The 288358-nt window shown below is 42.2% G+C and overlaps 2 protein-coding genes across 9 annotated transcripts; both read right to left on the reverse strand.

The window, feature by feature from the left end:
- Nucleotides 1-74958: 74958 nt before the first annotated feature.
- Nucleotides 74959-102487, reverse strand: ALDH8A1 (aldehyde dehydrogenase 8 family member A1). The gene is made up of 8 exons (XM_073337372.1): nucleotides 102460-102487; nucleotides 91744-91805; nucleotides 84071-84218; nucleotides 83058-83213; nucleotides 81182-81331; nucleotides 78462-78718; nucleotides 77250-77411; nucleotides 74959-75696 (listed from the first exon to the last, which is right to left on the reverse strand). Exons 3-8 carry the CDS (start codon nucleotides 84138-84140, stop codon nucleotides 75244-75246), a joined length of 1248 nt encoding a protein of 415 aa, XP_073193473.1. The 5' UTR covers nucleotides 84141-84218; nucleotides 91744-91805; nucleotides 102460-102487; the 3' UTR covers nucleotides 74959-75243.
- HBS1L (HBS1 like translational GTPase) lies at nucleotides 84203-228788 on the reverse strand. 8 transcript variants are annotated; one of them, XM_073337367.1, is made up of 19 exons: nucleotides 228597-228733; nucleotides 222225-222290; nucleotides 220155-220292; nucleotides 196390-196584; nucleotides 136784-136892; nucleotides 127494-127753; nucleotides 126813-126978; nucleotides 124674-124791; nucleotides 121483-121629; nucleotides 121083-121157; nucleotides 115743-115860; nucleotides 115472-115540; nucleotides 113151-113255; nucleotides 109589-109679; nucleotides 107722-107830; nucleotides 106566-106666; nucleotides 102460-102604; nucleotides 91744-91805; nucleotides 84203-84218 (listed from the first exon to the last, which is right to left on the reverse strand). In XM_073337367.1, exons 1-19 carry the CDS (start codon nucleotides 228637-228639, stop codon nucleotides 84215-84217), a joined length of 2121 nt encoding a protein of 706 aa, XP_073193468.1. In that variant the 5' UTR covers nucleotides 228640-228733; the 3' UTR covers nucleotides 84203-84214. The 8 variants fall into 8 exon arrangements, with proteins under 8 accessions (XP_073193468.1, XP_073193469.1, XP_073193471.1 ...); XM_073337368.1 differs by lacking the exons at nucleotides 84203-84218; nucleotides 91744-91805 and adding an exon at nucleotides 94152-96462; XM_073337363.1 differs by lacking the exons at nucleotides 84203-84218; nucleotides 91744-91805 and adding an exon at nucleotides 100283-100955.
- Nucleotides 228789-288358: the final 59570 nt, after the last annotated feature.

Below are 288358 nucleotides of genomic sequence, written 5' to 3' on the forward strand. Positions count from 1 at the left end.
CTGGTAGTGCGGTATAAGCTCTGGTCCTGCACACCCAGTGATGGCCTATTAAGGCCTGGAAGGGTCAGTTGCACCCTTTTGTCATATAGGTGTTTGCAAAGGAGGAGGAGTAGCCCCCAAAGGGTACAGGGTAATTCTCCTTACGAGGAGTGGTGTTATTTGCATGACTGTAGGGAGAACATGAGATTGATTTCTCTGTTTGATCCCAGGTTGAGAAAAAGATTCATATCTCCATACCCGGCCCACCACTTTTTAGTTTTGTTTGAATAATCCCATACACCATTGGCCACAATATGCTGAAGGCAACGGCTTTTCCCCAGATCCAGCCCTGTCCCATTACACACCCAACACCAATGACCTTTTCCCTCCACCACACTTATCCATTTAGATGCATTTATTCCCACCACTTCCCAAGTGTCATTGCTGTTCCATATTTTGTTAAACGGACGAGGCCCTCCAGTGAGGTCTGGGGACTTGAGTGAGTTAGCCAGGACAGGAACACCAGTTTGAGAGTGTGCTGGGATGTGGCTGCAGATCCAGCAATTAGAAATATTAAGGGTCTGAGCTATCCACACCTGCTGCTGGATAAAAGAATTGTCATCGTGGTCTCCCCAGACCGTAAGATACCAGCAGCCGAGGAACAGCGTCTGCTTCTGGCAACCCTTATGAGAGCATAGATTGTAAGGTATTGCAGACTGTTCCTCTACATCTTCTTCTGGAGTCAAAATTGGCTCTGCGTTGTCCTGAGGTGATGATTGGTTCTCTGGGGATGGTGCCTTCTTACACTGTGAAGCATGTATCCACGCTGTGATGCCAGATAGTTTAACAGCCGTCTGTGTAGTGAGCAGTACCTGATGAGGACCCTTCCACCAGGGCTCCAAGGTGTGCTTTCGATGATGGTGCCGTACGTAGACCCAATCACCTGGCTCGAGGTTGTGGCAAGCGTCGGAGGTGGGTTCCGTGGGCCAGGCGGCTCGAACCTGTGAATGGAAGTGACTTACAGCTTGCATTAGTCCCTTGCAATACTGAAGGAGTGCACTGTGAGTCAAGTTCAAATCTGGAACGGGAGTAATGGTAGTCATAGCTCGCATAGGGCGTCCCATAACAATTTCAAAGGGACTTAATTTATGCCTTTGGGATAGAGTGGATCTCATGTCCATAAGGGCTAATGGTAAGGCTACTGGCCAGCTTAATCCTGTAGAGTCACAAATTTTAGCAAGCTTATTCTTAAATACACCATTTCGTCTTTCAACTGCACCTGCACTCTGTGGGTGGTAGGGACAATGCAACAGGTGTTTGATATGTAATACACAGTCCAGGTGTTGAACAAGTTGTCCAGTAAAATGTGTACCCCGATCACTGGACAGAGTAGCAGGAATTCCCTCGGCAGGCATAATATGATTTAACAAACATTTGGCAACAGACAGTGAGTCAGCCTTGCGACAAGGAAAGGCTTCAATCCAATCAGAGAATAAACATACCATAACCAATATAAATTCATATTGTTGACACTTAGGCATTTGTACAAAATCAAGTTGCCAATGAAAGAACAGTGCTTGAGGCAGACCCCAGAACCCCTAGACCGCTTTTACAGGTTTACCAATACTATGGCTTTGGCAAATGGTACAGGCTGCACAGTGGCGGGCTGCAAAAGAGCTAAAATGGGGGGGGGGGCACCATCCTGTCTTAGTTACAGCAAAGACCATCCCCTCCTTTCTGACATGCGAAACACCGTGTAGCAGGGCGGCCAGAGGTGGGTAGAGTGAAAAGGGGGCTACAAAAGCACCAGTAGGCAAGCGCCAAAGAGAATCGGGATGTAGAGAGCAACCTTGGGCAACCCAGGATTCTTTCTCGGTTTCTGGGGCAGAGTCTTGGAGCAGGGTGAGGTCAGTGAGGGACCAGGAGGGTAAGAGGAGAGCGGAGAACAAGGGAATCAGACATTTCGACAAGGCGCGCTGCAGCAGCCACAGCACGCAGGCAGGTGGGTAAGCCTTGAGCAACAGGGTCTAAAGTGGCAGAGAAATAAGCCACTGGGCGGTTCTTTTCTCCGTGCATCTGAGTGAGAACTCAGAGTGCACACCCAGATTGTTCGTGGCAGAAAAGGGTAAAAGGCTTAGAATATTCAGGCAGCCCTAAGGCAGGGGCAGAAGCCAATCCCTGTTTGAAGGAAACAAAGGCAGAATTGGCCTCAGGGGGCCACGGCATGGGGTCAGGCACAGAGAATCGAGTGAGTTCCTGGAGAGGTTTTGCAAGGGAGGCATATTGGGGAATCTACTGTCTGCAAAATCCAGCCATGCCTAAAAACTTCTGGACCTGGCGTGGGGAGCGGGGTCGGGGAAAGCTAAGGATAGCTTGGACATGGGTGGGAGAAAGTGCACAGGAACCCTGGGAGAGGAGAAAGCCAAGGTATGTGACAGAAACTTGACAGAGTTGTAGTTTAGAGCGAGAAGCTTTGTGACCCTTATTTGCTAGGGCAGTAAGGAGCACTAAAGAGTCAGTTTCAGAGGCAGACAATGAAGGAGAACAGAGGAGTAGATCATCTACGTATTGGACTAGTGTGGACCTGGACAGGAAAACAAGGTCAGCAAGGTCTCGGGCTAATGCTTGGGAAAAATATGATGGGCTTTCAGTATACCCCTGGGGCAGTGTGGTCCATGTGTACTGTTGCCCCTTGTAAGAAAAGGCAAACAGGAACTGGGAGTCAGGGTGAACCGGGACAGAAAAGAAAGCAGAGCACAAATCATCAATAGTAAAATGAGTTGCATCTGGTGGGATAGAAGCCAGAATCTTTGAGAGAGGCAAGTTTTGATTCTGTCCACCTATGATTTGCCTCTTCCCACCACTGCATGAAACAATCAACGTCTCCTTTTGCCAATTTAGTTTTAGGTTGGCCGAGTTTGTCTTTTAAGATGTCTACTCAGTCTTTGTCCCAAGAGCCTAACCATGGCCACTGAATTTTGGGATTCTCCTGAGTTAGCCTAGACCATTTTTCCAGAAATTTACAGGAGTCCGGACCCTTCCTAAAATACATAAAATGAGCCGGCATTCCTTTAGGGAACTGTCCCGACTTAGACGTCTGGTTACCCATACAGGAGGACTTTACACACCAATCGCACAAGAAGGAAAGTTGGGTTCATCAGAGCAATGCCTGGTGCAACACACAAAAGGAGCCCACAGGCTACTGCCTCTCTCGCCCTTGCTTTCACACCAAGGGTTTTACCCAAGGCACGGTGCGGCTGCGATTGTGCAGATTTCACTCAGACCATGGGGACAGGAACCCTTTGGTCAGCCGATCCCCGGACGGAGACGGTGCCCAGACTCAAACACACCACAGGGAGGACGGATAGACACAGAGACAAGACAGTCCTCAGTCCGGACAAAACACAGAAATAATTACCTGACCAGATTCCTGATGTCAGATCCTGGGATCCCTACCAGAACAGAGTGGGAACCAACAGGTTCGATGGCGTAGACTTCACTGTGGTCATGCACCCTTCCATTCTGGTGGAGGACCGCTCGGGTCAAATGCCCAGGTGCCGGCTTGCCACGGCCGTCCTAAGAACAGTCAGGAGTCACACGGCCCCAGTGAAGACAGTTGCCATCTCGGTGGGACCTCCAAATTGTCAAAGTCAGATTCAGGACTCACATAATTTGTCAGACCACTCTGTTTATTAGCAAAGCGTTTTGCCAATGCACCCAGATATGTGAGCCCCTCTCTGAGGCTCAAATTAACTTATTTATATAAATAAGCGAAAGCCAATTTAACATAAGAGACAAAAGGAAGCAGAAACTGACAAATATACATACATATCTTATTTGCATACTAACGTTTGAGGACCCATTGTCTCACAGTCCTCTTCTCTTCCTGACAACTATATTTCAACAAACTGTTCAAGTAGCATTTCTTTAATGAATTATAATTTCAATATAATTCATTCTACTTTCACACAGCCTGACTGGAGCCGTCAGGGTCCCTTTTCAACCAAGTGTTCTGGTCAAAAACCGAATGCCTGGCCACCCTAACAGAATCATAACTCTTCATTTACATAGCTATATAGGAGGAGATATTCCAGCAGCACTCAGTGATGGCCTACCTCTGCTCCCGTGCAACAGGAGTTTTCCCACAGACATCAATGGAAGCAGAGTTAGGTCAATGCTAAGTGCTTTTGAAAACTTTATCCTACAGACTGTATGCCGCAGCAACATGTAACTAGAATCAGATATCTCAGGGAAAGAGATGAGCAGGCAGATTTTCAAGCAAGCTCGGCAAGCAGCAGCTCCCATCGTGACACTTACAACCAGGTTTTTCAAAAGCTATCAGTACCCAATCTACTCAGCTCTTTTGAAAATCAGGCCCTTGGAGGCTTCCTTCCAAATTCCTGCTGTGCCATAGGGTCCATGCCAGAATGTCCCCTTGGCCCCCTGACTGCTTTTGTAATTGAAACCTTCTCCTAAAACACGTTCCTCTCATGCCCCGTTGGACTGCGTTTTGCCTTGATCCACAAATTATGCAGGACATCCTCTTACTCCTGCATTGCCTTGAGGTTTGCAACAGCTGACTAGTTTGGACAACAGTATTAAACATCTCTGACCACTGATAGTTACGATTAGCTTGAGAGATTCCGTCCATTGAGTATATCAGCAAGTGTGGTCAGTATAATAACGCTTATATCAGAAGAATAAGAAGAAACCAGGAGACATTATGCAGGGTGACATCCTTTGAGCAACCATGATCAACTTCCAGAAGTTATGATATAGTTTGATGATGATGATGCATATTTATAAAGTGCATGTCAGGAAGCCTGCACTGGTAATGTTCCTCTTCCAGCGGACGTCTAGCATCAGGACAAACTTTACATGGTTTAGATAGAGAACAAATAATATTTTCCCAGCAATAGTTATCACCTATTAAAATCTCTTTGATATTACATCCGTTCAGCACTGTTGAAATGGGGTAATGCAGTAAGTCTCTGAAAAGAACTGTAACTCCTTAACCACCACAGTAAGTAGTTTAAAGGAAGCCTTTCAATTAACCCATAGGATGCTGGCAATTTCCAGCCAGTCAGCCAAATAAATCAGGTCTGCTAGTGTGTGTATGTCCTCTAAATGAGCACAAGGAGACTAAACCATTGCCCACCCCCTGTAATCTAAGCTCCCAGGTTTTAATACACAAACCAAATGCATACTGAAAGCTGTGGGGTTCTCATACAGGCTCAGATTCTGGCATTGTGCCAAGATACCAGAATGATGGACCCCTTATAAAGCCATAAAATACTGAGAGGAGAAAATGATTTTTCAAATATTTCGGTTTTAAAATATACTCAGTTCCTGGCCTAGCATAAAGTTATGAGCATGCTCTGTCCTTACTTCCAGTCCTACCTCTTTTAGTGCACTTTCTGCCCCTACATAATGGATATGATCATGGTCTTTGTTTTGGAGGGAGGGTGGGGAGATACTGTTGAAGGAAAAAACAAACAAACAAAAATAGTGTCCCAAAGATTGCTCAGGTGCATCGCTAGGTTCTTAAACACAAAAGTAATTATTTGTGCCATCATTCTCATCATCTTTTTTCAGGTACTAGAGGACTAGTAAGTCACAGTAAAAATAATGCTTGGTTTTGTCACAAAAATATTTTCAGTTGCAAATATATAGCTAATTCCACAATAGTTGCCTCCTTCTTTGCAGTGGATGGGTGTACCCATACTACTTAAAAGTAAGCAGAACACTTTAACATTAGGAAATTCTGACAACACCCTATTTCGGAAGCACCGTCTTCATAGTACAGGGGGAAGGTGAAGCAAAAGCAACTAAGGATCCAAAGCCCAGTGGAAGTCTTTCCATTGACTTAAGCAAGCTTTGGGTAAGACCTGTGGAGACGTTCAGCAGGCCAAAAACAAAGTTTGTGTCAGAGACAGGAGTAGAACTCTTAATTCCCAGTTTCCAATCCTACCTGGAGCATCTCATCCCCATACAAGAATGTATACCCAAGTACCCATTTCACTAGAAAAGCCCAGTACTAAAGAGGCCAACAGTGGAGGTTGAATTACAAGCCCTGGAGCTAGGCTTTCTGGTCTAAGGGCGCTGTGAGGAAGACTGCACTGGTAATGTTCCTCTTCCAGCAGACAGTCCATACAGCTGACAGCCTAACACCTTTTACGAGCACTAAATTCCAATACAAATTTTGTTGCAGCAAATTAATTATGTTAATGTCTATTTATCTAATACTAAGGTGGCAAATAAAATAGGTATTGCACAAATAAAATAAGATGTTCGTCTGCCAGGATTGTGGGCTTTTGAAAAAAAAACAAAAAACACACTACCTTCCTACAACATGTGACTTGGGGGATTTCTCTAACTTTTGGGAATCTTTTTTTGAAGGTTTCATTTTAGTTCTCTTTGTGAAACCTATTTCACATGCCATTCCTTTTCAGGGCCCAGCTAGTAATGTGGTGATAGTCCACATAAATTACGTCCAACGGGTGACATGGATGCAGTGTTACAGGACGCATATTAAACCTCCAAAGGCAATGAAGGGGTTAATTTAAAGAAAAAAATCAGATAGTAAACAAAAGTCTGTGTTAATTGTCTCTGTCATTTTTTCACATGCCTGCTCCTCTCTTCCCTGCACGGTTTGCAGAATCTGGCATGACAACAGTTCATTTCTAGTGCAACAGCTGCTGGGTCTGTCACACATGGATAACAGTCCTCTCTAATTCCCCCTTCATCCTCCTTGCACCCTGGATGACGTTTTTCATAGACTATTTTTTGGATTGAGAAGGATCTGCAAGCTTTCATTCATCTGCATCTGGGGGCTTATGTAAATCCTTTATTGGGTCTGTACTCCGACTCAGCCTGGCTCAGAAGAGGGCCATTCTCTTGTAATGATGTATTTCTCTGCTGCTTAATATATACAGGTGCTGAGCCCACAAAATTGTGATCCAGATTGGAATTCCCTAAAGTTCCTGGGTTCAGAGAACCAGGGTTTTGGTGTCACCCATTCTAGTGAGAAAAGCCAGGTGCCAAAAGTGGGCTCTAGCAAGAAATTAGAACTTTCCACACAATCCAAGAAAATAAATAAATTCTGACCTCAGCTCTTATTTGCAATACACCTGATTTGTTACTGACCCATAATCCTTGGACAGTGGTATCTTGTCTGATGTAGATTATCATCTGCTAGAAGCACTGCCACTGTTACCACCACTTATCACCAACATCCCCCAAAAGCTCAAAGGGCATAACTCAAAGACTATTCTAGGACTGTGAACATCTATTGTGGTGAGCTGTGCTGCTGCGTTTTGAGTGTCCCTAACACCAGTTTTCTAATTTTACAACTGGTTTTAGTCATTACCTTCACAGAGCCTGATTCACTGTTGTCCTGCACACTCTTTTACAACAGTGAGTGCGAAGTAGGTGCAAAACACTGCCATTCTGATCTGGTCACAAGCAAAGGGAGCAAATTTCAGTTTACTTTTTTAATATGGTGTAAAGTTACTTTACCTGGGCTACTAACACCACCTTAGGTTATTAAAACATACGGCTTGTCTACACAGGGATTTATTCCAGGATAGCTAATCCTAATTAACCCCATTTGTGGATATTCATTCTGGAATAGAAGTGCCTTATTCTAAACTAGTTTAATCCACATTTAGAGTTGATCAGTAATAGTTAATATGCTTTAAATTTGTACTCTATTTTATTCTGGATTAAATGCTGTGTGTTGACAAGCCCATAAAAATCTTAGCTATTTTCACATTTTATAACATGTTGAGTTCAGCAAGGAGCATGGGAACTGAACTGGTAGTTCCTCTTTTGTTTACAGTCAATATTGCCCTAGGACAGTGGCTCTCAACCTTTCCAGATGACTGAACCTCTTTCAGGAGTTTGATTTGTCTTGCATACCCCCCAAGTTTCACCTCACTTAAAAACTACTTGCTTACAAAATCAGATATAAAATACAAAAAAGTGTCACAGCACACAATTATTGAAGTATTGCTTAATTTGTCATTACCATATAATTTACCAATAAATCAATTGAAATATAAATACTATACACTGAAATGTAAGTATAATATGTAGAGCAGCATAACAAATCATTGTCTGTATGATATTTTGGTTTGTACCGACTTTGCTAGCGTTTTTTCTGTAACTTGTTGTAACACTAAGCAAACATCTAGATGAGTTGATGTACCCCCTACAACACCTCTATGAACCCCAGGGGTACGTGTACCTCTGGTTGAGAATCACTGCGGGCCTAGCACAACAGTGCTGAGTCTGGGTTACAACACTGAAGAGAAAGTTTAAATCCCAGATAAACTTGTCACTGAAACGGTATACAGAAAATGAAGAGTTTTCTATACATCTCAGGTTTTATAATGCACTTTTAAAGAGAAAAAGCTACATTTTGCTCCTAAACTCAGTTGTCAGAGTCAATTTACAGACCAAGTGACGTTAAGGAAGGCTGGCCAGACCAGATAGGAGATGCAAGAGCTCAATTTCCCAGCAAAGAAATTACTTCTTTTCTATTATTATTCATTTCAGCGCTGAGTGTTTGGTTTTTAATGGATCCTGTAAATTATGCTACGTAATTATGATGTTCTCTCTCCTGTCCATCTGGGACACCCACCCACGTTGATGAATTTTCCTCTTGATCCAGCCTCATTTGTTACTCTAACATTCAGCAATTGTTGCCACTGTTGTCATCCTCTGCAGCCAGTGCTGCGGCTGCTGAATGGATCTAATTATTCTGTCAAACTCTTTAAGAGAGAGAAATGCTCAGAGTCCTTATTGTACGAGGGGACGGGGATTCTAGTGGTAAACTCATCATACTGTATAAAAATCTTAATTTCTAACAGATTATTTTAATCAGTTATCTAAGTGTAATTAGGAAACATCTTCATCACCGGAATCTGCTCTGATCCTCCTGGTCATTACAGCAGAATTTCATTTCTTACCATTGGCAGCCTGCCACCTTAAAAAGGGACTACACATCAGTGTAAGAACCTTATATAATTTATAGCAAGCTGGAAATGAAAGACTACTTGGGCTCCAGTAAAGCAGCTTTCATTAGATGGTGCTAACTGAAAAGGAAAGTCAGAACAGCTTCTGCTTTTCCTCCTCTCTGCAGTGAAGGAGGGACAGTGCTCACTGAAGAAAAGCAGACAGGAGCACCCAGAAGCAAAAAAAAAACAAACAAACAATCATTTCCATAGTTTGCAGTCATCTTTAAGGACACTTGAAACAAGCAGCTACCATTATGGGGCACCCATACGGGTACTGTTGTCTAGCTTGGGACACTTGAAATTAAGGCCATCTCTGCCTTAATTTGGAATTCACAGAAAATCTCTCTTGCTATTTTATTCTGTTTCCTTTTCAGATATATCCTTTTTAATCCCTTTCTCTTCTAGCACCAGTGATTTATGTATTAGTTATTATAAGTGCCCACCTCTTTCTAATGACTACAGTTATGCCTGGACAGGCAGTTGTTCATATACTTTGGAAGTCAACATATGAGACTGGGTGTTCAAGTAAAGACATGCTAAACTCACACACTGTTTTGATAATATGTAGCATCTCTAAAATGTCTATTATCTGTCAGCCTTTCAGAGCGCTTTAAAAGTATTAAATTAGCCTCACAATATACCTATCAGGCCCCTAGAACAGCCCAGAATCAGAACACAAAGGTGGTTTAAAAGCTACTATAGCACCCCCTTCCATTAGGCTGCACATTCTGTGCTGCAGTCAGAAAGGCACATTACAGAATCTCACCCTTTATCCCCCCCTCCCCACACCCACCCACCCACGCAACTCATGAACAGGGTAGGGAAGTAGTGCATCTGACTGTGAATGAGAAGGGTTTGTCTACACAGTCACGAATGGGGGAAGACTTATTCACAAGACAATCACTATTAAAGTGTGGCTCACATTATGAAAAGTTTGAGAACTCCTTAATCCACAGGAACAGAACTGAGATCTGATTATCCTTTACTTTGCATGCAAATTGGAGTGTTGCTCATAAAACAGTCCAGCCCTTTTTAAAAGGTGCGCTCACGGCAGATTATTCCACAGCAGTGTAAATTTCATACTGTACATCCTTCTGGTTAGTCTTGGGTGCAGCTGGTTTTACCTGAGGTACAAATGGGGCACCTAAATCCTATCATAAAAGAACAGACTCACAAATGAACATAGGTATGTGTAGAGAGAAGGTAGATGATGCAATATCTGTTATTGGACCAACTTCTGTTTTTGTGAGAGACAAGCCTTCGAGCCACACAGAGCCCTTCATCAGTTCTGGGAAAGGACGTCCAGCATCACAGCAAAAATGTCCGGTGAAACAGATTGTTAACTACTTCTGCTAAACAATCTGTACCACCTGGCATTTTGCTGTGATGCTTTGAGCACCTTCCCCAGACCTGAAGAGCTCTGTGTGGCTCAAAAGCTTGTCTCCCTCGCAAGTTGGTCCAACAACAGATATTCCCTCACCCACCTTCTCTCTCTAATATCCTGGGACTGACACGGCTACAAACTACACTGCATACAGCATGGGTATGTTTAGACAAGCTGGGTCAGCAGTTAGCTAACTGACTTACTCACCATCAGTGTGATAAGATTTTGTGACTCAGAGAGGTTTATGACCTCAATCATGCAGGGTGCTCACTGGGCCCTCAACTTCCACTGAAGTCAATGAGAGTTAGGAACACACCACTCCTCACAGGATGGAGCCTCCGTGTGATTGGTTCCATATTAGACTGGTAAAACCTGGGGAGAGGCACATGGAAAGAAACATGGCTATTCTCTTAATTTGAGGTCACAATATTTGTGTAATCAGTAACTTTATCACAGAGCAGACAACAGGATGCTCCTGAAAGCCTGCCGTGGAGCCAGCTCTCTCAGAGAGCTTTTCCTGTATAAATAAAGCGATCCAATAAAATTTAATACTAAAGCACGTCTCTTCTTAGGCAATTAAAAGTCACTTCCTGAGCCCATCCTGTGAGGAGAAAACCAGTTTCTGGTTTGTCTCAAATTCTCATTTTGATGTTATTATTGTAATTGCAATCATTAGCGATGAGGTCAGAGATGTTGTTGTCTCTCTCTGTTGGGGGTGGAGGGGAGAAGAGAAGAGGTGACAAATTATTGTTTGAGGATTTTGTTTTTTTAAAAAAACTACTATTTTGCAACACAACTGTGCAAGCTAAAGGAAATGTGCTAGCTAAAATGCTTTTCTCTTTCTAGGAAGGGTGAAAAAAACAGAACTGCAGGCTCCTATCCTTAAAAAGGTAAAGTGTACTGCCCTGTGGTGCTCCCCATGCCCCACTCTGACTACTCACCATCCATGAGAAGGGGAGGGAAGGAGAGAAATCATGGTTAAGTTCTTTTGTAAAGGGGACTGCTCCCTGCTCAGGAGAACATACTCTACTTACAGGACTGCAGGCTAGGCACATGCTGCTTTATTTAACTAACAAACAGAGTGGGGGAAAAACACCCGCTAACTAACCAGAAAGGAAGGGAATACTACCACAATACTCTGAGTAACCGACTTAACCCTTTGAGGCCCATTTTACTGCAGACATCAGCATGTCTCAGAGTTTAGACAGAAGTGAAATAAAGCCACGCCACATGGCAGAGGAGCTCCCAAAAGCCAGTTGTTAGGGTTTTAACACCAAACTGAAGATACTAGAGTTACCCCTTCTCCACATATTCCTAAGTCATCTTTGCTAGAGGTGACCCATCCATGGGACTCAGAACTATTTCTGAAGAGCAAGTTATTTGCATTTGGAATCAGATTGCCCAGGGGAGGATACTCCCAGACTCCTCTAAAAAGGTTTTTATCCCCAATTCTAGTTATGCAAGTTGTTATTCTACCAGTGTACTCAGTGTAGCTTTCTGAAGTAAAATTATACATAACCCCAACAGAGTGCAGCTTAATATGTTCGTATGCCATGGAATTCTGCCTCCTTCTTTGAGCAACTAACAAGAAAGTTTCCCCAAGTGGCTTGGGTTCAACAAAACCAAATTAAAATTGTAAAAAAAATCTATTTTTTTTAGTTCGTTACAAGAATACTTGTTTAACCAAAAGAGCACAGACCTGCAAATTTAGCCACATCCCCTTAATACTCTGCAAAGTCCAATTTTGTAAACAACATAAACAGAAGTTCATGACTCAAGACACATCTGGGCTGCCTTCTGTAACTTGCAACTGTTCTTTTCAAAAACTGAATTCTATTAATTTTTCTGTAATAACAAAGGGCAGAAGAACATTCACCACATACCTGCTATTGAAACTCAAGGAACCCAGTTTCACCAGCATAAACACAGAATACCTTCACTGACTGGCTTTCTCTCATGAGACTAGCCTGCATTCTTTAGGGCTGTGAGGCTAATTAGCCTCAGCTTTGCACAATTCCTGATCAGAATGAGGCACTCCCAGATGGGTCCCTGAAAACTGTTTCGGGGTGTCCAGAAATCCCAGTTCCACTGTCTGTCTTGGTAGAGGCACCAATAGGACAAGGGGCAGCAGGATATGGCCTAGGAATTATTTTGTGGAAGTTCTGTGGCCTGTGCTATACAGACTAGATGATCACAATGGTCCCTTCTGGCCTTAAAATCTATAACCCCTACAGAAAAAAGAGTCCCTTATTAACAAGTCCCTTATCACAGTATTGGCAGTGCTTGGGATATCCTCCCATAGCCAGCATTCTAACCCACGTGCAGGTGCAGAATGAGGAAGAGATGCATCCTGATTTCATGGAAATTGAGGGCCTTCAGCACCTCAAAGAAGGTGCGCAACAGCTTGCAAGATCAGGCCCTTCATAGCTGTATTAAGAGTTTAAATGGGAGTGGTGCATAGGTCCTGACATCTCTGGCCCTCAGCACAGGGGTGAATTTTACTGAAAGTTGTCTTTGGAAGGCAAGGAAAAGGCACAAGGATATTTAGCTTAGTCATTGAAATCTATTGTATTAGAGCAGGTTACTGAAGAAATGATTTCTTTAATCATATTACAGCCAGGAAAGAAACCCACATAAATAGATGGATTCATTTTTTGTTGAATAATATTTGACCATTGAACAGGACAGAAAAAAAAGATTTCATCAACAGTCACCCAAGATCTCGAGGAGCAAAACTCAATATCATAATTATTATTTTTGAGGGCACATTTTTTTGAAAGAAACTTGCCTTTTGGAACTGTCTGAGAGGAGAAGAAATACTGTGTAAAACAAAAAATCATAATGATCAGTTGGTTCCCAAACCCAGCTAAATAAGGAAAAGAAGCTTGAAAAGTTTTTCAAGATAGATATACAACAATAAAATATACCTCTGCAACGTAGCTGACAGTTCTGTTTTTTTTAAAAGCCCCAGCATTATTTTAATCACTTTAAATTTTCATGCAAATAAGTATGCTCACAGAGGGCTGTTTTCAACTACTTCCAAATTAACTATTGGTGAAGCTGTTTATGATACTGACGTGCAGCATGCCGTAGGTAGGTTATTGAAAATAATAATACTGGCTTTTAACTCAGCACTTTTCTTGAGAAGGGCTCAAAGCCCATTACAAACTTTAAGGAATGAAGCCCTGCAAGACTCCTCTACTATTATCCCCATATTACACTGATGGGGAAATTTACAACAGGTCCAGCACAGTGGTGCAGCAGTGTTAGGCACTTTGCTAAGGCTGCATAGGAAGTGCATACTAAAGTTAAGAACAGAACTGAGATCACTGGACTTCATGGCCCATGCGTTAGCCATAAGGATTCAATTTTAATCTTTCTCCTCCTAATAGCTGGGGCCCTACCAAATTCATGGCTACCAAAAATGTGTCATGAACCGTGAAATCTGGTCTCTGCCTGTGAAATCTGTACAGTATAGGGTAAAAGCACACAAAAGACCAGATTTCACAGGGGAGACCAGCGTTTCTCAAATTGGGGGTCCTGACCCAAAAGGGATTTGCAGGGGGGGCCACAAGGTTATTTTAAGGGGGTCGTGGTTTTGCCTCTGCGCTGCCTTCAGAGCTGGGTGACCGGAGAGTGGTGGCTGTTAGCCGGGTGCCCAGCTCTGAAGGCAGTGCCCCGCCAGCAGCAGCGCAGAAGTAAGGTGACAATACCATACCATGCCACCCTTACTTCTGCACCGCTGCCTTCAGAGCTGGGTGGCCAGAGAGTGGCAGCTGCTGAAGGCCCAGCTCTGCAGGCAGCAGCGCAGAAGGGTGACAACACCATACCATGCCACCCTTACTTCAGTGCTGCTGCTGGCAGTGGCTCTGCCTTCAGAGATGGGCACCCAGCCAGCAGCCACCGCGCTCCAGCTGCCCAGCTCTGAAGTCAGCGTCGCCACCAGCAACAGCACAGAAGTAAGGGTAGCAGTACCACATTCCCTCCCCCCACACAATAACCTTGCGAAAAAACCCACACACACTCCTTTTTTGGGGTCAGGACCCCTACAATTACAACACAATGAAATTTCAGATTTAAATAGCTGAAATCATGAAATGTATTATTTTTAAAATCCTATGACAGAGAAATTGATCAAGATGGACTGTGAATTTGATAGGGCCCTACTAATAGTATAAGACAGGCATGAATCTCAAGTTACTAAAATATTTATTTCGAAAAAGCCCCCTAGTGTGTTCTCTCCAAATGTACTATTCACTCTACCACCAATATTTAGCCTCCGTGTGTAATACTGTTAGTAGATTGCCTTTCCTCTTCCCTCTCACCTGGAAATAAGCTAGATACAACTCCATCAATGGCAGGGATGGATTTGGTCCCTTATGTTGATTGTCCAGATACCTGAAGGCTCTTGGAAAATATGTACAAAATCCTTAGGGTGATTTAAACAGTCTAACCTGCTATTAGGTTTCAGTGCCTAAATCCCATTTTTAGGCACCACTGTGATCCACAAAACTCTGCTCAGACACTGCCAAACCCTGCAGATGGCTAAGCTCACTAGGTGCCTAACTTTTTGGAGTAAAAGTTCCTTTGAGAAACGCCAGTAATAACCTCCTTCCAGTATGACAATTCACCTTTCAGTATGACGTGTTGTCGTCTTCCCTTTAACCAGTTCCTTGCCGCCCACCTTTCAATTTTTATATTAATTCCCATCTTCTCCAATTTAACTAATAATTTCCCATGTAGAACTGTATTGAATGCTTTACTGAAATCCAGGTAGATTAGATCTACTGTATTTCCTTTGTCTGAAAAATCAGTTATCTTCTCAAAGAAAGGGATCGGATTAGTCTGACTTGATCTAACTTTTGTAAAACCACGGTGTCTTTTATGCCAATTGCCTTTCACCTTTGTGTCTTTTAATTACTCTCTCTTTCAAAATTTGTTCTAAGACCTTGCATACAATTGAGGTCAAACTAACATGCCCATAGTTTCCCAGATCACGTTTTTCCCCTTTCTTAAATATAGGTGCTATATTAGCAATTCTCCAGTCATAGTGTACAACCCTTGAGTTTACGGATTGATTAAAAATCCTTGCTATTGGGCTTGCAATTTTATGTAGTAATTCCTTTAGTCTTTTTGACTGGAGATTTCCTAGACCCCCCAGTTTGGTCCCATTAAGATGTATGAGTCTGGCTTCCACCTTGCATTTGGTAATTTCTACTTCCACATCCTTCTTCCCGTTAGCTACCTGGACACTGGCCCCAAACGCCTCATTACCCTTATTAAACATTGAGATAAAGTATTGTTTAGGGGTTGGCCACGCCTAGATTATCTTTAATCTCCACTGCCTAAAATGCTGGATTTTGTGGATCACATTCTAAATCTCCTCATTCATTGTATATGGACCTAACTCAGGCTTTGTGGATTGCAAAATCATCCCTGTGATTTTCTGAAGCCTGGACCCCACTGTCTTTGAGATTAGACTCAAATTTGAACTGCATAAATTATAAGAAGTATTAGTAGTGAACTTCAGCAGCCTGCCCCTTCAAGCCATAGGATGCCATGGTTATGCCTCAGTCTCTTCCAACAGGCAAATATGGGACACTTTATGACTAAAAGTGAGAGACACCAGAAATGTATTAGGGGAAGAAATTTAAATTGATGTGGGGTTCATTTTGTAGAATTTCTCTAACCTCCTTTTCATAATCCCCCATTTCTGGAAGAATTTACAAAAATAAAAGACAACATCAAGCTTGTCTGAAAGAGAAGGGCCATCCTTCATGCTGAGGGACAGGGGAGAGGTCTGACTGTACACAGCTGTATTAGAGCAGAGATTATGGCAAAGCAAACACCAGGGAGAACTAAAATATGCACATGATGATCAGTATGAAATCTTTTCATTTAGTTCCCACTGTGTAATTTATGCATACAGCAGCCATCTCACAGGATAAGAGTACATAGAGGGGAAAATGTGTTTTATCAGAGTTCAATCAATGTCGTGAAGAAAAAAGTCATCTTGAGCCTTAAGGCAGTCATGCTAAATTGTAAACACTGGTATAGATCCAACAGTTTTATGAGGTTGCTCACTTCCATTGCTCAGGAATAATTAGTATTAATGATGCTTTAAAAGATTCACTTAAAAAAAGCCAGAGGAGCTGAAATGTCCAGAACAATCCTGGCTTCCTGTATGTGGCATTTGAGAAAGGCAAATCAATACCTATCATTAGGAAGGAGAAGTCAATCTAGGGCTTCTTATTCATTCTATGGCCTGTGGGCCAATTGCCTATTACCATCCACTTTCCTGCATCTCCGAGCCTTATCCATGGTGCACTAACAAATATCAAGTTAAACCACCGCTACCAATGCTGCCTTACATTGCACTCTTATTGGCCAGTCTGGTGTTGACTGATCAAGCACCATAATTGGGGCTCTTGCTCACTCTCATAAAAACAGAGGACCCAATTCTTCCATTCTAGCTGAGATACACTCAGCGCAGTAACAGGGGAGCGTGGGCTACAAAGGTGACTTTAAGACCTCTTTCACTCTCCCTCTATTCTGAGCTTGGTCAGCCCCCAACGTAAGTTAGAGCAGTCTCCAGGATACACTAACTTAAGTTCAGGATGCCCATATCCTCATGTAGCCAGACTTCAGTGGCAGTTTGGTCCAGCCCACTCCCACAGCACATCCCTGCCAGGCCCTCTATTTTGGAAGCTGCAAGGGGGAGAAGTGTAGGCTGGCTGTGAAGCCCCCTATGCCAGGGTATTCCATAGCTTTTATACCTCTTTTATGGCATCAGAATGAGGAAAGGAAGAGTTAGGACAACAGAGAATTGGGCCCCGAGAATTTGATTCACCCCTGCCTTGTGTTACCACTACAGCTGTGCAAAGTTAGGTTTGAAACACTACTAAATCAGGACGGGGGTCATGTTTTCCACTCACTTTGTGCACGTTTATGTAATAATACAAGATAGAAGGTACTGGAGAATCAATCCCTTCTATAAAAGCTGGTAACAGGCTAGACTCCTCCCCATACGTCCATGGACGAGAGGCAAGCAAAGAGCCCTCCTCATAGCCCCTTCATGTTCCTTCTGGGGAGAGGGAAAGAAATAAAAATCCATGGTGAAGCAGCATAGGGTTGAGGGGAAGAGAGAATAAATGAGTTTGAGTGGGGAAGGAAAAGAAAACTGCTGAATTTGGGGGGGGGGGACCTATGAGGAGAGAGTAATGAACTGACAGATTTGGGAGATATGGTAAGAGTACTTTTGTTTGGAGCTAATGCACTAATCATTATGCCTCTGTGCCTAACGGTTTCCACCTGAAAGAAGTGACAGAGGAATCCTCCTGAAGGGAGGTGGGAGACAAATCTTCTGGACTCTCCCCTTCAAGATCACTATGGCAGAGGGACAAGTGCACATAACCATAGCCTGTTATAGTGAGAATGTTATGGTGGCCCCTGCTGGCCTGTGTGAGTACTGCGGGAGTGGGGGGCGGACCACTCAACCGTTCCTCCAGTCAAGGGACTGGACTTGTTTTAGCCCCAGTGTTCCACACAAATTTGGCATCCCCTCATTTTTATTGACAACAGTTATTTACATCAGAAATACAGAATAATTCAACTGAGATTATAGACAGCTATTTAAGAAATTCAATATTAATATTATAGTATAAGAAATGGACACCACAGCATTTTAAGTTTCCTGCATGAATATTTTACTTTTGTGTCCCTCGTTTGCGATCTGTGTTACACACTGCCTCCCACACGTGGGCCTTGGCAGGTTTAGAACAGTGGTTCCCAGACTTGTTACGCCGCTTGTGCAGGGAAAGCCCCTGCCGGGCCAGGCCAGTTTGTTTACCTGCCGCGTCCGCAGGTTCGGCCAATCACGGCTCCCACTGGCCGCAGTTCACTGCTCCAGGCCAATTGGAGCTGCTGGAATTGGCAGCCAGTACGTCCCTCAGCCCACACCACTTCCAGCAGCTCCCATTGGCCTGGAACGGTGAACCGTGGCCACTGGGAGCCGCAATCGGCCGAACCTGCGGATGCGGCAGATAAACAAACCGGCCCGGCCTGCCAGTGGCTTTCCCTGCACAAGCCGCGGAAGAAGTTTGGGAACCACTGGTTAAGAAGCATGGGGAGGGATTTTCAAAAGGGCTCAGCAATGGCACAATTCTGCTCCTATTGAAGTCAATGATCAACTCCCTTTAGGGTCAGGGTCAATTCTGAGCGCTTTTAAAAAACCCATCACTGGTGTATTTGGCACTGAAGAGTGACCGGAAGGAGTTGTAAGATCAGTGGATTTCAGGAAGCATGAGGAAGTGTATAGACAGAAGGAATTGAGTGAGGTCAGGGTGGGGAGAGAGGATCAGTTAGCAAATCTCCTCACCTGAGTTAGAAGAATCAAAATTTTTGTAATTATTAGTAGTAGAAGTAGTATTCTTATAAATTTAAGTCCAAACACTTTGGAAACCAATTTCACACACATTTCAAACCAAGCTGTACTGAAAAGAAAATTCACACATTTCCCTTAAACAATGTAAAAGAAACATTTTTATTTTTATTTGAAAAGTCTTGGACATCCATTACATTTAAATAAACTTGGTCATTTATAGGCATTTCTATGGAATTCCTCAGTTTAGTAGCTTAGTATCCCACACACATTAATGAAGTAATTTTTCCTAAGACCACTAAGAGGCAGAAAGAGAAACTGAGGCAGACACACATGCTTAGACTGTTATTTTCAAAAGCTCCCGTTAATTTTGAGTGCCTTCCTTGACACACCTTGGGCCTGATTCTGAGAGCCACTGAGCAGCCCCAGCTTCTGATGGCTTCAGCATCTCTGAAAATTGGGCCCTTTTTGGACATCCAAAATTTGTAGGTACATTAGAAACACATTGTCAAAGTGACACAGGAAGTTTGTGGTAGGGCTGGGTATAGAACAGATTCCTAACCCTATGCCTTAACCACAACTTCCTGTCTTTTCATTACATCACAGCAAACTACTTCTGCTACCTCAATAATCTATCAAAACAACCTTGTAATTTACCTCAGTCTTTCTTTGGCGTTTTATACATCCTGTATGTCAATGAAATGTCATCTTCCCAGCTCATACCCTTAGGAAATTCATCTCTAACAAAGTCTAAGTCTGAAAAAAGTCAACGATAATGGAAACTCAGAAAGGGGAAAGTGGTCCACAACTACTCCTGGGGCTGCATTCTTATCAACAAAGTATGTTCTTCTCCTTCCTCAATCAAAGTTGGATTACATAAATACAACTATGGTTCATATGATGTCCTTATGCTACCTGTATCCTGAAAATACTTGGCAGACTTAAATAATGCAGTTATGAATGTGTACTGTCACTGCTGCTGTTGATGCCTGAGGTCATGCCACTGACATACTTGCCATCAAATGGACACCTGCTGAAAAAAAGCATAGTGCTAACCGAGTCATATCCATTATATTCATTATATGGCTGCATGCTCCCAAGTAACACCTCTACAGCCACAAAGCAAAAGGACTAAGATATCTTGATGGGAAGAGCCAAAGAATTCCTTCCTGTTGCAACTGGAGTTACTGATCTCAGACCTGCTGTCAGTTACATGGGTGCAACTCCCCTCGAAGTCAATCAGAACACTGCGAGCTGCAGTCTTAAGTTACAATATGTATAGGAATGTTCTGGTGGAGGAAGAACATAACATACGTTGATGAACTTTCCAGATGCTACTAAACTGGGGGAAGTTGCAAATACTAAGGAACATAGAGACTGTGATCCTCAGGTCTGGCCAATCTGCATTCAGGGGTTGGGGAGGGCCTAAAGCAGCTGTGCTTCACCTTTGTGGTTTCCTGATCTCTGTGGATGCTGGGAACCAAATCAGCCTCCAGCTGCTGGGAGGTATGGACCCTATAGGTACATCTACAGTGAAAAAAAACCCCATGGCAGCGAGTCTCAGAGAGTGGGTCAACTGACTCAGGCTCGTGGGGCTCATGCTACAAGGTGTAGTAAGTTCAGTTATAAGACTTTCCTGTATCACTGCATTGATCTAGCTTAATATGAGGCTATGGGAAGAAAAAATAGGAAAGCACCACAATAGCTGTAATGAGCAGCATCCCAGCAAACACTGGGGTGAGGGGGGAAAGGCAATTACAGGACAATGGCTTTCTTCCAGGCTCCGGCCTAAAATCACACAGCTGTTTTGCCAGGCTGGGAACTTTGAGATCAACCACAGGTAAGGGTGATTTCCATAGTAGAAGGGGGTGTCAGCTGGCAGGGGCAGTCTGGAGGGACAGGCTGACACAGAAAGAGGCTCTGTGGAGGGAGTCTGAAGAAGTTGGGATTCAGGGAATGGTAAATGGTGTGGTTCTGAATAAAGAATATTTGCTTTGGGAACGTTGTTTGGTCACCTGCTACCACTGACACTGCTCTCAGAGGGAACAGAACTCCAGGTTCTAAGCTTCAGTCGAACTGGCTGAGCTAACCACAGTTAGTACCAGGGGACTGTAGCCCAAAGCACAGTCAGAAGTGGTCACATCATGTAATCGCACCTGGAAAGAGAGGTGATGACTCAAGGCCTGAGGGAAATGCACATGAAGAGACAAGCAAGTTAGACATGGGTTGGAAATGTCAGAGGTGCAGTTAGCCCAGTAACTGTGACAGTTGTGAGATTCCAACAAGTGCCAACAGCAAGGAAAGTAAGTATTGTAGACGGAAGAGCAAGAGCAAAACAGTCCAGTGTTCTTTTCTAGGGAGAAGGTAAAGAAAAGACAGGCAGGAAAGATGAGTTATGAGCAATTCAAGAGAAGGCAGCTGGTGCAGTTATGCAGACACAGCTAACCTCTCAAGAGCTGACAAAGGCACAGCAGGTCAACCTGCTGTATTCTGAGGACAAGAAAAGAAATGATATTCCAGGATTGGGAGGGCACTCAAGAGAAGCATCCAGATCACCAATGGGGTACCAGAGTCAAAGTTGCTGGAGGCCAGAATGGAACAGCAGAATTGGGGGATCCTGGGGATAGTGCCTCAAGGGAAACAGGGAAGAAGCTGATAGAACTCGTCCAGTCCGAGTTCACTTTTTCCTCAGCAGCTGAAGAGACCGGCTTGTGGAGGAAACCTGCAGTTTGAGAAAAGCTGCAACATGAACTTGAAGAGGAGAAAATGCACCAGCAGCACCTTGGCCTTGTAGGTGAAGACAGACCTCAGCAGGCATAGATTCTAAATTGCTACCTTGCTATAGGGAGGGAGGTGACAGATGTGCTTTCTATATGCTTTTGAGGTGAGTTGTGAATTAAGTCAGGTGGCCACCGAGGGCTCTGGGAGCTGGCAATGAGCCATGGAGGGTGAACTTTCTGGCAGCCTGGCCAAAGGGGGTTGGGAGGCTGCCCTACTCGTGCAGCAGGCTAAGCAGGTGGCTGCCGACAGACACAATGCGCCCAATGTGCATGCAAGTGAATTTTCACCTCGGATGTCGTGAGGCTAATACCAGCGACACTCATGATACTACGGCAGTGGAGACCACTCTGTATCTAGATAAAATGACACCCCCTTTTTCTCCCAGCCAGCTATGTAACGACTGGGAATTTGTCCCACAGTAATATTGGTTTGTGAAATATGTAACTTCCACTTTCTGTGTATGCACATACCAGCTGTGGGCCAAAAATATAACCTTCAGTTCCCATTTACAGTGCTCACTGGCTGTTGTAATCAATAGACTCCTGTTAAACATTAGCAAAGAGAGGCCAAGGGGTGTGAATAACAGCCAGAAAAAATAATCCTTATTTTCCATGAGCTGTTAAAGAATCTCCTCTTTGACACCAGCATCTACAGGAGTCCTACAAAGCCCAGGGATCCATTTGTCATTTATGATTTTCTGCATATCAATGACATGTTGACTTTCTAAATGTCTCTAGTCGAGCTGGGGGAAATATTAGTCACAAAATAGATTTCTGAACATAATGGCAAGCTCAGAAGGAAACCGTCTCCTTTTGCCAGAACAAAATGGTGGTGGTGAAGTGTTGAAAATTGACCAATATTCCTAACCAGTATCATCGTGTTATTTCTTAGTGCTCCCCCACGTGTTGACCTTTGTCTTATATTTAGTTTGTAAGCTCTCTGGGGCAGGGATCATTTTTTTGTTCTGTGCTTGTACAGCACCGAGCACAGCGGGGTCCTGGTCCATGACAAGGACTGCTTGGCACTATGATAATACTAATACTAAATAATAAATATAATAATAGCAATTATTCATTCAGAGATCTGTAAGGAATTAAGCTGATGTTAGAATATGTCTCTCTCCTCTCCAGGGGCAGATGTAGACTCCCAGGTCAGTGGATGCAAATCACCACCTCCTCCACACACCATCGAGGGGGCACCAACCACGCACAGCAGCAACCTAGCCCTGGCACCGCAACCCTAATCCTGGCCTGGTGTGGAGGGGGATGTCCCAGGTGGAGGGGCTGGAAAGTGAGCCTGCCCCGCACTCACCACACTGTGGCAGGTCCTATCCCATGGGACTGGGCCCAGCTTCCTGCTCCAGGCATTGCAACTTGGTGCACAGGGTGACAGCATCACTCAGGTTTGGCCCCGCTGCTCCTCCACCATGACGGAGGGACAGCCAGGACAAACCTGAGTGGTGCTGCAACCCGTGCGCCAGGTCACAATGCCACTCACTCAAATTTGTCCCAGGCACCCCCTGTCATAACAAAGGGGAGGTGAGGACAACCTTGAGATGAGGGGGGAGGGGCTGTGCAAGTGTACACAGCGCACATTGGTTAATCCAGGCCTGATTTCTGTGGGTGCAATTGCATCCACTGGAAGCTGCCTAACACTGCTGCTGTTTCTCTCTCAGCCTCTCTATTTTGAACGTGCACTGCCTGCTTCAGAAAGGAGAGACCAATTATTCACAAGAGGAAATATTCTCCATTCACTGAGCACATCGAATTCCCTATTAATATGAAAGGAGAGAGTAGACTCTGGAGGAAAGCAGAGCAATATATCAATTCTTATTAACTGTCAACACCAACATGGAAAAATACTTAAGCAAATTGGCAGTTTATATCTCTTGACATATCAGAGTTATGAAATGCACACTCAGAAAGAAGAACTGCCAGTCGATGAGGTTGTTGGTGAGTCAGATAAATAAAAAACCATTAAAGCAACTGGCAATTTTTCTAAAATCCTAATTAAAAGCCCTCTGAACCATAAATAAATGGGGGGTAGGGAAGCAATAGAAACGCAGGGGCAGATCCTCAGCTCGTGTAAATTGACTTAGCTCCATAATGGAGCTATGACCATTTACACCAGCTAAAGATTGGTTCCACAGGCTTTTTCCTGTTTATTTCCCCTTGTGCTGGTTCTCTGACAACATTATGTTGTCAGTATACAGATTTAAATGAAGTATAGGCTACATGCTTTTACTGACAGGTAGTAAAGTGTTATTTGTTGTGTGTATGGCAATAGACTCTGATCCAAAGAAAAAAAATCACAGGAGATTAGGGGGTCTGGGTGTCCTCTCCCTTACACCAGTGCAAATCAGGAGTAACACCACTGAAGTGAATGGAGTTATACTAATGTAAAGCTGCTATAAATGAGCGGGGAATCAGCATTTATGGGTATGTCACCTTTGTCCGCCTTGCCCTTATCCATCCTTCCACAAATGCAAGTCAATGCTACACCATCCTATTTTGTTGTGAGCACGTTCTTTCCATTTCTGGCCAAAGAGCTTTGTCACGGGGTCGGGCCAGCGCGTTTTTGGTCTGCCCAGCGGTCACTTGTAGTCTCTAGCTATCCAGTCCCTGATTCGGGTTGTCCTCCGATTGTCTTGTCTGCGGACTACAGGACCCGCCCATCTTCGCTTTGTGTCATACATCGCCTGCACTGCATTGGTCACCTCTGTACGCCTTCCGATCTCTTCATTCGGTATGTGATCATGGAGCAATATGTCGGAGGGTATTTCTACACTGCAATTAAAATCCCATGACTGGCCATGCTAGCTGACTCGTGCTCATGGGGCTCAGACTGCAGGGCTGTTTAATTGCAGTGTAGACGTCCAGGCTTGGGCTGGAGCCCAGGATCTAGGGCCTTGCAAGGTGTGAGGGTCCCAGGGCTTGGGCTGCAGCCCTCTCCCCAAAGTCTACACTGCAATTGAACAGCCCTGCAGCCCAAGCCCCATGAGCCCAAGTCAGCTGGCACAAGCCAGCTGCGGGTGTCTAATTGCAGTGTAGATATACCCTAAGAGTCAACTGAGTTTAATACGCAGAGCTGAATAGACATGGAAAAGTCAATTTGGCTTATTTAATACAATCAATTCTAAATTTGGCAAATTCACATGTCCTGAGGAGGCAGTCCTTTACTCAGTACAAGGAAGTACATTGTGATACCATCATCAACGTGGGTGGGGGAACAAAATTCCAAGATTACTAAAGGAATGTGACAGCAAATTGATCACTCTCTGACAGGGAAGGCATAAGATCTATTTGTCAACTTTGCTCAGAAAAGCCATAAAACAGATAGACCAGCTGTCTTACAACATGTGTATTATTTCTTCTGAACAGTCAATGCATCCCCTGAGCTAAATGGTTAGAGTTGTTCAGTTCATCTCAGAATTTCAACATTTAGGAATGTCGAGAAGGGCTTTTTAAGCTACCATGTAACAGGTGTGAAAAAATAATGTGTGGAACTGTTTAGACATTTACTTTGAAATACGTCAGTGAATGTCCCATATTACTATAGAGCACATTTCACTTGTCTGCAGCAAAGATATATTTATGCACCCAAAGATCTCAGAGCATCCCATTCAAATATTTGCATTAAACAATTGGAACAACTGACACAGAGAGAGCGAAAGGCCAAGATTTTCAGGAGCAGCCTCTAATTTTGGATGCCTCAGTCCTGGGAGCCCAACATGAGACACATAAATTCACATTTTCAGAAATTCTGCTCACCAGGAACTCCACTCGAAGTCAATGGGAAATCGGAGGCTGGGTGCCCAATTCTCCTGAACCCCAGTGTAAATCAGGAGCAACTGCACAGGAGTCAAGGGATCTGCACTGTTCTGAGTGAGAGTAGGAACAAGCGGAGGGCCCAAAAATGGAAACAACCCAAAATCAGAGACAATTTTTGAAGATACGGGCCTACGTCACTCACCTGCTTGCACAAAATTACACAGCAACCCTGTTTCACGGTCAGGAATAGAACCCAAATCTAGCGACACCAGTCCTGGTGCTTTAGCCACTAGATTATACGTCTATGCTTAGAATGCCATCAACAAATAGGAGGAGGGTCAAAAGACAAATAGCAAACAGTAGAACAGTACGTTGCTAGTTGTATAAAGTGGTGACCTTACCGTACAGAAATATAGAAGAGCTATACCATAGAAAAGCAAGGGGACAACTGGCAAATGGAGAAGTAATAAAGAATTAAGTCAGCTGAGATTCAGTGCTTCCCAGGTGTAGGTGAAGTTATGTTGAGTTGGTAGCAACAAAAACTGCTTTATACACAGAGGGGTGTCCCGGTTGCTCGGGAAGGTAAGAAGTATTATTCCCAAATTTAAATGCATAGAAGAGAATAAAATTCTGAGCTGTCACAGAAGTTTTTGTTGATGGCTTTCACTGGAGATCTGTGAGTTGTAAAATGTGCATTCTAGTTGTTTTTATTTCATATACAATAAACATAAATGCTTTCTTGCAGAAATCAATGACTCTTTAAAAGGTTTGTTTGCGGTCTAAAAGATTTGCAAAGTCAGTGAAGAATGCTGTTGGGGGAGTTTTGGCAAGAGTTCACAGCATGGAGACAATAGTATGTAATAGAAGTTGGAAAACATTTAGAAAACTTGGAAAAAAAACAGCTTGTGTAACACTGTTGCACTCTCCGATGATCTGGGGCGGGCTTTTACTGCTCACCTTTATGGAATGGGAGTACTGGCTGGAGGGGAGGGGAGGAAAGTATGCCATTGTATGTTTGTTTGTATGCAAAATAAATAGTTGTTTTGTCTAATGTGGATATTTATTAAATCATGGACGAATAGCCTGAGAGCTTTTTTGCCACGTCAGCAAAGCAGACGTAGGAACAGCAAGAACTAGAACTGGTCGGGACATTTTTGACTAAATGAAATTTTGGCGAAATATGCTGTTTCACAGAGACATATGGGTTTCGACGAGAAAGAGGGAGAAAGAGCATGCACTCATGCAAATTTACTTCTCAAAGAGCTCAGGTTTTGATCCAAAACCAGACATTTTGAGACAATTCCATTTCTGTGACAATGTTCTAAAGGGTTTGATTTTGTTCCAATATGGAAGGAAAACAAATTTCTAAACCTCACAAGTTTCCACAAAACAGCACAGTTGTCAGCTTTTGCTAGAACTCGGCCAAAGGAAGCCTAGGAGGCTCAGATCATGGTGATGGTGGTGGGTGTGTTAGACACCGGAGCTATCCTACATAAATCTATGCCATAGCGCTGCTCACAAAATATTTCTGGGAACCTTCCGACTCCCACAGTTCTCTAAGCAGCCATCTTGTTGCAGAGAAGTCTTTCTAATGACATTTTCACACTTGCTTGCTGAAACCATAGTTATGAGACATTGCAGTATTCCACCCTTCTTACTGAAGGGCATAGGCAGTGGTTGGAGCCTAAAAGGGTGAGAATAGAAAGCAGAAAGGTGGTTGATGAATATAATGCCCATATAATCAACAAGTACACAACAATGCCCTGAGGGGCCCTCCCACCTGAAAAACTAAGGTCTTGTCTATACTGGGGATTTGCCCTGATTACAGGCATTGGTGGCCACAAATGGGCACCCCATGTGTAGACACACTAAGCCACAATTTGCAAAGGTGCAGCTTATCACTGCTTAAAACTGGGGTAAGCCCACCTGGGGCAAAGAGAAATTTTGGCTGGCTATTCTTGGGATTGGCCCCAGTGCTATTAAACTGGTCAATGGAACTCAGTGGATGTGATCAGGGAATATGCCCAGGGTAGACAAGACCAAAAGGGAAGAATGAAATAAAAGTACTCTTGCAAATCCATTCCCAATTAATGGTCCTCACAAAACAGGAAGGCAAAAAATATCTGAATGACACATACCTTTCGTTCCAAACCAGTAGCATCATTTGAAGCATCAGTGAGATAATATTTATATATTAGGATAAGAATCCTGTAATATAAAAAGATTTCTGCCTTCATTGTTACACAGGCTGTGCAAACCTCAGAAGATTCAGAGCTTTGGTTCAGATAATCAAATGTCTGGCTGCACATATTGGAAACAGATCATTCTAGAGATCTAGCTGGAAAACTTACGAAAACTGGCTTGCATTTCCAGTCCCAGCCAAAATTAGAAAGGACAAATATCAATATAGGAATTACACTTGTTCTGAAGATTCCATTTGAGGTTTTGGATCATTTCTTATTTTATCCAAGCCAGCTAGTCTAGAATGACCCCGAATACTCTATTAGGGACTGACGCACTGTTACAAACAGCTGCTTTCAAAATGCATGTTTGCTTTTTGTAATAGTTAAAACCAAAGTTACCTACCTGATTCTAGTTCATTACGCAACAGATAACGGCATGAGAAAGCTGAAGGTCAGCCAACTAGCTGTAGGGATTAGCAGCAAGAGCGCCACAGTGACAAGGCATGAGTTCTGGAATAGCTTCAGGTCTCTTACTCGCAGCCCATAGCAAAGGAGGCTTGTCAGCCACTGGGAGGAGATGGTGGGAGTAGAGGCACTCAGTTCTTCCCAAGCAACTCTTGTCACCCAGTCTGCCTTGGAGAAGGCCGTCCATTCATCCTTCATGCCAGATGTTGAGTGCTGCATTCACTGCAATTTAAAAAGAGAGGAATTAGAGGAATAAGGGAAGGGACTTCTTGAAAGGTTGGTGGATCCTTAGAATTCCTCTTGGAGTTGCTACATACCATTGCTCAAGGGCCAGACAGTAACATTGGCAAAACACAAATAAAATCAAATACAAAGAGAATTAGGTGATCTATTTTTTAAAATAACATAGGCTATGCTGTATTGCTTCAGATTACACTAGTGTTCCTTCCCAATAGGTTAAATAGACAAGGGAATGCGTAACAGGTATATGCATCAGTGTTCCTCATTATCACGGACACCAGCAGGGCCCAGAGCCAAGGTTTTGTAAAAGCTATTTTGGACAGCCCATCTCAATCAGACCTAGTGATTTGTCAGAGTAACAAGGGGTGTGTGAGGCACAAGCCAATCTGAATCAGCTGACATGTCAGTGCCCATTTTCTGATCAAACAGATGTCCCATGAGCTGGCTGATAGAAGATCATGGTTCTAGCGCAAAAGTCAGCACACTTGTAAAACAAGGTCAGGTCAATAAACTTCAGTGCAGTACTAGTCTACACCATGGCCAGCTTGGATCAGACACTATTGCTACATTCCCCGTGTTTTTTAATGCTCATATTGAAGTCTAACTTCAACGTTAACCCATTTCTCACAACACTTAAATGGTGACTGCAGCATTCCTTCATTCAACCAGATTTTGTAGTCTTCATCCCAAATCTACCAGAGTGGTAGAACTGCTGGAGTTAGAGTGGAGAGTGTATTCACACACCTGTAGCAAAATAATTAGATCCAAAGGTGTAGCCAGCCATTTGATATTTATCTACACAACGGCCAGTTCAGTGCCCCCCAGTACACGATAAACCTACAAACTCCCAATGTATATTTGCCATTACACACAGTAAGAACTGTGTGAATACTAAATAAAAAGTTCCATGAATATTCTCACATCCCTTGTGCTCCCTTCCTGCAAACATTCACACCACTATTTAATTAGCACTAATGGCAGCAGAAAGCAAATTTTACACACACACACTCAAACACTCCTGGATTTTAAGTTCTCTTTCCGTAAGCATTTGCACAAGGTTATAACTACATTCATATATTTGGTGGGGAAACAATACCAGGTGACTTATTCCATTAATCACCTCTAAACTATAAAACCTGAAGTTTGGAGTTCAGACTTTGAGCAGCTGCTTTAAAACAAACAAAATTCAGGAGACATTTCTTAGAATAATGAATATAAAATCTTTGCACACAACTGGCCAAATTCCATCTCATATATGATCATGGAATATCAATGGGAAGCCTCAGTGGGGGCCGCTAACCCTAGACGTCTAGCAGTGGGTTAATAAAAGATCTGTTCCAGATGATACACCAAACTGGGCTCCAGGAAGTTAAAACTGAGCTAGTTCAATGGGAACACAAACATGGCAATAGCATGTGCACCGGCACACCTACAGTGAAAGGGGTGTTATGTCACATATCACAGGAAAATATTTCTCCAGGCCAGGGGGCCTCTGCATGTGACCTCCCCAAAGAACTTGCTGGTAATCAGGAATCCCAACCACCCATTTGTGAGATGAGAGTACACTATTGGGCTCTCACACCTCATTGACATGTAGGAGATACAGAGACTTATCAGCCATTAACTCCTTCCATGCTGATTGCTGCACTGACCTGGATTCAGCTTCCACAGGCATTCTCCGAGGCATCTGCCTTTCAAAAGGAACCAAAAGGAACCAATGAGATACTTGAGTCAATACTTTCTGTGTGGCTTAAGCACACCAGGGTTCACAGACAGGGTCTCTGACTGCCCTCATTGTGCCTCCTGGAGATACCCGACAGGCCTTTTCCACTTCTAATATAAGTCACAAGGCCTGCGTTGATCCTTTACCTCTCTTTGAATATTGGACCAATAAAAAATGTTCTTTATTGGGCCCAATCAATTATTTGTAGGGTTTCCCAGACCTTCTATTTTTCCTCACCGGGGCCTCCCAGTACAGCCTACCCTCCTCTATAAGAACCTGCCCCTGGCTTTCTCTTTCTGGGTTCTTACTGTGGACGGCTTCGCTAATACTCTCTAGAATACTGTCAGCATTTTGCTCTGCAGCAAACTCTGTTTGCTGTCATTGGCAGGGTCAAAGATTCCTCCTCCCCCTTCCTTTGGACATTCCCTGCTGATAAGGGGACAGGGGCTTCTCCTTCCCTCTCAGCTGCCTTTCCCTCCTCTGAGGTTATCTCTGTGAACTCAGGGAGGTATTCCCTTTTACTACAGGCCTCAATATTAACTGCTTTGGGCAGCACTAGTATGTCCCTTCCCAGCCAACACATTAGGTGGTAAATTCTTAAGTACTCCTTAAACCTTCCCACTTCAGTTCAATGCTAATCAAAAGTACTGTGGTTTTATACTGTCCTAAAGCTAGAAGTTTCACCTCCTTCCAGGGAGCATTGCATTATCCCGAATCACATCCCTCCTGAGCAGGGAAATCTGAGCACCAGTGTCTCGCCACCCCTGGCACACTGTACCATTATCTTGGCTTGTTTCATAAACTATTTACCTACTGCCAGGTGGACAGACCTGACAAAAGGAGTAATTGTGGCACCTTAGAGTGAGGTGCAGCTCACTTCATCGGATGATCATGAAAGCTTATGCTCTAATAAATTTGTTAGTCTCTAAGGTGCCACAAGTACTCCGGTTCTTTTTACGGATACAGACTAACATGGCTGCTACTCTGAAACCTGTCAGACCCGACAAAGTTAACCAGAACCTCCTCTGCCACCATTGAAGCCTCTGACTCAAGGGTAGCTTCATTCATCTGAACTGATAGAAGACTGAACTTGGACCCCCACACTTAGGGCATTGCCTTTTCATTTGATCAAGTGACCCACATAAGTAACACTTTCTTGGGCCTTCCTCTTGGTCTGGGGTCCAGTCATTAGGGTTATGAGAAGGTGATTGAAACTGGAGTGGTGTGGATTTAGTTCCCTCTCCTCCCTCCTTTTTCCCTGGAATGAACTCTCTTTTATGCCAGGATTGTGCCCTGCCCTTTGGGACTTGTGCTCCCTAAATAGTCTCACTTGTCAGGTACAAGTCAGCTGCTGCCGCAGCTGCTTCCACTGATGGAACTTCCACTGCTCCCACACAGCCGCTCGCACTTCCTGAGAGCAAACCTCAAAGAACTACGCCTGAGAAAACAGACCGACCAGCTTGTCTGTACCCCCTTTACTCTTTATACATTTGCTCAAATAATCCAACATTTTGTGCACATACCCCCCAGGACTTCACTTAACAACCTTTTTGAGGTTTCTGAATTAGAGACGATATGCCTCTGGAGTAATCTTTTTAACACAGACTCCTGGAATTAAATGTATTTCATAACGTCACTGACATCCACATCATTAAATACTTGCAAAACTTCTCCAGTCTGTTTGGGAATTAGGACAGTCATTCTCTAGCCATCAGGGATTTTATGTACCCTGCATATTCTTTCGAAGGCAGTTAGATATTCTTCAGTGCAATCAGGCTCTCCGAAGCTTGGGCCCAGCTTGGCCCATCCCTTCCTGGCAGGGATTACTCACAGGCTGAGAGATCAGTTTTTGTAAGGCCAGCATGCTCAGGGTCACAGTTGCCAACTTTCATGCGGTAAATAAGCACCCCGACTTTCACAATAAGCCAAAAATGAAGCTAATCCCATTTCAGAACAAGGCCAAAACAAGCCGATCCCTAAGAACCCCAACAGTCTATGTGCCTAGATCCCCCCGGCGTGCAGTCTGGGACTGTGGTGGGCCCGCTGTGCACCCCAACTCTCTCCCCGCCTTGCCCCTGCTTGCCCCTTGCCCCAGCTTGCAGGAGCCAACCAAAAAAAAAGAAGCAAGCAACAACAAACAACAAGCTACAAGCCAAACAAGCAAAAAACTACAAGCCAAAAACTAGCCAACACGCAACTCACAAGCCAATTAAGCCAAAAACAAGCCCAATTTTTGCTTTTTTCCCGCAGGTTTGGCACATCTGCTCAGGGCTTGCAATCTCTCTTATGCTTTTTCTAGGGCTTCTGCTTCTTGGGTTTCATGCTTTTTTGTCTTCTAGCTCCAGTGCTCTTGGTGGACCACTTCCAGGGCTGCTTCCTCTGCCTCCCACTTTTGCTTCTCTGCCTCCTGCTCCTGTTCTGTATTTCTGCTGTTGCCATCTTCTGGACCTCTATCTCAGCCAGTATGAGTTTCATGGCTGTCTTACCAAGAATTGGGTCAGGCTGGTTTTCCAAGTCTGTAGGCACACTCAGGAAATCTGGCTGCCCTTCATGTTGCTTGTCCTATGCCACAGCCAGGGCTTTCAACCCCTCCACACTTGTTCTGGTGGCAAACAAGCAGCACTCTGTACACAACTCTTCCAACTACTTTCTGGTATATTTAGCATACGGTTCTTTGCTCATCCTGCCTTTTCTGCTGCTCTATTCCCTACTCAAAATAAACAGAAAACAATAAACGATGACCTTTCCTGTACCTGTTCCCAACCTTCTCATTTGTGAATCTCTTAGTGTCTAAAGTATTTGCTAATTAAGTGCCTGGAGCGCGATGCTTAGCTAACCAGCAAACTGGGCGTATGTCCTGCTGACTACACCACTGTGACGCTTCCCAGGGTACCCCAGGTTGTGAGGCACCTCACCACCACCTGCCTTCTGGGGTTCCCTTCTGCCCCTTGAGGAAGTCCTGTCTGTGCCTGCTGTGGATCAGCTGCCTGAAACCACCAGCCACTGGCAGCACAAGTGCAGCTTTTCAGGAGTCCACAGGCCTCGCACGCTCCGTGCAGATTAGCAATAGGCCCGCACCAACTCCCGAGTCTGCCAAGCCACCCTCAGGAGTGTTCAGCCCCTGTTCCACTGACCTCTCACAAAGCTCCCAGATTCACTGCTCCCAAAGGAACAGTGCAAGCCGGCTTGCAGCATTCCACTCAGGATCTCCACTCTGCACTACACACATCACTTAGACATATCTGCACACAGAAAGAGTGAAAACAAGAATAAGTTCATCATCAAAGAACAGGGATTCAAGTGATAGACAGCAAGAATGGTAGAAACAAATGGTTACATACAAAATAAAATCATAACACGCTTTTTCTAGAGCATTAACTTAACTCACAAGACATTCCCCCCGTCTCCTACAAGATAGCTTACCCCAACTCCTTTCCCCTGCATTCTCAATCAGAACCCTTGGCTGAGAACCCTTCTGTCAAGGTTCCTTCCCCACTCTGAACTCTAGGGTACAGATGTGGGGACCTGCATGAAAACCTCCTAAACTTACTTTTACCAGCTTAGGTTAAAACTTCCCCAAGGTACAAACTATTTTACCCTTTGCCCTTGGACTTCCACTGCCACCACCAAATGTTTATTTGGGTTTATTTTATTAGGAAAGCGTTGTTTGGAAACGTCTTTCCCCTCAAAATCCTCCCAACCCTTGCACCCCACTTTCTGGGGGAGGTTTGATAAAAATCCTCACCAATTTGCATAGATGACCACAGACCCAAACCCTTGGATTTTAAGAACAATGAAAAAAGCATTCAGGTCTTACAAGAAGAATTTTAATAGAAGAAACAGTAAAAAAGAAGTAATAATAAAAAGAATCACCTCTGTAAAATCAGGATGGTAAATACCTTACAGGGTAATTAGATTCAAAACATAGAGAATCCCTCTTGGTAAAACCTTAAGTTACAAAAAGAGACACAGACAGGAATATCCATTCTATTCAGCACAGCTTAATTTCTCAGCCATTTAAAGAAATCATAATCTAACGCAAAGCTAGCTAGATTACTTACTAAATTCTAAGACTCCATTCCTGTTCTGTCCCCGGCAAAAGCATCACACAGACAGACCCTCTGTTTTTCCCTCCCCCCAGCTTTTGAAAGTATCTTGTCTCCTCATTGGTCATTTTGGTCAGGTGCCAGCGAGGTTATCCTAGCTTCTTAACCCTTTATAGGTGAGAGGATTTTTCCTCTGGCCAGGAGGGATTTTAAAGGGGTTTACCCTTCCCTTTATATTTATGACACCTTCTCATAAGATCAGGTGGCTTGTCCTCACAGACTGAAGGTATACCTGGGAGTTCTTCTGCACCCTAGGTATAGTTTCAAAAGTTCATTTTCTTACTCCTAAAACAAGATAACCATGGCTAGAGGAAAAAACAAAACCAGCAGGGGTTATCTATTGGTTAGCATTTTGCTCAGACTATAAATAGGCAGCCATTGTGAACCATGCAATACTTAATTTGCATTTGCCCAGCCAGAGTGAGATAAGTGCCTCTTTGGCCCTGCCTGACTGGTGATGTGGATCACCCTTCAGTGACTTGCCTTAACACAGACCTAGAGAACATTAATTTTTAGTGTGTGTGTGTGTGTGTGTGTATATATATATACATATATACACACACATAACTCTTCATATAGTTCCCATACATACATTTCACAATGAGTATGATGACCCGTGTAACACAGGCTTTTGTTTGAGACATTACACAACATTCTTTGACAGACTAGCAGATAGATGCCAGACCCAGGGGATCCCTGTTACTCTTGTGTATCCCTGTGCCCTCTGCCAGTTGGCATCATGAGGTCCTTGGGTCAGACCTCCTCATAACACCTTGTCCTCTAGTGACTTTCCCTTTTACATATAACCTTTAAAACATTCAATATCTTCCAAAGTACAAATCCTCAAATTCTGTATAACAGATGCACAATCTCGTTGTTGTCCCCCTTTACAACATTTAGACTCCTATCCTTTTACTTTCTCTGATTCATGGAATTCTGGTGGGGTTTTTAGTGTAATTTAAGACCTGAGAGACACCAACTCTTTATTTAAATAAATGCACTGCTTTTAATGAAATTGTGGGTATTATAATGTCTTATATTGGCTTGCGTGAGCTCAACAGTGCCTTCTTCTGCATAGAGTATCCTGTGGTGTACTATCCTCTGGCTTAACCTATGGGGCAGCTCAAGAAGCCTGTGTCTTTGACACCAAAGATTGTGAGTTCCACTCCGCCAATTGCTGGACAGATGATGATTGCTGTTGGTATGCAGCTGTAGTCTTGTCTGCCCAGATTCCAAGTAGAAACAATCAGATAAATACAGTACACACTGTACTGCCTGTCAGTCAGAGGTGCTGCTTCAGTTTGAAACATTACTGCTAGCAGTCTCCCCTGCAGAAACATGGCCCATCTGGAATGAAGTGGCATCAGTAGCTCTGCCAGTATATGCCAAAGGGTATAATACATGCAGCCATGATCATTTGAATTTACAAAAAAGTAGGACTGTGGTAATGTTCATAAAGTACCCACCATATGAAAAACCTATTAATCAAAGTGCAGCCACATTTCCGTGCAGTTTCTTTCATGCCACGTCACATTGTGCACATTTCCGTTTCAAAATCCAACCATGCAAAATAGCAATTCAGCCTTCCTCATGGCCAAAACACTCACACATGCTGAGGAAAACATGCCCATCGGTGAACAGATAAGAGCTGTCGCACGATGCTGAAAAAAGAAAAGTTCGCACAGTCTTGAGTTAACAGATCATTTTTGGCTAATTATTTTGCACAAACATTTGCACTGTGCAGACGAAAAAGCTTGTTTTGTTTTTTCAGTGGCTTATGATAATGTAAAAATCCTCTACCGCCTCCTTTTTTCTGCCCTGGGTGTTTGCAAATTGTCTGTAGCAAGCATTACACATGCATGGAACAAAAATGCTGATCATTGCCAAAAATAAGATAAAGTGCATTGCAAAGAAAACCTTCAACTGAAGGGAGAGAGAGTTGTCTTCCCACGGCATGTGGTTTGCATGGGGATTGTTGCTGATCCTTCAAGACAACCTAAACACTCTCTCTAGTTCTTGGGACATAAGGGGATGCAGCATGTGTGTTTATGTTTAGCTATTTTATTTTGTTCTAACAGGCAGAGGATTCTTCTGGAAACTATTCTCAGATGATTCCAGAGCCAGACCATAGATTAGAGTGGAACCAGGGCTTGTGACAGAAAGGCATCCTTATAAATAGTTAACAAGGGCCTGCTTAATGCCAGTGAAAGTCAAAGGTCCTCTCAGAGTCTTTCAAGAGCTGTCCAGTCTCATCATATATCTCCTGTTCCCATTTCTTGACAGTTTCCACTTGAATTTTCCCTAGCAGATGCCTTTCAGCTTTTGATTTTGACTTTTGAAGCTGACAAAGACACAGAATGGTTTACGCTTTCCAAGTCTAACTAAGTACTTTTAGACACACAATCATAAGTGAACAGGGAAGTGTTGCCTGATTTATTAGAATTCAAGCCTCCCACCCACCCAACAGGAAGCACAGCTTCAGTGCTGCAGGTCTAATAGGTAGGGGTCGAGATGAAGAGCAGGTTGACCGTTGAGCATGTGGCTGCATAGAGTGAAGGCAAGGAGTGTTCCAGGATTGACTCCAGGGGGAAGCAAGGGAGCTCACACCTGTGGCTTTGGCTGAGCATTCAGTTATGCGATGGGTCTACGTGGAGGCAGAAAGAGAAGCAAGCCAGGGTGATGTAGCATCTATGATAGGGCTGCTTGCCTCATCCTTCTCCCTCAATTCCCTTTCTTTGCCCTCATAGCATTTTTGTTGCTATTAGGCTGAGCAAGAAACGGAAGGAAGGCAAAGGAGAGCTTACTGCTCTAATGCTCCAGGCATCCATATGACCTGCTGCTACTGCCAACAAACAAATAGGAAGAAAAATGGTGTTAGGTAATTTTATGAGCATTTTGCTTACACAGGAAATGTAATCAACGAAGACACAGTGTACTTTGGAACTTCCTATATAGCAGCATTATCTATAAAAGGAATGAATGCTATTAATTTTCCATCTGAAGGTACAGTGCATTCCACTGCCTTTGCCCCCTCAGGAATTCCTGTTAAGGCTGCAGAGATTTATGGACAGTAAACCTCAGGGCTACTGGATAGCCAACATTTTATTTGGGTAGCTGTTAACCTCTGAAGCCTTCTGAATGCAATATATTCAAAGATGCAGGACCTGAGTTTTAAATACTGCTCAACAGGTGTAGGTCCTTGTAACAGTGGCTGACCTGACTGTCATGGTAAGACAGCTGCTGCCTCAGTTTCCTTCTCTTGGTAAGGTGGTTCAGCCCTCTGCATGTACTAACATCCCACCTCTTCTAGGGTGACGAAAGTTCAGTGTAACTAAATAAAGTTTCCCCTCAGTCTGTTGAGGGGCACAGATTTCTCATTTGGGTCCGTGTCCCACATTGGCATGGTGGGGTGTTGAAGGGGACGCTCTGGCTCTTGGACCCCTGGAAGGAGCAGGCACCCAGTCTGGGCCTCAAGCACATGCTGCTTTTTCCCCCAAGGCCTCTTCCTCCACCTTGTTCTCAATCTTCTCCCCATGTCCTAACAAACTACAGGACAACAAAGTCCCAAGAGAAAATCAACTAGCCCCTCTCCTGGGTTTCCTCTTCTTGATCACCCAGCTCTTTCTAAGGCTTCTTCCATAGCGCCTTTTCTGGAGACACCTCCAAGCAGCTCCACTTCTTTGGTCTGAGGGAAGGAGGCTGTTTGTATAGTTTGACTTCTTTCCTAGCATGCCTTGTGGTAGACCAGAAGTCTCAGATGGCCTTGCTGCCAAAACAAGGGTAATATTGGACAGGCAGCCTGTGTTAAAGGGCCAGTATGCCTCCATTGATTTAAACAGAGCTAAGCTACTGAAGATCTGGGCCAGAATCTAACCGAAAGCATCTACACAATTACACAGCTTTGCTTTACTTTACTTTCCCCAGACCTCCTTTTAGACTAGCCAAAGCCTGGCCTTCCTTTCTTTCACCTGAAACTTTGTGGGTACAGAAAAGTGTAGGTGAGGTTTAAAAGCCACCTGCTACATGTGCCCATCAAATATCCTCTTAACCTTCAGTCCCTAGTGACAGTCTCATTTGCTGTAGCTTTTGCAGCTGAACCTCCACTGCATCATATCAGTTTTATGCAAGCGAAAAGGAGTAACAGAAGTATAAAATGGTCAGAAGGCAGTAGATAATCAGGTCTCTTCATCACACCCACTAAGGATCACCTTTATGTTTTAGAGCCCTGCTGTCCTCTTGAGGAACATGTTACTGGACATTCTTTTTAGAACAAATTCTGCTTATCTGTCATACGCTGCCTGCATTTCTCTTTCCCCCTTGACTTTATCACGAAGGATGTGTGAAGACAAGACACTTCATTGGCCCCTGCTGCTCATTAACCACATGACACTATAATTAGTGATGTGATAGTCACCAACTTGGCTGACACCAGAGACCTCCAGAGTTAAACACCTGTTTACACTAACAGGTGGTGTTTCTGAAACTATATATACTCCCACAGACAGCAACTGCTGAGTGAAATTGACATGCTTCTTGTCAGTTTCATGGCTGCCCACCACTGAATAGAAGTTGTAATTAGGAGTTCAATTAGGGGCTAAGCAGAGAAGCAGATGAACTCGGAAGCCAAAACCATCTGTCTCCGTGCAAATATCCCATATAATTAAAATCTTGGGAAGAACAACAGAGAAATCTATGACAGACAGTTTGAATTGACTCATTAAATAGAATTGTTTTCAAAGGTGTCAGCTTAAATAACTTTTCAAAGATGTCTCTTAAATAACACAGGCATTCTTCAGACTGCCAGCCAAATGAATGGCAAATATGGCCTAATACTTATGTTCCCAGTTTGAAAAGGATCAACAGTTAGCTACTTAAAAGGTGAATGTTATTGTTGGTCAGTAATTTACACGCAGCATTATCAACTATTCTTTATGAGTCCTTACACCACATTTATTATTACAGTATCCGAGCACCTTCCAGGAGTGCCTTACGCAACGTGGCTAACATTTGTTATGTGTTCGTTCTCTCCTCCTCTCCCCAGCAGTACAATTGTGTGAGTGGAGTGTTTTGAAATTTGAGGTTTGTGATGGTCCTTTGTTCCAGTGGGAATTCATTTCACAATCTCACTAGCCCACAAGGAAGTTCTGTCTCACACACACATGGCTTTACCCATACTGTAAAGAGTTCCATTGTGCCAGAGGAACCAAGTTGTTGACCACAGTCTTCATCCCGGAGCTTTAGGGGATCTTTTATACATGTGGTTCCCAGGACATTGGGTCCCTTGAAGATAATGGCCAAGACCTTGAACTTGATTCAAAATTCTCTGGAAAGTGGGTATAGAGAATGGAGAAGAGGTTTGATGTGTTTTGCTGAGGAGACGTGCTGCAGTGTTCTGTACTAGTTGAAGTTTCCTAAGCACTGAAGGCTTCATGCTCAGGTATATCACATTGGTTTAATCCAGATGAGAGGTGATAAAAGTGTAAATAACTGAGGTCAGGTCACCATCCACCAATATAGCATGGGTCTCTCCTAACCAACTGGAGACAGAGAAAAGCATTACTTGCAAATGCTGCTATGTGAGAACTTAGCAACAGTGATGAAGGAGCACTCCTATGCTACAGACTGAACTGACCGATTGTGGGTGTGTACCTTTCAGCCAAAGGAGACTGATGCTTTCCTCTGCCCACTCGCATAAGCTCTGTCTTGTTCGAGTTCAGCTTCAGCCAGCAGTTCTTCATCCATGAGCTGATCTCGTCCAGGCTGTGGGCCATGTGGTGGTAATGGTGTGGTGGTATGTGGTGAAGGTAGGTTGAACTGTGTTACCTATTTGAGAGCCACATCTTTCTCCTCTCATGACATTCCTTTGGTCACCTGAGCAGGTAAAAGGAGATGCCAGGACTCTCCATGCCATAATGGAGTCCATAATGAGTCCCACTTTCCTTGAATGTCACCATGGGCCAGGTGTCACTCAGTGGCTCCCAGCCCAAGCTCTAAAGAGGAGGAGAAAGTGCTGCAGAGAAGCCAGATGCAATGTAGCCTTTACCCCTGCATGGACTAATGTGAGCAAGTGAAAATGGGGAGCTGCTCTCCTCTGTCAGTTGCCTCCGATCTCCTCCTACAAGCCACCAGGGGCAAGAAAGCAAAGAGTAGCTAGAGCAACCACATACATACAGCTGTCTGAAAGTTACAAGACTAAGCATATTTTTAAAGGGAAACCACCTTAATACAGGTAGCTGGAGGGGCTGGGCTGTTGCCAGGGCATTCTTACGTTTGGGTGATCCTCAGCTGTCAGAGCAGTCTCTGAGGGGGCCTTGGGTAGCCAAGTGCAAGACACAGCAACCTTGCGGCTATTCTAATTTATGCCAGGGTCTAGACTAGCCTCTGGATAGCCTCAGGATTGGAGGAACACAAGGCTGGGGTCAGGGTTGCATAAAAGATGTCTCTGTCCTCCACCAGCTCTCTCCCACTCCCTCACAAAGCCCAGTCCAGACAGACCAGGGACTGTTGGCCATAATATTTTAGATTCAACTGGATGATTTCATTTTCTTTTCTTTTCTTTTCTTTTTCTTTTTTAAAGAACAAAGTGTAGTGCTGCAGATGAAGAAGATGTCACAAAACATATGAAGCCAGCAGACTTTCTAACTGTCATTTCCCAAGACATCACAGAATTATAGAAACTGAACATACTTATCACTTTTTCCTCTTGCCCGGATAATCACTCTAACAAAGATTTACAGAAACAAACTGTGCTTCTCTAGAAGAAAATTAAAATGTGATGGGCAATTTGCTGGACAAAACAAAACCACACAGCTGTGTCAAGGATTGTTAAAGAAAACAAGTGCTATTTGTTAGAGACTATATTAGAAGAATTAGAATTAGTCAAATGTGTTTGAAGGCATAACCCTCTGGACTCCATAGGAGCAGGCTAAATTGGATCTGATTTGACTTGTTTCTGTACCGTGAAAAATATGCATTACCATGTACCCTATCAGCAAGCGGAGAGAGCCAACAAACGAAAGCAACAGCATACCAGGAGCGTGATAGATGAAATGGAGTGCATGCAGTGCATTTAACTGATCATAAATCTAAAGGGGAGTAGCCATATCCACCATTCATCTCCTTCAGCACACACCACCTTTCAAAATGAGCTTTAAAAACAAACACTTTCATAAGTCTGTCGTCGCTGGAAAAGAAAACACTGTGTATTTAGCAGAGAAATCCCCACAGATTCCTGGCCCACATATGCTAATGAGCTACAAAGAACAAACACAAGCCTTCTGAGTCCCTAAAAATTAGAGAAAGTAAAAATTACAAGGGAAGAGCACTAGGAACAACAGAGAGGACTTTAGCATACCTAACTCTTTTTAGGTTACACTTAGGAAAAGAGACAATTTCAAATTTTGATTTCAATTAAAAAAGTAGCAACTTGTCCCAAATTTTTTTATTATGCAGTTTTTAAAATTCATGTTCGTGGGTGTTGAAATAAAATTGAAAGAGGAAAAGGGAAATAAAGGAAACCACTCTAGAACAAAGAAAGAATTTTAATTGCAATATTCAATACACACATTTCTATGGATATGGTGGTGACACACAGTAAAATCACATAATTCATGACACAATACTACATTGTAAAATGGAGTGACCACAAAGTCCCATGATAATTCCTCTGATAATTGTGCAGTCATTGTGAGCCACTGGCATATGACACACTGACTAGAGGTCTAACTTCTGTTGTTGAGTTGCTACGTGCCAGCATCATAGCTCCATCAATAAATAAGTCATGAGCCTGGAAGTCAGGAGACCTAAGGTTTCTTCCTGGCTCCTTTATGATTTGCTGTGTGATGCTCAGCAAGGCTTGGTCTGCACTACAGACTTATGTCGGTATAACTATGTCACTCAGGGGTGTGGAAAATCTAATGTGGATAACGAATGGGCTGGAGAAAAGAAACACAGATGTGAGATAATATATTTATTCTCCAACCACTCATGGTGCAAGTTGTTCTCTGTATCTTTTCCAGTTCAAAAAGCAAAGTTGGCCAAATTCATCACTGGTATAACTTCACTAAAGTCAATCAAGTTGTGCCAAGGTTGAACCTGGCTAATTCTCTAAGGGGTTCCTCTTTGTCCTGAGGCAAACACCTTTATCTGAAAGTTGCAACTGAACCTGGAGATCCCACCATTATTTCCTTTCCTTTTTTCCTCTTTGATATTGCACACTCTGCTCTTGTTTTCTCTTGTATTTATATTGCCTGTGGCCAACAGTTAGCACTACAGGAAAGTCTGAAATAATGTAAAACCAGCTCATATGCTGTCTTTAAACACCGAGAAGGAGAAAAGAAAGAAAGAAGATTGACAGGTAGAAAGGTGAGATCTCTAAATGCTCCAGATATAATGCTTATTTGTCTGACAGTTGAACCTGGAGGCCCCATGGTACTCAGTCCTGTACAAACACATAGTGAGAGACAGTCCCCACACCCTAAAGAGATAGCAGCCTAAAGAGCCAAGACAGACAGCAGGTGGAAGGGAAAACAGAGGCCCAGAGTATGAAGTGACGTGCTTAACATCACACAGCAGGACAGGAGCAGTCTGGACAACAGATTTCAAGTCTCCTGGCTCCCCATTTGGTGCCCTCTTCACTATGCCTGTTAATGTTCGTTTATCCCAGGGGTATCGTAGGCTATGACCTACTTTCCTTTCATAGCACTACCTAGCTATAATCACTAATACACATTCCAAATGTAGACAAGTCCTTATTAAGAGAGCTCTCTATGAACACGCACTTGATGTATCTTAGAATATCATAGAATATCAGGGTTGGAAGGGACCTCAGGAGGTCATCTAGTCCAACCCCCTGCTCAAAAGCAGGACCAATCCCCAATTAAATCATCCCAGCCAGGGCTTTGTCAAGCCTGACCTTAAAAACTTCTAAGGAAGGAGATTCCACCACCTCCCTAGGCAACGCATTCCAGTGTTTCACCACTCTCCTAGTGAAAAAGTTTTTCCTAATATCCAACTTAAACTTCCCCCACTGCAACTTGAGACCATTACTCCTTGTCCTGTCCTCTTCTACCACTGAGAATAGTCTAGAACCATCCTCTCTGGAACCACCTCTCAGGTAGTTGAAAGCAGCTATCAAATCCCCCCTCATTCTTCTCTTCTGCAGACTAAACAATCCCAGTTCCCTCAGCCTCTCCTCATAAGTCACGTGTTCCAGACCCCTAATCATTTTTGTTGCCCTTCGCTGGACTCTTTCCAATTTATCCACATCCTTCTTGTAGTGTGGGGCCCAAAACTGGACACAGTACTCCAGATGAGGCCTCACCAATGTCGAATAGAGGGGAACGATCACGTCCCTCGATCTGCTCGCTATGCCCCTACTTATACATCCCAAAATGCCATTGGCCTTCTTGGCAACAAGGGCACACTGCTGACTCATATCCAGCTTCTCGTCCACTGTCACCCCTAGGTCCTTTTCCGCAGAACTGCTGCCTAGCCATTCGGCCCCTAGTCTGTAGTTGTGCATTGGGTTCTTCCATCCTAAATGCAGGACCCTGCACTTATCCTTATTGAACCTCATCAGATTTCTTTTGGCACAATCCTCCAATTTGTCTAGGTCCCTCTGTATCCTATTCCTGCCTTCCAGCATATCTACCACTCCTCCCAGTTTAGTATCATCCGCAAATTTGCTGAGAGTGCAATCCACACCATCCTCCAGATCATTTATGAAGATATTGAACAAAACCGGCCCCAGGACCGACCCCTGGGGCATTCCACTTGACACCGGCTGCCAACTAGACATGGAGCCATTGATCACTACCCGTTGAGCCCGACAATCTAGCCAACTTTCTACCCACCTTATAGTGCATTCATCCAGCCCATACTTCTTTAACTTGCTGACAAGAATACTGTGGGAGACCGTGTCAAAAGCTTTGCTAAAGTCAAGAAACAATACATCCACTGCTTTCCCTTCATCCACAGAACCAGTAATCTCATCATAGAAGGCGATTAGATTAGTCAGGCATGACCTTCCCTTGGTGAATCCATGCTGACTGTTCCTGATCACTTTCCTCTCATGTAAGTGCTTCAGGATTGATTCTTTGAGGACCTGCTCCACGATTTTTCCGGGGACTGAAGTGAGGCTGACTGGCCTGTAGTTCCCAGGATCCTCCTTCTTCCCTTTTTAAAAGATTGGCACTACATTAGCCTTTTTCCAGTCATCCGGGTCTTCCCCCGTTCGCCACGAGTTTTCAAAGATAATGGCCAATGGCTCTGCAATCACAGCCGCCAATTCCTTTAGCACTCTCAGATGCAACTCGTCCAGCCCCATGGACTTGTGCACGTCCAGCTTTTCTAAATAGTCCCTAACCACCTCTTTCTCCACAGAGGGCTGGCCATCTATTCCCCATGTTGTGATGCCCAGCGCAGCAGTCTGGGAGCTGACCTTGTTAGTGAAGACAGAGGCAAAAAAAGCATTGAGTACATTAGCTTTTTCCACATCCTCTGTCACTAGGTTGCCTCCCTCATTCAGTAAGGGGCCCACACTTTCCTTGGCTTTCTTCTTGTTGCCAACATACCTGAAGAAACCCTTCTTGTTACTCTTAACATCTCTCGCTAGCTGCAGCTCCAGGTGCGATTTGGCCCTCCTGATTTCATTCCTACATGCCCGAGCAATATTTTTATACTCTTCCCTGGTCATATGTCCAACCTTCCACTTCTTGTAAGCTTCTTTTTTATGTTTAAGATCTGCTAGGATTTCACCATTAAGCCAAGCTGGTCGCCTGCCATATTTACTATTCTTTCGACTCATCGGGATGGTTTGTCCCTGTAACCTCAACAGGGATTCCTTGAAATACAGCCAGCTCTCCTGGACTCCTTTCCCCTTCATGTTAGTCCCCCAGGGGATCCTACTCATCCATTCCCTGAGGGAGTCGAAGTCTGCTTTCCTGAAGTCCAGGGTCCGTATCCTGCTGCTTACCTTTCTTCCCTGTGTCAGGATCCTGAACTCAACCAACTCATGGTCACTGCCTCCCAGATTCCCATCCACTTTTGCTTCCCCTACTAATTCTTCCTGGTTTGTGAGCAGCAGGTCAAGAAAAGCTCCCCCCCTAGTTGGCTCCTCTAGCACTTGCACCAGGAAATTGTCCCCTACGCTTTCCAAAAACTTCCTGGATTGTCTATGCACCGCTGTATTGCTCTCCCAGCAGATATCAGGAAAATTAAAGTCACCCATGAGAACCAGGGCGTGCGATCTAGTAGCTTCTGCGAGCTGCCAGAAGAAAGCCTCATCCACTTCATCCCCCTGGTCCGGTGGTCCATAGCAGACTCCCACCACTACATCACTCTTGTTGCTCACACTTCTAAACTTAATCCAGAGACACTCAGGTTTTTCTGCAGTTTCGTACCAGAGCTCTGAGCAGTCATACTGGTATAACTTCTTGTAGAAATGCTACAAACTGCAGGATCTCAGCATTCCCCAGTTAGCTGGCCATGCATCACTAGAGCACACCAGTGCCTTTCCAGTCCATCTCATGCTGTAGCCCCTGGGATTAGTTGGAAATGATTAGGTGAAATGAAATTAGATGGAAATGATCAGCAGCTGCATTTCCCCTGTACTGATTTATTGTATGGTGAGTAGAGTGTCTAAAACAGTTGGCTTGAATAACAAGTTTAACTAATGGAATGACCACAGATTCCGAGAATGGTCCATATGTGCATACCAGGATTAGGGCAGTTCAGATGAGCTGATGTTAATAGAGAGGGAGGAGAACACAAAGGGGATGGAAGCTCAGTGGGCAAGTTAGAGTTGCTAAAATATTTACAGGCTGCCTCTTTTAATCGCAGCAGAGGATAGATGACAGGAAGGCTGCAGCAGAGAGAAAAAGTTCAATCTGTGTATCTTTCAGCTGTAAGGATCAGCATTACTGTTGTTCTTCGAGCCATAGAATTTCACCTCCCCCTTCTCAATGCTTCCTCCTAATGTTCAGCCGCTAACCAGTTAGCGTCCTGCTCAGCTGCACAGGCTTTCTCCTCACATTGCTGCCCTGGAGTTTTAACCCTTTGCTACAACGGTTATAATGCATGGACCTTGCTCATTTGGGACCAGACCTTCCCCTCTGCTTCAATGAAAGGAAGGGAAACAAAGCTGTTAAATAGTAGCTGCGGGAGTGGGATCGTGCAAGAAACATGTGATTTCCCCTTTCCACTGATTGCAAGGCAACCCTTGCATGGCTGCACCACTGTGGGTGGGTAGCGGGAAGGCTGATGACAGCAGGAGCTCAGAGATCTCTGGTGGTTACACCAGGCAACTGGGAATCAGGGATAGATTTCCTGTGTGATCTTAAATCATGTAATCAGTAGATGGCGAGGGCCTGGGAAACATCCACTTTCTGCTGCATTGTTCCCCCTTCCAGCTTGTGAAGATTCTTGCCATAATGTAATGCTGACTCCATCAGTAATTTATGCTGATTTCCTGGTTCCCTCACTGCCCAGCACCCATCGCCCTCCACCCTGCCTGCCATTACCGGGGGGTGGGGGAGAAAGAGAGAGATTGACAGCAGGGACACTCAGTGACACCTTGGTAGAAGTGCAGGGGCTCATAGCTTACATAAAACTTTGGATATCCATGTGTTCCCCTCTTGGTTCGGTTCCACTAGGGGTGGAGGAGACAAATTCTGAAGAAACTATCAAGCAAGGAATGCCTACAACAGTCAATAAAGCAGGATCATTGGGTGGGCCTCTCTATAGTCAGGGGACCATGCCTATAACAGTACTGTTATAATCTACCTTCCTTCCCACATTTTGCCTCTTTGGCTCCATCAGTCTGAGTCATGTTAGAAAGCCACCAGTCTGGAACTGTCAGGGCAACACATCAGCTGGCCAATAGAGTTCAAAACCAGCTGTGCAGTTGCAATCTCTGAACTGATTTAACCCAGCTTTAGGTCACATTTGACATGAGGGGTACATTTCTAAATCGTTTATAAAGGGTCAGTAAATGATTAATAGATTTTATAAGCATGTTCCTGATAGTTGTATGTTCCAAGTACAGCAGCAGAATGTATTACAGGCGGGATTTAGCCAGGGTTACAAGGAATTTATTGACCCATTGAAATCTATAACAATCTAACAATTCATTAGCCGCTTATTTAAAAATCTGCTAATGATTTGTAGAATCATAAAAATGTAGGGCTGGAAGGCACCTTGATAGATCATCTAGTCCAGCCCCCTGCACTGGGGCAAGATTAAGTAAACCTAGACAATCCCTGACAGGAGTTTGTCTAACTTGTCTTCAGTGGTGGAGATTCCACAACCTCCCTTGGAAGCCTGTTTCAGGGCTTAACTACCCTTGTAGTTAGAAAGTTTTACCTAATATTTCACTTAAGTCTCCTTTGCTGCACATTTGCCGATTACTTCTTGTCCTAGCTTCATTGATGAACCTTTTCTAAATGTACCCTGAATCTAAAGTGTAACCCAGGTTTTCAAACATGGATTGTTCTGTAGTCAGAACTGGGCCTTGTTATTCAGCTCTTGTTATCCATCCATGCTGAGATTTTCAAAGGGACCTACGAAAGTTAGGTGCTCATCTCCTATTGAATTTCAAGGGAAACTGGGAATCTAATTTCCTTAGGGCCTTTTGAAAATACACCCATCCCCCTCAAAAATATCAGAAAGGAAGAGGAAGTGATTCTATCAGAACAAGTAGGAATGAAACAATTATAAGGGCTGACGCTGGCAGAAATTGATCGCTTGACTTCTGAGCTCACATATCTGTGAATTACAAGGCTTTAGCAATAAATCACCCTTGGATGACAGTTTATTTTGTGCTTCTGATTAGCTAATTATAAGTGAAAGTTCATGGTTCATTTATAAAATTCATGGAACTTTTTTATAACATAAAAAGCTATAGGTTTCAGAGTAACAGCCATGTTAGTCTGTATTCGCAAAAAGAAAAGGAGTACTTGTGGCACCTTAGAGACTAACCAATTTATTTGAGCATGAGCTTTCATGAGCTACAGCTCACTTCATCGGATGCATACTGTGGAAAGTGTAGAAGATCTTTTTATACACACAAAGCATGAAAAAATACTCCCCCCACCCCACTCTCCTGCTGGTAATAGCTTATCTAAAGTGATCACTCTCCTTACAATGTGTATGATAATCAACAGGAGAGTGAGTTTGTGTGTGGGGGGGGGGGGGAAGAAAACCTGGATTGGTGCTGGAAATGGTCCAACTTGATTATCATACACATTGTAAGGAGAGTGATCACTTTAAATAAGCTATTACCAGCAGGAGAGTGGGGTGGGGGGAGGTATTTTTTCATGCTTTGTTTGTATAAAAAGATCTTCTACACTTTCCACAGTATGCATCCGATGAAGTGAGCTGTAGCTCATGAAAGCTTATGCTCAAATAAATTGGTTAGTCTCTAAGGTGCCACAAGTACTCCTTTTCTTTTTGATAAAAAGCTATAGGCTTTCAGAGCCACCTATGGGATCTGGATGCCCTATACACAGTTATTTTAATGCAAACTGACATCCAAATCCTCTGGTTGGCATTGAAAATCTCACCCAGAGAATTTGGTGGGCAATAGTTTATTTTTAACACAAGGAATTTAGGCCATGAGCCTTGGAATGTCATGCTTACTTGCATTGGGTTGGTTTGCGCTCCTTGGTATGCTTTCCAAGTGGCTGTAATATGCAGATATTAAAAGCTAGGATACAATTGCCTTGTAACTGTCTTTTGTTCTGGGTTATAGTTTTCCATATTCCTTGGGGGGGGGGGTTTGGCTTGTTTGTTTGTTTTTTGTTGTTTTTTTTGCTTGCTTGCTTGGGAGTGAAAAGGTTGAAGGGTGAAAATGACATTTTTTTCCTGAGGTTCTCAGCCCAAAATAATGTAATATTTCCATGTAATACCTAAAGAATGGTTGTTCTATGCAATAAGGAAACTGAAAAAAACTGGACATAATCACATTAAATGGATATAGAAAGCAGAAAAGAGGTCAAGAGGTCACTAGAAAAACACACACATACATATATATACACGCTGAGGACTGATAATGTGCTACTGATCTGCAAACATCTAAGGAGACTTGGACCATGATCCTGCAAAAACTGAAACCAAAAACTTATACACATGCTTAATATTAAGTATGCAAGTAGTCTCATTGACCTCAATGGAAGTATGCACATGCCTAGAGTTAAGCATTTCTGCAAGTATTTGCCGGATCAGGCCCTTGGCCTCTGCTATAACTCCATGCAGTCTAAGTCACAAAACTGCCAGATTTCAGAGTAGCAGCTGTGTTAGTCTGTAGCCGCAAAATGAAAAGGAGTACTTGTGGCACCTTAGAGACTAACCAATTTACTTGAGCATAAGCTTTCGTGAGCTACAGCTCACTTCAGAATTTTACTTCTGAGTATATATAGCAACTTTGCCAATCTAACCACCTGTTAAATTCCTACATCTCAACATATTAGTGCACCAAAGCTGGTTAATACTAGATGTTTATAAAACCAAGTTGTTCTACTTACCTGCTTTCCCTTTTCTAGTTTCTTGGCAGAGATTTAGTACCTTAGTTCATTGGACAGAAGCTATTTTCTTTCTTTTCTCTTTCTCTCTTTTTTTTTTGTTTTTTTGACCTTTCTGTACAGTATGCTTGTTTTGCTTTGCTTCATTTGCATTTATGAAGTACATGATGTCTGGAAGTAGTCATATGATCAAACCACTCACTAGCAGATCAAGACAGAATAAAGGAATTTTTGGTTAGTTAGCAGTTCTAAAAAAAAATTAAAAATAATTTCAGCTCAAATGAAAAATGATTATTTCCTAAATTTTTGGCATATAGAAAAGTAAAAAAAAAAAAAAATCATTTGGGGTTGAGCTAAAACTTTTCATTTGACCAAAACCAGAGTGTTTTGTTTCAATTTCAAGCATTTTTTAACATTTTTGATTTTTTTAAAAATAAAATTACAGAAAATTTTGAAGTCATTTTAGCCCCCCCAAAATTTGTTTTGAAAATATCTAAACAAAATGTCCCAATTTTTCCAGGGTTGTTTTGTTGTTGTTTTCAGTTTTTTTTTCCTAACCAAAACCATTTGGCAAAATCAAGCTGAATTAATGAAACATTTCAGTGTCAACTTTCATGTGAAATTTTTCACCCAGCTATCCTCCCAGTGATATGAAACTATGATTTCTAAAAGCAAGTACATGAAGTTCATTTCCCAGTTTGGTTGACCATCAAAAATCTTATTTCTGAATTTTTTTCCAACATATAGTCAAGCATGATAATGATTGCGTCTTGAAATCTCCATTACTTCTGTAATCTCATGTTTGTATTGTGTCCTTCTTCTCAATGCTTTTACGTTACCCTTGTTGCAAGCAGTCAGAGAACATTATGCTTATTTGATTTCCTTTCATAAAAGTTAGTGGCCTTGGATGGAAATAACTGTAAGATGAACTAGGTGAGAGTACAGAACGCCCTCCTCCCCCAAACTATAAATATTCAACATTGCAGATTCCTTCTAAATGAAAAGCTACATTCCTTCCCCTTGGAAACAATCTTTATTCCAAAGGTAAGGATTAGCAGACTGAATTACAGGCTCAGAAAAACATTGCATCTCAGGTTATTCTATCATTATTAATAATAATGGCAAAACTTTCCAGAGGGGCTCTGAAGATTTTTATCAGCCTGGACTGTTCTCAGTGGATTTCATGTCAGGACCATTATAAATCTCTTTGAGACTTCTTGTCCGCCTCCAAAAGAAAAGAAAATGGTTATAAATGTTTGGAGGCCTCCCAGGGCTCTCTGTCTATGCACAAGAAAAGAGCCCCAGTTCTTACACATACAAATCCCAGCTGTGTTTCGTCTAGTCAAAATAGGGTCATTGGATACTAAACTCATAGGCACCAACTCCATGGGTGCTCCGGGGCTGGAGTAGCCACAAGAAAAAAATTGTGGGTGCTCAGCACCCACTGGCAGCCCTGCAGGTCAGTGCATCCCACTTCCTCCCCTAGTGCTTCCCGCCCGCTGATCAGCTCCTCCACCTCCCTCCCAGCGCCTCCTGCCCGCCGCAATCAGCTGTTCCACGGCATGCAGGAAGGGGGGACGGAGAGGAGTGGGGTCAGGAAGAGGTGGGGGGAGGAGGCTGAAAAAGGTGGGGTGGAGGCAGGGATGGGAAAAGGCAGAGCAGGGGTGGGGGCTTGGAGGAAGGGATGGAATGGGACAGGGCCTAGGGCAGGGGAAGGAAGAGGTGGGGTGGAGGCTTGGAGGAAGGGGTGGAGTGGGGGTGCGGCCTAGAGCGGGGGCAGGGCCTAGGGTAGAGCAGAGGTGGGGTCTTGGAGGAAGGGATGGAGTGGGGGTGGGTCCTGTGGCAGAGTAGGGGTTGAGCATCCCCCAGAAACTGAGTAAGTCGGAGCCTATGACTAAACTCCACTGTAGGAATTCTACACCACATCTCCTGGTCCTCCAGGGCATTTCCAGGAGAAATGGGAGAGGGGGACGGGACTTGCAAGCCCATGAGCAAGAATTTTTAATGAATCTGTAAACTCAGGGGTTGTACCCTATGATTGGAGAATTGCTAACATAGTTCTTATTTTTAAGAAAGGGAAAAAAAGTGATCCGGATAACTACAGGCCTGTTAGTTTGACATCTGTAGTATGCAAGGTCATACCAGTACTAAACTCAGAGCTAAAATAACCTCTCTCCTCCTGTTCAAGATTCCCCTGTTTATGTATCCCAGGATGGCATTAGCCCTTTTGGCCACAGTATCACATTACAAGCTCACGTTCAGCTCATTAGCCACCAAGACCCGCAAATCTTTTTCCATCCCTGCTTCTGAGGCTATAATCCCCCATCCTGCAAATACAGTCCACATTCTTTGTTCCTAGATGCGTACATTTACATTTAGCAATATTAAAACATATATTCGTTGCTTGGGCCCAGTTTACCAAGCAATCCAGATCGCTCTGAATCAGTGATCTGTCCTCTTCATTTTTACCATTCCCCCAATCTTTATCTCCTCTGCAGATTTTATCAGTAATAATTTTATGTTCTGGATGGTATGACTTCAGTGAGACACCTCCTGAAAGTTAAGCATGTGCTTAAAGTGCTTTGCTGGGTTGGGGCCTCATTGAACAATTGATGATTGTTCCTATAAGTGTTTGTGACTGAAACTTACATCACAAGGAGTTTCAAGGGCAGTGTGTAAGTTTTCTGGCAAACGGTGATATTCACTTTGGGATCCTTATCCTACACACTGTAAATAAAGACTGACGGCTAGGAGAACTGTGTCTAGCAGGCTATCAAAGTGAAGGTGTGCTAAGCATGAGAACGGCACATCAAGGGAAGCATTGCCATCCCTCAAAGAACAGCAGCTGCATCTTGCAAGGAGTTTAACTGTGTAGACATGGCTAAGAGCAGCACAGGCTTGTTAGTTTCTTTATTAGTGAGCCAGGCAGTGTGTATTGTTCCAAATGGTGCTATATCCATCACATCTTGTCTAATGGCACTATAAAACTAAAAACTGGTACTAGAGAGTTCTCAACAACTCCATGAGCGGGAAATTACTGTTCAGAGAAGCAAATAATCTCTGTGTTGACAATTTCATGATTCGCAGTGAACGGATTAATTGTGTGCATTGGGATAAAATATTTATGGGAGAGCATAAAAACATTGTATGTTAGACAACATATCACCCTTCAAACGCATTAAGAAGATTCAAGAAAGCTAGCAGCAGAGCTCATTATCATCTTAATAGCTGCGTCTCGTGAATAAGGTATTTTATTGAAAGTCACAGCACCCAGGAGCCAGCTCAGAAAAGAGCTTTACTGGGACTTCCTGCACGGCACCAAAGTTGATGGGGAATTAGGTGTATTGCCGCCATCATTTACAGAGCCTGTGGGCTCAGTTTTGCAGTGATTATTCACACAAAACATTCCATTGACAGTGATGTATGTTTGCTGGCAAAGTGAGGATTACAGGATGAAGCCAATAGGCTGGAGTTCCCCCCACCCGCAGAATCTTAGCTGTCTATCATTATAATGGGAGTGCCAGTGATGGGGGAATAGACAGGCAAAAAGTTGGAATTCTCCCCATTACAGTTCTTCTGTGTCCTTTTGCAGAGAAAACAAAAAATAGCACTATTTAGCTCAGATTACCCAGGCAGAGGCCAAGAGGAACTAATTACACCTACTTTTTTGTTTGAGTTGTATTTTCACCCCTATGAAGTATTCACCGGTTCCCCCCACCAATGCCATTTTATTTCTCAAAGTGTAGGTACCTTTCCGAAGAATACCTATATTAAGAATGACAAAATTAAGCCTTTTTTAATAAGGAGTTCATGCATTACAACAAAACAGAGTTGCCAAATGGTCATGTCATTGAGGTCATATGAAATGTGAGGTTTTTTTGAAAGTCTTGGGGAAATGTCTTTTCAAATGACACATGAAACAACATTAAATGCCTGGTCTAGGAAGTGAGCTTCTTTCTGGTTAGGCTGTGCCTACATTGGTATACAACAAATAGAAAATGTGTTGAAAAATGCATTTTTCAGGGCACCAAATTTGTTCATGCATTTGGATCAGATTCAACAAATATTTATGACCTAAAAAAGAGGGTGGAGGGATTTTTTTTTCCCCAAAAAAGTCTCAACTGTTTGTCTGAGCCATTTTGAAAGATAGCAACTCCTCACTTAACCTTGTAGTTCTGTTCCTGAAAAATGCGACTTTAAGCAAAGCGATGTTAAGTGAATCCAATTTCCCCATAGGAATTAATGTAAATAGGGGGGGTTAGGTAACAGGGAAATGTTTTCACCAGACAAAAGGCACTATATACATGTACAGTGTAAGTTTTAAATAATTTTAAACAAACAATTTAATACTGTACTCACCAGTGATGATTGTGAAGCTTAGTTGAGGCAGGAGCACAGTGGGGTCGGGACATGGGGGCTTGCCCCGCTCTGCCCGGCAATCCTGCCGGGGAGCATGGTCGCGGGCTTGCCCACTCCCCGGCTGGAACACCAGGCAGGCAGAGTGGGGCAAGCCCCCACGCCCCAACCCCCGACAGGAGCGCCAGGCAGGCAGAGCGGGGCAGGGCAAGCTAAACAATCTTATAACGGAACATTGTGCAACTTTAAACGAGTATGTTCGCTAATAGATCAGCAACCTAGTAATGAAACAATGTTAACCAGGATGACTTTAAGTGTGGAGTTACTGTAAGATGTTTTGACTTTTTATTTGGAAATGTCATCTCATTTTGAAATTTTGCTAATTTTTAAAAAACAAAAGGATTTAAAACACCCCAAAATGACCCCAAAGGATGTTTTTGTTTGTTTTCATTTTGGTGAGTAAACCAATAAACATTCAAGTTCGGTTTGAACTGAACCAATTTTTTATTATTATTATTTTTCAGTTTGGCCTGTAAACCAAAATATCAATTATTCACTCACCATTAGTGTGGACACTTTTAGCTCAGTCTTAGCGGGTTGAACTATAGGTTAAGGTCTCTGCACTAAAGCCTTGTCTACACACAAAAGTTGGATGACTAACTATACCAGAATAGTTAAAGTGGTACAATACCTGACCCTAGTGTGGACACAGTTATACTGGTATATTTCATTCCCATACAGAAAGGGGAATAAGCATGGGGGGAGGGTGAAGCTTCTCTGTGGGGAGGCTAGCCCCCTACCCCACCTCTTCCAGCTGAGGCCCTGCCTCCTCCAGCCGAGGCCATGTCCCCGCTTACTGCTCTCAGCTCCCCACATGGCTTCGGCCGGGCCGGGTGGGCAGCTAAGATCTAGACCTGGCCTGGCTCTAATTCTCCGCCTCAGCTGAGACTTCAGTGGAGCTCTCGGTCCTGGTTGGAGGTTCAAGCCCGGAGCCCTTCCCATGTTCTGCCCCTTCTGCCCACGGCCCCACCTCATTCCACCACAGCCCTGTGTAACCCACACACCTCCTGGGTGGTGTTCTGTCCCATCAAGTGGCACCAAGACAGACAGAGAGATTAACGAGTTTGCTCTACAGCCTTATCTAGCAGCCAGTTGGCTTTTAGCTCATGCGGTAGACACTCATGCACTAAGCTCCAGAGGTCTTAGGCTCAATCCTGCCCACCAACAACCGGGGTCTGTCTGCTGCCCCTGTTGTTCCCCCCCTCTGCTTCTTCCCCCTGTGCCTCACTTCTTCTGCCTCCTTGCCCCCACTGTGGCCCTGGGACCAGAAAAGCTCTGTGCTCCCACCATGGCCCTATTGCCATGATGGGGCATGAGAGCTCCTCCAGGCCATGGCAGGGGGAGATTTTCCAGGGCCCCGAAATCCACCACTGCCCTCCTCCAAGTGGTGCAAGGTTTGGGGAGGCTTAGCCTCCTCCAGCCTCCATTACGTGCCACCTATGGGAATAAGCTACATCCATATAACTGTATCCACTCTATAGATTGTACCAGTTTAACTATATTGGTAAAAAAATTGGGCTATTGATTAATTCCAGTTAACTCAAGCAATTAACTCAAAACAAATTAACTCAATTAAACAATTAATCGTGGTTAATCGCAGGTTTAATTGCACCATTAAACAATAATAAAATTCCAATGTAAATGTATTATAAATATTTTGGATGCTTTTCTATGTTTTCTAATACATTGATTTCAATTACAACACAGAATAAAAAGTGTACACTGCTCACTTTATTTTATTTTTTTTATTACAAATATTTGCATTGTAAAAAGCATAAGCAAAAGAAATGGTATTTTTCAGTTCACCTCATACAGTACTATTTCTTTTGTTTATCCCAAGCTGACATTTGTGAGTCTCACCTGTCTCAAAATGAAAGCTCTCTTTCGGGGGGGGGGGGGGGGGGAGGAGAGAATGGTTGCCCCTTTTTGGCCCGAGTGGTTCACTGATATTTGGAGTCTTGCCAGGCTGTTCCCATTAGGAGGAGAAATTAAGGGTATGAATCAAATATTTCTTCAGTGCACTTCTATTTACAGTGAATATACACCAAGTCCTGTTTCCCTACACAGGTGTGAAACAAACAGAAGCAGGCAGTTTCCTTGCTCACAGTTTCCAAGTCTGCCTTTCCATCGAGTCCCCTGCCCAAAAGAAGCTCTGTCTCTCTGCCCCCTCTCAGGTCTACGTTCATGATTCTGCTTCTCTCCCTGTTTGCTGGCTCTCTGGCTCCAACACACACACACAGACACACACAGCTGCAATCAATCAATAAATCCCCTCACACCTGTGTTTGCAACTAGTCCCAGGGAAATCCATCAGACCATGCAGTTTAGCTTCTGATCAACCTCACCATGATATGGCCCATTGCACTGGGCAGTGGCTTCCTATTGTTTCAAATAGTCCCTGTCTCCTCCAGCTTTCAGGCAACCAAATCATAACTGCCCCTTCGTGCCCAATTCATTTCTCATTCTGCCTTACTTCTCCATTTCATTGCACTTAAGCTTTCCTTTACTTCAGCCTTATTTGCTCATTGAGCCAGTTGCCTGCAATTCTCCAAGTTCTTAACATTTAAGATCAAGCCTGTGTCATGATTGTTCATACTACAACCATATACTGCCATTGAAAAATCTAGGTCAGAGGTTCTCAAACTGCGGTCCATGGACCACCAGTGGTCCGCAAGCTCCATTCAGGTCGTCCGCAGATCGTTCCCTCTAAGGTGCGCACCTGGACAGCCACACACAAGAGAATGAACGGCCACCCACCTCATTAGCGGAGCCATGCAAGCATGGGAATTTGGGATGTGCAGGGCTGCAGCGACCAGAGAAAGAGGTGATTTTCCCCAGCTCTAGGGCTGCGGCTGCCGGGGAGAGACAGTCGTCCTTCCCAGCCTCAGCTCTGTGGCTGCTGTTGCAGGGGAGAGAGGGAGAGACCCCCCCACCTCCTTCCCAGGCCAGCTTGGGGGTTGCGGCGGCGGGGAGAGAGGGAGAGCCCCCTCCTTCCCAGCCTCAGCTCTGTGGCTGCTGTGACGGGGGAGAGACCCCGCTCCTTCCCAGCTCGGAGGCTTCCACAGCGGGGGAGGGAGGGCACATCCATCACATTCGAAAGGTAAGACTGCTGGTACTAAAATATGAGTTGTATGCTTTTATTTGTAGAACAAAAAAAAAGTTAATAATTATTAATTTTTTTATATATAGTGCTTTTATCCAAAGCGCTTTACAATAGTTAGTTAACGGTACAAACAACATTTGGAAAGATCATTAAGTGGTCCGCCGAGACCCTCAGCAATTTTCAAGTGGTTTGCAAAAAAAAAAAAAGTTTGAGAACCACTGGTCTAGGTTGAGCCCGAGTCTCTAATTTGGCTGGCAGGTGGGAGCTGAAGAGGACACAGCAGCAGAGTACTCCATGCCATCAAGCAAGGGAGTCTCCCATTGCACAAGTTTTGACTAGCTATAAAAAATTTCAAAAGCTTTGGTTTGTATGGTATCTGAATTGTCTCCAAACCATCTAAACCTCTTGGGAACATAAGACTGGACCAGTTGCCTCATAGGTCCCTTCTGCATCCAGTGGGGCCAAAAATACTACAAAACCAGCTTTCCTTGTGAGATTTGGGCACTTTGAGTGTGAGAGTTTGGGGGGAAGGGCAAAATGGAAAAGAATTTGATGGGGAAAGAAACCAACAACAACTTTTGGAACATCAAAAGCAAATTATCTGGGTTCAAGGAATGGGTGAAGTTTCAGGTAGGTTCTTATTTTACCTAAATTGTGTTCCTCCATCTTATGTATTATATACTGAACCTTATTGCCTGACAGAGACATGACATTGATAGGTTATGAGATGGAGGCTTGTTCATCCTTCCTATCCTGAGAGAAGCTGTAGCATTTAAAGAGAAGTTATCGGAAATTCAACAGTAGGGAAAAATTTGTCTTTACAGAGGAGTATGGGCAAGCCTCAAAAGTTATGCTTCACAGGCCTTGGATTTCCTGGTCCAAACTGAGAAGGTCCCACAGTGGAAGTAAGCCTCAAAGATGAATTATATTGGACTTTGCTGAGATCTTGGGCTTCATTTATTTAATCACAAAAATAATCAGCTTGTCATGGAAATATCAGGTTTATCTCAGCCGTCCCTTTCTTAAAATTTAGATTTTTACAAACTGCATTAGTTGTCAGAGTTCATGAAGACATTGTTTTGTGGTTAGAAAACTCCTAACACACCTCATAATCTGAACACTCCTTCCCAATTATTCCCAGTGATGTTTGTACATATCAAGATGTGTGCTCACTGTAAGTTATAGCTAAAAGCACACACTATGCTGGAGTTATTTTACTGGTGAAATTCTTTGTGAATGCAGGTGAGCGGAGCCACAGAAAGGCCTTAAAGCATAGACCAAGGCAAACTGTGTGTTTAGTAAATTATGTATGTAACCCTTCTGCCAGGTGGAGTTGGCAGCAACCGGGCTGGGCTCAATACCTAGAGGTTCCTTTTCAACAATACAACACAGAACCAAGCCCCCACTCAGTAACCTAAGAAAATTACACACCACCCCCTGGGTGCCTCTAGAGGCAAAACTTCCTCTCTCACAAGCACAGAGTCTGAGTGTAGAAAAGAAACTTTTAATGAAAGGAGGGAAGTAACCTGGCATTAATTTGGGAAAACACCGCAAGCAGGTTTGATAAACATAAAACCATTAGCCAAGTACATTGGGCAGTGTCTTTTTTGCCTCAGGTTCTTGAATCCAACAATCAAAAGTTCCTTTAATATGAACCCTTCTTTTTCCTCCACCACACCCCACTCACAGTTATTGGCGTTGGTCAGTGAAGATCCAGAGTTCAGAGGTGCATCTGCATGAGTTCACCTCCCACTCTGGCAGGGAGGGAGGGGGAAAAGCACCTTACTCGCTCCACCATCCGGGTGCTTCCTCTGGTACCACCCCACCCACCACGCCACTCCACCAGCCGCCACTCTGCTGTCTACCCTGCCAGCCATGCTCCACGCCACTCTGCCATCCTGCACCGATGCACACCATCGCCTTTGGATGTCACCTGTTTCTTTACTGTGACCTCTGCATGTGTCCCCACCCGCTCTTGCTCTTCACTGGCAACCAACTCCCCTACTTAGTGAGTTCAGTTGAGGGTGACCCCCCTCTGTCAAGACCAGCTAATTACAGTTCTGCTACCCTTTACTCATACAGTAAGGAGAACAACGTTTAATGACCCCTGCATTCAATACTAAAGTGATTTGTAACCCAACACCAGCCAAAGTTGATCACTTTGACAATGCAGCTCTATCTGCTCATACCTAGGCAGAGTGGGTGTGTTCATGTAAACACAGTCTGGTCCTGAAGACTTTTCCCCTCCCCAGCTCATCACTAGCTGTCTGGAGAGAGCTCATTCAGACACTGCTTACATTTAGAAGCAGCGGGGGAAATTCATTCCTAGACTAAGTTATTAAAAGTGTAGAGCCAGGGACAGGAGTGGCAGGAGCACCCTAAAAGTGTGAGGGGGGAGTGGACAGAGGCACCCGAACTATGCCCTGCCCCTCCATGCTGCCCCTTCTCTCTGAGGCCCCCCCTTGCGTCGCCCATTCTCCCTGAACCCTGTACTCAAGCCACCTCTTTCCCCAAGACCCCGCCTCTGGCTCCCTCCTCTCCGCCCCTTGCCGCAATGTCGCTCGCCCTTATGGCTGGTAAAAAGTGATGGGACCATGGGCCCCTGGCCAGGGAACAGGTCAGTGCTGCAGATACACACCCTTCTGTCCTGCTTTATATTTAGAACCTAATAAAGAATTTTTTAAAAAAAGGCAAATTATACAACCACGCAGTTTTAGGGAAACAAATGGGCCATTCAACGGAAGATATAAATAATCACTTTATAACACAATTAAACTCTTCATCCGGTGGCTACAATGTAAACTGCTGTTCTGAGTCCGGTGTAACCACTGTCTCTAGTTTATTAATCTCTTTTCCACAGCAGTGGATTCTTTTTGGGAATTAGGCCAGCTGCCTTGATAGTCATGTTTTCCCATCAGCTGAGATCAGTCACCCATACTCCTCACCCTTGATCCAAGCCCTGTTCTGACCTGTCGCTGAGATTCTCCAGCAGAGATACTGAAACCACTTGCAGGAAGCACCTCCTAACCCACTATTCATGGATTGAGCAGGACAGAGGAATCAGAGACCATGTGGTAGAAAAAAGCCTGATCTTCCTTTCTCCTGATGATTAAGCCACTTTCCCCCAGACTTTATCAGTTCAAAAACTTTATACACTAAGAGTTTATTCTGCTTCCTCCCCCACACACCCATACCCATTTTATATCTGAGTATGGGAGAAATGTATGTATATAGACAGCAGTGTACATCCCTTTACATCAGGGGTGGGCAAACTTTTTGGCCCAAGGGCCTCATCTGGGTATGGAAATTGTATGGCGGGCCATGAATGTTCACAAAATTGGGGTTGGGGTGCAGGAGGGGGTGAGGACTCTGGTGGGGAATGTGGGCTCCGGAGTGGGGCCAGAAATGAGGAGTTCAGGGCACGGGAGGAGGTTCTGGGGCGGGGGAGAGTGGGGTGAGGGGTCCAAATGGGGGCATGGGCTCTGGGGTGGATCTGGGGATGAGGAGTCTGGGTTGGAGGGGGATCAGGGCTGGGGAAGGGGAGGTTGGGGTGCAGGAGGGTGCTCTGGGCTGGGATCGAGGGGTTCAGAGGGTGGTCAGGGCTGGGGCAGGGGGTTGGGGCATGGGGGCAGGCTCCAGATGGTGCTTACTGCAAACATGTCCCCTCTCCAGCTCCTAAGCGGAGGCATGGCCAGGTGGCTCTGCACGCTGCCCCATCCACAGGCACTGCCCCTGCAGCTCCCACTGGAGCACCTGAGGGGGCCATTGGAGTGTGTAGGAGCTGGAGCGAGGCCATGACACAGCTTCTGGGAGTCACGTGGAGTGGCCCCCGACCCTGCTCCCCAGCTGTAGTGCCAGAGCGGGGCAAGACTCAGATCCTGCTTCCCAGCAGGAGCTCGAGGAACGGTTTAGAATGGCTGGTGGGCCAGATCTGGCCCGTAGTTTGTCCACCCCTGCTTTACATTTTCCTCTTGGTAGGAGGGGAGCTCTCCTAAAGACACTGGGTCAGATCATGGTGCCCTTCCTCTCAGTGTCACTGGCTCAAATCAGTAAAGGCAGAATGTTTGTACTATTTGATGACTTTTGACTGCTAGTCTGAACTGAGCTGATGAGCTCCTCACCACTGGCACTTTTGCTGGTAGTCTGCTGGGTATTGAGACTGACCTACTTTCCTTCAGCCCAAGAGGTGACCCAAACCAGTCAGAACTGTGGCACATTGGCAAACATCATGGGGCTTGCACCGTTCCTGTATACACAGGATAAAGTCAGACTTAGGTCTCCAAGGCTCACAATGCAGCATCACCTTTGCCTTACAAATAGAAAATAAGCCCAACAGGGCCCCCAGGGCAAAGTATATAAGAGGTACAGCATTAAACATATGGCACAGAGTTGTAACTGAAATCACACAGAGCCAGAGAAAGGCCCCTTTGCTAAGTGTAATGTCATGAGGAAAGAGGCTCTGATTCCGCATGCATTTAATTTCAGGAATAGATTAGAACATCTCACAAATTAGCTGTGGCAAAGAGGAGGAGCTCCTCATTCCCTGGCGGTGAGGTGTACCTTACACTGATGGAATGAGAAGGGGCCCCAGTTTGTACTTCATCCACCAGCCCCCCTGGCCACACAGTTTTAGGAGCTTCCAGCCCTTTATAATAGGAACCCATGGTAGGGAGAGAATACGGCCAAAAGCAAAAATAGCAGCACTCCCTTTATCATGTACGGCAGCATGTGTTTCACTTCTACACAATATGGTGACAAAGGTTCATGGATGGGCTGGGAAGCTTCTCCTCACCCAGGCAGCTTTTACAGCACTCATCACTTTGACATTTACCAGAAGCCTGGGGGATGGTTTTTCTTTTCCACATGCTGCAGCCTGACCCTAACCTTGCAGTTCAGGCCTTGGTCTTTATAAAGATTACACTGCAATGGATACATCCTGAGGAAAGGGTGCAGTACGCTTTGTGTGACTGCTGTCCAGAATGCCTGAACGATATTAACCTTCTGCGGGGCTTGTTGCGGGAAAGAGGAAAAGAGAGAGAAAACCAATCCTTTTTGCACCGTCACTGTTATACAATACGCTGCTTGCACAACCTTCTGCCTGTCCCTTTATCCTGGTCTCCACCCCACTCAGCTGGAGAGTTGTAGCGCTAAAGGGAAAGTTTAGAGCTTTCCCTGCAGAATTAACCAGCACAGGGCTGAACCAGCTATTACAAAACAGCAAGCCAACCAAATCATAAAGGGCCAATTCTCCTCTCAGATCTACACAGTGGATCTCAACTCCAGTACTGCTCTCTCCCCCTGCATGAGCTGAAACTCCTGCTGATGTCAGTGAGACACCCAGGTACGTGGGGCGAACGGAACACCAGACGTGAGGTTTGCTGTGCAGGTTGGAGAGAATTTTGCCCATCAATTTGTGTCCTGTCAGCAGCATTTAACGGTGGATCATGGTCCCTCTACAGAGGCAAACAGTTTCTTAGGCCCCTGAGCCTGCTCCCATAGTAGTCACTGGAAGTTTTGCCTTAACATCAGCAAGCTCAGAGATGAGGCCCACAGGTGCATATGCAAAAGTTTATATAACGAGAAAACAGATTTCATATATGGCACGGCCTAAGACATACAGAGGGCAGCTTCCAGTAGACAAGAGAACACAGCTCCTACTTCCTAGCCCAGAAGGCGGCTTCTTTTGGCTCATGTAGCATTCCTGCTGCCATCCAAGGCATGCAGGGACTAGATGAGATGAGTGCCCCAAAGGCATTCTAATTTCTGGACTTAAACTGAGTGAATATCTGAGTGGTCTAGAAGAAGAAAGAGCAATGCTGTGCTGAAAGAGCATAGAAGTGCTTGGGCCCAGGCTTCAAAGAAAGTACAGAGGTAGCCCTAGCTTGACATCTCTCATGTTTAACAACAACTCACCTCCACCACCCTTCCATGCGCATTCTGCACTAAAGATTTACTCCCCGTCACATACCAAAAAGTCCCCGATGGCTGTTTAATGAAGTGCAACTCTTTCCATAATCCCTTATTCCTTACTCCAAAGTATATTAAGCAGCTCTTCTGTTAATGGTGCAGTGAAATCCACATTGTTGCAGATTTGCAAATGTTTTACTTGCCACACACTCTAATGTGAAGCATTAGTTTTTTTCTTTGTGTGTTCACACACCAGGGCTAGCTCTGATAGCTTTGAAACAGTTTGAAGCCTCTAAGAGCCACAACTGCTTGAGGAACTCTTCTGAAAAATCTCTGTCTGGACCGGATTCTCATCCACACTTTGGCCTCTTTACACCAAGAAGCTTTTACATAGGTGTAAATACGTGGAAGGGCCTGATGTAACTGAGAAACAAGCTTTTCTATTTTAAGACAATGCTGTTTATTTTCTCGCTATGCTTCCTCCACTCCCACTCCTTTTATTACTAAGGAGATTTACATAAAATCAGGAACTTACTTTCTTAAGAACTGATCCACTTCTTCTGTTGAAGACATAAACCTGTGTTCCTGACAAGTGGCTGCAGTGGAGATTATGAAAAGTAATTATGAGTTATTACTGTTATTCCTTAAAGTGCTCACAATAAGTTCAATTCAGTACAAAACTCAAAAGGAGGACATGGCCTGTTCAAGCGGAATCCGAAAAAGAGCTGTACCCTAGCAGTCAGAGCACAGGGTAGGAGCCAGGAGGTGAGATTCTGTTCTGAGCTTCTAAGTGGTACAAGTCAGATCTCTCAGACCAGGGGGAAGCAGAGCTGAAGTTACTTTAAACTGCCTTTGCACCCTCCAAATTCTGGGATGCTCCAGGGGACAGTGTAGTCCCCAGTGTAATGTGAACAGGCCTAGGGGCATTAGTTATAGCACACTGGCACATCCCCTTATGCCAGGATTTATGAAGAATTAGAAGGCATCCACAAACTGTCTACCTCAGTTCCTGCATCAAGGGACTTTTCTGGCAGCAGGATGCAGAGCTTCAAGAGCCCCTATATGCCAGTCTGTCCCTTTTATCCAACCAATAGGTGGCAGAGCAGGCATGAGAATTTCAAACAAGAACTTTCTAGCCCAGATGCTGACCCTAATTTCTTCTGTGGGGTCGTTCAAGTGGCTTCGGCTATGACTCCATGAGAGGATGAGCATCCTCAACTCCTTTTGAAGTAAACACCTTGCAGGTATTAGATTAAATTTGCTACACGAGTTTCTCCAGCAGTAAAATGAAAAAAATCCTTCCTACTTCACAGATGTGCTGTGAGGCTTAATTAGCTAATGGTGATACAGTGCTTTGAAGACGGAAAGTGCTCGGGATTATTAATAGCAGAGGCCAAACAAAAACCCTTCTTTTATGCAAATCTTTCTGGCATAAAAAAGATAGACCACAGTCACACAGGAAATATATATCAGCAGAATTTATTTGACAAAGTTTCCTGCAGGGCCCCAGAGGTTCTTTAAAAGCTGGTGTTTGCTGGCAATATCTTTAGCAGAGGACTGGTTTCACACCACATATGATTTGAGGGAACACTTGATGTGGACATTAGATTAATTACTGCTGTATTGCTATGAAATTTCCTTAGAAATTAGGGGTCTGCACATTTGGTTCCTTACAAATGTCAGGGATTCCAGAGCCCTGCAGAGAAGTCAACTCAGAAAATCCGGTAGTCCCTTCTGATCTTAAATTCTATGACCCTCCTTCAAAACTTTCCTCAAAACTCTCCTTTGCTGTGAGGCTTACAAAAAATGGACTCTTGTTTGAGCGTTCTTATAACCATGTTGGTCCCAGGATATGAGCAAGACAAGGTGGGGCAGGTAATATCTTATATTGGACCAACTTTTGCTGGTGAAAGAGGCAAAAAAAGCTATTTCCTTGTCTCTCTCAAACACCCAACTTGTCTCTCTAAAAAGCTTGACGATAGTTAGGTTGCTAGTGTGCTGAGGCCACTCCTATGAAGCTGACCTATATTGTCTCATTGTTTCCTTGAACTCCCCCATTTGTCTGTATGTGTCCATCTGTTGTCTCTTGTGCTATACTTAGATTGTCAGCTCTTTGGATCAGGGCCATCTTTTTGATCTGTGTTTGTACAATGGGGCCCTGGTCCGTGACTAAGACTCCTAAGTACTATAGTAATACAAATAATAAGTACTAATAGTTCTCTGTCTAAACTACATGCCCACCTCAGTCAAGAATGCTCTTTTCCAGGAGTAGTGAATAGTTCAGCAGAGAATTCACAGTATTGACTAACACTAGTCAGAAATGGTTGCAAAACAATGCTGACAAGTACATCCAAGTGTGTGATAGCATAGGTAAAATATGAATAGCTAGGGGGAAGAACGAGAAAATGTATATGTTATCAGGCCAAAGAGCAGTTTCTTGCTCTGTCCAGAAAACTCAGACTGTGCTCCTGGACAGAATGTTCACTCCCTGTTGCCAAAATGCTATAAACTGTAATATTTTAGCAAAACCTCAGAAACGGTGTGGTTGGAATACACATTTTCCACGTGTGAAGGTTATCTGAATAAGTGAATGTGTCTTGGACCAAGAGAAAGAGCAAAGTAAGCCTATCATTCAATTGTCTTATGGAAAGCAAACAAAGCAACAGGTTTATAGCCGGAGCACACTCATTTCACTATTCCACTGAATATTCAAGACACATTTTATTATTTTTTGCCCATCTCTAGCCCCAACTGTGAAAGTAACATTGAATAGATATGGGAAGGAAGAGAGAGATGGGTCCCATCATAGAAGTCTAGAAAAAAGACATGGGTCAGATTCTTAGTTGATCAAATGTAGCTCACCCAGTTTACACAAGCTGAGAATCTGGCTCCATATTTTTATATTCTTGAGTTCCTCTAGCATCTGAACTTAATAATAAATATCTTCTTCGTTTGAGTTATTTAACATTTACATTATGGTAGTGCCTGGAAGCCAGTCAAGTTGGCACTCCATTGTGCTAAGCCTTGTGCAAACATCTAGCTCTATGACAGGTTTCAGAGTAGCAGCCATGTTAGTCTGTATTCGCAAAAAGAAAAGGAGGACTTGTGGCACCTGAGAGACTAACCAATTTATCTGAGCATAAGCTTTTGTGAGCTACAGCTCACTTCATCGGATGCATTCAGTGGAAAATACAGTGGGGAGATTTATATACATAGAGAACGTGAAACAATGGGTATTACCATACACACTCTAACCATAGTGATCACTTAAGGTGAGCTATTACCAGCAGGAAAGCGAGGGTGGGGGGGAACCTTTTGTAGTGATAATCAAGGTGGGCCATTTCCAGCAGTTGACAAGACCATCTGAGGAACAGCGGGGCGGGGCGGGGGGGAAGAATAAACATGGGGAAATAGTTTTACTTTGTGTAATGACCCATCCACTCCCAGTCTCTATTCAACCCTAAGTTAATTGTATCCAGTTTGCAAATTAATTCCAATTCAGCAGTCTCTCGTTGGAGTCTGTTTTTGAAGATTTTTTGTTGAAGAATTGCAACTTTTAGGTCTGTAATCAAGTGACCAGAGAGATTGAAGTGTTCTCCAACTGGTTTTTGAATGTTATAATTCTTGACATCTGATTTGTGTCCATTTATTCTTTTACGTAGAGACTGTCCAGTTTGACCAATGTACATGGCAGAGGGGCATTGCTGGCACATGATGGCATATATCACATTGGTAGATGTGCAAGTGAACGAGCCTCTGATAGTGTGGCTGATGTGATTAGGCCCTATGATGGTGTCCCCTGAATAGATACGTGGACACAGTTGGCAATGGGTTTTGTTGCAAGGATAGGTTCCTGGGTTAGTGGTTCTGTTGTGTGGTGTGTGGTTGCTGGTGAGTATTTGCTTCAGGTTGGGGGGCTGTCTGTAGGCAAGGACTGGCCTGTCTCCCAAGAGCTGTAAGAGTGATGGGTCATCCTTCAGGATAGGTTGTAGATCCTTGATGATGTGTTGGAGAGGTTTTAGTTGGGGGCTGAAGGTGATGGCTAGTGGCGTTCTGTTATTTTCTTTGTTGGGCCTGTCCTGTAGTAGGTGACTTCTGGGTACTCTTCTGGCTCTGTCAATCTGTTTCTTCACTTCAGCAGGTGGGTACTGTAGTTGTAAGAAAGCTTGATAGAGATCTTGTAGGTGTTTGTCTCTGTCTGAGGGGTTGGAGCAAATGCGGTTGTATCGTAGAGCTTGGCTGTAGACAATGGATTGTGTGATCTGGTCTGGATGAAAGCTGGAGGCATGTAGGTAGGAATAGCGGACAGTAGGTTTCCGGCATAGGGTGGTGTTTACATGACCATCGCTTATTAGCACTGTAGTGTCCAGGAAGCTCTATGTAGCTCAAAAGCTTGTCTCTCTCACCAACAGAAGCTGGTCCAATAAAAGATATTGCCTTGCCCAGCTAGTCTCTCTAATATCCTGGGCCCAACACAGTTACAACAGTGCAAACATGAATAAAACCAACATTCCCATTTGAAGCTATGTTTTGTTTTGGTTTTCAATTAGCAGAGAGAAACCAGATTAGGGAGAGCATCAGCGAAGGGGAAAGAGTCAGGTCTTTAAATTTCTCATTGCAGACATATAGATTAATGCCTCAGTTTACCCACCTATAATTAATATCTTGATCCAAAGGTTTATGTAATTGTTGGTAAAATCTTTTGGGCTACTTGGAAGAAGGTATTGTCTATGCGGTTATTACGTTTCTATGATCCAGGTTTTGGAGAAGGTGCTCCCCTTACTACAGCATTACGACACAGGATTTTAATTTTTTTTAATGGAAAGGAGGAGTTAGGTGAACATTGCCCCAGGGAAGGAAATGGCCTGCAACCATCCCCAGAGTCAACTAATTTAGAAAAAACACGCTCTTCTTTATGGTCACAAAATCTTTTTTGATTCGGAGCAGGCTTTTGTGCATGTCATTACTGTAGTACGCCCAAGTGCCATCCCATGCAATATGACTCAGAGCCACAGAGATGCCCAAAGATACACTTGACCCTCTGGGATAGCAGACTCTTCCCACCATGCATGCAAAGAGGGAAAGCTGTCAGCTCTGAAAAAATGATTCCCACAACAACTGTAGGAATATAATTCTGAGCTACAAAAGAACTCTTTCTGCTCTGAAGTAACCTAGTTCTATTCTGAGAACACTATGCAGCACGGGAAGGACAGTTTCCTAATCAAATTTCCATAGCTACTCTGTGTAGAGTACATAGCACGCTAGCTACAGTCTCTTGTTGGGGGGGGGGGGGGGGAGAGGGGAGGAAGAGCAGAGAGATAGAAATATAGTGATTAAACATGGGCAAAATTATCTAGTCCCAATTATCACATGAAAACAAGGTTATTTTAGCACCCGCTCCTAAATTGAACCCATGATTGATTTTTAGCATTTTCTATCAGCAAATGCTGTGACATTCCTTCCCAAGACAAAAGCATGAATTTTCAGTAGGCAAACAATTAATCCTCTTCAGGCCAAGTGACCGCATACATAGTTTCTTGTCTTCCATTTTAAGAAATCGAGACAATGATTTTTTCACAAATCCAAGAAAATGTTATTTTTTCCACCAGCAAGAGGGATTTTTGCCTAGCTCTTGTACTGATGCAGCTAGATCTACAGAAAAAAGAATTCTCTCTGTAATATTGAGTAAATCCTTGCTTTAACTGGTGCTGCTCCCAAAGGAGGAGGAAAATGAATGATTAAAATGGTGGTTTTGTCTTTTCTCTATTAACTTGGAAGAAGTTAACTCAGTCTTTTAACTTGTCTTTTCTCTATTAACTTGGAAGAAGTTAACTCAGCCACTCAGAATTAACTGGACATGTTTAGTACTTCCTGAATATATATGTCTCCTTAGGTCTCCGAGATAAATGGTCTATAATTACCTAGAACTTCTGTATGCTTCTCTGGAATCTGCCATTAGCATTAATTGAGAGTCCCACATGTACAAGTATTGAGAGACTCACCTAGTTCTGGTACTGAGCACCTCACAACCTTTAATGTATTCGTCTTCACAACCACCCCTGTGAGGTAGGGCCGTGATATTATCCTCATTTGACAGATGGGAACTGAGGCACAGAGAGGCTAAGTGACTTGCCCCAGGGTACACAGGAAGTCTGTGGCAGAGCAGGGGACTGAACCAAGGTCTCCTAAGTCACAGGCTAGAACTCTAACCTCTGAACCACACTTTCTTGCCTTACCTTTCACTGAACTCTGAAATCCTGCTTCTTGAGTGCTTGGACTCATCCCGAGATATTTTCTGTAAAGGAGACACCTCAGCAACTGGTGGAAAGGATGTTGGGTCACATCTAAAGAAGGCGATGAAATCTAATTTCCGTTACCTGGACAAAGGGAATATCAATTTCCTTTGTCCGGGTAACAGACATTCGGGGTGGCAGGATAGAGGACAACATGAAAGTTAGATGGCATCTCTGGTGCTCAAATATACCCTAGGATCTTCTGTGGCAGTTCTCCCAAGTAGTAGAAAACATCGATATTTTTGGAAAGGTTGTAAGGAAACGTATCAGTGGAGATTTTAAAATGTTACACTTCCAAACCTGGAACAACTGGGGGAGGGGGGATGACAGGGGAGACAGGGGAAGATTTTTTAACAAAAACACCAACTCCAATACATTTCTATTATGGTAGCAACTGTAGAGTTAAAGATCATTCCATTAAAAAGCTCATTATCAAGTACTTAGTATCAACTTCTTAGAACTGATCTTATCTACTTGACATTTTTCATGGGTTGTCTCTAGCCAGAAAATAATGTTTTGCAAAAGTGGGAGGCCAACTGCACAAGGCATTTGGTGACATGACAGGGGTGGGGCAGGGGGTGGAAGGGAGGAGAGGGGTTAAAAGTCTTTGATTTGATATTTTCAAAAGAGGCTTGGCTTACAAACATCCTTGAACAGATTCTGATACTCTTACTTATACTGAGTCTGACCTTACTCCACAAGTGGTCTCACTGAAATTCTCAATGAGCATGAGTGAAGGGGTTAGAAACTGGCCCCAAATTTGTTGCATTTTTCTTCAGTTAGAACAACTGCCTAAGAGTATTTTTAAGGAAATGCAGCCAATCCCCCTACAGGATAACACCATGAATCCACTAGCCCAGCAAACCCTTTCAAATGCTTAGTTGTGTACCAAGTGAATGACGATCTCAAAGGCAAGGACTGTGGACAGTTGAAACTCTAACTACTATAGCCTTGGTAGGTTTTCAGCAAACACTCACCCATGTCTAGTACAAACTAATTTGTATGTCTCTGGAGGCCAGTCCTGTGGCAGGTATAAGGTCATCTTCGTCCCTCAGGACTCCAGCTCTATACTTCTCTACTGGAAGAAGAAAGTTTTAGGCCTTGACCTCACAGGTGTGGGGCTTAGCTCTGCATGCAGATGAATTTTAAAGCCTGGCATTGAAAGCCTAGAAATCCACAAACAACCTTAATTCTGACTCCATATCCCTGCCATTGTATTCCAGTACCTACCATTAGACGGGAAATGTCTGTTACGGGAAGGGGTTGTATCCCATTTCCATAATTAGGAGACAAGCAAAAGGACTGGCCTTTGTCAAAGCTGAGAAGACTGTAGGGGCAGGGATGTAACACAATTTGATATTTGTATACACCCTGTTTCCCTTCACACTCCTGCCAACAGTATATACAAGCAAACCTGTTTTTTCAAGCACCATATGACCACTAACACAGCACGTTCAAGTGGCTACAGATCTAAACATGTTAAGAAAAGCCCTGATGAAGAACAAAAAAGCCCTAATTAACCATTGTACAGTATGGTGCATACACAGCTCCACATCTATGTGTAGGAATCATCTCACCCCAGTGAGATAATCTCTGGGTGTTACATAGAACTATACTTATGCCATCTGTAAGGATGAACAGATGGCCAAACTCTTCAGGGCTTACATAAAAGTAATTAAACAAATCCTCATAACATTCACATGATTTCTCTTGCCAGTCAGGGCAGCTTGTAATAAAACTTCCCCACAGGGTTGGAAAACTCAAAGTTACCCAACCCTGACAGCATACCAGAAACCTGGCAGAATGATGCTTCAGGCCTGGTGTTAGCTCACCTTGTCCTTCAGGATATTTTATTAACCACAGCTCAACGCAGGGAGGAAAATCTGGAGACAGAGCAGCCATTCTATTCTCTGGCAGGCTCAAACAAAGGAAAAGCTCATCCCGAAGAAAATCGTTTGAGTGCATCCACGTAATCTGAATTCAGAGGCAAGATTAATCAATGCATTGTACTTTTCTATAAATTTCTAGACCCTGAACTCGGCCCAGAGGAACTGTGAGAGATCTGTTCGACCTGGAAATGAAGTTCACACGATTTTGTAACTTGGGAGACTTCAGTCTCCATGTAAATAGCACTTGGTTACAGCAGACCAGGCCCCTGTCTGAACTCTCCACTTTATAGGTGATCACCAGACCCGCACACAGCTGCCCATATTGCTAACTGCCATCTGAGGCTGGAGGTGGACAGTAGAGACACAAGAATTCTCCTCATCACAAGGCAAAAAGAAACCAACCACCGTGGTCCATCCTACAAGTCCTGGACCCTGCTGAATTACAAAACACACACATAGGAAACTCTACTCATTCAAGAGGGCAAGGAATAAAAGAATAAGTGAATACTAAAACTACTTCCTGACTACAGCTACAGCACCCCAAACTATGGGAAACGTCCCCGGAGGGTGGTGCAGAGGAACACTGGGGGGGCCACAGTGGGGCCAGGTCAGCCCCCATGGGGGGCAGGGAGGGAGCACCACCCAGTCCCACTCTGTGCCCTCCGCTCTACCCCAATTCCCAGTTGCTGCTCCCCTCCTCCCCAGCCTCAGCCCCCAGCAATGGCTTTGCTCCCTGCCTTGGCTCCGTTCGCAGCCCCAGACCTCCCCCAGCCCCAGCCCCAGCCTCGGCCCTTTTACCCCTCTCTGTGCCCCCCCCCACCGGGAGCTGCGGCCCTGCTCCTGGCCCGGGCTCCATGGGTATGGGGCAGGGGAGAGGGACTGTGAAAAGTTTAGGGACCACTGAGCTACACACACATTATCACCGAAGCGCCCTGTCCCAGCCCTCTGCCTGTGGAGACCTCCATTTGTTTAATCAGATCTACAACTAAAAAAAACAAACAACAACAACAAAAAACAGAGTGAAAAGGAAGAAAGCTAGAGCTTGTGGAAAATGTGGACCAAAGACAGTATTCATTGTTCTGGTGTGTGATCTCCTCATGCCCAGAGACAAGGGAAATATCATATACACTCAGCCTGCTGGTCCTCCTTAACCTCCCCATGGCATTTGACACCGTTGATTAGCTATTTCCTCCTGTCTTCAAGAAGCTGCAGGAGTGAATGAAGAAGTTCTGAACTAGCTCAGGTTCTCTCTCTCAGAGTGAACCCAGAGGGTCACTTTTGGACAAGTGCTGCACCACCCACATAGTCCTCATCTGAAGATTGCTGCAAGGCTCAGTCGACCTTTCTCCACTCAGTATTTGAGCCTGGAGCTGGTAAGACATTGTGGGCTGAAGGACAAGCAGCACACAGATAACACTCAGATAATTCCTTTACATCACACGTAAACAACATTATTCCCCAGCTTGCTCAATGCTCAGCCAAAATCCACACCTGAAGGAAAAGCAGCTCACCTAAGCTACACCCATGCAAGACTGAGGTGATACTTCAAACTAGCCTTCTGTGTGATGTGCCAGGCCCCACTACTGAGGGCATCTGCTCTCAGATTAAGTGGTTTCACAGCCTTGGAGTACTTGATTCCTCAAAAGAGTTCAGTATACTACCAGCAGACCCCTTTTAATTGTTAATTTTTCTGGTGGCAAGGTCAGCAACAGAAAGGAAAACAAATGAACCAAGTACTCTGCTGCCACCATATGGTCACAAACTGCAAACACAGCAGACAAAGCAGCCCACAGGAATGAAAGGCTTTTCAACCTGAGAAGGGCCAGATCTTTGGCCCATGCTAACTTTGGCCCTGTGCCACCATGAAAGAAATACAAAGGGACCATGAAGTAGCCGATTATACCCGGTGTCTCCATCTCCGAAGGAGGCATACACAGGGACTGGGGCAATTTAGAGCAGCCTTTGGACCCTTTAAATTTTAATAGAAAAAGGATGCAAATCCCAGCATTAGCATAGCCAAGCTACATGCAGTAAAAGCCTCTTTAGAAACCATACATTTCAGAGTGTGCAAAGTAATCCAGCTGTAACACAATGGCAAAAATATCAAACTACTCATGTGGGAACCTCAAAAGGTAAATTATGAATTAGTATTCAAGTCTGAACGGTTCTCCAAACATTACCTGAGTTACTGCTACCAGGTACACCTTGGCCTGCCATCCCAGCTCCTTATCCCTCTTCCCAACAGGCCCTGAAAAAAGATCCTTCTCCTAGTCAACCCTGAATCCTTTCCCTTGTGTTTTCTCTGTTCTGGGCAGAGGAGCAATTATTTGCTACTCCCCCATATGGTCAGTCTCTGGTTACTCAACACCTGTAAGTGTCTAGGGGGAATATCTCCTTCTTCCCCCACAAAAAAATTAGTCCTGAGACTAATTCATGAGAAAATTAGTCAAAATGGCCCTGGAACCTGAAAGACCACCATGCAACTTCAACCGAGTGATAAAATCCAGCTCAAAACATGAAGAATACACCACAAAAAACTGCTCTGATATGTCCACTGGCATTTACTTGGGGTAGGAGAGAAATTGTGCCCAACTTCAACTCCATTTTCACCAATGGGAAAGTTTTGCAAGGTGGGCCATTTTGACAGAAGCCTGAAAATGAAAAATTGGCTAATTTTAAGTCGGTTTTTTTTTTTTTTTTTTTTAACAAATATTTCAAACAGTCCTGCTAAAAGGTGTCACTTCCAGCCTTTATCAATGGGTATATCTGTGACTAGTTCTGCCAGCCAAATTACTTTTAGGAATGTGAAAAATACCAGCATAGGAGCAATCTACATGATGAAAGTTTATAACATCAAAATAACCATTTTAGAAGGACGACAATACAGCTACATACCTTAAAAAAGAGTTATGATGAAAATATGTTTGCTTTATTTGTGCCTTACAGGAATATCCTGGGTCTAGAGCAGAGGTGGGCAAACTATGGCCCCCGGCCCCTCCTCTGCAGCCTCAGATCACCGCGCTGCCAGTGCTCAGGCCCGCCACTCCTGCCGCGCAGCACAGCAGGCTCCAGCCGGGTGGTAGGGGTGCGATCTCCTGCTGCTCTGAGTGGCATGGTAAGGGAGCAAGGCAGTTGGATGGGGTGGAGGTTCAGGGTGTGGCGGTCAGGGGACTGGGAACAGGTCAGCTGCATAGGCATGGGAGTCCCGGGGGGGTCTGTCAGGGGGCGGCGATGTGGATAGGGATCGGGGGGGACAGGAGCAGGGGAGGTTGGATAGGTGGGGTCCTGGGGATCCCTGGAGGGGGTGGTCAGGGGACAAGGAGCAGGGGGGTTGGATGGGTCGGGGGTTCTCAGGGGGGCAGTCAGGGGGCAGGAAGTGGGAGGGGGCGGTAGCCAGGCTGTTTGGGGAGGCACAGCCTTCCCTACCTGGCCCTCCATACAGTTTCACAACCCCGATGTGACAGGCCAAAAAGTTTGCCCACTCCGCTCTAGAGTTTAGCACAACTAAATAGATTAGCAGCACTGCCTTGGGGATTTTAGTGTGAAATTTCATTAGTACTAGTTTGATGATGCAATCAAAGTGCAAACCATATTGTTCATGGGAATTACCCATTTAGAGAGGAAATATGTTTATTCCTACTAGAACATATCATCATCACTTGCTTGTATCTTTGTCACTCAAGGTGATTTGTTGACCACAACCATCATTATTTATCACCCTGTCTCTAATCGGCCTTTTTGGGGGACATGTATTCGCAGTGTTGTTGCGGCGATCCCAAGATATGAGAGAGAGAAGATGTGTGAGGTAATACCTTTTATTGGAACAGCTTGAGAAAGAAATGGTGAATTAACTTTGGAATCCTCAGGATCTCCTTGAGCCCTGCGAATCAGGTTTGTGGTTTGGATATGATACAGAATCTACTTTCTCTGCTGCCAGTTATGCATCTTTAGCTGGTATTTATAAACTAATGGATTTCTATAAAAATTAACTATAAGCAGGCCATGATGTCTTGGCATATCTCAGAGATGCTTGTAAGCACAAATGTCGGTTGTTTATTTTGCCATAAAATACTTAATGGACAAATTTCAGTGTTTTATTGTAATGGTTTTGACCTCAGTGAAAAACTCGTAAGACTCCTTTGCTCCCTCCCTGCCTATCCCTGATGCTTTCATTCCACCAAATGGCAAGTTCAGTTCCCTGACTAGCCAGCAGTTGGTCCACACCAGGCCAGCTTGCAGTCTCTTCGCCACACGATGAACACGCCCCACATTGCTTGACCATATCGTGGCTGCCAGGCCATACTTGACACCATTGGCTCTTTTAATCACTTCCTCTTCCGTATCAAACGGTACCACACATGTCACGGGACCAAAGATCTCTTCTTGCATGCAGCAGGATTCATCCTTGACTTCAGCAATGACTGTAGGCAGCATGAAATAGCCATTCTGATTTCCAGTTGGAAGAGCCAAAGAATCCACTCCTTCTCCACAGAGAATTCTAGCTCCTTCAGCTCGAGCCTTCTTCACATAATTCTTTACCTGAATGGGGGAGGGCAAAAAGTTAATGTGGGAGACTGAAAATGCTGTAAAGTTCATATTTTCAATACGGATAAATCAACAGGGAACCTAGGAGCATTTCCCACTGATCCACGTTGGCATTTTCCCCCTGTCATTAACAGGGTCTCATTCCCTAGGTTTTGCAGCCAAATATATGTAAAAAGAAGTCAGAGCATTTTCCCCTGTAAGTAAACTGTTCCCTTTCTCTCATTAATCTGCTAGCCAAAACATTAATTTGTTCCTTCCTCTAAATACATTTGGAAGGGGTGGAACAATAGTCACATTATTAAAGCACAGAAGACCTGGCTCCTATCCCTTATGTATCATAGACTTCATCTATGACCATGGGCAACACACCACACCTCTCTTTGCCACAGTTTCCCCAGGTGTCACATGGGAGAGATTACATTTTCCTACCATACAAGGAAGCTCACTACATGTTGTCATGGCACTCAGACGCTACAGTGATGAGCACAACAGAAAACACAGTCAATAAACCATTACAATTTATGTGGTTGCTGCTATCATATGCTATCTTGAGCATACAGGTCGTGCTATTGATCTTGTTCCATCTCCAGCTTTGAAACTACTGGGTGCTTTCTCCCACTCTAGGAATTCCACAGATAAATCACTGGGTTTTTTCCACTCCTTTCTTTTAAATGCTCCGTGTGAAAGAAGCCCCGAAAGGTGCCCAGAGAGACTCCCTGAGACTTAAGTCCTCCATGTAGCCAAAGAACAGGTACAGCAGAGGCAGCAACAGTGTAGGGTAATTCACCAATACGTGTCATCACTGACCTGGAGGGCCCAGCACTAGGGCGCAAAGGAAGAGAGCCTATTTGAACCTTCTCTTCTGTGCAAGATTGTCAGCATGTTACCAGCTCATGCCATTTGCATCAGTGGGTTTTATGATATGGACACCTGATCTCCAGCACACTGGCTGAGACCATTATACTCATTTCACATCAACCACCCAGCAGCCACCAGAGGGTGACTACTGTCACTGTCAGCCACTCATGGCCGAAGCGGAATTCCTGGAATTTGTGGACTACAAGTCTCCATGTATATACCATTACCAATTGCCCCAAAGCCACTCAGTATCCCAGAGAAAGTGTGCTTTTGCATTCCTCAGTAGTTGCATTATAAATCGGATATACTGCAATCTAAATGCAACTTGTTTTATGAGGCAAATAGGTCATCGCTATAGGCCCAACACTTAAGTCAATGAAAATGTTGCCTAATTTGGCACTGTAAGATTCATTTAAGTACTTTCACAATAACAGCTTGATCGCTTAGTTTAAAATTATTTGTCCACAGACTTTATTTTTTCTGAGGCAATAATGTGAACCTAGCCCATACACAGCAGACACCTTAATCATCAGACACTTTTTAATGACCATTTATGCGGAAATGACAGTGTGACTGGCATGGTACTAACACAGACGATGACATGGTCCTCACCACAGTCATGTACAAGTCATCTTTTCTGGAGCTTTAAAATGTGACTATAGTTCACACAGGATTTCCTCTGCAGTTACCTTTTCTAAATGCTCTTTACTTATCAGTGCCCCGATACTGGCTGTGGGATCTGAGGGACTCCCAACCTTCCACTTTCTGGCTTCTTCTACAAACCTCTTCAAAAACTCATTATAAATGCTCCTCTGAACAAAGATCCTGCTGGTGCAAAGACAGATTTCACCCTATCAAACATGAGGAGAGAAACAAAGATACTGTCAATTAATTGCAATATTGTTACTGCTGAGTGCCCAGAAATGTGCTAGGCCCCTCACAAAACACGTAAAGATAGTCCCTACCCCACAAAGAGCACAAACTAAATTTAAAGACACTCAAAATTGAGAGTCCTAAACAGACTGGAGGGGAGAAAGAAGAAACGGGGACAATAATAAAATCACACGGTCACTCAATAAGGGATGTAGACATCTTGACTGTTGAGTTTATTATTAAGTCTTGGTTATTTATCTTCCCCATCACTTCTCACAGAAACATTACTTTCCATGTCTGAATGATCATTACCCTGACATCCTGGAAATGCTTTTTTTCTTTTCCTGACTTGCCAAGTTATCTTCGTACCCACTGAAATAATTTTCATAGGCTTGCTAATCGTTGCTGAAGATGTTGACAAAGAATGGGAGCATCTAGTAGTTGAATCAGGTAATTGGAACTCCTAGGGGTTTATACCTATCTGTTGTATAGACTCATTTGATTCTGGGGAAGCCACCTGACCTCTCAGTTGTTCCCTTCTAGATAAATAACTTACCTACTTTCTAGGGGGATAAGTAACTCATTTCCTATAGGTTTCAGAGTAACAGCCGTGTTAGTCTGTATTCACAAAAAGAAAAGGAGTACTTGTGGCACCTTAGAGATTAACCAGTTTATTTGAGCATGAGCTTTCGTGAGCTACAGCTCACTTCATCGGATGCACCAATGAAGTGAGCTGTAGCTCACGAAAGCTTATGCTCAAATAAATTGGTTAGTCTCTAAGGTGCCACAAGTACTCCTTTTCATTTCCTATAATATCAAATTATTTACTATCATTGTTTCTCTGCTGCTAGGATCAAGAAAACATCAACTTCATAAGTTTCTACCTACACCCTGCTAATGATATGGAATCTTAATAAAATACCTTTGACTATTTAAGAGTCAGACAAGGAGAAATGCATGCACATGCACACATTGCTGTTGACACACTTAATATGTAATAAGGTTAAGAGAGGAGCATCTCCCTTTACCTGATTTGCAAAGCTGGATCTCACAGTGGTAGGGATGCACTGGTCCAGATTAGCATCCTCAAAGATGATTGCAGGGTTCTTGCCTCCCAGTTCCAGCGAGAGCTTTTTGCAGTGTGGGGCACTCCTCTCCCTGATGTGCTGGGCCGTGAGCGTGCTTCCAGTGAAGGAGATCAGTGGCACGTCAGGATGGGAGACAATAGCCTCCCCAGCTTTGGGGCCAGTTCCAAACACAGTGTTCACCACCCCTGGAGGGATTCCTCATGGGAACAAACACACAAAACACTCATGTCCTTTACTTTGGGGTAGCTAGGTTAATTCTGCACTCCCCTCGGAAGCCAGCAAACTACTAATCGTGCTACATTAACGAGGATGCCCTTGACTTTAAGGGTGGTTGAGCAAAATAGGAGAAATAACTAGATAAAACATTGAATTATTGGGTTTTAATCTCTGTTCTTGTATTACTAGAGGGGGACCTGGTAGCCCTGCCAATTGTTAAGGTTGCCTGACACCTCCCATTATAAGGCCCAGTTTTCAGTGGGATATAACCAGTGGTGAGCTGGAGCCGGTTGTTAAATTTAGAAGCCCTTTTAGAACCGGTTGTTCCACGAGGGATAACCGGCTCCAGCCCTGGAGCACCCAAGGGGAAAATTTGGAGGGTGCAGAGCACCGACCGGCAGCTTCCCGCCCCACCCCCAGCTCACCTCTGCTCCACCTCCGCCTCCTCCCCTGAATGCGCCGCCCCGCCCACCCCGCTTCTCTCCCCCCCCCCACCCCAGGCTTCCCGTGAATCAGCTGTTCGCGCGGGAAGCTGGGGCAGGCCGAGAAGCAGGCTGCAGCTTCCCACTCAGGCCCAGGGAGGCGGAGGTGAGCTGGCGCCGGTGAGCGCGAGGAGGGCCTCCCGTGCCGCAGCAGGTAACCGGGGTGGGGGAGGGGCGCAGGGGAATCGCTCCCCACCCCAGCTCACCTCCGCCACCCTCGGCCTGAGTGTGAAGCCACCGCCTGCTTCTCAACCCTCCCCAGCTTCCCGCCAAACAGCTGATTCGTGGGAAGCCAGGGGAGGGAGCGGAGAAGTAGAGCGGGGCGGTGCGTTCAGTGGAGGAGGCGGAGTGGAGGTGAGGTGATCTGAGTCCAGGCACGGGGTGGGGAGCTGCCAGTGGGTGCTCTGCACCCACCAAATTTTCCCGTGGGTGCTCCAGCCCTGGAGCACCCACGGAGTTGGCACCTAAGGTGCCACTTTTGATGCGATCAGTGGGGGAGCGGCTGCTCCCCCTGCTCCCCCCCCAGCTATGCTCCCCCGCCCCTAGGAGCCAGAGGGACCTGCCGGATGCTTCCTGGGAGCTGCCCCAGGGACTCCCCACCTCACCCCCCGGCAGGTACCTCTGGCTCTTAGGGGTGGGATGGGCACCCACTACAGTGGCCCACGAGACCCTGCTGCCCAGTTCTGGGGGCAGTCAGGGAACAGGGGTGGATGGGGCAGGAGTTCTGGGGGGGGCATCAAGGAACGTGGGGGGGTTGGATGGGGCAGGAGTCCCGGGGGGGTGGGGGTGGGCAACGACCCCCTCATGGGGTGACGAGGGAACCTGTTGTTAAGATTTTGGCAGCTCATCACTAGATATAAACTTGTGCCAAACTTTCACCATTAGGTCTGAAATTTTCCATGTTGGGTGTCTGCTTTAGGCTGATACACTTTTCTTTCTTTTTTTTCCTGTTCTTTCTTTTAAAGTTTCAGCAAACAGTCAACAGTTCAGCCATTTCTGAGAATTTAATTTAAGAAAAAACTCATTGTTTTGCCCAGGTTAAAGATATTCCTGCAACCATTTTCTCTGGAAGGTCTAGTGCTTACATACTTGAGGAGAGGGACTTGACGTTTGGCAGAGAAGTCCCTTTGATGTCAGAAATGGGCCTTTTGCTGGTGCTGTGAAAAACTGCACCCATCGGGACAAGTTATAAGACACTGAAAAATCACAGACTGTACATGGTCAGTGGAGGCTTGTTAACTGCGAATCTTTACTAGGAAATAAAAGTGTATTCTTAACTCGAGCTGGCTAACATGAACTAAAATCAGTGAAGAGAAGAGTGTTTGCACCTTTCACACAAGTTAGCAGGTTGAACTGAAGACTATGGGGTAGACCTAGGGGTTAACTTGACCTGCTAATTTGTGTGAGGACCACTAAGTGCCTTGTCTTCACTAGAATTTTACCTTGTGTTAGTTAACTGAAAGTAGCGAGTTTTTCTTCGTGAAGACACAGCCTTAGAGGTTGGCAGCTCTATTTTCTGAAGCTTCCATCTGTACTGAGCATGCTTCAACCTGGGGATGAAGGGATGAGCAGTACTTTCTCTGCAATTGCTGCTCCCAGCTACTGGGGACCAATGTGGCACCAGGCACAGGAACGGAGAACAGACAGACTTTTCCCTATGCTCTCCACATTCCCCCTGCTGGCACTCAAGTACTGTGGAGGGAGAAACAGCCTAATGGAATGCAGAGGTGAGGTGAAGGGAATACATGGCGACGAGGAGATGGTGGCAGGGGGAGGGAAGGTATGGGAGAGAGGCAGGGATAGAAATCAGTTCTCCAGGGCAGAATTCAGCTCCCTTAACCCGGTGATCATCCTTTCTCCTCCTGCAATCCTCAGCCTCATTCACTGGGCACCTTCCAACTTCTGCAACAAAGGAGGCAACAGACAGTAGGGGTCCCTGTGCCGAAGGCATTTCCAAATTACCTGCTTTACCCAGAAGTTTGCACATCATCCAAGCAGTGACAGATGTCATCTCACTGGGCTTGGCGATGACAGTGTTTCCAGATGCAATGGCTGGGGCTATTTTCCAGGTCAGCAAGTAAAGTGGCAAATTCCAAGGACTTATTAAACCAGCTACAAAGGAAAAAAGAAAAGGACAAAATCAAGAGGCCAAATGTATTGGGACAGGAGATTTGAATTTGATGCCCAGGCTTGGCACCTCCTACCCAGATGGAAGCCAAAGCTTCAGTATGGCAGGACAATGAAGGAAATTCTGCTATAGCTTTTACACCCGTACCTTATTCTTAATGGTACAGTGAATCCTACAATAAGGGCCATTTCTAATGGCCAACGCCTTCTGAATAACCCGTCTAAACTATGCCAAACATTTCCAGTGCAAATATATTTGACCGCCTCAACTGAACAACTGATTTTTGCTGTACTTTTGTCCCAGTGTAGCAGAGAGACATTGCAGTAGGAGCTTTGTCATGCTCTACAGTCAGGTCCAGGTGTTCAGAATTCACAATTCAATGATGAGCAAATCGAAAATTTTTGTTTTGTTTTAACAAATACGCATAGATTGCCACTTCTGGCCCTTGTCAAATATTAGAGCTGAGTGCATCAGGCACAATGAATAATTTATCTGATGAATTTAGTCCAGGATAATAATGAACAGACTGCCTTCCTCAAATTGCTGTGCTATTTAAATTTATTCAATTATTATCTTCATGAATATTTTTACTTTGTGTATTTATCACAAATATTTGAAACCCAAGCTGTGATGCTTAGTTGTGATTGGTTATGTGATACTCCTTGTTGCTAGATAGGTCCATCAATGGCTATTAGCCAGGATGGGCAGGAATGGTGTCCCTAGCCTCTGTTTGCCAGATGCTGGGAATGAGCGACAGGGAATGGACCACTTGATGGTTACCTGTTCTGTTCATTCTCTCTGGGGCACCTGGCATTGGCCACTGTCGGAAGACAGGATACTGGGCTAGATGGATATTGGTCTGACCCCGTATGGACGTTCTTATGTTAGATTGAAAGAGAGTGAACAGAGTTCCAACAAAAGCATGTGTAACGAATTTAAAATTTGATGTCTGTGAGCATTTTTGGTCAGTAAGACTCAGATTTTCAATTGCTCATGAGAAGAGAACTAAACAGGTCAAATTCATTAAACAATGTATTAAATAATCAAGCTGATATAAAATATTTGCACCATTATTCACGTAGCTCTAAAACAATATATGTATTCAGACTTTCTCTGACGTGACAGCGCCATCTTGTAGCTAGCTTTCCAAAAATAACAGATATAAATATGCAAGCATTAAAAAATGCTCACCATTGACATAGCTCTGCTCCCACTGAAGTCATTGTGAGCTTTGCCAATTGGTATCAACAAGAGCAGAATTAAGTCAATTCTAAGTGTTTTTGAAAATCCCACCCATCCAGACAGTATGTGTCTATATACCACATGTACATACTTCCAGACATATGATAAATACAAATACAGAGAAGATTTTGAGGATGGGAAGTATCCTACTGTGGGAAGAGGGAACTTTTTAGGATAAATGTTGGAATAGCGCGATAAATGTTGTAATAGGATAAATGTTGTAATTGTTCACTGATTTTGCGGCATGTGGGTGCCAGAGTTCACAGTGGAGTGTCCAAGCTTAACATGGGATCTAGAAGCAGTAAACATTAACTTTATGAGAATCCTTTCTCCCTCTGCGCTTGTGAATGCTGCCTGAAGTTAAAAAAATAAGCAGCAGAGCTCAAGGCCCCCGTTTTTCTTACTTTTTCCCTCTCTTGGTAGACATCCTGCCTCGCTTTTCAGCATTTGTCCTTTGAGAATACCCACCAATGCCTACTGGAGTTCTCACTGTGTAATGCATACAGTCCATGTGGTCCATCTGAGTGCATTCTGTGGTATGGTGAAGGATAGAAGATGCAAAGAACCGGAAATTGTATGCTGCCCGTGGGATGTCCACTGTTCTAGCAAATGTAATTGTTTTTCCTGAAAGAGAAAAGTAACAAGCATGCCATTGTGTCATTATCAAGCACTTTATCCCAAGGGAAAAACTAACATATTTATATAATGCCATAAGTGTGCATACTGCTGTACACACAGGAAGACAAGCATCTGCCCTGAAGAGCTTCCAAATGAAGAGCCCTGAACTAGGATTCCTACCCACTACCTAGGGAAAAACTTTGTTGGTGATGATAAATGGTGAAGTAATTAGATGCTTGGAAAGCATCGTGAATAGCGTAAGTACAAATTATAGTGTAAACAACCATTTAGAGGATAAGCTCTTTGGCGGCTGTTTTTGTCATCTGTGTGCACACTGTGCCGGGCACAATGAGGCCCTGGATTCTTGTCTGGGAGCCTCTAGGCACCACTACCACTATAGATTAAATAGATGATTTTATAGTACATCCATAGGACTGGTAATGCTTCGCTCTTCAGGAGCATCCTCTGTCTGAGGACCTCAAAGTGCTGTATGAATAGTGATTAAATTTAGCCTCAGCCCCTCTGTGCCGCAGGTATTGCCATCCATATTTTGTAGCGAAGAAAACAGAGGCATGGAGGAGTTAAGAGGCCCACATTTTCAAAACCAGCATCTAGTACTGAGTGTCCAAGATTAGAAACATAGCACTTCTGAAAATCAAACCCAAGGACTGTCTAGTTTGGCACACAAAATTTGTGGCAACTTTAAAAATTTGACTCGAACGGATCCAATCACACAGACAGCCTGCATTAGAGTCAAGAATAGGACCTGGCCATTGTGACTCAGTCCTGATATTTAACAAGACCCTCCTTCTCTATAACCTCTTTGGGGAACAGACAAAGAGATGGATGAATTCTTCCTTTACCTTGATCTTTTGATTCTGCTTGTGCAAATGCCTCCAGGTCATGCTCGATCAGGTCTGCTAACTTGTTCATTATCTGAGATCTTTCCTGAGGGCTTCTGGAGGACCAGCCTAGAAAGGCATCTCTGGCAGCTGTGACTGCAGCTTCTACCTGAAAGAATAAAGCAGAGATGGCAAACTTCAAGAGTGCTTCATGGGGGGAAAACAAAATCAATAGAGCCATTGAGACTAAAGATCTTTTGAGTCACCTTGTCCTTGCAGAAAACTGTTCCTTCCTTACATTATAGTCTCAGGCGGTGTGTCCAGTTGCCATCCCTCAGTCTTCTCAAGAGACAATCCACAATCTAACCAACATTAAGAGGGCATTCTTCTTGATACTCTGCCTAAAATTTAACTCTCTTCTTTCTTCTAGTTATACTCCTTTTTTATCACTTCTTGATGGTTACAGCCTTCTGTTTTTTTGAGACAGTTACTTCTCTTTTCCTTTTGTCCCACTCATTTAAACAAATGAAACATATTTCATTCTTTAAAATCTTTCCTGTAGGTCAGTCCCTCTCATCTGGTTAATCATTGCAGTGGCCCTTCTAGAAATTCCTTCCAGTTTCCTGGTGTCTCTCTAGGAACATGGGCGTTGCCATATCAGATTAGACCTATAGACCATCTACTCCACCCTCCTGTCTCCAGCAGTAGCCAAGATAAGATGCTTCAGAGGAAAGTGCAAGCAATACAGCTATGGAATAACCTGCCCAAAGGAAAAGTTTCATGCTAATCCTATAATTTGGAACTTCACTTATGCCCCAAAACAAGAGAATTTATCTCCCTTCCAAAGCTCTGGGGTTTTTCATTCTTACTAGTGTGAGGTGCCCAGGACAATAAACAGCATCCCAGATGCAGTCTCATATGTGGCCTATCTCAGTCCCTTCTAGGAACACTGCAGCATATTTTGCAGATGCAGGCCCCTCATTTGAGGCAGTGCCTCCCGCATTACCTTCTCTGACCTCTGCCAACCCTCAGGAGGAAGGTAAAACAGAACCATTACATCATCTAGTCTGATCTCCTGTGTATCACAAGCTATTAAATTTCACCCAGTTACCCCCATATTAAGCCCTGTTTGGCTAAAGCGTGTCTTCTAGAAAAGCATCCAGTTTTGTTCTGAAGACATCAAGAGATGTAGTTGGTAGTTTGTTCCAATAGTAAATCACCTTCACGGTCAAGACACAAATTTTTATTTCTAATTTGAATTAATTGGGCTTCAGCTTCCAGCCATTGGTCTTGTTATACCTTTCTCCGCTAGATTGACAGCCCTTTAATACCTTGTATTTTCTTCCCATGTAGGTACTTATACACTGTAAACTGGTCACCTCACCATCTTTTTTTTGATAAGCTAAACAGACTGAGCTTCTTCAGTGTCTCACTGTAAGGTATCTTCTCCAGCCCTTAAATCCTTTTTTGTGGCTCTTTTTTTTTTTTTATACCCACTCCATTTATTCAACATCCTTTTAAAAATGTGGATACCAGAACTGGATTCCTGAATCAGTATCACCAACGCCAGTTATAGAGGTGAAATCACCTCCCTACGCCTGAGTGCTACTTCTCTACTTATACATCCAAGGATCACCCAAGCTTTGGATGGCTTGTTGGTCTAGAGGTCGGATTCTCACTTAGGATATAAGCAGTCCTGTGTTCAAATCCTGGGCAAGCCCAATTTTCAGGCTGGAAATAGGCATAAATCTATGACAGTGATTATCCATTGGAACAATGTACCAAGGGTTGTGGTGGATTCTCCATCAATGACAACTTTTAAATCAAGATTTGGATATTTATCTAAAAGATCTGCTCTAGAAACTATTTTGGGGAAGTTCAGTGTGGTACAGGAGAGCAGACTAGATGATCACAATGGTCCCTTCTAACCTTGGAATCTAGGACTCTATGAAGCCCTTTTTTTGCCACAGCATCACACTGAAAGCTCACATTCAGTTACTTGTCGTCTATGCTTCTGAGATTCTCTTCAGAGTCATTGCTTTCCAGGATAGAGCCCCACATTGCGTGGGCCTTCATTCCTTACCTCTAGAGATATTACTTTCATTTGGCTGTACTGAAACATTTTGTTGGAATAGGGCCAGCTTCGCCAGCAATCCAGATAGCTCTGTACGACTGCCCCGTCCTGACTCTGCTAATCTTTGTGTCACCCACAAATTTTATCAGCAGTGATTTTATATTTACTTCCAGATCATTGTTGAAAATTTTGAATCGCATCAGGCCTATTACTGATCCCTGCAGAACTCCATTTGAAACACCCCCAGTTGAATGATTCCCCATTGATGACTACCTTTTTGATATCTGTTAGTTAGCCAGTTTGTAGTCTATTTAATGTTTGCTTATTGATATTGTATAGTGCTAATTTTTTAAGCAGAATGTCAAACGCTATTACATCAAATGCCTTACAAAAGTCTTCTACATTTACACACTTACCATTATTAACCAAACTTGTAATCTCATCGAAGAATGAAATCAGGTTTGCTTGTCAGGACCTATTTTCCATAAAACCATGTTAAATGGCATCAATTATATACCTATCCTTTAATTCTTTATCAACTGTTTCCCACATCAGCTTTTCCATTATTTTGCCTAGGATTTATATCAGGCTATAGTTACTGGGTTATCCTGCTTCCCCTTTTTGAATATTAGCACATTAGTACTCTTCCAGTCTTCACGAAGTTCTCCAGTATTCCAAGGTATAATAAACATGAAAATCAGTGGGCCAGAGATCTATTCAGCCAATTCTTTTAGCCCTTTTGGGGGCAATTAATCCAGATCTGCTGATTTAAAAATGTTTATCCCTAACAGATGTTTTTAACATCCTCCTTTGTTACTAATGGAATAGAAAGTACTTCATCATCCTCAGGATACAAGTACATGATATCCTGCTTTCCAAATACAAAAAATACTATATTTATGAATCATTAACAATTTCATCATCTCCATACAGTAATGCGTGTATACCTTTTATAGGATTTCTTTTGTCCCTAGTATATAAAAAAAATTCCTATTGTCCTTAGCTCTGCTACCCATGAAATTTTCCCTGGTGTCTTTAGCTTCCCCTTTCTATTTTTTACACTTCATAGCTTCTAATTTATATTGACAGCTACCAGTTTCTCTTTTTATCCATTTCCTATAGGGTGTTTTTAAATTCTAATTACTGCCTTCACTTTGCCACTGAACTAGAATGGGCTTCGTTTCTTGATTGGGGATTCATGACTTTTGGCCATCTAATAAACCATTCTTAAAGAGCTCTCAATTTTCAGTCACATTTTCCTGTCTATATTTTTCTTCCCAAACAATTTCCCTCAGCTTTAGGAAATTAGCCCTTTTTAAAGACGTGTGCACGCCAGACACAGGTTGGGACTGCCCTCTCTTTGCCCATGCTGAATATAATCAGGTCAGTATCACTGGTCTTAAGGTAACCACTAACTTCCAGACCTATGATTAATTTATCTTTATCTGTCATGATGAGGTCAAAAATAGAATTGCCTTGGGTTGGGTGCAATACAGTTTATGTTAGGAAATTATCATCTATGAACTCTAATGGTGTTTTAATATTGCTTGCATAGCTGCTGACTGGATCCAGCACTTCAATTGAAGTCCCCTGTAACATACCTTTCCTTTTCACACATTATGGTGAGGTGATGAGTTTACCATTTAAAGAGATGAGACAAAGGCTGGGAGAAATAGGGGCACAGAGAAGTGAAGTGTCCTGCACAAGGTCACACAGCAGGTCACTGGCTAAGCCAGGAACAGAACACGGGGCTCCGGACTCCCTATTCATTTGACCACATTGACCCACCCCCGACTCCTTTTTTAAAATACCCTGCTCATCCACCCTTCCGCCACTAGGTGCCATCCTGCTGCTGTGGCTACTTCTCCCTTTCCTCTTTCCACTGCCACTTCCACACTATGCTGTATGCCTCAGTGCAGTAGCTCATCAGAGGAGGAAGCTGCCTGATCCAGAACTAATTGCCCCATGTAGTATCCAGAGATTCCCCTCTTCCTGAACATTTTGGTGATTTTTATAAGCATGGGGTGTGAGCACTACAGAGGGATTCTCCCAGGCCAAGAGGGGAAGACAGCCTGAGGAAAATAAAAAAAAAACATGGGGGCAAGGAGGAGAGATGGGGAAGAAGGAAATGGAAGGGAATTAATCTAAGGAGAAAACGAAAAGGAAGAGGAGATACGGAGATAGAAATACAATGAGAGGGATGGTGCAAAGAGTTAGAGAAAATAGACTGAAGTTGACTGAGGAAAAGAATCAGAGAGAGAAGGGTCAAAAAAAAAAATGAGCCAAGACAGACAATGTGTGTAATCAAAATGTAATTATAAACCCATGTTTATTGTCATATATACTTCCCCTGCCCTCCTCCATATAAGAAAGGAGAAATAACAGACTAAAAACCGGAGAGAAAGCACAATTTAAAAAAAGCTGGATGTTAAAATGTTAGCCAAAGTACACATGGTAAAGTAAATTTGTTTCTCTCCATCAGGAATTGTAGGAGGACAAGACCCCTTAGGATAAAGGGGTTTTGCCAGACCTCGTTGTCCATGGGAACCAGTGTTCCTGTATGTGAATGAGGGAGACTAACCTACTTACTAGGGTTAAGTTTGATGTTGGCTGTTTGAATATTTATATGAGCCCAATCCTGCAAACCCTTATGCATGTGAATAGCCCTACTTACGTGGCCACTGACCCAGTACTGAATTCTAATACAGCAGGTGCTTATTTTCATTTTAAATGTCTTAATATCTCTCCTAAAATGCAGGCAACTGCACCTGGTATTTTATATTACTGTGCTAATAAGCAATGGTCACATAACCACCACCCTATACTGGAAACCTACTGACGGCTACACTTACCTACATGCTTCCAGCTTCCATCCAGGACACACCACAAGATCCATTGTCTACAGCCAAGCTCTAAGATACAACCGCATTTGCTCCAATCCCTCAGGCAGAGACAAACACCTAAAAGATCTCTATCAAGCATTCTTAAAACTACAATACCCACCTGCTGAAGTGAAGAAACAGATTGACAGAGCCAGAAGAGTACCCAGAAGTCACCTACTACAGGACAGGCCCAACAAAGAAAACAACAGAACACCACTAGCCGTCACCTTCAGCCTCCAACTAAAACCTCTCCAACACATCATCAAGGATCTACAACCTATCCTGAAGGATGACCCATCACTCTCACAGATCTTGGGAGACAGACCAGTCCTCGCTTACAGACAGCCCCCCAACCTGAAGCAAATACTCACCAGCAACCACACACCACACAACAAACACACTAACCCAGGAACCTATCCTTGCAACAAAGCCCATTGCCAACTCTGTCCACATATTTATTCAAGTGACACCATCATAGAACCTAATCACATTAGCCACACTATCAGGGGTTTGTTCACCTGCACATCTACCAATGTGATATATGTCATCATGTGCCAGCAATGCCCCTCTGCCATGTACATTGGCCAAACCGGACAGTCTCTATGCAAAAGAATAAATGGACACAAATCTGACATCAGGAATCATAACATTCAAAAACCGGTAGGAGAACACTTCAACCTCTCTGGTCACTCAGTAACAGACTTAAAGGTGGCAATTTTGCAACAGAAAAGCTTTAAAAACAGACTCCAATTAGAAACTGCTGAGCTTGAATTAATATGCAAACTAGATACCATTAACCTGGATTTGAATAGAGACTGGGAGTGGCTGGGTCATTACACATATTGAATCTATTTCCCCATGTTAAGTATCCTCACACCTTCTTGTGAACTGTCTAAATGGGTCATCTTGATTATCACTACAAAAGTTTTTTTCTCCTGCTGATTATAGCTCATCTTAATTAATTAGCCTCTAACAGTTGGTATGGCTACTTCTACCTTTTCATGTTCTCTTTGTGGGTGTGTGTGTGTATATATATATATATATATATATATATATAATCTTCTTACTATATGTTCCATTCTATGCATCCGATGAAGTGGACTGTAGCCCACGAAAGCTTATGCTCTAATAAATTTGTTAGTCTCTAAGGTGCCACAAGTACTCCTGTTCTTTTTTTGGTATTTCAATATCTTCCACTGGAGGACTCTAGACCCGCCCCTAACTCCCAGCTTTGTAGAGCCTCCCCACTTGTGTTCAGCAGCCCACAGGCCTAAGCAAAAAACTTCACTAAGTTGATTGGTGCCTAAGTGTAGTTCCTAAGGCGCATGCTGCAGTTGACTCCGAAAACTGAATGAGAAGCTAGTGTTCCTTCAAATATGCATTACCTTACACTTAGATATCTAGAATTTAGCCTGCTATGATGCCCCATAACCTATTTTTGTTCGGTCCTTCTGGCATGCTCACAAATCTCCCTGTTACTGTTATAATTATTTGTGCATCTACTTATGTGAATAAACAAAATGGGGACCCACGTAGCGTTTATGCATGAAAGAAACAATTCTTCAAGCACAAAGAGGTTTTGTACTGACATGATTTTACATTAAGCATATTCTAGCAAAGGCAGCCTGGTTACACTTTAACTATTAGTTATCAGCACCTTGCAAATATTTACCCAACCAAAATTATGGTGCTAAAGGTTTCTGCTGAAAAAGGAAAATGATATCAACACGAATGATACATATGTGAAAGAGGTATTCATGTACAGTAACAGGTCTTTTAATAAGACCACTTATTCTGAAAATGAAACAATTTTGAGCACTTATTAGTCAACATTTTGAAAGCCCTTGGAGTGTAATATAACTCCTTTCTGTTCATCTGTCCCCTTGCTGAACCCAGCACACTACATTGTACACACCTCTAACTTCGTTGCTTTTAAGCAGTACTTCGCCATAAACTAAATGGCAGTTTCCAGAATATGTGTCTTGTTGCAAATGATGTGACAAAAAACATGCAGCAAAGATTAATTGCAGGGCTGAAAAGGAATATTGCTTTTCTGCTCTCATTGATTAGAGCAGGCTACTGCAGTGTACAGAAATCACATTCATGCAGCTGCACTAAAATGATTTGTTACCCTTTCACCTGCAATATCAATGTTCTAAATACTCAAACTCCATCTGCAGAGATCAAACCTCAGGAAGGCTGAGAGATTTTGATCCTGTTTCATGGAAAGAGCCCTGGTGTGCAAAGTCCTTTGAACGAGTAGTAGAAATTAAAGATATTAAGGAAGAAGATACTCATTTGGATACAGTGTCTCCAGGGCTGTTCATGGAGTGGAGATGAACAGCTCCTTTTTTCCTGACTCTGGTGTTATCATCTGCAAACTGCCGATGTGACCATTGCCTTCAACTTGCATTCTGCAAGACGGAGGACTCCATCCTCTGCTGGTGTAATTGACGAACCTCCAGTGAAGTAATTGAAAACTGCACTGATTGACACTAGATGAGGACCAGATCCATAGCTTTTAATAGTGAACAGTGTGAGAAAAGGATTTGTTCCTAGAGCAATGTTACCTGGCCTTGTAGTAATGTTAAGAACTTATTCATTTAAATATAAACAATTAATCACTAGAACATTCCTCTTCCTGATTTCTCCACCTTCCACCCCACAAACAACTGCACTGATGTTATTTATGCTCCCATTCTTATTTTGCCTTCTGTTAGTGAAACTGCTGTACTCACCTCTTCTTTTCCGCTGTCTGGTACTCTGCAATACACGTCTCCCGTGGATGGATCATAGGAGTCTATGTAGGAGGAACAAGGGACAAATTTACCATTTATGAAGTTCTCCAACACTAAGAGAGTCTTTGGGCCAGCCATTGTCAACAGCTGGCTTCATCTGCAATTTCTTTCAGCTGTCAGTTTATACTGCTGGTCTCATATCTAGTTACACTACAAGCCTGAGCTCCACCCCTTCTTTCTCGCTCTCCCTCTCCAGTGTGAGTGAGAGAAACGCGACAAATAACCCCTTGTGTGCCAGCAGAAACAAATGAGCAGGGAAAGAGTTGCTTTTCCTACCGTTCACCAAGAATATTCTGTGTTGTTTAAGAAGGGTGGCAGGATCAGCAAAAATCTTGATGGCAGGACAAAAAAGATGTAAAGCCCCAAACTAGAACAGAGCGGGACAAACAGTGTGTGTGTGTGTGTGTGTGTGGGGGCGGGGATTGCTCCCCTCCAGTACATTTTCTAGCTTCTTTTTCAGTCTAAACATCCCTTGCGTAACAATTCCACAGTATAAAACACCTTCCCATCAGGAAGTTTCTTCTGTCGTTTACTTAAGCAGTTTTGTTTTACTTGCCTGAGAAATAGAAGCAGACATAAATATTGTCTGCCGAGATTTTTCTCAAACTGTGCAGATTGTTTCAATAAGGAAATCCCCTGTCATCAAAGTGTATACATCATCATATTGCTGTATTCAAAACGTATTCCTCAACAACCCCAACTTCAAACTCAATGAACAGTGCTACAACAACAGGGTCAGATAAGTACCCAGACAGCATGCAGACTGGTGTCAAAAGCCAGTACAATGGCCTTTTCGTGTGTTTTGAAACCAGAAGGGCTGCAGGCAAAACCAGCCATTCAGCCGTTCTGCTGTACCCACTGGGCATTGAATCTCAAGCCTTACCGGATAGCATAATGGAGAGGTGCCACAGGAACTTCATTGCTGGAACCAGGCACGTTGCACAAGCGGTACAGTGCAATGAAACCACCACACCTCAGCCCCTGGTTGGAAAGATGGACTGCAGCTCCCCACAAGTTGCGTATACACAAACAGCACAATTGTCAGTCAGGCTTTGTGTGGCTACCATCTCACTTGTATAATGCAAATACATATGATTTATTTTCAGATTAGCTTGCTTGTTCATTTGTATTGTAATAGTAAAAGGTGTGTTCATGGGGATTGGGGGTGGGGGGGCAGGGGAGAAGATCAAGTGGAATTAGTTGGTAAAGTTCATGCAGTACTCAGGACTTCTGGGTTCTCCACTTAGCACTGATCCGGGGTAAAATGGGGACTGGGGCACAAGGAAAAAGAGCACATTAAATGTAATAAAAGTACTTTTAGGAGGAACAATTTTTTTCACCTTTGTAATGCACCGATCACACAAAATACCATGCGTTTTATGAAATTCCTAATAGGGGATACCCATGCAGCCATCCAACAAGGACTTTACATTTTGCAAAGAGAGTTTTGTAAACAATGTGAGCGGTATTGCTCATCCCTAGAATTTTTCTGTAACTACATCCCTAAGACAGAGTATTGTTAGATACTTCTATAAGGAGATTAATCTGGAGAGCCTAAAGCTACCAGCTAAAGAGATCTGGGAAATCCTCCTGAATTCTATTTTTCGTTTAAGAACTGGGAAACAGACAACACCCAAGCAACACTTGCACATTGCCCTCAGAGAGCCAGGACTCACATTTTAGGTACTACGCTAGGGCTTTGCAAGTCCATCTTCAATAGCAGACAGGAAAAAGATGGGGGTAAAATCTTGGCCCTATTAAAGTTAGGCTAGAAATTCACCCAGAGATTCCAGATATTTGACTCAAGTTCCACTGGAAACATTTTACCATCATCTTCTAACCCAGAAGTTTTCAAACTGGGGAAGGGGGCACAGAGGAACATTTGTGGGAGAGCAGCAACCCACTGCCCCACATGGTGGGGCTCAGAAAAGGAGCACCACCTCCACCCCGACTCACCTCAGCAAGCCACCCAAGCCAGTGAGTGTCAACGGCCACCGTGTCCACACCGATTTCTGCTCCCAGCAGCCTCTGCACCCAGCACTGGCTCCGCCCCAGAGACTGTCATACCTGCCTTCCCCCACCCTGAAAACCCAAAGAGGGAGGGGCAGGTATTGTATCTATTTTTGTCTGGGTTGGGGGAATGCAACCAAAAATTGTAACTCAAAGGGAGCGGCGGGGAGGTCCTCAGCTCAAAAAGTTTGAAAACCACTGTTCTAACCCAAAACAGACAGAACTCTAGGACATGCTGTGCCTGAGAAATAATAATAATGTGGTGGAACCTGTACTTTTAAAATTAAAAAAATCACTGATCTCGAAGTTGTAGCATGTCTTTCCTTCATTTTTTCCACCATTTATTTATTTCTGTCCCTTGTACTAACCAGGTGTAACACTTGGGTCAATTTGCATTTTTAAGATGAAAAGAGGCTCTGATGTATATGGTTCCTCATGCACAAGAGTTAGGAACTAGACTAAAATTTTCAGTTTGGGGATACTTTTCTTCCACTCCCAGGACTTCAGCTCTCCTGGGATTTCAGATCTATAAACAGTGTTACCTTGGTTTTAAGTAAGTCTACTGAGGTGGCTCAATGCAAGTGTTTGGGAGTATGAAAGCTCTGGAATCTTGTCAGCCTCAGGACTGCTGCCATAATGGTTTAAGTGCAACTTTAAAGACATGCATTGTTAAAGATCTACTGGAAGCCGTAACTAATGGTACTGGTATAATGGTATAATTCACAAGACGAGTGTTCAGTTTTGAGGGTAACAGGCCCAGAAATTCCCGTAACCTGAGATCAACATGGCCTCTGGTTAGAACCCAGCTTTGGTTTACCTGGGGCCGAAACCTGCCCACTTCACACTGAGGATGCAGGCAAAATAATTTAAGTGCTGATAGCACTACTGTGCCCTTCTCACAGTTCCCCCTAAAGAACAGACTACTCCTCCCACAACTGATGCAACAGACTGTGAAACAATCTTAGTGTTTCTCACCACAAAGAACCATAGGATAAGCTCCCAAGACACACACGGCTGAGTGCAAGAACAGTGATTCATACCTGGCCTAAGCTCACAGAGGTGTCAATTACCCATGTTAAACGTGCAGTGAAGACACATCTTTAGGCCTCAATTCTGCAAACACTTAGCACATGCTTAAGTTGACACACATAAGTACTCCCACTGAAGTCAATGGGATAATTCACATGTGTAAAGTTAAGCACTTGTGTAAGTATTTGCAGAACTGGGATCTATGCATTTGATTGTAGTCAAAGTAACTTCCACCAGTATGAGAAGAGTAAGGATAGATGAGCATAGGTAGATGCCTATGGGAATGTTTTTGGGCAATCACTTGAATAGAATTATAAGCCCAGTCTTCAGTGTTCTTCAGATCTCAGGGTATGTCTTCATCACAGAGTTAATCCAGGTCATCGCATTCATGTCTGGGCACCCAGATCAGAATAGCATAGATGGGAACAGTCGCACTGCAAAGTGCTACCCAAGTTACTGTGTCCTGCACTTGCTAGGACTTCTGGGGTCATATCCAGCCAGCTGAGTCACGCTGAGTCCCAATGAATAGTGGGAGAACTTGCCTGTCCTTCAGGGCACACAGGGGGAATTGTGGGAAGGCACTGAAGGACTACCAGCACTCGAGTGGTTTAGCATGCATCCTCACTACAAAATAAGCAGGTTACCAGCCCAAGTGAAAACATCATTCAGGCTATAGCCTGTACCACGGGAAAAGGAATCTCGTGTTGAAAGCATCACTAAAATTGGATCAGTGGGTTTTTCCGATGATGGGAGGGGTGTTGGTGCAATGCGCAAATAAGAGCCTGGACTAACTCTGCAGTGAAGACATACTCTCACATGCTAAGTATGCAGTTTCTAGTTTTATTTTATAATGTTTACATAGAAATGTTTTGTTCTGCAAAATTATACTCAGTGTAATGGAATTTAGCACAGGTTTAAATTAAATAATACGGTTTGAAGGAGGCAAAACATTATGCTCAGACCAGGCTACTTTATTATATTTTTATACTTCAAAAATAAAATTAGTCATTGTTGGCACAGCTTCCACTACACATGAAATTAAACTTTCTTTTTTTAAATAAATTTTGGGATGCGGGAAATAATCTTGTGGATGACATTACATACCATTCTCTGAAACTGAAGTAAACAATTATTTTTTCCCTGAAAATGCATTCATCTCAAACCTTAAAATACATTAGACCAATTAAGTTACTTTACTGGATTAATGTGCAGCAATGAGCAAATCAAAGAAAAAAATGTAAACAGTCTATGGCTGGAAGTAGCAAGATGGTGAATCATCATAGAACAATCTTATCTTCTAATGCACCTTTCCAATCAAGTTTCCATAAAGCTCTATGAGCTGCAAATATGGGGTGAATTTCACAGAGAAATATGGAACCTTTTGAAATGAGATTGTGCAACCTTAGCATTTCCATGTCAGTTGGCATTTTGTTTCGCAGTAGGCAGAGACTGATAAAAAGTTCACTAAATGTCCAATGTGGATTTAAATTTTTTTTTTTTTTTAAATTTAATTGCACTTAGTTCCTTCAGCTGAAGTAACTGGATTCGGAAAGCGGTTTGGATGGCTGATTGCATTTTGGTTGGGTCATGGAAGACTTAGCACCACTGTCATTCTTTAATCTAAAAAGAAGAAGAAGAAAAGCTATAGGTTTTGTTGTCATTTCATAAAAAAAACAAAACAAATGAAAATACTACAGCAAAAAAACAGAGACCACCACCAAAGGGTCATAATGTATACATTCTAATAGATTATCTACCGATACATTTTCAGGGACAATAGTCTGAATTTTCTCTAAAATTCTTTGAAACAACACTGAGTCCTACAAAAAGTTATTTCCAAAGAAGGGCCTAACAAGCCACAAGCTTATTTAGGCCCCAACCTACTGGCACTTAGGCATGTGCTTAACTTTATTACTATGAGGAGTCCCAATGGGACACCTCACAGTAGCGATGTTAAATGTGTGCAAGTGATTTATAAGATCATGGCCCTAGCTCAGAGTCCTGTGTAAACTGTGACAAGAAAGTATGTTAAGACACCTTTGTAACATAGTTCACAAAGCCTCACGAGCTCTGGGAAATTGTTTTAAGCATAGGGATAAGAGTTCTAATATTTAAACCATGGGCCTCTGTATAAAAGTGGGATGATACCAGCACCTTTCCATAACACACTAAACACAGCTGGAACTAGAACTCAGGTCCTACAGATCCAAAAACACAGGCCTCAAAAAAGACGACACTGTCTGTCAGTTTAGAAGAATCTTTATATTTTCAAAGGTGCAATCCTGATAATAGAAGACAAAAAGTCTTTACACATGCGCATAGTGCCTGTCCCTGAGTCTTCTGAAGTTAACAGCAGAAAACTCCTACAGCCATCTGTGCAAGCAGGATTCGGTTTACAAGCCCTTTAAATTCAGTGGGACTAGGCCCTGGTCTATACTAGGACTTTAGGTCGAATTTAGCAGCGTTAAATCGATGTAAACCTGCACCCGTCCACACAATGAAGCCCTTTATTTCGACTTAAAGGGCTCTTAAAATCGATTTCCTTACTCCACCCCTGACAAGTGGATTAGCGCTTAAATCGACGTTGCCGGCTCGAATTTGGGGTACTGTGGACACAATTCGATGGTATTGGCCTCCGGGAGCTATCCCAGAGTGCTCCATTATGACCGCTCTGGACAGCACTCTCAACTCAGATGCACTGGCCAGGTAGACAGGAAAAGAACCGCGAACTTTTGAATCTCATTTCCTGTTTGGCCAGCGTGGCAAGCTGCAGGTGACCATGCAGAGCTCATCAGCACAGGTGACCATGATGGAGTCCCAGAATCGCAAAAGAGCTCCAGCATGGACCGAACGGGAGGTACGGGTTCTGATCGCTGTTTGGGGAGAGGAATCCGTGCTATCAGAACTCCGTTCCAGTTTTTGAAATGCCAAAACCTTTGTCAAAATCTCCCAGGGCATGAAGGACAGAGGCCATAACAGGGACCCGAAGCAGTGCCGCGTGAAACTGAAGGAGCTGAGGCAAGCCTACCAGAAAACCAGAGAGGCGAACAGCCGCTCTGGGTCAGAGCCCCAAACATGCCGCTTCTATGATGAGCTGCATGCCATTTTAGGGGGGTTCAGCCACCACTAGCCCAGCCGTGTTGTTTGACTCCTTCAATGGAGATGGAGGCAATACGGAAGCAGGTTTTGGGGACGAAGAAGATGATGAGGAGGAGGAGGTTGTAGATAGCTCACAGCAAGCAAGCGGAGAAACCGGTTTTCCCGACAGCCAGGAACTGTTTCTCACCCTAGACCTGGAGCCAGTACCCCCCGAACCTACCCAAGGCTGCCTCCTGCACCCAGCAGGCGGAGAAGGGACCTCTGGTGAGTGTACCTTTTAAAATACTATACATAGTTTAAAAGCAAGCATGTGAAAGGATTACTTTGCCCTGGCATTTGCGGTTCTCCTAGATGTAGTCCTAAAGCCTTTGCAAAAGGTTTCTGGGGAGGGCAGCCTTATTGCGTCCTTCATGGTAGGACACTTTACCACTCCAGGCCAGTAACACGTACTCGGGAATCATTGTAGAACAAAGCATTGCAGTGTATGTTTGCTGGCATTCAAACAACATCCGTTCTTTATCTCTCTGTGTTATCCTCAGGAGAGTGAGATATAATTCATGGTCACCTGGTTGAAATAGAGTGCTTTTCTTCAGGGGACACTCAGAGGAGCCCATTCCTGCTGGGCTGTTTGCCTGTGGCTAAACAGAAATGTTCCTCGCTGTTAGCCACAGGGAGGGGGGAAGGTTCAGGGGGTAGTCACGCGGTGGGAGGAGGCAAAATGCGACCTTGTAACGAAAGCACATGTGCTATGTATGTAATGTTAACAGCAAGGTTTACCCTGAAAGAGTGTAGCCACTGTTTTATAAAATGTGTCTTTTTAAATACCGCTGTCCCTTTTTTTTTCTCCACCAGCTGCATGTGTTTCAATGATCACAGGATCTTCTCCTTCCCAGAGGCTAGTGAAGATTAGGAAGAAAAAAAAACGCACTCGCGATGAAATGTTCTCCGAGCTCATGCTGTCCTCCCACACTGACAGAGCACAGACGAATGCGTGGAGGCAAATAATGTCAGAGTGCAGGAAAGCACAAAATGACCGGGAGGAGAGGTGGCGGGCTGAAGAGAGGGCTGAAGCTCAAATGTGGCGGCAGCGTGATGAGAGGAGGCAGGATTCAATTCTGAGGCTGCTGGAGGACCGGACCAGTATGCTCCAGTGTATGGTTGAGCTGCAGCAAAGGCAGCTGGAGTACAGACTGCCACTGCAGCCCCTCTGTAACCAACCGCCCTCCTCCCCAAGTTCCATAGCATCCACACCCAGACGCCCAAGAACGCGGTGGGGGGGCCTCCGTCCAACCAGCCACTCCACCACAGAGGATTGCCCAAAAAAAAGAAGGCTGTCATTCAATAAATTTTAAAGTTGTAAACTTTTAAAGTGCTGTGCTTAAAGTGCTGTGTGGCATTTTCCTTCCCTCCTCCACCACACCTCCTGGGCTACCTTGGTAGTCATCCCCCTATTTGTGTGATGAATGAATAAAGAATGCATGAATGTGAAGCAACAATGACTTTATTGCCTCTGCAAGCGGTGATTGAAGGGAGAAGGGGCGGGTGGTTAGCTTACAGGGAAGTAGAGTGAACCAAGGGGCAGGGGGTTTAATCAAGGAGAAACAAACAGAACTTTCACACCGTAGCCTGGCCAGTCATGAAACTGGTTTTCAAAGCTTCTCTGATGCGTACCGCGCCCTCCTGTGCTCTTTTAACCACCCTGGTGTCTGGCTGCGCGTAACCAGCAGCCAGGCGATTTGCCTCAACCTCCCACCCCGCCATAAACATCTCCCCCTTACTCTCACAGATATTGTGGAGCACACAGCAAGCAGTAATAACAGTGGGAATATTGGTTTCACTGAGGTCTAAGCGAGTCAGTAAACTGCGCCAGCGCGCCTTTAAACGTCCAAATGCACATTCTACCACCATTCTGCACTTGCTCAGCCTGTAGTTGAACAGCTCCTGACTACTGTCCAGGCTGCCTGTGTACGACTTCATGAGCCATGGCATTAAGGGGTAGGCTGGGTCCCCAAGGATACATATAGGCATTTCAACATCCCCAACAGTTATCTTCTGGTCTGGGAATAAAGTCCCTTCCTGCAGCTTTTGAAACAGACCAGAGTTCCTGAAGATGCAAGCATCATGCACCTTTCCCGGCCATCCCACGTTGATGTTGGTGAAACGTCCCTTGTGATCCACCAGAGCTTGCAGCACTATCGAAAAGTACCCCTTGCGGTTTATGTACTCGGCGGCTTGGTGCTCCGGTGCCAAGATAGGGATATGGGTTCCGTCTATAGCCCCACCACAGTTAGGGAATCCCATTGCAGCAAAGCCATCCACTATGACCTGCACATTTCCCAGGGTCACTACCCTTGATATCAGCAGATCTTTGATTGCGTGGGCTACTTGCATCACAACAGCCCCCACAGTAGATTTGCCCACTCCAAATTGATTCCCAACTGATCGCTGTCTGGCGTTGCAAGCTTTCACAGGGCTATCGCCACTCGCTTCTCAACTGTGAGGGCTGCTCTCATCTTGGTATTCATGCGCCTCAGGGCAGGGGAAAGCAAGTCACAAAGTTCCATGGAAGTGCCCTTACGCATGCGAAAGTTTCGCAGCCACTGGGAATCGTCCCAGACCTGCAACACTATGCAGTCCCACCAGTCTGTGCTTGTTTCCCGAGCCCAGAATCGGCGTTCCACAGCATGAACCTGCCCCATTAGCACCATGATGCATGCATTGGCAGGGCCCATGCTTTCAGAAAAATCTGTGTCCATGTCCTGATCACTCACGTGACCGCGCTGACGTCGCCTCCTCACCCGGTATCGCTTTGCCAGGTTCTGGTGCTGCATATACTGCTGGATAATGCGTGTGGTGTTTAATGTGCTCCTAATTGCCAAAGTGAGCTGAGCGGCCTCCATGCTTGCCTTGGTATGGCGTCCGCACAGAAAAAAGGCGCGGAACGATTGTCTGCCGTTGCTCTGACGGAGGGAGGGGCGACTGACGACACGGCTTACAGGGTTGGCTTCAGGGAGCTAAAATCAACAAAGGGGGTGGCTTTACATCAAGGAGTATTTCAGGCAGGACTTCACGGAGGGTTCCAATAAGAAATGGTGCACCTAAGTTATTGTCCTTATTGGAACAAGAAGGTTAGCCTGGCCTCTGATTGATACATGGCTAGATTTACCTCGCTGCACCTTCTCTGTGAGTGACTGCAGTGTGATCTAGAAGAATGAGTCCCCTAGACAGGGGAGGGGGCGAAGCAAATGAGTACAAAACAAATCTGGTCTATTTCTTGTTTTGATCCACTCCTTCTATCTTTTACATCTTTGGCTGGCAGCAGACGGTGCAGAAGGACTGCATGCCATCCACATCTCATGGCTGCTCGGCAGAAGATGGTACAGTACGACTGCTAGCAGTCCGTATCGCCTGCCCGCTCACCATAAGACGGTTCAATAGGACTGAATGCAGGACTAAAGAGAATGACCTGGTCAAGTCACTCCAAATTTAGTCCCTGCGCCCATGTATGCCCAGGCGTTCCCGGCCGACGTGGCCAGGAGCACCTCGGACATGATGATGACGGCTACCAGTCGTACTGTACCGTCTGCTGCCACAAGGCAAGGGGTTGCTGCTACTGTGTAGCAATGCCGTACCGCGTCTGCCAGCATCCAGGAGACATAGGGTGACGGTTACCTGAGCGGGCTCCATGCTTGCCGTGGTATGGCGTCTGCACAGGTAACTCAAGAAAAAAGGTGCGAAATGATTGTCTGCCCTTGCTTTCACGGAGGGAGGGAGGGAACGGCGGCCTGACGATATGTACCCAGAACCACCCACGACAATGTTTTAGCCCCATCAGGCATTGGGATCTCAACCCAGAATTGCAGTGGGCAGCGGAGACTGCAGGAACTGTGGGATAGCTACCCACAGTGCAACGCTCCGGAAGTCGACTCTAGCCTCGGTACTGTGGAAGTGCTCCGCCGAGTTAATGCACTTAGAACATTTTCTGTGGGGACACACACACTCGAATATATAAAACCGATTTCTAAAAAACCGACTTCTATAAATTCGACCTTATTCCGTAGTGTAGACATACCCTTGGACTGGGCCCAAAGCTAGTAACAACAAAAATTAACAATGTTGCTTAATTGCAACCTATTTTCTTTAAACATAGTTGGGGGAAAAGTTTTCAGGAAAGTTTATCTATGTGGAAACTTTGAAGGGATAGTAATAAGCCATTTTTTAGTTGGAGTGATATGAAGAAGAGACATTTTAAAATTTCAAACCGTGGTTCTTTTCATTTAATGACCTGTAATTCAAAGAACAGTTTGACAAATTTTCCTCAAAACTTTGCAGAAGTGTTCTCCTTTGTCTTCACAGTACATCTGGCAATTTTCAGGTCAAATTAATTTCCCAATCCATAGTAATGGGGCTGATAAAATAGGGCTTTGTCATGGAAACTGATTGCAAACCTTTATTATGGAGAAGCTGCCACCTCTCCATAATCAACATTCTAGAAAGTCTGTTACAAAAGCATCGTACCTCTGTGACAACTCCTGCAGCTATAGTGGATCCGCTGTAGCGTAACATAAACCTTCCAAGTTCTTTAAAATCTTTGTACAATTCCAGGGCAACAGGTCTTTGTGTTTGTAGTTCTATTAAAGCATTCTGTCCTTTAGTGAGGACCCTGCAAACAAAATATTAAAACACCCAATTTTTATATCTATCAATATATCTATAAAATAACAGTGAAACATCTGTCAGCAGATAAAAAATCTAATCCAATTGCAAGTTATAGATTAATACGTTATAAGGCCAGCAGGGACCACTATGATAATTGAGTCTGACCTCAGGTTTAACACAGACCATAAGACTTCCCTTAATTAATTCTTGTTTGAGAATCTTTTAGAAAAACATCCAATCTTCATTTAAAACTTTTGAGTGACTATCCCTCTTGGAAAGTTGTTCCAATGGTTAATTACCCTCACTGTTAAAGATTTGTGCCATATTTCTAGTTTGAATTTGTCTAGCTTCAACTTCCAGCCACTGGATCTTTTATACCTTTGTTTGTTGGACTAAAGAACCTTCTATTATCAAATTTCTGTTCCCCAAGTAGGTACTTACAGACTGTGACCAAGTTACCCCCAACCTTCACTTTGTTAAGTAAAACAGATGGAGCACCTTGCGTCTATCACTATAAGGCATGTTTTCCAATCCTTTAATCATTCATAGAATATCAGGGTTGGAAGGGACCTCAGGAGGTCACCTAGTCCAACCCCCTGCTCAAAGCAGGACCAATCCCCAATTTTTGCCCCAAAATCCGAATTGGCCCCCTCAAGGATTGAACTCACAACCCTGGATTTAGCAGGCCAATGCTCAAACCACTGAGCTATCCCTCCCCCCATTCTCATGGTTCTTCTCTGAAACCTGTACAATTAATTAACATCCTTCTTGAACTGTGGATAGCAGACCTGAACACAGTATTCCAACAGCAGTCACACCACTGCCAAATACAGCAGTAATACAACCTTCCTAGTCCTACTCAATATTCCTCTGTTTATACATCCAAGGATAGCAGTAGCCTTTTGGGCCACAGCATTGCAATGGAAGCTCATGTTCAGCTGATTATTCACCCTCACTCCCAAGACTTTTTCAGAGTCATGGCTTCCTAGGATAGAGAACCCCATCCTGTAAGTATGACCCACATCCTTTGTTCCTAAACATTATGAGTGTACACTCGGCTGTACTAAAATGCATATTGTCTGCTTGCACCCAGTTTACCAAGCTATCCAGATTGCATTTGATCGGTAACCTGTCCTCTTCATTATGTACCACTCCCCCAAATTTTGTGTTCTCCACAAGCTTTATCAGTGATGATTTTGTCTTTTCTTCCAGGTCACTGATGAAAATGTTAAATAGTGTCGGACTAAGAACCAATCCTTGTAGGACTCCATTATAAACACAGCTGCTTGATGATGATTCCCCATTTACAATTACATTTTGAGACTTATCAGTTAACCGTGCTTTAATCCAGTTAATGTATATACCATGTTGATTTTGTATCAATCTAGTTTCTTAATCAAAATGTCATATGGAACCAAATGAAATATCTTACAGAAGTCTATATATATTACATCAACGTTATTATCTTTATCAACCAAACTTATGATTTTATTGAATAAAGATATCAAGTTAGTTTGACAGGATCTGTTTACCATAAACCATGCTGATTGCCATTAGTTATATTATTCTCCTTTAATTCTTTTTCAAGTCCTGTATCAACCATGCCATTATTTTGGCCAGGGCGGAAGTAAGGCTGACAGACCTATAATTACCAAAGTCATTCCATTTCCCCTTTTTAAATAGTGGCACAATATTAAGCTTTCTTTCAGTTCTCTGGAACTTCCCCAATGTTCCAATACTTATTGAAAAACAGCATTAATGGTCCAGAGAGCTCCTCAGCCAGCTCTTTTAAAACTCTTGTATGCAAGTTATCTGGACCTGCTGATTTTAGTAGCTGCTTACTTAGCATTTTCAATTTCATTTGAAATGGAAAGTATTTCATGGTCATTGTATGATATGAATACATCATCTGGCTTTTTCTCTAAAACAGACATTTTTATTGAATACTTCTGCCTTTTCTGCATTATCATTGACTTATATTGCATTATTACTATTATTTCAATCTAGTAATGGACCAATACCATTGTTAAGATTCCTTTTGTTCCTAATGCACTTTTAAAACGCCTCCTTATTGTCCTCAACTGTGCTGGTCATAGATTCTCCTTGTGTCCGTACGCTTCCCTTCTCAATTTTCTACAAATCCTATCTTGGGATTTATATTCATTACTATCAACTTCCTCTTTTTTCATTTGTTATATATTACAGATTTTTTTTAAAATAGCTGCTTTCATTTCCCTCTCAGCCAACCAATACAGCCTTCTTTCCCAAATGAGGCTTTTGGGGCATCTATTAAAATGTTCTTAAATAACTCCCAATTATCATTCATATTTCTTTTGTTTAAATAATTTCTCCCAACTGATTTAGCTCATAAATTGTTTTCAGCTTTGTGAAATTCTCCTTTTTAAAGCAGACAACTCTAGTTAGAGAATTTTTGTAAACTCCAGCTGAACTAAGAGCTCCCTGTGCATTTTCCTTTCAGATTACTTAAATATTGCTTCATCTATTTGTGTTCTGAAATAAAATGTAAATTTTTAAAAGCTCTCTCCCAACTTTCTCTATTATTACTAAATGCCCAACACTGTAGATAATTTTTTCCACAAGCTGGATGTGTAGTCTCTTTCTAAATTGCTGTTAATAATTAATGATGTTTCATTTACATAGCACTTTTCATCTAGGTCAGTGGTTCTCAAACTTCTGTACTGGTGATCCCTTTCACATAGCATGCCTCTGAGTGCGACCCCCCCTTATAAATTAAAAACACTTTAAAATATATTTAACACCATTATAAATGCTGGAGGCAAAGCGGGGCTTGGGATGGAGGCTGACAGCTCACGACCCCCCATGTAATAACACTGTGACCCCCTGAAGGGTCACAACCCCTAGTTTGAGAACCCCGATCTAGGTGCATGTCAAAGTGTGTTACAGACACTAGAAATTACAGGAATTAAATACTTCCATATGTAGAACAACATGGGACAACTGTTTAACAGTGCACAGTACTAACACACAACAGCTTAGGGCAAACAGGGAAAAATGTTGTGTCCAACTGAAACTACAGGTTGGATTTTTAAATTCAATCAAGCAGAATGTAATTACCCAAGAGGGATGTTGGTTAAACACCAAGGCTAATAACCCTACTCTTGTGAAAGATCAAGGGATCTTTAATGACCACAAGCAGCAGGATCTCAGTTTTAAGTCTCATGTGAACGACAATACCGGCAAGCTGGGGCATTGATTTAATACTGCTTTAGACAGATGAGTGCTCTCTACTGAATCACCATCACCTCCATTTCCCCCCTAGTGGTCACCCATAGTGGTCACTCAACCAAGTAGTGAGTCTGCTATCACTGCTTAGCTTGTGAGAGCAGAAGAAAAGAAAAATCAGTGTGAGATGAGAGAGAAAGTGCAGAATACTGAGGGGCACTGATATCATCTCTTCTCTAGAGACAAAACACACAAATCTTTTTTCTAGGATTCAGGATTTCCTCTGCATTTCTTTTCAGTGCGAGGTCCAGCCATGCATTCGCTGGGAGTGGGCCATTTTGGCGATGTCACAGCCATGCAACAATATGTCAACCAGTGTCTAAAACCATACTGTAGACTCTATCCTGTTTCAGGAAATAAAACTACAGCAGCATGATCTAGTGAACAGGGCACTGAGGTGGGAATCAGGGAATCCATGTTTTATTCCTGACTCTGCTAATGACCTGTTGTGTGACAGTGGGCAAGTCAATTCACTTCTCTGTGCCTTAGCAGCTGCAAAACAAGGCTAAAGATACTCACCTTGCTTTATAAAGTGCTTTGAGCTCTACAGATGAAAAGCAGTATAGAATATGCAAGTATATTATTACTTTATTGTTAAACAGAATATGTTTGGGAATAATATGATCCAATTTGTTTTATATTAACCAATTTGAACCTGCCAAATTTCTATGGTAATTAATGTTCACCTCGCAAATACTTACTTAGGTTTTTTCTTTGTGACTTCGCCAGTACTCTTGTGAAGGATACTCAATAATCGTCTAATAGTGGCAGGCTCACTTACAGTTTGATAGTGTAAAAGCACCTAAAATAACAATAGTTTACTTTTTTCAGTTAGTAACTTACATGTTAAAATTCTACATTTACACCTACCTACATTGTAAGAGCCTGAAAGATCCTCAAGCTCTGAAGTTTGACTTCTGAAAAATTCTGTCTACTAATGCACATGCCAAAATAAAGAACTGGCCCAATGGTAGCACAACACGCTGGTGTCCGTATAAAATCCATTGCTTTACTGATGGACTTCTCAGTGAAGCATTTGTACCTCATGTTCACAAACACTCACCGGGTATGTCTCCACTGCAATTTGAGATGCAACTGCAGCACATGTAGACAGACCTTAGCTAGCACTAGCTCGAGTAACAATAGCAATGAAGCAGTGGAAGCGAGGGATAGCCTCCTGAGTATATACCCAGGGTCCCAGGCAGACTTATAGAGCCCATACTGCTATGGCTACACGGCTATTGTTACTCAAGCTAGCTAGATCCAAGCTAACTCAGGGGTGTCTGTGCTTGCTGCAATCACACCTCAAATTACAATGTAAACATAAACATGTTCTTTCACTCAGAGCTTATCTCCTGGGGAGCCACATCCTGGACTTTATGGGATCTTTGTGGACATGACTGCTAGATCACTCTTATGAGTTATACTTTTACACATTACAATAAATACTTCATTCACTCTACGTTTTTTGGTTACTATCCATTTTTGAACCCTACCACATCAGTGCAGTCCTGTGGCAGGTACTGAGATTTTTAGGTAATTTACAGCCAAGTGCATTTCTACAATCACGCATATACCGTCTTATTAATGACAGGCATGGCTGAAACCCCCACATTCTCTGAACAGGGCATATCATCATATCAGAAACCAGCAGACACAGGCATCTACCTCCAAAGCTGTAACTCTGCAGCCTCTTTAAACTAGAATCTGGAATTTCAAGAGAATGCCACTGATTTCACAATTTTGTTTACTAAGTTTTTCCTCTCTGAGTTTAAAATTGGTTTTTATCAAAAAGAATACTGAGCCACCTAGAAAGAAAATCAGAACATTCAAAGAGAAGAATATTTCAAGACTTACCGGGAATCCTTTAGTAATGGGGACATCAATATTAAAGATGAGGACTCGAGCTCTGAAACGAGTGCAGGCTTTGATGGGTTCCTTGAGACCACAAAATATACAGCCAACACTAAAAGAGGAAGAAAAAAGACAAATATTCTGATAGCATATTGGAAAAATGTTAAGCAGTATATTTTTAAGTAAATACTAAAGTTAAAGAAGTGACACATTAATATGCTGTATGTGAAAAGAAAACATCACACTGTTAAAGCACCCAGTCAAGTGCATTACTACAGGATATAAAAGCTGTTTTATGGGTGAGCACAAAGAATTATGGCAAGATCCAAACGGACAAGTACCTCCACTGCTAAAATTCTTCTGAAATGACATTATTTGGTGAGAAAAGACACTTAGGAGAATAAATTAGCCTGTCACCCAGAGGTCATCTCTCTGCAAGATATTTTGGGATGGGCAAATTTGCAGTGCTGCTGCCTATTATTTACCTGTTCTGTACCTTGAGGGCTTCAATCTCCAGCACTGTCAAACCTTGCAACTTTCATCAGCACTATATTCAGTTGCAAAAAATAAATCCACCTTCATAATAGAACTATACTGAATCTAAGAAGAGCAACTGGCAATGTTAAATCAAGAAATCATTTTTTTGTGGGCAAAGGGAGATGGGGATGAGCATTGCCCTTTGTCACTCAGAACTAACCAGATCTCCACTAACAAAAAAAACATACAGAAAGAAAACCAATGCCCTATCCCATGCATACATCACTTTGCTACTCACACACAACAACATCAGTTGTACCCATTTAAACATGACCATAAAAAAAACTTTGGCCAAGGGATCTGGGCAACGCAGCCATGCCCTAGGAATTGGACAGAACAAAATACCAACAATTTCAATAGACCTGAAACTTAAGGACCTCTACTTCCCAAAAATTTACAATCACCCAAGATAAACCACCTACAGAACATGGACAGCACAAATCCCACCCTAACTCCATTTGACAACAGCACAAGGACTTCTCACAGGAATACCACTGCAGTGAAGGAAATCAAAATAACTGTCTTCTTTCCTTTCATAAACAAAGTATAAATTTGCACAAATATAGAGGCTAGAAGCATTTGGTCAACCAGCTTGAAAGATCCATGTGAGTTTGGCAGTCTGACCCGGAAGCAGAAAAGAAGCCATATGAATTTTGTTACCAACAATGTTGCATGAATAGCAATTTACAAATAGCCAATACTCATTGCAACAGTTGTGGCAAACACATTGTTAGATATGAGTAGGCTGAAATATGCTTATATAAACCATTTATTATTTATTTGAAAAATTGACATCTGTTTCCCAATAATTTAGAAACAGAATAAGGGCCTAAATTTATTGAATGAATTGTTCACTACAAATTTGGCCATATTTAGTTACTGGTACAAGGCTTGTACGTGCTGGCAGTTTAGACATGCTTTGTTGTCTGGATGATTTACAATTTGGTGAATTCTTGGTAAATCTTTTATACTATCTAAATTCTAAATATAATATTAGAGTATTCTCTGAAGTTCCATTAAGCAATTAAGATGTATGTTTTAAGATTCCAAGAATGGGAAGCATAAGCAAAAGGCTTTTACAGTCACTTCTGCCATTATTAGGGTGAATTAATCATGAACACGAACAGTGTTCTTCTGAGGTTGCCGTTGCACATGCAGCAGATGTTTCTAACGTTTGTACATGCAGGCCAGGTGATATGCATCACTTTGGTTTTAAATATCCTGGTAACCAAATCATTCTTCAAGTAAACCGCTGACTGTAAAGTGTAGTAGTTACAAGGTTTTTCATTAAAAACAAACGGTTGCTTAGACTGAAACTCAGATTTGGACTCACTTGATTTTGATGATATCCATGCCGGTCAAAGTGAGACTAACGTGATCTCCTGCTGCAGCCCAATCAACTGGTTCATCATGCAATGTGATTCCTGGAAATGAGTAAGAACAGAACCTCACAGTGAAGTACCTAGGTTCTGAGCTACAAACATACAGCTCTGTTTGGGCCATTTGTGCTTCATCAACCATTACTCATCAATTTTCAATATGAATGGGCTGAGAGTAAAAGCTTTTGATTAAAAGCACAAAGGAAACAATTTTTTTTTTTGGTCAGGACTTATCGCTCTCACTCCACCCTGTATATTAATATGGCTTTGTCTAAGTCATGGGAGTGGACCTGCCGCTAGTCACACAGTGCAGATGATGCGGTCTCGAAAATACTACTGTGCACTAATACCACAGTGCTTGCCCCACCCATCCTCTGATGCACATGAATATTTTACACCGCCTTTCATGTTCCTTAATGGTTCTAGTGTCAACTTTCATTTACCCTACATGGGTTAGCGCTCGCTGGCTCACTGTCATAGAAGGATGCAACAAATGATTTTGGGTTGCAGCATCATGTTATCTATTAGAAAGCTACTAAATAGGTATTATATTCTGTTTGTGAGGTATGCACTCATGGGTGTAGACCAGTGATCTCCAACCTTTTTACGCTCAAGATCACTTTTTTAATCTAAGGGCAACACAGGATCTACCCTTCCCCTTCCCCTTCCCTGATGCCCGCCCCTTCCCCAAAGCCCCACCCTGCTCGTTCCATCTCCCCTTTTCTCCACTGCTTGCTCTCCCCCACCCTCACTCACTTTCACCAGGCTGGGGTAGAGTGTTGGGGTTCGGGGGGGGGTGGGCTCTGGGCTGACCCTGGGATAGGCGTTTGGGGTGCAGGAGGGGGTGAGGGGTGCAAACTCTAGGAGGGAGTTTGGGTGCAGGAGGGGGCTCCTGGCTGGGGCAGAGTGTTGGGGTGCAGGAGGGGTTGCAGGGTGCAGGCTCTGGGAGGGAGTTTGGGTGCAGGAGGGGGCTCCACGGTGGGGCAGTGCTGAGGTGCAGGAGGGGGTACAGGGTGCTGGCTCTGCGAGGGGGCTCCAGGCTGGGGCAGAGTGTTGGGGTGCAGGAGGGGGTACAGGGTGCTGGCTCTGGGAGGGGGCTCCAGCTGCGGCTTGGGGTGCAGGAGGAGGTTCGGGGTGAAGAAGGGGGTATAGGGTACTGGCTTCAAGAGGGGGCTCAGGGCTGGGGTACAGGAGTGGATTTGGGATGCTGGCTCTGGGAGGGGGCTCAGGGTAGGGCTTGGGGTACAGGAGAGGGTTCAGGGTGCAGGAGGGGGTATGGGGTGCTGGCTCTGGGAGGGGACTCAGGGATGAGGTTTAGGGTGTGGCCTCCTGCCGGGCAGCACTTACCTCCAGTGACTCCTATGCCTACCCCAGTCCCACACCACTCCCGGAAAAGGCCAATGCGCCCCCGGGGGGGGGGGGGGAGACTGACGGGGGGCACGTGGCTCCATGCACTGACCCTCTCTGCAAGCACTGCCCAAGCAGCTCTCCAGGCCAATGGGAGCTGCAGGGATGGGTGGTGTTTGCAGGCAGGAGCAGCACGCGGAGGGAGACCCCTGCCCCCTGGGCTGCACTGGCCACTTCCGGGAGCAGTGTGGGAGGGAGGTGGGCACACTGCACCACTGGAGATCGCGATCGACCAGTTGGTGACCACTGGTGTAGACTTATAGGTGAGAATAAAAAATTCATCATGACTTTTAAATTAATGATATTGATCAGAAGAAAGGTAAGTGTTATAAAATGAAAACTTTGGTAAATACTGCACATATCCACAGACCTAGGTCTGTTTCACTGCAGATCACAACAATTTAAACAAAACACATTCCATGTTAACATGTACCAAACTGTATTTCTTAGTTTTCAAATCTGTCTCTCCTGCTCCCTTCCAGAATAGGCATAGAGTCATTCAAATTCAAGCATGTCAAAGTCATGAGGAACTACTTTGTTAAGCCATGTTGATAATTACTTCACCTACAGGTGGCACTCCCATACATGGATAAATGAACTTCAGACTTTTCTTTCTGTTATAAATGATAAGTTAATAGCATACCATATACAAGTTACCATGCCTCAAGTTTGTATTTAAATATAAATATATTACATTATTTTCTCTTCCTTAAATGTAAGCATGTAATAAATAATGACTCCAAATCCTCAGCTACATTTGAGCCACTATGTGATGCTCCAGCACCAGATGGATTTTCCCAACATAGGATGGAGGATCCCCAGATGACGTAGACCAATCATAGTAGTTTCTGTGCTACCTCCTCCTCTCCTGCAACCTGTGTAGGAAAGTGGCCAGGGCATCCCCGCACTTAGCATACTCTGACTGCTGTAACTTGCCCTTGGACTCTAATGCACTAGAGAACCAGAGCAACAGAGTGCACTGGAGAAAAGACACATATAAACATATGTTTTAAACCATTGTTATTTTTCATCTAGTTTAAATATATCTAGCAGGGCATATCTATGCATTTTACTACTGCAAACTGTATGAAGATTTTGTTGATTTTGTTCCAACACATAATAATGTCATGTTTTTTACTTCTGTTCCATGTAATGGAGAAGCATTTGCATCTTAACATATTTAAATGTACCAGCCATTACTTTGCATATTAATATCAGCGCACAAATATTTTGAATTTTTTTTCACAAGGGCTAAATTGTTCAGTCATTAACCAGTGGTACAAAACAAATAATAAATTTAGCATCAACTCTTCCATATGACGAAATCAGAAAAATGGGTTTTAATTTCCCCCAATGCTGAATACTATATACTTAATTGTTAACACAAATAGATATTCAGCAATTTTCCTCAGTTATGTAACTTTTTACCATCATCAGAAAAATACACTGAAACAAAACTTATTTTCAACACAAATTCCATTCTCTCTTCCATTTGTTGATACAGGAATTAAGAAAACTGTGAAAAAATAAAATTAAATGCTGAAATTTATTTGGCATATTTTGAAAGGGAAATATGATTTAACACTCTTTTGTTCCTTGAAATTTTTAAGACTGCAGAAATATATTTGCAATTCTCCCCTGAGCACCGGGGATCCAGTTGGGCTGCTAAGTGCCTCCATCCCCAGCAAGGAATGTTTTACAGCACAACAGGATATAAAAATCTTCAGCAGTTAAGATTTACCTGCAAGGGCTGTTTAAAACCCACACAAAAATAGCAATGCTCATAAGTAAATCTGACTACTAATGATTTTTTGTGTTTCATACATTTTATAGCTATGAACTAAAGAATTCTCATATTTTCACTCAAAAAAACATGAGGCTGACAAATTTGGTATAACTAGCACTGTAAAAAAGATGAAAACCCATACGAACTTTCACATATCTTTCAAAGACAGATATTTATACAGTCACATCTAAAATTCGTTTATGCTTTCACATGTTATGTTTGACAGTTAGTATCAGTTTGACAACCTGTTACCAGTTAACAGTTCAGTAACTGTTCCTAGACCAGTATTGACCTGAAAGTAAACAAGCTTTTGAATACTATACCTTTTGCAGTGCAAGTTTCATTGGGAGGCATAGCCAGAAGTCGGTCTCCAGTCTGTATATATCCTGCTTCTATTTTACCAGTCACACAAAATCCTGATCCTTGGTCTGTAATAAGCATGTTAATCATTTAAAATAATAAAACAATTAACTATATGGTAAGATGCATTTTTATATACAATTAACCCATTAGCAATGTAGACAGATTTTAATGTGATAAAAAGCATTTTCTCAGCTGAGTCAGTATTCATTACTTGTAAAGTCACCAGTTTTACATCATACTGAAAACAAACCATTAATTCCAAAACCCCTTGATCTGATATTTTTCTTAACTAAGAGCAGAAACCTATACTTTAAAATTCGTGTGGTTGCATAAATATCCAGTTTTTAGCTTTTCAATACAAGAATTAGATCATTAGCCTATTTTAAGCACCCCAAACACTGTTTACAGACAAAAATATTTATTGAGACACCTTAATAAACCCTCATGCGTTCATGCATGTTTATTGTCCAATGAACCAGAAATTATGGAAGCTCTATTGGCATTTTATACTCTCGGAAAATCAGCTAAAGATTGGTTTGCCACCCAAACTTACTGCAATAATGGTGGAAGAGTGTAGCATATTTTATGAATAAAGAAGTATTGGATTTACAAAGTATATTTCTCACTTTGAAGGTCTATATACTGGGTACATTTCTAGTCATAGGAATGTTCACATTGGTTATTTATTAAAAGGTGAGTCGTATGTTACTGTTCTTGCTCTTACGGACACACTTGAAGCAAAGTTGTTTCTCCCAAACTATGGAGACTGCATATATGCAGGTATGTTTGGTTTTACACAAAATGTCTTTTTAAACAAAGTTTTTAAAGTTTCAGTGTGCATCTGGAAACACTTCTTTTATGTATGTATGTATGTATGCTATATTCATCAGAGATCGAATACATTTCCTCCTTTCCTACTCATTGCCATTACTGTAAGGTGCTCCAGTATATGTACCTAGAAAAGCATTACCAGATGTGCCAATGGGACATTTTTCCTCTCCATTAGAGCAAACTTATAGATGAATTATTACTGTGTTGGTCAAATGATAAAAAACATAACACCCCAAAAGTGTGGAAAGTGAGAGAACTGTGTATGCTAGAAAAAAAACAAAAACCTAAAATCAAAAACTATGAGCCCAAATTTCAAAGCTGGATGCATGTTCAAAGCTAGCTTTGAATGTAAAAATTCCTGGTGTGATCTGTATGTGCAACTATAATAATATTTACTATTTAAACAACAGACCCTATATCTGTAAACAGGGATATACTTCCCATAATCACCACCACCAACAAACTTGGAAAATGCAGATTTTTTTTATAGAGTAGGTTTACTGAAATTATTCATTTTAGTTCTTTAGTATATCTGTAAAACTAAGCTCAATGCAAAATTAGTTACTGCAAATAATAAAGCCTTTCATCATAAAGGTTCTCAATGAGCTTTACATACTATATACATATAGCAAAACTGTAATGACATTTACTCTCATATGCAATACACAGTACAGTCATGGTGGTAGTACTGGAAATTTTGGCCAAGGTACTGGGACAAACCCTTATCTAGTGTTACAGTATTTACCATGAGATCCTCAATGTTCTTGCAGAGCTGATAGGTCCTAAGTTTTTAAAGGTCTCTTTGAAAAAGACCCTCTCCCAATCTGCATGGAATGCATTTTTCTACCATTGCCAATATTTGAACCTAATTCCATTTTCACTGGCTTTTTTAACCTGATGTTCAGATTACTATACTATCACTCTGATTCCAAGTATGTACACACTATACAAGCAATATGATAAAATCTTAAAGTTTCAACAGTAAAACAATACAATTTATGATATGGCAATACGTTAATGGATACTATGTCAGGTTGGATATTAAATCTCAGATCACGGTGTCACTTAGTAATGGTCTCAAAGAATAAGAACTGGATTGGAAGCCAGGACCCCTGATTTCTATTCCCCATTCTGCAACCAACTCATTGTATGGCCATGAGCAAGCCACAATCTTTTACCTCAGTTTCTCTACCATATGAATAATAATACACACAATAATAAAAGTGCTTTGCACACAGAAAAGAAGAATAATCCCCTGAACAGAAGTCTCTTTTTACACTTATTTTATGGTCAGATTTTAACAGTATAAGAAATATGATTTTAAAATTATTTAAAATTATTTCAGAATACACACACACATACATATTACATGTGTGTGCATTCATGTGAGAGATTTATTTACATCTTCAAAATGATTGGTCAAATAAAATTTATACACAGTAAAACCAACCTTTAAAAACATCAGACACGCATAATCTAAATGGTTTATCCACTGATCTCTGTGGTGGCTTGAAAGAATCTGAAAAAAAAATTGATAATACCTTGAGATTTCCTGTATTTAGTAATCAAAAAGATCATCTCACAATTTCTCACTTAAGTAATCAACTATATTGCATTCTATTCCCCCCCCCAACTTCCCTCCCCACAAAAGAACATTTTTGATATAAACAAGATTACAATGTACCAAATAAATATTAAATCAAGCAGAATGGTACACTCACCAATTTGTTCTAACAAACATTTTCCCTTATACCATTCAGTGAGTTCACTTGATCGACAGCTTGTGACTAGATTTTCACCACCAAGACCACTTGTAGGGATATAAGCTACATCGGACTCCTTATTAACAAAACAAAACAAAAGTCTACAATAAATATACAGTGTTTCTCTAAAATGGTACCTTCATGAAAAAGCAGCAGCAAAGAGCACATTTTCAATATTATACCTGTTTTTAAGCTTATGGACCCTTTGCTTAGTATTCCACATTTCCCTTGAATGAAAAAGAAAATACTGTGCCCAATAAGATAACACTTGGCTTCTATTAAGATGGACACTCAATTTATTCAAAATTTGAAGGCCTTTTTGGCTGATCCAGCTTCCTTCTATTTACTGTACATCGAAGCAATGAGACAAACACAGAAATATAGGTTACATGTCAAGGCTGCAACTTTATTAACTGTAATCAACAACTGAACTCAGCGAAGAACCCCTAACCCTATCCCTCAACTGGCAGGAATTTTCCAGTGCAGGTTGCTAGTTTGCCACAATGGCCTAGATTCACAGATTCCAAGACCAGAAAGGACAACTGTGATCATCCAGTGTGACCTTCTTTATAACACAGCCCATAGAACTTCCCCAAAATAATTCCTAAAGCATATCTTTTAGAAACACATCCAATCTTGATTTAAAAATGGTCAGTGATGTAGAATCTATTACAGCTCCTGGTAAATTGTTCCAATAGTTATTCACCCTCACTGTTAAAAATTTACACCTTATTTGCAGTATGAATTTGTCAAGCTTCAACTTCCAGCCACTGGATTATATTATACCTTTCTCTGCTGGAATGAAAAGCCCATTATTAAATATCTGTGCTCACGCAGGCACTTACAGACTGTAAGCAAATCACCCCTTACCCTTTTCTTTGTTAAGCTAAATAGACTGAGCTCCTTGAGCCTATCACTATAAGGCATGTTTTAATCCTTTAATCATTTCTTTTGACTCTTCTCTGAATCCTCTCCAATTTATCAACATCCTTTTTGAATTGTGGGCACCAGAAATGGACACAGTATTCGAGCAGCGGTCACACCGGTGCCAAATACAGAGGTACGATAACCTCTCTTCTCCTATTTGAGGCTCCCCTGTTTATGCATCCCAGGACCACATTAGCCATTTTGGCCACAACACCGCACCAGAAGCTAATGTTCATATAATTATTCATCATGACCCCCAAATATTTTTCAGTGTTCTGCAAGAGGAGGTGCGGAATGTCCGGGAGAGGGATCATTGGGCACGATGCGAGCTGTGACAAGTAAGTCTGTCTTGGCCAAATAGGAGCAATCAGAATGACGTAGGGTACCTCTTTCGGGAAGCCTGACAAACGAAGCCATGACGTTCATAGCATCACCGTAGGTGTGGAGATGGACCTAGCTGCCGTATCGAGTGCAGACTGCAGTAATGTCTTTGCCACTAATTGGTCCTCCTGGATAATGGCCTTAAATTGGTCGCGATATGCTTCTGGCATCTTTTCAATAAAGTCATTGAGTTTTAAGAGTAGCAGCCGTGTTAGTCTGTATCCGCAAAAAGAAAAGGAGGACTTGTTAGTCTCTAAGGTACCACAAGTCCTCCTTTTCTTATTGAGTTTTAAGTAATTTATGTAATCATATTTCTCCGTGAGGGCCTAGTAGTTGGCGATATAAAATTGTAGAATGGCTGAGGAGTATGCTTTTCTACCAAAAATGTGAAGACTCTTCTAATCCCTATCCTAGGGAGTAGCCCTTGACTGGTGTTGTCATCCCCGGGAGTTTAAGGTGTCCACCATGATGGGGTTGGGTGGCAGGTGGGAGAATAGAAATTCAGATTCCTTAGCAGGCACATAGTATTTTTTGTCTGCTCGCTTGCAGGTTGGCACCACTGATTCTGGGTTCTGCCACACAGTCTTTGCCGGGTCTAAAACAGCCTCATTAATCAGGAGGGCGATCTTTGAGGAGGATGTATAGTGGAGGATGTCAAGGAGTTGATGGTGGGTGTCCTTGAATTCCTCCAATGGCATCTAAAGAGTGTCTGCCACTCTCTTTGCCAGCTTCTGGAAGGATCAAAAGTCATCTGCCAGAGACGGTGGAGGAGGCATGACAGCTTCATCTGGAGAAGGAGGAGAACATAGTTCTCAGTACCGGCTTCCCGTTCCTCAATATCTTGAAGCAGTTCTGAAGCTGTCACTGGCAGCGCTAATGTGGACTTGCATACTGGGAGTGTCTTTTTAGAGGAGTGCTTACTCCTGTCCTTCAGTGCTGATGACTCGGTGCCCGTGCCCATCAGGTCCATGGGCCTGTCAGTAGTACCGGTTGCTGCTGGCCTCCATGAGCCAAGGGAATCTTCAGTACTAAGACCATGAGATGGTCTCGGTGCCAAAGACACCGAGCAAGATGGTGATCGCTTATGGCTATCTCAAGGCTCACTGTGGGGACCTCACTCTCTCTTCTTAGATGATTTATGAGAGGGGTCCGTAGCTTGTTTTCTCGACCCACAGCCCTTAGACATAGAAGGCTGTGGGGAAGACTCATGTCTACCAGGTGACTGGGGTGAGAGCTGCCTCCATGAAGATGGTCTTCTGGCAGACCTCTCTGTCTTTGTGAGATCTGGGCCAGAGTTGTTGACAAAGACCACACATTTGTTGTATGTGGCCTTCCCCGAGGCAGTGAATGCACTGAGAGTACTTCTCTGCAATCGGGATCGCCTCTTTACTAGTGAGACATTTTTTGAAGACCAGCATACCGGGCACACCCAGTTGTGGGGAAGGGTCCCCGACAGGGGAGAAAAAGCAGGCAAGAAATTGAAGTCTTTTCCCCTCCCTCCAATAAAAGAAGAAAGGAGAAGAAGACTACAACTAGAACTAGGAGACTAACTATAGGTATGTAAAATAAAACGACAGTCTTAATGGACTGCTAATGGCTCCGCCTCTAGCCAGGGGCTGTTGAGAAGGAACTGAGGGGGTTAGCCTGCATGCGCTGGCTAGTGCAGCACGAGGAGATACAGCACATGTGCAGGCCTAATGGACATTGCTACCGAAATTCTCCGATCAGCAGCGCAGGGATTCAAACACACTTACAGTGGAGCACCCATAGGGACACTACGCAAAGAAGAAACCTCACTGCTTAAGACATTGATGCATATACCCCTTGTGACAGATAATGCAATACCCTGGATAAACCTTACGGAATTAAGTTAAACTTTACTGCATTAAATGCAATACCTTTGTGGGCAACTGTATTAACAATGCAATTACAATCTCACAACAACATATAAGTATGTAATGTCTCTAGGAGAAGGGGGCATGCTGCTGAAATTCCTCTGGTTAGCAGCCTCTCAAAGCTTTATTCTGGGGAAGGGAACCATTATCTGGCTGATTACCTAGTCACAGTTTCTTCAAAGGTTCAAACTGGATTCTCAAGAGACCAGCAGACAAAGAATGGAGGTTGAGATAAATAATCTGGTGATGAACTGATTCAGGGGTTTTATTCCGATCCAGTAAATGGGCAGGACCTCCGGTCCAAAGAAGGCCCCAATCATTCGGAAAGGATGGCTACTTAGGCCCCATAAGACTGTGTTCTTGTTCAGAGCAAACAGTGTGGTGAACTTGAAACCACAGGAAAACTGGGCAGGGATCTGAAGGACTTCTCTTCATGTTGGAAGGGGTGATCCCTGGCAAACTTATTACCATGCATGTGGGCTCTTTTATTGTTTCCCTGCAGTGTTTTTGCCTTAAGAATAAAATAGGCTTGATTAGAAAGAACTGTGTGGTGACTTATAACTGGGGCAAATAAACTGTGTACAGTCTCTGGGGAGAGAAGCAAAGCATGCCCTGCTTAGGCAGACTGGCTTTTGCTGGGAATACACAGGGAAGGCAGGAAACTTGCCAGCCTGGAAATACCCTGGTCAGATGGGAGCAAGATGTGGGTCTCTACCCAAGAAAGGCATCAGCTGCAGAGCCGGAAGCCTGAAAGTGGGTGCCCTTGCTGGACCATAGAGGGGAAATACAGGTGCAGTTGCCCTAAACTGTGACACTGTAACAGGGTCATCAAATCCCCACCAACATACATTAATTGGGACCTGACTGAAAGCCAGGCAGTTGGCAGAGGGTGCTAATTGACTGAGCAGAGATACAGCTGAGGGCTTAATTGGATGGAAGGAATCACAACAATTGTGACTATATAAGCAGACAGGAAGGAAATGCTAGGGAGGAGAGTAGGGAGCCTGAAGCAAGGCAGGACTGGCTGCAGCTAATCCTGTATCCTTCCCCAGAAGCAAGGAGAAGAAGCTGGCTACTCTCTGTGAAAAATATGTACACAATACTCCCGACTGTGGCCTACTGAAAGGATATAATAAAGTACAAGGGTGGTTAAGAACACCCGGAGCAGTTACTGAGGCTGGAAAAGACTCTCAGAAGACCCCATGACATCCCCCACCCATCATGCAATGAGAGTGTCAGGACCAAAGCCTGCTTCCTTCTCAAATGAGAAGGGTCCCAAAATTGCACTTGCTAACTCACAATGTGTACTATCTACAGTAAGTCCCCTAAACAAGACCTCTTGGATACCAGAAGAAAGATGTATAAAATGTGGAAAGTGTTTTCTTCTGCCTTGATGAAAACACTCCTTCCAGACTCCAAAGAAGGCAACCAGCCACAACTCTGGCATCCCAGGAGATCTAAAGTAAGGGGAGGGTGGGACTGTTGGAAGAGCACCAAACACTCGCTGTCCACACCTGACACTGCCTAAATACCCACTAGTAGGGCATGTGGGGTACAATTCAGACTCTGCTATGTCCCATTAACCCACTAATGGGTTCAGCACAGGCGGCACAGCAAAAACCCAGACCTTGCTGATATGCCCAGGCAAAACTGATACAAACTCATCCCACCTTAGTCCCAGTGTACCAGCAAGGTATGAACAAAGTGTTAACAATCTGTGAAGGTATAAGGGATGGTATACCCCTCGGTTCAGAGGCTGGTAGCTGGCTGGCTGATTAAACCCTACCCACTGCACATAGGAAAAGACTGGCAACTTGCTGTCTCTCTCTCTCTCTCTCTCACACACACACACACAACAAAAACAAGAGGCTGTGAAGTGTTGATCCTGGTTTTCACTAAGAAGGCTTGAAATAAAAATCCCACAGCAATGAATGACTGAAAAAACTCTCCTCCCTGGATTCTGTGAGGACCCTAGGCAGGATTTTCCCAGTGAAGGAGCTGGCTCTGCAGGCACAAGCCTGGATCTAGCTGGAAGAGGGTGCTGTATAGGAGGCCCCAATCCTTTACAAATCTCATAATCTTAAATTTACTTTACCTTAAAGCCAGCTTGTTTAAGAAACTGGCCAAGTTTACTGGTAATTTCCTGAAATCTCTCCTGTTGCCAACTGACCTAAAATAAAAACATATTTCGATAAAAATATTGGATTTTGGCATATTTCTCTATACAAATTATATTGACCTCTTATACTGTACCTTCCCTAAGATCTTCTATGAAAACTTCAGTTCAAAGATTAAGCCTAATGAATAAAATGTTCATAATGTTTCTTCCATATTTTTGAGAAAAACAGCATAGAACACACTATGAAAGAAAATGAACTGAGGGCCTTATTCTATAAAGGGCAAACCTTCTGGCCTCAGAACACAGATCCCCTTAATTTAGGGCACACCGGAAGGGACGCAAGACTGTTCACTAAAGGAAACTATTAAGCAAGTACCTGGTCCATTTTATTGACTGCAACTGCCAGTTGTGTTACTCCAAGAGAGCGAACCAATAACCCATGTTCTCGAGTCTGTCCACCAGTCTCGAACCCTGCTTCAAACTCCCCCCTGCTAGCATCCACAACCAAAATAGCCACATCAGCCTAGGTAAGAAAAAAAATGGTTAGGAAAATAATTTCAACAAGAAGAATGGATTATGGATAAATATGGTCCTGAGTGGTCACACAAAAACACATCTTAACCCTCTATGGTCACCAAGAGAATATCAGCATGACTTCAGTTGAATGAGGATTGATTTCTAGATCACTAATGTGGACAGGGAAACAATGAGACATGTACATACACTCATGTAACCATGAGTATGGTTAAATATGGAGACAGCAACTTTATTAAAACTATTAACCAGCTGGAGCTACTATTAAAACTACCTGACAGAGCTGTTCCAGTGTGGATTTCAAATGGGCATCAAAGGCCCTGCGTTCTACTAACCAGAGAATGGGTATAAGGGAAATGCCTTCTCCGTGCCCTCAGGCCTGCCCAGGAACCCTGGGTCCAAGCCAGAGTCCCAATTCATGCCCTTCCTTCACACAAGTGATAAGAGGGATAAGATGAGGTGAGCTGAGCCACACATCAACTGACCCAGAGACATATCATACCTCATCACTCTGTAATGTCATGACAATGCCCAAGCAGCCCCTTAGGTTACAGGGAACTCACATCAGACTCTCGTTTAACCAACCAACCACACCTCGAAACTGCCAAAGCTGCAACAAATAAAATGTAACCCTCCAAATATCTACAGTTGCCCTAAAAAAAAAAATTACGCTCAGGGCTGAAAAATGCATAAACTATTTTATTAACACTGTGTACTGCAGGACAGATCATGGCCTTTGATAGGGCTGCTTTGCATTTTGCAGAACAGCAGTTGGGGATTCCCTCAGAATGGCAAAACTCCCAATTACTGTAGAGCCATCAGAGTCTGTTCTACACCACCTCTTTATAAACACTTCCTCATAGTGCTGGAGCATGGCAATAGCAGGCCTCCAGTAATCTCCTACAATAGAACATCACTCAAGCCTCTAATTACATTAAAGGCTAGAATGGCCCCTGGCAGCTGAAGGATGGAAGGAGTGTAAAGGAGGATTAAAACTTCCTCTGCCCCACCTAATCTTCACCTGCAGACCCAAGCTCTGGTGCATTTGAAGATCTGGACTTGTATATTCTCACCATGTTACTTACTTGTACAGTCACCAATATGAATCAATAATTTAAATAGAATTAAAGGAAACAGTACAGTTAAGTGCAGCATTTTCCAATATTTCTGAGATTAAAGATCCCCTTTTCTACTTAAAAAATTAAAAATAAATCATGGACATTCTGTAACATGCATAAGCATCCACACCATAAAAAAAACACAGCCCAGTAGATCTGCCATAGACTACTTGTATGATTTTGGGCATACAATTTCCCAGTGTGCTACAATTTCTCCATTTGAAAAATTATGATAATATCCACCTTTGTGATGCACTTTGAGACCTTACATAAGGCCCTCTATACTAGTATTGGGTAAGACTCATTATAACAAATATGACTAGGAATTACTTTTCAAACAAATATACAGTAATGAGAGTAGAGCCCAAATTTACTTCTTGCCTGTTACTGAAACTTTGGCAATTATGTCTGCACAATAGTTTAGTCAGACTTTCCTGCAGGCCATTATAGTGTCAGTATCTAAGGCCAACTAACTGGCAAAAATGTAAAGTGGACATTGTAAAACAGGAATTAGTTCTAATAGGAAAGAAAACATTACAACACATTTTAACTTCTAACATTCGAACCAGTAACAGGAATATGGACTGTATCGTGCACAGCAGAAGCAGCAGCTCAAAACAGTACTTTGTGAGAACCCAAACTGACTACCCTGACTTCTCTGCATGTAAATAATCAATTCTGTTAATAGTTGTTTAAATGTAAGTCTATGCTTTTAAAGAAAAAAATTATCACATAGATAGATACATTTAAATGTAACTCTGTTAATCTCTTTCATTCAATTTATTTAATTAAAAAACATCTATACAAAGCTGTAGCTGCCATTACTCTCAATCTTACAACATAAACACACCCAGCAACACTGAAAAACCAAACTTTCACGAAGGAACAGATTTAATTCAGCCCAGACAGCCAGCAAGAAAAGCTTCCTTCCATTCCCCATCATTCTGAGAACATACCCTCAAATCCTCTCCAGAAAACCCTATTAAATTGATGGTAGCTTTTGAAGCATGCCTGGTAGGTCACTGAATTCAGGCTATTTCAAGACCACATTGCAAAGCAAGTTCCAGAGTCCCAGGACTCCCACAGAGACTACCCTGCTGGCAGTCCCCTTCATTTCATAACAGGGAAAATCCAGCTCAAGCACCTCTGCAAGACTGCAACTGTGTCAGTATGTCAAGTGGTGATCTCTCTGGCAGGCAGGTCCCAGCCATTCAGGGCTTTAACATGTAACTACCAACACCTGAAACTTCACCCGGAGACCAACAGACAGCAAATGCAAATCCCAGAGCATTAGTGTCATGTGCTTCCAGCAAGATGGCCTGCCCAGTAAGCTAGCCAATACAATCTGCACCAGCTTCAGTCTCCTGAATGTCTTCACCTGTACACCCACATAGTATGTTATCTCCTGTTTTCACCCAAAGCTTCTTACAACACTTTACCCTATAAAACTTTTTCAGCACTACCTGTTGAGCAGTACATACATCTCAAGTTTGAATATTTAAAGCTAAACTGTTCTTGGAGTTATCCTAGTGCAATAAAGTATTCAAAGTAGTTCGTGAATGAATGTGAAAACCTTTTACCTCAATATAGTTGACTAACCTAAAATACTGCCTTTAAAATGTCCAGAAAAGAATGTCAGCTTTCAGTTTAGAAAAAGATTAAGACATAAAAATAAAGACTTATTTTTCCCCATATTTTTTCTACAGGTTAGGAAGCACAGAATAAATTTACATTTATGATATTTTGAACAGAACAGAATAAGATTTATTAACTGATAATATGCAGTATATAGAAACTCTGTTAAAGATTCCACTTTTTTTTTTTGTTTAAAAAGGTTAGATTCAAATAAAGTAGAATACGAAATTATAAAACATCACATTATATTTGATAGGTGCAGTTAAGAAATGTTCTCTACCTGTGCAGCTCCTGTGATCATATTTGGGATGAAATCTTTATGTCCTGGAGCATCCATCAGTGTAATAACTTTAGTCTTTGTCTCAAATTTGGTCATACCCACATCCATTGTTACTCCCCTTAAATAAAACAAACATGTAATACACCATTACAACTGCTTCCAAAGTTCACCACACAAAGTTATTAAATAGTAGACTTAACAAATCAGAACACTGTGGCTGCCTTTTGATTTAACCAGAACTAAATTTTGGCCAATTTAATAAGTCTATTTGTGTCACTGACTTTCCCTTTCATTGGAGAAACTATCCATCTGCATTGGAATTTCATCTTAAAGAAGTTAAGAAAGCATGTGCTGCTGAGAGAAGTTTTACTCTCCTTCCCCTTTATATGCTGCTTTGCTATGTATAAAGATATTCAAATCTAATTCTGCTATGCCAGGCAGGAGAGATGTATAGTCAGCCAAAAAATGTAGATAGGAAGAGAACAGGCAAACAGTTGAAGTCCTAGAAGCTGATAATATGATAGTTGTATACAATAATGGATTATGCCTCGAATCAAAGAACAAGTAGCAAAGTTCAGAATTAACTACTAAAGCACAAAGCAGCTGTCATATTTTGTAAGTCAGTATTTTGAAGTTCTCCACCCCTGCAAAAATAGGCATCAACACCAGCAAGAGCACAACCAAGAAAAAATTACTGCGTATACAACGACAGGAATAAGATTATATTTTCGTAAATGTCCCCCCCATTCACATATGCCTGTTATCATTCAGAAAGGGCAGAATAGTTCTGCCCTCAATTCTAAATTTGACTAAATAGCACCCAGGGGAAATTGCCTTGGCCCATCTATTTTTTACTCATGACACCAAATGACAGCAAAGAACTATCTAAATATTTGAGGAGAGCTTCAGAATATTTTAGTTTTAAAATATAGGCTTGAGAGCAGAGAAGGATGAGGGAAAAATCATTCAAGAAGTTCTTAGCCTGTTTTGAGGGTGGAAATTCTCTAAGTTTCCCTTAAAACATGGAATAAATCTTTTATTTACAGAAATAAAGGCGAAAAGACATTGTTTCCATTATGTATGTCCTGATGTTTAAGAACACTTTCGTTTGAAGGCAACATTTAGAAATATTTTATTAACAGATGGCCAAATTCCGTTTAAACTTTGAGACAAAAACATTTTTCACATTTTTGTCTGCAACACTGATTTTTGGTGGAGTGGGGTTTTTTGGCCTTTTCACACACAAGCTTGTACTGAACATATGTACGGGAAGACTGGCATATGCAGAAGTTTAGTTACAGGTATGAACTGCACAAGTTCATTTCTCTTATTTTTTAAAAAGCTAGACGCTCTGCAGCCCACCCCACTCTCTATTCCTCTGCATCAGTTTACATTTTCAAGGTTATCTATGCAACCAGAGGAGCTTGAATAAAATGATACCATGGGTGATGAGCATGACATAAAAATACAATTACATTAGATAAACAAATTTCTTTCTGTGGTTTTAAATGAAACCAAAGATACTGGTGAATACCACAAAAACTGTGGTAAGATATTAATTCTACAGTTTAGTTCATGTTTTTCTGAACACAGAAGGTCATTGTCCACAGATCCAATTTCTACAGTTTTAAAAAGCCATTTTATGAATTTTTTTTAAATTATCCACATCACTTCCTCCTCATGTATTTCCTCACTGTAATACAATTTAAAATGCATTACACAGAAAAAATATTTACACATTTTATTTCAATGTAATATGTTACTGGCAGGGACTTTTCAAAAATAGTTCTAATATTAATTTAACGAGTCAGATATATTAGACCAAAAATTTCACCTTCCTTAAACTCCTCACCTGTGCTGGTGCCTTGATAAAACAAATTCTATCAGCTCCTCATACTGAGGATTTTAACAAAAAACACCCAACTTCTCAATGCCATTCCATTTCCACAACCAAGATAAGACACTGACTTTTCTTTCAAAATGGTGTATATCTATGTACACAAAGAGGATAAAATATTTCCTACCAAACATTTTAAAACATTTAATATAGGTAGCACATAGCTAATTAGTAGAATGACATTTAGTAACACGTTACAATCAGAGAGAACATTAGTTCACACTAGAAGCTAACTTGCCTACCTTTCTCTTTCTTCCCCAGTTTCATCCAAGACCCATGCATACGCAAATGAAGCTTTGCCAGCCTTTTTGGATTCCTGCTCGTATTTGTGCATAGTTCGTTTGTTCACGTTGCCCAGAAGGTAGAGTAAATGACCCATTAGAGTACTTTTACCTGCATCAACATGTCCTAAGAAGGGAAGTAACCATTAGACTACTATTACTAATTTACACATTTTAGACTTCATAATACAGCTGGAAAAGAAACACACTGGCAGATATGGGACTCTAATCCCCTGAAGTTTTGTTTCATGCTCATGCAATTCACAGAGTCTGATAATCATACATAGTGGGGGGGGGTTTCCTAGAGAGAAGAAATAGGTGACGTTTGACAATGACCTCTGTTCTGCCAAACTCATGTTAAAAAGAATAATGCTAAAAAAATGAGTCAACTTTAAAATATTTTTTATTTTGACAAGGTGAGGATGAGGGATAGGCAGAAGGCCTAGTTACTACTTTAGCCCATGCAGTGGCTCCCTCCACAGAGGAGGGTAAAGCAGACAGGTTTTTAGTGCAATCTGAGATGTTTCCTTTCCTAAACGGAGAAATGTCTTGCTTCTGCATCACTCCCAGACTCAACAAGCACACATTTCTGGCCCAAAATGTATTCAATTTGGAATTAAAATAAAGAAAAAAGGGTATTACCTATGACCACTAAATTCAGCAGCTGTTTTCCTTCTTGCCTCTTCTCCAGCTCTGCTTTCACATCTATTTGTTGTCTTGTCTTGCTGGACTTTTTCACTGGAGTAGGTACTGTACTCTGCTCTTCTGGAATCTGAATTGTTTGGGATGGAAGAGCTGATTTAGAGACCAACTCAACTATTCCAGAAGTGACACTGGAATCTTCAGATGATGGTCTTTTTTGAGGTGTATTAGCACTATGACCATTCTCTTCAGCAATCACACTAGGGAAAGCAAAGAGAAAACGAAGATTTATAGGGAATGTCACTGAAGCCCTACAGCTTCAGAGAACAAAGGGAGTGTCTCTTCAAGTACAGTCCAACCCTTCAAATTAAGAATCTCTGATAAGTAGTTAGAGACTATTAAAATGGAAGTGATAAACAACGGAACACAAATGACAGATACAGGCTCTGAATATTCTGCCTGAAAAGCAGCCTGAACAAAAGCAAAAGAAGAAAACATCCCATGTACTATTTGAAATTCAGATAAGACAAAAAAACCCTTCCTCATGGCCACTTCTTTTGATGGGGAGGGAAGAGACAGTTATGAGAAGCAACTAATGAGGGGTTGTCTTTGCTGCAGAGTTAACTTGGACTCTTACCTGGAGGTTGTTCCTAACCTGGCTCCTGTCCATACACAAGAACCTCTCACCCAACTGTGGTGGTGTTTTACAAACAGCTTAGCTGACTAGTCCTTGGATATAGGTGAAAGCCTGAGTGTTGCTAATACTTGGGCTGATAATGCACCCACTTTGTTGCATGCATGCAGGCTAAACCACTCGAGTGCTAGGAGTTCTCCAATGCCTTCCCAAAAGTCAGCATGGTTGCCATGTTTATGGAGAGTTGTGTTGGGGAAGGTAGATTAAAAAAAAAAAAAAAAAAGGGAAGGATGGTCTTATGATTAAGGCGATGGCCTTGGATTCAGGACATCTGCGGGAAGAGCTGTCTTCCCAACTCTACCACAGATCTTCTGTGTGACCCTGGTTACAGCATTTCCTTTCTCTTTCTGACTCAGTTCCCCATCTGTAAAATAAGGCTAACAATCCCTAATGCACAGAGGTGTCATAAGGATAAATTCATTAATTAGAGTTGCTCAGATACTTATGGTGATGTCCACCACAGAAAAGCCAAACACAGTAAACAAAAACTGAAGACCGAAAAATTTCCCATTCTGGCTTATACCCAGAGCTTCAGAAAAATCTACTCATTCAGTCTCTGTGCATGTAAGCTGCCTGGTGAACTAGGATGGGATCAATGGGAAGGCATAAGTGCACACAGCAAGATATGAAAGACCTCATTAAACAATACTACAGTATTATAGTGTAATGGCCCAAATACATCAAACTACCAAGACTGCACTGTTTTGAACAATTACTGCAAAATACTGCATGTCAGAGGGTGACACTGGCCCTTTAAGAGGGAAAAAGCCAATGCACCTGTGACTTCTCAGCTGACCCTCAACTGGGCTTAAAAGAGGACACAGAGAGCTGACAGAGTCAGGAGGAGGACAGGTGAGAGCTGCCTGAGGAAGACAGGAGAGACCCAGCAGCAGCAAGCTGGTACAATAAGCGACTGGGAAGAGCAAAAGGTTGATGGTGAGGACTGGCCAGAGCTGGGGAACCCCTTGTGAATCAGCCCCTATAAAGAAGGATAAGAACCAGCCTGGTTAAGAGAAGCTGAGCCCAGTACAAGAGGGTTGATACTGAAGGATAGATCCAAAGAGCAGGGGTAGGACTCACAGGCAGAGAGGTCTGGTCAGTGGAACACTGCAGGGAGTTCTGCTGTGGGATACATGACTTGGGGCTATGGGAGAAAATGTGGGCGAGAAGCAGGTCTTGGAAATCTCAGGTAGGTGGCCTAGAGAATCCAGCCTTGACACAGAGGCTAAAAGGAACTGTGACCAAGTGAATAATGACTCTCGGATAGGTGATCTGGGAACAGTGACCTTTGAATGGGATTGAAGAGCTTCTGCATAGTAAACACTTGTTTTACTTTAGGATTTTTAGAAGAATTGTTTTTGAGAAGATTTGTGGACTGCATCCCTTTAAATTAATAAAAGGTTACAAAACTGCCACTAAGATAAAATATTACTTTTCACGAGTGGATTTCAAGGGGAAACTGAGGCAGGTGTACATGTTCTGCACCAGCTTGCCATTGGAAAGTGCTCCAGGCAGTGCCACATAACCACACTTCACTTTAAAAAAATATTTATAGGGAATGGAAGGATGTTACTGCAATAATCATATCTGTGTCGTCCCCCCCCGCCTCCAAACCCCATTACCCTTTTGCCGTTGGCTTTTCTGTAGGCAGATAATTTTATTCATCACTTTTGTCCCAAGAAGGCCTACCAATGGAAGCTAATGCAGTCTCAAGTTGCATCAGAGTGAGTTTTCATGATTCACTTTCCATTTACCTGTAAGAGTATATTTCTCTGTTTCCTCCCCTTCAGCTTTCATAACCAAAACTACTTTTCCATATACATCAGCATGGTGTTCCGCTTCATCCTTTTATCACATGATGGCATCCAACAGTGTAGCTGACTCATTTTCTGCCAGTTTTCAACCCTATTAGGAATCTCTTTCTTACTTTAGGCCAATGGTTTTCAAGCTGTGATCCGTGGACCCCAGGAGGTCCATAGATTATGTCTAAGATTTCCGAAGGGGTCCATACATCCGTTTGAAATTTTTTAAGAGTCCACAAATGAAAAAGGGTTGAAAACCACTACTTTGGGCTATTTTCCATGACACAAATTATAGGGAACAATTTAACCCAGATTTTCTAACTCTTATAATTGTAGTGTCAGAGACAGAATAGCTTATGATCTAGTCAGGTTTCTAACTAAAAAAAAATTAAGCCTGGTGAGGACCCACGTTGCACACCTGCAAAGGAAGTCTACCACATGTGATACAGGAAGTGGCACTGGTGATTTCATAGGTCACACTCTTTCCTCAAATTCAGAACTAAACGAAATGGTCCCGTACTGTATCAGGACAACGTGCTGCTGAAGATGCCATCTTCCTGATGAGATCTAAAGCCAAGGCCATGACTTCTGATGGTCATTAAAGACCCTGTCCCCATGGCACCCCATTTAGGTGTGTGTGAGCACTTTTGTCTTGGTTACATTCAAACAAAATAAATTCCCCTTGTAATTTAAACTGAAGAAGCTATTCTTCACTTCCTGTGCTAAAGATCTGAAAGAAATGGATCATTAAAACATTCATATTTAAAAGTAGTTAAGGGGGAAAAATGACAGCATCTGAACTAATCTACAGAAAAATATAACATAGCTCATCCATGCTTGCTTTTACTAGACAATATTTCAAATCAGCACCTATTCTGCATTGTATACCAAAGTCCTTCATTTTTTTTTTAAATTACTTAAACAAATAGTATGTCAAGTTTAAACTGAATGCCTGTTCTAGAAACAAACCAGTACTACATTCATTTCATTCAAAATCACCTTCCCCAATTCCTGTCTGTTTAGACATCTATTTCATAAAACAAAATATATAATTAGTTTTTGCTCCAAATACACATGCACAGAGAACTGTAGTGAGAGAGCTTTTCCCACTACCTGAACAGTAGATTTTAAATATCAGAAGTTATAAAGTAGGCCAAATCAGTTTTGACGGAAGTCATGCATTATTTCGGACTTAAATATGTAAACATACTTTACCTGTATGAGGCTTTTCCCATCAAGATTAAGAGGCTCTTCTAGCCTTTTCTCTGAGACTTTTTTTTAGGTACTTATACTTCGTAATTTTCACACCCAGTGCTTTCAGACTAAAGTGTAATACTTGCACATATTCAAAAGAACAGATATACTTTATATTGGTCTCCTTATGACATTTAAAGATCTAGAGAGAAGTTCTTGCATAAGAAAAGAGGTCAAACTTGACTTTGTAGATGGCGACCCACTACCTCCCCTTTCACTGTCTACATGACTTCCCAGGCTAATTAAAAACAAAGGTTAAAAGAGAAGAAACTATATGAAACTACAATTAATGCAACCCCAAAAGCAGAATTCAGAAGTTTTTCTACAGCTTTTCAAGCACTGTTCTAGAGATTTTTATACTAAGGCTACCCAAATACCAAGGCAAAGACAAAAAACCAAGAGCACTGAACAACAGATTCAGAAGTTAATCATAGGTTATAACTTTTTTATTGGCTTAACTATATTTATGAAAGTCTCAATTTCTTAGCAGTAATCTTTTATGGCTGTGTAATAATTAGAATTTTCTCAGAAAATTAGTCTTTGATAATTACTTAGAAAATGTAAAGCTTTATATGCTAGGGGATTTTCTTTCTTCAGAGTTCTGGGTGCAATTGCAAGTACAGCAGTCTTTAGGGATCTCAAAATGCACAGTCAAAGAGACCATCAATTTATAGAGGTCATAAATCTCATCATTGGAAGCCTATGTGCACAGCCTCAACTATCCATCCTCCTCCAGCAATACTATGAACCTTTTCAATGAGGCCCCTAATGGCTGGCTACCACTTCCCCCCACTTAGTCATTAGCTATTTGTCACATAAGTACCCTTACCTATAGTTCACTCTCCATGGGACTGAAGAAATTAAAAACAGAATGTCAAGTCCAGGGTGGGGAGTCACTCCTCCCTTCCAAATTAGTGGGGAAAAAAAGCTTACTGTTGGAAGTCCTCCCAGAAAAGAAGTCCTGCTGCCATGCGGCAAGGACCCTTGCCTGAGTCCCCAGAGTGTCCTTTCCTGGTAATGCAGTTTTGAAACAATGGACACTTAAACAAAGCCTTTCCTCATCTCACTTCTGTGAGAGCTGCATGATGGGAACTGGGAAGGGGACTTGGGAAACATGAGGAGGGAAAGATTTTATAAAGGAGGGTTTGGAGACTCTTGAGGAGTGACACACTAGGTGTGCTGGTTGCAAAGGGAGATGAAAGCACAATAGGGAAGAAAGGAAAGGAGGTGAGGAAAAAGGGGATGAGGGTAAAAGGAAGAGAAACTATAGAAGAAAAATGGAAGAGAAGAATTACGCTGAGTAGCTGATGTAAGGTAGAAAAGGAATAAAGAAAGGAGAAAAGGAAAGAAAAAGTAAGTAAAGTCACAATCTTAAGATTATTAAATGTATTCATTTGTATACTTATATTTTGGTTTGAGTATAAACCTAAGAGTAATAAGGGGAGGGGAGATTTGGGAATTCAAGGATCAGGATTGGAGAAGCAGAAGGGAGTGAGTGTGATGGTGCAACTGAAAATGGGAGGAAGGAGAAAATGGACTTTGCAAAGTGGAGGGTCAGGCAAATAGGTTGGGGGACCTGCTTATAAATGGGACAGGGAAAATTGAGGCGCTTAGCAAATAGAGTGAGGGTCTCAGTTAATCAAATCCAAGTTCTCAACTTGACCCAAAACTTTATTTCAGGTACTATGATGTCACTGCTAGAAGAGGAAGCACCACAATGACATTTTATCAAACACATGACAATATTGCCACAACACGAGACATTACTATCACTGATGCAACACCATGATGTGAATAGAAGCATCAAGATGATGAATCATAGTACCAAATACTCATGGAGCCTCAGTTGAAAAACCAGAAGCTGTATTTAAATTGATCATCAAACTTCCCTCAAATAGGCAAAAAGCAAAAAAACTAAGAAAAAGTGAAGCAGTTCAAAACACAGTAGGAGGAATTAATTTCATTAATTTATGGAAGGAAAAGCAGCTTCAACAACCTCTATCCTAGAAGAATTCTCAAAGTGCTTACGCAGTTGAGTGTTCTCAAATAATACATGCATACACCACTTTGTGATCTATGTACTTTTAGAGACTGATGTGTTAGAATGTCTGTCTGTCTCAATACTGCAAATTAAGTAAAATGCAACAGAAAATGTGCAGTTCCATCTGTTTGGTTTAATTGTGTGAATGCATTATAAAATGTGCAATTTCTTCTGATACGGTTTAATTATGTGAATTTCAGTTAAATATTCTTTGTAATCTTCCAGTCACCAGGGATACTAAACCTCTTTTGTACAGCAAGCTCTCTTTGGGAAACTTACATTTATTAAGGAAGCTCTCCAAATTGGTTTGCCCATTCCAAATCATAGTTACACACATTTGGTCAGCATGGCTGAAATAATCCTCATTTGCTTACATTTGCTTTCGTTTCTTTCATGAATTCAGGCACAGACAGAAAATGGTGATATTTTCTTTAGTTAGTGGAGCAGAGAAGCAGTTTGTCAGAAATGAAGAAACCACATTTTTCCAGGATAATCCCTGTAAAATATCCACCAATACCCAGAAAGGCAACCAGAACTCTATAAGCAATTCACAACTGCCAGTAACCATCCATTTGTTTTAATAAGCTTCTTTAAAGAAGAAAAGATCACACTTTATATTAAGGTTCCATTTACAGAGTTTATAAGGGATAAAGTATTTATAAAATGTTTTAATAAATGCTTAATTGATTGTTATGGAGTCCAACAGATTCCTTATAACCTTCTGTAACAGTGAAGTGCATTAATGGCTATAAGCACATACTAATCTCTGCAGTGCACTTATTAAAAAAAAAAATCTATTTTTTAAACCTTTGTAAGCCATTTATAAATGGAACCTTAACATCAAGAGTGACCAAAGAAAGCTAATAAAGAATCTTTCATAGGTATTAATAAACTTTGCAATTCCCCCTGATCCTAAACAACATACATTATGCTTTCAGTATTCCAGATCATACTAGTGTAAAAGAAAACACTGTAGTACGGAGACTCAGTGTTGGCTTTTTTGTTTGTTTCAAGTTCAGAACTACATGCGTCACAGCTGCAAAGGAGCGATAAGCTTGGAAAGCAACACTCATATTTTGGCTAACAACTCTGGGTCTAGCTACAGGCACCACCACTAGGCTTCCTACAGACTAAACTGTCCATTGTACGGCCTTCTCCAACCTGACTATGCATGTAAAACACAAATCTGATCAACTAACCCTCCAAAAAGTGCTCCTTGTTTGCCAGGATGCTTCTCTGGCCGTCTAGCAGGACTCTCTTCAGATCTCACATCTTACATAATCAATAATGACCTTTCCATGATTCCACTAGAGTAAAGCTCCATTAAGAAGGCAGGCTCCATTCAAACAATGGTAGCTTTTTGCACAGAACAAAGTCTTCCCCCATCCTAATTAGTGCATCACTTCTATAATGTTCCCAACTATTTTTAAAGGACGTACAGCATGAGAAATTAAACCTCTCTCAGAATACTGAGCATTCAAACTCAGCTGGATGACAAGCAGCTACTTCAGAGTTGAAGACTGCTAGCATACAAAACAGCACCGCCACTAAAAGGGAGGCATATACAGTTCCAGTTTAGGGTCACTAGAGGAGAGAAAGGGATAGTGACAACCCTGCCAAAACTACTGATGATTTCAAGAAGGAAATGGACCACCAGCTGCCTGCCTATCCTGAATTTACTTTAGCCTCTGGATATGGGAGTAGTCTTCCAGAGTTTACCTCCCAGTTGCCCCAAGAAATGGACAACACAGGAACTCAAAGTGTGGCTGTTGTTCAACCAACGGTACATGCATGGTCAGCTCCAAACTGCTTTTTTTTAATATGAAGAATATTTTTAATTGTGATTTTTGTTGGGCACTTAAAAACAAAACTATTCCTACAATCCTTATAGGACTGTTGAAGGATAGAGAGCTTTATCACTTCCATCTACTTTTTCTCTTTCTTTTTTAGAAACTTTTACTCAGAGCAACGAGTTTTACCACTTCCCATGCAGAACCACAGACTATAAAAGGTGCCATAGGAAACACTAGAGAGGGAGGGTGATCTTCTGTCCGTACTGAAGTCAATGAGAGTTTTGCCACTGATTTCAAAAGGGAAAAGATTTCATCCAGAGTCACTGGTTACTATGAATAGATGTGTGTCACTGGTCATATCTTAACTCTATTTCACAGATTCCCCAGCAGTAGTGGCAGGATTTTGAAAGACTCAAGGAGTTACATGTTAGATTCAACTTCCAACTCACATATTATAATTTGCTCCAGGTAAGTAGCTAAAAGTAGTTATTGCCACCTGATGAATATTCAGCGGCCTGCGTGAAATTATAGTCTCAGTGCAGTGCCCCATGAGTTGACACCATATTACAAAGCCACTATCACAATTGAAATTAATTGCCCTTAGATAGCATGGTTGATGGACAGTATAGAAAATCCTGTAACAGACAGAACTGCCAACTTTCTTGGCAGTCTTAGCAGAGGCAGAACACAGAATGCACATGAACACTCTCTCATTTCTAAAATGATCACTCCAGAGCAGAGTTGTACACACTGATGAGCCGTGCAGAGCAGTTTTTTCTGCTGGTGCTTGTGATGTCCTTTTTCTGATTCAGACACTTAACATGTTGCTATATTTTTCCTACCAAATGAATGAGTTTTACTATGGAAGAAAGCTGACATCCCACACAATGCTCTCATAGCTCAACTTCACTCTCGCTTTATTCCTGATATATTTCTAAAACTACATCTTCCACTAACTTTCTTTTTTAAATACATAAAAAAAGGAATACGAGATTCTACTGTTGCAATGTATGACACTTAGCTATCAGTCGCTCACTATTAAAGATTCAGCTCTCTGAACTCAAATTATTTTCAGAACTGTTTTCTTTAATCTGTTTGGTCTTTAATCTGTGAAAAGAAAGACTACTACTCAACAACTCCTAATTTAATCTGACCCTCCTAATTTTGCTCAATCATCGTATTATTTTAGAGAAAGCACAAAAATGGCCAAATTCTGCCTTCTAATATCATGTGTATAGGCCTTCCACTTAAAGCAATGGAAGTTGCATGTGCAATGGAGGGCAATTAGCCTGAAGTGATTATTTTCTCCATAAATTATGTTCTCATTGTTTAAGCTATTTCCTTTCAATGAATAACCAATTATAGTTTTTAGTGACTTGTCTCATAATTCCATTTAGAAAATTTATTTTTAAATAAACTAGCCTCCAGAAAGATAAGCGTTAGCATTCTATGAAGCGGATGTTTAAATAATCTGACTAGTTGATATCTCTGCACTATTCATAGTGAAAGGATTTGTTAAACTCACAACGTGAGATGCCTTCTTCTGAAAGTAATTATGAGTCAAACAAGAAGCCAAGATGGTTAGTTTTGCAGAATGTACACTAAAAACTCTGTAAAAATATATAAAAAAGAAGTAAACTTGCTACAGGTGCACCAGTCTGAAAGAAGAACTGTTAAAGTATCTTGAGGTATAAAGCTTGGTTTACCTTGGCACTTCAAATCCCATAGCTTGTTTCTTTCCAGACACAGTCATTTTGGTAACTTTCGGCACAATTTTAGAATCGATTCTGGTTGACTGGGAATCTCTTGGTTTTCCTAGCAGCAGAAAAATTAAAGTGTGAACTTAAAATTGGAACGAACATTGATAGCATAATAGAAGATTTTACAAATTAAACTCCTAATGTAATCCATTTTCTGACAGCCCAGAAAGTGTGAATTTCACACTTAAAGTAAAATACAAACATTTTCATTGTGTATCTACAATGTAATTACTCATGGGATGACATAAACAAATGTATTTCCAGTGAAAGGCTCTATTGTTTCTCCACTGATTTAGATGCAGACAGTGTCATTCAAAAGTTACATAATTTATTTTATAGAGTTTTTGCAGAAGATCGAGGGTATCTTCCCACAGACAATGAGAATGAAAAAAAGTTCTGTACTTCATTCACTGGCTAGCAGAGTGGAGTTGATTTGTTCTTGTTGAATGTATGTATCTTAAATGAGAGAGTTTCAGGTCATATATTTTTACTACTATTTAAAACTAAACAAACCAAACCACGCATATAATACGGTTTTACTTTGAATTATGTGAACTGGTATTCCAGTGGTCTTGCAAAACCTAACAAATTTGCAATCAAATTCCTTTGAAGGCTGTGCAAAAGGGTCATTGACCTCTGAAAGAGAAGAATCTCACAATCCCAGCAACCTTCTTCTTAAGTCATGGCTCTGAGATGCAGTCATATTGTCCAATAAACCAGTAATTCTAATTTTCAACCAAATGAACAATTCTTTCTTGATGAATAAGTATTTAAATTGTTCTGCCTGACTACAGTAAGATGGGTTAAGAGTCGTTTGATCCTACCACTCAATGGTTAATTTTTATTGTATTTTAAGCACAACAGCTATATCTTCAAAACCACACAATCAAATTGCTATACAGGTTATATATAATTGTGGTCAAAGCTCTTAAAGTTATGTTTCAGGTGAGGAAACAGAATACCACAGACAGTTCTTTAATAGAGAGCAAGCCAAAAGAGCATGTGCATTTTTTTATCTTTTTTTATGATCCCACAACTGGTCACAATATTAAATATTTAATTAATGAGTTTATCTTCATCTCTCTTTGCTCAATTTTCCCCACCTTTAAAATGGGGATAATGATGCTCACTTTTATTTGTAAAGCATTTGGAGATCTATGGGTGAAATGTGCTTACAAGAGCTAAGTATATTAATACAAGGATTTTTTTATATGTGTAGATATATATACACACTGAGAAAAACTGCAAATTTTTAGATTTAAAAAACTTTATTCAAATATGAAAAATAATAATTGGTTTTGATCAAGCACACACATCCAGAGGAGTTGTAAATAAGGGATAAAATAAAATAAAACGCAAGAAAATAAAGGAGTGATAGACACAAAAAACTCAGTTACTTATGACATATGCATGAGATGCTATTAAGTTTATGGATCATACACAAATACGATGCAGCTAGTAATGCATAAATTACACAACTGTCTAAAATAAATGGTGGAGATTGAAAACTTCTCATGTTGCATGGCTCACAGACCACTGGTTGAAAACAAAGTATTTGTTTGGTTTTAAAGCACTTACACAGGTCAACTAAAGACTATCTAAACTGAGAGCTATTCAACCTGAAAAATTACATCATTTTGCTTTTTCTCTTCCCACTGACATCTCTCTAGCAGCCATATCTCAAAATGCTTATTTAATTTAATTTTATTACTTCTTGACCCCATTAATGCCTTAAAAACTAAAACTTAAATCCTAAAAAAAATCTGATTCTAGAATCTGTAATTATATTTCTTTTTGTAGCTCACAGAAAACTAGTATCCAGCCCCCCCAGAGAAAAATTTTAACATAAGAATGGCCATAGTGGATCAGATCAATGGTTCATCTAGACCAGTATCCTGTCTTCCGCCAGTGGCCAGTGCCAGATACTTCAGAGGAATGCACAGAACAGGGCAATTTATTGAGTGATCCATCACCTGTCAGCCAGTCCCAGCTTCTGGCAGTCAGAGGTTTAGGGACACCCAGAGCATGGGGTTGTGTCCCTGATCATCTTGGCCATTATCTTTGAAAACTCATGGCGATCGGGGGAAGTCCCGGACGACTGGAAAAAGGCTAATGTAGTGCCCATCTTTAAAAAAGGGAAGAAGGAGGATCCTGGGAACTACAGGCCAGTCAGCCTCACCTCAGTCCCTGGAAAAATCATGGAGCAGGTCCTCAAGGAATCAATTCTGAAGCTCTTAGAGGAGAGGAAAGTGATCAGGAACAGTCAGCATGGATTCACCAAGGGCAAGTCATGCCTGACTAATCTAATTGCCTTCTATGACAAGATAACTGGTCCTGTGGATGAAGGGAAAACAGTGGACGTGTTGTTCCTTGACTTTAGCAAAGCTTTTGACATGGTCTCCCACAGTATTCTTGCCAGCAAGTTAAAGAAGTATGGATGAATGGACTATAAGGTGGACAGAAAGCTGGCTAGATTGTTGGGCTCAACAGGTAGTGATCAATGGCTCCATGTCTAGTTGGCAGCTGGTATCAAGTGGAGTGCCCCAGGGGTCGGTCCTGGGGCCGGTTTTGTTCAATATCTTCATAAATGATCTGGAGGATGGCGTGGATTGCACCCTCAGCAAGTCTGCAGATGACACTAAACTGGGAGGAGAGGTAGATACGCTGGAAGGTAGGGATAGGATACAGAGGGACCTAGACAAATTGGAGGATTGGGCCAAAAGAAATCTGATGAGATTCAACAAGGACAAGTGCAGAGTCCTGCACTTAGGACGGAAGAATGCCATGCACCGTTACAGACTAGGGACTGAATGGCTAGGCAGCAGTTCTGCAGAAAAGGATCTAAGGGTTACAGTGGACGAGAAGCTGGGTATGAGTCAACAGTGTGCCCTTGTTGCCAAGAAGGTCAATGGCATTTTGGGATGTATAAGTAGGGGCATTGCCAGCAGATCGAGGGATGTGATCGTTCCCCTCTATTCGACACTAGTGAGGCCTCATCTGGAGTACTGTGCCCAGGTTTGGGCCCCACACTACAAGAAGGATGTGGAAAAATGGGAAAGAGTCCAGCGGAGGGCAACAAAAATGATTAGGGGACTGGAACACATGACTTATGAGGAGAGGCTGAGGGAACTGGGGATGTTTAGTCTAGGGAAGAGAAGAATGAGGGGGGATTTGATAGCTGCTTTCAACTACCTGAAAGGGTGTTCCAAAGAGGATGGCTCTAGACTGTTCTCAGTGGTAGCAGATGACAGAACGAGGAGTAATGGTCTCAAGTTGCAGTGGGGGAGATTTAGGTTGGATATTAGGAAAAACTTTTTCACTAGGAGGGTGGTGAAACACTGGAATGCGTTACCTGGGGAGGTGGTGGAATCTCCTTCCTTAGAAGTTTTTAAGGTCAGGCTTGACAAAGCCTCGGCTGGGATGATTTAATTGGGGATCAGCCCTGCTTTGAGTAGGGGGTTGGACTAGATGACCTCCTGAGGTCCCTTCCAACCCTGATATTCTATGATTCTAATGGCCATTGATCGACCTATGGTATGAACTTACCTAATTCTTTTTTTGAACCCAGTTATACTTTGGGCCTTCACAACATCCCCTGGCAACAAGTTCCACAGATTGACTGTGCATTGTATGAAGGAAGTATTTCCTTATGTTTGCTTTAAAACTGTTGAGTTATTAACTTCATTGGGTGATTCCTGGTTCTTGTGTTCACTGAAGAAATAAATAACACTTCCTTATTCACTTTCTCCACAACATTCATGATTTTATAGATCTCTATCATATCCCCCTTGTTGTCTCTTTTCTAAGATGAACCGTTCCAGTCTTTTTAATCTCTCCTCTTGTGGAAGTGGTTACAAACCCCTAACCATTTCTGTTGCCCTTTCTGTACTTTTTCCAGTTCTAGCATACCTTTTTTCAGATGGGGTGACCAGAATTGCACACAGTACTGAAGTTGTGGAAGTACCATGGATTTATATACTGGCATTCTGTGTTCCCCTTATGATCTATCTACCCCTTTACTAATGGTTCCTAACATTCTATTAGCTTTTTTTGACTCCTTTACACATTGAGCTGATCTTTTCAGAGAACTGTCCACAATGACTCCAAGATCTTTTTCTTGAGTGCTAACAGCTCATTTAGATTACATTTTGTATGTATAGATGGAATTATGTAAATTACTGTACATTTATCAACACTGAATTTCATCTGTCATTTTGTTCCCCAGCCACCAGTTTTGTGAGATCCCCCTGTAATTCTCTGCAGTCCACTTTGGACTTAACTATACTGAGTCATTTTTATTGTCTGCAAACTTTGCCACCTCACTGTTTACCCGTTTCCAGATCATTTATAAAAAAATTTTTAACTACACCAGTCCCAGCACAAATCCTCAAGGGACTCCGTTATTTACCTCTCTCCACTGTGAAAAATGACCTTTTATTTCTACCCTTTGTTTTCTTTCTTTTAACCAGTTACTGATCCATGAGAGGATCTTCTCTCTTTTCCCATGACAGGCTTACTTTGCTTAAGAGCCTTTGGTGAGGAACCTTGTCAAAGGCTTTCTGAAAGTCCAAGTACAGTATATCCACTGGATCACCCTTGTCCACGTTTGTTGACTCCCTCAAAGAATTCTAATAGATTGGTGAGACATGATTTCCTTTGACTCTTCCCCATCATATCATGTTCATCTGTGTCTCTGTTTGCAATTATAGTAAAGAACAGAATTATCAGTTTCCCTGGTACTGACATTAGGCTTACTGGGCTGCAATTGCCAGTATCACCGATGGAGCCATTTTATAAAAATAGGTGTTACATTAGCTATCCTCCAGTCATCTGGTACAGAGGCTGATTAAACAATAGATTATATACCAGAGTTAGTAGTACTGCAATTTCAAATCTCAGGTCCTTCAGAACTCTTGGGTGAATACCATCTGGTCCTGGTGACTTCTTACTGTTTAATTTACCAGTTTGTTCCAAAACCTCCTTTACTGATCTGTCACTTAGGCTATGTCTACACTACCATGGTAAGTCAACCTACGCAATGCAACTTCAGCTACGTGAATAATGTAGCTGGAGTCGACCTTAGGTCAAGTTACCGCAGGGTCTACACCACAAGGGGTCAACAGGAGAAACTCTCCCGTCGACTTACCTTACTCTTCTCATCGGGGGTAGAATACAGGGGTCAAATACAGGGGTTGACTGAAGAACGATCTGCTGTTAATTTGGCGTGTCTTCACTAGACCCGTTAAATCAACCGCCGGTTGATCGATCTCAGAGCCTCAATCCTGGCTGTAGTGTAGATGTGGTCTTAGAAAGCATAGCTCAGATCTGGGAATCTCCCTCATGTCCTCTGCAGTGAAGACCATTTTAAAGAATTCTTTTAGTATCTCCACAACAGCCTTGTCTTTCTTGAGTGCTCCTTTAGCATATGAATCACCCAGAGGCCTCACTGATTGTTTTGCAGGCTTTCTGCTTCGGATGAACTTTTTAAAAAATTGCTATTACTTTGTGTGTCTTTTACTAGGTACTCTTCAAATTCTTTTTTGGCCAGCCTAATTATACTTTTATTCTTGACTTGCCAGAGTTTATGTTCCATTCTATTTTCCTCAGTAGGACCTGACTTCCAATTTTTTAAAGATGTCTTTTTGTCTCTAAGCACGGAATTTCTATCCATAGAGATTCTATGGTACAGTTTGATTTATTTAAGATTTTACTATATTTGACTCTATGCTTTCTTTCACTTATAGTGCCACTCCCCACCAGTGCGACCTACTCTGTCATTCCTATATATTTTATACTCTGGTATTACCGTATTCCATTGATTATCATTGTTCACCCAAGTTCTGTGATGCCTATTACATCAATATCCTCATTTACTACAAAGCTCTCAAGATCACCAATCTTACTTAGCGTTGTAGCATTTGTATACAAGCACTCCTAAAATTTGTCACAATTTAGCTATCTACCATTATGTGATGTAAATTAATGGAACTCTTTTTTGTTTAACTGTTTCTTTTCCATTTCTACCTGTACTTTATAAACTTCCATCATCTCTCTTTACTAGGATATAGAGTATCTCCTTTAATAAATCCTCCCCTAAGGGATATGTCTGTCAAAACTGTGGGCACTTATGCACCTCTCAGCTTTCCCCCAGCTCTTAGTTTAAATACTATTCTATTACCTTCTAAAATTTACATGACAACAATCTGGTTCCGTTTTGGTTTAGGTGGAGCCTATCTTTCCTGTATAAGCTCCTCATTTCCCAAAAGGTTCCACAGTTCCTAATAAACCTAAATCCCTCCTCTCTACACCATTCTCATATCCATGCATCAAGATCCTCCAGTTCTGCCTGTCTAACTGGCCCTACACGTGGAACTGCAAACATTTCAGAGAATTCTACCATGGAGGTCCTGGACTTTACTCTCTTACCTAGCAGCCTATATTTAGCCTCCAGGACCTCTCTCCTACATTTCCCTATGTCATTGGTATCTACATGTACCATGACCACCTCCCCAGCACTGCATATAAGTCAATCTAGATGTCTTGAGAGGTCTACTACCTTCGTACCCCGAATGCAATTCACTATGCTGTTCTCCTAGTAATCACAAACCCAGCTATATTTCTAATAACTGAATATCCCATTACTAATACCTGTCTCTTCCCTACAACAGTGGTTCCTTCCGCTGGAGAAATATCCTCAGTGTGAGAGGATACCATGACATCCTCTGCAAGGAAGGTTCTAACTATGGGATCATTTCCCTCTGTGCCAGTTTAATGTTCTCTTTCTCAGAGACTTTCAGCCTCCTCAACAGCACAGATACTGTCAGGATGAGGGTGGGACCACTATACCGTGTCCTTGAAAGTCTTGTCTGCATACCTTGGTCTCCCCAGTTCAGCCACACTGGTCTCAGGAGCCCATACTTGGTCTCTGAGGGCCATGAGCTGATTGCACCAGTTGGAACACTCTGAGTTAGTATACAGAAACAGCTCTGATTTCTAAATCTAGCTGTTTGACACAGTGAATGATAAAAACTGAAATGGGTGGGAGGACAGGAGAAAGAAACTGAAATGCCGGTGGAGAAATCAAGATAATGAACAGTAATATGTAATTTTTGGATCTCTCTCGCAACCTAGTAGGGATAAGGACACAGGCTACATATCGTCTGAAATCTGAAAGTCCTGTGTTTGGAATGGTATACAGTAATTATTTCTAAACCTGAAGATTGATGAGATTTAATATTAAAAGTTTCACTGGTCTCTACATCAAGTAGCATGTTTTTGACAACGATCCAAGGGCTAAATACCTCAAGTCCCCATGTAATTTTAATTCCCTGAATGTATTTGTCATCTGTTTCTGAGAAAGCAAACCAAATATCTTCAAACGCATTAAACAATTTAATTTCTCACTTGTCTGATAAAATTTTTCAAAACCTGAGCATTAAGATTACAATGTCTTTTTGACATTTCAAATTGTGTATTTCCACTTTGGTAGTAATGTTTAAGCACTCAAAATTGCATGCAGTAAAAACTACATTTTATATTGTAGAACAGACATCAAGTTATTCAATTAAGCTAATATGATTCCTTAGGAAGATTCTGTATATAACCAAGAAATCAGGATTGAAAGAGAGAGTTAAACCAAAGCCTAAAGCATTCATGTTGTACAATATTAGGCAGTAAGTTGGATCTAAATCTAGAAAATTGTAAGAGCTGGACAAAGAAGTGGGAACAAAATGTGAACGTCATGAAGAATTAGATGGGGAAAGTTGTCTGTTGATTATCTCCCAAACTGTAAAAATAATGCAATCATGTCAGCATTTACATTAAAAATAAACTTTTTAACATTGCAATACCACTTCAGTACAGGAAGCAGGTTCGGAGCAAACAACGAACACACAAATGGAACTGCAAGAAGATACCACTGTAGCACACAAATAGATATAACTTCAAACCAAGGTTACTTTATTATTTATACTGACCAGGGGCACATCTGAAGCACTCTATGCACTTTAGTTGTTTATAAAAACACAATATAATAAATGGAGCAATACTGGACTGTGAGCACTTCGGGTAAGGACTGTGCCTTCTTCTCTTTTTGGAAAATACCTCACACACTGTGGACGTCAATGAAAATATATACATAAAATGTTAGCAAGAAAGTCTCTCAACTCAATACAAACAAAACTCTCTCTTCTCCTTTCTGTTCCTGTTCCCTATCAATCCACTCCCCCCAAAGGAAGGCAAGGAGAATGAATTGTCCTTGTATAGTGCCCTAAGAACAATAAGACCTTGTCTACACTAGGAAGTTTCGGCGCAGTAAAGCAGCTTTCTGCATTGTAACTCCCGAGGTGTACACACTGCCAAGGCACTTAGTGAGCAGAAACTGCACAGCTGCAGGGCTATAAAACCACCACCCCAAAGAGCGGCGTTACAGCTTTCTGCACCGGGGGTACAGTGCAGCAGTGCCAGTGTAGACACCCTGGTCGATTACAGCGCTGCAACTGGCATCCAGGAGATGTCCCACAATGCCTGTTTTTGCCTCTCTGGTTATCAGTTTGAACTCTACTGCCCTGCCCTCAGGTGACCGTGAGCCCCACCCCTTAAATTCCTTGGGAATTTTGAAAGTCCCCTTCCTGTTTGCTTGGTGATGCGTGCAGTGGTCTCAGTGCATCTTTCAAGGTGACCATGCCTATTCCACACACCAGACAATCCCACTTCGAGCAATGCCAAGCTGTAGAACCTCATCAGCATTTGGGGAGAGGAGGCTGTCCAGTCCCAGCTGTGCTCCAGCCATAGGAATTATGATACATACTGACAAATTTCATGATGCATGACAGAAAGGGGCCATGACCAGGACACACTGCAGTGCAGGGTCAAAGTGAAGGAGCTGCTGGTTCTATAAAGAGCTGGATGCGATACTTGGTGGAGACGCCACCTCCATTGCGAAGGTCACTGTAGATACTTTGGTGGTTCATGTGCCAGTCGAGAGTGAATTGAGCCAGGAGGAGGAAATCTTGGACAAGGATGTGGAGGGAGAGGGGGACACAGAGGCAGAGGATGACTCGGAGGCTACAGATGCATGCAGCCAGGAGCTCTTCTCTATCCCGGAGGATGCTAGCCAGTCACAGCAGTCAGATTTCATGAAGCACAAACAGGAGAGGAGGCCCCTGGTAAGTGGCTTTGATTTTGGGAATCGCTGAAGCGAATTTTGGGGGGCAGGAGGGTTGTAGAAAGAAGGCTTGTGTTTGTGTGATGCGTGTACCACCACATGCCAAGTCTTTGTGTGGCAGAACAGGGTGTTGATTGACTCCCTCACTTCACAGGAATATGCCTCAGAGATCTACAGGAAACTCTCATGAAGATACTGGGAAATCCACAGCCACAGGTTCTTTGGCAGAGCTGCTTTGTTTCTTGCCCCATTAAGGGTAACTTTCCCGCAGCACTCTGCCATCACTGGGTTGGGGGGGACGGGACCATTGCTGCACACAGGCGAGCCGCATAAGGGCCAGGGCAGAAGCCGCAGTCTTGCAGAAGTCCCACCCTTGAATCCGTGCTCACCCTCACCAGCAAGATATCTTCCATAATGAACACAGCCTGTGGAAAATGTGGGGATAGTAATGATTATAAGGCCCCCCACCTACAGTGCTGGCTCTCCCCAAGAGCCACGTGCCCCGTATGGTCCTGGAACACTGATTTCCCCTGCCCCTGCGGTTACTCACCATTCTGGGGGTCTTGTGGGTCATGTGTGCTTGCCTGGGGTCAGCCAGTTAGTGACAGGTATGTGAATAGTGGCTGAGTTTTAAATCACTGAATCAGTGGTCTGTGTGTTGCAAACAATACTGCTTCTCTAAAATGTTGCATTTTGGCTTCACAGATATGACCTTGGCAGCCCAGTCTCCCTCTTCATTATCGCCAACTGAACGGCTGCGCAGAATTAGAAAGCGGCCACAAAGAACTAAGGAGGACTTTCTGCATGAGGTCATGATGCACTCCGCGGCCAAAAAACAAGAATTGAAGGAGTGGTAGGACAGCGAAAAGAGGGACCGAAAGGAAAACGCAGCAGGCCAGAATGAAGCTACAGAGCGGTTCTTAAACATTACGGAGCACCAAGCAGACACATTCCAGGCACCACTGGCACTGCAAAACAAGCAGCTCCACGCCCGCCCTCCCCTGCAGCCATTGTCGCAAAACTTTTTCCCATGAACCCCCCAGACCCTGCCAACACACTCTTATCAACCTCCTGGCGCCAGTCTGTACCCACTGTATTCCACTCCTCCTCCATCACAGCCAGCACTGAGGATTCCCAGTACCACTGCACTCAATACCCATCCCTCTGCAATTTAGCACTGCTAAAGTGCAGTACCCACTGCACTGTACTCCAAAGGAGAAGGTTGGATATATATGATGAGACACCTGGCCATATACAAATCTTTAACCATTCCAGGACCCCACCACCTTCTGGGACCTTCCCTTCTCCCATCCCCTTCAGTGCAGATGTGTTTTTTTGTTTGTCTCTCTCCTCCGGTTGTTGTTTTTTAATAAAAGAATTGTGTTGGTTTGAAAGCAATCTTTATTCTATTAATTGAAAGCAGACGGAGCCCTGCAAAGCAACAGGCAATTTTCTTAAACCTTCATAGTGCATTGTCTGTGCCATTCACAATCACCTCCCAGCATTACAAGCACTGCACTCCCGAGCATAGCAGCAAATATTAGTGGCTTTCAGCTTCAAATTGTTGCCTCAAGGCATCTCTGATCCTTATGGCCCCGTGCTGCGCCCCTCTAATAGCCCTGGTCTCTGGCTCTTCAAATTCAGACTCCAGGCGCTGAGCCTCAGTGGTCCAGCCCTGAGTGAAGTTTCACCCTTCCCTTCACAAATATTATGGAGCATACAGCACACAGCTATAAGCACGGGAATATTGTCCAACCTCTCATATAGGCAGTGCCAGCAGGCCTTTAAATGGCCAAACGCACAGTGCTGCTTGCTGCTGTCAAGGTGCCCCATGTATGGCTTCATAAGGCACAGCATTAAGGGGTAGGCGGGGTCTCCCAGGATCACAATGGGCATTTCGACATCCCCTACGGTGATCTTCTGGTCCGGGAAGGAAATCCCTGCTTGCAGCTTCCTGTGTTCCAAAAGATGCGTGCGTCATGCACCTTTCCGGACCAGCTTGCATTAATGTCCCTGAAACGCCCATGATGATCCACAAGCACCTGGACAACCACAGAGAAATACCCCTTCCGATTAATGTACTCGGTGGCTTAGTGGTCTGGTGCCAGAATTGGAATGTGCACGCCATCTATCGTCCCTCCGCAGTTAGGGATGCCCATTTGTGCAAAGCCATCCACAATGTCACGCACGTTGCCCAGAGTCATGGTCTTTCAGAGCAGGATGCGATTAATGGCCCTGCACACTTCCATCAACACGAGTCCAGTGGTCGACCTTCCCACTCCAGACTGGTTAGCGACCAGTTTATAAACTATCATTTAAATCAGCTTCTGTACCAAATGACTGGAGGATAGCTAATGTGACACCAATTTTTAAAAAGGGCATCAGAAGTGATCCCAGCAATTACAGGCTGGTAAGCCTGACTTCAGTACCAGGCAAACCGGTTGAAACTACAGTAAAGAACAAAATGGTCAGACACATAGATGAACATAATTTGTTGGGAAAGAGTCAACATGTTTTTTGTAAAGGGAAATTATGCCTCATCAATCTACTAGAATTCTTTGAGGGGGTCAACAAGCATGTGGACAAGGGGGATCCAGGGGATATGGTGTACTTAGATTTTCAGAAAGCCTTTGACAAAGCTCCTCACCAAAGACTCTTAAGCAAAGTAAGCCTGTCATGGGAAAAGAGAGAAGGTCCTCTCAAGGACTGGTAACTGGTTAAAGGACAGGAATAAATGGTCAATTTTCAGAATGGAGAGGGGTAAATAGTGGTGTTCCCCAGCGGTCTATAGTGGGACCAGTTCTATTCAACATATTCAGAAATGATCTGGAAAAAGGGGTAAACAGTGAGGTAGTAAAATTTACAGATGATACAAAACTACTTGAGATAGTTAAGTCCCAAGCAGACTGCGAAGAGCTACAAATGGATCTCTCAAAAATGGGTGACTGGGCATCAAAATGGCAGATGAAATTCAATGTTGATAAATGCAAAGTAATCCACATTGGAAAGCATAATCCCAACTATACATATAAAATGATGGGGTCTCAATTAGCTGTTACCACTCAAGAAAGAGATCTTGGAGTCATTGTGCTCTCTGAAGACATCCACTCACTGTGCAGCAGCAGTCAAAAAAGCTAACAGAAGGTTGGGAATCATGAAGGAAGTCATAGATAATAAGACAGAAAATATCATATTGCCTCTATATAAATCCATGGTATACCCTCATCTTGCATATTACATGCAGATGTGGTCGCCCCATCTCAACAAAGATATATTGGAATTGGAAAAGGTTCAGAAAATGGCAATAGAAATTATTGGGGTATGGAAAGGCTGCCATATGAGGAGAGATAAATAAGATTGGGACTTTTCAGCTTGGAAAAGAGAGGACTAAGTGGGGATATAATTGAGGTCTATAAAATGATGACTGGTGTGGAGAAAGTAAATAAGGAACTGTTATTTCTCCTTCTCATAAGAACTAGGGTTCACCAAATTAAATTAATAGGCAGCAGGTTTAAAACAAAAAGGAAATATTTCTTTTTTTACAGAACACAGAGTCAACCTGCGGAACTCCTTGCCAGAGGATGTCAAGAAGGTCAAGACTATAACAGAGTTCAAAAAAGAACTAGATAAGTTCATGGAAGATGGGTCTATCAATGGCTATTAGCCAGGATGGGCAGAGATGGTGTCCCTAGCCTCTGTTTGCCAGAAGCTGGGAATGGGCGATAGGGGATGGATCACTTGATGATTGCTTGTTCTGTTCATTCCCTGTGGGGCACCTAGCACTGGCCACGGTCAGAAAACAGGATATTGGGCTCAATGGATCTTTGGTCTGACCCAGTATGGCCATTCTTATGTTCTGGGAATTATACCAGTCAGTTTGATACTTGGAAAGATACTGAAATAAATTATTAAACCATAAATTTGTAAGTACAGGGAGAATATTAGGTTTATAAGGAATAGCCAGCATGGATTTGTCAAGAACAAACCATGCTAAACCAACCTAATTTCCTTCTTTGACGTGTTTAGTGGTCTTGGGGGGGAGGGGAAGAGTAGATGTGACATATCTTGAATATAGTAAGGCTTTTGACACAGTCCCACATGACCTTCTAATAAGCAAAATAGGAAAAGTGCTCTAGATGAAATTACTATGAAGTGGATGCAAAACTGATTGAAAGACTGTTAAAGATAAAGAGTAGTTACCAATGGTTCACTATCAAACTAGGAGAGCATATCTAATGAGGTCCAAGAAAGGTCAGTCCTGGATCCAGTCATCATGTTCCCTTTATGCTTCTGGTGTTTAGTGCAGCGACGAAGCTCCTCCACTCCTGTCTGTTTCTGGTAAGTCTTTAAATGGTTCCCCAGCTGTGCCCCAGGTTTACTATTCAATATTTCATTAATGACTTGAATAATGGGTACTGGAGAGGATGCTTATAAAATGTGCAGATAACACCAAACTAGGAGGGCTTGCAAGATTTTGGAGGACAGGACTAAAATTCAAAACAATCTTAATAAACTGAAGAACTGGTCTGAATTCAGCAAGATGAAATTCAATAAAGACAAGTGCAAAGTACTTCAGTTGGGAAGAAAAAAATCAAATGCATAGCTACAAAATGGGAAATAACTGGCTAGATGTGAGTACTACTGAAAAGGATCTGAAGGTTATAGGGAATCACAAATTGAACATGAGTCAACATCACACAGCTGCAAAAAAGGCTAATATCATCCTGAGGTGCAGTAACAGGAATGTCATATTTAAGACATGGGAGGTAATTGTCCCAATCTACTCAGCACTGGTGAGGCCTCAGCTGGAGTACTGTGTCCAGTTCTGAGCACCACATTATGGGAAAGAAGAAGACAAATGGGAAATTGAGTTCAGAGGAGAGCGACAAATATGATAAAAGGTTTTGAAAACCTGACCTATGAAGAAAGGTTAAAAAACTGGGCATTTTTAGTCTTAAGAAAAGATAACTGAGGAAGGACCTGATAACAGTCTTCAAATATGTTAAGGGCTGTTACAAAGAGGATGGTGAGCAATTGTTCTCCATGTCCTTTAAGATAGGAAAAGAAGTAATGGGCTTAAACTGCAGCAAGGGAGATTTAGGTTAGATATTAGGAAAACTTTCTAACTATAACAGTAGTTAAGCTCTGGAATAGGATTCAAGGGAGATTGTGGAATTCCCATTATTAGAGGTTTTTAAAAACAGATTGGACAAACACCTGTCAGGGGTACTCCAGGTTTACTTGGTCTGCCTCAGCACAGGGAGCTGGACTTGACTTCTCAATGTCTTTTCCAGCCCTACATTTCTATGACTATAAAATTAAATGTTTAGGGTCTACTTTGGTAGGGTCAGATACAATGGCCCAGAATTCGATCGAGCCAAAGACCATTTTGGCAAAGGGGAAAGGTGGAATATGAAGGAGCTAGTTAGGACGCCTTGATTCTCAGGGCCAGCCCCAGCCCTAATGTGAACCAAAGCAGTCCAACAGCAGGATACAGGCACAGAACCTTGCTGTACTATATTTGTACCAGGAGGGGAGTTCTCCTCCAACAAAGGAATTCTCTGCTGGATATTGAAAGCCAGATTACAGCATCTTTGCTCTGCCTGAGCAGTTCAAAGGCTCTGCCACACAGAGAATTTGGACTAATATTTACATCCTACTTGTTTCAATGGCAACTGGAAGCTGCAGTTATATCTCCTCAAACTGTTAACATCGCTGTACACAACAACAATATAGATCAAGGGTAAATTTTTCAAATGCACTTAAGTAATTTAGGAGCCTATGTTCCGTTTTCAAAAGTGCCTTAAACTCTTAAGTGCTTACAGCCAATGGGACGTCGACTTCTAAGTGTCTAAGTCAGTTTTGAAAACGAGACAAGTGCTTCTGTAAATTTTACATCAATCTATATTCCCTTTATTTTACATTTACATATGTGGGACTTCTATTTTCTACTTTTAGCAACTGTGTGTAAATGTAATGCCCTTACAGAGTGTCACACTGACTACCTTGGAGACGGAAGACCAGTTTAATCACACAACAGAGCAAGCAGCAATGCAACCTTCCTCAAACATTCAGCCTGTCTCTCTTAACCCTAACCTGGAAGGACCTCCTCTAAGAAGGAGTATGATTCAGTTTCAATGCCCTTTCAGTCCTCGGACTCTCTGCTGAGATTACCAAAAATCAGTGGCAGTTATGATAGTAGCTGTGGACATTTGTGCACGGAAAACTCAGCATCTGTTTCATAGATTCATGTGATCATAGATTCACATATTCACAAATTCAAAGGTCAGAAGGGACCTCTAATCTCACCTCCTGTAGGCCATAGAACTTCCCCAAAATAATTCAGAGCACGTACTGTATTGAAAAAAATCTAATCTTGATTTGAAAATTGTCAGGGATTGTCAAATATATTCATCAGAATCCTCCTTCCAGGAAATGAAGTTAGATTCAAATAAACTACATATGGAAGATGTGAAACTGATTATTGCAAAGGATGAAGAGACCATGAGATATTTTCAGCATAGATTAATTTCTCAGTATATTTTCTGGCTTTGTTAATAGCAGGCATTTGCCATTTAAATACTTATTTAAACCTAAAACTAGAAGCCCTGCATATGTACCTTCCCATTATCTTATAAATTACATTACTGTATCTCCAGTCTAAATAAATTATGCACTTCCAATCTTTAGAAGAAACATATGCCAATACCTACCATTGATTACTCAGCACTAATGTTTAATTAAACATTCAACAATTCAGAGTACGCAGAGTTAATGTTGAAAACTGAGCTTTAATTCTGCCCATGCTTGTGACGTAAAATATGATCTCAGTATTACTATAAAATAATTTGTCAAATATAATAAACCAGAATTTCTTACACATTTATAGAGAACTCTACAGTACATGGTTTGGCGTCTCAATAAGTTCTACAGAACATGCCAAATCTGAAGAAATGATTTAGTAGCTTTTAATTTATGAACATTTAAAGTTAGTAAGGTCAAAATATTAGTTCTTTTTTAAAAAAAATCAATTCAATCATTGAGAAGCCATAAATCATTTCAGCTTTGAATCAGTCTCACTTGTAGGTTCTGAATGTGTCAATTAATTTAAAAGGTGAGGAAGGATAGTCTTGTTCTTAAGCAATGGAATTGAGAACCAGATATTTTGGCTTCCATTCACAAGAACATAAGAATGGCCATACTGGGCAAAGGCGCTGGCTTCCTCAAGGCCCCGGGGGTGCTCAACCCTCCACTCCACCTCAGGCACCACCCCCACCAGCTCCCTTCCCTCAAACTATCACCCCCGCCCAGCCCCAGGCCCCACCCCACTCCACTCCACCCCTTCTCCTAAACTCCCGTCTCGCCTCTTCCTGCCCCTGCTCCACCTCACTCTGCCTCCTCCTTCCCCATTCCGTCCCCTCCCACTAGTGGGCCCTGTCCCCAGCGCTTCCTGCATGTCACAGAACAGCTGACTGCACTGAGCAGAAGGCACTGGGAGGGAGGGAGGGAGAGGGGGAGTCATTGATTGGCGGGGCTGCAGGCAGATGGGAGGCACTGGGGGCGGAGCGGGGAGCTTGCTACTGGTGGGTGCTAAACACCCACTAATTTTTTTCCATGGGTGCTCCAGCCCTGGAGCACCCACGGAGTCAGCGTCCATGATACTGGGTGACACCAATGGTCCAAACAGCCCAATATCCTTTCGTCTGAGAGCAGTCAATGCCAGATGCTTCAAAGGGAATGAACAGAACAGAGCAATCATCCAGTCATTCATCCTCCATCATCTAGTCCCAGCATATGGCAGTCAGAGAACTATGATCACCCAGAGTATGGGGTTGCATCCCTGACCATCTTGGCTAATAAGTCATTGATGGATCTATCCTCCATGCACTTATCTAATTCTTTTTTTAAACTAGTTATAGTTTTGCCCTTCACAACATCCCCAGGCAACAATTTCCGCAGGTTGATTGTGCACTGCATGAAGAAGCACTTCTTTTTGTTTTTTTTAAACCTGATGCCAATTAATTTTATTGGGTGACCCTTGGTTCTTATGTTACGTGAGGGGGTAAATAACACTTTATTATTCACTTTCTCCATTCACCATTCGTTGCTCTGTCACAGACTTTCTATATGCCCATGAGCAAGTAGTCGTTTACACTTAAGTCTACCTGTATTGTGGCAACAGCCACCAATGATGTAAGTACTACCAGACGGTGCTCAGGTTCTATGTAACATAAATCTGCTCCAGGTCTGATTTTACGGCATCAAGAAAAAAAAGCTTTACCCTGGACTACAGTAGTGGCGCTGTACTGTTTGTAATAAGTCATTTTTTCTAGTATAGAGGCACCCTTTCTCTACTTAATATTACCACATCTGTAAAGTGACTATGATGATAACCAAGGCCCATGTCCACAAAATCCATCCCTTGTGACAGAATGATGCTCCAGAATCCATGCTATCGTTTTAAAAAAAGTTTCTATGCCATTACTTTTGTAAAAACATTCCAAACATGAGCATTGTGCAAGATAATGGATGCAGAGATGTCAGCCTGAGTCTACTCTGTTTCACTTGTGTGACGTGTGAACTGCACCCCTTCATCTCAATGGGAAGTTTACAGGGACATCTATTCATGCAAATTTCAGTATCAATAGAGTTAACTATTTCACTGTTAATCATTATAACACCCAGCTCATGTGCATCTCCAGCAGCTTTCTCTGGGCCATAAAACTCCACTGTTTCTTACCCAACTGTAAGGACCTCCAGCTTCTTGACAACTTCCATAATATAATTATGCATTTCCCAATCAAAACTCTGCAGCACACGGAAAATTTAAAAAGAGATAATATAAAATTAAATGTTATAACAAATTAAGAAATGGGGAATATTATATTGATTTGATTTCATTTTTTGTTTTCGTATTTAATTCAATAAAACACTCAATTTAATATATTTGAAGCTGCCACAAAATCTCCAGTCTGCTGTACTAGAGAACTGCCAAACTCAGGAATCTTACTACACAATGCAGATCAAGATTGCCATGGGACCTTCAATGGCAATTATCTAATTTACATGGATGCACTGAGGCCCACCTAAGAGTTTGTACAATGCTCTATAACCATGGTCACCAACCAGTCTATCACAATCGATTGGTCAATCCTGGAGACTCCCAGTTGATTGCAATCTCTGGCTGCAGCAGCGTCCCCAGGGCAGGGGATGGGTTCTCTGCGCGCTGCTCCTGCCTGCAAGCACTGCCCCCACAGCTCCCATTGGCCGGGAACGAGGAGCTGTGGTCAATGGGAGCTGTGGGGGAGGTGCCTGCAGAGAGGGGCAGCATGTGTACCACATGCCCAACCCCAGGGGCCGCAGAGTCACGTTGGCCCCTTCCGAGAGTGGTGTGGCCACATGGTGCACTACTGGCTGGCGGGGGAGTGGGAGGTGGCCCAGCTCATGATGGGGAGAAGGTTCTGATGTGCCTGAGTGGGGCCGGGGCAAGAAGGGAGCCTGCACCCCAACCCCTAGCCCTGAGCCCCTTCCTGAAGCCAGCACCCCATATGCTGTCCTGTACTCTCAACCCCCTCTTGACTCCCAACCCCCTGCCCCAGCCTGCCCCCCGTCCCAGAGCCAGCACCCATACCCCCTCCTGCACCCCAACCCCATGTTCCAGCCCCTGCTCCCTCCTGCACCCCAACTCCCCTCCCAGGGCCAGCACCCTGTACCTCCTCCTGCACCCCAACACTCTGCCCCATCCCGGAGACCGCTCCTGCACCCAAACTCCCTCCCAGAGCTTGAACTCCAACCCCCTGCCCCAAGCTCATCCCGGAGCCCCCTCCTACATGCCGAACCCCTCGCCCCAGCCCAGAGCCCACTCCCCCTCCCGAACCCCAACCCCCTGGCCCAGCCCAGTGGAAGTGAGTGAGGGTAGGGGAAGAGTGAGCGGGTGGGGTGGGTCTTTGGGGAAGGGACAGGGTAGCTCTTGGGTTGCACTTACATTCAAAAAGTGAACTTGTGCATAAAAAGGTTGTAGACCACTGCTCTACAAGTACAAGGTATTAAGGGGCAGTCAGCAATCTTGGGACTAGATCTTGGGAACAGAGCTCAAAAGTTCAGGATTCTTGACCATGAGCTCTTTATGCCTCGTGACTCAGAATTAGGAGACCACTACTACCTCATCCTCAGATTTTACAATGTCCCCTCCAGACTTCCTAAAGTATCTGAAAGATTTGCTGAACTTAAATCTTTAAAAGTTTACGTTCTGCTGAAATATGTTTTACAATGTCCTCATCACTAGAAGGCACTTTTGACCAAGCAAGAAAACTTAAAAGCAAAGTCCACTGCACATGAGAAACAAGTACCAGTTGGAACAAATAGGATGTGGTTTTCAGACAAATATACAAAGTAGTAAAGGACTCTAGGAAAGGAAAACTTAAAACATATGAAACAGAACAGACTTTTCTATATTTGCCAAGAGGCATCAGCAGCTCTTTAAGGAGTGATAACACAAAGAGCAAAGATACACCAACTAGCTCAAACTTCACACTATAACTATATTAATGTAAAATTCTGCTTTGCAAAGAACTCTGTTTTTCTACAATTTTAACTTATACAAACTCAAAACTAAGCCATTTTTAGTAAAAGTCACAACATTGCAACCAAATACAACATTTATAAATAAGATACTTGCAATGTACAGTTGATACTACTGAACATCTGTAACCGAAAACTTTAAAATTTTAAACGGGGGCGGGGAGGGGAGGCAAAGTAAGTCAGTCCCACAATATTGAGATTCAGCTATTCACAAGACATTATTGAAAACAATTCCTCAAATAAGAACACTGAGTTTTGTTTTTCTTTTTAAAAGAAAGGTTATTTCCTAAATACTAACCACAGATAGGGGTTTTCCAGGTAACTTAGGCTTATTACCAACTATTATCTTCTCTGTAAGGTTTCAATCAGTAAACATATGAAAATATTTTTTAAAATTTTTCAATGAAACTACCAGCGGGCATTTTCAGTGAAAAATGCTAAAAATGTAACTCTATGCGTGTGCCTGAATATAGGGATATTTAATTTCAAGAGTGGTAAGGTTCTCATTCAGAAGATGATACAGGAGGGTACTGAAAACAAATTCCTGTATATTATTAGGATTAGTTTGAATTATCAGAACACACAGTAATGCAAACAGCATCCAATTTGATTTCTCCACATTACTTCCAGCAACAACTTATGTCTTGAACAGTTCATTACTGTGCAGTATTATAGCCAGAGTCAATAGCATCCCTTATTATCAAAGTTGTCCAACACTTCCAAGTACATGACCCTGTTTTCTGTTTCTTATAACTTTGCCGAATTTCAACTGTTTAGGCAAAAAACTTCCATGTCAGGTGTCTGCCTCACACTGAATTTTTTTTTAAATTTTTCAGCCAAAACGATTCAGTTATAAGGCTAGTGAAAAATACATTTTGCCCATGTTAAAATCCTGGAAACCTTTTTCTTTGAAAAGTTTAGTATTGACATGCTTTGGGGACTTGAAATTTGGCAGAGAGGTTGGCTGTGTGTCAGGGTCTAGCTTTTTGCTGTGAAAATCCACCCAAAATTTGGCCCAAGTTCTAAGCTTTTGAAAAACTACAGTTGGCACATGCTCAGTACAGACAGACTTTAGCAGCAAAATTCCCCAGATTCCATCTGCACGAGGCATGCCCCAACCTGAAACTTTAACTGCTGCTCTGAGGAGCTGTGCGTCGCACCGTACTGGGTCCAGGCCAATGATCCCTCTAATTTTTTACATCCATGTGAGGAATGAATTTTGTCATGTGCACCAATATGGAGATGATGTATGGTGGAGGTGGGGCTGAGGGGTTTGGAATGTGGGAGGGGCCTCAGAGCTGGGGCAGAGGATTTGGGTGCAGGGAGGGTGAGGACTCTGAGGGTGCTGGCTGTGGGGTGGGCCTAGGGATGAGGAGCTTGGGGTGCAGGAAGGGGCTCAAGGCTAAGGCAGAGGGTTGAGGTGTGGGCTCTAGCTGGGGCCGAGGGACTCAGGGTGTAGGCTGCCCCGGGGAGAGAGGACTCCCCCCAGCCCTCTCTCACCACAGCAGCCTGGAGCCAGGGGGAGAGGTGCCTCCTCGACCAGGGCAGCTCCAGGGCTGGGGCTAGGGGAGATCGCCTCTCCCAAGCTGCAGCAGCTCTGGGGTCAGGGCCGAGAGCCTCTCCCCAACCGTGGCAGCTCTGGGGCTGAGGGAGAAATGCCTCTCCCCACCTTCGCGCCCACACAGCTTACAGGGAACTTAGGTTCAGCCACCTGAACTGAGAGTGAGAAGACTGTCTTTCCTGTGCTCTCAATGACCCCCTTGCTGGGCTCACACAGTGTGGAGGAGGAAACCGCCTAATTCAAACGCAGAGGGGACAAGAGGCATACCTGCAGGGGGGAGTAAATTAGGACAAGGAGCCTGGGGTGAGGTGAGGGAACTGGAGGTTGGCAGGAGGGAGAGGAAAACAAATAGTTGTGTGTGGGGGGGGGGACAGGCACTGAGAACCAGTGGGGTACAGGAAGGAGGAGTGGAGGACAGGAAGACAGATCCGATGAGAAGTTAGGATGCAGGGGGAGAACTGAGCCTGGTTGGGCAAAGAGACTGGGACAAGGAACTGGAGGGAGTGAAGAGGGCAGGGGAGTCATTAAGATTGGATGCAGTAGCACTGTGGACTAGGAGTAGTTGGGCTGGGGAGGCGACTGAAGGCCAGGGTGAGGGGAAGACAGGGATTGGGGGAGAACTGGCCAGGCCAGGAGACAGAAAACAAGGAGCTGGGGGAAGACTGGAACTGGGATGGGAAGTATGGAGAGGTGAGCCTAGTAGGGCAAGACGACTAGGATGAGAAATCTGAGTAGTAGAGACTGCAACTGGCCAAGTGAAGAGAAAGGACTGGCATGAGGACCCAAGGGTAGGAAAGAGACAGGACTGGGACAGAGTCAGCTTAGAGGTAGAAGAGTCTGTGTCATTAGACATGCCCCTCCACCGCCTGGAGTGGAATCCAGGATTCCAGAGTCTCACCATTCCTCTGCTGAGAGCAAACATCTGTAAAACCCACTGGCAAATTGTGTGTTTCATCCCTCTCTAGTACTGGTCCCCACACAGGATGACAGCTTACCACTGCTATCAGTTGCTCTGTTAGCTCAAGCAGCAGAGGCCTGTACGATGAACATAAAAATTCCAATCCTGTCAATGACCAACATGGGTGTCAAGATAATGCCACATAATGAATTTTCTATTTTTTCAGTTTGATTTTTTAAAAACCTAGGAAATTGCATTTAAAAACTATATTAAAAATCATTATTAAAGGCTGTAACGTCAAATATTCAAAAGTTAGAAAATGTCAGAACTTCGGTTGCCTATGCAACCTTAATTCGGCTCCTTTGTGCATATGCATTATGATACAGTCTTTAATATACATGATCACATACCATTTTTGTCCACAGGACTCTTGCCTCATTCCGTACACAGAATTTAGGGTGCTCTTTTAAGCAGCTATTCATAGTTTTTCCTCATCCTTGTTCAAAGTGTCGCTTCATGCCTAATTTTCTGTGCATTGTTCATGCTCTGTTCTGAAGACAGAATTATTCACTTCCTTAGAGGTTTTTTCTATGGTGCTCATCACAATAGTATCCAAATACTTCACAAATATGAATAGATTTAATGAACAGATTTATTTTCACAACAAGCCTGTGAAGTGAAGGAGTATGATTATTCCCATGTTACAGATGGAGAACTATGGCACAAAGATTAATGTAAAAAGTATCCAGAAATTCTCAGTGCCCAATTTAAGATACCTAGCACCTGATTTTTCAGAGTACTTAGCATTATACAGCACTTTATATGTTCAAAGCACAGCTCCCATTGACTTCAGTTGCAGTTATGAGTGCTCAGTGCTTCTGTAAATCAGACTCCAGGGTCTCAAGTCAGGCACCCAGAATATGAAAAACATAAAATTAGTGATCATCTGGGAAAAGTCTGGTCTAAGACTGCTTAGCACCACATGGGAACTTTGCGCCTGAAACAGGGATAGAGCAATCTTCTCTGAGATCCTTCCTGTCCCACAAACAAAGACAGTAGTCAGAAGATTTTGGAAGTGGATTGCTGGCTAGGTAAGTGGTGTAGGGTTTTGGTTTGGAAAACATTGGTCCACCTTCTATAGGGAGAAGGGGCTATAGAGTTTGGACGGCTTCCAGACTCAGTAGATGGGGGACCATTTCCTTGGGGACAGGCTGGCAAGAGAAGTCAGGAGAAGATGTGAGCATTCAGTACAAAATCAAGGATGAGAGAACAAAATTTATCAAGGAACCAAAGGACACAAAAAGAAGAAATTCTTGCATTGCCTATACATTAATGCTAGGAGACTGGGTAACAATCAAGAGGAACTGGAATTGCTCATTTATGAGAGTAAATTTGATCTAGCTGGTATTACTGAAACACGGTAGGAGGACTGCCATGACTGAAATGTTACAATCACTGGTTATGACCCATTTTGAAAAGATTAAGTGGGCAAAAGGGGAGGTTGAGTGGCATTAGATGTCAATAATAAAATTAAATAAATAGACAGATAGATAACAGGAACAAAAAGAATCCTAACAATGATACTGGTTCATTACTAGATGGAAGCGGTAGAATTATCAACAAAAATAGAGAAATGGCAGGAGTGTTCAATAAATATTTCTGTTCTGTATTTGGGAGAAAAAACAGATGAGATAGTCATATCAAATTCTAACACTCTTTCCGTTCCACTAATATCTCAGGAGGATGTTGAACAGCAGCTACTAAAGTTAGACATTCTTAAATCAGCAGGCCCAGATTACTTGCATCCAAGAGTTTTAAAACAGCTGGCTATGGAGCTTGCTAGACCATTAATGCTGCTTTTCAATAAGCCTTGGAGCACTGGGAAAGTTCCAGAACATTAAAAGAAAGCTAACATGCCAATATTTAAAAAGGGTAAACAGGATGACCTGGGTAATTTATAGGCCTGGCAGCCTGACACTGATCTTGCACAAGAAAACAGAGAGGCTGATATGGGACTTGATAAATAAAGAATTAAAGGAGCGTAATGTATTTAATGCCAATCAACAGGTGCTTATGGAAAATAGATCCTGTCAAACTAACTTGATATCTTTTTTTAATGAGATTACCAGTTTGGTTGACAAAGGTAATAGTGTTGATGTAATATAGACTTCTGTAAGACTCATAGATTTTAAGGTCAGAAGGGACATTTGACTTGGTACCTCATGACACTTTGATTAAAAAAACTAGAAAAAAAAAATTAACCTAGCACGCATTATATGTATTACTGGCTAACTGACAGGTCTCAAAATGTATATATAAACAGGGAATCATCACCAAATGGCTGTGTTTCTAGTGGGATCCTACAGAGATTGATTACTGTACCTACGTTATTTAACATTTTTATTAATGACCCAGAAGAAAACATAAAATCATCACTAACAGTTTGCAACGGACACAAATATGGGGGAGTGGTAAACGATGAAGAGGACAGTTCACTGATTCATCTTGATCTAGATCACTTGGAATTCTGGATGCAAGTAAACGACGTGTGTCTCAATATGGCAAAATGTAAATGTGTACATCTAAGAACAAAGAAGGTAGGCCACACTTACCGAATGGGGGACTCTATCCTAGGAAGCCAGGAACGCTGAAAAAGATTTGGTAGTTGTTGTGGATAATCACCTGAACATGAGCTCATAGTGTGATGTGGTGTCCAAAAAGGCAAAAGCTATCCTTGAATGTATAAACAGGGAAACCTCAAATAGGAGTAAAGTGGATATTTTACTTCTTTATTTGGCACTGGTGCAACAGCTGCTGGAATACTGTGTCCAATTCTGGTGTCCACAATCCAAGAAGGATGTTGCTACATTGGAGTGTGTTCAGAGAAGCCTTGAGAATAATTAAAGGATTAAAAAATAAGCCTTACAGTGACAGGCTCAAGGAGCTCAATCTATTCGTTTAGCAAGAGAAGATTAAGGGGTGACTTGATTACAGTTTGTAAATACATATATGGGGGAAAATATTTAATAACAGGCTCTTCAATTTAGTAGAGAAAGACAGAACATGATTCAATGACTAGAATTAGACCAAATTCAGACTGGAAATAAGGCAAACATTTTTAACAGTGAGAGTAATTAACCATTTGAATAATGTATCAAGGGTCATACTGGATTATTTTCTTTTCTAAAAGGCATGTTCTAGGAATTATTTTGGGGAAATTCTATGGCATGTTATACAGGAGGTTAGAGCAGATAATCAAAATTGTCCCTTCTAGCCTTGGAATCCAATCTTCCCAGGCAGCATTCAACTGCCTTAACCGTACCACCACCCTTTCTTTCCCTGCAATCCCCTGCCTCACTCACTACACTCCTTCCAACTTCTGCAATAAATAAATCAGGATCCTACAGACAACAATTTCCTTTCACTGCCCAATTCTGGTTCATCCCCAAAGCAGGTCCATCCTGGGCACTGAATGAGGCAGGCATCCTGTGGCAAAAAGTAGTATGTGCTCATGTAAGTACAGAGGGTATATGGCACAATAGGGAAAAATTCTGTGGCTTAATTTTGGCATTTCCTAACTTTTGAATGCTTGACTTTGCAACATTAATAGTGCTCTTTTAGCACAGTTTTTGTGTGTGTAATATGCAAATACCTTAGAAGCTCATTAAACTGGACTGTATTTCAGTCACATATATGGAGCATCTGTATACCATACATGCAAATAGGGCTAAGTGGACTGCTATTTCTCATTCACATCTAATATAGTATAAGAAAAGCGCTGCTGTTAAGAGTATAATGCTTGTTTCAAGATTTCCAGTTTCATCAAAGCGGCACTCAAGCATACAACAACAACAAAGATCTGCTTTGGATGGGGCACACACATTTCAGTTTCCATAGAGATTGCATGCGTATCAGCTGCCTTATCTGATGTTTCTGCCTTGCAGAATCCTAAAGATCCAGTAGTGAGTGATGTGTCAGCCAAAAGAATTATTTTCTCACTTGTCAATTTTCTAACAAGAAAGTTCCACTGCAATTTTTGGTGCCAAATTCCTGTAGTCCATGGACTAAAATCCAGTAATTAACATGATCACAAGACAATACAGCTTATTCTGTACCTATGAAAAGTCATGATTTGTGGGATACATGCTTCTTTGCTAATCTGCCTAGTAAGGCTCAACAAGATCCTTTCTCAATCTATAACTCCCTGCATTTTATCTGAACTCATAATTTGTTATAAACAATCATTTGTACATTAAAAATTTGCACTCCGTACATTTCTATAACAGAACACCACAATATCTGATTCTCACAGACATACAACCACGAATCGTTGGTGGTGTTTTCTTATTCAACGTATTTTACTTAAATGACTGTATTATGGCTTTCACTGAGATTTAGAAAAAACTCAGCCCAATATTTCTGAAGTTTAACTCTGACCATAAATGGGCACACATAGAGCAGAGTCAGCATTATATGTGGGATAGCCCTAAAAAGGTATATCCATTAGCCAGTAACCTAAATTGAAAAGAACTGATTACAGTCGATGCAAATTAACAGAATTTCTGTTGAGAATTTGGCCCAATATGAGTGTGTAAAACTGAAAGTACAATATGTACAAACCAGGTACATTAAATGTAATTTCATTTCCAAAAATAATGCAGTTAGTAATGTCAGGTTTGATCTAAAACTTACATTACAGCACCAGAGGATGGTGCTATTAGTCTGTGTTGACAAAGTATTTTAGAAACAAAGATGTTAGTGTTTTATGCACATATAGGTATACCACATATATATTTTTATTATTTGGATTACAGTAGCACCCAAATATGCAAGGTGCTGTGCAAATGTAAGAACTGTCCTGACCCAAAGCTTATACTTATGCACCAGAATTGCCTTTAGCTGATCCCAAGAAACACAAGTTAAATTACTCAAATATATTTGAAGTGTGAAAGGTAGTGAAGCAGGATAATATTGGAATAAAGGTTATTTCCTAAACAAAAAAGAAAGATTATCTCAGATCTGCTGTTCAATTTATCTAACATTATTCAATAAACACCTTCCAGAAATGTAACACGGAAGTGGCATATCAATCAAAGTTGTAAGATATTAAGTACAGTAACTAGAGTCCCAAAGAGCTAAAGAAGATAATCAATCAGCACATAACTGATTTTTAAATTCCCAATCTGGAGACACCCTAACATATAACTAGTTTTAATATCTTATCTAATTTCCTTTAGGCCCTGTGAAGTCGCAGAACTTCTACTCTGTTAGTACCCTAGTGTGCACTCTACTGGTGAAATTACAACCACCCCCGACCATGAATGGTCAAAGACCTGACCTATCTGGGGGAAGTGAGTGATGTTCTCTTAGTGTTACTTTAATCTTTGCTTTCCACTTTCTCTTATTTCTTTTTACTACTTTGCAAAACCAGGTCATTGTGTATGAAAACTGTACTTACTTGATCCTCCACCACACCCCTCCCATAATTCAAAGGATGCCCAGAGAGGCTGCAATGTCACTAGCAGAGTGCATGTTGAGGAATCTCACAGACTGGAAGACTTGTGACTTCAGAGAACTAAAAAAATAATCCAATTATATATTGAAAACCCTTCAATTTAAAAAAAAAATAGAGTATTTTCAGGCCATACTGTCAGATATTGTCACAAAAAAGGTAACGGCTAAAAATCAAAGTAAAGAAGTACAAACATTAAGGTTCAAACAGCAATATTCATTTGCTGTGTTGAACATTCTTTTGGTAAGTTTAAAAAGTAATATTTTAAGAGACATATTTAATCAGAAAAACCATGGACAAAACTGGTGCAATGCAGCCAGCTTAACCATGAGTGTTAATTTTTGCATTTCCTATTTGTGATTTTAATTGTGCAACTTTAACAGGGAATTTACAGTGTTTTCCCGATTAAGTTGCTTAGGGTATTCTTCTAAAAAATTATGCAAATCTAAAACTACCTGGCTTACAGACTTTATAAATGGCTAACAACGTTCTGGACTCTGGAAAGCCTTGGTGAAAAGCGTTGCAATAGTGAAGACAAGAGAAAATGAAAACTTGGCTGAGGATTTCATTTAAGAGAAAACTGAAGCTCCTAATGTAAACTGGCTATGGTTTGCAAACAGGAGAAATGGTAGGAAGAAGAGAAACACAAGTTCAGGAAATGTACCTATGGATCTCAGAGAAGAGGTCATTCTCAAAGACTACAAAAGAGCAATAACAGAAACAGAACTATGTCATAAGAATGTAAGAGTGGGCAGATTGGGTCAGACCAACAGTCCAACATCTAGCACAGAATCCTGTCTTCCCCCAGTGGCCAGTACCAGACACTGCAGAGGGAGTGAACAGAACAGGGCAATTTATCAAGTGATCCATTCCCTGTCTTCCAGTCCCAGCTTCTAGCAGCCAAAGGTTTAGGGACACCTAGACCACAGGGTTACATCCTTGAACATCTTGGCTAACAGCCACTGATGGACCTATACTCCATAAACTTCTTTGTTGTACCCTGTTATGCTTTTGGCCTTCACAACATGCCCTGGCAATGAGTTCCACAGATTGACTGTGTGTTGTATGAAGAAGTACTTACTTGGTTTTAAACCTGTTGCCTATTAATTTCATTGGGTGACTCCTGGTTCTTGTGTTACGTGAAAGGGTAAATAACACTTCCTTATTCACTTTCTCCACAACATTCATGATTTTATAGACCTCTACTATATCCCTCCCCCAGTCATCTCTTTTAAGATGAACAGCCCCAGTCATTTTCATCTATCCATGCATGAAAGTTGTTCCATCTCCCTAATAATTTTTGATACCCTTCCTTGTACTTTTTCCAGTTCTAATATACCTTTTTACAGATGGGGTGACCAGAACTGCATGCTGTATTCAAGGTGTGGGTGTACCATTGTTTTATGTAGTGACATTATGATCTTTTCTGTCTTATTATCTATCCCTTTCCTAATGGTTCCTAACATTCTGTTAGCTTTGTTGACTGTCGCTACACATTGAACATATGTTTTCAGAGAACTATCCATGACTCCAGGATCTTTCTTGAGTTGTAACAGCTAATCTAGACCCCATCATTTTGTACGTATAGTTGGGATTATGTTTTCCAATGTGCCTTACTTGGCATTTATCAACACTGAATTTCTTCTGCCATTTTCTTGCCCAGTCACCCAGTTTTGTGAGATCCCACTGTAACTCTTTGCAGTCCGCTTTCAACTTAACTATACTGAGTCATTTTTATAGTCTGCAAACTTTGCCACCACACTGTTTACCCCTTTTTCCAGATCATTTATGAAGATGTTGAACTGCACCGGTCCCAGTACAGATCCTTGGGAGGCCCTGCTATTTACCTCTCTACACTGTGAAAGCTGATAATTTAATCCTATCCTTTGTTTTCCTTTCAACCAGTTACTGATCCATGAGAGGACCTTCCATCTTATCCCATTACTGCTGACACTGGCATAAGAGCCTTTGGTGAGGGAAACTTATCAAAGGCCTTCTGGAAGTCCAAATACACTATATTCACTGGATCACCATTGTCCACGTTTTTTGACCTCTCAAATAATTCTAACATTCTTGATCCATGTTTTCCTTTTACAAAAGCCATGTTGACTCTTCCCCACCATATTGTGTTTGCACGAAAAGTGCTATTCTAATTTCCTCTAATCACCTTTTGCATGTCTTTGACAGATTTCAGTGTAGATTTTCAAGAGAGAACCAGAAATGCCTACATCTGTAAGAGACAATAGCAAATGATGAAGCAGCCCATAGTGTCAAAAGCTGCACTGAGGTAAGCATAAAAGCAGTACCCATAATCAACAAAAAGAAGTCACTGTAGATATGCTGGAGGACCCTTTTGATGCTATAGCCAGAGAAAACCCAAAGAGAAATCTATCAAAGATATGGTTGTGCAAAAGGTGATTGGAGGACATTAGAACAGTACTTTGCTGCAAAATGCATTTAAAAATGAGGCAGTAGTTAATGCCTATGAGTATCTTGGCCACACGAGGGTCTAAGAGAATTCTATCATATTTCTGGGAGTTGAGGAAGTTGGAGAAAAATGGAGTTGGTGGTAATCAAGATAATGGGAGTAACCATTTTGAGGACACAGGATCAAATGTAAGAAAGAAAGGAAGGTAAAAGGCAATTTACTTTTCTTTAGGGTCATCTACATTACAAAAACTACTGTGTTGTAACTGGGTCCTCTAACAGTTATAATTCATTAACTGGAGTACAGTAAGCTCCAAAGGAGACAAGGGAGTAGCAAAGGAAAGCATTTATTATTTTATAGTACCTGTAATGTGCTAGCCAAGTCACAAGGAAAGCATTGTGGCATTAGGGCTGGATGACACTCAAATTAGGGCAATGAAGCAAAAAGAAACCCCTCACACTTTGTCTCTAATGCTGGGAGGATGATCAGAGAGGATGGAAACAAACTGTTAAATATGATGGACATTTCTCTTCTTTTAGATAATCATCATCTGAGCTACACAACAGGCCCTTATTACTTAATGTTTATATAAAAGGATGAAAATGTGCTACCTATTGCATCTAGCATTTAAAAAAAGTAACTATTTTGCATACATAAATTAGTAGCATATAGCACTGCTTCAAAATTTTCAAAACTACAAAAAGTTTTCTAATATTTTTCAAAAAATTACATCCTGATGTCTGATCAGGTCTAGTAGTATGTAAAACTGTCTATACATTGACATTTTATATACATTAATAAATCATAATACCTCTCTATCACCACCCACTCCCTTATAGGTTAAGCAATATAGAGATGGATTCAATACAAGAACAGTTAGACTAGAAATATGTTTAGTGTTTGTAACAGGGCAGTCACCCCACTCCGGTTTGGAAGGGGTTAAAAATAGCCCTGGAAAAGTGAGCCAATCACTAGCGGGCTTGCAGCAGCCAATCACAGCCCAGCTGGGTCAGTATAAGAAGGGCTCCTGGGAAGGAGGAGGTCAGTTTTGCTTCAGAAGGACGTAGCTGCCTGGTAGAGACAAGGGTACCTTGGACAGGGGATGATGGACACGTTGGGCCTGCGGGCAATGCGGACACCTACAGTGTGAGTCCCCAGGCCCAATGTGGAGGATCCAGTTGAGCCCCAGTGAGAAGGGGGGACCCAAGACAGACTATGAGAGGCCCAAGGCTGCAGAGGAGCAGGGAGTCTACTTTGGCTGCCGCGAGCGGGGCCATATTAAGAGGCACTGCCCCCTCAGGGGAGGGCGGCCGAAGAAGAAGGTGCCTGGCGACTCAGAACAGGCAAAGATGAGCGTGGTCAACACTGCAGTGAAGGCAGTAGACCTGCCTGAGAGCCACCAGCATGAGGTGGCAGAAAAAGGGACTGAGACAGAGTGGACCCAGTGAGAGGTCAGGACCCAGGCTGTGAGCAAGCAAGCTACAACGGGAACCCCAACCCTGATGTTAGAGGGTCCAGGGGACATTAGCCTATGTATGCAGCTGATGGCCACGGAACAGGCCCTCTGGACGGTGGAGGTGGAGCTGCAGAAAGCCCACAAGGAGAAGGAAGACCTGGCCCTGAAGTTGAAGGAAAGTGAAGAGAAGTGAGCTCAACTGGCAGGACATCTCTGGGTCACACAGGCAAGAGGACCCCCTTATCGTCAGGCGTGGGATTTTGAGGGGGAGGTGTAGTGTGGTGGTCACCCCGCTCCAGTTTGGAACGGGTTAAAAACAGCCCTGGGAAAAGGCTGCCGCAGGAAGCCAATCATGAGCGAGCTTGAGGCAGCCAATCAGGGCCCAGCTGGGCCAGTATAAGAAGGGCTCCTGGGGAGAAGGAGGTCAGTCTTGCTCCAGAAGGACCTAGCTGCCTGGTAGAGACAGGGGTACCTTGGACAGAGCAGTAGAGGGAAAGGGCAAGCTGAGCTCTGGCCTGGCAACCTCCCAGGCTGAGGCCTTGAGGCAAAGGCCTGAGGAGGTACTAGTGCTGCAGGGAGGCAGCCAGGGAAAGAAAATGCAGCAAGTCCAACCCCCTTGCCAGTGATGAGTGGCCATTTCAGACTGCAGTTTGCCCCTGAGAGAAGGGACTAAATGATGACTGGCAGTAGCCACTGAGGCAAGGTAGGTACAAGGGATTGGGATTCCCCTGGGAGGGGAGACCCAGAGTGTGGTGACCCTGCCGTAGGGCAGCACTCCAAGGTAAGGGGCACCATGGTCTGGGAGGCACATGGGGCCTGAACTGGTGGAGATAAAGGGACGGCAGAGGGGCAGGTAAGGGCAGGGGAGAAACCGGTCAGAGGAGGGAGCTCTGGAACTGGATGACCTAATTCCCGGACTGACCAGCAGGAGGTGCTGCGGCGGTGAGTGCCCCACCTTATTACAGTGTAGTGTTAAAACAGATTAAAAGTGTTTTGTCAAAGATTATGCTGGGAGTATGAATGGGAGCTGGGATTAGCCTGTTACAAGCCTGCTACATTCAAAATGTTTAAGGAACTATTGGAAACCTTTACCCTTTGGAAAATGTTTAAGAAAATATTAACAGACCTAAGTGATTTACAAATGTCAAAATTAAGTTTTTTGAAAGTTAAATCCTTAACATTTAACATCTTAAAATATTATATTTAATATGTAATACAGTGCTTGTGAAATGTAATCATTTAGTAATACGTACTCATTTTGAATAAATTAAGTAGTAAAGTAGGGGAAGATTTATAAAAAATATTCTTAGCCTTTAAAGAACAAAAAAATGATGGTAAGAGGAATCATGGGAAATGAATTGTTTTCCTTTGCACATGTAAATTAGGTACAGTTAAACATTTCACACGATCTGTTAAAAATGAAGTTTGCTGAGAATACATATACCTTTTATAGTATTAGTTTTTACTAAAGTTTAAAAAATATGCAGTAGATATACAACAGTTACCTATCCACACACAATCATGTAAACTTTTTTTAAAAACAAAACTAAGTGAATGGTATTGTTATATTTAAAACAGAAAGGCAGAAACCTGCATTTTATTCATGTACTGAAGACTGTTACCATTAATTGTTTCATGTGGTTTTCAGATATTGGAAGGGCTGTTTTGTGCCACTATAACCTAGGATTTGGTGAAGTCTCCATTATCAAATCCTGTTTTTTCAGTAATTATTTTTTTAATTTAAAAAACAGCAACTACTCCATCCAGAGCAGCATTTATATAAAACAAATGTCATAAAAATATTGAATTGTGAATATAAAATGAAGATAATTAGCTTAACACATCTGGTTGCTATTATACGTAACCCAATTAAAAGAAATAAAATTTGCCAAGTGAAGTTCATTATATAGTCCAGTCAGTTCTGGTATTTTGTAGAGATATGTAACTCCAATAAATGGCCAGCATATGTTTACAGTATTTGCTTAAGGATTTTCTTCCTCATGCTAATGCATTTGTTTAAAGTATTTCAACATTTGTATGATACAACAAATCTAAGTGTTAAAACGCTCATACATTATGATTTTTATGCTGCTATACCCTACAGCAACTTTTGTTTTCCAAATTATTTTAAAATGCACAATAGTCCCAGGCAGGGAACATGACAACTTTAAACTTGAGGTGAAGATGACATAGATATTAGGAGGTTCACAATCCAAAATAAAAAGTTATAAATTGCTTTGGAGCTGTAAATGGGGGGAAGAAAAGCAGCTCTGGCCACAGCTGCCATGCAATCATAGAATCATAGAATATCAGGGTTGGAAGGGACCCCAGAAGGTCATCTAGTCCAACCCCCTGCTCAAAGCAGGACCAATTCCCAGTTAAATCATCCCAGCCAGGGCTTTGTCAAGCCTGACCTTAAAAACCTCTAAGGAAGGAGATTCTACCACCTCCCTAGGTAACGCATTCCAGTGTTTCACCACCCTCTTAGTGAAAAAGTTTTTCCTAATATCCAATCTAAACCTCCCCCACTGCAACTTGAGACCATTACTCCTCGTTCTGTCATCTGCTACCATTGAGAACAGTCTAGAGCCATCCTCTTTGGAACCCCCTTTCAGGTAGTTGAAAGCAGCTATCAAATCCCCCCTCATTCTTCTCTTCTGCAGGCTAAACAATCCCAGCTCCCTCAGCCTCTCCTCATAACTCACGTGTTCCAGTCCCCTAATCATTTTTGTTGCCCTTCGCTGGACTCTCTCCAATTTATCCACATCCTTCTTGAAGTGTGAGGCCCAAAACTGGACACAGTACTCCAGATGAGGCCTCACCAATGTCGAATAGAGGGGAACGATCACATCCCTCGATCTGCTCGCTATGCCCCTACTTATACATCCCAAAATGCCATTGGCCTTCTTGGCAACAAGGGCACACTGCTGACTCATATCCAGCTTCTCGTCCACTGTCACCCCTAGGTCCTTTTCCGCAGAACTGCTGCCTAGCCATTCGGTCCCTAGTCTGTAGCTGTGCATTGGGTTCTTCCGTCCTAAGTGCAGGACCCTGCACTTATCCTTATTGAACCTCATCAGATTTCTTTTGGCCCAATCCTCCAATTTGTCTAGGTCTTTCTGTATCCTATCCCTCCCCTCCAGCGTATCTACCACTCCTCCCAGTTTAGTATCATCCGCAAATTTGCTGAGAGTGCAATCCACACCATCCTCCAGATCATTTATGAAGATATTGAACAAAACCGGCCCCAGGACCGACCCTTGGGGTACTCCACTTGATACCGGCTGCCAACTAGACATGGAGCCATTGATCACTACCCGTTGAGCCCGACAATCTAGCCAGCTTTCTACCCACCTTGTAGTGCATTCATCCAGCCCATACTTCCTTAACTTGCTGACAAGAATACTGTGGGAGACCGTGTCAAAAGCTTTGCTAAAGTCAAGAAACAATACATCCACTGCTTTCCCTTCATCCACAGAACCAGTAATCTCATCATAAAAGGCGATTAGATTAGTCAGGCATGACCTTCCCTTGGTGAATCCATGCTGGCTGTTCCTGATCACTTTCCTCTCATGCAAGTGCTTCAGGATTGATTCTTTGAGGACCTGCTCCATGATTTTTCCAGGGACTGAAGTGAGGCTGACTGGCCTGTAGTTCCCAGGATCCTCCTTCTTCCCTTTTTTAAAGATGGGCACTACATTAGCCTTTTTCCAGTCATCCAGGACTTCCCCGGATCATCATCTAAAGGCAGTTAGGTATCTCGTACGATCCCCATATTGTAAGCTCGAATGAAACTGTGGATGCACCCTGTAATAAAAGGTCTTTGCCAGACCTTCCAGTTGCTCTCTCCCAACCAGCCATCTTCACTTCATTATCTCAATTAAGTTTCACAACACCCCCATTACCTATGTGCTATTCCTATTTTAAATTAGGAACATGAGGCTCGGAAGTCAGAACATTTGCCCGAAGTTAAACAAGATCTAGCATTTTTCCTCAATGCTACTTCCCACCCCCATGATGGAGCCTGAAGGAGGTGGCAGAGGGAGACTGAAATTCTATCTGCTTAATGGACACTTCTCTGATGAATATCACCCCCATGTACAGTTGCACCAACTTAGAACAGGAGAAGGGGCAGAACCTAGAAAAATTAACTGTTATCCTGACCCCGCTACAAAAGAAAAAATCTGATGCTCCAAACATGCTCTGGTATGATTGGATATTTAATGTATTGTAGTTGGTTTCCAAAGACATTGTGGACCTTATTCACAGCACACAAGGTCTGGGGATTCTCACTTTACAAACAGGCTGACAGAAAACAGTTTGAAATAAGTCTCTCTTGAGACTAATTTTAGTGCTAAATTGTTTTCCTCCTTGATTTAGAGAAAATGCCTCTTTGTTTTTAGCATCTCATCTGCCAGGTTAACAGGCTTGAAGATTCACTTTAACTCTTACGTTTCTTACCGCTCATTTCAGTCTCCTGGTATTTTTCTGAAGTAAAAAATTAAATCAACCAGAATTTGCCACTCTCCTCTCTTGCATCCTCACCATCCTGGACTGTATACATATACAGTACATTTGAATAAGAGCAAAGTGCAGAGGAAGGGGAGGGCATTAAAAATACTGAGAAAAAGCTTTAGTATTCTTTGTTATTTAAATGTGTTAGTGGCAACACATTTACAGAAAAAAAAAATCTTTGAAATCGAGGTGTGAAACTGCTAAAGCTGCTTTGAATCTAACTTGAAAAACATAAAACCAAGCTGTATCAATGCAGCAGGCTGATTAAGCATAGTCTGAGTTTATCTGCAACAACAACTTTTGTGGTATTTAAAAACAATATATTAGCAGTAAAAAGTACACTGATAAAAATTCACATCTCATTACTAGAACTATGGTGACAAACCTTAAATTATGCAAAAAGCTAGGAAGGCAGTTTTCTTAGACTAAGGCCTTTTCTACACTATGGGGAGAGATCAATCTAAGTTAAGCAACTTCAGCTACGTGAATAACATAGCTGAAGTTGACATACTTAGAACTACTTACCACGGGGTTCACACTATGCAATGTCAACTGGAGACACTCTCCCATCGACTCCCCTTGTGCTTTTCGTTCAGGAACTGACTAGAGAGCGATCAGTGGGCAATTTAGCAGGTCTTCATTAGACCCACTAAATCAACCGCTGATGCATCAATCGCCACACGTCAAACCCCGGTAAGTGTAGACAAGCCCTAAAATTATTTATCCAAACATTCAGATAGCACAGATTACATAGCTGGGACCAATGCATTGCATGAAAAAAGCATGGTCCCATCAAAAAGCACAGTGTGAAACAGAAGCCACCAGCCAGACTGATGTGTGCATGTATCAGAACTCTGTGGGGTAGCCATATACGTAAGTATATGGTGAATCCAGTACTAAATTGACTGTTCAGGTAACAGAATGGCTATCACTGATAATCTGGTATCAAACCATAATCTTTGATTCTGGTTGCATCTATCCAAGAGAGCTGGGGGGGCAGGGAGGGGAGACCAGGTTTGGAATCAGACTGGAGGAAGACAGGCTATGTTTAAAATTCCAGCACCGAATGCCATTTGCTATTTTAAGTATCAAAGATTCAAAAAAATTTCAGATTCACTTTTGTATGAAAACAAAACCTGTAAAATTTCTGTACAGAGTCTCCATCACAGAATCATCCTATTCATTATTGTAACACTCTTTGAACAGAAATTTAAGAAATTAGTGTCTTTTGGGGTGGGTTCTTTACATGCATGGTCTCAAATTACATGCTTTTTTTAAAGCAAAGTAATCCTTACAGCATTTTTGAGATGTTTCAGAGTAGCAGCCATGTTAGTCTGTATTCGCAAAAAGAAAAGGAGTACTTGTGGCACCTTAGAGACTAACCAATTTATTTGAGCATAAGCTTTCGTGAGCTACAGCTCACTTCATCGGATGCATAAAAGTGGAAAATGCAGTGAGGATGTTTTTATACACACAGATCATGAAAAAATGGGTGTTTACCACTTCAAAAGGTTTTCTCTCCCCCCCCCCCACCCCACTCTCCTGCTGGTAATAGCTTATCTAAAGTGATCACTCTCCTTACAATGTGTATGATAATCAAGGTGGGCCGTTTCCAGCACAAATCCAGGGTTTAACAAGAATGTCTGAGGAACGGGGGGGGGGGGGGGGGGGGTGTTTGTTGGATCTGTATTCGCAAAAAGAAAAGGAGTACTTGTGGCACCTTAGAGACTAACCAATTTATTTGAGCATGAGCTACCCCCCCGTTCCTCAGACGTTCTTGTTAAACCCTGGATTTGTGCAGGAAATGGCCCACCTTGATTATCATACACATTGTAAGGTCAATCTAAGATACGCAACTTCAGCTACGTGAATAGCATAGCTGAAGTCGACGCACTTACTTCTACTTACCAGGGTGTCTTCACTGTGGTAAGTCGACAGCTCATACTCTCCCGTTGACTCTGCTTGCGCTCCTCATTCTGGTGGAGTACCGGAGTTGACGGGAGAGCAATTTATCACCCCCGCTGGATCGATTGCTGCCCACCAATCCGGCGGGTAGTATAGACAAGCCCATAAAGGCAAGTAAGCATCCATATTCTGACTCTAAGAAAATGAAGATATGATCTACCAAAAGGAAAGAACTTTCACGGGGAAAGAATAGTACTGTGGGCATATACTGTAACCGTAAACTAAACTTATGTATTTCCAAAGTAATAGTACATAGTTTTTTAAAACTCTGAATAACTTTGATGCCAGCCACAATACTCTGTCCATTTGTCCTCTTCACCCCATCCCCCATTCTCCAGCTTCAAAGGAGGGAGGGGGGAAGAGACAGAAACTGGAGAAAAACAGTGATTACACACCTCTGCAAATCTTTTAAGACTTCCCAAGTATGACACCAGTAGATCTATATAGGAACTTACATTACCACCATCTCAGTAGTAGCAAAGTGTTTGGTAGTTAGTAAGAAAAGACATGGAAATATATTAGAAAAAAGCATGGATAACACCCTCTATCTGTAATAAAAATAAAAAGTGACCTCTAGACCAGAATCAAAACTGAGCTGTGAGACCCTACCCAGATCAATGGTCTTTACAAAATCAAATTACACTGTATAATAATGAGAAGTACAATGAACAAACTAGTACAGTGAAGTAACTTAGCAGACAGCTAGGGTGAACACTTACAGCTCTATTCCCAGGTGCTGAAATTAAAAAAAGGCTTCCTTAAACTACTGGTAAGGTTATAAATATATTACTTTAGGGAAGGTAACCCTAAGAAAACATAGGATTTAAAAATATCAAATATTAGAAGCCAGGAAATTCAAATCATACTTCACCATGAAAAATATTTACTTAAAGTAATATTCTTGCAAGATGTCTATAACAGGAAAATTACAAGGAAAACAATTATCGCTGTTTTTCAGCTTACTTTGTGCATTGAATAGTCCTTTGTGTATAGTGTCGTCATTTCCCCTGTATTGCCAGGTTAGTCATTTTCCTCTTTTTATGTGGGTCAACAGGGAAGAGAAAAACATAAAAATATAGGAAAATGTGATTGTAAAACCACAAAGTAGCAGCAGGGACTCAGAAATGGCTGTAGTACCTGAAATTATTTTAAAACTTTTTTTGGCATTTATTAGACTTAAAGTTAACAACTCAAATTTAATATTTTAAACACAGCAAAGTATGAAAGTGGAGCTGGGGCAACCCAAATGACCATAACTATTCCCTATTTCTCCCACATTGTGCATCCTGGTAAACAGTAGATATGTATCTATGCTAAGTATCAAAGCTACTTGTACCTTACACTCCTCCCTATTCTTTGGCATTTCAACCAGGAAAATCTTAACACCATGTACCTTGACAGTCCACTTAAAAGATTTTCTGTCTATCACCATAAAGATATGCAGGGTATGCAGAACAGAAATATAGGACTTAAAATGGGACTAATGTACAGATCATTTGTAAAGGTTTAGAATGGGGGAAATGCATGGGACTTATATGAAGGAACTATACCAGAAGTATAGATGAGGATTGGATGATTTCTTTATATAAAGTGTGATATCAACAGAATGAAATGGAGTATGTTCTCCGGTGTAGATGTGGGAACACACATAATGGGTGGGTAGCGCTTATTATTTCATGTATGATATAATGTACTAGAATATGTACTTAATGCTTTCTATGAGGAGGATGAACAATATGCAGCCGGAAAGCTGTCTTATGATGTAAGCGTAGGTGGAGAAGAGAATACACAGAAACGTCAAAGCCATGCCTTTCTACTTGTATTGTAAGATGCCTAGCACACTTGGGTACTAAGATACTCGAAACATTATTGTTATTTAAGTCTGCATTTGCATACTTCCCTCCCGCCCCCCCTTTTTTAAACTTACACTTAACTTTGCTTTTCCTGAGTTTGTACATTTATTTTTTAAGCTACAATGTTCTTTTAGGCTCTTTCCCTTATGTTATTTATACATACTTACAATTGTAAATCCAGTTTAAAGGTTTTTTCCCACCCCTCTGATTTCTTAAAAGATTTTTGTCCTTTTGATACTTATGTCTATATTTCACAATTCTAAAAAAAAACATTCCAGCTTTTGAATCTAGTAATAATGTGACATAAACCTCTGTAGGTAGTAACAACATCTTCAAAGTGGAGCTCGTCTAATCTTTGGCTGCTTAGCTACACACTTCAGGAGACATCTGTAATCTAACAGCTATGCACAATAGCAGCAAAGTCATGAGAGACATTACCAAAGTTAGCCTCAGGCCACATGACTTTCTGAAGATCCATAAGGTCTCTCAGACCTTTGGACTTCAAAAGAGAGATTTTTCTCTTTCCAAGTGCCAAATTGAATATATATAAAAAAGTAGCTCCATTCTCAAAAAATAATGAACTGAACTTCAGCAAGGATGGATAAAAGACTAAATCTGAAGTTTCTAGGCCGAGTTGTTAATTTCTTTTGAGTGATGACATCACAAAAAAGGGACCTGAGTAGGATTGTTGTTCCCCCCCATCCCCTACTTGAATTTTGTTTAAGTCCAATAACTTATAAATAAACTATCCATTTCACCTCAAAGTTTTGGGGAAAAGTTCTTCACTCAAATCTCACACATGAAATATGAACTGCAGAGATACACAATGGGGAAACAAAAGGCAAAATCAGCCTTACAATGGAAAGCTTCCTACATTCTCAACTAAAGAAGGAATGTTCTCTTCCATAATCTTATGGAAATGGCAAAGTATTCATTTATATATTTGGTCACTAAAGTGTTTACATATTGACTTAGTTCTGCAGTGGTCTATACGGTGCTTTGAAATCCTGTGATATATAGGTGATAAACAAGTTACCTGTTAATTTCCTCCAAAATTTTCAAAGTCATTCTAGACAATAAGACATCTATCATCAACCAGTAGAAGACTGATCTTACTGCTCAAAATTTTGACAATATTACTCTGAAGCAGATTAACTGATCTCCTGAGAACTGCACCTATCTGAACAGCAGAGACAAAAATCACATATAATGAAAAACTAACACCTTTAAGAAATACCGGTCTATAAAAGGAAGAGGCGCTAAAGGAATGTAGTGCTCACAGAAGGTGCTGGATTCACAACATTAAACACTGTTCTCCATTTATCCACAAAAAACAAAATGCAAGCACGGACGCAATGAAACCTTATCCTTCCTACTCCACACATTTTCAGATACCAAACTGGGGTGCAGAATGTTACTGTCTTAAAGAAAAATTCTGATCTCCTGGCGGATCTTTATGCAAATAAGATGGGCTCCATAACTGCACACACTTCATGCTGACAGCAGGAGAAAAAACTACATATATAAGGAGAAAAGTATATTGGAGTCAAGTTCTGCCATAGGCATATGAGAAAAGCATTTGGCTCCTACCAAAAAAATTGGGAGTGAAGTTTGTCATACTGTGGAGAATTTTTTTTTAAAAACCTGTTTAGTTTATTTAAATTTTTCCAATCAGGCTTCTACAATGCTCCAGAACGCAAGCTGTTGTTTAGAGAATCCCACAGTTTAGAGATCAGATTGATTGTTCGCTTCAGTGTATGGAACAAAAATGAAAATATTATTCTCCTAAGGCAAACAGAAAATTAACGGATATACATACTAATCATCTGCTCAAGACATGATCCAGGGGGATACAAATTGGCCACACCCGGATATCAGGAACCAGAATACTAACTCTGCTGGAGATTTTTTTTTTAAAAGGAGGTTAGTCATACACCTGTCAGGGATGGTCTGTTTACTTGGTCCTGCCTCAGGGCAGGGGACTGGACTTGAAGATCTCTCAAGATCCCTTCCAGCCCTACATTTCTATGATTCTTTTGCTGGCTCCTGTGGAACCCTATAGAGTTCCAACTGGATATCATCAATTTAAATTTTCTAAATACACAGTATTCATGTGTACTATAGCTAGCTATATGACCTATTTTGTATAGATTGCTATTCTTTGAAAAATAAACTATATTACTGTAGTGTTAAAATGCTGCAAGGCAAAACTACTCTCTCTCAGAAAAAAGGCTGGAGTGTCATTTTTTCCAGTGTAGGTGTACAGTATATAAAGAGAATCTCAAAAAGGTATCTCAGAACATTTTAAAAGCTTTTCACTGCTGATGACACATTTTTCTGTGAAATAAGCCACTTCCTTTCTAAAGCCCACACAGTATTTTAGTGCAGAGATTCAGTAAGTCCTAATGTCTGTGCAGACATATTTTCAGTACACAAAAGTCTTGAAGTAGCTCATTATATCCCATGATTTAAAAGCTAGTTGAATAATCAGTTATATTGGATTTCAAGTGCTTTATATCAGAGCTAAAACATTAAGCTCTGTTGGACAGGAAACATTTTTATACACTTATTTATACAGCACCTAGCACATCACTAACTGAAGCATCTGGGTGCTACCATAACAAATGTTTAATAAATAAAAATGTGACCAGTAAAAGACCATGACAACATTTCCAGTTTCCTACAGGGAAGTTTAGATGTAAATATGAAAATGATTTGCAGACTGGAGTGGGTCAGAATACAACAACCAAGCATGATAGTTCCTATATCCTGAACAAAAGCTGTAGGCATCTTAAGCAAACAAATATATTAATCACTATTATTATAAGCATCAGAACACTTATTTTTCACTGTAATTCCTGGGAATCCTCCCTAGGGATGCAATGTGAAAGTCTAGCATTTGGATGTATGTTTTTCTAGTTTGACTTAGATTTTTATGAACTCACAAAACAGCCAAAAGTTAATCAGACTTTAAAGCCAGAAGGGACCATCTTGATCATCTAGTCTGATCTCCTGCACATTGCTGGCCATAGAACCTTACTCACTCACTCCTGTAATAGAGCCACAATCTCTAGCTGAGTTACTGATATCCTCAAATCTTGATTTGAAAGACTGCAAGTTACAGAGAATCCACCATTTAGTCTAGATTAAACCAGCAAGTCGCCTGTGCCCCACGCTGCAGAGGAAGGCAAAAAAAAACAACAAAAAAAACCCCTACGTCTCTGCCAATCTGACCTGGGGGGAAATTCCATCCTGACCCCAAATATATTGATCAGTTAGAACCTGCACATGTAGAGAGACCCACCAGCCAAACACCTGAGAGAGAATTTAATGCTGTAACACAGAGCCCTTCCCATCTAGTGTCCCATCTCCAGCTGTTGGAGATACTTGATGATAGCGGGTGCAGCAGTGCCATATACCATTGTAGGCAACTTCATCATATCATCTCCTCCATAAATGTAACAAGCTCAGTCTTGAAACAAGTTAGGTTTTTGTTTTTTTGGGTTTTTTTGCCCAGGCTACGCCCCTTTCAAGGCTGTTGCAGAAATTCAGCCCTCTGATGGTTAGAAATCAATGTCTAATTTCAAGCCTAAAAACTGATGTCTAGTTTATATCCATTTATTCTTGGGCCAACATTGGCCCCTAACTTAAATAACTCCCCTCGCTCCCTGGATTCTATCCCTCTGATATATAAGTAGAGAGCAATCCTATCTCCTCTGAGCCTTCATTTGGTGAGGCTAAACACAAGCTCCTTAAGCCTTTTATCATGATAGGTTCTCCATTCATCTGATCATGCTAGAAGCTATTCTCTGCACCTGTTCAAATTTGAAGTCACCTGTCTTAAACATGGAGGATCAGAATTGCACCTACTATTCCAGATAAGGACTCACCAGTGCCTTGTACAATGGTACTAACACTTCCCTGTCTCTGCTGGAAATACCTCGCCTGATGCATCCTAGGATTGCATTGCCTCTCTCATGGCCACATCACACTGGCAGTTCATAATCACCTGTGATCAAACAATACACCCAGGTCTTTCTCCTCCTATGTCACTTCCAACTTATAGCAAAAAAAATCTTGTTGTTAGTCCCTAATTGCATGAGCTTGCACTTTGCACTACCAAATTTCACCCCATTTCTATTACCCCAGTTTCCAAGGTCATCCAAATCATCTTGTATGATATTCCACTCCTTCTCTGCATTGGTATTACCTCCTAACTTTGTGTCATCCACAAATTTTATTCGGACACTCCCACTTTTTGTGCCAAGGTAATTAATGAAATCCTTGAAGTTCACTAAACCTCCCTCCAGCCTGACAGTTCCCCTTTCAGTATGACCCACTTTAGTCCCCCCTTTAACCATTTTTTTTACCCACCTTTCAAGTCGCATATTAATCCCCAAATTGTACAAATAAGATTGTTTACATTCCACTATAGTGCACTCTGGAATAGACAGCTGTTGCAACTGTAATGCACATCTAGAAGCATGAAAGCCAGACCATCAAGTGTCTGTCATTGGGGAAACCCCCATCACCATGGAGCAAAAAAGTAGGAACCACTATAGTAAGCTAAAGGGGTTAGTGCAAGGCACTTCTGTGGCATTTATCTGAGTGGCTGTTTCTTGTTCCAGTGTGTTGTCATACCTAAGCTATGCTCATATGCCAAAAATTGTTTATGGAATAGAACTGGGACAGGTTTTGATATAAAGAAAGAGGAAGGGAAGGGGTTGAGACAGAGGAAGGTGATTAACTTAGAATAAAATGTAGAGCTAAAAAAATATACCACACATCTGCTTACTTTGCTTTTATGTTGCATCTTTTTCTCCTTCCCGCCCCGGCCCCCATCACGCCCCCTTTATCTGTATGTTGGAGAAAAAATTTGTCTTCAGACATGTCTGTAAAATTCCCAGAATACTTGACATTCATGAACAAAAATAATAAATTATCAATTTATACTAAGTAAATACTGTTTCCCCTGTAGTCTGTATCTCTGCCGGTGAGGCACTGAGGACTAGTGGATAGGGCACTGGACTGGTTTGCGAAGACCTTGGTTCTATTCCCAATTCTGCCAACAACACGCTGTCAGACCTTGGGGCAAGCCTCTTTAATTCTCTGTGCCTATTTCCCCCAACCCTTTGCCTTATCTATTTTGATTTTAAGTATTTTTAGTGTAGGATTGTCTATTACCATGCATTTTGTAGTACCTGGCAGAATGAGGCTTCATTCTTGTTTGTAGACACTAGTATATAGAATCATAGAATATCAGGGTTGGAAGGGACCCCAGAAGGTCATCTAGTCCAACCCCCTGCTCAAAGCAGGACCAATTCCCAGTTAAATCATCCCAGCCAGGGCTTTGTCAAGTCTGACCTTAAAAACCTCCAAGGAAGGAGATTCTACCACCTCCCTAGGTAACGCATTCCAGTGTTTCACCACCCTCTTAGTGAAAAAGTTTTTCCTAATATCCAACCTAAACCTCCCCCACTGCAACTTGAGACCATTACTCCTCGTTCTGTCATCTGCTACCATTGAGAACAGTCTAGAGCCATCCTCTTTGGAACCCCCTTTCAGGTAGTTGAAAGCAGCTATCAAATCCCCCCTCATTCTTCTCTTCTGCAGGCTAAACAATCCCAGCTCCCTCAGCCTCTCCTCATAACTCATGTGTTCCAGTCCCCTAATCATTTTTGTTGCCCTTCGCTGGACTCTCTCCAATTTATCCACATCCTTCTTGAAGTGTGGGGCCCAAAACTGGACACAGTACTCCAGATGAGGCCTCACCAATGTCGAATAGGACAAAGCACATATAGTGCTTTGTGTATCATAAGTTAATAATTAATATGCATTAAACAGAATATCTTCAACCAGAATTTGAAAAATTATTTTGTAAAAATAGACGCAGCAGAATTCCATTTTTATGGCTTCAATAACTTGCAGATCAAATGTTCTGTTAGTACCACCATTTTAGGGATAGATGAAGTGAGTCATGGAGCAATTAATGGGATTTAGGCACCAAACTCCCATAAGCACCTTTGAAAAATTCCAGCTAAGTAACTTGCCCAAACATTGTACAGGCAATAGCAGGGGATGGCCTTTATTGGGGCAGCAAATCAGCTGGGACAGAACAGCACAGAATGACTTGGCAAAGGAAGCGTGTAGCATGACCCTGAAGCTGGTGATAAAACTGCATGACAGACCTGTTGCTCCACTAGCCAATCACTGATGCTTCCTCGGTAGAGGAAGCAGAAAAGGATCCTGAAGGAGAGGACAAGAAGATTTACAGGGGTTTTTGGTTTTTTTTTCCAACCCCAAAAATTTTACCAGAGATCTGACTTTTTCTGGTTCATGCATCACTGAAAATAAAAATCTTAATCAAAGTGGTTAACAATTCTCTTAATGAGGCCCAAGATGGAATAAAATCTAGCTCACTCACCAGTATGCATGTCTGTGTGTTCTATAGGTTTCAGAGTAGCAGCCGTGTTCGTCTGTATTCGCAAAAAGAAAAGGAGGACTTGTGGCACCTTAGAGAATAAATTGGTTAGTCTCTAAGGTGCCACAAGTCCTCCTTTTCTTTTTGTGTGTTCTATAGTGCTAACAGGAGTTAAAAAAAGTAATGAAAACATCTTTAATAGTAAAAAGCAAGTAGAAATTAAAATGAATATGCCTAAGAAGCACATCCTTTTGACTAAGAGGGTGCCATTTTTTTACATAAGCATTTTTCAGATGAGAATTATGCTGGAAGTGTGTTTTTTTTTTTTTTTTTTAAAAGATTTCTCAGAGAAGTTGCAATCCAAGTTGCAAATATTGGATCACACCCTGGATCAGTCTATTTCCAATGTTTCAGAAGGCAAAAAAGATTCACCTGAATAATGCGAATGGGGGATGCAGGAAGGGCGGCCAGCACATCCTTCGGCCCACTCCACTTCCCACAGCCCCCATTGGCCTGGAGCGGAGAACCGCAGCCAGTGGAAGCCGCGATCGGCCGAACCTGCGGACGCAGCAGGTAAACGAACCAGCCCGGCACGCCAGGGCCTTTCCCTGAACAAGCGGTGGACCTCAGTTGTGAACCACTGCCTTAGACAGTATAGCTACACATTTTAATGGACATAAAATTAACCATTTTTAACATTCTAACAGTATTTGCATCCACTTCCTTGAGCAATAAATTTCACAGGCTGACTATAGTCTATTAATTCTAAATTTGTCCTTTTTCCATCATCTAATGTCTCTACATTCTTAAGAAAGGAAAAAATATCAAATTCTGCTTTGCCCTTCATTAGTCTGGGATTTCTGTCTGGTCCCCTTATTATTCTCCTTCTCTACATAATTTTAGTCTCTGCAATCTCTGGTGTACATCTAACCATATTCTTTACTCTTCCCTTGAAAAACTTCACTTTTGTTTCCTAAGGTAAAGAACACAGCACTCTATTCAATGGTGTACCATTGTCCAATATAGCAACATGAAATGCAGTAATTTCTATTCTTTAATACACTCAAAGTTTCTTATTTGACCCTAACTGCTAATATACATCAGACAAACATTAAATTAGACATACATAGTAATTTGTATAGCACAGCAACATTCTCTGGGAAGCACTCAAAGTGAATGACCTCCCTGGAGAAAGCAACTTAAAGGAGGAGAGGAGTGGAGTTCCAGCTACAGAGAAAATGCAAAGACTTATTTCTAAATGTACATTACAGAGGCATGGAGACACATTCCCTTTTTTGCCCCCCTCAGAAAATCCTGCAAGTTTAAAGCCATCAGTGTATGAGAAGTATATACTATTTGTGCCCGTATGCATTACCTTAAATTTAGTTAAGTTTATTTCATCTTCCATCATGATGTCCAATCTTCTACTCCATTTAAATCTCCCTACAGTCTCTCTCTTACAAACTAAGGCAAAAACTCATTAGCTCAATTTCCAAAACAATTCTGGCTCAAGACAAAGCTAGCGTCATTAAAAGTAGTACCATAGCCTACTTGACTTTATTGTGAAGTTACGTTTTCTGAACACATTCCATGTAATAACCAATGAATACATACTGTAGCACAACCTCAAGCTTTAAAATGGTTTTCGGCCCAAAAGCATATAATCTGTATCAGTGGTTCCTCAAAGTGATCCCTGGGGGTCTGCTGTGGGTTATGCAGGGGTCCGTCTCTTGAGCCAGGGCTGGAATGTGCCAGAACAGTATTCCACTGCTTTTGCTGCATGGAGACAAAATGGCGTCCTTCAACAGCATGGCAGAGAAGTCATGATGGCAGGGGCATTCCCACGCTGGCAGGGTCATTCTAATAGTACCAGAAATGAAAGGGGCTAGAACATGTAGTCAGATGCCAAAGAGATCCTTGGCAGAAAAAAATTTGGCAGCTACTGATCTATATTATATAAAACAAACAAACCTACATTAAAAGAAAATTAAGGTTACAAAATTAACCACTGAAAAGTTAGGAAATGCCAGAATTAAGGTTGCCCATGCAACCCTAAGTAGGCCCCCTTGTGTACATGCATTGTGAAAGTAATTATGACCACATACTATTTTTATGCTTCCTCCCAATGCCATTACAAAGCATGGCTTTCTAAAGAAATAATTGCAGGAATCACTGTGCAACACAGAATGAAACTGATAGTTCAGAACTTGGAAGAAGCATCTCACTGTTCACAAGTATTCAGTACAGCTACCTACTTTCTATAGCCACTGGTTACTCTATTTGTTTTGCAGAAAGGCTTATTTGCAGACAAATAGTCTAGTGAAAAATATAGTTGAAATGCATGTAATTGGGTTGGATAGGGCAGAGCACAAAATTCCAAAGATTACCTCTCTCAGTTAGACCTTTGGGCACTGCAAAGAATACAGAAATTCTCATGAAGCAGTGTGATTCAGAAAGACCTGTGTGTGAAAACCTGTTCCTTCTGGGTCTAAGATTCTGAGAATTTTATGAAAAGCTTTTAAAGTAATTTTGTTTACATACTTAAGAGTATCAGATAAATAAATTGGAGAAAGGAATTATTCTGTATGTCTATTCTCCAAATAAACCCCATCAACAAACAACCAGGCCCTTTAAGCTTATTGCACATGCTTTTTGAAGGCAATCAAAAGTCTAAGGCAGCAAGCTTAAGACTTTTTCTCCTCAACTTTCTACAAGACAAAAGGAAAGAGCAAAGGCAATCAATCTTGATTCCTTCAAAAATGATCTAAATGTAAAATATGAACATGACAAAATTAGTCCACATTCCTGCAATCAACTCTGCATGAATGCAAGGGACCCATCCATGTGGAGCCCCATTGCAGAATCATGGTCTCAAAATGTAAGCTTGCTGGGTCAAGGACAGTGTCTTACTGTATCAACATGTTCAGGCCCCATTCTTACCACTCTTCTGTAACACATTTTAAAAGGTAAACTGAACATACCATTTCAAGGTACTACCTTTTTCCTTCAGACATTGATGACAACGCTTATAAGCATTGATGTAATTTCTACATCTACACAAGTATACTGCAACGGTTTAGGTTAACTACATTTTTGTTAGTTTAAACAGCATATCTGTTTGCCTTTAAGTCTCATGTTGTAACATGTCTCTTGACCTCAGTACCTTGTGGCAATTAATTCCACAGGTTATTCACGTATCACGCAAAGTAGTATTTCCTTTACTCCACTTCAAATTGGTTGTCTTTCAATTCTTCATTGAATGGCCCTTGTCCTTGCATTATGTAAAACAGTAAGTGCCTGCCTGACCTGCTCTGTATTATTATTTTTGTGTGCCTCTTCCACATGCCCTCGTACTCATTTCTTCTCCAAATTAAAGAGCCTCAATCTTTTCAGTGTCATACATGGAAGATTCTCCAAGCCTTAAATCAATTTTGGCACCTATCGCTGAACCCCTACTATATCTAGTATCTTTTTTGAGACCGTAACCAGAACAGAACACAATGTGCCAACTGAGCTTGCACATTGCTGATTATAACATTATAATTTCACTATTCAGTCAATCCAATTGGTATGAAATAGAACATTGATCTATGAATTTACTGTAGTTTTATCTTCCTCACGGACGCTTTTATTATACCAAGCTACTTTGCTTTTCAGTGTTTTCTTTGCATATCTGATAATTATGCAAGATGCATGTTCTACAAGAGCTATCCTCCAAATAGAGTTTCTATTCCTGCTTGATCCTGCAGTTAGTATTTTTGCATTTATGACAGTATTTTTGCTCTATGAATGACTGTGAGGTGTCAAATTTAGCACTTCACTGAAGGATTAAATAGAACATGGACTGTGATAGAGCAGTCTCTTATTTAATCACAAACAGCTTTGGTAATCAGCAAGCTAACAGGGAAAATATGAAAAACAAGTTGGATAAATTTGTTTAAATCTAATATATTTAATTTTTCTGCTTTCTGAAAGTCCTTAGTGTACAGTTTTTATTTGCCAAGTTTAGTTATTGGTTCATGCAAAGTACTATAGGTAGGGCCCTACAAATTCTCAGCCATGAAAAACACGTCACAGACTGTGAAATCTGGTCTCACCCTCGTGAAATCTGGCCTCTTGTGTGCTTCCCCCTCCCCCCCCATACTATACAGATTTCACAGGGGAAGACAAGCATTTCTCAAATTGCGGGTCCTGACCCAAAAGGGAGTTGCGGACAGGGGGTCATGGTATTGCCACCCTTACTTCTCCGCTGCCTTCAGAACTGGATGGCCGGAAAGTAGCAGCTGTTGGCCAGGCATCCAGTTCTGAAGGTAGTGTTCTGCCAGCAGCAGCACAGAAGTAAGGGTGACAATACCATACCATGCCATGCCATTCTTATTTCTGCGCTGCTGCTGGCAGTGGCTCTGCCTTCACAGCTGGGCTCCCAGCCAGCAGCCACCGCTCTCCAGTTGCGCTGCTCTGAAGGCAGCACCACTGCCAGCAACAGCAGAAGTAAGGGTAGCAGTACCGCAACCCCCCTCTACAAAAACCTTGCGATTACCCCCCCACACACACACACACACACACACACACAACTCCTTTTTGGGTCAGGACCCCTACAATTACAACACTGTGAAATTTCAGATTTAAATAGCTGAAATCATGACATTTACTATTTTTAAAATCCTATGGCCATGAAATTGACCAAAACAGACTCTTAATTTGGTAGGGCCCTAACTATGGGACAGCATTCAAAAGTCACTTGTCAATTACAAATTAAATCTTCCTATGTGACGAGAGACATTTAACCATTTTATTTCTGTAAAAGTTAAGCTTTCATTTAAAAGAAGTTAACCTCCTGTAAATTAATCCATGCAGCCTTTTCTTGTTATGCCTGGAAACCACTCTAGTGTCTGTGCTGTTGCTTGTTGAAGAGCTATGAGCAGCAACATAGCGAAAATGAAGACCCTGATCATTTTCACTGCTGTTTACTGAGTCTGGTGGACAACAGCAAAACTGACAATCAAATCAATGACACTCTATTCCTACTTAGGAAAATTAGCACAGCAAAAGCCCTGTATCACAACTATTCAGGAGAGAAGAGAACCCAAAAGCAACGATACCCTTTGCTCTCTGAAAATGGCCTGGAGGACAGAAGGGCAGAGTGGCAGAGATTCCACACCTAAACAGAAATCATGAGGCTCTAGATGAGAGGAGAGGGGGAAAAGAATGCATGTGCAGCCTTATCTATCATTTCCTGATTTTTTTGGATGTTTCACCATGCAACCTTAATTTCTCTTAACATAATTATTTGGATGAAATTCCTAAGTTTTATCAAACAGAAAAATAAATTCCATGTCATGCAACTAATCATTTGTCTAGATATCACTGGAATCCTCTGTATCAGATTCCTAAAAGTCCAGGTCTGCAGGAGGGCATGCCACAGGAGACCTGGACTACTTAGGAGCTGTGCAGCTTTTACCTGCAAGATGCCTAGAGACTGAGGCAAGGACTATAACTGGTCTGCACATATATGCAGTATAGCCTTCCTGAACTACATAGACAAGCTGTTAAAAGAAGTTTATTTTTAACTGATGGAGAAAGTTTAATTTTCCACTCGCCTTGTACTCAGTTTTTTTGTTGTTTGCTCAATTTTTCCAAAACAAGTACACCCAGAGGCAGACACAATAACCTGGAAAATTTAAGTCTGAAAGATAAGTGTCAGACAGTTATAAATGCCTGAACACCTGTACAACCTTAAATGCAGCAGCACTGATAGCCCCCACTGTAATGTACAGTCTGAAGCTGGTCTAACTAAAGCTGAAAGTTGACCTACGATATGCTACTTCAGTTACATAAATTACTTAACTGAAGTTCACATACCTACGGTTGACTTACAACATGTCCGCACTGCGCTGTGTTGACAGGAGAGCACTCTCCCACTGACTTACCTTATGCTTCTTGGAGACCTGAAGTACAGACGTCGACGGGAGAGCACTTTCCCATCAACTTAGCGGGTCTTCACAAGACCCACTAAATGGACACTGCTGCATCCATCGCAGCAGTGCCAATTTAGCTGTAAGTATAAACAATCCCTGAGAATGAATGTCAGGCACAGAACTTTTTCTTTAGAGCTAGATGGTTATTTCATTAATATCTGTTCCCTTTTACTTTTTGCTTAGAACTTAGAGAAGCTTAAAAATTCTATCCATAATCTAACAGCTTGAAGGTTCTCAATTACATTTCTAAAAAAGGCCAACTATGACCCCTATACTGCATCTGGATTCCATATGTGTGGATATATTTGTCTGCATAGAGCCTGAGTCATTTCCGGAAACTTGTATGGGAACAGGAGTACATCTGTGCAAATCTAGTCATACACTGGGGCCTACCTCCCCAAAAGAAATGGCTAGTGCACTGCTAACAGCGACAAAATTTGTACAAGACAAATTACTAGCAAGAAATCATGTGTTATTTAATCAGTCTTTACAGAGTGTTTTATTTTTTGTACATAAATGAAAAACAGTATTCACAAAGAAATTTCATTAAAAAAATACTAAATGACCCACTTAATTTTAAAAAATTACATATAAAAACACTTTAATGTACAAAAGATTTATACTTTACAACAGTCTGAACACTGTAAGCAGTATATTCCATGTAGCTTAATGCTTTCTTTCACGTCTACATTGTGTGTGCATAGACACAAATACTTTACGATTTCAAAATCTGAATATCAATATATAAGCAATTAGTACAAGTGACCCATATACACAAATGCAAAGTTAAAGACTGGCTGCAAACTATTAAGGAAATATTTATAACAAACCACCTCCCTGACTATTTTATATAAAACATAAACAAAGAGGGATTTCACTAACAGATTTTAATGTTCATTAGGTAGAAATACTTTTGGAACCAACCAACCAAATGCTATATGAAAATTCCAGGTGCCATAATATCATGCAGTAGTTGAAGAAAATTAAGAATATTCTGTGGTGAACCACATAAACATAGTTCTTATTGAGTAACTGATTTATACACCCGTTTCAATTTTAAAAATACAGTAACATGCTACCATTTAGTTATAAATCAAAACTGGGTAAAATTTTCAAAAGTGCTTAAGTGGCATAGGAGCCTAAATCTCATTGTATTCAATGGGAGTTGGGCTCCTAAGTGATGTAGGATGTCACTTTGGTGCTTTTGAAAATTTTAGCCTCCGTGCAAATTTATTCAAGGGTCGTTTCAGGCTGCAGGATTACAGTCTAGCCAGACAATCCCCACCACACGCTGCATGATTTTTATCCTCCTGAACAGCATTATGCATTGCATCCTCAGGATCACCAACAGTACTAATGCAACAGATGTGCGAAATATTAAGGGTTAGTCACCTAGTACTTACATGTAAAGTTAGACACTGAGGCCCCAATCTGCAATGACATCTGTGTGGGTGGACAGCAACATGTGGTTGGAGTCCGACTGAAGTCAATGGAGCTCTGTGTAGGCCCATGGGTTCATCTGCACAGATATCATTGCAGGACTGGGTTCTAAGTGCTGAATTCTTTCATCAGAGACTTGCACATAAATTGTGATTGAATCAACAGGAGTTCTGTGCAGGTATGATTTCTGCAGAATTTGGCTCAAACTGCTAGCAGCATCTAATGTTAAAGAAGGGTTTGGGAGAAGAGTAGCAAAAAGGAAATGAGAGAACAGAGACAATACAATAAGACTAGACAGAACAGGACGAAGACAAGACAGAAGCAAAGAAACAATTTATTCCACTAAATATAACAGCACTTTTTCCACCAGAGATTAGTAACATCTCCATTAGAAAAGCCAATTCAAGCCATCAGGAAGTGGCAGGAACAAGAAAAGACCAAATCACCTAAAGTAAACTAAAAAAGACCGGGCCATTAAAAAAAAATTATTAAAATGTTAAACAATTTTTTCATCACTGTCAGAACACTATCCCATTTAAAATAAATTTGGAGATCTGTTTGTTGCACAAATTCTTCAGATAAGACCTAAAATCTTAATGGGAAAAATAGATTCTGGGTATCAAGTAAAGGGCTGTTCATATTTAGAGAGACTTCAGAAAACAGCTAACTTGAATGAAGATTTTTTAAAACATTTTTGAGCTATTCAGTCAGTATTTTGAGCCAGTGAACAGCCTCACCATGATCTACCTTGCTTGCTTATTGTTCAGCAAGTAAAATTGGAGCGCCTACTATGAAAATCTTAAATGATAAAAGAACTAGCATACTTGAGGGATTGCCCTGTGATAGCAACAAAAGTCATTAAGGGGTGAGACAGCGGAAAGTTCTTCTCATAATTTGAGAGAATGTGACATCCTTCTGGACAAGGCTCAAGAAACTGTTTCCATGTTAGTTTATGATGGGAAAAATATATACAATTTGTGAGCAAAATAGGATGACGTTTGGTTTTACTTCTGTTCTTTGAGTTACCTAAATAAGCTATGTTTACAGTAATTATGTTTTAACCTATTTAAGGCTCCTAAAGACTTCTGGATATGAGTGACTAAACAAACAAAAACAAAAAGCAAGCTGAACAGTTAGAATATAAACACTGAAGTGCTACCATCTTTATTAAAAGGCACTAGAACCATGAACTCTATTCTAGAGAGGTTAGAAGATCAGAAAAAAAATCTGATACTCCTATGTTTAAAGAATTCCCTAAATAGTGACAATTTACAAATATCTACCAGCTAAACAAAGTAACGTACAGCAAATGAAACCAGCATTCCAGTGCTTTCAAATACATTTTTATGACTAAACTGACATAGCTTCTTAAAGCTAGGAACAATTCTAAATATTAAGTTTTTTATTTTTTATAAATCACCTTATTAAAGCTCCACCATTAAGATTTAACCCATTATTTCATAAGTTTCCTGTTTTTATTTGAATAAAGTTATGGTAAACTATGAACAAGCTTATTTTTCTAGTAGTAATAGTACCTTTATAGGATATATTGCAGATTGACTGTTGAACATACTAACTGGTAGTCCCTGAATCCAAGTGAAAAGCTACTAATATCTGACAAACACAAATACCTGTGTAAAGGTGCGACTACCTACAGACAGAATCAGAGTCCAATGACTATTAGATAAGAAATGAAGTTCAAGACCTGACTTTGGCCTCACATATTAAGGCTCAAAATAACGAGCACTGGCTCCAACAATAAAAGAGAATGTAAAATTACACATTTCCATTACTAAAAGTAACTTTTTCCTAAAAGGAGAAATAGCACCTATAGCTTGTCCTGAAACATGTCCATTTCACTAGGCAATGACTAATGCCGAAGGGGGAAAAAAAGGGGAGTTCTTCCTACACACTTCAAACAGACTTAAAATAAGTGATGGATTCCAAGTAGAAAAATTTTGATTAAATATATACAACACCACAATTGTTTTGAAATGTCCTTAAATGTCCAGTTTTAGCACTTAAGGTTACAATTTTTGTATCTTTTCAAAACACTCAAGTTATAGTACTTTGCTGTCATAAGAAAGTCTGGTCCCACCGAAAAGCTAGCAAATGGTTTTTCAAGCATAGTGGTCAATGACAGATTTTTCTGGAGTTATTTCTTTTAAATGACTGGTGCTTCTGAGAAAATAACACAATTTTCTAAGATTAGTGACATCACTATGACCAAAAAAAGTATATAAAGAATAATGAAATTGAGAATGAAATAAGAAACAGTTGGGAATTAAACCATGCCACAAGACAGTAATTATGGAACGTATCAAACCTTAATCTTTAAATTTAAGTACATCTAATCAAATTAATCCAGAGCAATATCTATTTTAAGTTTCATTCTGCAATATAACCAAACAGTAAAATTGAATGGCAAATCTAGGATTTTTTTTTCAAATTAAGTCTATTTTTTCTTACTTAGAAATGTACTTTTGTATAGTAGTACTCTATATATATGCAATTCCTACGTATTAAAGATTAAGACTTTGAAAATTAACATGTTGTATCTTTGTTGATTAAAAGTATGCAAAAAATAAAAATACAGACTCAGTGCAGTAGTTTAAAAATTCACAAATTTTATCACCAACTATTTGTTGAGAATTATCAAATGTATAATTAAAAAATATAGAATGTGAATTCTGAGTTATAAAGTCACTCTATACAAAATGTATAAAATCATTTAAAAAGGCTCTGAAGGATAAATACTATTTCTTTCCCCTACTTTACACTATTCTCTTGTAAAGGCTCTTTTTTGTCCAGCTTTTACAATGTCATCAGGAGATGCTGATTTAAAGTCAAATGGTGTTATTGATATTAAAGGACCAATTTCCTTATTTTTTATTTCTTGTACTTGCCTACTGTATAGGAAAGTCTTATGGATATCAATCGTGCGCCGTTTACATCCTTTTGGAGGATAACGGAGACACAAAGTTAAAGCAAAAGCTGAAGGTCTGGCACAGAGAGCCTTCATCCACGAGAGAGAGAGATCCTGGCTCTTAGAAATATGCCTTTTTTTGCTTTTTTTATTTCCTTTCACTAAAATAATATTTTTTCCTTGCTTTGAACTTAAAACTTTAGTTTCTGGGATTATGGTATTTGACTGGCATACTACTGATTCTGCAGATATGTCTGGATTTTTTATAAGGACACTTAAGTCAATGTTTGTATTTACTCCTGCAGAAGGCCACGTTTCAGTGATACTGAACCTCGAACAGTCTTTTGCTTCTTGAGGCTTATCTACTTCAATGCTTTCTGCAATTAAATCTGAAAGTGACAAATTCTCAAGTTCTCTTACTGGAGAAGCCTTAGACAATGCCAGAGAAGACAGAGATCCTGTTAATTCTGACATCCCAGTTGCAGTTTGATGTTGACTAGCTAGTTGTGACAATGGTGAGGATCCCAATTTCAAATCTGTAAAACTCGTAGATGATTGATTATAAAGATCAGACAAAGAACAGTGCCTTGAATTACTTTTCTGGTGCTCTTGAAGTAGGTCAGCCAGTGATGGACCTCCAGATTTTGAAAATGGCAAATTACCCATTTCTGAAGAGGAGATGTCTTGCCTGGTACTTTGTAGAAATGAAGGAAAATTTTCAAAAAGCTCAGTCTTTCTATTCTGAGTAGAGTTTATATCATTATCAAGTGCCAGTTTCCGTACAGCACTCATTAAGCCAGGACTACTATCCATACTTCCTTTACTATTATGATCTGAAGAATTCTGGACCCCAAGTAGTCCCCTGTCTTGGAGACTTAAATAATCATAAGTTATATTCTGCATCATCAAAGATTTCAAGTCTTGTGATTCCTTGCACTCCAACTGCTTCCAGGAAGGATTTTCAGATGGACTAGCTTCCAATAATTCAGCACCTACACTAAAGCAAATTTTGCCTTCATTGCTGGAAATCAAACTCACTGTGCTGGGATTGTCTGGTAATCGTACTGCTACACGTTTACTGACAGATTCATAACATGATTCTTCACACATATTATTACTGAGGGAAGAATGTAGAACTGCGGAAGATTTATGAGAAGATTCAGATATTTTCTTTTCAATTGGGGATATATTAGAATGTTTAGCTTTGAAGAGTGTTTTGTCACTTAAAGTTGAAAAGTAACAAGGTGATTTATTTTTGACTGTCAGGCTACTGAGCTCAGACATGCTGGTGTTTGCTGAAGTGTTTTCTATTAAGTAAGACAAGTTCTCCAAATAAGTAAAAGTTTCTGAATAAAGTAAATCTCCTTACCTTACAATAGCCAATAATTTTCAGATAGATGCATGGTCACAACGAAAATTCCATTTTTTTTTTAAGGAGACAGCAACAGCGAAGTTAAGAAGAAACATGAAAGGCATTTTAATTACTAAATGTTGTTTGAAAAATTGCATTGCATCATAGTCTCTATAATCAAATACAACAGAGTTCTGAAGGGCATTTATTCAATCATTTAGCAAAACAACAATTATCCAATTATCCACTAAAAGAAACACTAAGTTAGTAAATTAATATCAACCCTTAAGAGGTCTGAATCTACACAACCAAGCTATTGTACTAGCTCTACAAAAACAGTCTTGCTATATCGCAAGCAAACATTTAAAATGTCTTAAAATTTGCTGTCTCAAAAAAATTTTAAAATAAATAAAAAGTTAGCAGTTGGATAACTTAAGTAGTAACATAACTAAGGTATTTATTAGAAAACAGAATTTCATTGGGAACTGTGATTGCTTACATTCTGAATTTAGCAGAGAGGACCAAGCCTAAAACTAAAACTTGATTTTAAGTTTAGTAAAAACTATTGCTTCCTTTAAAGAGATGTTCTGTGTATTTCCTAAAACTGTGAAATCTATTTAGAAATAGAAGATTGAGAACTTTGTTTTGTTTTCCAATGAGTCATTTTGATACAATAGTGCAAGTATCTTCCAGTTCTAAACTCACGAGTATCCTAGGCACAGCCAGTGAACTTTAATCTAAACCAGTGGCTCCCAAACTGGTGTTCGTGAAATGTTAGAGGGGGTTCTCAGGAAAAAATTCCCTAATGGTGGACAGAGCTGTCCCTACGGACTCCAGGCAGCACAGGGTCAGCAGCCAGAGCCCCTGGACTTCCAAGAGCTAAGCAGATCAAGTAAGCATATCTATCACACTGAGGAGATTGAAACTTCAAGACTTCTTATAAGAAATGGAAAGGGAGGTGGATATTTTTTGCTGTTTTTAAAATTATACAGGCAGCTAGTATTGTTTTTTAAATTATTATGAAGAACAAGTTTAAGCTTTGTTGTAACAAGCGTTGTTTGCTTGGACTGTTCAAGACCTGAATGCTTGTGTAGGACGAACGAACTCTTTGAGTTGGCTTCTTAAATACCTTCATGCTGTTCCACATCTGATACTCCTTGATGAAACATAGGAGCCTTGTCTAATAACAGGCTTATTCAAAGTGATACAAGCTATGAAAGTGAGATCTTGGAAGAGTGTTGCTGTTTTCATAATGTAATAAAAATACTGTAATTATAAATAATAATAAAGTGTGTGTAATAAGCATGTCATAAGAATACATTTTATATTTCCAAGATCACTGCTTTAATAATTTATACTCGGGTAAAGGAGAAAATCCCTGGAAATATTCATTTTTAGGAGGGAGTTCGTCAGACACGCCATTTTAGTGAAAGGGGTTCACGGGCTGTTTAATTTTGGGAACCACTGATCTAAACCAAAACATAATTAAATAAAAGCATACCTTTTGTTGTCTTTCCTGTAGTCACAGCTTCTTCATTCTTGGTCTTCACATTTTGCTTACTGTCTTGTGCAAGCACAAGATCCAAAGCCTTCTGTACATCAAATTTACTATTCAACACTGCTTCCACCATCACCTGCTCTGGTACAGCTTCCCCCAGCACTTCTCTCATCTGGTCAAGGCACGAATAAAGACGAGCTACAAAAGACATCAGTAGTTATAAAATTATAAAACGTGTGTTTTCATAAAATAGCACGATAAATTACTAAAACCATACTTGCAATAAATATATTTGGGGTGGGGCAGGAATAGTAATTATAAAATCATTGCAACCTGATTTCTTCCTCTGGCAGGCTCTCTCACCCCCAGCACTGAAGAGGTTTTTCCAATTATTTCACCAAACATTACTATAAGAAATACATCTAATGATTTTTAAATTGTCTTTAAAGGGCTGAACACTTAATTATGAGGTGTTACCAGCATGAACAGTATTCATGCCAAAGAAGAAATGCAATCATTCATCTTAAAACTATTCCAAGTAATTTGATAAATCATGTGATATCCATTTAACAGGACATTTTAAGTGTTTACAGATAGTGTATTTAACTTTTACGGTGAACAGCATCTTTTCAGGCCTTGGAACTCAGCAGCTGAATAAAAATAAATGGTCTCATCTTTAGATTAACACTTTAGCATTAAAGCTACCTGAAATCTTACCTTTCCTAGAACTGAGAGAAATTTCTGAGTCTTAAAATCCATATTCTTTGAAGACAGACTTCTCCATTAATATTGCATACATTACAGAAAGTAAAGGGAAATTAAAGGGAGACTGCAGAATAAAGTGATGGACAATCCTAAAAACAATAAACCAAAATCATAGCACTAGAAAGGACCTTGAGAGGTCATCTAGTCCACTCCGCTGCACTCATGGCAGGACTAAGTATTATCTAAACCATCCCTGACAGGTGTTTGTCTCACGTGCTCTTAAAAATCTCCAGTGATGGAATGAAAGAATATACAAAAGAAATGTCGGTTTAAAACGGAGTATAAGCCCTGGTCTACACTAGGACTTTAGGTCGAATTTAGCAGCGTTAAATCGATGTAAACCTGCACCCATCCACACGATGAAGCCTTTAATTTCGACTTAAAGGGCTCTTAAAATCGATTTCCGTACTCCACCCCTGACAAGTGGATTAGCGCTTAAATCGGCCTTGCCAGCTCGAATTTGGGGTACTGTGGACACAATTCGACAGTACTGGCCTCCGGGAGCTATCCCAGAGTGCTCCATTGTGACCGCTCTGGACAGCACTCTCAACTCAGATGCACTGGCCAGGTAGACAGGAAAAGAACTGCGAACTTTTGAATCTCATTTCCTGTTTGGCCACCGTGGCAAGCTGCAGGTGACCATGCGGAGCTCATCAACAGAGGTGACCATCATGGAGTCCCAGAATCGCAAAAGAGCTCCAGCATGGACTGAACGGGAGGTACGGGATCTGATCGCTGTATGGGGAGAGGAATCCGTGCTATCAGAACTCCGTTCCAGTTTTCGAAATGCCAAAACCTTTGTCAAAATCTCCCAGGGCATGAAGGGCAGAGGCCAAAACAGAGATCCGAAGCAGTGCTGCATGAAACTTAAGGAGCTGAGGCAAGCCTACCAGAAACCCAGAGAGGCGAACGGCCGCTCCGGGTCAGAGCCCCAAACATGCCACTTCTATGATGAGCTGCATGCCATTTTAGGGGGTTCAGCCACCACTATCCCAGCCGTGTTGTTTGACTCCTTTCATGGAGATGGAGGCAACACGGAAGCAGGTTTTGGGGACGAAGAAGATGATAATGATGAGGTTGTAGATAGCTCACAGCAAGTAAGCGGAGAAACCGGTTTTCCAGACAGCCAGGAACTGTTTCTCACCCTGGACCTGGAGACAGTACCCCCCGAACCCACCCAAGGCTGCCTCCTGGACCCGGCAGGCGGAGAAGGGACCTCCGGTGAGTGTACCTTTTAAAATACTATACATGGTTTAAAAGCAAGCATGTGAAAGGATTAATTTGCCCTGGCATTCGCGGCTCTCCTGGATGTACTCCCAAAGCCTTTCCAAAAGGTTTCTGGGGAGGGGAGCCTTATTGCGTCCTTCATGGTAGGACACTTTACCACTCCAGGCCAGTAACACGTACTCGGGAATCATTGTACAACAAAACATTGCAGTGTATGTTTGCTGGCGTTCAAACAACATCCGTTCTTTATCTCTCTGTGTTATCCTCAGGAGAGTGAGATATCATTTAATTGGGGATTGGTCCTGCTTTGGAGCAGGGGGTTGGACTAGATGACCTCCTGAGGTCCCTTCCAACCCTGATATTCTATGATTCTATGGTCTCCTGGTTGAAATAGGGGGCTTTTCTTCAGGGGACATTCAGAGGAGCCCATTCCTGATGAGCTATTTGCCTGCGGCTGAACAGAAACGTTCCCCGCTGTTAGCCGGGGGGAGGGTTGAAGGGGTTGTCACGCGGTAGGGGGAGGCAAAATGCGACCTTGTAACGAAAGCACATGTGCTATGTATGTAATGTTAACAGCAAGGTTTACCCTGAAAGAGTGTAGCCACTGTTTTATAAAATGTGTCTTTTTAAATACCTCTGTCCCTTTTTTTTTCTGCACCAGCTGCATGTGTTTCAATGATCACAGGATCTTCTCCTTCCCAGAGGCTAGTGAAGATTAGAAAGAAAAAAAAATGCACTCGTGATGAAATGTTCTCTGAGCTCATGCTGTCCTCCCACACTGACAGAGCACAGACGAATGCGTGGAGGCAAATAATGTCAGAGTGCAGGAAAGCACAAAATGACCGGGAGGAGAGGTGGCGGGCTAAAGAGAGGGCTGAAGCTCAAAGGTGGCAGCAGTGTGATGAGAGGAGGCAGGATTCAATGCTGAGGCTGCTGCAGAACCAAAGCAGTATGCTCCAGTGTATGGCTGAGCTGCAGCAAAGGCAGCTGGAGCACAGACTGCCACTGCAGCCCCTGTGTAACCAACCGCCCTCCTCCCCAAGTTCCATAGCCTCCACACCCAGACTCCCAAGAACGCGGTGGGGGGGCCACCGGCCAACCAGCCACTCCGCCACAGAGGATTGCCCAAAAAAAGAAGGCTGGCATTCAGTAAATTTTAAAGTTGAACAGCTCCTGACTACTTTCCAGGCTGCCTGGGTACGGCTTCATGAGCCATGGCATTAAGGGGTAGGCTGGGTCCCCAAGGATACAGATAGGCATTTCAACATCCCCAACAGTTATTTTCTGGTCTGGGAATAAAGTCCCTTCCTGCAGCTTTTAAAACAGACCAGAGTTCCTGAAGATACAAGCGTCATGTACCTTTCCCGGCTATCCCACGCTGATGTTGGTGAAACATCCCTTGTGATCCACCAGAGCTTGCAGCACTATCGAAAAGTACCCCTTGCGGTTTATGTACTCTCCGGCTTGGTGCTCCGGTGCCAAGATAGGGGTATGGGTTCCGTCTATGGCCCCACAACAGTTAGGGAATCCCATTACAGTAAAGCCATCCACTATGACCTGCACATTTCCCAGAGTCACTACCCTTGATATCAGCAGATCTTTGATTGCGTGGACTACTTGCATCACAGCAGTCCCAACAGTAGATTTGCCCACTCCAAATTGATTCCCAACTGACCGGTCGCTGTCTGGCGTTGCAAGCTTCCACAGGGCTATCGCCACTCGCTTCTCAACTGTGAGGGCTGCTCTCATCTTGGTATTCATGCGCCTCAGGGCAGGGGAAAGCAAGTCACAAAGTTCCATGGAAGTGCCCTTACGCATGCAAAAGTTTCGCAGCCACTGGGAATCGTCCCAGACCTGCAACACTATGCGGTCCCACCACTCTCTGCTTGTTTCCCGAGCCCAGAATCGGCGTACCACAGCATGAGCCTGCCCCATTAGCACCATGATGCATGCACTGGCAGGGCCCATGCTTTCAGAGAAATCTGTGTCCATGTCCTGATCACTCATGTGACCGCGCTGACGTCGCCTCCTCGCCCGGTATCGCTCTGCCAGGTTCTGGTGCTGCATATACTGCTGGATAATGCGTGTGGTGTTTAATGTGCTCCTAATTGCCAAAGTGAGCTGAGCGGCCTCCATGCTTGCCTTGGTATGGCGTCCGCACAGAAAAAAGGCGCGGAACGATTGTCTGCCGTTGCTCTGACGGAGGGAGGGGCGACTGACGACATGGCTTACAGGGTTGGCTTCAGGGAGCTAAAATCAACAAAGGGGGTGGCTTTAGATCAAGGAGTATTTCAGGCAGGACTTCACGGAGGGTTCCAATAAGAAACCTTTGACCATGGGATGGTGTTCCATGAAGGAGGAGTGCTGGGCAGAGACGGGCTCCAACTTACGAAGAGAGGGAAGAGCATCTTTGCTAGCAGGCTGGCTAACCTAGTGAGGAGGACTTTAAACTAGGTACACCGGGGGAAGGAGACCAAAGGCCTGAGGTAAGTGGGAAAGCGGGATACTGGGAAGAAGCACAGGCAGGAACATCTGTGAGGGGAGGGCTCCTGCCTCATACTGAGAATGAGGGGCGATCAGCAGGTTATCTCAAGTGCTTATATACGAATGCACAAAGCCTTGGAAACAAGCAGAGAGAACTGGAGGTCCTGGTGATGTCAAGGAAATATGATGTGATTGGAATAACAGAGACTTGGTGGGATAACTCACATGACTGGAGTACTGTCATGGATGGTTATAAATTGTTCAGGAAAGACAGGCAGGGCAGAAAAGGTGGGGGAGTTGCACTGTATGTAAGGGAGCAGTATGACTGCTCAGAGCTCCGGAACGAAACTGCAGAAAAACTCGAGTGTCTCTGGATTAAGTTTAGAAGTGTGAGCAACAAGAGTGATGTAGTGGTGGGAGTCTGCTATAGACCACCGGACCAGGGGGATGAGGTGGATGAGGCTTTCTTCCGGCAACTTGCAGAAGCTACGAGATAGCACACTCTGGTTCTCATGGGTGACTTTAATTTTCCTGATATCTGCTGGGAGAGTAATACAGCGGTGCATAGACAATCCAGGAAGTTTTTGGAAAGCATAGGGGACAATTTCCTGGTGCAAGTGCTAGACGAGCCAACTGGGGGGGGAGCTTTTCTTGACCTGCTGCTCACAAACCGGGAAGAATTAGTGGGGGAAGCAAAAGTGGATGGGAATCTGGGAGGCAGTAACCATGAGTTGGTTGAGTTCAGGATCCTGACACAGGGAAGAAAGGTAAGCAGCAGGATACGGACCCTGGACTTCAGGAAAGCAGACTTCGACTCCCTCAGGGAACGGATGGGTAGGATCCCCTGGGGGACTAACATGAAGAGGAAAGGAGTCCAGGAGAGCTGGCTGTATTTCAAGGAATCCCTGTTGAGGTTACAGGGACAAACCATCCCGATGAGTCGAAAGAATAGTAAATATGGCAGGCGACCAGCTTGGCTTAATGGTGAAATCCTAGCAGATCTTAAACATAAAAAAGAAGCTTACAAGAAGTGGAAGGTTGGACATATGACCAGGGAAGAATATAAAAATATTGCTCGGGCATGTAGGAATGAAATCAGGAGGGCCAAATCGCACCTGGAGCTGCAGCTAGCAAGAGATGTCAAGAGTAACAAGAAGGGTTTCTTCAGGTATGTTGGCAACAAGAAGAAAGCCAAGGAAAGCGTGGGCCCCTTACTGAATGAGGGAGGCAACCTAGTGACAGAGGATGTGGAAAAAGCTAATGTACTCAATGCTTTCTTTGCCTCTGTCTTCACAAACAAGGTCAGCTCCCAGACTGCTGCGCTGGGCATCACAACATGGGGAGTAGATGGCCAGCCCTCTGTGGAGAAAGAGGTGGTTAGGGATTATTTAGAAAAGCTGGACGTGCACAAGTCCATGGGGCCGGACGAGTTGCATCCGAGAGTGCTAAAGGAATTGGCGGCTGTGATTGCAGAGCCATTGGCCATTATCTTTGAAAACTCATGGCGAACGGGGGAAGTCCCAGATGACTGGAAAAAGGCTAATGTAGTGCCCATCTTTAAAAAAGGGAAGTAGGAGGATCCTGGGAACTACAGGCCAGTCAGCCTCACTTCAGTCCCCGGAAAAATCATGGAGCAGGTCCTCAAAGAATCAATCCTGAAGCACTTACATGAGAGGAAAGTTATCAGGAACAGTCAGCATGGATTCACCAAGGGAAGGTCATGCCTGACTAATCTAATCGCCTTCTATGATGAGATTACTGGCTCTGTGGATGAAGGGAAAGCAGTGGATGTATTGTTTCCTGACTTTAGCAAAGCTTTTGACACGGTCTCCCACAGTATTCTTGTCAGCAAGTTAAGGAAGTATGGGCTGGATGAATGCACTATAAGGTGGGTAGAAAGTCGGCTAGATTGTCGGGCTCAATGGGTAGTGATCAATGGCTCCATGTCTAGTTGGCAGCCGGTGTCAAGTGGAGTGCCCCAGGGGTCGGTCCTGGGGCCGGTTTTGTTCAATATCTTCATAAATGATCTGGAGGATGGTGTGGACTGCACTCTCAGCAAATTTGCGGATGATACTAAACTGGGAGGAGTGGTAGATACGCTGGAGGGCAGGGATAGGATACAGAGGGACCTAGACAAATTGGAGGATTGTGCCAAAAGAAATCTGATGAGGTTCAATAAGGATAAGTGCAGGGTCCTGCACTTTGGACGGAAGAATCCCATACACTGCTACAGACTAGGGACCGAATGGCTAGGCAGCAGTTCTGCGGAAAAGGACCTAGGGGTGACAGTGGACGAGAAGCTGGATATGAGCCAGCAGTGTGCCCTTGTTGCCAAGAAGGCCAATGGCATTTTGGGATGTATAAGTAGGGGCATAGCGAGCAGATCGAGGGACGTGATCATTCCCCTCTATTCGACATTGGTGAAGCCTCATCTGGAGTAGTGTGTCCAGTTTTGGGCCCCACACTACAAGAAGGATGTGGAAAAATTGGAGCGAGTCCAGCAAAGGACAACAAAAATGATTAGGGGTCTGGAACACATGACTTATGAGGAGAGGCTGAGGGAACTGGGATTGTTTAGCCTGCAGAAGAGAAGAATGAGGGGGGATCTGATAACTGCTTTCAACTACCTGAGAGGTGGTTCCAGAGAGGATGGTTCTAGACTATTCTCAGTGGTAGAAGAGGACAGGACAAGGAGTAATGGTCTCAAGTTGCAGTGGGGGAGGTTTAGGTTGGATATTAGGAAAAACTTTTTCACTAGGAGAGTGGTGAAACACTGGAATGCGTTACCTAGGTGGTGGTGGTTACCTAGGAGGTGGTAGAATCTCCTTCCTTAGATGTTTTTAAGGTCAGGCTTGACAAAGCCCTGGCTAAGATGATTTAAATGGGGATTGGTCCTGCTTTGAGCAGGGGGTTGGACTAGATGACCTCCTGAGGTCCCTTCCAACCCTGATATTCTATGATTCTAAGAAATGGTGCACCTAAGTTATTGTTCTTATTGGAACAAGGAGGTTAGTCTGGCCTCTGATTGATACATGGCTAGATTTACCTCGCTGCTCCTTCTCTGTGAGTGACTGCAGTGCGACCTAGAGGAATGAGTCCCCTAGACCAGTGAGGGGGGGGGGGGAGAGCAAATGAGTACAAAACAAATCTGGTCTATTTCTTGTTTTGATCCACTCCATCTATCTTTTACATCTTTGGCTGGCAGCAGACAGTGCAGAAGGACTGCATGTCATCCACATCTCATGGCTGCTTGGCAGAAGATGGTGCAATACGACTGCTATCCATCCTCATCTCTTGCCTGCTCAGCAGAAGATGGTACAGTACGACTGCTAGCAATCCGTATCGTCTGCCTGCTCACCATAAGACGGTTCAATAGGACTGACTACAGGACTAAAGAGAATGACCTGGTCGAGTCACTCCAAATTTAGTCCCTGCGCCCATGTCTGCCCAGGCGCTCCTGGCCAACGTGGCCAGGAGCACCTCGGACATGACGAGGACGGCTACCAGTCGTATTGCACCGTCAGCTGCCAGAAGGCAATGGGTTGCTGCTACTGTGTAGCAATGCAGTACCGCATCTGCCAGCACCAAGGAGACATACGGTGACGGTTACCTGAGCAGGCTCCATGCTTGCCGTGGTATGGCGTCTGCACAGGTAACTCAGGAAAAAAGGTGCGAAACAATTGTCTGCCCTTGCTTTCACGGAGGGTGGGAGGGAACGGGGGCCTGATGATATGTACCCAGAACCACCCGCGACAATGTTTTAGCCCCATCAGGCATTGGGATCTCAACCCAGAATTCCAATGGGCAGTGGAGACTGCGGGAACTGTGGGATAGCTACCCACAGTGCAACACTCAGGAAGTCGACGCTTGCCTCGGTACTGTGGAAGCACTTCGCCGAGTTAATGCACTTAATACACTTAGAGCATTTTCTGTGGGGACACACACTCAAATATACAAAACCGATTTCTAAAAAACCGACTTCTATAAATTCAACCTAATTCCGTAGTGTAGACATACCCTAATTTACTTATTTTAAAAAGAGAGAGACAAAGTGGGTATTGTAATCTCTTTTATTGGACCACCTTGTGTTTTAAAAAGGACAGTCAGAAATATGCTCACTCTGGCTGTTTAGCACGAATCCCTACTACAGATCTTGTATGTTTTAAATCAATGCTACTTATATATCCATTACAATAGTATTTCCTACCTCCAATGTCAATCTGACCTTACCTTTATTTTCTAACATTACAAATATTTTACACATTGGTAAATGCCTCCCTTCCCCCTTTCCCCCCCCCTTGGAATTACATACACAGAAAACTAACAATATCATCCCTGACAAAGATAAAAAATTCACAGTCACATACCCCTAACCCTTTGTTCAATCTGAGACAAATACAGATGAATCTGTCTGTTATTCAACCCACCCCCACCACCAAAAAAATTGTGGAACTGACATGGCATTTGCTGCTATCACTTTGTAACATGCAAGCAGAGTTAATTCTCCTTCCCTTCCCCTACCAGCTTTCCCCACCCCACCTGTGTCTGTCTTGTCTACTTAGACTGTCAGGTATTTGGGGCAGGGATCATCTCCTTCTCCATGTTTGTACAGTCCCAGCACAATGGGGACCCTACTTGGTTGGCCTTTAGGCGCTACCATAATAAACATGATTGATAATCATTCAAATTTCTGATCACAGGGAGAGCTCTACAATGGAGAAGAAAACTTTCTTCATCTCCATTACAGTCACAACATACATCTTTCAAGATTTCTTTACCACACATCAATCAGAAAGATTCAGTGTGAAACTTCTGATGCTGTCTCTCTATCCTCTAACTTAATGATTTATCTGTTGCAGGCCATTTAAAAACCAAAGACAAAGTTATTAATGTTCAGAATTTAGAATAAAATATCAGTAGTCAAGGACAAAAAGAAAATTACATCCTGCTACTATCAATAAAGTGATCCATTATATTTACAGCATTCACAATCAGCAACCCCGAAGTCTTCTATCCCCAGCAGACCAAAGGTGAGCCCTGACATCAAACAGGAGAAGGTAACGATTCTGACCATCCTCTTCACCAAAACTCTACACTACCAAGATTTAAAGCAATACCAGCTTTACATGCTGAGCCAAAACCCACATGACATGTCTCATGACTGTAATGGCAACCATAAGGTCTCTGAGGCTCTTTTTAAGAGAAATTAAATGCACAAAACTAAGATAATACAATATTAGCATCCCACAATAAATATTTTAATATATCAAGAATCACAGAAAGGCTATATGCTAATAGCTGTGGTTCTTCAGTCACCCTGTGCATTTATACTTGTAGGGGATGGTGCCCTTGCCACCTCAAGAACCCCTCTTGAAAATCCTATCTGTGGGGGCTGAATGATAACCCTTTTTTAGCAAACATTCAGACTCTATAAAGGAGTGCAGCTCCCAGTTGCCTCAGTTCCTTCTCATGAACCACAGAGTCCTATGTGGATAGAGAACTGTTGGGTAAAAGAGAAGGTGGGAGGTAAGGGTGAACGTGCAGAAGCAACTTTCAAAGAATCACTGTTACTGGGAGGATTTTTCTTCAGTGGACCCCTGCACATTCTGACTAGTGGGGGATTAGTGAGTAGTACAGCCCTAGTGGAATGCAGCCTGAAGAGTTCTTAGGAAAAGACTGCAGAACAGCTCTACTAAACCCATCATTAGAGTGTGATGCTAAATTTAAGCAATAGAGTTTACTGAGTTTATAAACAGAACTCCAAATAGCTGTCCTGTAGTGTTCAGCAACTGAGATAAGTCTAAGGCATGTCACAGACTCAGCAGTGGTCTTACTGAGTGAGCCTTAAACCCTGATGGGATGTGGACTGCAGCTATGTTATAACAAAACTGTGTAGGATCTAATCCTCTGATAATCTCTGGGTGAATATGGCACTTCTCCCCATACAGGCTAAAACCATCTGTTGAACTGCATAAAGTTTAGTTATTTCCAAATGGAAAGAGAACTCTTTTCACAGTAAATATATGGAAACAAGCTTCACCTCCATAGGCCATGGGCTTAGGGGAAAGAGATAGGAGCAGATGGACTGGTTGATGTGCATGTGTAAAACCACTTTGGGAATTAACGTAGAATGTGACTGGAGGACCAGTGTGTCCTTATTCAGCGGTTCTCAACCTGTGGCCCAATTAGCACACAGCTGCAAACCAGCTCAAGTGCTAAAGGGCAGCCGACAGACCGGGGTCAGCCAGGTTCCCATCAGACCGCTGAGGAGGGGTCCAGGTTGCCCCACTGTCCAGCGGGGACAAGGTCGGGACTGCCAGCCCACCCCTCATGGTGGGGGTCCAGGGCAGCCGCCCGGCCCCGCAAACTCCAGGGTCTGTGTCTGGGGCAGCTGGCCCGCCCCACGTGGCAGGAGTCTGGGGTCCAGGGCAGTCACCCAGTCCTGCAAGCTCTGGTCAGCTCTGGCTGGCCAGGGACAGGTGGTCCGGCAAAGGTCCGGGTGGGAAGGCAGCCAGCCCCAGGCAGCCGGCCCCACACAGCAGAATTCTGGGGTCCAGGCTCAAGGGCAATGCTGCTGCTGACCAGCCACCTGGCCCCTGAAGCTCAGGTAACACATTGTGAATTAAGTTGACAACCACTGCCTTATGTAATGTGGTATGAGATTAGTCATTAGGATTTGTAATTCTTCACTAGCTCTCCTGATAGAAGTAATAGTCATGAGAAATGCCATTTTATAAAGATAAATGTGTAAGGGTACAATCCCCCCTAGGGCACTGTTTTCCAAACTTTGGAATGCTGGCTTACCTCTTTCGGAAAATGAAACCAACTGTGCCACCTCTGCTACACTGCCATGTGCTGTTAAAGAACTACGTATCTTAAATTTATACATCTTCCGTGAGCTTTACCCTCCAGGCACCATCCATCCTAGGTTAGCGTTTTCCCAGAAAGATTCACATGATAAATAAGGCAGATCCTCTGTTCTTGGGCTTCACAACCTATAAAAGGCCTGTGATGGGGTGTACACTCCACACTCACCCTTAAGGGGTTAATGGAGGCCAGATGGGCCAATTAACCTATTAACTGAAGGCTGAGAGAAAAGCCTTAATTAGAAGAAGCTCATCTGTGCAGGAACTGGCGGAGCCTGTATGAGCCAAGAGGCTGGCAACAGAAGAGGCTGCTGGGAAAGGCTGCAGTCACTCCGTGGGAAAAGGGAAGAGTGTTTGGAGGCTACAGAGACGTGTAGGCTGCAGTTGTTCCCTGGGAGGAGGGAGTGCTGAAGGTGGCAGACCCAAAGATGGAAAGGAGAGCCCGAAGGTTACAAAAGGGCTCAGGGAAATGCAGCAAGGTACAGAGTGAAACAGACCTTGACTGCTGACTAAAGGGTCGCTGAACCGGAACCCAAAGTAGAGGGCGAGCCAGGGTTCCCCAACCAGCCACAGGAGAAGTGGCACCAGCAGGGCAGCATGTAGGAAGACTGCCTGAGCCTGTACGTGGGAAGGCAGAACCCAACCCCCCCGGGAAGGCAGAAGCCAAAATAGTGACCAAGCCAGGGAACTGAGTCACAAAAAGGCTGCAGCAGCTCCTGGAGTGAGAGACAAGCTGCAGACAAAGAGACAGAGGCAGAGGCAGAGGGACAGTGTGCAAAATCAGGAAGGGGTGCTGACCTGTTGAACTATTCCCCAGAATGACAAGAACGAAGCACCATACCTGCAGTGAACTGAGCACCCCATCACAAATAAGTAAGTCATATCCATAGGACCACTTCAGCAATTGGACAGGTCCCTGCATAAAATCCTTTCAAAGTCACAAGGACAGAGACAAAGCTGCCCCCAAAGTCAGAGACATCATCCTCTTGGTGACAAGGCAAACATGAATGACGCTCAAATCCCATACTGGATGGCACAGAGACCGTTGCCAGTCCCAAAACGCAGATTAATGTTAAAGGATTTTGAAACTGTTCCAGACCAGAAGATAATGTATCTAGAGAAGCTATAATAATAATGGGGATGCTAATATTTAAAACCTAAGTTCAACAGCAAGGCTCGAGGATGTGGACAGAGTCAAAGAGATGTGGATAACAGAAAAGTCTCCTGGTGGTTCTGGGATCACTGCACAGTAGACTTCAGTGCTGTTGTGGTTGCTCTGGAATATTATCCTTAGAATGGGGCCAGCGTTTTTTTCTGTTTTGAGAGACATTCTCAGTACTAGATAAAGGATCTCTCTTCTCCTTTCTCTTGGCAGAAAAAGTTAAGAGAAATATGGTACAGAGAGATATTAAAAGCATGGTAACTCACATGGGCTGGGTCATCAGGGCCAGACTTCTGGGTTCAGAGAGGCATCATTTTTTCCAAAGCTCTGATAACAAAGTTGTCCGGAGGCCCTCTGAAGTATCAGGTTTTGTTTGTTGCTGCCAGAACCAGGTTGAAGAGTCTTAGCAAGGTTCATCAGTGCAAACAACTCAGTGGTTTATTGATCGTCACATTAAATGGAAGAGTAATGGACTTAAAGAAACCTGTGCTCAACCTCACTTAAACTCTAGTGCTGAAGCAGGATGAAGGCAGATGTCTTCGGCCATTATGTGGTCATGGGCTTCATCACTAAAGACAAACATTATGGGCCCTGGATGGAACCCTGGCCTTCTGGAGTCTCAGCCTGTGCATTCAAGTTTTCTCTCATGTCATATAGCCCTGGTCTACACTAGGACTTTAGATCGAATTTAGCAGCGTTAAATCGATGTAAACCTGCACCCGTCCACACGATGAAGCCCTTTATTTCGACTTAAAGGGCTCTTAAAATCGATTTCCTTACTCCACCCCTGACAAGTGGATTAGCGCTTAAATCGGCCTTGCCGGCTCGAATTTGGGGTACTGTGGACACAATTCGACAGTACTGGCCTCCGGGAGCTATCCCAGAGTGCTCCATTGTGACCGCTCTGGACAGCACTCTCAACTCAGATGCACTGGCCAGGTAGACAGGAAAAGAACTGCGAACTTTTGAATCTCATTTCCTGTTTGGCCACCGTGGCAAGCTGCAGGTGACCATGCAGAGCTCATCAGCAGAGGTGACCATCATGGAGTCCCAGAATCGCAAAAGAGCTCCAGCATGGACTGAACGGGAGGTACGGGATCTGATCGCTGTATGGGGAGAGGAATCCGTGCTATCAGAACTCCGTTCCAGTTTTCGAAATGCCAAAACCTTTGTCAAAATCTCCCAGGGCATGAAGGACAGAGGCCAAAACAGGGACCCGAAGCAGTACTGCATGAAACTTAAGGAGCTGAGGCAAGCCTACCAGAAACCCAGAGAGGCGAACGGCCGCTCCGGGTCAGAGCCCCAAACATGCCACTTCTATGAGCTGCATGCCATTTTAGGGGGTTCAGCCACCACTACCCCAGACGTGTTGTTTGACTCCTTCAATGGAGATGGAGGCAACACGGAAGCAGGTTTTGGGGACGAAGAAGATGATAATGATGAGGTTGTAGATAGCTCACAGCAAGCAAGCGGAGAAACCGTTTTTCCAGACAGCGAGGAACTGTTTCTCACCCTGGACCTGGAGACAGTACCCCCGAACCCACATAAGGCTGCTTCCCGGACCCGGCAGGCAGAGAAGGGACCTCCGGTGAGTGTACCTTTTAAAATATTATACATGGTTTAAAAGCGAACATGTGAAAGGATTACTTTGCCCTGGCATTCGCGGCTCTCCTGGATGTACTCCCAAAGCCTCTGCAAAAGGATTCTGGGGAGGACAGCCTTATTGCGTCCTTCACGGTAGGACACTTTACCACTCCAGGCCAGTAACACGTACTCGGGAATCATTGTACAACAAAGCATTTCAGTGTATGTTTGCTGGCGTTCAAACATCATCCGTTCTTTATCCCTCTGTGTTACCCTCAGGAGAGTGAGATATGATTCATGGTCACCTGGTTGAAATAGAGTGCTTTTCTTCAGGGGACATTCAGAGGAGCCCATTCCTGCTGGGCTGTTTACCTGTGGCTGAAGAGAAATGTTCCCTGCTGTTAGCCACGGGGAGGGGGGAGGGTTGAGGGGGTAGCCACACAGTAGGGGGAGGCAAAATGCGACCTTGTAACGAAAGCACATGTGCTATGTATGTAATGTTAACAGCAAGGTTTACCCTGAAAGAGTGTAGCCACTGTTTTATAAAATGTGTCTTCTTAAATACCGCTGTCCCTTTTTTTTTCCTCCACCAGCTGCATGTGTTTCAATGATCACAGGATCTTCTCCTTCCCAGAGGCTAGTGAAGATTAGAAAGAAAAAAAAAACACACTCGTGATGAAATGTTCCCTGAGCTCATGCTGTCCTCCCACACTGACAAAGCACAGACAAATGCGTGGAGGCAAATAATGTCAGAGTGCAAGAAAGCACAAAATGACCCGGAGGAGAGGTGGCAGGCTAAAGAGAGGGCTGAAGCTCAAATGTGGTGGCAGTGTGATGAGAGGAGGCAGGATTCAATGCTGAGGCTGCTGGAGGATCAAACCAGTATGCTCCAGTGTATGGTTGAGCTGCAGCAAAGGCAGCTGGAGCACAGACTGCCACTGCAGCCCCTGTGTAACCAACCGCCCTCCTCCCCAAGTTCCATAGCCTCCACACCCAGACGTCCAAGAACGCGGTGGGGGGGGCCACCGGCCAACCAGCCACTCCGCCACAGAGGATTGCCCAAACAAAAGAAGGCTGGCATTCAATAAATTTTAAAGTTGTAAACTTTTGAAGTGCTGTGTGGCATTTTCCTTCCCTCCTCCACCATCCCTCCTGGGCTACCTTGGTAGTCATCCCCCTATTTGTGTGATGAATGAATAAAGAATGCATGAATGTGAAGCAACAATGACTTTATTGCCTCTGCAAGCGGGGACTGAAGGGAGGAGGGGCGGGTGATTAGCTTGCAGGGAAGTAGAGTGAACCAAGGGGCGGCGGGTTTCATGAAGGAGAAACAAACAGAACGTTCACACCGTAGCCTGGCCAGTCATGAAACTGGTTTTCAAAGCTTCTCTGATGCGTACCGCACCCTCCTGTGCTCTTCTAACCACTCTGGTGTCTGGCTGCGCGTAACCAGCAGCCAGGCGATTTGCCTCAACCTCCCACCCTGCCATAAATGTCTCCCCCTTACTCTCACAGATATTGTGGAGCACACAGCAAGCAGTAATAACAGTGGGAATATTGGTTTCGCTGAGGTCTAAGCGAGTCAGTAAACTGCGCCAGCGCGCCTTTAAACGTCCAAATGCACATTCTACCACCATTCTGCACTTGCTCAGCCTGTAGTTGAACAGCTCCTGACTACTGTCCAGGCTGCCTGTGTACGGCTTCATGAGCCATGGCATTAAGGGGTAGGCTGGGTCCCCAAGGATACAGATAGGCATTTCAACATCCCCAACAGTTATTTTCTGGTCTGGGAATAAAGTCCCTTCCTGCAGCTTTTGAAACAGACCAGAGTTCCTGAAGATACAAGCGTCATGTACCTTTCCCGGCCATCCCACGCTGATGTTGGTGAAACGTCCCTTGTGATCCACCAGAGCTTGCAGCACTATTGAAAAGTACCCCTTGCGGTTTATGTACTCTCCGGCTTGGTGCTCCGGTGCCAAGACAGGGATATGGGTTCCGTCTATGGCCCCACAACAGTTAGGGAATCCCATTGCAGTAAAGCCATCCACTATGACCTGCACATTTCCCAGGGTCACTACCCTTGATATCAGCAGATCTTTGATTGCGTGGGCTACTTGCATCACAGCAGCCCCCACAGTAGATTTGCCCACTCCAAATTGATTCCCAACTGACCGGTAGCTGTCTGGCGTTGCAAGCTTCCACAGGGCTATCGCCACTCGCTTCTCAACTGTGAGGGCTGCTCTCATCTTGGTATTCATGCGCTTCAGGGCAGGGGAAAGCAAATCAAAGTTCCATGAAAGTGCCCTTACGCATGCGAAAGTTGCGCAGCCACTGGGAATCGTCCCAGACCTGCAACACTATGCGGTCCCACCACTCTCTGCTTGTTTCCCGAGCCCAGAATCGGCGTACCACAGCATGAGCCTGCCCCATTAGCACCATGATGCATGCATTGGCAGGGCCCATGCTTTCAGAGAAATCTGTGTCCATGTCCTGATCACTCATGTGACCGCGCTGACGTCGCCTCCTCGCCCGGTATCGCTCTGCCAGGTTCTGGTGCTGCATATACTGCTGGATAATGCGTGTGGTGTTTAATGTGCTCCTAATTGCCAAAGTGAGCTGAGCGGCCTCCATGCTTGCCTTGGTATGGCGTCCGCACAGAAAAAAGGCGCGGAACGATTGTCTGCCATTGCTCTGACGGAGGGAGGGGCGACTGACGACATGGCTTACAGGGTTGGCTTCAGGGAGCTAAAATCAACAAAGGGGGTGGCTTTACATCAAGGAGTATTTCAGGCAGGACTTCACGGAGGGTTCCAATAAGAAATCGTGCACCTAAGTTATTGTTCTTATTGGAACAAGGAGGTTAGCCTGGCCTCTGATTGATACATGGCTAGATTTACCTTGCTGCACCTTCTCTGTGAGTGACCTAGAGGAATGAGTCCCCTAGACGGGGGAGGGGGGGGGGGAAGCAAATGAGTACAAAACAAATCTGGTCTATTTCTTGTTTTGATCCACTCCATCTATCTTTTACATCTTTGGCTGGCAACAAACGGTGCAGAAGGACTGCATGCCATCCACATCTCATGGCTGCCCGGCAGAAGATGGTACAATACGACTGCTAGCAATCCGTATCACCTGCCTGCTCACCATAAGACGGTTCAGTAGGACTGAATGCAGGACTAAAGAGAATGACCTGGTCGAGTCACTCCAAATTTAGTCCCTGCGCCCATATCTGCCCAGGCGCTCCTGGCCGACATGGCCAGGAGCACCTCGGACATGACGAGGACGGCTACTAGTCTTATTGTACCTTCTGCTGCCACAAGGCAATGGGTTGCTGCTACTGTGTAGCAATGCCGTACCATGTCTGCCAGCACCCGGGAGACATAGGGTGACGGTTACCTGAGCAGGCTCCATGCTTGCCGTGGTATGGCGTCTGCACAGGTAACTCAGGAAAAAAGGTGCGAAACAATTGTCTGCCCTTGCTTTCACGGAGGGAGGGAGGGAACGGGGGCCTGACGATATGTACCCAGAACCACCCGCGACAATGTTTTAGCCCCATCAGGGATTGGGATCTCAACCCAGAATTCCAATGGGCAGCGGAGACTGCGGGAACTGTGGGATAGCCACCCACAGTGCAACACTCAGGAAGTCGACGCTAGCCTCGGTACTGTGGAAGCACTCCGCCGAGTTAATGCACTTAATGCACTTAGAGCATTTTCTGTGGGGACACACACACTCAAATATAGAAAACCGATTTCTAAAAAACTGACTTCTATAAATTCGACCTGATTTCATAGTGTAGACATACCCATAGAGTCAGAGTTGTCTGTCCAAACAAGCTTGAGTTTAGAGAGCCTTGCAAACCAACGTTACTACAGAGCGGGCCCTCTCAGGCAGATGAGACACCATGCATGCACATCAGATTTTCCCCCAAAATTGAGGGATATCACAAACCCTTTGGGAGACCAGGTGTAGGACCACTGAGGTTTCAAAGAGACAACTGAGGGGGGAGTATGATAGAGGTCTATAAAATCATGTGTGGAGAAAGTGAATAAGGAAGTGCTATTTACCCCTTCACATAACACAGGGATGAGGGGATACACAATGAAATCAATAGGCAGCAAAGTAACATAAAGAAGGACTTCTTCAGACAATGCACAGTCAACCTGTGGAATTCACTGCCAGGGGATACTGTAAAGGACAAAAGTATAACTGGGTTCAAAAAAGAAAGAATCAGAAAAGTTCATGGATCCATCAATGGCTATTAGCCAAGATGATCAGCAACTCAACCCCTCCACTCAAAGTCCTTAAAATTATGACTGCTGGAAGCAGGGACTGGACAACAGGGGATGGATCACACAATAAATACCCTGTTCTGTTCACTCTCTCTGAAGTTTCTGGCACCAGCCACTGTTGGAAGACATGATCCTGGAACAGATGGACCACTGGTCTAATCAAGTATAGCCATGCTTATATTTTTATGTAAAGTCGTGCAAGTTACACAAAAAAAGCCGAAAACTCTCAAAACTACCAAAAATCCACTACTAACTATAAACACACCCACACCCATGTATATAAAGCTGAGAAGACGTGCTAAGTAAGGGTCTGAAGGTGCGGGCATGGACACAGCAAGGATTTCTGTATACTCTCCACCACAACAGTAAAGAAACTGATGCTGTCAAAGATTACAAGACCAAAGGGATCATTGTGATCATCTAGCCTGAACTCCAGTATAACACAGATCACAAAACCTCCCCAAAATAATTCCTAGAGCATATATTTAAAAATTGTCAGTGATGGAGAATCCACCACAACAGTTGGTAAACTGTTCCAGTGGTTAATTAGGCTCACTGATAAGCCTTATTTCCAGTCTGAATTTATTTAGCTTCAACTTCCAGCCTTACATCATTATACCGATCCTACTAGACTGAAGAGCCCATTATTAAATATTTGCTCCCCATGTAAATACTTACAGACTAATCAAGTCATCCCTTAACCTTCTCTTTGTTAAGCTAAATAATTGAGTTATTTGAGTCTATCACTATAAGGCAGGTTCTCCAATCCTTTAATCATTCTCATGGCTCTTCTTTGAGCCTTCTCCAATTTACCACCTCCTTCCTGAATTGTGGACATCAAAACAGGACACAGTGTTCCAGATGCAGCCACTCTAGTGCCAAATATAGGGGAGATAAAACCTGTTTACTCCTACTCGAGGTTCCCCTTTATGCATCCAAGAATCACATAAGTTCTTTTGGCACAGCACCCCCACATGGGAGCTCATGTTCAGCTGACTATGCACTATGACTTCCAAATCTTTTTCATAATCACTACTTCCCAGGATAGAGTCCCCCATTCTGTAATATGACCTACATTCTTGTTCCTATTTGTATACATTTAGCCATATTAAAACATTTTGTTTTCCTGCACCGTTATCCAAGCGATCCAGATCACTCTTAACCATTGACATGTCCTCTTCATCACTTACCACTCCCCCAATTTGTGTGTCATCTGCAAATCTTATCAGTGATGCTGACAGGTTTTCTACCAGGTCATGGATATAAATGTTAATTAGCTCAGGACCAAGAACCGATGCTGGACACACACATGCTTGATGACAATTACATTTTGAGACCTAACAGTTTGCCAGTTTTTAAACCATTTAAAGTACAAGACTTTAATTTTGTAAGAGACACAAGGTGGGTGAGGTAATATCTTTTATTGGACCAACTTCTGTTCATTAAAGAGGCAAGCTTTTGAGCTCCACAGAGCTCTTCTTCGGGTCTAATTCGGACAATTGGCCCAACAAGAGATATCACCTCATGCACGCTGTAGATTTCATATCCTGGGACTAATATGGCTACAACAACATGGCAAACAACAAACATTAATTTTATATCGTTCTGATTTTTTTAAATCAAAATGTTGTGTGATACCAAGTCAATCACCTTACAGAAGTCTAAATACATTACACTAACACTGTTACCTTTATCAACCAAACTTATCTCATCCAAAAAAGGTATCAAGTTAGTTTGACAGGATCTATTTTCCATAAACCCATGCTGACTGCATTAATTACATTACCCTCGTTTAATTCTTTATTAATCAAGTCCCATATCAGTCACTCCATTATCTTGCCTAGGACTGGTGTCAGGCTGCCAGGCCTATAAATTACCCAGGTCATCCCATTTACCGTTTTTAAATATTGGGACAACATTAGACAACTTCCAGTCTTCTGGAACTTCCCTACTGTTCCAAAACTTACTGAAAAGCAACCTTAACGGTCCAGTGAACTTCTCAGCCAGCTCTTTTGGAACTCTTGGGTACAAGTTATCTGGCCTTTCCGATTTAAACATGTCTAAATTTAGCTTTTGTTTAACATCCTCCTGAGATACTAGTGGAATGGAAAGAATGTTATCGCCATATGTGAGACTATATCTCCCCCTCCCCGCATACAGAACAGAAATATTTATTGAACACTTCTGCCTTTACTGCATTATTATTGATAATTCTACCATTACCATCTAATAATGGATCAATACCATCGTGAGGAGTCTTTTTGTTCCTAACTTTTTTTTTAAAAAAACCTCTTAATGTCCTTAACTCTGCTGACCAAAAATTTCTCCATGTGTCCCTTAGCTTCCCTTATCATTATTCTACAATTTCTAACTTCCAATTTATATTCATTATTATCAACTTCCTCTTTTTATATATATATATATATATAAAAATAATCTTTAAAAAATGTATAGCTCCCTTCACTTCCCCTCTAAACAAGGTCAGTTTTTAAACCAGTACAACCTTCTTCCTCTATTGTGGCTTTTGGGGCATCTAGTAAAGTGTTCTTAAATGATTCCCAGTTCTCATTCACATTTTTCTGATTAAATTCTTCCAGCTAGCTGACTTGCCTCAAAATTGTTTTCAGCTTTGTGAAATTTGCCCTATTAAAGCACCAAATACATATATTACTGGTCTGGCCTTTATTCAGCTTGCACATTATAAATGTGATCAAGTGACAATCAACCATGCTCACTCATACAATCTCTTATACAAGTGCCAAATGGCATCACTCATGCTACGTCAGAGTCAGTTTTCCACAGGGTTTGTGCAAACAGCGCATTGTTCCCCTTAAATGGAAATGTACAGAGGCTTTCATAAATGATGATACAGTATTCAGAGTAAAGTTAACTTGGAAAGGTTCTACATGCTGACTATTTTATGGTATACATTTAACAAACTACATATTTAACAAGAAAACTAACAATGATACATGTAGTATAATCAATGTGGCTAATTTAACAATGGTGGGGGTCTTTCACAGATCACCAAATCAAACCAGAGAACAGGATGAATTACTCCTTTAACAACTCCTCTGAAACGTGTGGAAAGAAAAACTCTTATAGGAAATTCAATTTGGGAAATATATGCTGGAAGTCTCATGCAGATAGTAATAAAATATCATTAAAATTTCTCAAACTTATTTAAGATGGTTTTCTAACACAAAAAGTATTGCACCCATATAAGAACTATTTTGGACCTCATTATGGTGAATAAAGCTGAATTAATCACTGGACTCAGAGTTTGTGGTTGACTAGTGATCACTTATCATGACCTGATTATATTACGGGCAAAAAGAGGATGGTTCCAACCAGTAAGATATATACTTGGTACTTCAAAAGTGCTAAGTTCCCAATGCTGAGAACAATTATGAACAAAATTGGTTGGGAGGAAAATTCAGAAAGAAAAATGTCAATGAAAATTGTGAGTTCTTTAAGAAGAGTTTATTAGATGACCAAAAAGTTACAATTCTACTATCAAAAGAGAGGACAACTGTGGCTAAAACCTATCCTGGTTTAGTGCCCAAGTGCAGGCAGTAATTGGAAATGAAAAAGCAATTTATAACACATGAAAAATAGATAGCAATCGATAAAAATTAGAAGTTAAAAGTGCTGAAAATTGATAAGGGAAGCTGAAGGCAACAGGGAAAAATATATGGTTGGCAGAACCACGGACAATAAAAAGGTGGAGGTTTTATTTTTTGTTTTGTTTTATTTTAAGTATGTAAGCAACATAAGTAATCCTAATAATGGAATAAGTCCATTACTTGATGGAGATGGCAAAATTCTTAATCAGGATGCAGACAAAGCAGGGCGTTCAATTAATCTTTCTGGTCTGCATTTGAAAAGAAAACAGGATAATGAATTCATAACACATAAGGATGATGAAGTACCTTCCAGTCCCTTAGTAACCAAGGAGGACACAAAACCTCATTTACCAAGGATAAACATATTTAAACCAGGAGGCCCAGATAACTTGCACCCAAAAGTCCAAAAGAGTTGGCTCGGAAGACCTCTGGCCTGCCGATGTTAATTTTTAATGTATCTTGTAATACCGAATAAATTCCAAAAGACTTGAAGAGTACTAATGTAGTGCCATTATTCAAAAAAAAGGGCAAGTGAGATAACCTGGACAATGGCCCTATTAGACTGACATAAATCCCAGGCAAAGTAATGAAAAGCTGATACAAGATTCAATTAATAACGAATTAAAGGATAGAAATATAGCTAATGCCAGTAAACATGGCATAAAAGAAAAAAGGTCAAAAAATCTGATTTCATTCTTTGATGAAATTACAAGTTTGGTTGATAAAGGTAACTCTGAAGACAGATGTAATATACTTACACTTTTGTATGACATTTAACTTCATACCACACAACCTTCCAATTAAAAAATTAGCACTATATAATATCAGTAAAGCGCACACAAAATGGATTAAAAACTGGCTGACAGATCTCACAAAGTTTACAACAGGGAATTATCATTGAATGAGAATATTTCTAAAGGGGGTCCAGAGGAATCGGTACGAGACTTTAGTCCACATTTTCATCAGTGACCTGGAAGTAAATATAAAAACACTACTGACAAAACTTGCCTGTGACCACAAAGATTGGCAGAGTAGTAAATAATGACCAGGACAAGGCAGTCACAGAGAGAGATCTGTATCTCTTGGTAAACTGGAGCCATTCAAACAAAATGCATTTTAATACAGCAAAATGAAAGTTATACGGTCAGGAAACAAGGAATTCAGGCCATATCTAAAGAATGGGTGGGGTGTCTGTATTCTAGAAAGCTATAACTCTCAAAAGGATTTAAGAGTCATAGTGGCCAAGCAATTCAACAGGAGTTTCCAGTGCAAAGCTGTGGCTAGAAGGACCAATGCAATCCTTGGATAAACAGGGAAGTTGTAAGAAAGAGTGGGGAGGCAATTTTACCTCTGTATGACATTTGTGAAACCAATACTGGAATATTGTACCCAGTTCTGGTGTCCACAAAAAAGAAGTAGCGGTGACTTGATTATAATATATAAAGTACCTTCACAAGGACAAAATACTGAGTACACTAAAGGACTCTTTAATCTAGCGGAGAAAGACATAAGATTCAAAAGCTAGAAATTGAAGCCTTCTAGAGATTATTTTTGAATGTATTATTAGATATGACCATTCCTTAGAATTTATGGGTGTTCTACTATTTGGCCCCCAAATGGTAGGCAGTTTGATAAAGTCAGTTAGTAATAAAAGTTGGTTAGCAACAAAAGATAATTCAATATAAGAGGATTTCAACAAAGGGCTTTAAATCACAGAAGAATGAAAACATGACTGAACTGATTAACTGTTCTTAACAATTACCTTGATCAACTCCAGTTAGCTGATGATTGGATGTAATATTCTTGGCAGGTTCTTGCACATCTTCATAGCCATACTCTTCTTCTAATCGCTCAGCAAATGCTGAGGGTTTGTCACGTCTTGAGTAAATAAACTGAGCAGCTACAACAACCAGGAGCAGAACATTAAGAATAGTTTCCCTTCAAACAAGTATCCCATTGTTTGAATACAAAAGCTAGCTAAAGAAAATACATACTGATGGTAGCCTGCATTAATTAATCTGGAAAAAAGAATCTCATTTTGTAATTATTAGCCTCGAGGACTGCACTGGGCAAAGGAAAGTCCATACTTAAATACTGTGGATGGCCCCCTTCCACCAAAAGAGGAGAGACCCTATGGAGAAGTCAATATCCATGTACCTTTTAATATAACGCACAATTCTACCCAGTTCAGTATTCTGTAACAAAAATATCAAGTTTATGAAGACTTTCAAAGGCAAAAAAAAATTTTAGACCAAGAGTTCTCAAGTATTTTTACTTAGGACTCAACTTATAACTTTATGACCCCAAATCTCAAAAACCTTTGCACTATTTCAGCTTTAAAAAAAGCACATTAGCCATAATTAGTTTGTTTTAAAGTCCAGTGTGGTGTAGGGTTAAAGTAGCTTTTACTAGTTTCTATCTATTCATAACAAAGTTTATTCAATTAATTCAGCCCATTTTTCTGTTCTTGAGCTTTAATTTTTACAAAAACAGGCCATGATTCAAAGTACTTTAGCATATGTTTAAAATTTAAACACATGCATAAATCCCACCCCTAATAAGCGAAGCACCTAAATCATATGCTTAAATGCTTTGCTGAATCCTGGCCCTAGTCATTATTCATAATTTTCAAAGTTTATGTAAAGAAATTTCAGACTAGGAGTCGTCTGTGAACATTCACTACAACTATTTGCTATATTTTATTTCTGGTGTGTGAGCAGATTTCTTGAAACATTTGGTTTTGTTTCTACTTTGTCCCTGGATGGCTAAAGCTTTTTAAATGAGAAAAGCAAGCCTTGTCCACACACAAATATTCTAGCTTCCATGCAAAAACAAGAGTTCAGTGACTCCTCAAACTTTGCTGTAATAATAAATAATAATAATTTCTACAAATGATCACGAGTAGCAAAAACACACACCATACAGACATGGTCAAAGAACACAGCTATTCATTATTTGACCAAGTGGTCCCATACACCATAATGTAAAATTCACAAAACGCCAACTTTTATTGTGAACAAATACAAATTTGATAATCTCATCTTTTAAGAAGTTATAGTTTTAGCAAATGTTTCTTAAATGCACATCACCCAATAGTTTATATTCAATCATCTTAGTTGCTGCTATCTTGCAAAGCTATCTTTCTAGATGTAACCAGCATTAGGCACTTTTTAAATAAAACCTTACTGTTGAAAGATTTTGTAGGGAATCAGGTGCACACAAGCCTCAGCACAGCTATGCAACCCACTTGTTTAAAAAGAGAATACATCTAGAGTGTCTTTTCATTTGTTTGTTTGTTTGTTTACAAGGTGAGAGGACCTCCTCACTCCTTACAAAAAGGACAAAAAAAACCCCACCAGCAAAGTTTAAAAATGAACACGAAGCAATTTAATTTTAAATAGGGGAACATGACCAAAAATATTGTAAATACATACCTATGTCTGCAACTGCTTACTATAGAATAAAGAGTAACCAGACTGACAAATGACTATATTTTTAAAGGTATTCAGTTGCCTAAACAAGAAGATGTGTGTCTAGTGGGATTTTCAGAAGTGCCTAGGACCCTAATTCCAACTGATTTCAATAGCAGTAATGCACCTAACTACTTTTAAAAATCTGGTCCAAATAGCTTTGTTCTGGAAATAAATGTATGTTTTTGCAACTGCTGCTCCAATCACATTCCAAATATAGCACTACTCAGCCAGCCTTGCCTTCGTTGACTTCTCAGTTCTTTTACCCATCAGAAAGTCCCAATATTCTGTATAATTTTTTATCATCTATATTTGTTCAAATTTCTCCAAATGAGACTTGCATAGACAAACATTGAACTAACCTGTTGAAGGGGAAATACAACAATCATCCTCTACTGATTGGCCATAAAGATCATCATCTTCAAAATCTAAGAGGCAGAAACAGTAAGAATTAATCTGCATATAATTTATTTTTAAATATTTAACAAGTACGGAGTGTTTAAAAGCAATTTCTTAAATATTTTTAAAAACCCTCTCCCCAATTACACAATAATTATTCCACTTTAGTATTTCTAAGGTTCATCAATAAAAAGTGTCTTTTAATCAGCTATAAGTAAGAACAGTAATACATGTATTGTTAATATTCAATAGGCTATGTATAGGACAGTGAAAAAAATTCAAGAACCTTCTAATTCTTTTCTGCACCCCTCTAACATGGAACCTAAGCAAATCATGGGACTGTCTGTATAATCAGCCTATTTCCTACTAGAATATTTAACTTCAAGGATAAATTTATAAAACCACATACCTAAAGTACTTTCACGTGCACTGAGCATTCAGACACGCAGGATGGTTTAGTATAAGATACTACAATAGAACACACTTACACAAAAGAAAATGTAACTACAACTGTACTTCTATTACTGTAATATATTATATAACATAGTACATAATAGAGAAGGGCTACTAGGATGATCCGAGGAATGGAAAACTTGTCTTATGAAAGGAAACTCAAGGAGCTTGGCTTGTTTAGCCTAACCAAAAGAAAGTTGAGGGGAGATATGATTGCTCTCTATAAATATATCAGAGGGATACATAGCAGAGAGGGAGAGGAATTATTTAAGCTCGGTACCAGTGTGGACACAAGAACAAATGGATATAAACTGGCCATCGGGAAGTTTAGACTTGAAATTAAACGAAGGTTTCTAACCATCAGAGGAGCGAAGTTCTGGAATAGCCTTCCAAGGGAAGCAGTAGGGGCAAAAGACCTATCTGGCTTCAAGATTAAACTCGATAAGTTTATAGAGGAGATGGTATGATGGGTAACATGATTTTGCCAATTAATTGATCTTTATTCATGGTAAACAGGCCCAATGGCCTGCGATGGGATGTTAGATGGGGTGGGATCTGAGTTCCTACAGAGAATTCTTTCCTGGGTATCTGGCTGGTGTTTAGCTCAGGGTTTAGCTGATCGCCATACTTGGAGTCGGGAAGAAATTTTCCTCCAGGGCAGATTGGAAGAAGCCCTTGGGGGGGGTTTCGCCTTCCTCTGTAGCTTGGGGCATGGGTCACTTGCTGGAGGATTCCCTGCACCTTGAAGTCTTTAAACCATGATCTGAGGACTTCAATAGCTCAGACATAGGTGAGAGGTTTATTGCAGGAGAGGGTGGGTGAGATTCTGTGGCCTGCATTGTGCAGGAAGTCAGACTCGATGATCATAATGGTCCCTTCTGACCTTAATGTCTATGAGTCTATAACAGAAAATTATACTAAATGCAATTATTTCAGCCAAAAAGCAAGGATCCTGTACCATTATTGAAATATAATATACATTTTCCCAACCAGGAATTTCTCTGCACTCAACAAATTGATTGGTCTAACCTGCAGGGTTTGAAAGATTTCCCCGATATTTTCTAGCAAGGTGAAGAACACCAGTGTTGCCATCCCCCAGCTATTCACAACCTTGCATATTAAAACATTAAAACAAAACAAAAAAAAAAGTAACTATGGCACTATCAACTTCCTATTTTGGGAAACTTTAGCAATTGTAGTTTACTCTCTTTCCTGTATTAATGTTATACTTTGTTTCTCTTTCCTACCTTCACTACACTTTTTCTTTTCTCTTGTAGATTGTTCTCTTTCTGATATGTTAAGTGTGATGTTCCCTCATATCCTTTTTACTCTCTCCATCCATTTACATATTTTCTCTCTTTTTTCTCTTTACACTGTGGTCTGTTCTACAACTTCTCCCCTATATTTCTGTGTCTCTCTCCTTCTCCCACTCTCATTTAAAAAAAATGACTATCAGTTCTGCATTTTTTTAAATTTATCGTCCCCTTATATTACAGTTATTCCAAGAATAAGAACTTTGCTGACTTTTAGAGAAGGAATGGAAAACATTTAGCACTGAGTAAGTGTCCTTCTAGCAATGTGATTGCTCATGTTTTTTGTAGATTTTCCTTCTATTTCCTTTTAAATATGAATTACAATGTCATTAAGTAATAACCATATCCTCAGTTGAATAAACTCTTTGGCCTCCTTGGGAAGAAGCATGATCTATTTTGAAGGAAGGAGCATAAGATTGAGAGCCACAATGTCCTGGCTCTTTCAATGACTTTTCCATCTCTTGCCTCACTTCTCCATCTATAAAATAGGAAAATACTATAAGAGTACTGAGAAGATTAACAGAGCAGCTGTATGGACATGTAAAGCTATGTAAAGATAATATTAATTATTTCTAATAAATATGTCTATGTTTATTCAGATCAGGATATGGCTCTCAAAGCTCATTAAAAGGAAGCAAATGATACCAATAATACGGAAAAGAAACTTATTTTCAAGGCTTAGTATTTACAGATACATAGTGAACATAAAGAATAAAATATATACTAAAATATTGTTTAAAAAACACTAGTACACACTCAACCATTTAAAATATATATAATTTGTTTTAAAAAGTCATGAAGAATGAAGTAGCTAGCATGCTAACAAAACTATGCACACTCCTTAATAACAGCTTCTACACCAAAGCAAATGTTGTACCCTTCTCTACAAAAGGCACTCACATCGATCTGGGGAATTAAAGGCTTATTGCTCTGACTACTTGATGTGACATGGACAAATCAGGTTCTGTAAAGAATAATCATACCTCTATTAGAATTCTTTGGATATGTCAATAAGCCAGTGAATAATGGAGAACAGGCTGTCATAATTATTTGGACTTTCATTAACCATTTGACAAAGTTCCTCACAAGCAGTTGCTAAGGAAACTAAATAGCAGCCATAGGGTGAAAAGTAAAGTACTGCCACGGATTGGAAACTAGTTAATGGGGGCGGGGGGAGATCATTTTTCAACATGGTCAGAAACTAACAGTGAAGTGTCCCATGGTTCCACACTAGGACTGGTGTTTATTAATATATTTCCTATTAATCTGGAAAGGGGGCTGAGCAGTGATGTGGGAAATTTTGCAGATGAAACAAAATTATTGAATTAGCCACGAGGAGAGCAAATCATGATGAAATTCAAACAAAATGAACAAATACACACTGATAAGTGCAATTCCAGTGTTGACAAATGCAAGGTAACACACATTGCAAATAATAATTTGAATCACTCACACTCCTTACTGGGTCCTAAATTAACTGTAACTTGATAGGGAAAAAAAGACTAGGTACAGGCATAAATATACTGGCATATGAAGAGAAGGGAGTTACCTTACAAGTGGAGAACGAGTGTTGACTAGGCCAATTCAGTCACAGTGGATGTGGTCCATCCCAACAATTGATGAGGAGGTGTCCATACCAAGAGAAGGAAAATGAAAATTACAGATACAGGCAATTTTCCCTCTCTTGGTATTGATACCGCCTCATCAGTTATTGGGAGTGGATCACATCCACCAACACTGAACTGGCCTAGTCATCACTGGTTCTCCATTTGTAAGGTAACTCCCTTCTCTTCATGTGCTAGTATATTTATGCCTGTACCTGTAATTTTCACTCCATGCATCTGAAGAAGTGGGTTTTTTACCCACGAGAGCTTATGCCCAAATAAATTTGTTAGTCTTCAAGGTGCCACCGGACTCCAACTAGACAGATGGACCACTGGTTTGATCTCTTATGGTAATTCTTGAGTTCCCATCCCCAAACCAGCAACAGGTATATTTAAATTTACATAAATACATGATTTAAACCACAATTGCATTACAACAAAAAACAACATCGCTCTTCTCTTTGGACATTACGAGATTTATTCATAAATAAGTGGGGCAATTACTACTATATTCATTTTTACCCATTTGAAAATAGCTCCCTCTCCTTTTGTATTTATGATTTCTAATTTTTGAAAAAGGTAAAGGAAGAACATCAGAATTATTAAAAAGAAAGCCTGCCCCCAAGAACTCATACTGCATCAAGTGAGCACAAGAGTAGTTTGATTTTGCACTGGGAAGAAGATGGATTTTCTTCTTTTGTTTTCTCCTAAAATTTTTCCACATTCAATGCAGCTTCAGCAGAGGCAGCAATGATGGGCAAGCTAGTGTAGAGAAAGGGCCAACACCTTCCTGTGATTTAGCCATGGAGTCATTCAGATATGTACTAGGACTCAACCATGACTACTCCCGGTGGAACTGAACCAGCAGCAAATTTTAAGACAGAAATACAGTAAATATACATATTCGATGTATAAATGGTCTTTCCTGTCCCTAATTTCCATGATGAATAATCATCAGTACTGGAATGCAAAAGATTTAATATGGCCAGTCCAGCAATAGAAGTGATTTTTTTAAATTTACCTACACAAAAATACAAAATTACATCATCTACGCAAAAAGTAAACTCACAGCAAAACCCTAACTATGCTACAGGTAGCATGTCCCCATAATATGAGTCTCTGGGTGTGTATATATGTACGTATGTGAACGCATGTATACATACAAACACACACCCAAAACTAACAAATTTGGATACAACAGAATTTGTAGACCAAGTTTCTGATGTACATAATAAGATGTTCATTATACACATATAGCAATTAAAGACTGCAATCCAGCAAACACTTATGCAAGTAACTTTAGATGTGTGAGTACTGTAGTCTTAAGGAAAAGGATTACTCATGTGTAAAGATATCCATGTGTGTTTCCAGGATTGGGACCCAAGTGTTTAACAGGAAAACTGAAAACCACTTAAAAGTAGGGACATTTGTAGAGTTTAGCCCAAGGGTTCTCAAACTGGGGGTCAGGACCCCTCAGGGAGTTGCAAGGTTATTGTACGGGGGGGATTGCAAGCTGTCAGCCTCCACCCCAAACCCTGCTTTGCCTCCAGCATTTATAATGGTGTTAAATATATTGTGTTTTTAATTTATAGGGGGGGGGTTGCACTCAGAGGTTTGCTATGTGAAAGGGGTCACCAGTACAAAAGTTTCAGAACCACTGGTTTAGCCCCATCACAGACTAGGTGAAACTGAGTTAATCTCCAAGAGGTGAAGCAATCAAGCAGAGAAATCTCCAAGCAAGTCTTAAGGTTTGTCTATATTAGGTTAATTTGCATTCCTAATGTAGATGCGTTGGATTGATGTAGTGTCACTTTCATTGGTGTAGCTTACTCCAATAAGCTATAAACGCCACTAGTGCAAACCTCATTTTACACCAGTGAAACAACTACACTGAGGAGGCTGAAACACTATAGCTGCTCTACTGAAAAATAAGGAAAAGATTTTAGTGACTGCATGATCTGAAACTCTTATTTTCATAATATAGTTTGACAGTGAACAGATACAAATTAGACCCGAATTGCAGCAGGGAGCTACAGAACCTGATTAAAGAGAAGTGCAAATCATTATTTAAAATCACTGGTATAGTTACACGAGTATATGAGCACCTAATATAAACTGCAGTGTAGGTAAATGGGATAGTATACCAAAGAAAGCTGCACTAACGAAGGTGTTCGTAAGAATATAGTTATATGAAGGCAAATTTAAAATACACAGAGCCTTAAATACTCCCATCTTAAGACAAGTTGTCTGGAAACGAAATGCTTTATTACATGCCCTGCAAATTCCCTTTCAGGGACCTGCATGTCCTCCCCAAGAGATTAGGGACATCAACCAAACTTAAAACACAGAGGAAGGCAACTAACACCACCTTGATGTTTCAAGTGGCTGTGATGGCATAAATTGTTCCGGGAGACACACTGAACACTCAGTGCACAGCCAGGTTAGGTGAAAATAAGCTTGTCGTAAGTTTTAAGGTAACACTATCCACTTGAAACGTAGCCTGTTCCAAACAGAGCTGAAAGTTGTGAGGTACTACACCCGCCCTGTCCTCCCCCTGCCAATTTCTGTGCTTTTAAAATGCGTTTTTACTTTTTAAATATTTCTCTCTCCCGTGCCATGCTGTGAAAGTCCCACACAGCGATGGAAACGGGTGAACTGGTTTCCACAAGGGAGAGAATTCGACTGAGCACACCCACACTGCTGCCAAATGCGCTCCCTAAACAATCCCTGGAAGTTAGAGGAAAAATAGCCCCCTCCCACTCCCCCGGGGCCTAGCACCTCCCCATACACTCCACTCCTGTTCCCGGGGCCTAGCCCCGTCCATGGTCTGGCGCACACACAACACCCCCCTTCCCTCCCTGCGAGGCCGCCTGGGAGACGTGTTAATGCCGCTGGTGCTTCCTGCCGGGGGGTGGGGGGGTACTGGTAGGGACCGGGGATGTGAAAGGCGGAGGCTTCTCACTACCTTCGTCGTAGTTATAGCCTCGGACGTTCCTGTGCCGGGCCATGGCGGCGGCAGCGACGTCGCTCACACTCGGTGGCGTTGGCGGCCGCAGCCCTAGGCCGCCATCTTGGTCTCCGCCTGGCCTCTACGAATCGCTGTGCGCACGCGCGGAACAGCCCCCCTCCCGGACGTTTTGTATGCGCATGCGCACTCCCTCGCCAACTGCCCAGCCGGAGGAGCTGCTCTGAGTGCGAGTTTTCCCTTGCCCAGAGCCGCGTCAGCTCCCCCTCCCACTTCCCCCCGGCTCGTCCAGCCTGGCCCCGCCCTGCGGCCAACGCAGCCCGCCTGGCAGCACCGCCCAGTCTGTGCCCCGCCGTCCCCGACACGTGCACACCCTGCCAAACCCGAATTACGTCACCCCCCACGCGCACCCCCCCCCCGCCATCTGCGCTGCGAATAACCGCCCCAGAGCGCCGCTCACCCGCGCCCCCTCAGAACCCGTCGCGGTCCCTGCGCACCTCCCCCCGCGCCAGTCACTCCATCCACGGCCCTGACTGCGCTGTCCCCCACCTAGCCCGTCCCTGGCCTACCCCCCCACACAGACCAGGCCATCCCCGATCCCATGTACCAGCCGCACTGCCCCTTCCACACACACTGCACCCTGCCCTTCTTCCCGGTGTACACCGCCCCCCCCCCCGAACTCCCCAAGCTGAGCCACTGCCCAGTCAAAATTGCCCTGACACCCAGATCAACAGGCCCCGAGCGGCAAATATAATTCGTATAATTATAATTGGTTTGTATAATTTTTGGTGGTGCCCAGAACAGGTCCAAGTCCTGCCCCCCTCCCTCTGACCGCACTTGCCTAAGGGTCTGGGAGGGAATTTGGGTATGGGTCAGGGTTTGGGGTGCAGGCTCTGGAAGAGAGTTTGGGTGTGGGACTGGGACTGCTCAGCTTGGAAAAGAGACAACTAAGGGGGGATATGATAGGATCTGTAAAATCATGAATGGTTTGGAGAACATATGACTTCAGTCTGGACCTTTACTGATGCATCTCAAAATGCTCTAAACCAGTGTTTCTCAACAACTGGTGCGTGGACCAGTGCCAGTCCCCGAGATCTCCCTGACACAGTTCAGGAACGCAGTATGCCAGTCCCTGGTATCAAAACGGTTGAGAAACACTGCTCTCGATGACTAGGTCTTTTCAAAGGTTAAAATCTGTGATAAATATTAAACACACTAAAGTAACAGCGTCTTTTCTATTTCATATAACTCTTTTGTTAAACTTGTTCATATTTTTAACACAAATCTCATCAGTCTCTTATCAATTTATCATTTTATCACACTTCCTTGAATTTTGGTACCAGTTTTACTGGCTTATTTATCACTTTTTTTATTACCCCTAATTTTTGGGACAAAAACCACATATCCTTTATTTGATAACCAAATCTAACACTGTTTTCAAGACTTAGGAAGTTTTATTTAAAGTGAATAACTTAAATAATGGCACTAGAAAATATAAACATAACTACTCTGCAATGCAGGAGAATCTACGTAGTATAATCCATACATGCCAATAATACGAAGCTTCCCTGAAGCAATAATTTTAATGGTAAAGCAGATGTAACCTTTAAAAGGAACCTGTAACTTACAATATGTCTTAGTTTAATGTGTAATTATCACTTAGCAGATAGTTTGAAAAGAAGACCTAACAACAGTGCATTCCAAGGACAATAGCATGCAGAAGTATTATTATTTTTGTATTGCAAGAGAGCTCAGGATGGCCCCATCTTTGTTCTCTTTGGAAAGCACCCAGCACAATGGGGTCCTAGTCCATGATGAGGACACCACTGTAATGCAAATAATAATAATAATAAATGTGCCATAGGCCTTCCCTAGGTACTGTTCACTCTGAGCCCGATATAAATATTTGGAGATGATGACCAGCTAACGAACTGTTCAAGAACCACGTGACAGTGTCATATTTTTAAAGCTATATTTAAAGCTCAGTTAGTGGCATTCTTTTAAAGTGAATGTAATGCTCATGATAGGGTTTACCCCCATTTAAATGCTACAGTGGTTCAGCCGCAGTGCTGCGGCTGCACCACTGTAGTGCTTCAGTGTAGACACTACCTACACCTACAGGAGGGGTTCTCCCCGAGATGCGGTAGCTAAGTCAATGGAAGAATTCTTTCATCAACCTAGCACCGTCTACACTGGGGGTTAGATCAGCTTAACTACATTGTTCAGGAGTGTAGATTTGTCACATCAGTGAGCGACGTAGCTGGATTGACCTAATTTTTTAGTGTAGACCAGGCCAAAGGTACAAGACTAATAGCAAAGGACATAAATTAAAACTTCTGTCTAGCCACAGATCATGTGCAATAGGATAACAGTAATTCAAGCACTGACACAGTATCCTACCAATCTGCCTCCAACATCTTTAACCTGGAGCTAGCTCCTCTTGAGGTGAACAGGTTCATTCTCTATGATCATTCAGACCCTAGACCCTTCACTGAGACTGCCTTGAAGTGATATTTCTTATGTAAGGACCTGTGTACTGGGAACTGAATTGAGATCACCAATGTATTTTTCAGAGGCCGTCAAACAGCCAGCAGATAGTAATGATTTTTGGTGGTTATCAATTTGCTGATCTGAACTGTTGACCTAGAGGTATCCATAATCCATCAGTAATCATCTGTCAGATAGCTTCCTGTGTTAGTACATTTAAAAAAGTAAATTATCATTTAATTAAAGATTTCATACTAATTTATGCTGCTTATGGGATAAAACTCCTAGATAGTGTTTATTTTCTTTAAAAAAGTGTAGTTTTCGTTTTTACTGTTTTTGACAAGTAAAATGTCTTCTGAGGATCTCACAACAAATTTTCAAAAGAACCTCTTTTCTACTCATCTTGTATAATTCTCAGTCCCCAAAAGGTTCACAACAAGATTACTCAGTAGTAATTACTCAGTTCTCGACTGTGTTTAAATGTCTAACAAGGCCTTCAGTTTTCTGAACAGAGAAATATTGTACAGGCTACCTTCTCCTACCTGCTCGTAGTGGAAGAACAGTCCCCACTCATTCCCAGGTTACTCAACCCTGTAACTGTCTAAAAAGCTTTAAGTATCAAGCACTCAGTACAAAGATTGTGCTTAAACACTCCTTTTAAAACCACAACTAAACAGGGCATGGTTTGGAGAAAACTAATTCCAGATGGCTTACTGCACTGTCATGTGTCACTTTTGGGTTAAGTTTTAAAATATAATGTCAGTGTCACTAAATATGTATCTAACTGATAAATGATCTGAACTTCTCAAAAGATCTGAACCCATTTAATACATGTATATCTTTATTTAAAAAGGACAGTATCTAGGTCAGAAACTAGGCTAGGAGACAAAAGAGTGGGAATAAATCATTTTGCAACACAGTATTAGATTTACAGTGGGCATCACAAGTTTGCAAATTGTGATCAGTGTTGTTGTATTCATGATCTGGAAAATGGGGTGAGCTACAGAGTAACAAAAGTTTCATATAAATTATTTAGGTTAGTCCACACGAGAGAATATTATGAGGAACTTCAGAGGGACCTAATTAAACTATATGAATGGGCAACAAGATGGTAAATGAAATTCAGTGTTGACAAATGCGAAGTAGTGCATATTTGGATGGAATAACTGTTACTATTTATACACCTTACAAGGTCCTAAATTAACTGTAGCAACCCAGGAAAAAGACCTGGACATCACTGTAAGCCTGTTGCAGGGCCGTTACCCCCATCACACTTTAGGGAGGGGCATTATAGCCCCTCAGCTGAGTCCAAATGACTACACTTAACTTCAGGGAAGTATGGCCAGAGTCAATAAGGCACCCCTCCGTGGCGGGGCTTCGTGGCCAGAGTCAATATGGCTGCCCTCCTCAACAGGGCTGTTTGGCCTAGTGGCCAACAGGGGAAGTGGGCCGCCACCAGGACTGGGTGGCATCTGGGCTAGGGGAACCCCGGTCCTCCCTACTCCAGCAGATCCCAACCCAGGGCCTTGATAGCAGCAAATGGATTTGCCACTAGGTCAGCGGGGGTCTGTCTGAAACACACTGCCTTCGTTCCAGTTCCACAACCGGATCAATGTCTAGTTCCCCTGGGTTACTTCCTATGCTGCTTTCCAGTGTTGCTGTCCACATGTCTCCTGGGCCTCTGGGGTCATCAGCTGGAGAACCTCTCAATGACTCCATCTCCTCTTGGGCTTCTGCAGGTAGTCGGGTATCTGCCTGGGTTTCAGCACACTTGGCCTCTGCGATCTAGGGCTCCAGCAGTTCCTAGAAGTGAGCCTGCAGTGTGCATCCTCCCTCCTCAGCAGCTAGCTCCAACTGAGCTGGGCTGCTCCCTTTTATACTGAGGGTCCAGTTGGAACATGCCCAGCAGTGGTGGGGATGTATGGCTTCCTCTGCCCACAATATGGAGTTAACACCTTCTTGTCCAGTGCAAGGCTGGTACACCCCATCACAGGGCCATTCAGTAAAGCCCTCTGCTCAATATGCTTCAGCAGCTGAAAAGCAAACAATATTCTAGGATGCATGACAAATCAAACAGAAAATTATATGGAAATACTGTAATGCTATTATGTAAAACAATGGTATTCCCTCTCATAGAACAGTGTGTTCAGTTCTTGTAGCCCCTAAAAGAATATCACAGAAATAAAGGAGGTTCAGAAATGGATGATAAGAATTATTAGGGGCATGGAAAATCTCTTATATGAAGAGACATTGAAAAAATTGGGATTTACCTTATAGAGGAAATGAAGAAGAGAGGACATGATAAATGTATAGAATAACGAGGGCATACAGAAGATAGATCAGAAATTTCCATTACTTTTTACAAAATCCACCTCATCTGGATGCAGCCATTGATTATATTAGCCACATAAAGACATCTCACTACCAAAATTCTTGACGCAACACTTAGCATTAAAAATTTGCTGATACATATCCCCATAGCAGGGGGATATACAATTATAGTTGCTTGTTGGGAGAGTAGCTTGTTAAACTAGGGTGTATTTAGCTGGTAATTTTTTTGATTTTGTTTTCTGTGTTCTGAACTTTACAATTTCTGTGAATTTGCTGTTGGTAAATTGAGCAGAACCAGCATGTTACCAAGGAAATCCATACAATGCTGTCTTGTGGGGAGTTTACTCTTGTTCTTTGTTGTTTTTCTTGTTGTGTTGTTATTCTAAATACAAGTTGTCAGAGTAAAAAATATGGTTGTTCTGTGTATGAAAAACGTAAGAAAAACCATCAGCAGTTCCTAGAATATACACAACCTGTTATATGAGTAAAAGTTGCTGGCCTGGAACAACCATCATTGTGATTGTGTGTTGCTGCATGCAAGTTTTTCCCCACTTACATTTCTTTGCATAAGTGAGCTCAGGATCAAGCCTATGGAATTGTGGAGCATTTGTGGCTGAAAAATGTAATGATGTACATAATGTATTTGATTATATTGTTTTTAAGTGTGACATGGAGCATCACAATTGCCATGAGGCATATGGCCACATTCAAACTGATAACATTATACTTTGGTCTGCGACTAAAGTCTTTGAGGTTGCTACAGGAGAATCTTGAGTTCAATGTGGTGTCTTTTTCTCTGTTCCCCCTAGCTCCCTCTTTTACTGTAGCCCTGGAAAAATTCTGCAGCAGACATTGCCATTTCATCATGGAATCACAGGCACTTTTAAGGTTTATTTACTTCCCTTCTTCATGTTCAGCTAGCTTAATTTTATATTAAGACCAGATACTAGACCCAAATTTGCAGTTTTGGAACACAAAGCAGTGGAACCAGTAGAGAATGGAAACTTGGCCCTGCACCAATAATCTTGCACAATACTATCCTTTCAGCTTAGTTTTTGTCACTGGATCTGATAACCAGGAACTACTCACCAAGATGTCAATATACTATCTAATTTGCTTCACATGTCTAAAATGTAAAATTCTATCACCCATTACTAGAACAAATGTCCTATCTTCCAGAGACTAATCTTCTATGGCAGATGCACTTTCTCAAATGTATAAATCTACTTGAAAACCAATCTGATAACATTTCATGCCTGCACAATGATGATTCATTTATATCAATGTACTTGTCACTCAGACCTTTAAAAAATAATAATAATACCATGTGGCTGGGTGGGTGCTGAAAATATGCAAGGTCTTGATAATGGGAAAACATTAGCCACAAAGTGTAAAGGAGATACATGAATAAAAAAAGTTCTAGTCAAAATTTCCTAATGCATTCTGGAGTCTTTATAACACAGAGATGTATGCATTCTTTTGGTGCCACAAAAACTGCCTTGTCTAGCTGTACTTCCGCTACATTATAGATATCTATTCATCTTTCCTATTTTCATATTCCCATAATGTATAACAGCAAATAATGAATTAGACATTACAAATGCATATTTTTTATTTTGGTGCTAGTAGTTAATAGGTTCATCTGCTGCAATTGCACATTGTACTTCCAAATTATTGCCACCTTCCTAAAAGTCTACTAGTGTTAGTTATTAAGGTATATCTGACTCTAGATTAATTGTATAAACACTGTGCAAAGCAACATTAATCTAAACATTATAATTTGCTGTATTTGATTTCTTTGTAGATTGCAGCTGTGCTGAATTAGATTCTTATATGAATGGCATCATTTTTCTCATGTGTGTATACAGAGGAATAATTCATTGAGAAAGGCACAAATAATAAGTTGTGGTGCAAGCTGAAATTTTTTCAGAATTCAAGTTATTCTCCCCAAAATATGTACACAATAGAAGAGAAACAGGATACACATCCATCCCTTCCCTTACCATACACAAAATAACAAATTCCCACCAAAATTCAAGTTGCATGTGTATTCTGTGCTGATCATTACTGCAGATATTTTCCTTCATGGCTAACAGCATTTAAATGCAACTCTAGAGACCTGTTTCAGAGTAGCAGCTGTGTTAGTCTCTATCCGCAAAAAGAAAAGGAGGACTTGTGGCACCTTAGAGACTAACAAATTTATTTGAGCATAAGCTTTCGTGAGCTACAGCTCACTTCATTGGATAAATTTGTTAGTTTCTAGAGACCTGCTAACAACAACTACAATATGCTTAAACACAATTGAGGCTAGTACCGTTCTGTTCCCAGAGTGAATAGGGCCTTAGTTTCTAAGAGCAATAAAGTTCCTCTTTGCTCGGTATTTTCTGACTTTTCATGAATTAAGTTTACTCTCTTTTTACAATCTTGCCAGATCAAGATTTTAAACCAACACATTTTTTTGATTGGGAGATACTGATACTGAAGTCTGAGATGTTGTATATAGTCAATCAACTAAAGCTGGTAGTAAGAGAGTCAGGGGACAATACAGTACTCTCTAGTATAGTGTTTAATAATTGAGTCGACTGTAGCAGGAATGGATTTATGCATTAATAATAATTTAGTTGACAATTAGAGATAAGAACTATTGGGCAAATTCATCCTTGAAGTAATTTCAGTGCAAGGTCTCATCAGGGTTGAATATAGCCCCATACTTTTAAATTTTAGTAGCTACTACCCAGTTAGGTCCTGCTCCAGCAAAATACATAAAGCAGATGTCTAAGTAGATACTTAAGTACTTTGCTGGATTTGGAACCTTAATATTGAGACTACAATTTATGGTAATGACATGATACCCCTCTGGTATATTGGTTGCCTCATTCTCAGTATTCAAAGAAAAGTTAGAGTCACTGGAAATTTAACAAGGAACAGATCAACATATATCACATATACCAACTACATTTTGCATTTGGTCTTTGTTCTGTGAACCAGGATTAAATATATGCACACTCCATGCCAACATCACAACCCTAATCCCAGCCTAATGCAGAGCGGAGGTCCAGAGAGGGGAGGAGGGAGCTTGAGAATGAGCTGCTCCCCGCACTCAACCCACAGCAGTGGCTCCTGTCCTGTAGGGCTGGGCCTGGCAAGAAAGGAGCCACCACTGTGGGGATGAATATTGGATGGGTTTGCCTTCCAACCACTGCCCACTTCAGTGCCTCACCTCCGTCCCAGTCCAGGAGAATGTATGAATGTATGTTTACCTAGGCCAGGACCCAGTGATGGGTTAATCCAGCTATGAATGTGGCGACCCATCTAGAACCTTCCTACCACCAACTGGTGGATCAGGACCCAGCACCTGGGAAATACTGAGGTACAGGAACCAAATTTGCCTGGCCAAGATGGTGCAATTAAGATTACTTTGGCTCTGTCCTGCTTGACTTTGTCTAGGACTCTGAGTAGCAGTGGGTCAGAGGATAAGCATAGAGGAGAGTCCTCAACTAGGAGATGAGGAAGGCGTCTGCCAGAAATTGATGGCCTAGATCCCCTCTTGAGCAGAATTTTTGCACTTTCTGTTGGTGATGATGGCAAAGAGGTCTATTTCTGGAAAACCCCAAGTAAAGAATATATGTTTCAGAATCAGATTATTCATTTCCCAGTCATGATTGTGGCAGAAGTGTCTGTTCAGCCATTGACTATGGTATTCTGAAGACCCAGTAAATCCCAGGCCAAAATGAAAATCCAGTGGTCTATGCACCAGTTCTATTGCTTCTGCACCAACTGAGGGGGATCGTGCTCCTCCTTGATGATTTCTTTAGTTCATGCAGGTTATGTTGTCTGTCATGATCTTGATGGATTCACCCTTACTCATTGGAAGGAAGTCCTTGCAGGCATATCTGACAATTCTGAATTCCAAGAGGCTGATATGGAGAAAGGACTCTTCGGTGGTCCATTTGCTTTCAATAGTATGTGTTCATAGATGAGCTCTCCATCCCACAGGAGATGCATCTGATACTATGGTGGAAGTGGGGCGAGGTGGAGTGACAGAGAATCCAGCAACAGACCTTGTCTGGGTCTTGCTACCAATTGAATGAGTCTAGAACTCAGGGATCAACAATAATTTGTTCAGACTGTGTTTGTTAGGGTTGTAAACAGTTCTCACCCATACCTGGGAGCAGTGTAGATACAGCCTGGGCTGCAGTGTGACAAAGGTGCAAGCTGCCATTTGACCTAGGAGTTGCAGACAAGTTTTGGCTGATGTCTGTGGGCTCAACTGAACCTGCACAATTAAATTCATAAATGTCAAAAACTTTTCCATTGGTAGGTAAGCTCTGGTTGTTGTGGCATTTAGGTAGGATCTTATAAACTTTATTCACTGAACTGGTGTCAAAGTGAACCTTCCTCTGTTAAGTTGAAGTCCCAGCTTGTCAAATAAGGCCATAGCTACCCTTACTGCAGAAAGTACTGTGACAAAGCTCTGACCTTGTCTCAGTGAGTCCTGTGCTTCCTGGAGGATTACGCTAGCCTCAGAGGCTCACCGTGACCCTCCACATAGCCCTTCTCTCTCTAGAGGCAAGGGTCACAGCCAGGGCCTGTGCAAGGAGGTTTCGAGCCCTAGGCGAAACTTCCACCTTGCGCCGCCCCCGCCCTGCTCTGCGGCAGCTCCCCGCTGCCAGCACCCCCTCCTCTCGGCCTGGGGAGCCCCCCCTGCGGCAGCTCCCCGCCGCCGCCCCCTCCCCTCGGCCCGGGGGAGCCCCCCCTGCGGCAGCTCCCAGCTGCCGCCACCTCCCCTCGGCCCGGGGAGCCGCCCCTGCGGCAGCACCCCGCCGCCCCCTCCCCTCGGCCTGGGGAGCCCCCCCTGCGGCAGCTCCCCTCCCTCCCCTCAGCCTGGGGAGCCCCCCCCTGCAGCAACTCCCCACCGCCCCCTCTCTCCCCTCGGCCTGGGGAGCCACGTGCAGCAGCTCCCTGCCCCAGCTCACCTCTGCTCCGCCTCCTCTCCGAGCATGCCACGACTTCTCCTGCCTCCCAGGCTTGCAGCACCAATCAGCTGTTTGGCGCGCCAGCCTGGGAGGGAGAGAAGCAGAGCAGGGCGGTGCTCAGAGGAGGAGGCAGAGCAGAGGTGAGCTGGGGCGGGGAGCGGTTTCCCTGTGCGCCGCCCCCCCCTGCCATTACTTGCTGCAGGTGGCCTTCCCCACGCCCCCCTGCCCCAGCTCACCTCCGCTCCACCACCGCCCCAAACCACTTGGTGCCCTAGGCCACCACCTAGTTCACCTAGTGGTTGCACTGGCTCTGGTCACAGCCTACTGAGCCATTTTCATCATAAGCCAGCAAGGGAGGTGCGGAGAAGCTATCCTCCCTTGCACAGTCTCTGTTGTCTCCCAGTCTCAGTGATTAGTCAGGAAGGGGAGTGGGGAGCCTGGGCCCGCCTCTACTCCAGGCTCCAGCCCAGGGACCCTGTTAGTAGCAGCTCTTGGTAGCTGACTTTTTGAAAACAGGACGAGTACAATTCCCTGGGCCATTTCCCCACAGCAGCCCCCACTTCCTCAATATCTACATCACCCTTACCTCAGGGCCTCCTTCCTTGTGCCTGAGTTTAGGGTTTGTACTGCTCCATTTCTCCAGCAGCGTAGCTTCCTCCTGCAGCTCCTGACACACGCCCCCACCTGATTAACTGGGAGACTTTTAACTAGTTTCAGCCAGCCCCTGATTGGCTTCAGGTGTCCCAATCAACCTAGCTGTCTTCCCTGCTTTCTGGAAGGATCTTAATTAACCTGGAGCAACGGTCATTTGTTTACCCTGGTAACAGGGATTTGTTTAGCCTGGGGCTAATATATCTGTCTCCCACTACTTTCCTATAGCCAGTCATAGTACTTAGTTGTGCAAGATGCCCTTGAAGAGCTAATCATTAAGATAAAGGAAGACAGTTGGATGTACCTATGGATGTAGCTGAGCAGCCAGCACCAGAAAAAACTTCATAAAGACCCTGGTGGCAGTAGAGAGTCAGAAGGGGAACACTCGATACTGACAGTGCTCCTGGATAACCATGAAGTGTAGGAGCCTTTTGTGAGATGGAGGCATTGTGATATGAAAGTACATGGCTCAGGTTGAGAGCCATCTAGAAGGAATTATAGCTGTGAGTGTCACCATCCTGAACTTCAGTGTTTTGATGAAAGTGTTCAACAATCTGAACTATAAGATTGGTCTCTATCTACCCTTCTTTTTGAGAACCAGAAAGTACTTGGAATAAAACCCCCTTCCTCTGTGTTGGGCATGAAGTTGTTCTATGGCTCCTATGTGAAGAAGGGATAGGATTTCTTGTCTCAACAGATGTTCATGAGATGGGTCCCTGAAAAAGTGATAGGGAAGAGGGATAGGGTGGGGGAATAGAGGTGAAATGGATGGAGTAGCCCAATGTTCTGACCTCCAAAACCCATCTGTCGGAATTAATCTGCTCCCATGAGGTTTGGAAAGGAAAAGACAATCTTCAAAGGGTGGGAGTCAAAATAACACAGCTTTAGATTCTGAAGGTGGGACTGTTCTTGATGCTCTACCAAAAATATCAGAATTGACACTTGGATGATGACGAAGGCTGAGTAAAGGTCCTAAAAGTGGCAGATGTTTTTCTCTTCTGGAACCTAGATCTCTTCTTAGGTAGTTCCAAAGACCTGTAGTAGACAGGCAATTGGGCTGGGTGGGATATCTGCACTGTCTGTGAGCTGCTGAATCCTATTTTGTTTGCAGGTATGTAGATCCTTGAGAGAATGCAAGGATCCATTGCTGGACTCTCTAAAGAACTTGGGCCCATCAAAAAAAAGGTCCTCAGTGGTGTTCTGGTCCTCCTTTGGGATTCCTGAGGATTGCAGCCAGGAGGCATGATGCATGACAATGGCTGTAAAAATAGAGTAAGCTGCCATGTTAGCCACATTTAGGGAAGCCTGTAATTTCTCACTATTAACAGGCCCTCCGTGATGATTCTCTGAAATTGGTCCTATTTTCTAGACGGAGATATTCAATAACAGAGTTAAGTTTGCTGTAGGTGGTATGATTATACTTAGCCATCAGGGCTTGGTAGTTGACGATTCTGAATTGCAACATCATGGAAGAGTAGCTCTTGCAACTGAAGAGGTCCAGGTATTTTTGGTCCTTATCATATGGGGTGGCTTTAGAATGACTTTACCAGCCACATCAACAACCAAAGAATTAGGTGCTGATTTCATGAACAAAAATCTGTAACCCTAAGCTGGAACATAATGTTTTTGTCTGATCTTTTACATGTTGGACATGTGGTGGCTGGGGTCTGCCAAATTGTTTTGGCAGGTTCAAGTAGAACCTTATTCATGAGTAAGGCTACCTGACCCAAGGTTGCAGAATGTGGAATGTCTAAAAGTTTATGTTGGGTCTTGTGAATCTCCTTTAATGGATTCAGAAGAAGTCAGCGATCCTCTTCATAACCTCCTGGAGCTATTTAAAATCATTCACATAAGAGGTGGAGAAGCATTACTGCCATCTGGTGAGGAGGAGATGTTAGTTTGTGGTGTCTCTTCCTCATCAACATTTGCCTCCTGCTCCTCAAAAGATTTCCTGAGGTGGAGATTTATGCGGAGGGACAGAAGGAGCAGGTGACTGCTGTCTCTGGCGCTGCCTATGGGTGGAGCTGCCAATAGGTAACTCATGGGTTCCAATATCGCAATTGAGGAGGGTCATAAGAAAAGGAGGGGGCATCCAGGATTGATCATGCCAGGAGGAATGAAGATTCACATGAATCTGTCTGTGTCTCATAGCTTCTTTCTCAGAAAAAATGTCAGGAGAAGCAGTTCTGGGCTGGTAATCAAGTGAGTCTCATACTGAAATCTAAGAGTCAGAAGAACTTATCCTCTTCAAAGTCCAAGAGAGGAGCAGACAGGGATTGTGATGAGAGAGGTTGCCTGTCTCTTTTAGTGAGTACTGGGGAGCCAGGAGGTACTGGAGAAAGGTGCAGTACCAGTGACACCTGAGGTTCTGGTACTAAGTCTTTCAGTACCCATTAGTAGAGGGGACTCCGGCTCATCCAAGGTGAATAAGTCTCTGGGGAATCTAAACTCTTGTGGTGCTGGGTGGATCTGTACCAAAACCTGGCAAGGCTCTGCTGGTGATACAGAGGATGACCTTGGCTTCAACAGTACCAGTCTACTGTTTTACGACACCCATTTGAGAATGGCAGGTAATGTGGGAGCAGGGCTAGCAATCAGTACTGACCTCTTTGAGGCAGAGTTCTTAGGACCCCTAGCACAGCATTCATAGCCAGTTTAGGTACCAAGGTATATCAGATACCGTGGGACTTAGAAGAGCCTGAAAATTTAACTGACGAGCCCTCAGTACCAGAGGCACCTGAAGCCTCATCAATACCCTTTCTGGGAAGCAAGATCTCCAAAACAGCAGGTCTCTGGGGTGACCTAGGTTTCTTGGCACCAGCTTCTCTAAGCAGCTGATACAGTAAGAGACACCATCACTAACTGGGATAGAATCCCAGCAAGTGAGACAATCTTTAAATCCTGCATGACCTGAGGATAAAACCCCCCAAAAGGGGAGAGAGATCTCCTGCGGGGAGCTGGGGGGGGGGGGAGAGAGAAGATCTTGCAAAGAAATCCCCTCATACAAAACTAAAGCTACTAATTAAAGACAAGGCCTAAAACAACAAATGTAAGAGTTAAGCTATTCCCTAAGAGGAATGAATCTAGCTTAGAAATGAGGACTGCAACACACTCTATCTCAGGCCTAGGCAGCTGAGAAGGAACTGAGGGCAATATGTCCACCACTGCCTTATATATCCTTGGTACGGAGCGTGAGGATAGCTAGGGTGCATGTGCAGACCGAAAAGGCACTGCTGATCAAAGGTGCATGGGGCGTATGCACACCTGAAGTGGAGCACCCACAGAAACGTTACTCGAAGGAGAATGATCACCTACCAAAGAAAAAAGGAAATGATTGTTGTCCAAATGACTTGATCTTTTAAACATTGTATTTTAATAATTTTAAAGGTAACTGTTTTCAAAAACGAGGGAAGAAGGATAGAGGGAAGTGGCATCCCAAATATAAATATAGTTACACATAAATCTATCTGTGATCTAATACCTAGAGAATATTCATATGTTAAGGCCCTAATTCCAATCCGACAGCAATTTTACACCTGTGTAACACACTTGATTTAAATGAATTACTTCTGATTTAAACCAACATGACTTAGATCAGAATCAGGCCCTAAATAATGATATAATGGTATTTATTGTCAAAGCTTCCAAGTAGCCTTGGAGTTGGGGCTCAAGCAATAACTTATTTTCCTTTAAAGAAAGAAATGCATACATGTAGACCCACTGGGTCTGCTGCTCTTGTACCTTTCACCATGTGAAGATGTAATCTGTGCTGTATCTACGTCATCCTTGGTGTTCCAGGAAACCAGAATGGTCCCCAGCACATATGAGAGCAGCCTTAAGGGTGCTCTAATTTATGCCTGGTTGCCAATAGCTCCAAAGCTCTATGCCTGCCAGCAGCTGGGGATTGCCAATATGTAGAGACACCCTTTCCCTGATGCATCAGCTGGCCAAACAAAAGGAGCATACAAAAGGATTATTCCACCATCTGACTGAGCTGGCGTTACAGTTGTTCTGTGCCACTGGAGTGGCTCAAAGCAGCCGTAGTGGGATCTGGCCTACTTTGCATAGGTGTTTTATCCTCATTGGTATTTACTTACAACTTGTCAATTTTTGAATAAGAATATCAGAAAGCAAAAACAAACCACAGCTTACAATTCACTGACCCATATCTTCAGGAAACCTCTCTTTATCAGTCTCCAGTAGCTGGTCAAATGATTATATTTATTTATTTATTGAATAATTATTCAATTTAAAATCAAAGTCACTCTGGATCAAAACCACCACCAAGCTGATGACGGCATGTCTTTTATGATCCAGTTATTAATTAGTTAGTATAGTTTAACACTTTATGTTTTGACAAGAGGTGATATGAACTGCCTATCAGGTGTGGCCATGTGGTATTAATTTCCTAAATTCTTCACTTAAGCACCTGCTAATGCAGTGCTAGGCTGGGATAGTCTGCACTGGTTGTTAACCATTTCCAGTGAAAGATTTTTATCCGTATCAAATATACCGTAGTAACAAATGTAAATATTTCACACTGTGGGCCTGATTCTCCCTGCACTCATCCCTGTTTTAAATTAGTATAATTCCATTGCTGTTCTTATATTAACTGGAATTCCCCTTAAAGGGGACAAAGGCCATTCACTATGTGTTCCAGTGAAGAGGATTCTACTGTATTTTGCCTCCACAAATTGGTTGAATATTTATAATGGTGGTCAATTCTTTGCAATACCTTATGGGTGATCAAGGTTCAATGTCCACATTCCAGTCTCACAGGCATGGTGGCCTTACCTTTATTTTGAAGTTGACATGGGGAAAAGATTAAACAAATTATAGTGAGGGGTAGTTTACACAAGAAGTGTGAGAAGAATATACACTAAGAAGGAGAATAATAATTGAGGGAGGTCTAAAGGGATGTGCAAGACTGGGAGAAGGCACAAAGGTCTGATGAGCTGGGGCTGCGTAAGTCTTAAACCACCCATGCCAATGCATAGGCTGTTAGTCACTTAACTACCCTACGCCTTTTCTTTGAGAATTAAACTTCTCTTGTAAAATGTTATATACCAGTAACTAACAGTACAGTATAGATACACAGGGTTAAACCCTTGATCTCTTTACATCAGCAATGTTGAGGGGAAAGTTGCACTGTTTTAACTAGTGAATGGATGAAAGTGTTGCTCCAGTGTAACACATTTTATACGTATGAGAAAACTTAAACTGACAATCTGTTCAAGGTATAAGCAAATGTGATTATTTATAGTCTAAGCCAACTGCATACTTAATACACTTAATTCTGTGAACAGAAAATACTCTTCTAGCTTAAGAAAGTGTTTGTTTGTAAGCACTGCCACATGGCACAGAGTATTTACTGAGGCCTGATCTACATCTAAATATAGGTCCACCTAGCTAGTTCACTCAGGGCTGTAAAAAATTTCACACCCTGAGCACCATAGTTAGTTGATCTAACCTCTGGTGTAGACGCGGGAAGGTCACCGGAAGGATTCGTCTAGCTACTGCCTCTTGGAGAGGTGGATTACCTGGAGCGCTGCAGCTGTACTGCTGAAGTGACTGTAGGGTAGACATACCCTGAGAGGGATAAGGCAACTTCTCCTCCAAGGAATAGAGTTTTACAGGATTTGTGATCTTGTTGTTTTAGGATCTGATCCAAAGCCCACTGAAGTCACTGTAAAAGTTCACACTGAATTTGATGGGCTTTGGATCAGGCTCTTAAGTGATTGCTATTTACTATGCTGGGCCAGTGCAACGTTTACTGTGGGAGACAGGAAAGAAGCACCTGAAGAATGACTTTCACACTGGTAAAGATTCTTCCTAAAAGAATAGGAACCAGGCAGGTAACAATAGATCCTATCTGGCCTAACATAATTGCAGCCCCATTTTGCACATAAAATAAATCAGCTATTTTTAAAATGGTCATTTCTGTAACATGAATACAGTGCATATATAATCTATGTTTGCTTACTATTCCTTTTCCCATCATGACGTGAAAAGGGGGACCAACCCGAGCAAAAACCAAAATACATATAGATTTGTATAAGTGCAGAGCCATGACTCAGCAAAACAGTGGCGCACAGTGGAAGTGTACTTTAAAATTGGAGGATACATTATGCCATTGGTTGAGTGTGTGAAAATCTTAGTGAAGCCAATGGAAGCCTTGTATGCATATCAGGCAGAGTTTGCTCCCTGGAATGCACTGTATGATGTAGAGCAGCATGATTCATCCTCCATGGATGTAAGCAATCATATATGCTTTCCTGTATTTTGAATGCCTATCAATATTGTACATAAATTACCACAGTTTGTTCCTGTCGCTGGTGATTTCCTGTTGCTTGCATGTGACCCTGGCCTCACCCCTGCAAACTGAGTGAACCCTGGTGCTCCATTACCTGTTTACAGAGGCTCTGCAGCATCTGGGAAACAAAGCATGGAGCAGAAAGTCAGGAAGTGAAGCCAGAGTACAACTTTTCAAGCAGTGGGGTGGGTGAAGATGGAAGAATTCAAATTTTGCTCTGACACCATAGCACAAATGTCAGACGGGACCACAGATTAAGAATCAGGCGATCAAGATGCTGGGCTCAGTGTGTGTGAGAGAAGAGAGTGACCTGGGAAAACAGATCAATATACACCTACTTAAGAGCATAGCCCTAACTCTGCAGCTGCTGTTTATCACTCATGCTTCTCTTTCCTTTTTATCATAAAAAAAATTACAACTAAACTACAGATGTCAAAATAAATGGACAAATTACATATTAATATGCATTACACCTTCCTTTTAAAAATCGTGTTTAGTTCATTTAATTGATAATTGACACCACAGAGTATTTTTCAAAGAATCTCCCACTCCTTAGTGGAAATTTCTCCTACTCAATATTAAATGGTTGATTACGCAATTTTACTGTGACCATTCTTGGTGGTTTTACACACCACTAACAATAAGGGCTCTGTGCTAATCAAATAAATGGCCTATAAAAGGTCACAGAATAGGCTTCAGTACCCAACACACATTATCTCGTTAAACCTCTCTGGACTGCAGAATTTTATTTTTTGCTGTTCCTTGAGGGCCTCTCACTGAGAAACAAAAACAGAGAGGGGATTTCAATGTTATTATTTCCAACCCCACTCTTGCAACCCGTCTGATTCTGCACAACCATAAAATATGTCTGTGAAACCAAGAAAGCATTTATAACAAGACAAGTTAAACAGATTGAGAGCCTGATTAGTGATGGCACATGCTCTTAGTCACAAAGACAAAAAGGACAGGCACCCATTTTGATATGTTTAACTCTTGACACTTGGTCCAGCTCCTACTGAAGTCAGAGACTCTTTCCGCTAACAACGCCGAGAGCTAGATCCTTTGCACATATTTCATGTTCATATATGATCTACGGGATCATATATCTTGGTTATATATAGTAACCAAGCACCTCACAATCTCTGGCATGTTTACCACACAATGCCCCTGTGAGGTAGTAAGTATTTTTATCCCCATTTTACAGATGGGTCAGAGAGGCACTAAGAAACTAAGGGGCACATTTTTAAAGGTATTTGGGCATCTAAAGATGAAGACAGGCACCTTCAATTTTATTGGTCTCTGAAATTCGTCACTGTTTCTCATGTTTTTGTCAATGTGTATCTTTCATACATCATTGTGTATCTACACAAAAATTGGCTGGAGGTGGAGCTCGGATTGCTGCATGTTGGAGCCCCCCACTGATGCCATTCTAGCAGATGACTGTAGGTCGGGGGCAAGAGGGCTCTGCTAGGATGTGGTTGGTCCTCTGTTCAAGTTCTCTGTTCAAGCCCTCGGGGATTGGGGGAGGCTATATTCCCCCTCCTTCTGACCTCAGTTCATCTGAAGACAATGAACAATGATCCAGGAAGGAGGGAGTTTCCATCCTGCCAAAGAAGAACACTTCAGACTCTCACATGCCCACCAGACAGACTTTCTGTGGGTAGCCCTGCCATTGCCACCCCAAGCAGGGATGGATGGGGGCTGTAGCCAAGGGAGCAGAGCCACTGCAAAGGAATGCCCATGTAGGGGTGTGCTTAGGGCCTCAGATTGCCTTAATCTGGCCTTGTGCATCTTTCAAATCTATAAGTATAAACTCTGCTGCTTAAAAATTATTCCCCTTCTCTATTTTTCCTTTGATACTACTTACACTTATTTTCAAGGTTTTGCACTGGACTTTCGACATTAGCACAAAGTCAAACATGATTCACATTGCTTGAGAGAATACTTCAAACATGGAGGCAGGTGGTGTCACAACAGTGCTGGATGTCACCCTCAACAAGATGTACTTTTCTCAAAACCACAGTCTGCTTTTGTGGTTGGTGTCTCAGCAGAAGCCCTTTAGCTCTGCAGCAGGTGTTATCACATGACCTCACAAAGTGTGGGAAATGATACAACCAACAGGTGCTAAAAGACCCTAAAAGACCCCACGTACCAGAAATTCAGAAATGACTAAAGTCAGGCCAAGATACAAAAGTACCAAAAAATACTGAAAAACATTTTTAAGGTAGAAAGAACCAAAGCAATGAAGGAATATACCATTCCTGAATAGACTGGAGAAAGGTTTTATTAAAGTGTTGATAGAGTTAAAAGGCCCACAATGACACCACACTAGAAAATTGTATTTATATCCACTATACTCATTAGATTTCAAAGTTAACAACCCTTTCCTGACCAGTCAGAGCTATTATTTCAGGATGTCCGCAGAATCCCGTAGACAGTGTTGTATCTATTACTCTTGGTTCACATATGGTAGGTCTTTACACAACCATAAGGGTAAGTAACTCCCCCTCTCCCCCCATGAAAGCTTAAATTTTGGAGCTGAATTCTGTGGCAAATTCACTGTCTCAGAGTCACTGAATCTTGAGGAGCCTGGTTATAAATAAGAGCAGGTTTTGCTCAAGGACTATTTTTTCTCTTTCTTTTGATTTGAAAGATATTTCATAACTCTGTGAAATCACCATATATACTGTGTCATGAAAAACCCTCAATGCAGAGTGAATACAAACTGGTATAAAAGTATTTTCAAAATGGGCTGCATCTGCATATACAAATGAACGTGTGTGTGTGCAATATGGACAACTGCCTATTTGCCCATTGATGTGGCCATTTTAATATGCAAATACCTATTTAAATATGTAAATGAAGGATATTCTGAATGCAGAATTTGCGGATATAATTTAGGGAGGCAGTTTTGAAAGTGTGAGACATAATATCTCTGAAATATACTGGCAGAAAAGCTCAAAAGTTAAACTATAAGAATGTCCCAGAAACATAAAATATTTTTACTAAAGGGACACATTTGAATTTGGTGCAAGGTCAAAATTTGCACTCAACTTATTTTAAGATATGAGTTTCAAAACAGGCACTGATAATGAAAGGGTATCTTCTGAAACAAAGGCTGAAACAGACTTTCAGTTAAAGGCATTGGTTTTTCATTGCTATCAAGACTGGGGCACAAGTTGACATGTGCCATCTCAACTCCCTGCCAACTCTCTTTTTATGAGTCAGCAAGGGATCAAAAGTCTGTCAAAAAACAAAAAGGAGATAATACAATTCTAAACCACATTGTTTCATACATGCAATAGAAATATACTTATATAGTAGGTGAGAGGAAGCATTTGCAGCCAATTCCTCTGATCCAGCCAAATTCCACTCAGTACAGGACCTGGGGGATGGGGAAAATGGGCAAAGCTGGTTTAAAGTCACTTTTGCAGTTGTGGTCCAGTTTGACCACTGGTGTAGATTAGTGAATACTCTGCGCTGCTCTAACCTATGCTGGCTGTAATGATCCCTCAGGAGCTGTTCCACAAAATGTTCCTATCACACGCATAACACACCCCATACTCCAGGGAAGCCAGGAGGGAGTGGGTGGGGAGGCAGCTACTACAAAAGCTATTTTATGGATGTGATCCTGAACTCCTTCCTATACCCCAAAAGTCTATTGACTTTAGAGCAAATGTTATGTGCAGAATCAGGCCCAACATATTAAAAATGTGCTGTATCTGGGAACAAAACTTATTTTTTCCTCAGAGCTGCAAACATTCTATTCAGTACACAATTAATATGAGGCATTTAGACAGAGTATGGGGATTAAAAAGTCAGTTTTTGCTATTCACAATATTTCAAAAATATTTTTAGTATTTAAGGAAATAAACATCCAGAGAAATTCCATGGTGCATATTCAGCTCTGATTGTTATAATATGGAAAAACAACAATAAATTATATTTATAAAGCATCCTACCACACTAATTGTGAAAATAATGAAAAACAATCAGAAGCATAAAATACACAGTATAAAAATAAGTAAAAAAAAAATTCAAAGAAAGGGGCATCATTACAATGGATAGTCAAAACAGAAAACTTTACCAAATATTTCTAATTGCTTTTTGAAAGTGGGAGGAGTGATCTTAGGTTGATGTCCAGAAGAAGTGAACTCCACATGGTGGAATGCACCTCAGCAAGTCTGAGTCACTTCCCTACATAAACTGCTACTGTTGAATCTCTAAAAGGTGTCACAGCATAGATGACCACCAAAATGAGAGTCGAGGAGATCTTCACCAAAGACACATTCCTCTGTATTATGGGTTTTAATACTGCACCAGCACTCAGCTAAAAATCAGTTAGTCTTCATTATAGGCAGTTAGGTCAATGAACAAGGTTACGGCCACATTCTGTACAAGAAACCTGATCCAAAGCCCAGTGAAGCCAGTAAGAGTCTTTCCATCAGCTTCAATGGTCTTTGGGGGAGGCCTAAGTTGATTGGGGCAGAGAGGCTCTGTTGAAAGCTCTGCTAAGGGAAGAAGTCTATACAACACATATAACAGCAATCAGCAGGAAAGTGGTTCTCAATATGTACACATTTGCCTGCTCACCACACTTTAACACTAAAGTCAATTCAACTGTCTTTGTTTTGACTTGACTAGTTTAAAATTTGCAAGGACTGAGCTGCACTGGATAGAGGAACGAAGTGTTGCGTGATCAGTTAGATCAGACAATCTGAATCTGAAGTATTCATAGTATGAACTGCTGTGGAAGTCTCAGTACCGTTAAGAAACGATATATCCTGAATAACTGAAAACTAAGAAAACCACCAAAAGGTATTCTTTGAGAAAAATACCTGCTTGATACATGAAAATCTGACCACAGTATGACTCATTGTAAATAGTCCCTTATGATTCACTGCTAATTATTTTGTAAAAAAAAACGTGATAATAATCTTTGCTGGTTAAAGTAAACTTCACTTATTTCCAAACACAATTTAAAAAAATATTCTTGGGGCTGTTTTCCAGATTGACAGCCTCTAATTCTGAAGTCTTTTTTTTTATCCCCGCAACAGTTATAATCATGGACAGCAGTAGGGTAAGTTTCTTCATACTTCCCTGGCAGTACCCTTCAAACATTGACCCTTCTCTAACACTGTTCAGTCTCTATGGCAGATTCAGTTCTTCCTTCACTGCTGAGACTCAGACCATGATTTAGTACTAAATCTGGTGGCAGTGGTCATCTGTCTTCTAGGAACTGGACTGGGCCCACAAAACTCTCATTAATATGCCACTGAACATGTCAATATAACAATTTCAGTTTAAATTCACACCTTAGAATGATTATACTGAAAAAACCTTCCTGTGTAGGCAAGGCCTTAGAGGTGAAAGACTGAGTAGTGCTTTAATCCCCTGAGCCACCCAGCCTCAGCTCTGACCATAGCTCTTCCAAATGATGGGTCTTATAAACTAGCCACAAAAAGTTTTATGTGGACAAGCAACTGCAGCAGCTCCAAACCTTCTTTGATTTGGAAATAGAACTGGAAATTGTATGAGGTGAAGCTCACTCACTAGATTTCCAGTACAACTTGGTGTCATCTACAGTAAGCCAAGGGTCCTGTCCACAGTCCAGAAACCACATTTATAGTGCACGTACAGAGCTAAAACCGTTCAGTTTTGCAGTAGAGACACGATTGACCTGTGTTTAATTCGTGTTTCTGAACCATGCTACAGCTGTGAAGTTTATCAGGGTTGCAGCACAGCTCAGAAACACATTTTTAAAATGGTTTAGTCCTGTCTTCTCCGCAAGACCACTGGTGCTTCAACAGTGTAGATAAGATCAAAGATACCCCAAGAAGACCCTCTCTTACAGTATTTCTAGACCTGATTTTTTTCATGGGTAAAACCAGGAACTTTACATGGTGCAAAAATGTACCTTCCTTTTTCAACGTTCAAAAGAGTTTGGGGTTCATTTTGAGTTCTAAGTAAAGCTTCAGATTGGTTTTCTATATATCTTAACCCATGTGTCTATCCATGACATAAATATTTACATGTTTTGGTGAAGTACTATTTTAGTAGGAGAAATAATGTAATCACTCAGCACTAAACTACTTAAAATAGCCTGCAATGACAGAGTTTCTAGCAGATTAAATTTAAATACAGGAACTCTTCTTAATGAGATGGAGGATAGGGATTGGAAGGGAAATGTAAAAAATATTATCCTCACAAAGTGCAAGTTTATTCTCAAAATTAATTACAAGAGTATGTGACATCAGAACACAGTCTCATAACCCAAGCTAAGGTCTGGACTACACGTAGTTTCTGTACCTATTTAACTATTTCAGGCAGGAGTGTGATTTTACAATTAAATCAGTACAATCCCCAGCACGAATGCAGTAAGCAGGTATAAAGATGCTTGCATATTCCTGTACATTTAGGGGTCTACACTATAGTAGAATAACCACCTTTATAGTTTATAACTATATTGGTACTAGGGAGTACTACCACTTCAACTATATTGGTTTCTAAACTGATATAGTATAAGCAGTGCAAAAATTGTGCAAGAAAGCCCTAAGGTTTCAGGCACTATGGCAAATACCCCTGACAAGTCTCTGTTACTTAGCTCAGTGGTTCTCAACCAAGGGTACGTGTACCCCTGAGGGTACTCAGAGGTCTTCCACGGGGTACATCACACATCTAGATTTTTGCCTAGTTTTACAACAGGCTACAGAAAAAGCACTAGCAAAGGCAATACAAACTAAAATGTCATAAGCAATGACTTGTTTATTCTTCTCTATATACTATACACTGAAATGTAAGTACAATATTTATATTTCAGTTGATTTATTTTATAATTATATGACAAAAATGAGAAAGTCAGCAATGTTTCAGTAATAGTGTGCTGGGTCACTTTTGTATTTTTATGTCTGATTTGGTAAGTTTTTAAGTGAGGTGAAGCTTGCAGGTACACAAGACAAATCAGACTCTTGAAATCAGTAGTCTGGAAAGGTTGAGAACCACTGACTTAGTCAATGATCCAAAGCCTATTTAAATCAATGGGAGTTTTTCTGTTTTCCCTACTGGACTTTGGATCAAGCCCTTAGGCCCAGATTTTTAAAGGTACTGAGGTGCCTAACTCCTATAGGCACCTAACAATCTTTACAGATCTGGGTTTTAGCCCCTAAACAGAAGGAGAGGGAGCTATGTCCAAACACACAACAAAACAGCCACAAATTTCTTTAGGATCAAAAAGTTTATTTGTTGTTTGCTGTTTTCAGTGGAATTGACTTGACAAAATGTATAATGAAAATCAGTTCCCTAAAATTATAAGCCAAGAACTCCAGTAGTTTAATCTCCTTGTTTATGCATACAGTGGTGTGGCCACTGATCGCCTCTTATGCACCCCCTTTCTGGACAGAGGTCACTCTACCACCCTGCCTCTCTCATCCATCCCATCTCTTCAGGGGCCTTTTAAGAATTCAGTTCACAAAGTAATTCAAACAATCCCCAGAAGGGGTCCCATTGATTTAGTCCTCAGGTGCATATGAGCCCTCCAGGCCCCAATCCGCATTCAGTGTCTCTCTCCCAGTAGTCCAACGCAAAGTCTTTCCAAACAAAATACAAATTTAAACAGTCTTTGCCCCAGTTTCAGATGGGTACAGCCCCCTCCTCCCTGAGGATAGATCGGTCTGTCTGTCTGTCAGTTTCTCCTCTGCTTCTTGGACAGAATCTCTCCCAGCCCAGGCCTCCCTGCCTAGAGAGTTTTCTCTTGTTTACTGTCAAGCTTCTGCCCATCTCCCTGCCCCCCGCTTCTCAATTACACTCTCAATACCCCCTGCCTACTGCCCCTTTACCCTGGGATCACCTGACTCCCCTCAGGTGCAGATCGCCATGTAATTAGTGCTGGCTTAGCTCCAGGCTCTCCCACACAAGGGCAAGCCATGCTGTTACAATGCAATTCTTGACCAAAACTGTGAATCTGTTCAGATTATTATGGAAGGCTTTAGTACATTGTCACCTGTCCACTACGAATACTATTCTCATTCTTTTGTGTTGAAGTTCAGTTCTTTAGGCTCCTATCATTACTGTTGATTAAAAAAAAAAGATGGGCTTAAATAAGTTTCATGGTGAAAGTTGTCCCACTGCAGAAGGGCTGCATCATGTTATGCAACACTTACACCTTTTATACAATATGTAAGTGGTGCTTAAAACTTTGCATGAATGTTCTATACTGGAGTAAATTTCATGTGAACAAGGCCCGATTCTCCACTGCCTGCACTTTGTATGGTCACTTATACCTGTTGAAAAGAAATATAGAATATTTACTGTTCTGAAAAACACCTGGAGTGTAAAACACTATCAGATCAGACAGTAATGTAGTTCATCTAATTTTCACACATGTAAAAGGTACCCAGGGCAAAGCAGCGAAGAATCAAGCCTGTGCACTGAATCAACATGCTAACCAGAAAGAAAAGTCCAAGAAAACTGTTGCTAATCATGGAGCAAGTTCATTCTGTCATGCATAATGTACTGGACATTAATGTCCTCTATATTAATCAACATGATTGTGTCAGTTCTTTATGAACCTTCCATTTAGATTTCAATGTATTTGAACCCAGCAGTTTATTCAGTTTCAATGACTATATTGCAATCAACACTTCCTTGATAGCTATAGGGGCATCTGTTCACTAACACACAGGGTGGTCAATATCCCTTTAGGAGAAAATCAGCTAGTTCCTCTGTTCTACACACTTGGGAAGAACAGAGTTGCTTATAAAATGTAACAAATGTTTCCTGGATTTTGGCCAATATATTTCTGATCCTCTCTTGATCTTCATTTTCACTAATCCTTTTCTCTTTGTGTTCTTTCCTTTTGTTGATAAGCCAAAGTTCTGTCAGTCTTGTTTCCTCTCTCGAAAAACGTATTTTTGTTAAGTTTAATTAAGCATTCTGCTTTGTTTGCCAAGAGCAAATTAAGTTCCCCCCACGCTGAAATCAAATTTCGCAAAGTGTCCGGGCAATTAGCTCTAATATGTGGTTGCTGTAACTCTTAAATTTTCCCTTTCAAAGGTTTTCATATTCCTTAGTCTTTGTTTCTGAACAGAGGAAGTGAAACTATTTATCTTCCCACTGATTGTGGCCTTTGGGTTCTCCCAGGCAACAGTATCCCCTAGGTCCACCAGGCCATTAACCACCCATTGATATTCAGCCAAAACCTCCCAGATAATCTATAACCCAAAGGTATTTGAAGTAACAAATTGTTCATTCTCCAACTAAAATGCTCTGCTGATGGATCAACCTGCTGGAACTGGAACAAAACCTGAGTAGGGTCTTCTGAAGAGCTCTTCCAAACAGCACATTTAAAGCATTCATCTGCACCGAGGGAAATCGCCTTTACAAACTGTACATTCGCACAACCGCCCAAAACAATTCAACAGCCTCAGTCTTTCACACAGAGAGTTTATCTTCCGTGTGTTTAGTGTCAGGGGTTTGACTTCAACAGGTTTTAACAGAAAGAAAACACAACGTGATGCAAAATAAATGGAATAGCAAAAAGGACCTGCTTGAGCAAGCATATAACAAAACCCAGTCTTTTGTAATCTGGTGTTGTGGCCTAGCTCTAGGTTGAGCCTGCTAATTGATCCTCTTTAACCTTCCTAATGAGCTGTTTTCATAAACTTAAAGAAGTTTACTCCCGGTTAGCCAGATACGACACTTTAAAGGGCCTGGCTACACTGGAAACTTCAAAACACTGTCGCGGGAGCACTTTGAAGTGCGAATGTGGTCAAGCACGAGCGCTGGGAGAGAGCTCTCCCAGCACTCCTGGTAATCCATCTCCACCAGGGAATTAGCTCAGAGTTTTGGGAGCATGGCTCCCAGTGCTCGGAGCCTGTCCACATTAGCGCTTTAAAGCGCTCAGACTTGCTGAGCTCAGGGGGGTGATTTTTCACACCCCTGAGCCAGCAAGTTAGAGCGCTATAAAATATAAGTGTAGACAAGCCTTCTGTCAGGAGTATACAATTGGTGCCAAGTGATAGTTGTTTCAGCTCCAATAAAAAGCCACATTTGATAAAAAAAATAAAATAAAAATAAAAACCCTGGATTGCCTCCAAAATGTCAACTAGATAAGCATCAGCTAATTTGTTCATAAGGAATTTGACAGTTTAAACATTATGCTGTCAGTCACTGTCCCTCTCCTTTCCTCCAATCTCCATCCTCCTCCTCCATTTATTTTGGCAAAGTGATATATTGCATTGTAGAAAATGGCACTCTGTCAGTAACCATCATGATACCCCGAACACATCACTCTAGGTCAGACAGAACTGCTTGGACTGTAGAACAAAAGGTATCAGTGCACTTCCAGAAATGATAGTCATTGACCAGTCACGTTGCAAGATTCCCTAATGAAGAAATAATTGGTTTTAACATATGAAACCTGTAATTACACGTAATATCCTTTTGTTAAAAAACAGATTTTACTTCAGGCCTCAGACATGTTTTCTTGCTCCAGATACACCCCCTGCTGCTCTCAAGCCTCCTTCCCCCCAACCTACTGCTAGTTCCTTTTAGCCCCAGGCTCTATATGGGTTTTACTGTTCATCTCATCCCCCTTCCTCTTTTCACCCTCCCTGCCCCCACCCCCGTCACATTCACCCCACACCTGCAAAACTGAAAATCTGAGACTTTCTTTTGGCTGACTCTGCTGCTTAAATAATACAGAGGGAAGGCACAATCAGCAGTTAGATGCCCAAATCCCTTTGACTTTCAGTGGGAGCTGGGCACCTCACTGCCTTCTGTGATTTTTAAAATCTCCCCCATAAATAGTAGAGCAATAATATAGTCTCTATTTCACATGAAAGCAAACACAATGGGGCTCAAGAATTCAAGAACCACCTTCTCTATGGCCTGTCTGCATTGTAACAGACTCAGTGCTTTTCCTCTGTTGTATTCAGCATCATAGCTGTAGTATCTGTGGCTGTGACCCCCATTGTCATAATACTGCTAAAAGTCTGGGATTTTTGGAGGCAGGCCTTCATGTCGGTGAAATCCCCCCAAAGGCTGAAGTTGGACAGTTATGTTCTGCTCCTTTCTCCTGTTTCTCTCTCACTCCTACTTCTCTATCCTTCCCCTGCTCCTCTCTCTCTCTCTCTCTCCATCTTCTCTTTTTCTACCTAACTAAGCTGCTCCTTTCCATTTTGACGTCTCTTCTATCTCAGGTTTCAGAGCAGCAGCTGTATTAGTCTGTATTCACAAAAAGAAAAGGAGTACTTGTGGCACCTTAGAGACTAACCAATTTATTTGAGCGTAAGCTTTCGTGAGCTACAGCTCACTTCATCGGACGCATGTAGTGGAAAATACAGTGGGGAGATTTTATATACACAGAGGACATGAAACAATGGGTGTTACCATACGCACTGTAACAAGAGTGATCAGGTAAGGTGAGCTATTACCAGCAGGAGAGCCGGGGGGGGGCGGGAGGGCCTAAGTTAATTGTATCCTGTTTGCTGAATTGGAATTAATTTGCAAACTGGATACAATTAACTTAAGCTTGAATAAAGACTGGGAGTGGATGTGTCATTACACAAAGTGAAACTATTTCCCCATGTTTATTCCCCCCCCCCCCCACTGTTCTTCACACGTTCTTGTCAATGGCCCACCTTGATTATCGCTACAAAGGTTTCCTCCCTCCCGCCCCCCTCCCGCTCTCCTGCTGGTAATAGCTCACCTTACCTGATCACTCTTGTTACAGTGCGTATGGTAACATCCATTGTTTCATGTCCTCTGTGTATATAAAATCTCCCCACTGTATTTTCCACTACATGCATCTGATGAAGTGAGCTGTAGCTTATGAAAGCTTACGCTCAAATAAATTTGTTAGTCTCTAAGGTGCCACAAGTACTCCTTTTCTTCTTCTATCTCACACACTTTGCTCCTAAACTCCCAGATCTTTCTTGTTACTTGTCTCCTGCTCCTCACCCCCAGTGAGATTGATTTTCCCCCCCACTAATAGCTGGAATTAGTGAAGGATTCATGATTCAGCTCTATTGCAATGAAGTGGGAAGTGGAGATGGTAAAAACAGTATATGAAACATACTCTAAACTAAAGCACTACATTCCAGCACCTCTCAAAAGAAAACACATGGCCTTTTTTTTTAAAGACTTAGGATTTTAAACAGAAACGGAGAACCTGGTTGAGCATACAAGGGAGTAAGCACTACCCAGAGAAGCTATTTTTGAAAGGTATATTATATTTGTCTTATATTTTATGATGGTTCCAACTTTTATGAGAACATGTCTGACTTCCCAATTCCAAACCTAAAACCCTAATTATTACTAACAACTGTCAGGATAGAATTCTACATTTTTGTTATAGGAATATAACAAATCTTGTTAAATGCTGTTTTGCCTACTGTAAACAATTTTCTGCTTCGCAATGTTCAGTCATTTTACTTTTCCTATAATTGATTGATTTCTGAAAGGTTAGGATTAAAGGTCATAGAAAGTTTGTCTAACATTGATGGGGTGAATTCACAATGCCATATTTGCAGATAGCAGCTTAAAAACTTTGTTTTCCTCTCTGAGTCAAATGAAAAGGTTATTTGCTTGACAGAACAATGATCCTAATCTCTTTCCCATTCATTTAAACTTTCATAGCCTTTGAAACTTTATTTCAGGAAGTGTGCAACAGAAGCTAACCTGTATTTAAACTCATACTTCGTAGCCTCTAGTGTAGAACTTTTGCAGTTATAACAGCCACTCCTCAATAGCATATTACCATTTAGATATTATTTTTATCCATTAGTTTAAACTTTGATCATTTAAATACAAGGAGACAGATCCTCAGCTGGTATAAATTGACTAATTTGTACAAGCGGAGGATTTGGCCCAATTATTTTAATTTGTTTTGCCAGAATAAATATGTGGTGTTATTATAATTACTCGCTGAGTTTTGTAACAGTTTGTAACAATAAGGGCAGAAAAATTAGAATTCTGGTTTATATAGGATCTTTTATCTGAAAAATCTACTAACGTTAACTTCTTTGTGCCTTACTCATTACGTGTATATTTCACAGTAAATATATTGACCGTGTTGAGGCCTATATGTTTGGCCTACAATCATAGGTCCATTATAGTAAGTGGAAAGACTCTCACTGACATCAGTGGGATCTGGATCAGGCCCATAGTTTCTGTCAGCTTCCCAGGCAAACAATCTTTAGTTCTGAATCATCTTTATTGCACTATCACAGATCTCGCTGAAAAAAATCCCTACTCATTCATGGAGCTCGTCTGAGTACCAAAGTGATGGAGGGGCTTGAATAGATTTATCTAACTGGAATGCTAAGCAAAATATCAGCGGGGTTCTTCATCGAAGTCTATACTTGTTCTAAGGAGCCTATTAGGAGCTGCTTACTCAGGCAAAATTCCTATTTGAAATTTGGCTGGGTATGGAGCCTAGCATTAGGCCTTAGATGTGAAAAAGTTGGTTCCATGTCTGAGCACAAATCACCTGAGTCTTTACAAAGGATAGTCTTGTCATATTTGATTCAGTGCCAACGCAACTGAGCAAAACAGGGGGACAGTAAAATAATTTCCAGGCTTGTTGACTGAGTTTAGTAAAGGCCCTGCCCTCTGTGGATACCACTGAAGTAAATGTCATTTATGTTTCATAGCAACCACAAACCTGTAGGTGCAAGATTAAAACAGAAAAAGGGGTAAAAAAAGAAAGCAAATACTTACAGTTAAACTTTTGTACCTAGGGCTCACATACAGTAGTGATTCATTTTTACCAAGAGGGAAAGTAGGGGTATCCCTTTCATGAGTCAAATTCTTTTTCTTGTGGATTTCATTGTTTTGTATGTTTTGGTTCTTGATTTTACTTTAATATCCGTGTAATATTGATAAGAATAGTAGCAAAAGATGCAACCACCAAATTACGCTTTCCCCTCACCAAGAAAGAAAGAAGCCAATCATCTAACACAGTATGTCCAAAACATACATTTTTATACAGAGATTTGTAAGAAAAATAGGCCTGCTATGTTTCATAATAGCAACACATGGCCTACAGTTGCATACCTGAGCTTAATGAACCAAACTCCAGTTCAAAACCCCTCAACTTCAGTGGGAGATCCAGGAGCTCCGCAAATCAAGCCAACTGTTTAAGTGCCTAACATTGGCACTCAAGTTTGAAATTTTGGGTCATAGTTCCTTTCATCTAAAGGAATTTATAAGCATTCATTTAATTTAAGATTAACTGAGTTAGCTGAGATTTTTACAGATAGATGTACTGAGATACAGAAAAGCAGATTCAGCCCTGATGTAATTCAATTGTCTCTTGAGTTATGCCAGAGATGAATTTGGTAGATATGGTCAAATGTGTCCACTGATTTTGTATGCCCCTGTTTATGGTTGTCTGGCTTGAGACACTTAACAGTAGATGTCTAAATCTGGACTTCTAAAAAAAAACCACAGGGGATTTTTTTAAAAAAAGTTCTCTCCACGTGATTCATTCAAGGATTTTGAGTGAGTCAGTAGCAGATTCAGAAATGGAAACCAAGGACCTAATCCAAAGTCCATTGAAGTCCATTCTAGGACGCACATTGACTTGAATGGGCTTTGGATCAGATTCTAAGAGTTCTGACTTCTAGTCCCTGGCTCTGACAATCACACTGTGGTAATATACATTGCATGGCTCTGTGGCAGAATGAGATGCTCATTTCACATTTATGCCTCTTATTGCTTTTCCAGCTCACAGTTATTTGAGAACTAAGCTGGTGTCTGAGACCTTTGAAAAAAGCTGAAGGATTTGGGCACTGCTATTAATTGCATACAGCTCTTTTCTATACTTTTTTGCAGGAAACTAAAGATATATTACTCCCTCTCTCCCATGTTGACATCTTTTTGGTCAGTCTGGGTAAGCTTTAAAGATCAGTGAAGACATACACAAAATACACACTTCTGTCAAATTATGGTCTGACACAATATAGGGTGAATTACAACAGAACCCATGACATTCAACTGTACCAAATACTTTTGTACTATTATTATTGTTATGACTTCATAATGATAAAAATAAGTTTTCTATTAAAAGTTGTATTAAAAGCCCCCTGATTCCTCTTAGGGTTGATCCCAACAGCCATCTAACATGATTTAAAATTACAACAGCCTTGTCATCACTGAAATTTTATCACAGGTTAATATGGGGTAGTTTAACATAGTTTTAAAATACACTTTTTTTCCTAATGAAGAAGAGACTGCAGTTTCACAAAAGACGGCACTAGGAAAGTCAGTGGTAGAAAGAAAGGTTTTAAAAGATTTTTTAAAAAGGTGACAAATTTTAATTTCATTTCGTTTTTATCAAGATGGCTACCACAAGTCGGCTCAAAAATGCTAACTATTGTCAAATATGCTTTAGATTTTAATCATGGTGACCAGTGTTTCTTAATTTAGAATTTTCAATCTGCTGGGCTAAGTAAAATTGTTTTTTTAATGACAAGAAATGCCTCTTCCTTTCTTTCCACCAGAATGGGAGAATAAGTTGAAAATTGAACCCAGGTCTCCCACATGCCTAAATAGAGCACATCACCAGGCAGCCCTTAGGTGTTTTCAAAAAGCAACTACAATAACTTTTCATTATCAAAGAAGCAGCTACAGTAACTTTTCATTATCAAACAATAATAAAGTTGCCTGAATACTGAATGAAAGCAGCTGGAAATCTAATGGCAAAAATCCCAGGATGTGTAACGACTTGGTTAAAATCAACTAGAACCTGAAGATGGAAGTAACAAGTCTATTACCTGTGGTTACTTATATGGCCTGTATTTCTGTAGCACCTCATAATGTGTTTATTCCACAACACCCTTACGGAGTAGGGAACAGCTATTATCCCTATTTTACAGATAGAGAACTTAGGCACTGACAAACTAAGTGACTTGTTCATGGTCACATAGGAAGCCTGGGATGGAACAAGGAACCCAATCCACATCTCCAGAATCCCAAACCAACACTCTACCCAGCAACCTATACTTCCTCTCTCAATCCTCTTCTCTTCTAGCGAAATAACATGTATTCTTTGATCAAGGAGCCAGGCTCTCATGGGGCTTGGCTAAGCACTTAAACAGTGAGCATCTAGTAAATAATATATTTTACTGAGAGAGAGAAAGGCATTGTCTAAGCACAGGAGTTGGAGCCTGAAACTCCTGAATCCTAGTCTGGCTCATTTAAAAAATAAATTATGTGGACTACAGGGCTTATAATGGAGAAGTGTAAAATAAGAAATGGCAGTGGAGAAGCAAGGGGAAAGGGCATGATGATGATGATGAAGTAAAAGGAGGAAGTAGGAACAATATATATTTATTAAAAAAACACAAATAAAGTCTATTAGCCCGGTCCCATTTCAGTTAATGGCATAACAAGACCACTCATTTGACAAAAGTTTCCAGGTAGAGGTAGTTGAAATTTGGAATTTTCATCCTGCGGGAAAATTCCAAGATTTCAAAATCTGATTTCATCCCAAATCAGAATATTGAAATCTAAGAATGTTTCCTAAAACATAGGTGATGAGAAGGTTGGATGGTTGCTCTGTCCCATTTATGCCTTTATGAAGGGGCTTGTTGATGTGAAGGAGGCAGGTGAGACCAACGGACACTGCTGGCTAAAGCGTTCTGATCTCTGGCACGTGGGACAGATGGCCAGTAGAAGAGGAACACATATAGACAAGCACTTGAACTCTGTTTTTTTTCAACTTTATTGTTTTTACTTATGTAATGTAACAAAAGTTAAAATGATAACTAATATATATATATATATATATATATATATAATGCAATATGTAATACAAAAGTTGAAAAGATAACATCAAAACAAAATGCTCTGGCCTTATTGAAATGAAACATTTTGGTAATTTCTCACAAAAATGTCAAAAAGATCAATACATTCCCACAAAACATTTCAGGTTAGTTAAATCCGCATTTTCTCACAGAAAATCTCCATCAGAAAATTTTTGACCCTCTAATTGCAGGAATTGGCACTTTGCATTCAAAGTGTAGTGTGCGATTTTCAAAAGTGCTCCACGCTCCCCTAATTCTAAATCTTATTCCCACTGATGTGAGATCTTTTCCATTGATTTTAATGGAAGTATGACAGAGCCTATTACCTTTAATAGGCTTTGGATCAGGCCCTTACAGAAGAGTCTTTTGTTATATCACTCATCACAGTCAGAGAATAAAGAGATGGAAATTAATCAAAAAAATAATTAAAAACGTGTTCACTGCTCTAGGCATGTTCCAGTTTGTTGTTCAGCTCACTTCATTTCAGCATTTCATTTCTAGTGATTTGACTGGTTATGACTTAAAAAGCAATAATGAAAAAGATTGAAAGATATTTGTTTTGTTGTAGATGGCACTTCAGAACTCATGGAATATTTATAGCTAGCTAGCTATACAATAAGATTTTCAACAAAGCATGCTTTTTAATTCAGTGATATAGGAGTATGTCATACATTTTCATTGCACAATCAGAGGCAGCATTGCATATATCTATTTGCTATCAAATAATACAATGAAATAGATATTTTCCCTAGTGGTAGGTTTATATGATGAGGACTAAAGTGCATTGGCTCACACAGCTTCCATTCTCTCCATCATATCAATAAGCCACGCATTAGTTAGAAAACCTAAAGGAAATATCTCACCAGACTTAAATAAGCCTGACTAAAGCCTGACATGGTCTCCCTTTTGTTCAATCTAACTAGGTTCTTATACCAGGCTCGTGGTATCTGACCACCTAAAGAAGTGGTGCAAACAATTATTTCAATCCACTGGCCTCTGGGTTATGTTGCATCACACAGCTGCTGACCAATACAAACTCAGAGCAGAACTACTATGATGCAGTAAGCTGGGCAGGCTGATATCCATAGTCGACACTGTATCTAGCCCCTGGGTAAAACTTTAGCCTCTGGAATTTTTGAACATCTTTCTAGAACTACACTAAAATTTACTAAAAAAAAAAACACTGAGTGCATAATTAAAAGTCTGCCACAACTTCAATGACTTCTGTCAGAGTTGGACTGAGATCTTAATTATGGTTCCTCCTGCATAAACAGTCTAGATGGATGGAAGATGAAGAATGTTCTTATTTCCCCGCATCCAAATTGCACCCATACCACATACTGAGGAGTGAAAGGAAGGGAGGAACAGCTAGCACTGTTTGCATCACTGAGCAGTCCAGGGGGCAAGCTTTCTGGCTGAGGCGGGGTAGGAGTGAATTAGAGAACTGCAAATGAGAGAAGAGCAGAATATCCGAACTGAGATGCATCATGTGCAAATGAGAGGAGAATAATGTTAAGGTATGCCTTAGAGCTGGCCAGAAAATGGAATTTCTGAATCAGGACAAAAAGTCAAAATTTGCCAAAGATGAAAATTCCAAAACATTTTGTTTCAGAAATAGTGTAATGACTGTATTAAATTATTTATGTTGAAATATTTCATTCTGAGAGGGTGAGGGAAATTTTCCTAGAAGGGCAAAGATCTAGTTAATATCCTACAACAATATCCTAGTCTCCCCTTTGCATCTTTGTGGAGCCAAGTGATATCAGTGGAGCTCTGTGCAAGTCCAGGATTTCTCCACATGAAGCCAGTTGCATGACTGGGGCCTTCATTTCTATCTCATTGGTCAGTCTCCAGAATCTTGAGAAAGGGGCATAAACTAGGTCAGATTTTTAGATTCATACTGCTACATTGTGTGAACAAAAGTAGGGGGATTTCCCATCTCTGAATTAGGGCGAGGGAGAGCATGCACCTGTAAAGGCCGAACATCAGTGATAATTTGGCACAGAGTTAGCTTCCTGTTCCTAATCTTGCTGGAACATTTTTCACTTTTTTAAAAAAACCTCTCCTTTTTGTTACAGCTGAAAAACAATAAAAATTGTAACACGGTGAAACCGTATTTTCCCACTGGCTCAGGTCTTAACATGACTGGACTGTTTTTGTATTCAGACAAACTGGAATTGCTTCCACCCTCTCTACTCCTTTGCCTCCCAGTCTTGTTCTGTGATTTATTGTCTCTCTCTGTCATTTTGTTGATATTCTTTAACAACAACCACACCCATTGTTAGGGTGACGAGACAGCAAGTGTGAAAAATCGGGACGGGGGTGGGGGATAATAGGAGCCTATGTAAGAAAAAGACCCCACAATCGGGTTTGTCCCTATAAAATCGGGACATCCGGTCACCCTATCCACTGAGCTTGTACTATGGGAACAGGTTTTGCTTTTCTTTTACTTGGCTCACTTATTTGCATGTCATGTCGCTGATAGAAGGCTAGAGTGCACAAGGGAGATAAACCCCATTTCTCTTACATGAAATAACGGTTGGACAAGTGTTGCCCAAAATATATCCTGAAAGGGCCCAATCCAGTGTCCGTTACAGTCAATGGGAGTCCTTTCATTGACGTCCATGAATGTTGGATCAGGGACCAAATGATTTTTTTTAATTAAATCCTTGGATATTTTGGTTTAATTTAACTTGTAAAGAGAAAATCAAATTCAAGTTTGCGATCTTTTTTGCTTCTTCATTATATATAAAGAAAGACACCACGTTTCTTTTTCAAAACCATTTTCTTCAAGGGGAGCAGTGTTCACCCAATGTTTTAATTTCTCTTTTAATTTCTGCTTTTTTATATCAGAAACTCTCTTCTATAGCTGAAGGATTTGTTAAAGATTTCAGATGTGTTTTGTGGCCTCTCAGTCCTTAAGAGAAGGGTCCGACTGTTGAACATTTAACAAAGTCAGCTTTTCTCCAACAGTTTATTTGAGCATTTGAGTGTTAAAGAACAATTTTAAATAGATTGAATAAAAATCATTTCCCCTCCAATTTTATCAGGTTTCACCTGCATGACATCTCTAATATCACCATCCTATACATCCTCCAGTCTTTCAGGAATAACAGACCTGGATTTCTAATGTAAGAAAAACAAACAAAGACTTCAGACTCAAAAACATTTACGGCTTTTACACATGCTAAAGAAAAAAAGGACAAAAATATCTCTCTCCCACTCCCTGGCAATTGCCTTTTAACTGCTGCATACAATCTACAGATATCAGAAAAGTCATGTTAGCTGGCCCCGTGCCCTGGGATCTCCTGGATCAGTTTGAAAATATATGCTCTAGCTTTGTATTTTTGATGAATACTTCAGCCCTTATCTTTCCGTAACATAGTGTGCTCAATCAGAAGATAGAATTCCATTAACTTTATCACATATAGAAAACCTGTGGCAATGAGTTATAAAGCCAATTAGATATTAGCTAAGTACAAATATTGACAGATGAATTTTCAAAAGATGCTAGGGACACTTTTTTTTTAATCTTTAGCATTAGTATTATTAACCAGGCACAGAAGTGAAATCTTCTCTGCATTAGGCTTAGCTTACTGAACAAGGAGAGTTCCTTTCTAGTTATAAATAAAACAGAGAGTATATTTGCAAATTTCTATTTTATCTAGGTATTCATCTGGACTCCATCACCACAGAATCAGAGACTCTTCAAACATCAATGAATTAATTCTCACAACATCCCTTTTAGGCAGGAAAATATTATTATCCCCATGTTTACAGATGGGGAGCTGAGAAAAGAAAAGTTAAGTGTCTTGCCCAAGGTCACACTGGAAGTCTGTGGCAGAGCCAGGAATTTAACCCTCTTTTCCTGACTCCCAGCACAATGTCTTAACCACAAGATTTCACTTCCACCCAAGAAGAAGTTCCAACTGTTTGATTTGCAGCTTGCTGTTGTTCTTAAAGGCATCTTGTTTAAGAAAAGCTTTGACTTTATGTCTTATGATATGGGCCCACACCTTTCCCTCACTGAAATCCGTCACAAACTCACACTGATGTCTATGGAAGCAACATCAGTTTACACCAATTTAGATTTATACCCACTTCCCAATATGTAATATGAACACCCTCACCCATCACCTCCAAATTTGTCCCATTAGATCTAATGGAGTTTCAGATGGGGGTAATTCTCATGACTAGGGAACAGAAGATAGGAGTAAAGAAAGAAAAGTAACTAACAAAACTATAAGTGCATTTAAAAATTACAGATTAACTGAAAGTTAGATTTTAAACCCATTTCATTAAACTAGTACAATTCCTGTGTGGACAGTCTTAATCTGATTTAAATCTGGCTCAAATCAGTTCATTTTAATTTAACGGATAAGCTAAATCAATATTATCTAGTTTTGATCTAATGAAGAATGTCCACACTGGAATTTAGAACAGTTTAACTAAATAATTTAAAATCAGATTTAAAGTTAAATTGCTGCAACTCTGACATGGACAAGGCCTAACTCTGACCCTAGTGCTCCAGAATATTTCAAAATAAAACAACCACACAGAATGACCAGAGTGGAAGGAACACTTTCAAATTGCTATCAATTCCTAAGAAACGGATAATTAAATATAGGTGAGCTCACTCAATCTGCAATGGGATGAGAGGCTGAGCACATTTTCAAAGTTTTGGTAATTATAGAGAAAGGGAAACTGAATGACTCTGATATACTCCTCAAAAAATTCAGTTACTACTTCTTGCCTGGCATGGGGTGTATACCACCCATGCTGGTTTGGCAACCAAAGTTCAACACAGAAATTGCCTGCTTGCCCAGCCAGAGCTGATTAGCAGCCTCACAGCAGCTGTAAGGGAGGAGAGCGGGGCAGCTGCCAGAGAGGCAGAGGAAATGTGGAAAGAAGCTCCTGCCAACAAATGGTGAGAATCTGCCCGAGAAGCCAACACTCCAGAGAGAGAGAAACAGAACAAGAGGCTAGAAAGCCCTCAGAGGTAGGAAGCAGCTGAGGGAACAACAAGGGACTTCAGAAGGGTTAATTTTGGCTGCTCTGAACAAGAGCCCTGAGCTGGAGCCCAGTGGAGCAGGTGGACCTGGGTTCCCCTATCCCTTCCTTGGGACAGGGGGAAGGTCAAGGACCTGGGTTCCCCTATCCCTTCCTTGGGACAGGGGGAAGGTCAAGGACTACAAGTGTCAGACAAAGGCCAGAGGAGAGGCTCTCAGGCCACTGGACTTTGAGTTCCTTATTTTTGGACTTCTCTGTTAGCCACAAAAGGTGATTGACTGCACAGTGACGTATCAGGAGAGCTAGGCCACATAAGATAATAGACTATCTTGAAGCCATAAGGATGTGCGAGACTGAAAGGACACCTGTAGCACTGCACCTGGATATAGGGAGGTACTCTGGATGCAAGGGTGTCCACCTATATGTGGTACTGAAGTGGGATTTGGCATATAACCACAGCAAAGGCCCACCAATCCCCACAGAATTTTAGGATGGAGGAATCTCTCTGATTGTTTGCCAAGCAATATGCTGCACTCCTAGAACAGACAGCCGTGCAAGAGCAACAACGACAAATGCAAGCTCTGACACTACACTTCGCAGGCCCAGCACGAATGAGCTGCAAGCGGTGGCCCAGCAACAGCAACAAGAAGCCCAAACCCTGGCTCAATAGTGAAACCAGCAAATGCTAGAGATGGTAGTTGCGCAGCAACAGCATCTGGACAACTTAGTTTGACTGTTGGCTGGAAGAGCTTCACCTTTGATGGCTGAAGCTAAGACAGGCTTGGGAGGTTGGTCAGGAGGCCCTATGCTATCTAAGGTAAGGCCCAGGAATAACCCAGAGGCCTTTTTGGAGACCTTACAATGTGTTGCAAGTTATGCTCACCGGAACTCTGAAATGCGGGCCATCTGCTTGGCAGGTGTCTTGATGAGAGCAGCACAGGCGGCCTATGGGGCGCTACATCATCAAGCCACCTTCAATTAGCCAATGGTAAAAGCAGCCATATTCTTCAATTCTTCAATTAGCCAATGGTAAAAGCAGCCAATAAGCGAAGAGACTTACTGTCACAGTTTCAGCAAACAGAAGTTTAGCCTGTTCACACAACCCAAGCTGCTAGCACTGAATCTTAAAGATCGCAGGTGGAAGTGGATGAAACCAGAAGTCAGGACGGGCAGGCAGGTGGCTGAGTTGATAATTATGGAGAAATTCCTCTGAGTTCTCCCTGCTGCTATATGAGAGTGGGTACAGAGACACCAACTGGAGACTCTCGACGAAGCAGTGAGGCTCACTGAAAATTACTTAAAGACTGACACCTCGCAAGATACCAGGGAGAGAGCCCACCTCTCCAAGGCCCATAACAGGGGTCCATATGAGGGTTGGCCACTTCAAGGTCATACAGTTCCAAGGGACTCTCTTCAGTTCCAAGGGACTTCTCTTCATTCTCTTCTGGAATGCAATTATGGAGCAGAGTTAAGCTCTTCCAGCCTTAACCAAACATCCGCCAGTCCAAAGTTAACAACAGTGGAACAGGTTAATGGGTAGGAATTGCAAAAGCTTTGGTACTTTCAGGTCTGGGAGGAACAAGTCAATACAACACCCAGTGTGGTATAGTATGTTCTACAACTGAGAGACCGCTTGAAGGATTTACATGATTTTTCACAGCAGAACCTACCCAGATTATTCAAGAACAGACTACAACAAAGGGGCCTGACTAAGAGAGTTTGGGCTCAATGAATGGGTCTTAGTGCTGTTACCTACTTCAGAATCTAAGCTATTGACAGGTAGCAAGACCCATATGAGATTACTTAAAGGGTCGGCCCTGTAGATTCTGAGGTTCGTCAGCCAGATCAGAAGAAGGAAAAACAAATCTATCATGTCAATTTGTTAAAACCCTGGACAGCCAGAGTATAGTATATCTCTGTACTTCCATGAACCAAAACTAAGACCACAAATACCAATGCCTGTTACAGGCTCAGAGATCCAACTGAGGGAACACTTGACCCCCAAGCAACAAAGGCAGGCCAAACTCCTGGTAAGCAAGTTCAAAGCCATCTTCTCAGAGAGGCCAGGACAAATGGATCTGATACTCCACCACATCAAGACTGAGGGCATATCTACACTTACTGGTAGATCAGCACTGCTGCGATCGATACAGCGAGTGTCAATTTAGCGGGTCTGGTGAAGACCAGCCCTGAGCTAGGGAAGGTGATGCAGGAACCATACAACTGCCAGCTAAGAAGATGCAGGCCCTAGTCAAAGAAGACATGGAAAAGATGCAGAAGCTGGGGTGCCATCGTGGAATCTCAAAAGCACTTGACGCAGTCCAACACTTCTGGTCCCCAAACCCAACCTCTCAGGCTCTGCATAGACTTCAATAAAGTAAATGAGATCTCTAAGTTCAATGTCTACGCTATCCCTCATGTAGATGACCTCTTCAAGTGCCTGGAGGAATCCCAATATATAACAACATTGGATCTGAAGAAGAAATATTGGCAAATCCTTCTGATGAGAGTGTCTTGGGAGAAGATTGCCTTCTCTATGTCCTGGGGACTCTGAGTTTATAGCCATGGCCTTTGGCCTACACAGCACATCAGCCACCTTCCAAAGCTTGATGGATGAGGTCCTACGACTACATACAGATTATGTGGCCACCTGTTTGGACAATGTAGTAATCTTCAGTCATGACTGGGAGTCACATTTAGAGAAAGTGACAGCTGCTGTATGCTCTTTATGGGCTGCTGGGCTAACAGCAAACCTGGCCAAATGTGCTTTCAGCAAGAAGAAGACACAATACCTAGAGTACCTCCTGGGAGATGGGGTAATCAAAACCTTAACTGATGAAGGTACAGGCCTTGAGAGACTGTCCTACCCCCATGATAAAAAAAACAGGTGTGGTCCATTTTAGGCCTACCTGGTGATTATAGAAAATTCGTAGTGATATTTGCCATATTAGCAGCACCCCAGAAAGTATGATGGAGTGCTGAATGCCAGGCAGCATTCCAAAAAATTAAAGAGATTCTATGCAGCCAACTGGTCTTACAGACCCCAGATTTTGAAAGGCCCTTTATATTCCAGACTGATGCCTCAGACATCACCATAGGGGAAGTACTGTCCAAAAAATATGACAAAGAGGAGCATCTGGTGTTATACTTCAATCACAAGTTGCTTGTCCATGGAAGAGCCTGTGCAATAATTGAAAAGGTGTGTCTCATGGTAAAGGAGGCCATTGAAACACTGCTGTTTTCTACTATGCAACCACTTTCAATTAGTCGACCACACTCCACTGAAGAGGCTGAACTGTATGAAGGACATGAGTGCAAGAGTTATGAGGTGGTATCTTAGCCTGCAGCCTTACTCCTTTTTGGTGGAGTATCGCTCCAGTCATTAGAAGGAGAATGCAGATTTCTTCTCCCAGGAAAAGGAGAGCAACGCTTCCACAGAGAATGTTCCTGCTTAATTCCAAAGAGAGGAGGTGTCAGGGACCAGCCCAGGTAGGACCAGCTGCTGGCCTGTTCCCTGACTAACTTCACTGCTAGGCAACCAAAGAGCCCAGCTGCACGGTCTTAGAACTGACAGAGTGGCCAGAGCCCTTGACTGGGTGCTAGTTTAACAGCTCTGCATATAAGCCTGAGCCTGGCCCCCACAGTGGATCAGAGGCTGCTCAAAGCATACCATGCCTATATCTGTACTTGCCCTTGGTCCAATCCCTGCTCCCCTCTGCTTCAGACTTCTGACTTTGATCCCCAGCTCTGCCTCTGGCTTACGACTCCAGTTTACCCTCTGACTCTGGCATTTGGCCACTGCCCCTCTGGTACTGACCCTTGGATCATTTCCTGGATTCCGCCCACCGGTAGGCTGAACTCTTGCTTTTTCACCATGGGGCCTGACCATCTATAGCCCAGTTGGCTACAGTAAATCTGTCATGGGGCCTATACACCCCATGCTGCTTTGGCAACCAAAGGGTCAGAGCTGACTGGCAGCCCCACAGTAGCTGTGAGGGCAGGGCCGGATTAAGACCTTTAGAGGCCCTAAACACTGAAAAGATTATGGTGCCCCCCCCAATATGTAATTCAAAACAAAAACAATACTATACCATAAAATAAAATTTTGTTTTTCGAAATGAGACAAAACTTACATGTATGCTGAAATTAAAATAGCTTCTTTTTAGATTTTCTGATTGCAAAATTCTGGATAAGTTCATTGAAGCTGACTCGACGAAGCATGTCCGCTTCCATACATAATAGGGAAAGCGAATCAAGTCTGTCCTGACACATTGTTGTTCTCTGGGGTTTTTTTATTCTTTTCAGCTGAGAAAAAGAGCGTTCTGCAGAGCAGTTAGTAATCATCAATGTGAGAAAAATACGTAGTGTGATCTCTACATTTGGAAATACATCTTGTATTCCGTCTTTCAATATTGTGTCATGAAGATGAATGTGACTGAATTGAATTTTTCCTGTTTCATTAAACTTTGCGTGCATATAACAGTGGAACTGCCGTACTTATCCACAGAGATTCATGTTCAAGTCAACAGGGTAGGAGTCAACTAGCTTTTGGGAACCTTGTGAATATTGTTCGTCAGATAAGTCCATATTGTTTAGAAAAGAAAATCTACTTGATACTTCCTTGTACACTTCACAACTCCTCTTCATATGAGCTTCAAGTGTATCAATTATAGCATAGTAAGTAGATACGTGAAATTTGTCTCTAGGATTCAATGCTGTTTCTGTTGCACTGCTATCATTTGCTTGTTTTTTCCTGATTCGCTTGTGGGACTGGGCTTCTTTGTAGTTATACCAAAAGATATCTTGCCTGATACTGTCTTCAAATCTTTCAAAATCATTCCTCAAAGTGTGTAAGTGGTCTGCTAATGATTGACAGAGGTCTACACATGTTTTCAAATCCAATTCTTTTTCTTGGAGAGCTTGACTTGTGTGGTAAAAGTGTTGTAAAATTTCATTCCACATGGTCAACATGAATACAAACTCTAGTTCTTGCATCTTGTTTGCAATGTTTTCTGCCTCTTGTATAGTTTCTCCCTTTTGTGATTGGTCTTCAGCTGTACTTTCTAATGCACCCACAATCTTTGAGTAGGACTCCAGAATTGCACTTTTTGCCCCTGCGTGTGCCTCCCAGCGAGTATTAGAAAGAGATTTCAACACATGATCATTGCTCAAATACGTTTAAAGAACTCCCCATTGGTGTGTGGAGGCAGAGAAAAATGTATAAAGTAACTGGACTGTTGAGAAAAAACTTACTGCCATTGGACAACAATCAACAGCACTGTGGCCAGCAAGACTGAGAGAGTGTGCAGCACATGCAGCGGCGTATTATCGCCTAGGCCGACAAGGCCTAGGCCTAGCGCGGCAAACTTGCAGGGGGGGCAAATTTATAATAGCCATAGCTGACTTTAACCGATGCTGGTGGGTGCTTGCGCCCCCCCGTCTCAACTCTGCCCCCCAAATACCCAGCCCTGCCTCCTTCCCCCTCTGTCCCAGTCTTGCTGCAAGAAAGCGCTGGGAGGGAGGAGAAGCGGAGCGGCGGCACGCTCAGGGGAGGACATGGAGTGGAGGTGAGCTGGGGGAGCGGGGAGGGCCGCAGCAAGTAACCCGGGGGGGGGGGGGCGGCAGAGGAACCGCACCCTGCCTCAGCTCACCTCTGCTCCACTGCTGCCTCCTCCCCCGAGCACACAGCCGCTCTGCTTCTACCCCCTCCCTCCTAGGCTTGCCACATGAAACAGCTGCTGGGCGATTCAAACGAATTTGTACAAAAACTAAAACAAGTTCATATGGGGCCGGGGGCAGCAATTATTTCAGGGCCTAGGGGCGGCAAAATCATGAATCTGCCACTGAGCACATGGTATGAATATGGCATATTTGTTCTGTTCTAAAAGCTTCTTCTGCATTCCTTGATAACGCCCTGACATGTTGGCAGCGTTGTCATAAGATTGACCTCTGCACTTTGAGAAATCTAGTTTACAAACTTGGCACAGATAATGCAATACTTGATTTGCCATTTCTTCACCAGTGTGGCTTTTCAAATTGAAGAATGTTATAAATTGTTCAACTGGTTTTCCATCTGTGGGAGACACATATCTTAGTACAATACTCAATTGATCAATATGTGAAAGATCAGGTGTAGAATTGACAGATAAACTGAAGTACCCAGCAGTACTTATTTCATCCAAAATAGCTGAACGAACTTTGTCACTCATTAGACCAATGAGTTCATCACATATTGTCTTGGATAAGTATGATGAGTTACCTTTGCCAGCATTCCCATATTTTGAGATATGGCCTGCTAAAAATGGGTCAAACTGAGCCACAAGCTCCAACAATCCCAAGAAATTTCCATTCTGCAATGATCCAAATGTGTCATTTGATCCCCGGAAAGGCAGACCACGTTCAGCTAATGTTTGAATAACAGCTACAACACGCTGCAAGACATGTTGCCAGTATTCACGCTCCCCTTTAATTTGTTCTTCCAATTTTTGTGTCAATCCAAAGCCCTGTCTTCGATTTAAATATGTCAACATTGAATCTCTGTGAGTAGTGCTATTTTCGGTTCAATTAAAACAGTATTCCACCAGTCACTAAATCCATCTGCAGCAAATCGTGATGTTGAAGGTTTATATGTAAAAAGTTTGCAAACAAAACAGTACACAGACCCTGTTGATGATGAATACAGTAGCCATTCTCGAGTGTATTGCTCACCATTCGCTTTCATGCCAAAAAATATTTTTTGTGGACAATATCTTGTTTGTTTGCCATTGGTAAAAGTCCAACGTGATTTCTCAAACGGCCCAGTGTGGTGTTGACAGTCATTTGGTCCATGATCTATCCAGTAAGTTACATCATCGGTACTGAAATCAACCCAAATACCAGGTCTTTTCTTCTATTATTTACAGCGTGAGCAGGTTCAGTCTCTGACATATCCACACCTTCTAGAACAATGTCTGTTTTACCACCAGGAGTAGGATGATCAGTTACAGTCTCTGACACATCCACATGTTCTGGAATGGTGTTTGTTTCACCAATAGAAGAAGGGTCAGTCTCTGAAACACCTGCAGGTTTTGGAACGATGTCTGTGCTACTGAGAGAAGATGTTGCTTCTGACAGATTTGCTTTGAAAAATGATGTCAGCTTTGGAAGATTTTGGAAAATTTCTCTAGTTTTTTGTTTCTTTTCTTCTGCCAGTTTATGCTTCTGTGGTTACGTTTCATCCTGCCCCTTATCTCAGTTATCTGAACTTAAAAAAAAAACACGAAATTACACAACATACACTATTTTTATGTATATATATAAAATATATATATGAAAGAAAAAAAACAATCAAGTACATATAACTCAGAAGAATATATCAATAATAAAACATAAATTTATTGCAATACCTGACGGGGTCTGATTTCCTCACATTATTTTGATCACATTAGTAGGACACCCCCCTGGTTTAGGTGGGGATAAGTAATAAAAAGATAACAGAAAAACAGGGGAAGAGTGTGTAGTGGAGTGTAAGGAAGTCTAACAAAGTTCTGATTTTTCCCATGATGACTACTTCAATGCTTTTTTTGAAATATCAAATATCAAATTTTTTCAAAAAAAATCTCATTTTTTTGGTGCTCCCTGCTTTGATGGTGCCCTAAGTATGTGCTTAGTCTGCCTATTGGGTAGTCCAGCCCTGTGTGAGGGTAAATGGACTGTAAGGGAGGCGGGCAGGATAGTTGCCAGAGAAGTAGGAGGACTGTGGAAAGAAGTTCCTGCCAACAAACTGGTGAGAAGCTGTCAGAGAACCAACATTCCAGAGAAACAAATCAAGAGGCTGAAAAGGCCACTAAGGTAGGCAACAGCTTTGGGAGCAGCAAGGGACTTGAGAAGGGTTAACTCTGGCTGCTCTGAACCATGGCCCTGACTGGAACCCAGCTCTTCCCCAGACTCAGAAAGGAGAGGGAAAATGGTCAAGGACTACAAGGGTTAGACATAGGCTGGAGGAAAGACTCTGAGACCACTGGTCTTTGATTTCCTTATTTTTGGACTTTTCTGTTAACCATGAGAGGGGACAGACTGAGCAATGATTTAGTAGGAGAGCTAGGCCACATAAGACAACAGACTGTCTTGATGCTAGAACAGTGGTTCCCAAACTGGGATTCGTGAACCCCTGGGGGTTCGCGAAATGTTACAGGGGGTTCTCAGGAAAAAATTCCTTAATGGTGGACGGAGCTGTCCCTAGGGACCCCGGGCAGCACGGGGCCAGCAGCCTGGAGCCCCTGGACTTCCAAGAGCTAAGCAGATCAAAGCAAGCATGTCTATCACACTGAGGAGATTGAAACTTTAAGACTTCTTATAAGAAATGGAAAGGGAGGTGGATATTTTTTGCTGTTTTTAAAATTATATAGGCAGCTAGTATTGTTTTTAAAATTATGAAGAACAAGTTTAAGCTTTGTTGTAATGTGTGTCGTTTGCCTGGACTGCTCAAGACCTGAATGCGTGAATGCAAGGAACTCTTTGAGTTGGCTTCTTAAATACCTTCATGCTGTTTCACATCTGATACTCCTGGATGAAACATAGGAGCCTTGTCTTATAACAGGCTTATTCAAAGTGATACAAGCTACGAAAGTGAGATCTTGGAAGAGTGTTGCCGTTTTCATAATGTAATAAAATACTGTAATGATAATAATTCATAATAAATAGTGTGTAATAAACATGTCATAAAAACAAATTTCATATTTCCAAGATCACTGCTTTAATAATTTATACTCAGGTCAAGGAGAAAATCCCTGGAAATATTCATTTTTAGGAGGGGGTTCGCAAGACTTGACATTTTAATGAAAGGGGTTCACAGGTTATTAAAGTTTGGGAATGACTGTGCTAGAAGTACTGGAAGGGGCACTAGAATGAAAAGACCCCTGCAGCACCACACTTGGACGTAGGGAAGCACTCAAAAGGTGAGGGGTACTCCTACACTGCCCACACATAGCATATACAACAGGGTTTTTACCAGCACAAAAAAAAAGACAAGGGAAATCCACTGAAGCATCTGTCATAACGCTGTAACTTTGGGGCTAGTAAAAGTGAACACATTTGAGACAGACTGGTAATTGGTATTTCTGAAAAGGACTGAAGGGAGGATCTCCAGTCATAAACAAATTGAACCCTAGAGAATGCCACCGAGATGACACATCACTAAGAAGTCCGGTCAAGAGGCTGCCCAAGTAGTTGAGGCAGACATTATTAAAATATTCCCAAGCAACAAAAGGGCACAGACAAAGCAAGCATACACAGTTAAATACACAGAGAACTCACAAAAGCAGCACACATGTGAAGCTGAGTATACAGCCAGAAATATAAAATGCAAAAATGCCTTAAGAAAAGGGCTATTTTGCAGTCTTGTGCTGAACAAAAGGTATTAAGAAGTAACACGCAGAGACATTCTTCTTAGCTCAGTTATTTGTGCCGATAACACTGATGAACCCTGAAAAGTGGATTTGCTAATTCATGGTAAACCGGTGAGATTTAAAATAGACACAGGAGCTAATGCATCTATTGTCAGTCAATATACAGTGGTCTTCATTACCAATCCAAGCTAAAATCACATGTTATCCAGAATAGCCCAGTGGACAAACTGGACTTGAAAGGGCAGTTTATAAATGAGGCAACAGACAATGACTATTTGTCAAGGTTAGAGTATAAGAAGGTCATAGGTTAACAACCTGTGGAGTTGTAATGTTATAAGAATAGAACTGATACAGAACATTGAAGGGAGCATTTAGGAAATGTGTCTCTCTTGAATTGTGAGTCAGTGAAGATAAAACTGAAGGGGCAATTCCTTATAGCATTAACAAAGACCACTGAGTCCCATTTTTTCTCAAGATCAAGGAGGAACGTTAGAAAGGTTAAAATGCAACAATAACAGAACCTACACAATGGACCAGATTGGCAATGTAAGAATACATGTTGACCAGAAACAAATTAACAAAACAGGGGAATGGGAGTGATACTCTCATTTAACAGTAGAAGATATAATCCCAAAGATAGAAGGCGTGCATGTTTCCCCATTAATTGATACTTGAAGCAAACTTTGGTAGAACCTACTGCATCCAGACAGTGCCAAATTCACATTTGTTAATTACTTTGGCAAGTACTTAATTTTTTCATTTATTTTCTTTTTTCTTGGTTGTTTAGCTTTTTGATATTAGCAGTGATCCTAAAATATTTCAGCAGTAAGGGCCTAATTCAGAAAATCATCCTTATTCAGGGCAGTGCATCAGCATGTGCTTAATTTAAATGAAATCAATCAACTTAAGCACCTATTCTGAATAGGATTGACTTAAGCAAGTGTATAAGTGCTTTCCTGAATCAGGGCCTAAATTACCAAAATAATACAGGGGCAACACATGCATGATATGTTGTTCTATGCTGATATAGAGGGAAATAAGAGAAACACTTGTCTGTCCCATGACTGTTCTTGTGTGAAATGAAACATATGAAGACAATTATACTATCTGATAATCCTCTGAGTTTCACTGTTTCCCTAAAGTAAGGCTGTCTCAACAGTTAATTAACAGAGTAATGTTTACCTATGCCAGAATGGAGAAAAAATGTTTATTCTTTTGTTTCTCCAAAACAACATATTGTATAATGTTCTAGTTGTCTCAAATTGTTCCTTCCAAGCCATAAAAAGAAGAGTATTCTTTGTACTAATGCCTTCCCTATCGATTGTAATATTACTTTTTCCTATTTTACATGTGATAACATGAAACCAATCACAATAAATTCAAAATATATTCACATGCTAGAAGAAGGAGAAGCAATTATAGGGGTCACAGAAATCTATAGGCCAATGTTCTTTGGAAAAAAGTCAAAGCTGGCAAACTAGATAGGCAGACCAAAACCTCCTGCTGTAACTCATACTGGGATAAAGGGTCAATATATTAAAAATAAGCCTCAAAATATGTGTCTTCTAAACAAAGAAACCACTTACTCGATCTTAAAATCATGCTTCCTTATTGAATTTCATCCTATTTACTTCAGACCATTTCTCCAGTTTGACTCTATATTAGCCTGTAACAAGTAAAGAATCTTGAGAACCTGTGGGTTCTGCTAGGTCAATAAGCCAACACAAAAGGGAAGAGCCTTTTGTAAAACACCTGGGTCTGACAAGCCATGGGAGAGGAGTGGGTGTCAATCTCTGAGCTAAATGGAGAGAAATATCTAGCTGCAATAGAGTATTACTCAGGATACTTAGAGACTGCATGCTTGCTAGATAGAATGAGACTAAGTGTTATTGGAAAGGTTAAGAGTATGTCTGCTTACTGGGGAATTCCAGAGGAACCATTACAAAAAATGGGCCACTATTTATAGGGCAAGATTTCAAAGCTTCCATGGCAAGATATAATTTCCAGCACATTACCACCAGCCCTCAATATCTCCAAGCAAACGAAGGGGCTAAAAGAGATGTGCAGACAGCTATAAAAATCATATGGCAAGATGATCACTGCTTGACACTGTTAACTTACAGATCAATTCCCCTCCTCAAATAAGTCAGAGATGCTTAGTAAACAAACACAGTTATTGTTCCCACATTATAGAAGAGTTTGCGCTCTAAATGACCAATTTTCAAACAAATTCAATGCATAGATAAGAAAGATGAGGGAAATAAAAGCAATGTTTTGACTAGTGCAATTGCCTGAGAACCTTCCCAGAGTTTAGATGGGGAGCAAAGATGAGCAGTAGTTGCAGTAGTCAAAGAAAAAAGCATCTCACCAAGATCACATGTAATAGAAACACAAAGCAAGAGTGTGGTCTCTTAAGAAAATGATATTATCTCCAGGAATGCCTCACATTAATCTTAAACTGAAACAGTGATTTAGCCAGCTGTCAGGGCCCAGCATATTCTGAGATTCCATGGTCACAGAATTTGCCAGGGACTCCAACTGTCATGGAAGAACTGTACTACAAAATCCAAGTTTCAATTAAAAAAAAAAGTTTCTATACCTTATGGTTCAGGAAAAGAAAAAACAACAACTAATCAAAAAACCCTCTTGAAAACATGAACCAAATGTACACTGAGGCAGCATGTATCCTTCCTGAGTCTGCAGCTGTCTGAAGTAATAGCTCTGAGACTCACCCCATTCATCTTACTTGGTTAAGTCTGAAACCTAAAGATGATCATTTAAATGGCGACACTGTGAACTATTGCACAGCTGACCATTTCAGCAGAAACAGCCAGCTAATGTACTTATCTGACAATCCCAGACTGCCTCCCAAACCTCTTTAGGTGCCAAAAGCTCCAAATGCCTCATATTCAACTGCCAAAACATCCAGCTCCATTCCTGACAACTTCTAGAATACAATGGCTCCAGAGTAGCAAGGTGACCTTGTAGTTAAGACATTAAACTGGGACCAAGGAGCTCTGAGGTCAGTTCCTGGTTCTTCATCTTTTGTGACCTTGGGCTTCCTGTATGAATTTAGGTAACTTGAAAGGGACTCTGTGGCCCATATACCCGTAGGTAAAATGGGAATGATAATACTACTACTTTGCACCCAACTTTTGTCTGTCTTGTTTATTTACATTGTAAGCTCTTTGAGGCAGGCACTGTCTCTTATTACATGTTTGCACAGTGCCTAGCACAGTGGGGCCCTGATCTTGGTTGTGGCCTCTAGGTGCTACTGTAAAAAGTAATTCTTATAAGAGGTCAGTACAAAAGTCAACAATTTAAAATGTGGAATCAATGTCAAATAAATTGAATTTAATATCAGAATAGATAACATGAGGGCTATTATACTGATTACATTGTTCAATTTCATATTTAATTGATTAAAAGCCTACCATTTCAAATTTAAATAAAGCTGTCACAGAATTTCCAGTCTGCCACACCAAAGTGCCTCTGAGGACCTGCCATGGAATTTAAGTCCTCTTGCAACAAAGTACACGAGGCCTTGTTTCCACTAGACCCACCTATCATGTATAAATCTGGGAAGGAGGGAAAGAACACAAAAAGAAAATAACATTGATGGCAACAATTCCAGACAGTAGACATTGGGGGACCTTCCCACTCAGAAACATCAACGTACAAGGTTTTATTTAAAGAAAAAATATTGTCACAGCAGGAGTTCAGTCCAAAAAACAATTTTAAAAAGCACAACTGTCTTCTTTATGAAAAGCATGTTGCTTCTATTTGCCATCCATTTTCATCACTGACCTAGAAGTGTGAGGTTCCATATTTCCATTCTCTGAGTCATTTCCATGGTCCTATGCTGTGTGCTTTTAATTGTAATTTTGATTTTCTGTGTAATCATAATATCCACTGCAGGACTGTCTCTGTTATTGTTCAATTTAAAAGGGATAATATATCCAAAGAGGTGACATTTGTTTTGCAATTTAAGTTCATTCCAGCGCTACAGATATTACCATCCTAGTTGTATTCTACTTGAATATCTCTAAAACCAGAATGAACATTTTAAGTTCAACCACCATAGTATTCCATAGAACTCTGTAAAAAGAAGCAATACACTAGAACATTATATACTCTAGAAATTGACCAATGAATGAACTGCACATAGTAATGTAAGCTCACTATTGGCTTATTAATTAACCCTATGATAAATATTTTATTGGAGACTGGGCTAAATTCTGCTTACTTTACTCATGCAAGTATTCCAACTGAAGTACATGAAGACCACTACCTTAGACTTAGTTATGTGAACATAGATATGCAATTAGATTACTATGCAAATCTTTTCTTTGTGAACAGATACTGTATATTTTCCATTTATTCCTCTTTGATAAAGTCAGTTTTTCCACTGATAATGTAGTAGAGTAGCTAGTCAACGTAGGAAGAAAAGGAGGAAGTATCTGACTTCAACCTATAAAAAGTGATTTTGAGTGAGCGGTTATGGTCCAAAAAGTGTAATTTTGTTGTATTTCATTCTTTTCCAGCAATGATTGCCAAATCAAATTGAAAACACCTGCCTGTACAACAAGCTCACCCTGCTACAGAGTTTAAAAATGTAGCTGGGCTCTGCCAGCTTCTGCATCACCACCAGAAATAACGATTCAGGAATCAGAACCTTTCTGGTCACTCAGCTGATCATGCAATAGGCAGAATTAAAAGCTGTTCCAGCTCCCTTTTCACAGCTATATTGGCTGTGCAGTTCTGACGGCATTAGAACTTGTTTTTGTCAATATACTATCCAGATATGACTCAGAAGACATATGGAGAGTAGATATCTACAGTACCAAGATGCCATTTTTAAAGAGTCACTTTTCTGTTCATAACCACACTTAAGAAAAAAACAACACAAAAAAACTGCTAAACTGCTGCAAACTGTCATTAACGCATCTTCTCTTGGCTGTTAGCAACCACCTCCTGTCCTGTAACCTAGTTTTTGGGGGTTTTTTTACTGATAAGTTTACTTTATTACTATGAAAAACTTTTGTTCTGAAAAAACTTTTAAATTACTAAGACTTACTATTGAGCACTGTTTATTTTATAAAAAGTAAATCTGAAATCAAAACCTGTAAAACAATAAAATTAGGAGCAAAATACAGCGGTTTGGCACGTAACCCAAACACATCATTTATCATGTAAAAAACTAGGTAAGGTTTTAGCGTTTTAGAGTTATGGAGGGGTTATGTTGTATTAAAATATATTTTAAAAATAATAAGTGTCCAATAAATAGTGTAATATATGCTTTCTATCTTTGGATGCATTTACTGTTGGGGAACTGTGTATGTAACATTACAATATAATGCACAGCAAATGGCAAACTATCTGGTGGTTTAGAATCCATACTAGAAAGCAACAGTAGATGGCCTACTTCTCACAGAAAGTGAGATCTAGGGAAAGCCACATTGTGCCATAGGGAGGGGAAGCACACACATAGCCTTCATTATTAATTGGCATCCATGAGAAAGAACAAGCAGAAACAAGACTAGGAAAAGAAAGAGGCAACTTCTTTCCAGAAACATAAGGAAAGCACAAAAACAGAAGTAATAAAACATTAAAGGGATACAAAAACCAATGTGATCCAGAATGTGAAATCACTAATGATGAAGATAATGACAGCAGCAGAAACGTGGACACCACAGTGCTAATAAGCGATGGTCACTTAAACACCACCCTATACCGGAAACCTACTGACCGCTATTCCTACCTACATGCCTCCAGCTTTCACCCAGACGACACCACACAATCCATCGTCTACAGCCAAGCTCTATGATGCAACCACATTTGCTCCAACCCCTCAGACAGAGACAAACACCTACAAGATCTCTATCAAGCATTCTTACAACTACAATACCCACCTGCTGAAGTGAAGAAACAAATTGACAGAGCCAGAAGAGTACCCAGAAGTCACCTACTACAGGACAGGCCCAACAAAGAAATTAACAAAATGCCACTAGCCATCTCCTTCAGCCCCCAATTAAAACCTCTCCAATGCATCATCAGGGATCTACAACCTATCCTGAAGGACAACCCATCACTCTCACAAATCTTGGGAGACAGGCCAGTCCTTGCTTACAGACAGCCCCCCAACCTGAAGCAAATACTCACCAGCAACCACACACCACACAACAGAACCGCTAACCCAGGAATCCCTCCTTGCAACAAAGCCCGTTGCCAACTGTGTCCACATATCTATTCGAGGGACACCATCATAGGGCCTAATCACATCAGCCACACTATCAGAGGCTCATTCACCTGCACATCTACCAATGTGATATATGCTATCATGTGCCAGCAGTGCCCCTCTGCCATGTACATTGGTCAAACTGGACAGTCTCTATGTAAAAGAATAAATGGAAACAAATCAGATGTCAAGAATTATAACATTCAAAAACCAGTCAGAGAACACTTCAATCTCTCTGGTCACTCGATTACAGACCTAAAAGTTGCAATATTACAACAAAAAGACTTCAAAAACAGACTCCAGTGAGAGACTGCTGAATTGGAATTAATTCGCAAACTGGATACAATTAACTTAGGCTTGAATAGAGACTGGGAGTGGATGGGTCATTACACAAAGTAAAACTATTTCCCCATGTTTATTTCCCCCCACATACACACCCCACTGTTCCTCAGACGTTCCTGTGAACTGCTGGAAATGGCCCACCTTGATTATCACTACAAAAGGTCCCCCCTCCCCACTCTCCTGCTAGTAATAGCTCATCTTAAGTGATCACTCTCCTTACAGTGTGTATGATAACACCCATTTTTTCATGTTCTGTGTGTATATAAATCTCCTCACTGTATTTTCCACTGAATGCATCCGATGAAGTGAGCTGTAGCTCACGAAAGCTTATGCTCAAATAAATTGGTTCGTCTCTAAGGTGCCACAAGTACTCCTTTTCTTTTTGTGAACACCAAAGTTGAAGGTCTTTTCTTCAAATGTAAAAAGGGATGCATGGAAAGGTTCTGAGGTGCCTAAATAAGAAACATCTGGAAGTCTTCCTAAGTATCATTTTCTATATAACCAACTGTAAAGGGGCTGTTGGCTCTTACAGAAACTTGGTGTTTAGTTTCTTTGTTTGGTCCTCTTGCAATTCCAGGACAAAGGGGAAGGGCTGAAAAGGAGTCCGGATCCTGAAAAGGAAAGGTCCCCAGGGCCCATGGGGAGAGGCCAGTGCTCCAAGTCAGCTGGATTGACAGGACAGGCAGGCCAATGTGGGAGCTGAAAGCCTAGGGCCCATCCTCCATGTGAGCTGGGACTGCCAGGGCACAGCCAGGAAGAGTGCAAGAGCCTGGGCAGCCAGAGCAGCAGCTCAAAGCAGCCACAGCAGCAGCTGGAGACAGAGAGGCACTGGAGTGATAGTGGTGGGGTGAATCTCCTTCTCTCACAGCCGGGTTGTATATGCTGGTCTAAGGAGAGAGGAAGAGATGGGCCTCTTTCCCAAAGTCTGTCAAGAGGACATTAAGTGCCAGACCCAGAAGTGGATGTGTCATGGCAGGAAGGCCAGAACTGAAGGTGGAGAACAAGATCTGTCACACAGAGCCCAAACCCATCCTGGCAAATGCTACCACCTCAGCAGCACATCCAGCTCCAGGAAGAAGACACCAGACTTGTAAATTTGTTGTAACTGTAAAGTTTTTTGCACTTTAGAGATTGCTGCATTAAACCTTACCCAAGCCATGTCCTCACAGTGCTTATGCTGTAAGTGCTCTTTAATCCCCAAATAAATAGTTTTTAGTGTAAATAAATTGTATATATGTTTAAATCAATTGCTGTGATTACAGGTTAAAAGGGTAACAAGTGAGTTGGGAGTATCCTGGAATAGGGACACTCTCATCCCTGCCCAGAGTTGCCCATGGAAAAAAAGAGGTAAACATCCAGAAATGCCTGAACTCCAGGAGAAAATGAGCAAGGCGGAGTACCAGGACCCACGACAAGTTCCAGTTGGGGATCTGATCTGGAAGGAGCAGTTAGTGATTGGGCTCAGAGATGATTACGGACACTCCATTGTGAAATGAAGAGGAAAGCTGAGAAGGAGCCAGATGAGAAATTCCACAGTTTCATGTAAACTGCCATTATGTGGTCTGAGGAAGAGGAGATCCTTGTGAAGGATGATGCTGGGCCCATCCCCCAAACAAGGAGAGGCTGGGTAGTGAATCAGCTGCCATGGAAAGAGCTTCTTCACAGACACAACGTAAGAAAATTTACATGAGGCTATCCAGGAACTGGTTGTACAGCAGGGAGAGATACTGAAGGTGGTGATAAAGGAGAAAACATCAAGAAGTATACTGAAGTACCAGAAGTCATCTGGATTCAAACAATCTCCTCTGAAGAACAGTTAGGGATGGTACATTTGCTACATGTGTGAGAAGCTTGGGCATACAAGTAGAGAATGTCCCTCAAGAAGGAAATCAAAGTCTTAGGTGCCCAAGGATAGTGAGACATTGAAAACAAGCAGCCCTTCTACATTAGAAGGCCAAGCAAGGATGTAAGGATATCTAGGCCAGTCCTTGGTGGAAAATCAACCTGCAGACAGTGTTGAAAGGAACTCGGACAGCACTAGTGTATCTAGCAACACTCTGAGCGAGCTTTGGAGACTGCTTAACTGCTGAAGTATCTATAGCAGGGGTGAAGACCAGCTGTTTGTTAGATATGGGCTCAGAAGTCACCACCATTACTGAGTCACATTTTCAAAAATATTTCAAGGATAAGGAGCTGACTATGCACAACACAGGGTTTGTGCAGCTAATGGATTGGCAATCCCTATAGTGGGATGCCTAGAAGCAGATGTAGAATACATGGGTCAGATGTTGCCAAGAAAATGAAAATTCATACTGAAAGACACAGTCCCTGAAGGAAGTCCTATAGAAGATGGAGTCCCAGCAATTCTATGGATGAACATCAATAGTGAGCTGAAGGAGCTACTGTTGCCAAGAGAAGAAACCAGGAGGATGAACCGGCATGGGCAGTCTAAGCAGAATGCTGTGCTGAATAGAGTACTGGCTCGAGTGGAGAGACAGAGCCAATCCCTGAGTCCCACTGGGCAAACTGGATATGGTAAAGAAGAAAAGAAAGTGGTCATTCCTCCCTGGAGTGAGAAGATCAGTGATGCACACTGCTGAGTACCAGGAAATACTAACGGACATCAAGTGATTGTAGAGCCTACTTCTGGGGCAAGCCTACCTAATGGGTTCCTGTTAGCCAATATACTGGCTAATGCCATCTGTCATGGGGCGGATTGGCCGCCCACAGACCCAGACGGGGAGAAGCCCCTCACTGAACCCTGGTGGGCAGAGGCAGACCACGCTCAACCCTCCCACCGGAAGTCAGTAACCAGGACCAGAAGTACAAAAGGCATGCCGGAGAACTCAGTTGGGAGGCAGCCGCTGGTGGAGCCAGACATCTCCTGTGGGCTCCCGAGCTGGGAGGCCACTGCAGACCCCAAGGGAGCTGAGGACCGGCCAGGACCGCCAGGGCCATTTACGGACCCGAGCATGGAGGAGCTGCAAGCACTGACAGAGGTCTTCTTCCCCAACAACCAGGATGACCCTCTACAGAGCCAGGTACATCCTGAGAAGGAGTTGGGAAGTGGCCCAGGGGTGGCCGACCCCGTCTGGCTGCAACGCTGACGGCAAGCGAGTCAGCGTGTTGCGGTCAGGATCCCTGCTGACCCAGTGGCAGACCGCTCTGCTGCTGCTAGGGCCCTGGGCCAGAACACAGTGGAGTGGGTGGGCCTGCGTCCCCGTCCCCCCCGCCACCCTAATCCGTGGGTGGCAGTCTCCCCCTCGCTTAGGGAAGAAACCTGGCTTGTCGGCCCTCTGCCAGAGCTAGGAGACCCGACTGTTTGTAGCTCAGCCTGAGTGCAGGCCTGAGCCCTCTGACTCTCTACTACCGCACCTTGATCAAGGGCCTGGGCTAACTGACCGGTTGCTGCCCAGCCTGCGTACAGGCCTAAGCCCGAGACTCTTTGCTGTCCCACCCCACCCACGGGCGGGGGTTCCGTAACTGTTTGTTGTTCGGCCCTGATCACAGGCCTGAGCTCCCATCTTCCGTTGCCCTGCTGATTCCTCACATCAGGTGACCCCCCCGGAGAAGTAGTGGGGCGGATTGGCCACCCACAGACCTGGAGGGGGGGAGCCACTCCACCCACAATGGACTACACCATCAAAGGAAGAGTACCAGTGAGACTCCTAAACTCAGGTGTGAAGGCTGTGGAGTTATATCCTCAAACCAGAGTTACAGAGATACACCAGCCTGAGAAAGTGGTCCCTCAGGTGGAGGTTACCTTTGAATAGAATGGAGATGAGCTGTGTGTGACAAGGTGGGAGAACAAGTTGCCTCTTCTCAAGAGAGACATGGTGGGAAAACTTCCAGTTCAAGCAGAACTCCAAGGGCTGACTCCTGCTCAGGTGGCAAACTTAAAGGCACTGCTAGAGAAGCATCCAGAAGTCTTTTCTAAGGATGAGTGAGACTTTGATTATACCACCACAGTGATGCATTGTATATCCACAAGAGATGCCACCTCAATGAAGAAGAGTCATCGGAGAATTTTGCCACAAGTGTTTCAAGAGGTTAAAAAGCTTGTCCAGGATCTGATCTCGCAAGGTGTTCTTAAGGAAAACCACAGTCCCTGACGAATGCCTGCAGTAATGTGATCTAAAAGGGTGGTGGAGTGTGGTTCTGCTGCAATTTCAGTAAACTGAATGAAGTGACGTTCCTGGACACCTACCCACTGCCCCAGGTGGAAGAACCATTAGATGCATTGGGAAATGCGAGAGTGTTCTCAATCCTCAATTTGACTTTGGGCCATTTCCAAGTAGCAGTGGAGAAACAAGACAGGGAAAAGACTGCAGTGATGATTCCTTTAGGACTGTCTGAATGGACACATATGCCATTTCAGTTGTCCAATGCATCCACTGTGTTCCAGAGGCTAATGGAGAGAGTACTGGGAGTCTACATTCTGGACATCTTGTTGATATATCTAGATGATATTATTGTGTTCTCCAGAGACTTTGAAAGTCATATGGAAAAGCTGGATTTGGTCTTCACATGTTTGAAGGAGCATGGCTTGAAACTGAAACCTAGCAAGTGTTGCTTCCTACAAACTGAAGTCAAATTCCTGGGCCATGTGATCTCAAGACAGGGCATTCAGGTAGACAAAGAGAAGATCAAGGCATTGAAAAACTGACCTGTCCCTAAGAATGCCAAACAAGTGAGACAGGCGTTGGGTTTCATGAGTAATTACAGATGATTTGTCCCAAAATCCTCACACAATGCTGCACTTTTACATTGACTAGTGGGCCAATAAGACCAAAAGAAGGGGAAAGGCCAGTCTCTACAGTTTGCGTGGGATGACACATCAAGAAGCCATCAATGAGCTCAGACGACAGTTAATGACACCACCTTTACTCGCAAAATCTGATTTCAGTTTGCCTTTCATAGTGACCACAGATGGGAGCCTTCACAGCCTGGGCATGGTACTCAGTCAAAAGCAAAGGGGGCTGAAAGCGTGGTTGTGTATGCAAGTCATGGGTTTAGGTGTTCAGAGAAAAACTACAAGAACTACAGTGCCTTTCAGCTGGAGCTGCTTGCCCTTAAGTGCGCAATCACAGAAAAGTTTAAGGACTATTTAATGTATTTGAAGTTCAGGGTTGTTTCAGACCACAATCCTCTCTGATACCTGGCAACCATCAACAAAGGTGCTGTTAAGCATACATGGGTGGCCCAGCTCACACAATTTGC

This window comes from Lepidochelys kempii, chromosome 3 (genome assembly GCF_965140265.1).
Source record: "Lepidochelys kempii isolate rLepKem1 chromosome 3, rLepKem1.hap2, whole genome shotgun sequence".
NCBI lineage: Eukaryota > Metazoa > Chordata > Testudines > Cheloniidae > Lepidochelys > Lepidochelys kempii.

Bases quoted from the DNA above. Each gene is read 5' to 3' on its own strand.
- ALDH8A1 (XM_073337372.1), bottom strand. From the start codon at position 84,140: ATGAACAAGTTAGCAGACCTGATCGAGCATGACCTGGAGGCATTTGCA. The intron at 78,719-81,181 runs GTAATTTGGAAA...TGTTCCCATGAG, and splicing joins CAAACTTCTGGGTAAAGCAG to GAATCCCTCCAGGGGTGGTG. The intron at 75,697-77,249 runs GTAACTGCAGAG...TCCCCCATTCAG, and splicing joins GTAAAGAGCATTTAGAAAAG to GTAAAGAATTATGTGAAGAA.
- HBS1L (XM_073337363.1), bottom strand. From the start codon at position 228,639: ATGGCCCGGCACAGGAACGTCCGAGGCTATAACTACGACGAAG. The intron at 127,754-136,783 runs GTAAACCAAGCT...TGCTTTCCCTAG, and splicing joins ATGGGATTTGAAGTGCCAAG to TGTGATTGCTGAAGAGAATG. The intron at 115,541-115,742 runs GTGAGTGTACCA...TTTTTTTTTCAG, and splicing joins ATGTTTGTTAGAACAAATTG to ATTCTTTCAAGCCACCACAG.